This window comes from Dermacentor albipictus, chromosome 4, assembly GCF_038994185.2.
Source record: "Dermacentor albipictus isolate Rhodes 1998 colony chromosome 4, USDA_Dalb.pri_finalv2, whole genome shotgun sequence".
In the NCBI taxonomy this organism is placed as follows: Eukaryota; Metazoa; Arthropoda; class Arachnida; order Ixodida; family Ixodidae; genus Dermacentor; species Dermacentor albipictus.
In genome coordinates, this window is record NC_091824.1 from 38,892,999 (window position 1) to 39,167,971 (window position 274,973).

Consider the following 274,973-nt stretch of genomic DNA (forward strand, 5'->3'; position numbering starts at 1 on the left):
AGCAATCGAATATTCCGGATTTCGACGAGTGGGGCGATTTCCACGAGTTGGTACACATCTCGACCTCACATACTTTGCGCACGAAAAATAAAAATAATAATAAAGAACGAGGGCACACAGAGAAGCAAACGCGCGTATCGCTGACTTTCGACTGACGGCTTATAGACGAGGAACCTCGCACATGGCACGCAAAACCAGCTACTCGCACGCACACAAGATTGATATTTATTAAAAAATATTCGGATTCCTTTTCAGATAGCGCGATTGATGGTTTCGACACACGAAGTTTACCAACCCTATAGTTATCAGTTCCACTTCAATGATCTCTCTGACTGGTTGGTTGCGGTTCTTTTGCGACGGTGGCATTTTTCTATCAAGAAATGGCCGACGGTCACGAAGCACTGCGCGTGTCTTCGTATCTCTTATTTCGGGCGCTATACGAATTTGAATCCGAAATTTCGAAGACGAATACGTCTCTTTCGAATCTAACTTGTTGCGCTCGAAGATCTGGTATTCCATTTCTTCGAATATTCGATTATGGGACAGCTATATGTTTGGTGGTAGGGGACTGACTCTCATGTAAAAGGGCCTATTATTACTGGTCGCCTGATACACCCACTGTAATCGAGGATGATTTACAGGTGGCCAGTTGGTTTAATATCGGCACGGTGCGGTGCCGCTGAAGAATTCGGAAACACTACCACCAGAAAGTGTGAATAAAGAATTTAACTCTTCGTACACCGAAAGGAAGACAGCAGTCAAATTACAACGAAAAAGGCGCGTGCACTCGGCAGTTCCTCGAATGTAATTTAATTCGTGAAGTGTTTTCTATATTTAATTTATGCATGCGTCACCCTAAATTCCAGCGCAACCTTCCACCTTTGCCCCGTGTTTATTTTTTCTGTACAAGTGCTTAGACATGGAAAGCATATATATATATATATATATATATATATATATATATATATATATATATATATATATATATATATATATATATATATATATATATATATATGTATGTGTGTGTGTGTATGTGTGTGTGTGTGTGCGCGCTCGTTTTCGCACGCAATCATGCGTAAAGCTTGACGCGCGACTCTTGGGAGTAGCAAGTACGCGCACTACTTAGGAACACGGCCTCCGAGATTCGGCGACGCGTTGACTCAGTCTACACATTATGCGTGTAACCGCGGCGTGTGACCGAGTGGAGCTTTCAAATAAACTGTAAGGGCTTAGAGATTCGCAGATAATCAGGGCTTACATCTACAACAACAGTGGAAATGGGAACTTTAAAGATTAACATTACACATCAATTTAGGCTGGTAAGTTATTGTTTCAGAACTCCAGTCTTATTAATCTAGTGAAAATGAAAAGGAGGGGCTGATTATAACTGGTAAATATAAAGGCCTAACATTTTTTAAGTATAAATTCGCTTTTTAATTTGAGCGCCCGCATGTCACTGTACCGTCATGGATTTCAAGGTACTTTAAGGATTTCCGAGTATTGCATTTAAACCTCGATTTAGGGAAGTTGACGGAACCTGATAATTACATAATTAATTCGAAAACTACCTCAAAGCGAGAACTTTTATGTTTAAAACATATATACGAACACATAACGTACTAATTCAAGAGCAAGAAAGGTCTATCATTTTTACCTGTCTATGTGTGTACTCATCGTAGACGGTGGGCCCGCTGAACGCGTCTTGTTTTTCGCCGTGTGAGCGGCAAACCTTCTGAACAGGTATGGCGTTCGACACCTGAAATATTCTCCTCCTCCTCTACTACTATAAAGCGAACATACCATATGACACATGCCGTGGAACTTCGCTCGTAGTGTTATTACCGTGTTGATGATGATGATGGCCTCATGTTATGGCTCATACCCACACTGGGGTATTGGCCAAGAATTGCGTGCTGAAACGATTACCTATTCTTTTGATGTGCTACTTATTCGATGAGAAAGAGAGAGAGAGAGAGAAAAACTTTATTGGTTCTATCAAGGAGGTTAGCGGTGAGCCGTCTTGCGCTTGCTGCCTGGCTTCTCAGCATGGGTGTGCCCCTATTCCAGGGCTCCACTGAGCCTGGCCACTTCGCACGCGTGCTGCACGATCGCCCTTTGGGCGGTGAGCTCGCTGCTGGTGAGCAGGCCCTCCCATTGCTCCGCACTCGGGTTTTTATGTTTATGGAATGTGTAGTTATGCTTACATTCCCATGTTATGTGGTAAAGAGTTGGTATTTCTCCGCACCATGGGCAGGAGTTTCTGTATTGTGTCGGGTACATTTTACTTAATATGTGTAGATTATAGAAAGTTCCGGTTTGTAGCCTTCTCCAGTCGGCTGCTTCCTGTTGTGTAAGTAGTGTGTGTGGCGGAGGATATTTGATTCTCTGCCCTCTATAGTAGTTTAATATTTCCGCACACGTCGGCTCCACCGTTGTAGGATTCTCGAGAGGCTCTATCTGTCCAGCTCGGTATGTGATCTCGCGAACTAGACTGTCTGCTCTCACGTTCCCTTCTATCCCGGTATGGGCCGGTATCCAGAAAAGTTTGTGTGTCACTTTATTTCCGAGGGTTCCTGCTCCGAGGAGGATTCGCAGGGCCTCTTTACAGACTCTCCCCTGCATGTAATGCCTGCATGCAGCTTTGGAGTCTGTTAATATGGTCAATGATCTGTTACTTCGGTAGCCTTCGGTCGCTGCAAGCGCTATGTCGACCTCTTCCCCCTCCGCTACCGTGCAATTCCTTATGGTTGCGCAGCTGATTGTCTCTCCCATGTAGTCTACTACAGCCGTAGCTACTCTGTGTGTTTTAGTGTGCTTGTCCCACGGGTATAGCCCTGCATCCGTGTACACCGTGTTTTCCTGTGTTGCCAGGTGGCCTTCCACGTAATCTGCCCTTGCCTGCCTTCTGGCTGCGTGTAGGTTCGCATCCATGTTGCGTGGAATTGGACTTATTCTGAGGGTTTGTCTGATGTTGTCTGGGATGTCTGCCTCTCGATCTATTGCCCCTTTCGTATCGTATCCTAGTCTCTTTAGGAGCATTCTTCCTGTAGCCGACTGCCAAAGTCTCGCTATTTGTGTGTTTAGTTGCGCTTCTGCCAGCTCGCTGAACGTGTTGTGTATTCCTAGCTGCAGTAGCTTGTCGTGAGAAAAAAAAAATGTGTGGTTTGCCTTTCTTTTTCTTCCTCGATGAACTAGACGAGGAAGAAAAGGTACTGCATGCGATTCTGTAACTATGTGTTTCTATTATATACTAAATCTGTAATTTCTAGTGTGAGACTGTCATGCCGCTTTTTATCTGCAGCATGCCTATGAAATTTTACACTGAGTACTGTATAAAGTCAATTTTCTCTTGACTTGCTTTTATTGCTGTTACTATAGTTCATTCTATAAAGTCTGTTTTCTGTTTTCGTTAATTTTTAAGTCATATGCATTCTCAACAGATGTGTTCTTTGAATACCGGTTTCTCTAAAAGGCTGTTTCCATTGTTTGTAGTGGTGCATTTCTGTACCGTATCCCCCAAAGTGAGCATTTTTTTATATGTATCATCTACTCGCTTTGTTATCGCTGTAATCTCCCCCTCACCTTCAGACAATGTTCCAAGCTTTGGAACTTGTGAGGTAAGTCTACAAATAAATAAATATGCACACCAACTGGAAATAGCTTTGCAGCACACCTACGTTTGTTAAATGTACATATACGTATGCTTCATTAGTAATTTTATCTTTCTTCCTTTTCTCCACTGCTTTAAATTTATGTACTTGCTTTGCGTGCTGTATTCTGTGCACTACTTGTATAAAAAAGACGGCGGACGCTTAAGCTTCGCCATTAAGAGTGGAACGCGATAGCATTCAAAGATCCGTGACTGCTTCTCAAGCTTCCCGGCAACTGGAGTGTATATTACCGTAATGTTTACCGGGGAACGTTGGCTGCGAATACTATGCACGAAGACGGATTTTCTGGTATAGAAACCCGGCGCTTCGGGTTTGCGTTTCGGCGCGCGCAAATGGCGGACGCCGTGGCCGGTGTATGAAGGGTAGAAACGCTGGAAAAGGGGTTTCTTTTAGTTTTCGCGTAGCAGAATTGTGTTTGCTCGTATAGACAAATTACAATCCGATGCTATAACGTCTGTAGGTTCTGTGTAAGTCGTACTTTACGATTTTTCTACGTATTTTAGCTTGAGAAATGCAATTAGTTCAGTAGCCATTCTTGCGCCACATGGAGGGCCTGGATATGGGTGGTTCGGAAATCTTTCTTGCCGGAACGACGTCCGACGCCGACAACGGATTTTCTTCGAAACGGGGCCCTTAACGCTATCGCATTAGTACATGTGTGTACTGTCTCGCGCACGGGCCCCCAGGCACCCTTAAAGGGACACTAAAGGTTCCTATGAAGTCGAGTTACAGTAATGAATGCTCTAGAACGTCTAAGGCGTCAATATAATCCGAACAGAGCTTTAGTAACCGAGAATTTGTGGTAAATGAATGACACGATTTGAGACCCCCAGCGACATTCCGGTACTAGCCCGATGACGAAGGCACTCCTCATCATAATTTATGTCAGTAGTACTCAACTACTGGTATTAAAAAGAACATTTCATTAGGTTATAAGACGGAAGAAAATGCTACTTGTCTACTTCTGTTGGATTCTAAAAAAAATAATATTTTGACGTTACCCTTCAGTAGCATGGGTGGTCGAAAGGTTTCGTTTTCGCTTGACTCTGCGCCGCGCGCGCCTTGGGGTTTTAGTTGTTTCGTTATCGCGTCGTGCTGCGCTGGTTCTGCTGGCTCGTGAAACTTGCATTTGGAACAAGAACGCGAGAATACCACGTCCATGTGATGTCGTGGGATGCGCAAACGTTCCGCGGAACTTGGCCAAGGGCAGTTGCAGCGGCGAAACCAACGCTACTTATCACTGTGTGCCGACGAGTGAACCCCTCCGTTCGAAGTGGTTAAGTGCCGTACCTCTGCCACAGCGCGTTGGCAAAGAGCCGAACAATCGCACAGTGTGCTCGCTGCACTTTCGTCCGGAGGATTACGAGTTCAACGCTGACTTAACTGAAGTCGTGTGGAGTGCCTTTCAAAGCAATGCTTTCCCGTAGCGCTGTTCCATTGGTCTTGCCTGCATTCTCCGAAGCGCAAGAACAACTGCATGTCGAAGACGGGGTGGTGAGTGCGGCGTTTGGTTTTCACATAGGAAAAGCTACAAATGTGCGAATATGAACAGCCATGACATACAGTTGCTGTCGTAGTAGTACGCAACGACGCCGGCAGCGCGAGCCCTCAGCAGCAGGTCGCGTTCATCAATGTTTAAATCGCTGAAGTCGAGCCCAGTATCGCGAGCCAATGCGTCGTTGTCAGAGTCGTCCATTGCAACGAGCGTCAAAGTTGGCGTCAAAAAATAAAGAACCAGCTTATCGTCGCGCGCTTTCCCTTCTGCACGGAGCAAGATGTCTTCCTCCGTGCCCTTCTACTAGCCACCATTGTTCCGCTTTCGCGCTGCTGTTGCCTCTGTCTTGGCCGCGCGTTTGCGTTTTGCAAAGAAAAGCCGTAGCGCTGTCGGCGGGCGCCGTTTTACTCACCTACGGCGCAACGTCACTATGACACCATGACGTCCCCCCTCCTCGGTCGGAGGGCGGAGGATTTGAACGGCGCTAGAGGTACGCGGATGCTTCAAAACGCATTTTCTCTTAAAGTAAGTCTCTTCTTTGCACGAAAGAAGCGTTTCGAGGTTTCTGGGATGGTACTTCAACAGTCCACGTTGACTTAATATTAACCTCTAGTGTCCCTTTAATGCCACTTTTCGCCTGGGAGTTCGCGCTACTATCACGTTGGAAATAAAATTGCGGTTGATTAAGTGTGATTTATTTATTTAAACTGAGCGAGACGTTGACTTTGCATAGTTGCTTCGAGGTTTCCAACGCATTATGCTTTATGAATAACCGTCGAGGAATTGAAATTCTTTTGTGAAATCGGAAATTTGATATAATGGGAAATTTCGTAAAATCGAGTTTTGCTATATAAAGGTTTGACTATATATAGGTCCTTTTAGCATAGAAAATGTTTCCGAAATCCTACACGCCGAGTACCTGGTTTCTTTATAATGTAATGTAGCCCTTTCTTACCGATAAGAACCTGCAGAAGCCTAGCGTATAGGTGCTGTAAAAATCATTGACATTACGTCAGGCTAGTGCGGGTATTTCACGGTGGCTTCGCCACCCGTTTTTCTTTTCTGTTCATTTTCTGATTTACCAAGCCTCTTTTCACGTGGTTCGACTAACGACTTTATCTTTGATGTCCTTTTAAAATATAGACACTAAACGGGAGGTACTTCTTTTTCATTGAACAGTAAATCGTTCAGGAGTGAGGGTTAAGATGACGATATACAGGCTGCTTCACATATTCTTTAAAACGAAAAGGGAAACCAAAGCGGAAGGAAAAGCAACTTGCCGCAGTCGGGTGAGCTGAACCCACATCTTCCGCTTTAAACCGGAGAATGTATTGCTTTAAGGGACCCCTAATGAGACCTCATCGAAAATTTCGGTGAAACGCTGGGAATTGAAGGCGCCGTCTTGAGAGCTTCTTACCGCAATAATTTTTCGAAGTGGTTCCTTGTTAGAGGAGGTAGGAAAGACTGAAATATCGCGCCACCATACCACACTGAAAGGAGGGAAGATCCACCGCCAACAAAGGCGCTCTCTTCCTCTGGCTCGACTAGTTCGACGAAAGCCCCTTCATCAGCTTACGCGACGGTAGGGGCTCTAAGCTCGACTAGCGACTAGCGTCCGCCAACGATGCATCGTTCCCTGCCTTCTCCCATACGGTAGCCAAGGAACCACGTCACGTTTACGTCATGAGCTCCAGTTCTTCTCTTTTTTCTCTGCGCGGTGCACATCCATTGGAGATATTGCGTGTTCTTCATCAGATATGATTTACCGAAGTCACGTACCACAATCGGCGATGTTGCAGACAGTGCACCTTATACGTAGAGGCCACAGTGATATATAGTCATTTGTGCATGTGACGTTGACTCTCTGCTGGCTGGAAACGATGCTCCCTCGAGAGAAAGGCACGAATAGAACGCGAACTTGCCGTCGGCGTGCTCCAAAATGGCACCGAGAAAGTAAGCTTCCGACCAGACCGGAATTCGTCCGAGACCAGGACGTCCTGGTCTGGGAATTCGTCCCAGACCAGGACGAATTTTCCTTCAGCTGCGAGGCTTTTCATTCGAGGAACCCGTATGTGTTTCCTTTGCAGCAATTGCTACGAACGGGTGGACGTTTGATTTTCCCTTTTCCCTTCCTCGCCGAGGGGGCCATCCACCATATCCGTCCGGGACGATCCCCAACAGGGGTCGCCGTCGCCGCTTTGCCCGACTAAGAACGACAGAAAGCTGAGCTAGTTGGTAAGGATTCATTATGCAAAAAAGAGGTGAGGCGTGCAGACTGGACACAAGAGTAGAGAAGTGGACAACACGAACGCCGACTAAGATATATATACGCACAAATAGCACCACCAGCCTCGAAATCACAGCCGCACTATTACGGTTCCGTGACTCGTGAATTACCAGGTGACGGGCGATCGAGAGGTCCGGGGCAACGCCCAAGAAATGAGAAAAGGGGTTTATTTTCAAATTTACATAATGATGGTTTACACGTACGAGCGCGAGTACGAGCACACTTTTTCAACCACCCTTTCTCTCTTCGAGGAAATTCAATGTCCGTTTTCTCGGTCAATCGAATCTACCTCACAGTCTGCAAAGTCCCATCCATTTCTCTTTCTCCGCCTCTGGTGTCCCAGCTTCGACCCGTCCTCGATGCAGCGCAGATGCAATTTCACGCGAAGCCTGGATCGACGCCGTTTCCGCGAAGTCGAAGTTGTCAGCGTGGGCTCTTTGGAGCAATGTTGCACACTGCCGATGACCCCTTCACAGTTTAGGGTCCTTCACAAAGCCCGACTCGTTCAAGAGTTCCAGGTCGTTCAACAGCTCCAGGTCATTCAAGAGCTCCAGGTCGTTGACCAGACGAACATTCGACGCAGAATCACTTTTGTTGACGCGACGCAGGTTTCGTCGGCAGCTCTTTGGCGTTGAAAAGACGATGCAGCGTGAATGGCCTTTTATAGCTGCACGCTCGCTGACGTGCATACTTTGTCCAGAAGGCTTGACAGGTACAACAGCATTCCCTAGCTGCAGGTCTGCCGGTGAAGAATTCTCGGTCAAGGAGGCCGCCGGGCACGAAAGTACTAAAGGCCAATCGTAATAGCACTCAAGCCTCTCATATTTCTCCATACGGCTAAAGGCGCTCGGACAGCTCCTAGCTACACGCTTCCAGCCAGAACTCCTCCGCCTTGGAATACACAATACAATTGCCGAGCTCATCGAAGCTATCGCAATAACGAAATCCACCGCCTCAACTAGTCAACGCAAGGCCGATCTATACATGACCGCAATGGGCTGCGATCGACCGGAGGCAGCATGGTCTTTATCTCCGTCTATCATCACACTGTCAGCCTCTCCCCCTCCATCGCGTTCCTTCATTAGTCCGAAAAGAAAAGAAAAAAATGTCTGCCCTGCATGAAATGCTGCTTCCAGACGTGGCGGCCGGTTTCTCGTTGAAAAATTGTTCTTATAACAGTACGCCCCTTTTGTCACTTAACGTCCATCGCAGTCACCGACTGCCTATTGAGTCTAGTAGGGTTGACTGTTGGGCTGGTTGGTCGTCCATAATTTGAAGTAGAAGCTTAGCGCAAATAAAACCACGAACACAAGGGAGACAGACAAGGACAAGCGCTTGTCCTTGTGTGTCTCCCTTGTGTTCGTGGTTTTATTTGCGCTAAGCTTCTACTTCAACCTATTGAGTCGATCTCTGTGCGCGGAAAAGCCTTTGCTAATTCGTTCAACTTACATTTGAGGGCACTAAAAGCGCGGCGCGTTAGCCGGCAGTCACGGGGTATATTTTTAATTTCGCACACTTTAAAGAAAGGCCGAAAAAAAGATTAATCATGGCAGTTACTCTAGCATAGATGAAATAATGCGATGTTTCTGAACATCTTATTTTGTTATAGTGCAAGCTTGACAAGGACAAAAGAAGGCACATCTGACACACACAGCGCTACTTTCAACAACAGGGTTATTTGATAATAAACCTGTTGATACGCGCTTGATAATAGAAGCCAGACACATAGCAACATTCGGCGATGCATGCGTCAGTAAAACTTCCATTTCATTATCATCAAAAGAGCTGAATTATCTTTGTTCGCGTTCAACGTGTACATGTATTTGAATATGTGAATCAAGAAACTGCCTACGTGTGGTCCCAGTTTCTATCTTTTGTTTATTTTTCCACAAATATTACACGTGGTGTATGACGGGTCGAGGGTTTATATATAGCGACGAGAATGAGAAATTAACCTGTTGTTGAAAGTGTCGCTGTGTGTGTCAGATGTGCCTTCTTTTGTCCTTGTCAAGCTTGCGCTATAACAAAATAAGATATGCCGTACCTACAAGCCCCTATTGCTATCCTCATCGACTTCGTTTCTGAACAAGCGCTCCAACTTTTGTATTGAAGATATTTCGCCATAGTTAATATTTAGAAAGTTAATTAAGCAATGTTTGTTAGTTACCCAGTTTGGTCGATTGAAAAATATATGACGTTCTCCATATGGCTCGGAACAATACAGCGCCAATTCGGCACACGTAGCGCCTATGTTTCTTTTTACTACTTGGCCCAACTTAGCTGAAACACCATGTATGTATGTATGTATGTATGTATGTATGTATGTATGTATGTATGTATGTATGTATGTATGTATGTATGTATGTATGTATGTATGTATGTATGTATGTATGTATGTATGTATGTATGTATGTATGTATGTATGTATGTATGCATGTATGTATGTATGTATGTATGTATGTATGTATGTATGTATGTATGTATGTATGTATGTATGTATGTATGTATGTATGTATGTATGTATGTATGTACAGCCTAAGAATTATCATCACGGGGGACTTTAACCTCCCAGACATTAACTGGAAGAAAATGCAATACTCATCACGTACTTCAGAAGCGCTAATTGATTTAATGCTCGACTTCAACCTACAACAAGTAGTTGATCAACCAACACGCTCACATGGCACTGCAAATAATATACTCGATCTAATACTACTCTCTGATCACTTCTTTGTAAACAAAATACACACTAGTATTGTTGAAGGTATATCCGACCACGATATTCTAATATGTCGCCTACCTCTGTCGTTTAGCATACAAAAAAGGTCTTTAGAAAGCACCCTTATCGACTTTGCGAAGTCGGACGACGCCAATGTTTTGACGTACATGGCACATGAATTCACGGATTTTGCGGAAATGGCTTGCAATCCTTCGGCAGACACAAATTCCCTCTGGATTAAGTTTAAGACAGTAATACATGACTGCATCGAACATTTTTATACCCTTAAAAACAAGAAAATCGCGCAAATACAACCCATGGGTAACGCGTGAGGTAATTCATGCCAAACGAAAAGTGAAAAGGTTACGTCGGTCTTTGAAGAAGACTAAAAATCAATCACTTCAGACATCAAAATTGATTACCGCGAAGGCAGAACTTAAAGTCAGACTAAGCCACTCCAGAAAAGAATATTTTAATACTACCCTGCCTAACTTCGTAAAAAGTAATCCACACAGATTTTGGAATCACTTCCGTGCACGCAAAGTAATCACGCCAGAACGACCCCACGATGAAAAAGTTTCTTAAGCTAATGCATACAACAAGTACTTTCAATCGGTATTTACTGCAGATAACGGGTTTGTCCCCCAATAATTCCTACAGGTTTCACTATCGACTCACTAAACATAACTGACTCGGGAATCTTTAACCTCCTACTCGGATTGGGCACGAAAAAATCTAGTGGCCCTGACGACGTCCCGAACGAATTCTTAAAGCGATACGCAGAATGGTGCAGCAGGTATCTTGGCATTATCTATCGCATATCACCTTCAACCAAACGTGTGCCAGATGACTGGAAAAAAGCAAAGATAATAACAATCCATAAATCAGGTGACACAAACTCTCCTTCCAACTACAGACCGATATCACTAACTAGTACATCGTGCAAGATACTAGAGCATATAGTTTTAAAACACCTAACAACATATTTTGAAGAGAATGGCATACTAACAGCCAATTAGCATGGATTTCGGCACGCGATGTCAACAGTAACACAATTGACTGAAGTTATACATGACCTAGCACAGACTATTGACAACCGCGGTCAAACAGATATAATATTTCTGGATTTTAGCAAAGCATTCGACTGTGTGTGTCACAACAAGCTAATTGCAAAATTGGAGTCAATTATTGGAAATGGAAGCATTACAGCCTGGACTAGGGATTTTTTATCACAATGCTCACAGTTCGTTTTCCATGATGAAGCATCATCTGATACAGTTGCTGTCACATCTGGCGTTCCCCAGGGCTCGGTCTTGGGGCCCTTACTATCTTTAATTTACATCAGTGATATCGTCAATAACATAGCATGCAGCATAAAACTTTTTGCAGATGATTGCATTATATATAAAGAAATAAGAAGTTATGAAGATCACCTTACTTTGAACAGATGCCTTAACGAGATAAATGCCTGGTGTGAACAATGGCAAATGTCTGTTAACATCAAGAAATCAGTGACAATGGTAGTAACAACAAAGAAGATTAAGTCAGGATTCACCTACCTTCTCAATGGTACACCCCTAACTAATGTTCAGCAACACAAGTATCTAGGACTGACTCTAGCATCTGACTTGAAGTGGAATAAGCACATTGCCAACATCACTTCAGCAGCCACCCGTAAGCTTTTCTTCCTTAAAAGGTCCCAGAAATCTGCTCCCAGTCATATCAAACTGCTATGCTCTAAAACCTTTGTGCGGCCAGTACTAGAATACGCCAAGCTGACTTCACTAATTATATGCATGAAACGATGTCTTTCTTTTTTTTGCATTTTGTATTTTTCCAGACTGTACTGTGTAGCTACATGTAGCGTATTTAGTTTATTGTACTTTGTATTCACATGTTCTATGAATAATGTTGTATCAACGCTTACATTGTAACAATATGCCCACCTGCTATGGTCTCGATAGAGACTGGCAGTATTGAAAATAAATAAATAATAAATGTATGTATGTATGTATGTATGTATGTATGTATGTATGTATGTATGTATGTATGTATGTATGTATGTGTGTGTATGTATGTATGTATGTATGTATGTATGTATGTATGTATGTATGTATGTATGTATGTATGTATGTATGTATGTATGTATGTATGTATGTATGTATGTATGTATGTATGTATGTATGTATGTATGTATGTATGTATGTATGTATGTATGTATGTGTGTGTGTGTGTGTGTATGTATGTATGTGTGTGTGTGTGTTTGTGTTTATAGTGACGGGCTTATATGAATATTTACTATACCTCATGGTAGGAGACAGTTCAATTTCACAGCTTGATCCAGTCCTCACCCACCACCAAGAATCTGGTGTCTCATGGTGGTGTAATCTTCCTTCGTGTGGGTGGTGTTCATCGGGTGGTGTTGCTATTGCCACTCATAAAAGCATAGCGTGTCAACCTCTACAGCTACAAACGCCCTTTGAAGCAGTGGCGGCTCGAGTTGTCCTCCTGAACAAACTCATAACCATTTGCTCGCTTTACATACACCCGCATTACCAATTAAAGAAACATGAATTTCAGTCCTTTATAGATGAATTGCCAGAACTTTATGTTGTTCTTGGCGATTTCAATGCGCACAACTGCCTGTGGGGCGACTCTCGTATGGATGCGTGAGGTCGTCTCATTGAACAGTTCCTTTTTTCTTCTGGTGTGTGCCTGTTGAATAAGAACGAACCCACATATTACTGTCTTGCAAACAGAGCCTTTTCTTCAATTAATCTTAGCATAGTTTCCCCGTCTATACTGCCTGAAGTTGAATGGGAAGTAACCAACAATCCTTACGGGAGCGACCACTTCCCCATACTGCTAAGGTCACCTGAAGAAAACGAATATCCACCGCAGGCTCCTAGATGGAAGACTGATACACCTGAGTGGGAGAAATTCCGAACTCTCACTAGTATTTCATGGCATGACATGTCCTCGTTAGAAATTGATGCTGCTGTGTAGTATTTTACAGCCTTCATAATAGATGCTGCATCTAAATGCATATCGAAAGTAAATGGCTTGGCATGCAAACGGCGTGTCCCGTGGTGGAACGAGGAATGTAGAATCGCTCGTAGGAAACAGAACAAAGCGTGGGGGTTGCTACGCGCTTCTCCCACTGCAGATAATCTTGTCAACTTCAAGAAATCAAAGTCCCAAGGCAGGAGACCCCGCCGACAGGCCAGAAGAGAGAGTTGGCAAAAGTTTTTATCGAGTATCAACCTGTACACAGATTAGGCCAAAGTCTGGAACAGGGTTAATAGGATAAGAGGGCGACAAACATATTCACTCCCTTTGGTAAACACACAAGGCGATACCCTGCAAGATCAGGCAGACTCACTTGGGGAGCACTTTGAGAGCGTGTCGAGCTCAAACCATTAATCTCAATCCTTTCTAAAATATAAAGAAATGGAAGAATGTAAGCCACTCACAAGAAAGTGTCGACAGAATTAACCATACAACCATCATTTTAGTATTGCCGATTTGAGAGCTGCCTTGAGCGGATGCAAGAGCTCTGCACCGGGTCTGACAGAATCATGTATGAAATGATCAAAAACTTACACAATGACACCCAAGTTACACTATACTCGCACTTTTCAACACTATTTGGGCTGTAGGATACCTTCCAGCCGCATGGAAAGAAGCCATTGTGGTCCGTGTATTGAAACAAGGCAAGTGCCCTTCCTCAGTGGCAAGTTACCGCCCAATAGCCCTCACAAGTTGCCTTTGTAAGGTATTTGAAAAAAATGATTATTCGGCGACTCATCCATTTCCTTGAATTGAGCAAAATGCTTGATCCCTATCAGTGTGGCTTCAGAGAAGGGCGGTCCACAACCGATCATCTTATACGTATTGAAGGATATATCCGTGACGCATTTGTACACAAACAGTTTTTCTTATGGAGACGCCTTCTCGACATGGAGAAGGCGTACGACACAACGTGGCGCTACGGCATCTTGAGAGATTTATCAGAAATGGGTATTCATGGCAATATGCTAAACCTATTAAAGAGCTATTTGTCGAATCGTCGGTAATGTCGGTAAAGTCGGTAATGTACTGTCACGTTCATTTATACAGGAAACTGGTGTACCCCAGGGAGGCGTGCTCAGCTGCACACTCTTTATTGTTAAGATGACAACACTTCGTGCTTCACTGCCACCAGCCATTCTTTATTCCGTCTACGTAGACAATATACAAATAGGTTTCAAATCCTGCAACCTCGAAGTGTGCAAAAGACAGGTACAGCAGGGCTTAAACAAGGTGTCCAAGTGGGCAGACCAAAATGGATTTAAAATCAACTCCCACAAAAGTTCTTGTGTTCTCTTCACAAGAAAGAGAGGCCTGATCCCAGATCCTTGCGTAGAACTGGGCGGACAACAAATACCTCTGAACAATGAACACAAATTCCCTAGGTGTTATACTTGACTCGAGGCTTACTTTCATCTCACATATAAAATATATTAAAGCAAGATGTCTAAAAACTATGAATTTACTTAAAATCCTATCCCACCCAAGATGGGGTAGTGACAGGCAGTGTTTACTGAATCTTTACAGGAGCTTAGTTAGATCACGATTAGATTATCGTGATGTAGTGTATCACTCTGCCGCACAGAGCGCGCTAAAGATGTTAGACCCCGTTCATCATCTTATCATCACCATCATCATTTATTGTCCCTTAAAGGCCCCTGTCGGGGCATTACATAAGGGGGAGCGTATACAGGGTAGATAATAAAAACAAAGGTAATAAAAATACAACACTGCAATACAGGGGCATAAAAAGAAGTAAAGAACGCGATAGTTAAAACGGTTCTTTTCAATATTGGCTTTATGCCACAAGAGCCACACACGTCGGCGATTGGTTAGGGCAGCAGGGCGAGTACACAATGGTGACAGGGGAAAAAACCCAATACAGAAAAAGGGATAAAATAAAATGGATAAAATGGGTATCCGCCTGGCCACTGGCACAATTAGAACAAGCCCTGTCGCAAGTCTATATGTAGAGTCAGATGAGTGGTCACTCAATCTTCAGATAACACACGTCAGATTTACATATTTTCTCAAAGTGCGTTCTAATCAAGAACATCCGTTTTTCACAACCGTTAACGACTTGACATGTGAAACACTTTTTCACAATAGACCCTCTATGAGACTTCCTTTGTCACTCCGTGCAAGAGAACTTAGCGAAGAAATGGACGTTAAGGTATTTGAACATCGCCTAATGCCTCCTGCTAAGCTATTACCGCCCTGGGAGTGGCAGGTGATAGATTTTGATATATCCTTTGTAGAGGTTACAGAGCACGTTCCTGACTTCGAAATCCCTATTTATTTCCGTGAACTTCAATCCAAGTATCCCTGCTCTGAATTTTACACAGACGCTTCAAAATCGAATGCTGGTGTATCTTATGCCGCTGTTGGTCCCTCTTTTGCTAAATCTGACGTATTGAACCCGCTAATAAGTATTTTCACTGTAGAAGCATATGCAGTACTGTCTGCAGCAAAACATATAAATTAATTAAAACTCGACACAGCAATAGTATTCACAGACTCGTTAAGTCTTGTAAAACCGTTAATCTCTTTACAAAAGTATACAAATCCTGTCTTCAATGAACTCTACTCTGTCTTGTGCAATATTTATATATCGCATAAACATGTAGTAATATGCTGGATGCCTGGCCATAGAGGCACCTAGGGTAATGTACTAGCTGATAAAATGGCCACATCACTCACATCACTGACCACCTTTCCTACGGCTGCTGTTCCTGTCACAGATCTTAAGCCTTTCTTACGAAAGAAGCTGCGACAACACTGGCAACGCATGTGGAATGCAGAAATAAATAATAAACTGCACGTTATAAAGCAACAGTTAGGTTTTTGGCCCTCCCCAACAAAATCACGGTGAACAGATGTCCTATTCTGTCGCCTCAGAATAGGGCACACATTTGGTACCTACAATTTTCTGTTTACTGGAAATTAACCGCCAACCTGTGGTCGGTGTGGTGAGAGGCTGGCCGTCCTCCACGTCCTCTTGGAGTGTCGCAAAGCCGAATCTGAAAGAAAGAAACATTTTCCTCTTGCGTATCATTATTGCGTCCCTCTCCACCCAGCTATGTTTCTTGGTAAAGAACCGGTTTTCAACACCAAAGCAGTGCTAAATTATCTGAATGATGTTGTCCTACATGTTGTTAGCCCATTAAATTCGCAGCGCGTCCTCTTTCCGGAGGATGCCGTTGGGATAGTTGATTTGTATAGCGCATGCCTCCAGGCCCTTGTGTCTCAAGGGCTCTAACGAGGCAGTGGTGCTATAGTGAATTTCAGCATCTAACATATTTTTCATGTCGTGTCATTATTTCCAATGCACCTTAATGTTCATAGTACACGTCATTTGCCATCGCCATAATCTTATTACACGTACATTTTGCGCACTTTACAGTGACTATTTTTAGGCCCCTTTACAGCCTCGTCACGTCAACTTCATAGAACCCATCACTCCACCGCGAAATCACTAACACTTGCGTGGCGCTCTTTGGCCCATACCTGGCCCTTGCGCCAATAAAAACCACACATTCATTCATGCCTTCGCGTAATTGCTTTACATTTCGATATTACACCACTGCTTCGACTTTGCGGTGAAACTGCTGCCTGTCTATTGCAAACATCACTTACAGCGCATACACAGACAGGGACGAAAAGAACGACGAAGACTATTAGCGCTTGTCATAGTCGTTCTTTTGGTCCCTGTCTATGTACGCGCTATATTGCTGTTTGCAATGGAATACCAGCTAGCCCGTAACCAGACCCTGCTTCCCTATGTCTCTTCTTATTTTAATATTGTTTTTTTCTTTGAGTCCGGGTATAAGCGCTCCTGCGCATGACTGCTGTTGATTCTGATTTCGAGTGAATCCGGCTACTTTATGACCTCTACATGCAAGTGGCGATGTTTTCATTCCTAATAAAGGTTGTAAATTATTAGAAAAGTTTTTTTTTTTCATGAGTCGTTAGCATTGCTTACTGGAAAGGGAAGCAATACTGAGACACATATCATACACGGGCATTTCACACGCCGTTGATAAAAGACGTTGCCGAAGGGGTAACTGAAGTATGCAGTTATATTTTTTTAAAGGTCCAAAAAGCAGGCAAAGCAATTGGAAGTGAGGTGAACATGGAGAAACACATTAATTCTCTAGGAGTACATAGCTATACATATACCATAAGAAATAATTATTAGTTGGCTACCTCCTTCTCTTAAAAAAATTATAATAAGCTTTGTCGTGTGTATAATTTAAATATCTTGTGTTCGTGCATGGTGTTCACAGTGGAAATTAAGAAAAAAAAAACTGGCTGTGGCTTAGCTAAGGTTAAGCCCAGGATGCGAAGCATACTAGCCTTTATTTTAACACGACAGCGTTAAGGAGCTCGTGTCGCAGAGAAGCCGGTGTCGTCGGCGTCGGCTCAGGCGCACATTTCGTTAGCAGGGAAGAAGTTTGGGCGTGTTGGTGGTATGCATTCAGACTGGGATACATAGCGCAAAAAAAAATTACACAGGGACAAGCAGAAATGTGCAGCGCTCGTCCTGTGTTCTGCTTGTCCCTGTGTAATTTTTTTTGCGCTATGTATCCCAGTCTGAGCACATTTCGTTGTCGCGCCGAACGCTGCGTTGCTCGACGCTCACCGCGTCCGATGCGGGGCGCGTAGTCGCTGCGCCGTAGCAAAGCCACCTAGAAACAGTCTCTGTAGCACGCCGCAACCTTCGCTTCTCATTCCAACGAGCAGCTCTGCCTCCAGGAGGCACTCACCTCGTGAGTGTCTAGCAGAGGCAAGCGCAGCTGCTTATATACCGCCGCGACGCCGCGAGCGACGGCGCGAGTTGGAGCCCCGTTTCTCCGCTGTCGTGACGTCACGGTGTCACGTGGTCAGCCTTGAAGGCGATGCCGCGAGCGACGGCGCGAGTTGGAGCCCCGTTTCTCCTCTGTCGTGACGTCACGGTGTCACGTGGTATTGAAGGCGACACCGCCGCGCCTGAGGAGCTGGGTTGAGCTCTAGTAATATGCTTCGCATAAAATGTTGAAGTGAGAAAATAGGGATGAGGTAGCCGCCGCTGGTGCTTCTTGGAGTTACTGTACCGGTAGCATATACAGAAACTCTAGTGCTTCTAATGCGCCTGTCCTCTTATGTCAGGATCTGCAGAAATAAAATGAAAGTATGAATTATAAACCGTGCGTGCACGTCCGTGCCAACAAGGATGCAGTAAGCTTTTAGCCAGAGTAAAATTTTCAGTGAGAATTGGCAGAGGCAACTCAACAGAAACCTGAAATGATGTGGGTGTCATAACTATGATAATGACACTTTATGGTGCTGTGTGGGGGTGGGGTGGCGAAGTCGTAGGCTTTGCCTGCTGGCAGAGCCTGCCCCCTCCCTCCCTGAAAAGTTCGGAGTGGGCTCGGGTACAGTGGCTCGGGCCCCGGAGCCCCCCAGTAGTCGGCGCATATGCGCCGGTATGAAATTTTCAGAATTATCGCGAATGACTCTGAGCAAACAATTCGGTCGATCGTATCCTTTGGCGCACGCTTTAGCCAAATGTAAATCCGATTATTCACGCTCGCCATGCATATACATGCACGATTAATTCAGTCCACTGACATCTCGTGCTTACAGCGCTCAAACATTTCCGTGCAGGGCCGGGAATATAACATGTAACAATTCTATTTCAATGCTCTTTAACGCCTGTGACTTAATTGAGGCCGCGTTGCTATCGGTACTCTTTATTTAACTCTGAAAGAGTTATTTACGTCCCATTCTTGGAAGCTCTCAGTGGTTTCGCGTTCAGTTCAAGCTCTACTGCATATTTCTCGACCGTGTTAGCGGCCGGCGTGCCCACGAGCCATGCGATACAAGCATGGAAAGAAAATAAGTACAAAAAATAATCCAAGGTCACCGCGTATGAGCTTCCGCCTAATTAAACAAGCCGCTGTGAAGAAGCGCGCCTACGGAACAGTTGACCACGCCCAGTCGCCACTCCCGCTAAACCTGTTTTAAAGCTCGTCAAGGAAGTTACGTAAGGCTGTCGTAAGCTGCACCGATTTAAATCGTCTTCGGTGTTCTTGGGCACAATTGTGGGTGGTGCAAAAAAAAAGATGTTTCTTACAAACGAAGTGACATTACGCGTAAGAAGCGTTAGCGTTTCCTACTGCTGAGCGTCTGCTCCACCCGGCTCCACCACGCCCACTTTCGGATTCGCATAATTTTTTTATTTCGCAACAATAAGGCTACTACAACCGTAACAGAGGCATTCACAATTTATTTTTGCTGATGTTAGCTTGTAAGAGGAGCCAAATGTAAACAGTAGATTGACTATTTAATTTAAAAGAGAACGTGAAAGCGCGACGTGTTTCTTAGCGCTTTTCCGCTCGACTGTCGGCAACCTTTTTTACTCAGCCTCCGCTTCTCCTCCTTTTAGTGCGAGAAGATCCAAATCCAAAACCTGCGCGTTTACAACTATTTGGCGAATCTGTGCTCGCGTGTTTGTAAAATTCGCGGACTCTCCGGAGTTGTTCCCAAGTCACGCACTCGGAGGATGACGCGCTCCAAAACGCCGAGAGGTCCGCGAGTGCCGTTCTAGCTCGTGCAGTTAGCAGACGCCGTGTCAAGCGGCGCTGGGGACGACGCAAATGCGTCTGTTGTGGAACCATGCCAGTCGCTGCTGCAGAAGGACTCTCGACTCTCACTGGAATCTCCGTGTTTGGCAGCTGATCGGCCGTCTTTGTACATAAGTTTTTTGTGTGCTTCAGGTGACGAAAGTGACCATGACCGTCGAACACTCTCCCTTGGATAGCCACGCCAAGAAGGTGAGAAGAGTTGAAACCACCGTTAGGCTTAGGACCCGAAGGTCGAGCGGCGTTCGTGGGATGCGGCTCTCTTTCCTTCACGTTGCGGTTTCGGTGATGACGCTTTAGTTATATTTTTGCCCCCGTGACCTGGACGTGCGGCAGCCTGCCACGTTTTTCTTTCTGCTTGCGATCTTCCTTTTGGTCTCCGGGTTTTCTATTTATTCTCCGTGCAGTAAAGCAGCTCGAATGTCACCGGCGTTGGTCGGTAGCGCATGCGGAGGCTGCTGTTGCCGGCGAGCGGAAGTCGCCGAAGTGACGCGGCTTTGCAGCGTTCTCCGAGCACGCGTTCGTGGAAAACGTCGTGATGCGTTAACGGGTTTTAATAAAAATCGCTGTCAAGAGTTTGTACTACTACTACTCGTCGCCATTTGTGAGGTGTACGCGACTGAACGCTGCTCGTGAGCCGAGCTTTACGTGCTACGTAAAAAAGCGTGGAAGAAGGTAACGCCGTACCTGCAAACGGGTACAGTATTCACACGTGTGGGGAAAGAAGGCGTTACAGTCGATTCTTCCTTATTTGAAACCGGCTCCACCCGCCTCGACATCTGTTTATAACGAGCTGAACTAGGCGGAACGCTACCGAGCGTCAAAGTTCGCGACCATTTCCTTTCACGAGTTTGTCGTGTTTGCGTGCTTCGCGCTCGTCGAGCGAGAGCGGAAAGCGAAAGTGTAAACTGCACTTTGGAGCTCCCTTGCTGGGCGCTGAATAAACTGAAATTTGCGTTGGGCATTAAGGCCTAGTCTTGAGCTTTTCCAGAACCGCATGCTGAGAGAACGGAAGCCTAGACGGACAGACGCAGCACCTTCGACCCTTGAGCAGAACTCCGGTCGTTAGAGAAAGAACTGGACACAATGTTTAGACGTGATCCAAGAGAAGGATTAATTACTAAAGAGTCTAAACTAATGATCTGTCTCCTCGTTTTGCTTTGGTCGGCTTAATTAGGTTAGGCATTAACGTGGAATTATTGCCCTTAATTTGTACCCACACTTATCGCGAATAACGAAGACAATCTTCATTGATTGGTTGAAGTGTGACATTCTGCGGAAACTGGTTTAAAATAATAAATGCTTTGCATCACAATGATTGTATTCTGAGCTGACTGAGCAGTTTAGAGGCCTGTCTATTGCCTGAGAGTGGCCAGTATGCCGTCTGAACCAGAAGTATGCGTCAGGTTAACAGCTGTTGCTTTGAGCTGAAGTGTCTGAATGCACTATGTTTTCTATTTTTCTCATTCATTGGCGGCAGTAAATAGTTTTCATTTTAAAAGTAACGACATGCTCGGTTTATTCAGTGTGAAAGATTCAGCTAACAGCTGCATTTTGGGTGGGTGTAGCATGTTTGTGCCTGTTGAGCGATGCAGAAATGCTCGTGTGCTATGCTTGGGGTGCACAGTGAGGAAACCCGTGGGCCCAAAGATAATCCGGAGCCCTCCCACTAAGACATGTTTTATAGCTTGGGCGTTTCTTTGGTATGTCACACCCTACAATTAAATTCTTGCTTTTGGTAATCCGGTACCGTGAACCGTCATTTAATGTGGTGCGGTTTGTGGTGCTGCAGCTACACTTGTGCAACAAACAGAAGAGCCACACAAACGAAGGGACAGTGCTGTACGAACAGTCATCTTAAAGCTCAGTCACTGAGCTTTAAAGGGACACCAAAGCAGAGTATCAAGTTATACTGTATCAGAATATTATGCTTCTGCAGTATAGTGAAATGGTCAAGCTTGCCACAAAATGATGCTTGGTAAGCTGGAAAAAAAAAAAAAAAACTTGGAAGCAATAGACATATGATGCCTTAAGCCCCTAGCGTTAGTTGAACACGTTGGGTGTTGAAGAGGCACCACAAGCAAGACGAAAGACAGTTGAGTGCTACTGCCATCGATCATTGATAGTGCTTCATTGTTGTCAGTCTTTGTGGTGCCTTTCGCTTCATAAAATCGCCTACTAGCCCAATGCAGCGCCTTCTTGGAATACATGCCTGGCATGGCACCTTTGTGCTGAAGTCCCTGCACCAGCTTGTTGCGACATTGAGCATTTTGACAGTGCCTGCTTGAGCTTATTGGCAGAGGGCTACGTCGCACCGTTAGCACCCCTCCCCCCCCCTTGTATTCCGGAATGCTCATCTACTTAACGCTCCACCTCGACTAGAGAAAGTAGATGGCAGTGCCATCCTTCAATAGAAAGCGTCACTGGGCTTTGTTTGAAGTCCATAGTGACTCTTTAGAAATGTAATGTCTGCCATTCAGGGGTGGTGCTGTGCTCAACTTGCCGGAGTGGAGGAACAGCTTCCGAGTCTAGGATTGTTTGAGAATACGGGATTACGGGGAGTAAGAAACAAGACTTGGCAACTATAGAAAATATTTGTCTAGGTCATAATGAACCGTGTGCAAAAATACTTCTGTGACTTCACACTGATGTACTGGTGCTAAGGTTTTGGTGTGAGAAAAAATTCATTCTCAATTTTTCTAATCGGAATTTTTCTGTCAAGTCAGTGAAAGTAGTGTTTTTAAAGGGCAATTTACCAACCTGGACTGGTTTAATGTAGGTCCCTATCTATTTAACTAGGTCAGTCTACTGTCTGCTTCAGTACAGTTTAGCAATAGCAGGTATCGCACTCGTGCTGATGGGTCGGACAGGAACCCAAAGGACACAACAGTTGACACTTTTGTCCGACTGACCTCTATTGCAAATGCTCACAAAAGAACAGGACACAAGTTGACAATCGCCCACTTCTGTGAATTTACATATGGTAGCACAAAGGTTGCTATTGTGTTGATCCGATGTCCTGTTCCTAGATAGAGCTTATCAGTGAGCAGTAGTGATGGTGGGCTTTATATATGCTTCACCCAAGTGTGCCCTTCATTTTTTTTGGGGGGGGGGGGGGGGGAATTCTAAACAACGGAACAGTTATAGGCTTGTGCAGCTGAGAATGAGATTGGGAGTCATGATTCCAGGCTTTTGCAGCTGTATTCAGGTGGGTGAAAAATGCAAAGATGCCTATGTGTGCTATGCTTTGGGTGTAAAAGAATCTCGGGTGGTCAACATTATTTCACAGCATCCCACTACAATCCCTTGTGCTTCTGTGGGTCACTAAACCCAATCAATCAATCAATCAATCAATCAATCAATCAATCAATCAATCAATCAATCAATCAATCAATGGGAACTGAACCTAATCACTCAATCAATTGATCAATCAATCAATGTAGGCATTTGGAATATGGAACCTGTGTGTGTTGTGTATGCCTTTATGTTCTGTCTATTCGAGATGTGATGCATGGTTTTAAAGAATGATAGTTTTAATGAACTGAAAAATATTGGGACATGGATGATGCTGGGAGCATGTGGCATTCTAAGCTGATTTAGCGCTGCCTTTTATAAATTCTTTTAAATCTTGATTCCTGCACTACACTGTCACATCTAGCAGCTCAGCGGCAACTCTTGAGACATGAAATGAAAACTTTAAAAGCTCAGTCGCTGCTGTGTTGGTGCAAAATCGTTGTTCTTATCCCAACCTGGCAGCAGCAGCAACAGCAACAGCAGGAGGAGGCGGTTCGTCAGGTCATCAACCAGCTGAAAGAAATCACCGGTGTTGAGGACCCGGCCATACTGAGCCAGGCCCTGGAGGCCAGCCGCACGGTCTCGGGCAACTATGACCTCACCCACGCCATCAGCATGCTGGTCGAAGAAGATGGCGGACCCTCCGTGTCTCAGGTAGGGACTTTCTTTCTCTGTTCTCAAATCAGAGTGGGGAAAGGCTGAGGGATGCTGGCGACGATGTATTCAGATTGGCGCATGTTGGTGAGGCACTTCAGAAGGACAAGTAGAATATGTAAAAGCATACCTACGAGTCGGCCTAGTTGGAACAGATTCAACTTAAAACTTTTTGTGCGCAGACAAAAAGGGACGAAGAATAGGAGCAACACAAGGGTGAGCGCTTTCTAACAACTGGTTTTATTTTTGAAGAACCACCTGCTTAAATACCCACAGATATATGACTAGATCGCGCAGATCTGTGGGTATTTAAGCAGGTGGTTCCTGAAAAATAAAACCAGTTGTTAGGAAGTGCTCGTCCTTGTGTTGCTCCTATTCTTCGTCCCTGTTTGTTTGCGTAGAAAAAGTTTTAAGATAGAATATGTTACTTGAAGGAACAGGGTGTAAGAAGTGTTGTGCTAAGGCATGGTGCACTTGTAAACAGAACATTTGAATAGTATCCAGATCAACTCAATTTGAATGTTAAATTGACTTCATAGGAAAAAATTCACTGACGATTACAATACTCCTGTAAGGGACTAACAACTGATTTTTAAGGACCTAGTTCTTTATGGCGGAATGCAAAGCTCACCCTCGGTAGTGTTTACATCTGCAGCGGTTACTTCCAAAAGTGCGTGGATATTTAGTAAGCAGAATTTTTTGATCTGAGCAGCCTCTAACAAGTAAGAGTCCCTCTTCCAGCAACGCTGATAAGTGAGAGCGATGTTGATAGTCTGCCTTGCAAATTGTGAAAGCCACCCATCGTTCTAATTTCACCGGAGTAAGTGTGACTGTGGTTAACCACCTACATTTTGACCTTGTCAACCACTTTTGAAGATAAAATGCTGGTGCAACGAGTTTGCATTTTTCCCAAAGTACACGCTTTTGTCATGGCTGGCTGGCCTCCGTTGCCGTTGTTCTGTCGATAGACAAGCCAAGCCAACTGATTGGAAATGAAGGGGAGGGCAGCGCCACTTTTCTGCTCACTACAAACGAAGGCTTAGCTGCGCATTATAAGTCAGAAAAAACTTACAATAATAAAATGTATACTGCATTTCAATACTAAGACCAGGAACTGCGTACACCAGTAGAAGGTCACGCGGTGGACCTCTTATACAGCTTCATGTTTTTGCCACATGGGGGGCCAAAGGTCATTTTTCGTGACTTATATGAATATAAAATAAAATATAAAATAAATTATGAATCCACATTTAATGAAAAAAACGTGGCTCATCTTAGCCACTATGATAGTTAAACATTCCATCAGCATGGCTATTTCATGTTCTGAGCGGCTGTCTGTCCCTCTAATGCAGTAGTTGAGCGCAGCTCTATAAGTGCTTCCATCTCGTGATATATTGGCTGGCGTGGGCAATCTGTATACTGCAACACATTGCAAACGGAGCGAAGAGTGGCGTGACTGCCTTGCTAATGGGGAGATCGCGAGAGACAGCGTGTGGGTGACGCGTGGGCGCCATTCACAGCAGCCCCCGCAGACAGACCTCCACTCATGCAGGGCTTTCATATATTGTATCAGTGGATGCACTTGCTGCATGCCATCGGTGAGTAGATGACAGCGCGCTACTTTGGCACCGTGTCGTAGCAGTCGTCGTCGCAGAGCCCGCCTTGTGTGGCACTATGCTTTCCTCCTCAAGGTTTTGCCATACTCTCCTCCTCCGTTTTTCTTCTCACACTCTCTTTGCTATCGCTGTCTTTCATCACCTGCTGCACTCCGCCTTTGCTCTTTCATCCTTCGTTGTGCTCGTTTGCCCGGTTACGTCGACAGTCAACGCTGGAGCGGATGCCCAAGCGGTGCGCTCTAAAAAGTGCTTGATGTGATGCATTGCGTACACCTGCACTGTGTTAAAGAATTGCTTTTTGAGGCCTTCATGGTCAAAATGGAGCGGTAATTAATCCTGCAATACTAATCTGGTGTTTTCATTAACAGATGGCGGTGCTATACATATTAAACTAAAATTTTGCAGCGAGGTATTTGCGGAGCTGTGTTTTTGCTGTTTTGTGCAGTATGTTAGACAGAAAGAAGGTTTCCTAGTTATTTTAATTATATGGCTAGGGTGGTCATGGAGGCTGCCAGAAATAATTGTTTAGCAGACTCGCTGTGGGAGAATGGGTGGAGTAGTGCTCTCACTAAAGGATTCCCTTGTAAAGGTCATGTTCAGTGCTGTCGACCATGTGGATTCAATTACAGCTTCAGTAATGGCTGTATTGCAGTATGGGCTGAGATAATCAGTTGAAAGTTTAATTAGGCCACTCTTTAAGTTTCGATGTGAATCTTCGTGAACAAAAATTGCTTTCTCTTCAAATCCCATTTTTAATTTACAGGCAGTCCACACTTCACGGTTATTAATGAAATACTCAGTGTAGGTCCAGTCGAAAGACTCACATGATGCATCAAGCACGTAGTAAACATTAGGGCTTTTGTGAATAATTGGGATTTTGAGATGCCAGCTTGGTGTACACACCAAGCTAGCATCTCAGTCTAGCATCTAGCCAGGTGGTCTGGCATGTTGAAGCAGAAGCACAGTGGAGTTTCCATACCTGCCAACTTTCACAATTTTATGAAATGCCTGACTTTTAGAGGTTGTTTAAGACTGTCAGAAGCCCATAATTTTGAATTTCAAGTTATATTTTGAAGGAATACTAGTGCAGTCGCCAACAAATATTCAAAGCCTTATTTTTTGAACCTGCTCAATTACTCGGAGCTACCCTCAGCACTGCCGTTTATACACCAAAGAATCATTATATAACAGCAACCGGCACTTACACCATTATTAGATGACTATTTCATTAATAGTATTTTTGTTTGTCTACGGCGTGGCTCATTGCAGCTGTAACTATGGGTCAGACTGTCTGTTCATAACATCCCTACAGAACAAAGACTGAGAATGACTTTGACACATTTTAGCAATTAAAGAAAACTTCAGTATCTTTCACCAAATTCCAGTATTTTCTTGGTTGCAGCCATAGACTGCTCCCTGCATAGCAGGCAATGTTACTAATGCCTGAGAGACGTCTCACTGCTAGCATACATAAACAAAAAACATTGCACCATGCACGAAAAAAAGATGTATGTGTGCGTCATGTAATTCGATGTAACATTGCCTCATGCATTATTATTGCTAAATGTGACGTACTTATTACATGGAAAGTGTTGCAGACCTGAACCTATTTACCACCAAGCAAGCATAGGGACTTGCTTATGCTTACGTGAACAGCAACCGTAGTGCACCGCATACTTGAAGCACAAAGATGCCCAAGTGACACTGTGTGATTTGGCATAACTCTGCATCCACAAGTTGTAGTATGTGAAGTGGGTATTCTGTTGAAAGCACCCCGGATCAAAACAACTGCACTGCGAAATGTGGAGAGTAAGATTGCTGTGACCACACTACTTCCATAGCGTCTTATGGCCTTGCCTGCTTAGTCGGAAACCGGGTGCGGTAACTTTCAAATTTCAAGGTTGGCAAGGCTGAGTGGTATAAATGCTCTCTGTTCACTGGCCCCTGCCTGCAGGTTGGCGCGAGGCCACAGGTGGCGGGCGACGGGGCCGCGGCGCCTGGCAACCATCCGGGGGCAGCCACTTCCCCACAGAAGCGCCCTGCCAAGGTCATTGACCTCACTGGAGAAGGGGACGACCTCCAGAAAGCGATTGCCCTCTCCCTTCAGGAGCAGCAGGTGGGGGGTCACTTGTGCCTACAGCCTCCCTGTCAGGCTGCTGCTACCACCACTTGACGAGATGCCATTCGGTATTGAGCAGTAGCAAACAGAATGAGAACACAAGAAAAAGGTGTAATAGTGCGGTGCTTCTTTTTCTTGCGTACTTGTTCTGTTTCGGACTATGATGCAGTATGCAAAAAAAAAAAAAAATCAGGAAAACCCAGTCACTCAATTTATTGCTTGTAACAACCAACTAAAGCCAGGGGAAGCGTAGGGAAAAAGTTCAGTGCATTTTCAATTGAAGTGTAAAAATAAAATGGAGTGGAAAATGAAAGCACAAGAAAAGACAACTTGCTGCTGGTGGGAGGCGAACCCTTTCTGCCATCGCCCTTTTTAATGTGGTCATACAACAGGCCTAAGTTTTAACATTACTGTATCTACGTGCGAGCATTATTTGGGCTTGTCATTCTCATGGAGTCATTTCCTGAAGTCTCACTCGCTTGTCGCACTCTTGTTGGTTTCTGCCGGCAGTCTTGCTTTTGGAGCGTTTCCTTCAAGGCAAGTCGAGATTAGGTAGTACTGCACCCAGAGGCCTAAAAGAGACTTGCATGTGTGAGTGCGTGTGCGCGTGCCTGTCCATGCTTTATTCAGTGCTTTGTCTGTGCTCTTACCTGCACTGAACCATGCATTACCGACCCACCCAAACTCCTATGCTTACTAGTAAAGGCTAACAGCAACGAAATTGTGGGCAATGTAAAAAGCCTCATTCAGTATAGAGGAGCCTCCAGGCAAAATTTTGTGTTTGAAATATAAGTAGACACATAGCAACAGGCTTGCAAAAACAGACGTTCTTGAAACCAAAACTAAAAAAAAAAATGTCTGCCATAACCGCTTGCCAAAAGTGATGCACGACTCAGAACGCGTGGCTTTTTGTCATGACCTCCGAGACCAGGCACTGCTGTATCGAATCTCGGAGATGAGCTGCTGGGACTCGAGTCATACCCACTAACTACCAGCAGCTTTAGGAGCGAGTGATAGCATGCGAGGGTGAGCTGAGAAGGATGATAGCTTGACCAGCGACACCTTCGAATGTGAACAAGGAGAAAGGGAAGGAGACAGACAGACAGACAGACAAAGAACTTTATTAATGGTCCTGAGGAACCGGCGTTAGGGTACCCCCCTTTTCAGGGAGTCCCCGTAGCCGTCGCGGGCCGCACCCACGTCGGGGTCGGAAGATCGTGGTCCTCCGCCCTGTCGCAGGCCCTCTGGACAGCCCGTAGTTGCTCTGAGAGGTCGCCGCTCTTAAGGGCTGCCTCCCAGTCGGTTAGAGTGGTTAGCGATGAGCTGCGTAACGCAGGGCATTGCCAGAGCATATGGGACAAGGAGCAGTACGCCTCCCCACAGTCTGGACAGTGGGGTTCTACGTTAGGCGCGAAGTGACTGAATCTGCCCCTGGAGGGAAATGACCCCGTCTGAAGCATGCGAAACGCCGACGATTGTGGTCTATTAAGTTTAGGGTGTGGTAGCGGAAAGGCCCGCCGAGCAAGTTGATAATGTGTCAAGACTTCGTGGAGCAGAGCAAGTTCGTGGTAACGGGATCAAGCCTGCGTGAGGGCAAGGTGGAGAGGGAAGGAGGGAAGGAGGGGGGGGGGTGGCAGGCACGCACAAGTCTCCTTTTATGGTGCGATTGCGGCTGTACGTGGCCGTCAGTGTCGTTGAGTGCACACTCAGCCCACTCAACCAGTTTTAGAGGTAACCTGCCACATGTGCAAAGACTGGGGCAAGGTGAGATGGCGTGGCACCGTGCATCGGATGTGCTGAGGGCCACATAATTTTGAGTCTCAGAGACGCATTGAAGCTAGGTGCAGATTGAAGCATTCGCTGCCCGCTGCCGGCACTTTTTGCGGTAGCGTCATCCCACTTTAGGCGACACTATCAGCCATTGGGAAGGAGTGGACATGAAAGCATGGCTGGCTTTGCTTCATAGCACTGATGTGAAGATACCGTCGACGTGGCATGAAACCGTATCTTTTGTTGCCGACTCTCAAATGCAACAAAAAATTTTTTTGTTCATTTGGATTTGCTTTTTCCTATTGCCCAATGAGTCGGGAAATTTTGCAGCCCCTTCTGTGTCAGAAAAATTCATCAGTGACTGTACTTATTTGCGTAAAAGATCGAATTTCAGTATAATGAAATTTTTATATAACGAAGCAAGTTGCCAATTTTAATTTTGTGTCGATGTTTAACTGCGTGTATTCCTTTTTTGCATATGAGCCACAGCTCCGCCATTACAACACTCTGTAAAAGAAAAAAAATCCGTGGATATAACCCACAGAAATAACTGCATGCAATACCTGAATTTTTGTAAAAACAATCTCCATTCACATATGCACGAATCGTCCACGGCACGTCTTTGGCCAGCTGCTCTGTTACCACCTCTTCTAAATTCACATATAACTCGCACCCTGACTTCACTGTTAGATTTTTTTAAATGGTTTCGTCTGTGCACTTGCATACTGGAACACGATAAGCTTTCATGTAGATGAAAAGCTTTTTAAGCTGAATCTCCTCAACATAGCATAAGCTGCTGGTGTCACGCAGCCACATTTGCATTTCACAATATCGCGAAGACGCACGACGGGCAACCACAAAATGCTCCCACAGCCTGAACCAGCGCAAAATTTTAACTAGACGAAAGTACAACAGTGAGCAAGAGCTTGTGCACAAATTTTATGTGTAGCTGGAGTTGTTGCAAGCATTGAATTTGCACTCTTGCATGAAAATATCTGAATTGCAGTGCTTAGAAAATAAACTGACTCCAGCGACCAACCTGTTTTCTTTTTTGCAATCAAGGAACCAACTTCTCTTGGATTGATCAACATCTGACTTCTTGTGCAAATCCCACATCTGTTCAAACTATTTGCGTTGAGATAATTCAACACTAATTACTATTCACTTTGACTTCGCTTTCAACCAAAAAATTGATATTCACGCAAGCCTAGTTTTCAAGTTTATAGTAAACTGGGCAAGCCTCTGTTGCGGGTCAGTGGGGGTAGAGTTAACTGAAGCAGCAGGCTTTCTAATTTAAACTAAATGAACTTTCTTGCCATGGCAATGTTGGTTTCTCGCCGAGACTTTCCAGCGCGTTGTAATTAAGCAAAAAGTTGAATTAGCTAAGGTAAAGGTTCCTTAGAGCATAGCAGGTCAATAAGGCATTACATGGCCTAGGGGGACCAAAACAACCGGCAAGATGTGGAACCTGGCACTAGCAAACACTTGTGGTGGTCTGCAGGCTTTTATGTAAAGGAAACTAAATGCCATCATATACGCTGCAGTGTGGCTGGTCATTCCAGGTGCAATGACATGTTGTCTCCCAGGTGTGTTGTTGCCATATTGCAACCGGTTAGAAATAAGAGTAACTGTCAAAGGTATCTTAGGGGTAGGCTTTCCGTGCGTTCGAAGAGAACGTAAACTGCAGCCCACTGTTAACAGAGCGCAAGGGTTTATGGCATCTGCAAATTTTGTTTGGCCCCTGGCAAGAGTACAATCGCCGGCCTTTGCAGCAAATGACTTGTGGTTGGTGGCGCTGACAGCTTTCTACAACCCTGTGCAGTGCAATGACATGTGCTGGATAGCTTCCACCAGCACTGGAAACTAGAATGCCACAAAAGTGAGAGTTGCACAAATGAGTGTTTGGCCCTTTAAAAACACACAAGACTGCACTGAGAATAATCTGCTGCTGGTGGTTCGCACTTTACTGGTTTCATTCTCTGGTGTGGTGGAATCGTCGGAACGTGGCTATGTGCAGCTTAAGCAGTCGATGAAGCTTGTGGTTCTGGAACGTGCTTCCAGGTGGCTGGCGTTTCTGCGGAGGAGCAGGACATCAGTCGGGCCTTAGAGCAGAGCCTAGGAGGCAAACGCAAGCGGGGTGCCGAAGCCTGGCTGGACCCGGCCAACCCGTACGAACGCCGGCGGCTGGGAGACTGGCCCGTGGGCATCAAGAACGTTGGCAACACCTGCTGGTAAGCGCCTGCGGGTTGGCTTGATTTTTATCTAAATAAGTATGAACATGACATTTGCAACTTGTCATTGTGTCCGCGTTAATATTTTCCTGCCCTCGCCTACTTCCATCAATTAAGTTCTTTATAGATAATTGTAAATTTATGTTTTGCTGCTCCCCAAGTGGCTATACGGCAGCTAGCACCATTTAATAGGTTATATAGAAACAGTTTCTTTAGTTTCACTTTTCTCGTTCCTGTTCTTCTTTCTTTCTTTCTCTACAGTGGTAACCTTCGAGTGGCACAGCAGTGACAGAACGTCTGAGAATTTTTTTTTTTTTTTTTCGGAGCAATGCGCTGCCTATCATTGCTCTAGATTTGCTAACCTTCTGTGACTTATAGAAAAAATATTCTTATTGTACAGCCGTCCATCAGCTTCCACAAGACTGATCTTTTGCTTCGCTCTGTTACAGCTGCCACCACAGTAGTTTGGCGGTACAGTAGAACCTCGTTGGTACGATCCCATTAGTTACGATTTCCCAGCACCAATGTTTGCGATTGAGAACACAAAATAATCGCCCAATACAGCTGCGCCTCTTTTTTTAGTCATTCATATATTCCCGAAAAACACGCTCTTTCGGCACCCACGTTCGGTACGTCACCAAACTGCCATTGTATAATACATTTTCTGGCTGCCAGATCCCATGTAAACGAGAAAACATATGCAGTGTGTGTGGTCGAGAACAGCAGCTACTTGCTTCAGCATCCTCCCCGCAATACTCGCCTGCCATCTCTCGTGAAAACGCCGGTGTGCACTCATTTTTCTATTCTGGTACTACTGTCGAATCTCCTCCCAGGTCATTGCACGCCGCATTCCCAGCTATTGCTGCCGATGCCATTGTGATAAGCATCTTAACCTATCTGTTTGACGGCGTGTGGGGCGTAGTGCTTTGATACATCCAATGCCAGTGCTCATGAGTTCTCTGGAAAGTGAAACTATCTCCGAAAGTGATTACCCAAGAATACTGCTGCGTGACCCTTGGTGTGCAGCAAAGCCCCGCACCGTGCAATCTCGCATAAATGATTACTTGAGTAGTCCTGCTTCAATTAAAAATTAATGTTACATGCTTCTGTCGCACAGTTTTGCACTTTTTTTCTGTGGGTTTCTTATTCTTTCTTCTTTTTGGGTAATTTGAAAAACTGCTTAATTTGAAAGTATTTTCCGTGGACCGGTGGACTTCGAGGTTTTAATGTTCTTTAATCATTACACGGGGCACTCACAGACTGGTGATGCTGCCGCATCTGTCTCTTTTTTTGTAAGATGCGCAACAGCTAACGAAATCGTGCCTCGTGAACTAACAGTCGATCGCTGCAAGTTTCTCACTTGCTTTTTTTTTTTTCTGGACGAGTGGGCATTTCTGAGTTTGCTTTCCCTTGCTTAAAACTGTTGCACGTGTCTTCCAAGCCTCTGCACTTCATACTTTTTATCTGGCTCTCTTTTTTCTTTAATGCCAATGTCGGAAACGATCTCGGCCGTGCCCAGGTTCTCGGCAGTAATCCAGTCCCTGTACCACCTGCCCATGTTCCGGCGCCTGGTACTGGCCTTTGAGCCACTCCGGGCGTCCGCCCGGGACGGTCGGCCCCTGCAGGAGCAGCGCAGTCTGGGGCTCATGCTGGAGCTCAGGCCCCTGTTCGCACTGCTGGCCGCCTCGCGGCGCAAGTACGTCGACCCCGGCCGGGCGCTCGAGCTCCTGCGGGACGCCTTCGTAGGCACGGCAGGAGGTGCTGGTGGATCTCAGGTGTGCCTTGCATTATTGGTGCTTCTAAGGTGGTTAGCAACCTTTGGTGTGCTTGGCGTTGATTCTTGGTTGCTCAGTGGCTATGGTGTTGGGCTGCTGAGCACAAGTTTGCGGGATCAAATCCCGGCCCCAGAGGCCGCATTTCGATGGGGGCGAAATGCGGAAACACCCGTGTACTTGGATTTAGGTGCAAGTTAAAGAACCCCAGGTGGTCGAAATTTCCGGAGTCCTTCTCTTTGGAGTGCCTCATAATCGGAAAGTGGTTTTGGCATGTAAAACCCCATAATTTAATTATTTATTTTTGTCTGCCATCTTTACATGCCTCGGAAAATCTCCTCAAGCACTTTTTTTACTGAATCCAAGCAAGCCGGGGCTTCGCAGGAAGACGGAGGCTTGAAGGTATCAACAGTGGTGGAAAGAGGAATGCTCGATCCTGGTGAAGACAAGTCCACTTGCTGAATCATCAGCTCGAGTGACATCATTTGTTCGCTCTTCCTGAACACTTTTTTTTTTCTTTTGGCAGCTTGGTGCCGTGCGACCTTTTGCTCATTGCGGCATAGATTTTCCTACAATTATCTAGAGGGAAAATGTGCGCTCTGGTGCAGTTGTGTGTATGGGAAAGCTGGGATTTGGAGCTTTGGTTTGGCATCTTCCTTGGAGAGCCATGAGAAAACACCTAACAGCATTCTGTCTATCAGGAAAATTCTGCTGGTTCAGCTTGTCGAAAGACAGGTTCTGTTGGATTTAGCTGGTTGCCAGACAGAGTCTGTCTTCTCCTATTCATTGACAGACGGATTCAAACTGTGCGGGCTGACGGACAAAGTACGTTGAGAATCCAGCTTTTGAGGCACAAGATGAGCACAAAGAAGAGGCTGAGACACGCGACTGCTCGTGTGTCTCAGCCTCTTCTTTGTCCTCGTCTTGTGCACAAAAAGCTGCATTCATGCCCTACCAACATGCCCAAACAGTATGTCAAGAAAGCAGGATGTTTACAGTGAAAAATATATTTATTTGTCTTAAGCTGCAGGTGTGAGGCTACAGCTTCTGTTATGGTGTCATTTTTACAGTGTATGGTGTCATTTTTGGTTTCTAGAATGTTGGCTAACTTAACAAAATTAAGTTGACAATTGCATGCACATACACCTTGCGCAGGCTTTACTTTGTTTGTTTTGAGAGTTGTTTGTTGCAGAAGTTTGTCACAGACTTCGGAAGTGATCTGAGTGGTGGGCCAGTTCTCGAAAGACGACACTGTGTGAACGCCGTTTCTTATTGAGGCATGCATAAAATTTAGATGATCTCACACGTGCCAAAACTCCAAAAAGGCAAACTCATCTATGAAATGAAATCTCCATACTGACTGTTTCATACAAAGTAAAACACAGAAAATGTCATGTTTTGCCCTGACAATGATAAATGGCAACGCCATTCTGTTGCAGCAATATCAAAACTTTTTTATATATATTTATATTTGGCGTCGCTACAAACAGTGCATGTGTCTGATCTGGCCCAGAGGAACAGGCATGTGAAATACCCGCAGGTGTAATTACACGGCCTACCTATGGTTGAACCTGACTACATTGAACCTGTTTACATGAAATTATCCTCTATATCAAACAATTTCGGAACATGGTATTGTTACTATGAGTATATGTAGCACAAGTTACGGTTACATCGAACAAAAATAGCAGCAACTCCCAATATATCGAACGTCAAGCGGCGCAGAAGTGCCCCCAGAAGTTGGCTTCTCCCGAGGCGGTGCGGAAACGCGCCGACACATCTCAAAACTGGTTTAGCCCGGCGGCGCGGCTCCATCCACCCGCTCTCCCTACTGTGACTGCGACGCGTCGGGTGAGTCGGCGACAGCCCCCTGAAAAAAATGATCCTGGCCCACCCGCAGTGCTTACTCAGACAGCCAATGAGAGGCTTTTATGCCCTCGTCGTGCAAGATGCTGGAAGTCCGAGTTGCCTTGCTGCTTTTCTTGTTAATTGCACTTGGGCCTTCTGGGCCTTCTCCCGCAGTGTTGCCATGCTGGCTAGCGTGAAGCGCACTGAATTAGCCTTTTGCCATGAAGCTCGAAATCGTAAATCGAGTGAAACGCGGTAAGAAGTGGGATGTCACTGCAGCGTACAAGATTCCGAGACCACTCTCAGCACGATCTTGAAAAAATAAAGGGAAAATTAGACCTAAAGTAGACAAACAACCCGGTGCCTGTGGCGCCTAACGCATATGTACAGTCGTGACATCGAGGCGGCCGTGTACAAGTGGTTCATCCGAAACTGCTTCAGACGTGCCAGCTTCTGCATGCCTGGTGATGACTCCAAAAAAGCTAATGAGTATGACGAAGCCCTTGTGGCTGTCGCTGAAGTTCGGAGTGAGCTGTCACAATTTCTGAAAGCCGTTGACGGATCAACAATCGATGAGTTTGTGAGTGCGGATGGTGGTATCGCGACCACGGGAGAGCCTGAAAATGAAAACTACATTGCTGACATCATACCAAACACAAGTGAAACTGGGCACAATGAGGAAAGCCACAACGATCCTTTGCCCACACCCTCCGAGGTGATTGGTGCACTCAAATCAGTCTGGCGCTTCTGCGCGAATGTGTAAGGTTGCGGCCTCTGCTGCTTCAACTCTTTAGACAATGTGGAGAAGTGTATGCTGTCGCAGGCAGTGAAGTTGCCCAAGCGGAAGGAGATACAGGACCATGTCATGCGTAACTATGCTAGTTTCATCAATAAAGTGCTTTTATAAATGGTATGTGCTCTTATGACGTGTAATTCTTTAGCAGGCTTACATCGAATTAGGCCCTATATCGAACCGATAGGAGTCTTTTAGCGAGTTCGATATAACCGGGTACGACTGTACCTCGGTACGAAATGGTTTTGCTGAAAGTGTTGTGAACACACGATTTTCTCTTGTTTGCTCAGCGCTCGGGTATAATCACACGCATTGTTTGCACACAGGGTCCCAACAATCAGCAGATGCAGCAACAGCAGCAACAGCAACAGCCACACCCGCCGCAACAGCAGCAGCAGCAGCAGCAGCCCCAGCAGCACCAGCCGCAGCAGCAGCAGGACGTGTCCGAGTTCACGCACAAGTTGCTCGAGTGGCTGGAGGACGCCTTCCAGTTGGCCCACTGTGCTGCCAGCCCAGGCTCGTGAGTGAGCAGTGCGCAATATTGCAATAAAGGAAGGGAATTAACGGGTACAATGGAAGTAATTTCTAGGGGTGTGTGGATACACGAATGTTGGATTTCAAATCACATAGCAAACATTTGAATAATTTGATTCGCGAACCGAATATCTAATATTCAATTTCTCAAAAATTCAGTCTTTTGAATATTGGTACCTTCGGTGAATTACTCAGCCATGATCGGTGCTTTGACATGCACAGCATTTCCACGGCGTGCAATATTTATCAGTACAAGGTTTGACCAGGTCAACCAAACTACCAATAGAAACGATTAACGCTTTGCAACTATAGGAAACAACAAAAGCAGTGCGTATGGAAAACACGGAAGCATGTATGAAGATTGGGCCAATTAATGGCTGTTTAATGTGCAGTTTGGAGCTTTCTACCCACATGCGAACACAGACGAACTTAGTATGTATGCTCGCAGTACTCACCGGCTGGTTGACCGCGTACCTTGAACGAGCGTCAGTCAAACCCATAACCGTGATCTCGCGACCGATCACTGATGAGCCACCCATAGGGACATATTAGCGACAAGCTCTCCGTGACGGTTTGTGACCTGGAGCCGTACTCTGTAACAGTTCTCTTTGGAACTGGTTCGGTCTGGCTGTTATGTCAAGATGATGTCACTGGGAGAAAGAGTGGAATGTCGCGGCACGAGGGAGACCAATGAACGTGCGGTGTTCTGTCACAAAGTTGCGTCAGCATTTTTTAATTTGCACTTCGGGGACGATATAGTAATTGAAGGATGTTGCTAGTTTGATAAAAAAAATATTGGTTCATATACAACAATTGCGCATCTAATTTCCCGTAGTAACTGAGCTTCCAACGCAGGCAGCTAGTGGTTTAATTTTATCTGCGTTGCTTTATTTATTTTTTGTCGCTAGGGGGTGCGCCATGCGTTAAGCAATCAAAGCAGTTCTCTCTGCCGCGGCTCTAATAGGATTTCGTTTAGCCACAGCTGAGCTTCCTTAGGGTGGACGATTGCGAGGAGAGTTCACGCATCCCACAAGTTTGAGAATCTTGCCGCGGTTAAGGAAACGTTGATGACTGCCGACATCTTTTCACAGCCGCAACAGCATTGCCGAGCGACTTCTTCGCATTCCGAATGCCACATACCGTAGTCGACGGTAGATCTCTATCATGTGCCAGTGCCGATTTCCTCATGCCTGCCGCGTTTGATAGCACAAACGTCTGATTTTTGTTCTATGCTAAGCACCCGGTGTTCTTTATCCGAGCTTCGACATGATGCGAGTCCTAGCTTGCATGACGCCGAAATGATGTTGATGTTGCTTTATGCACAAATGCACAGGGAGGCCGTTGTTTGGAGGCCGTTGTTTTGATCTCTGAAGCTTGTTGTTCTGTCAGGCTGGCCAATGGGGACAAGGCACCGGCATACCCGCCATGGTCGCTCAGTGGCTATGGTGTTAGGCTGCTGAGCACAAGGTCGCGGGATCTAATCCCGGCCACGGCGGCCGCATTTCGATGGGGGTGAAATGCGAAAACACCCGTGTACTTAGATTTAGGTGCACGTTAAAGATCCCCAGGTGGTCGAAATTTCCGGTGTCCTCCACTACGGCGTGCCTCATAATCAGAAAGTGGTTTTGGCTCGTAAAACCCCATAATTTAATTTAATCTTTAAGGCACCGCCATGATTGCATGACAAAAAGCAGATTCACTACGTGTTAAGCCATACGTACGCAATAAGCCGGTACGGTTTATGCGGATACAAAACGCATCATGTTCAATGACTGCCGAGTTGGGGATTTGGCTTTACTACTTGTAATACGAAACTACTGTTCAAGCAGGTACGGTTTAAAAAGGTTTTACTGTATTTGATTCAAAATCTACTATTTGGTATTCGCACACCTTAGTAATTTTGACTGTCCCTTCAACTTCACCATAAGGGGTTTCGAGTGTATGAAGATTTCAGACAGTAAGCAAACAACAAGAACAGGTGTTTTATTTTTGCTTACTGTCATACTTGCAGCGTACCTCGCATGCAGCAGACGAACCCAATGCTGGACCTTTTCTACGGGCGCTTTCGGTGTGAGGGCGAAAATGAAGGTAAGAGCAAACGATCTCTTGGCACTTGTATCCTCATGTAAAGACCTCTCTCTTTTTTTTGAAGTTAGGCTTTGATTCTTTAATTTTTTTAAATTAAAGGAAAATATTCAGTGCATGCAATATAAAGCACACAATAGAGACATGAAGTTGGGCGCTTCGTGACGTGTCGAGAGGAGCCCAACATGTTCACTACAGTGAATTCTCGATATAGCAGTCTTCTGGGGACTGCAGCAAATTGTTCGTTACTCTGAAAGGTCGTTACAATGAAAGCCCCAAATGAACCGTTTAGCCCATCAACCCACTATCAGTTGTCACCGTAGGAGCTATCCACGAAAACATCGCTGTTGGCTCTCCACCTGCACTGTCGCTATTTTCCACAGATTCCCACAGCCACGCACCACCGTATAGAAAGTGGCAAGCCCAAAAGAGACGCTGACACCAAGAAAACCACCAACAAAAAAAAGGAGCTCCATATCACCTATGAAGCTTTATGTTTCTTTTTGTTTGTTTTTCACATTCCTTGCCTAGGACGCCACAACTGTCTCACTTGAGGTGGATGCCTGAACTATTCCAAAGTGTAAGAGCATGTAAACAACACTGTCTGGAAAGTCTGTGAGATCCCTGTGAACACAGGTTACGTTTCTCCGCACGCAGCGCGTAGCTAGTACGGCTACAGAAAGAAGCATGAAAGAACGAAGAGGCATGCGCAGAAAGAAGGGCAAAAGAAGGAAGAGACGTGCCTCTGTTGCTAGGCGACAGTTGTCTGGGCGAAGCATGCGCTCACAAAGCTGTCGTCACCTCCGCAATAATTTTTTTTTAAAAGTCCGTTTCCCGGGTTTTTTTCCCCTGCCTCCGTCAACCATCTCGGGTCCTCCAAGCCCATGTTTCATGGCATCCGCTTGTTGGCTGCTAGAATACTGTTCTGGTAATCATAAAGGGTACATGGAAATATAAGAATACCCTGATTTCAGAATATTAGTTTGTGGCACTGAGGCAGGACATGGAAACTGAATAACGATCGTTATTCTGGAAAGTTTGGTATTCTGATGTTCGTAGTACTTATTTTTACTTGGAACTATAAGCAGTCAACAGGGGAATTCTGAAAAGTTTGGTTATGTAGGGTTCGTAGTAATGAGCTTTCACTGTAAGATGGGTTAAGCTTTAGATGCAGAAGCTTTCGCTGCCCTTTCATATTGGTTCAGGGTCTTCAGTATAGATTAAAAGCTCATTAATTTTAATTCCGCAGGGATGCTACAAAGATTCGAATTATACAAAATTCTAACTAATGAAAGTCAGAAAAAAATCGCTCGGTTAAGGCGTGCATGCAGTCCGACATAGTGTGAGCGTGCAAGCACACGATACGTCACGTTGGCGAGAACAAAATCTATAGTTTGAAGCACTGGTACAGCCAATGTAACCGGACGCAGCCAGCGCAGCCCGACGTGCCCGACGTCGAGATTGCTCTTGCTCCATCCGCACGTTCATCATGCCGACTGCACCAAACCACAATGCACGGCGCATAAAATAAAAGGGTGCCCACACCGTTTTGCCGGTGGTTACAGGCAGCTGTTCAAAGCGGCGCACACATTGGACATCGTTCTGTGCATGCTTCAAAGAGAAAAGCCGACGGCACGCGCGTTGAAGTCTAGAGGGGGTGGCATTTCGGTTGGCGCAGCGCAAGCGCCGTAGTGTGACTGGCCACACGTGACGCGTGCTGACGTTTGCCGCAGGAACAAGCGCTGCACTTTAATATGCACTCTCGAAACACGAAAAAAACGAAGCGCACTGGTTTGACCTCCTCTAGCAGTTGCTACGGGTTGTGTGCACACCATTGAGGTACCTGGTTCATCTCGTGATCAAGTTGCTAAGTGCCGTGCGCAAAGGACTGAGCAGCAAGGCAAGCGGCAGAAGGCCAACCACAAGTCGACCGACTCCGAAGTCATCGAATCTGCAGATCGCTTTCAAGATACAGCGCGCGCCGCTGCGCAAGCTACACAGTTGCTCTGCAAGCATGTCGACTGCGGCCGTAACACCGCGTGGCGAAGCCTGGTTACAGGAGAGGGGGGCCATGCGGGGAAAATATCGGGAGACGCGTGAGAGTCGCGCATCCCCACATCACTTGCAAGTAACCCGTGTTCATGAAGTGAAATGTCGTATATATAATAAAATTATTTAGTGAATGAACCAGGTGCACCTTATACACCAGTGCGACTTGTATAAGTTTTGGGGAGGGGGGGGTGCATTGCTGTTTTGAGGGCGTGCGACTTTTACAAAGGTGTGACTTATAGACCAGAAAATACGGTATGTATGTGTACAGCTCAGGCTTTTACGCGGGCATCAGGTAACGTCCACTGTATGTGAAGCACATACTCTTCAAAAACTCCCAGTTTGACTGAAAGGCGAAGCATCGATTGCAATAGCGAATTAGCGGACAGCCATACGATGTGAGGATGGTACTTTTATCAGCCATATAAACTTGTAAACATTTGCTTGCTAACTAAGTTAACAAGCCTGGTGTAAGTGTGCACCGCAAATACGAACACATCACACTCGATGACCGCGGACACTCGCTGTCAGAATGCTGGTGGGAGGAAACGTGGCAGCAGCAGCAGCAGCGAGTGAAGCGACTTTCGTGCTGTGTATCGCCTCTACGCAATGTGAGGGCTGAGAACACACTGCGTGCACAAAGCTACGAGCCGTCGATGTACCTAAACTCTGCCACCAGGCAGATCGCTCTCGAGATGCGGTTGTGCGAACGCATGCAGCCGTCACATGTGCAGTTGTAGCCAGAGTAGAAGGCCCTCTCTCTCTCTCTCTCTCTCTCACACACACACACACGCACGCACGCACACACGCACCCGGTGCTTCGCAACGTTGGGTGCCTCGCGTGCCACAGAAAGCAGCGTGCGGGTGACATAGAGCCGTGATCGTCGTCTCCCCTCACATGCTTTCAGTCGCACGTACAGCACAGGGCATGCGGTGACAGTATTATTGCCCTCGAACTTTGTACGGAACCTCACGGCGATGGCAGAAATGCACTTGGGGTGTCCATATAATTGCCATCACAATAAAAATACCTACAGACACGTTAATTCAACTCCGGTTAATTCGATTTTTCGGTTCATTAGATCCCAGCCAAAAGTCCCGGCCGGCGACCGTGTGTTTCTGTGGACCCAAACTTTAGTTATTTTGATCCTAAAATTGTCCGTTGCTGGATAATTCGAGCTTGACCAGTGAGCGCACATGTGCCTGACCCCCAGAGAGACCCCGGTAGCGACCCCTTTAGTGGGAGCGTCTGTCTCGGCAGAGTTTAGGGGACATTGAATGCGTTGTACACACGTCGTATCTCGGTGGAAATGCCGATTTTCGGCCTGCGCAAGGATGATTTTCAAACAATAACTGGAGCTCATGATGTCTGGTTACGGTATTTAGCGAATTGTTATGGCGTTTTATTTATTTATTTATTTATTTATTTGAATTTGGCCAGAAATTGCCTACGCGGTGCAGTCGGACACGAGACCAAAACCGCCTTAGCAACGGTCGTATGCTTTACCGCATAATACTGTTGTATTGCGGCGGAGCTGAATTGAATAGCTGTGTGGCAAAGCTGACTTTAAAAAACTGGCCGCCATTGGGCAACATATTTCTTGCTTAAAAATCAGGTGCGTGTTAGCTTTCTGCTTCGTTGAGAAGCTTTAATGTCATTCCTACATTGGTTTTCTACTTTGGACGCGTGTCTCCTCCTCTAGCCTGGCCCCCACTCCCTTTCTTGGAGGTAATTTCCACCAGTGTCCAAGATGCTCGTGCCTTAATGTGCATTGTATTCCCTCTCGTTTAGAACTGGAGATTGTGTAATCTAGAGCTTTAGAGACGCGATGGACGAAGTATTTGCTCTAGCCTCGTTTCAACGGCAGGTGACACTATCAGCTACTGCGGCAAAATGGACGTGATAACTTCGCAGGCTTCGCTTTGTACCACTGATATAAAGATATCCTCGACATGGCACTGAACCACTTCTTTGTGGTGGATGATTCTCAAGTTTTAACAATGGGAAATTTTTCTTCTCTCATTGAAATTAATTTTTTCCGATTGCTTGGTAATCGGGAAAATATTATGGCCCTTACTGCATAAGAAAAATTTGTTGGTGATGTGCGTATTTGCATCAAGAGTAGAAATTTAATGTAATGAAATTTCATTATAACAAAGTAGAGTGCCAATTTTACCAACTTCGTTGGATCGATGTTTAATTGTAGTGTGAAAGTGTGTAGGAAAGCTTGTATGGATTGTTCTGACATTAAGAGAGTACTTTAAAAGGTCCCTCTTCTTTTTTGCTTTCCAGGTCGGCACTTCTCGCGAGAGGAAGCATTTGGCCAGTACCCTCTTCAGGTGAATGGATTCAGTGACATCCACGATAGCCTAGAGGCAGCCACCACCACCCTGGAACCCGAGAGTGCGTCGACACCATCATCTCGGCGACTAGGCCAAGAGGTCAGCTTGCGAAACAATTTGGTTTGGCCTTTGGTTCGGCTGTGTGTGTTGTGAGAAGTTTCCCAGCAACACTTTTTGAGCTCGCTAATGACCCGCACGTGGTGACGTGATCAAGTGCACACGAGGACCTGGGGGAGGGGGCAGAGTGTCTACCAACCGGGAAAAAGGGGAATCTGGGAATTCTCTGGGATTTTGAGTAGTCTTGAAAAAAATCAGGGAAAACTCGGGGAATTTGGGCCTCTATCAGGGAAAACTAGCGGCAATTTTATTGAGAGGGTCTACAGTCCCGGTAATGCTGGCTCGAGTAACAGACAGGAATTGTAATGAATCGTCTTTGACGCCCTGTCGTCAGCTGGAGGAGTTGCCAGTGTACAGTCAATGATCGACTTTCCAGATTCCCGATAATTTGGACGGCTTCACGGCACCGCCACATACCCCATAGAGTCAACGTAACAGAACATGTGAAATTTCGGACGCAAGAACTCTTCGCCGTCCGATTTTCCAGACGTTTTGCCGTGACCGCAGGTCCGAAATGGCAATAATCAAAGCACCACCGCTGCCGTTTTGATTACTTTGCCACCTCGAACCGGCACTCTCGCACGCAGATCCACTGGCAGCCGTTGCCACCACTGCGGCAACGCTAGGCCTAGCTGCTTCGACGTTCGCTATGAAGCTTCTTGCCGTTGGGTGCTGTGTTTTTTATTGAAAGAATTAGCTGCTGTCAGCAATGGCACGGACTCCGCCTTTGTGGTCCTCATGATTGGCTTATAAACTTGGAAAACACGGTGCGTTGCATAAGCCAGTTCCCGAAAGTCAGCTTCGCCTCTGTACAGCACTATTGCTTGGTGAAGCACACACAAAAGTATTGCAGTGAAGCATAACAAGCATGGGAAGGGGCTGTTGGCACTGAACACAGTAAGTATTCCTTAATTATACACGCATGCACCCGGTATTTCCTGTCACAGTACAAGCACCGATATGCCTAATATGTGTACCGACAGGCCTTCAGAGCGTTTTCGAACGTGCCTGTGGCGGTTTGAGCCCCTAAGGGCAGTAAATGACACGCATTTATTTTTTTCCAACTGGCCGTTTTTTCGGACGTTTTCGCAGCCCCTAGTGAGTTTGAAAAATCAGTCGTGAACTGTGCAACTGACCAAGATGCTTTAAATGGTCCTTGGGGCAAACGAGTGGCCGAAGGAGGACAAAAACAGGAATGACCTACGCATTGAGGAATAAACGGGAAAGGAAGCTTGCTGCCGCCATTTTGAAGGTGCTTGATCTCAAAAAATTACGTTTTGGCTGATGCCGAGATGCAGGTGTCCCTCATCCAAACCAAAATAAACTCTTTAAAGCAGTGAAACACAACTCGGGCGTCGTGCGCGGGTTGAGAGTATGTCAGGACAGTTGAGGTTGACTTACTAGCTGTTGAGAGAGAATCTCAATTGTGACAGAGTTCGGGCCTCATACCACTGAGCTTGCTATCAGTTGATAGAAATAGCTCATATTCGAAAATATTTGCTTCTTTATGCATCTCCTTTTTATTCGTATTTGAGAATGTCCGACTCCATTTGCAATTTTTTTTTAAGACACTTTATTTGCTGTGCATTTTACTAACCCCTGCCTTCTATTGTCTTTTTGAATAACATAAACACTATTCCTTAGTATTCAAATTGGATTAAATTGCTTTTTTTTTTTAATTTTTTCATGTGCTTACTAGAGAGTGACAGCATCAGGCGATATGGTTTCAGCCCGTCTTGTCATAAAACATAGTTCTGCATGACTCAGGGAAATTTGCAAGGGCACTTGGGGAAAACCTGGAAAACTCGGGGAATTTAGAAATGTCAACTTGGTAGACACCCTGGGGGCGCATGTAAGTTGACACTTCGCGATTTTTGGCCCGTGTCTCAGCCATGGCTGCGCATGGCTGTAAGTGCGGCTTAGCGCATACGCAGCGGGGCACCCTGCCTTAGAGGTGATCTGCCACGTGTGCAAATAGGGGTGTGCTGAGATGACGTGACATCAAGTTTGTCGTCTTCCCGCGCGTTTCGTATTGGAGTTTGCGTAATCTCAAGTTTCGGCAACTTGTTGGAGCGAGAGCCAGATGAAGCATTCGCTCCCCGCTGCTGGCGCTTTTCAGCATAGCGTCGTCCCAGTGCAGGCGACGCTATCTGCTGCGTGGGTGGAGTGCACGCGAAAATGTGGCTGACTTCGCTTAATTCGTACTGCCGATATGAAGATGTCGTTGAAGTGGTATCTTTCATTGCCGACTCCCAAATTCATCAAAATGTGTTGTTTTCTCAATCAAATTGGCTTTTTTCGATCGCCCGATAATTTGGAAAATTCTGTGGCTCCTTTCAGTGTAAGACAAATCAATCGGCGACTGTACTTATTTGCATAAAAGGTCAAAATTCAATACAACAAAATTTTGATATAACGAATAAATTGCCGATTTTACCTACTTCGTTATATAGAGGTTTAACTATCCAAACCTGTCGTGTTCACCCACTAAGTAAGTTTCTTTTTCCTAAAGGGCAGTTATACAGTAAAAGCTCGTTCAAATTTCATGAGAATGCTACGAAAATTCTAATTATACAAAATTTGAACTAATGAAAGTCGAAATAAAAAGTCGCTTGGTTAAAGTGATAGATTAGTGCTCGAGAATCTCTAAGGCATCAATATTATCGCAAACAGAGCCTTAATAATCGAGAAATTGAAGTAAATGCAGGGCACACGATTAAAGACTCCCCCGGGACATTCAAGTACTTGCCCAATGACGAAAGCACTCCTCAGTTAAATTCTGTCACTAGTACTCAACCATTTGTTGCAAAAAACATCATTGTGTGGTATTATAAGACGAAATAAAATGCTACTTGTCCAGTTCTATTTCATTGTTAGAAAAAATAACTTATTGAAATTATCCTTGACAACGACGCGGGCAATCGAAAGGCGTCATTTTAGTTAGACTCTGTGCCACACACGCTTTCGCGTTTCAGCAGTTTCGTTATTTCATAGTGCTGCGCTAGTTTTCCAGGCTCGCAAAACTTGCACAAAGTGGAAGTAGCAGAAAATTCAACTTCTATGTGACTTCGCGGGATGCCCGAACGGTCACGCTACTTGACAGCTGCTCGCCACGCAGCTGCAGCGGCGAGTCCACCACTCTGTCTTGGTTTGCTATCGCCGTCTGTCAGGTGCCATTTTACTCCCCGACCGCAGCAAAGGGTGAGGATGGCGTATGCAACATCACCACCCCCCGATTGGGTGACAGTAGACGTGAATTTAGAAAAAAAGTATTTGGACCCTTCAGATGCATTTTTCTCGTAAACTAAGTCCTTCCTTGGCATGAAACAAGCATTGTGAGGTTTCTGGAATAGTATCTAAATAGTCCACGTCAACTTATTATTTACCTTTAGTGTCCCTTTAAGGTGCGTATATAGTCGGCGTTGCATGAGTTGGCGAGAACGTTGATAGTTTGAAGCACTGGCACAGCCAACATAACCGGACATGGACAACGTGGCCTGACATGCCCGCCGTAGAGATGGCTCTTGCTCAATCTGCGCGTTCCTCGCGCTGACTGTTAGTCCATGTTCTGGATGAAGTTCGACCACTTGGGGTTCTTTTAGCATACACCTAAACTTAAGTGTGCAGTGTACTCCCGTTAATTGTCTTGCAGATTCTGTGTCATCATACCAATATCATGATTCTGTATGAAGGACGGTGCGAAGAGTGCATTAAGTAAGGGTTGCTCAGATGCCCCATATTGGCACTGCAAGCCGTCGACATTTCAGAGTCAACAAGAGCTGCTGTGCCTGCCTGTCGCACCCGCCCCCAGTTGCATTTACCTTGGATAGGCCCAGTCACAAGCACAGTCAACGTCCGATTTTCTCGGATTCCCTGAGGACCGCGAAAACGTCAGAAAAAAATCAGGCACTCCGAAAAAAAATGAATGCATGCCTTTTACTGGCCCCAAGGACTCAAATCGCCACAGGCACATCCAAAATAAGCCTGGAAGCCTGCCAGTACAGTTACTAGGCGTATCAGTGCTCGTACTGTGACAAGAGACAGCACGAGCAAGCAAAGCCTCTTCAATTTCCTCGGCCCACTCTTGGTAGGCTTCACCGTATAACACTTCTCTATTAAGGCGAAGCTGACTCTAGGGAACCAGCATTATGCAGTGCATCATGCTTTACGAGATTCGAAGCCATTGGCGAGGATTACAAAAATGGAGTCAGTGCCATTGCTGAGAGTGGCGCATTCTTTCAGTGAAAAACATGGCCCCAAACAGCTAAAAGCTTGATAGCAAATGTCGAAGCAGGTAGGCCCAGTGTTGCCGCAGTAGTGGTGCTATGGCTGCCAGTGTACATGCATGCAAGAGCGCCTGGTCGAAGCAGTGAGACAATCAAAATGGCAGTGGTGGTGGCTTCGATCAACGCCGTTTCAGACCTATGGGCATGGCGGAAAGTCCGGAAAATTGCACAGCAGAGGGTTCTTGCATCCAAAATTTCAGACGTTCTTATACATTGACTCTGTGGGATGTGTGGTGGAGCCGAAAGTGCGTCTGAATTCCATCCGGTAAATCGGTCATTGATTGTGCGGTTAAACCTCGTTATAATGATGTCCGTAATATCGGCACTGTGTTTTGGTTTATTTAAATTTGATCTTTTATTCAAATAAGTACAGCTGCTGATGGATCTTTCTTACACAAAAGTGGCCACAAAGCTTTCCGAATTATCGGGCAGTCGGAAAAACGAATAAGTATGGCGGAAAAATTATGTTGTGAAATTTGAGAGTCAGCAACGAGAGATATGGTTTCATGCTGTGTTGACGACATCTTTACATCGGTAGTGCGAAGTGAAACCAGTCATGCCTTCGCGTCCACTCTGCACCCGCGGCTTACAGTGTTGCCCGCAGTGGGACGTCACTATCATGAAAAGCACCAGCAGTGCGGGGAGGGGAGCAAATGCTTCATCTGCCGCTCGCTTCAATGCATCTCCGGTCTCCGAAACTCAAGATTGCGCAACCTCTGGCACTAAATGTGCAGGAAGACAGCACGCGATGGCACGCCATGTCGGCTTACCCAGTCTTCGCACACGCGGCAGATTACCTCTAAAACAAGGCACGGGGTCTGCATGCTGGCAGCCATGGCTGTGCTCGATAAAATGACGTGTGCCATCCTGCTGCCCGTGGAAGTTTCCGTTTACCGTCTCCGTATTCCTTTGCAGTGGCAGTGAAATGTTGTTAGATTGAAATTGTGTGTTAACACTCTTCATTGTATTGAGGTTAAAAATGTGGGGTGCTCTATGGACAAGAAGTTACAAAAAGCTAAATACTTTATCCAGAATTTTGTCATATTTTGGTTTTTTTAGATGTTATGCTTGTATATTTATAATTAATATCATATTAATGAAGGTATCTTGATGCCAGATGGGGCTTTGTTTTAACTAGGTTCGACTACTAACTGCAAAATGCACTTCTGGCGAGCTAACCTTGCTGTGAAACAGCTGTACTGTCATGAAAAAGTATTGTCTTTTATGTTTTGTTTATCTTGCAGACGTGGTTTACGAAGCTTCCGCCCGTGCTGGTCTTTGAGCTCTCTCGCTTTCGTTTTAATCAGCACGTTGGCAAGCCTGAGAAGATTCACCATCGGCTAGACTTTCCAGAGTTGCTCTATATGGACAGGTTTGTCCATTCTTGAATTGTTGGTCCTCTGTCGAAAGGCACTTGCTGCTTGTCTAGGTTCTTGCGTACAGCATTTGTCCATGAAGTCGTGTGCTCTATATTTTGTGGTAAAAGTGATCCCCCAAAACATATGTTGATATCTTTTGGGTCTAATCTGTGTATTTTTGTGTTAGTTGCCATGGCATACTTGCCAGGAGCAGAGAAAGGGTTGAAGACGTGGCAACGAAGGCCTTAAGAGCCATGCCAAAAGAAGCGTCCTTTAAGTGCTTCCACGACCTCGACAAACGCTGGAAACTGGTATAGACTGCTAGGGAGATTACTTTGAAGAAGAGCTACACAGATTATTTAAATGTTGAATGCCTTTTTTTTTCTATGGACTCGCTAAGAATTTTATGGACAAAGGTTGTAGTTGCATAATACTTGTTAACTGCCTGACATATGAATTTATACTCGTATTGTTGCCTGTAGTTTTTTGCATATGCTTGTATTTGTATGTGTATTATTGATAAGCTTTGTGCATTTTCTAGTTCAGTTTGCTTTTCTTTGTTACTGTATTATTATTATACTAGCCCCTTTTTACTAACTACTGTATTTACTCGCATAACGATCGCACTCGCGTAATGATCGCACCCCTGAATTTTGTCGTCAAAATTCGATTTTTTTTATTTCCTGTGTAATGATCGCACCCCGAACTTGCCGCAGCGATATGTGGTGTTGCAAGTCTAGCTAACAATGATCGCGCTTACCATCTGTCGAATGCTACGCGAACGACTCGCCTGCACGCTCCAAACATTCTTAAGTGGATGCCTCATTTCATTACTTTCATCACTTTACGCACTTCCATGACAAAAAGAGGTACAACCAAACTTGCCTTTATTATGGGTAGGCTTTATAATCGCTGTTGTCAACAAAAACAAAAGATGCGCCTTTCGATTCTTTTCATCTGCACTCGTGAGCACGCAACAAATCGCGCGCGGCAATGATAGTAGCCACGTTTACACGGATACGTTAAAAGTGTACCCTATTCATACGCTGACGCTTGTAACACGGCTAAGATATTCGCCCACCCTTAGCGGAAACGTGCCGTGTTAGGAGAGTAGTGAAACCGGTGCCGCAGTTTCCGCAGCACACCGGCCATGCATTTCTGTCACTGGCAGCTAAGTGCGCCCATCTGTTTCTGTCCCCTCAAAGTGGACATGGCTACGTTATTGCCGCAAACTTGCCGATATTAACGATATTATTCATCACTGATACGGAAGAAACTGTTTCAATGCACGTAATGTACTCACGAGAAGAAAAAAAAATCGCGTTTGGCGCGTTCGGTTTGCTCCGCCGGCCGCCATGTTTGTTTTGGTGTCCCGCACCCGCATCCCGCAGCAAACGCGGGACGAAAAAAAAAAAAAATTTTTTTTTTGTGGGAAATTTAACCCGCGTAATGATCGCACCCCTGAATTTGCGTCAATTTTTCTGGCGAAAAAACTGCGATCATTATGCGAGTAAATACGGTACCTCATGTGGAAGCCTGTAATGTACTTTAAATAATATTTGTAACACTTCACCGAATAACCCAACGACTGCAGAAAGCAGTCTGAAAAAAAAAGGAAAAAAAAGGAACCTAGGGCTGTATAATATAACAGTATCTTGTCAAATTCTCTTACATGTTGCAAAATGTAAAAAAATAATTGTGTTAGAAATTGCATAATAAATGAAATTAAATTTAAGAAAGTCATAAACCAGCTTTATTTTAGAAAGAAGTGCCTGATTGAAGAGGTAGACATGATACCATGAACAAAATAGTTTTTGAATATTCTACTGCAAAAGGAATTGCTAAACAAAAGAAAAATAATGCAAGTATTGTATTTCTTGCGAGTCCTAGAGCTACATGTGGGATGAGTCTGCTTTCAATGCGCTTCCTAAATTGCACGTTTTAGATGGTGGCCTTCGCTGAGACAGTGTGATTGGCAGTCCTATTTTCCGATTAGACTTCTGGGCCGGTATTTTGTAGCAATGCCTTTTCCTATTCTATGCTTTTCCAAGCTTTTCACGCTTAGCCAGTGGTCAGAGCGACGGTCTGCCCACATTATCAACGAGTTCAGGCGGCCGTGTGTGGTGGATGATAAGAATAGCGTAGAATAAGGCATAAGGCATCGCCACAAAATAGTGGCCCTGAACTGGAGAATGTGTCTACCCACCGATGTTTAGTGCCTAGCTGATAGGTTGTTTCTTTCTGCAGGTACATGGAATACAACAAGAACATAACCCGCAGCAAACGTGAAGAGGTTCGCCGGCTTAAAGCCGAGCGGGAGAGGCTCAGGAGACAACTTGACAAGTATGTAATCATTCAAGCACCATCTTTTTGTCAACGTGTATGAGCCTGCTGTGAGACAAAAGGGCGCCTTTCAAATTTAATTATTTGAAGGCTTTGGATGAGCACAGTTCGCTACCGACCAAATTTTTGCCGTTTCTTCCTTTCTTTCTTTTTTTTTTTTGCTTCTGATGAACCCGCATCATCGAGTTTATGCCAGGAGATGTTGGCAGGGTTTTTCATGAACTGTGCTCGTAGACCAGTTTTGCAGTCGCTAATGAATAAAACAGGTGGTGGTGTTCGAGTTCAGACAAGCGTCTCTACTTGGCACCAGCAGAAAGAACATCCTGGTGAAGGAGACAAGGGCTTACTTGGTGCAGGTGATGCAGAAAGGCTGTGCGCGCAATCCCATGCCTTTAGCACAGTCGCACAACTGAATATTCATGTTGACATGTGGTACCTTGGAACTTTATCATTTGGGAATGAACAATCACATCGCACTGTTCCCTTGAAATTTTTAAGGACTGTTCAGGTAATCCTATGATTCTGTGACTCGCCAGGGAGGCAGTGTAGAAGAGTGTTTGCAAAATGGCAAATAAAGCCATATTTACTGCAGCTATGCAGCTACTGTGACATTTTTCTAAGCTTTGGAATGCACGTAGCTTGGAGCCCAAAAACGCGAGGGCTCTTTTGGCACCACTGTTGGGCAAAAGCTGGAGCTCGTAAAGGAGAAACCCTGCGGTATCATTGCGTTTGACCAGTTTCCTGTCACTTGGAGAAGTTCTTCGATTAAGCAACAACTGCATTCTCGCAATGTTCAGCCCACAGCAACAGACAGACCCCATCGCACCGTCGTATCGCGTCGGGTCGTGGAGCAGCCACGCGGCCGCGGCATCGACCAAAAAAGAAAGTAGCAACAAATTTACATTGTTGTCCCATTGGCGGAACAGCTGCGCCATTTGCTCCAAACTGCGCCGAGAGTCTACCTTTATACCATCGCGCGCTAAAACGACATTTTAGCAGGAAATTGTGCCAAGCCTGTGCCAAAGCACGCGCAACAGCGAAACCCTCCTTCCATTGACGCATTGCAGCTAGCAAAACTGAAACCAAAACCAACAGCATGCTATCACCATCATTGTAGAAGGGAGCAGAGACCGGTTGGAGTTGGTCCCGATAGTCATTCGCGCATTTTCCTCGGACAGACATACAGTTAGAGTATGCTAGAGTAAAGTTGAATGTGACGAGTGGCTGGAGCAGCTCGTGCTTTGCAGTGAGGGGCCCCATGACGAAAAAATACTGTGGTGGCACTGCGATCGAAATGGAAATTGCTCGCGATTCTGCTCAGCGTGGTCGTTCGTACTGCTTTGCGCACTACTGTTTCGATCAGAGCGCTCAAATGGCGTCCATAATTACATACAACATGTATTTATGTCTAAAGAATAAATACCTTTATTTATTTTTATGCCGTGTGGTGATTGCATGTGCATTGCGGCCGCACTCTGTGTCTTTCATTCAACTGAGTTATTGTGGTTGCCTTGTAGAACAAATATTTTGCTTGTTCTTCAAGCAACACGTGTCTCTCGTGTGTATGCTTGCCCGGTGAGCCGCTGGGGCCAGTGGATCCGTGGACTGAGGGACCCACCCACACATGCTTCAGTCCCGTTCATGCAATCAACATTTACTACTACTACTACTACTACTACTACTACTACTACTACTAGTACTACTACTACTACTACTACTACTACTACTACTACTACTACTACTACTACTACTACTACTTGCCTATATAGTTTTCCATCCGTGGGTCTTGCGAAATGCAGTTTGAAAAAAAAAAAATCTGTACGCTTGCTGCTTGCCACCTTAACAAATAACAGGCATTTGCCTCATCCAGTGCCCTGTTTCGCTGTTCTCAGATTTACAAAAAGTACAGTCGCCGACCTTTTATTCGGACCTCACAGGGACTGCGAAAATGTCCGAATAAACAGGTGTCCGGAAAAAGCAGATTAAGAAAAAAAGAAATCCTTTATTTTCACGCACTTATTTGGGCTCAGCAGTAGGCTTGAAGAAATCGTGAATGCCGTTGCATGCTGTTCCGTTTAGGCACAATCAGATAAGATTGAATCTTGGAGAGGGTCGTATGGTCACTACAGGCGGCTGAAAGCACAGTCACTGCTTGTACATGCTCCGCATGCGACGGCAGCATAGCACATGGTGCGTCATCTTCCGACTTGGAGTTGTCTGGCGGCACAGCAGAAACCTGACGAATGATCTCGCCGTCGTTGAGTTCTGCGCATGTCAGTACAGCAGCATGAGCACCTGTGAAACTGTCAAATGAGACAATGTCCTGAACCACTGCACAGGTCTCGGCAGAACACTTTCGGGGTCAGTAGCGTGCACATCGGAAGGCGACAAATCCTAGGCTCCCGGCACCCGCTTGCCGGCATTCCCCAGCACAGTCTGCGCGGGCACTGTCGGTGCCATTAGGCACATGACGCTATGTTTCCGTATGCCGCGTTGCATCACCGCAACCTCCACACAGCACACAAAGCAAACGTCACCACACCGTCACGCCGACAGTCGCACAAACGAAAAACGTGGCCTACTCGCAGCGTCGTGCACAAGGAAACAAACAAATCAGCTGCTGGATTGTCATGACATGGCTTACCTGATACCGGAACTGCTGTAGCTACGAACCAGGCAGAAACGATGATGAGCAGGGATTTGCAGTAGCGCCACTTTGTGGGGCAGCAAGGAGGCTCCGTTCAAAACAAAAATGGCGTTCAGCAAGTCGAACCATGCAACGGTCAGAGTCGGTGCATGGTGCTCTCGATCGAGTTGGCTCAAGGAGTGTCCGAAAAATCAGACGAGAGGTTGCTAGGTGTCCGAACTTTCGGAAGTTGTTATACATTGTGATCAGTGGGGAGAATGGCGGTGCCACAAAGCAGACCGAATAACCGAGCATGTCCGAATTTTTGGAGTCCGGAAAATCAGTTGGCGACTGTATGTACTGAGAGAGAAAAAAAAAAATCCAGCGCAACATTTTATTCAGGCTTGCGTCTTCCTCGCGCAACAGAATGTGGAGTATTTGGTACGAGGTTTTTTATAAGGTTGGACCTTGGACGCCGAAAACAGCCTTATTGAACTATTATATGTGCTAATCTTTGGCCCATAAGCCGTGCTTTTTTTTCCCCCAGTACATGCTTAAGAAAAAAAAGCTCGCGCAATGGCTTAATTAGTGGCTAGGGGTTGGGCTTATAAACTGGAGCTCACTTGTTCAATCCAGGCTGCGGAATTCAATGGGGGCGAAATGGACAAAGACTCTTGTACTTAAAGTATGCTGCGTGTTAAAGAAGCTTATATGATGAAAACTCAAATGCCGCAGGTGCCTCATAACCATGTATCGTCATTTTGCCACGCAAAACCCCAGCACCTGTTTTAATTAAAAAGAAAGGTAACTGTGTCCTTCAGCTCTTTTCTGTGGGTGTAAACAAAATGAAATTATTCTTGAGTCTGATTTTCCAGAAAAACAGGTTTTGCTTATCCTATATTCCAAACCTGACTGTAATGCCGTTCCCAACTGTACATCTGCTCAACTGAGCAGCCTGCATATATGAATGGCTGCTTTCATCTATACGGTGCACTATCATAATGACAATAATGAAGCACTTAAATAAATGGCATGCCTCGCATACACTTATAGAGGTATATGCAGATTTGCTTTGTTCGTTGAAGGAGATAAGTGTGCTACAACAGGCACCACTCAGATTTAATGGCATGAAAACATGGTGTGATGCCCCCCCTCTGAAAAAAAAAAATTCCTTCCCTGAATCGAGTTAGAAAATTTTACAGGCTGCCCCGAAACAGGGCATCTATATTCATTGACAGCTGGAGACGTGTTACCAGCTTACCAGACGTGTTACCAGTTACCAGCTCCAATGCGTTCATTTGCTCGAGAACTGGTGTGCCTCTGCGCAACAGCTGCAGAGTCATGTTTAGTGCAGGCACACGTACTCGACAGGTCTTGCGGCAAGCCTTCACCCTCAAGCCGTGACTGTCGCACCTGTGTTGCATCCCGAGTTGTTAATAAACACGCGCTTGTTGATGATCGGTCGGTGGTGCCCTCTCTGCGCGGTATCGACAAATCCGGCCACAGCGTCCTTTCCTGACTGCGCTTACAGGATAAGCCTTGCACAAACCCGTATCCATAACATGTCGACCGTATCACTTCATATTTTCATGGTATACGGGAAGTGTATGTGCGTTGGACCACACGCCAAAAGTGGTTGCTGCTGCGCCAAATCGGCTTTTGGCCTACGCCAGGACCAGCACCAAAACGTGAAGTGGCTGTTCTACCACTGTTGTCCGAATAAACGCGATCATGCGCCAGTAAAGAAATTGCAAACATACCACGAGACCAATGTTCTGACCAAGGTGTGTTGAGTCTGGCTTAATATGCTGTGATCACCAGTAGAGATCCGTTCTATACCGCCAGTATAAAATGCCGTGTCGCCATCTGGCGAGTGAAACTCAATACACTTTCATGACTGATTCAGGCCTAACAGTGTCAAAACAAACGACTGACCTCAATAATAATGACAACTCCGATATTTTGTTCTCTGCTTGAGATGGGACAAAGTGAAGGCAGATTTTATTTATTTTTTGCTGTGATGGTAGAGAGCAAGTTGCAAAATTGAATTGAGATTGAAGTGGGCGGACCGATTGCTGCCATGTTATTACACAATCATGATGTCACTGGCGAAAGCCGCTGTGCAGGCATCTGGGTGACAGGTGATATTTTCTGGCTGGCCAAAAACCGACAGTGCAACAAAACGACAGCGACAGATCACCGTCCACAATGGCAAAGCCTGTCTCTTGTTGCCGTTGCTTGTCGCCAGTGCTCAAAAATCGTGTGTGTGTGATTACACCTTTATGCCTTCTTTTTCTTTAGCAATTCCTTTGCTCTCATAAAGGGTCTTGGCATTATTTAAGGGACACTGAGAAAAAAAAAATTTTCGCTGTATAAGCATATTACCCCTCTGCAATACCAAAAAGCCCATCTTGCCATCAGAGTGGGCTTGGCAAGCCAGGAAAGAAAGCAAAAAACAAAGGATGGGTGACCACACCCGCTGTAAATTTCCTACCAGCTTGTTGGGACCTCGTGGATTCTTACTGGGCTCCAAGATAACCTAGAATGTGTTCTCAACGAGCCCAAGTCCGAAATTTGTAAGTTTCAATACTTGAATTTCTGTTGCACCACAATGGCATGAATGCAAGAAAATATTTTGAAATTTGTGTAGCCACACTGGCGTACAGGTACTCGAGTTTCGTCACAAACTCAATGCAATTATAGTTTTGAAGAAGTCCCTAATCAGTCTAAACCAATTTAATGTTACTGTTTAGTGGTCTGTTTAATTTTAGAGCAGCCTGCATTGCATAACAAACCTCCTTTGATTAGTTGGTTTGGTTTTGTGCTCAAAGAAACACAAAGGACAGTTTTGTACTTTGCTTTTATTTGGTCCCATAAAATTAGATTGAGACTATCTATTCTACGTTTCATGGTTATTGCATTTGCGTGAGGGATTGAACAAAGCTTTGTGCGTCCGATAACGTAACACAACCATGTACTTTAAATGAGGTGGTGTAGAATGCATTACAGTAGGTGTTACCAAAACTGGCCGATGTACAGTTGTGGTACAGTAGAACCTCATTGATAGGATCCTTTTTCATGCAATTTCCTGGCCCCAGCATTTACTGTCGATAACAAAAAAAAAAATGACCCAATACAGTTACTCATGGCACTAGCGTTCAGTACATTGCCAAACTGCTACTGCATGACACGTTTTCTGGACGCGAGATCTCACGTGAACAAGAAAAGGCGCGAGGCAGGCGCAGTTGACAACTGTAGGCGCTACTTACAATACTCACCTGCCCGTATCGCTTAATTATGTCAGCATGCATGCAGTTTGCTTTTCCGGTGCCGCATCACATTCGCAGCTATTGTCACATACCGTATTGCAGTAAACATCACCTATGTGTTTCACAGCACCTGTGGCGTAGTGCTGTTGACAGTGTACTGCACGCTTTTAATAGCCGATAACCCAAATCCACAGGCGTTCCTTGCTGCAGGCAGTGCGAAGTGAGCGTCGTGTTTTGCTCTGACGGTATCGCATTCCGGCATCACTGTTTAGCTTGATTTTGTTTTGTTTTCGTGTAACCATCTTCAAACATTACACAATCTGAAAACGACAGCTGGCATGTCCAAACTTCTTGCCGTAATGCCCAGCCTTAAGACGCTGACGACCCAGGCCATATTCAAAAAGCACAAATGCAAAAATACAACACACATCCTTGGGCCGCTCTAACCCCACCAGCTCGGTGCACTTCTGTCTTGTGCTGCAACAATTTGCGCAGCATTTCGCATTGCGCGGATGCAAACTGCAGTTGAGTCGGCCACATTTTTTAGTGACTTTGGGTCATACGTTTCCCCGGTTTCGGTAAAATCTTGTTACTATGAAACACCACATTAGCGAATTTCTAAAATTGACAAATATTTTAAAGATCCCCACCAGATTGCCCATATTTTCATTGTAAAAATATTTGAGAACTACAAATTTCGATATAGTGCACGTTTCACAATAACATTGGTAATTTATTTTCTCCTTTATAATAAAAAACCACCAGTATTAAGAGTTTGGCTAAAAGTAACAGTGCCGCAACTCTCGCATAAAACAGAAACAGCCATTTCTGTGTGGCCCCCCCCCCCCCCCCCGAGGGCAGTAGCTATCATCATCACTGGGTCTCCCCCACAACGCTGCGATTTAGTGTGCAGTAGCCTAGCAGGCCTAGCTGCCTTTTGCTCTTTTCTCTCTCATTGTGCTGGGTTTTGTTGGCCGGTCGGTCGTTGTTCGCGCCTTTTACTTGTGTGGGCAGGGCTTTTTCTTTTTTTAAAATTTTTCTGCAAACTTTGTGCAAGATCCGATGATGAATGCAGCTAGCAAGAGCACCAAGAAGCGAAAGCAGTTTTCGCTACAGGAAGAATTGGACATATTGCAAGAAATCGATGCAGGGAAAAAGCAAATCGATTTCTGCAGACAGCATGACATTGCCCCATCATCTGTTGTGGCCATTTTGAAAGACCGAGGCAAGGTTGTCAGACTTCATCAGGAGTTGCAGCTTGCTCCTATGAGGAAACGGCTGTGTCTGGGAAACTTTCAAAATATGGACCGAGCTGTTCTCATGTGGTTCAAAGATGTCTGACTGAAAAAATGTTCCCATGTCTGGCCCAATGCTCCCAAGAAAAAGAACACAAATCTGCTGATGCACTTGAAATAACTGGGTTCAACGCAAGTGCAGGTTGACTTTTTCGTTTCTGTCAAAGGAATAGAATAACTTGGCAGATAGTCTTGGGCAAGGAAAAGGCTGTTGGATTCCTGGCCCAACAATCGTTTACGAGAGGTGGCTGAATCGCACTGTGAAGACGGATGAGACCGCGTGTATTTATCAACTCCTGCCAGATCGGACGATGTAGTTCTAAGGACAGTGGTGCAAAGGGGGGGAGAAGGCGTAGGAGCTTGGCGTAAATTGCAAGCGTCCACCATTAGCAACTGCTGGCGAAAAGCAGGGCTTGTCAAAAGCGCCTGTGCAACTTGAAGATGACCTGGTGGTTATTGATGGCAACGCAGGAGACCCGTGGACTGAGGTTGCGGAACTGCGGTCCACCTTCTGTTCCTCCAGCAACTATGTGGAGAGCAACAGTGTATCACCGACGTCAGCGGACTTCACAACCGAGGAGATCATCAACAGCGTTCGCGACGTCTCTGCTGACGATGATGACCTGAGGGAAGATGACTGTGGCTCACTGAACACCGAAGAAGACGAGATCGTCTCGAATTTTGACATCTTACTGCACATGAACAAAGTCCGCATTTTCATATCTAAATACAATGACGTACCCGATGAGGTGTTGCGCAAAGTGGAAGATGTAGAGCTAATCAGTCATGTGTGCTGCATGCACCAGAAGAAAATAACTTATAATAAAGCAGCGTTGAAGTGAGTCAGCATTTTCATTTGAGAGTCTCTTCGCACGAATGTTAAGTACATCGTCAGACTGTGATTGTATGATAACGTTTTTGGGCACTAGACGCCATGTGAACAAGGAGAGGCCTGGGCAATTGAGAGCAGTAGGGAACCACCATGGCAGCTTCCTCGCAGTACTTTCCCGCCTGCAGGCATGCACTCTTTACCTCTTCCAGCACCTGCAAATCTCCTCACGGGTCGTTGCATGTCACTGTATACGGGATAAATGTCAACTACAGTAGAGTTAGGCAGACGTTTTAGTAACTTTGGGTCGTACGTTCTCCCAGCTAGTATGTTTTCTCGCTTCTTTTAGTTTTTTTTAAACATAAGAACAAGGTTTTACTGCGCATTAATCCAGCCATCTACAGGGGCTCACACAAAATGGCTAAAATGGTATCCCCGTTATGTGTCCTCCGATTTTGTGACGACCTAGTTTTTACAGTGGATTATTGAAGTCCCGGTGAACTCTTAACCCTTTGAGGGTCGAATTATTTTGAAGAAAACTTTCCCCGGTGGTCAAGTTATTTTATTGCGGATATTGAATGTACAAGATGTATAAAGTTGGGAATAAATAGTAAAAAAAATTAGGGAACAGTATTTTGGTGTCGGCATCACTCAGAACTGCAATATGTTCAATAGTATTTTAGAGTGTGGTACTCCTTGAAACACGAGTCTCCGCGCAGCCGCAGAGAGCGAGAATACCTCATGAGCGGCGGTGATAAACGAGCTAAGAGCCGTGCCAATTAAGATAGAAATCAACTTCCGCCGCCCCTGCAATAGCGTGCCGACAAAGATAAAAATCACGTTTCGCGCACCTCCGTGGCGGCGGAACCAAAACCGCTAAAGCGCGTTGCCGCTGAGAGCGAGAATACCTCGCGAGCGGCGGTTATAAACAAGCTAAGAGCAGCGCCAATCAAGATAGAAATCAACTTCCACAGCATTTGCAAGAGAGTACCGACAAAGAGAAAAATGACGTTTCGCGCGCCTCCGTTGCGATCACGCGGCGAAACCAAAACCGCAAAAGGGGTGTGGCCGCAGTCTGCGCGACGCGCTGAAGCTTGAAGACAGTTCTGTTTATCTCCCCAAGAATGTAGCACAAACTTCAAACGCTTCTTGTAAGACCTAAGAGGTGGCAGCACCTCCCAGTAAGCGTGCATTGTCATTATGGCGCGAAATTTCAAACGGAGGGTCGAAACCGTACCCGTACGGCGAAGACCTTGCGGGACAGAAAACCGCCGCTGTACATGTACGGCTAAAACCGTCAAAGGGTTAATAGAGACATTGCATTAAAAACCTTGGTTATACGATGGCCTGCCTTGTATGACAAGCCGCGCGAAGCTGCATCACCAGCCTTCAGCAGTTCCCTTGTGTCATCGTTCACTCTGTCAGGAGGGGGAGAACATGACTTCACAAGCAGAAAGCCCAGACTGGTTTGCAGCCTGTTTCAGCACTTTCCTCGTTCCTGTGGAAAAGGGGGGGGGGGGGGGTAGGATAAAAACAAACTAGGGAGCGTCACGTGACATCCTCCTTCCACGTTCGCTGCCCTCTCATCGTTGTTGCCTTCGTGTTGGTCAACCACCCCCCGTACCTACATTCTTTCTCTGCATGTTTTCATTTATTTATTTGCTTTATTTATGATCTTCTTTTTCTTTTTACTGCCCAACCACACTCCTCGACATCTCTCATTAGCGCCTGCTTCTGTCATGTGGGCGGGGGTCCTCCATTTGTGTTTTATCTTTGTCAGTCGTTATTGGAGCAAGCAGCTCGATGGAGTGCGTTGGGAAACTGTAATGCACAATGTCCTGGAAGTGAATACTAGTACTGATGCTCGGGGACAAACTGTGGATTATAAAAGAAGCAGACAAATGCATGGAGCCATGAACATCAGCATCACACAAGACCTGAACAGTCCAGAATCTTCGTTGAAGACCATTCTAGCAAAGGAGACCATACTGCAGAAAGCAGGCAACTTCGGTTTCAAAAGAAAGGTGGCAAAAGATGGAAAATGCGAGGAATTAAAAAAAGTCCTCGTAAAGCGGCTGCACCAGGCTCGCAGTTCTGCGATCACTCTAGACAATGCATCCTGAGAGACAAGGCTAACAAGGTGGCACTGCGTCTTGGCGTCAGAGAGATAGAATGTCTGGCTTTTACCATTTTACCATTTCAAAAAACCGAATGGAATTTACAGCCACTTCAGTGGGGTAAGTTCCTCTGCGGATGCCGCTGGCAGTCACTGCCCGAATCGATCACGGAGTACAGACCCTGTGACATGTTCAGCACCGATGACAACACCAGAGCAAATCGCCGACTTATAAAGGCAACAGCTGTCACGGTAGTAAATGGAGCGAGGAGTGTGTGACAGCACTCTTCTGCATGAATGAGGATGGTACTGTGAAGCTTCCTGTGCTTGCTATCGGGAAGTTCGTGAAGCTATGCTGCTTTAAGAACCTGAAGACTCTACTGTGCTGCTATAACTTAATACAAAGGCTCGGATGACATCCTCGATCTTTACGTCATTTAGCTAGCCAACGCCAGAAAAATACTGCTATTAAGGCGTTCGCACTCTTAGGATACTTCGCGCACTTTCTGTGAGCTATCTATATATGTGTGTGTGCATATGTATGTATGTGCGCATGTGCGTGCGTGCATGTGTGTGTGTGTGTGTGTGTGTGTGTTTGTATCTTTGTACCTAACCATTTTCCCACCTACTTGGGTCACTCGGTAGTTTGTGGTCGAATAGACAGCGCATCGGGCTGCTGCGCTGAGGTAAGAGTGTTCGAAACCACCCATCGGACCAACTTGGGTCACTGACTACAGCTTAGACCACTTATAACATAGCCGTTTATAGTGCAGAACTGGCTACAATGCGGCCTTTTCTGACTCTTGTTTACCATCCCATAGAACTTCATGAACACGCATACCACTTACAGTGTAGCTGCGCGAGATGAAATGCCGGCTATAATGCGGCTTCCGTGGGAAAATCCCGCCAACAAGCATGGTAGAAAGTGTGCTTCTCAATGAGGTGTGCCAGCTGATGGGAGGGGAGAGCAAGGAGGGCGATGCGGAGGAGGAGGAGCATGAGACGGGCGAGCAAACGAATGAACAGGGAAAAAAAATGGCAGCAGCGTGATGCAGATGTGCAGTGGCTGCGTAGGCGTTCGAGACGGCTTTTGCTTGGCTGCCTATCAGCGGTGTGGTCTGCACTGAACGTGGCTTCAGTTTCTGTGCACCCGTCGCGATGCGCGTTGTCGTGATGTGCAGATATTGAGCATGCGACGTTGACTGCGGTCAGTTTAAGCAGTGTTCCACAGATTTAGTGTGGAGCTATTAGGCTTTGTGTGCACTTGTGGGCTTCCACCGCTCCTACAAGTGTGAGCACATACAGACTTGGTACGCGTGAGCGGTAGTTGCCGCAACTGATCGCCCGAGAAACCAAACTATGCTTCCACGCGCTGCTGTTGGTTCAGACCGTGTGCATGATCACGTGTGAAATCTCTGCGTGATCGTCTATGGGTACAAACATAGCAAGGGTGAGCTTCTTGCGACGCCATGCTGCCGTATACCCCCGCCAGCTAGGCCTAAGCAGCGCTTCTCGTCTGTGACCAAAGTTGTAGTTTGGTGCCTGTGTCAAAGAAACGCGTTTCAGTGGCTGTATGGCACACAGAAAGTGGCGAAACCGCCTTGGTAACGAAAGTGAGGGCACGGGCAACACTCGAATGGTGGCAACTTAGTCGCAGTCGTAATTTTTTTACACCATGCACAGGCCGATCAGTATGAAAAATCGGGCGAGACACTGTACTGCGTCTGAAATTTCAGTCGCCGTCAATCTTACAAAAAAAAAAATTGCTTTGACTTCATTGTGCAAAGACCGCAGTTACTAGGACGTTAACCTTTCAATGCTCATAAATTTAAACTGATGCAAAGCTCCTGGTCAGATTCTTCGTTGCAGCCTTTGAACACTGTTGTTTTGGTTATAGTGCAGACATACGCGATTCCGGCAACTTAAGGTATAAGCAGTCTATGCTGTATGGGATAATGTGTGCCTAGTGCCGCTCTTCGAGGAACCTCTTTCACGCTGACATGGGTCACTATAGATGCAGGACTGGGTAGGCACCGTTGTTTGAACAAACTTTATCAATTCCCACCATTTACCTTCGTGCCCCTGCCATCCAATTACTGTGACCAACTCGAGATCCAGTGACTCAACCGCAGGATTTATCCTTCCCCTCTCAGAAAGCTCAGCACTGAAGAGGCAGTAGCTCTCAGACTTATTCAGACCATCACATTTCCAAACCTACACAGATACAGTAAAATGTTCCCACATACATATCGCGGCATCTGCCCCTGGTGAGGTGACACACACCCTACACTCTTTCACATCTCGTTGGGGTGCAGGGGCAAACCTCAACACTTAAAAGACGCCTAGCACGTCCTTTGAGCGGTGGGAGGTACAGCTGACCAGCGATACCCTGGTGGGACAAGAAGCTCTTGTCCAGCAAGTACGTCGAGCAGCCATGGCCAGTGAAGTCCTGGAATGAGGACACCACCCACTCGACCTCAAGAGAAACAACCTCGATGGTCCAAACAAATGTTTTCGCTCTCTCTCTCTCTCTTTGATGCCTACTTGGAGCCCTGGGTATGAACTACTCGGTCTGTGATAGTCTTCAGTGAACCTCTCTGATGCCACTCTGGGCCGTCGGGATGGCTGAAGACACCACCAGAAAGCAAGGACTGGCCGCCGTCTGAGAAAGGGATGGACTGGGGGTTGGTCTCCCAACCCCTGCCACCCCTGGACCCCATCAAGGACATAATAAAGTTTTAGCTCTCTCTCTGATGCCAGTTTTTGTTGTGTGCCAGTGGTGAGTGCCGCTCCTCAGCGAATGTATTTGGCGCCTACTTGGGTGACGAGGTGTGTGCCACTGGGAATGTGCTGCTCCACACTGCTCCACAGTGACGAAAAAAATCCCTCAAATATCTTAGATGCTGAGTGAAATCGAACATGCGTCACAAGGGTTGCTGGAAGATGATAACCTGATGTATTAGCTGGCTGCGCCGCAAATGCGCTAGGTATGTGCCACTCTTTAATGAGCCACTCTCCAATGTGGGTCACCGAGTATGTGCCACAGAGTGTACTGCAAGCCAGAGAACAACTTTCAGTATTGGCAGGCACACCATGCTCCTTGTCTCTGAGGCCATGCACAGGTTTCTTGGCAGTGCCACTAGATGGTGCAGCATGTCCAAGAAGAAGCGCAAGGGAGGAGCCCAGTTGCCGCATGTAGCGTTTTTCAGCATTCGCACACACCGGCGCGCCATGCATTTCGGAGGCCCCGTGCAGGCTTTGTGGCATCAGCACCTGATCAGCACCAGGCGCCTTTAGGGAAGTGCAAAAGAGGAGTCCCGCTACAGTACGTACATAACTCATTTTGACGCTGTGTTGCTATGCTGACTCAGTGCTAACGCATTACCATCGGCAGTCGTCGTGTGACAGGTTGCGCCGCTTTTTTTTTCTGTACACTTTGCTGTGACATCCACCAGACAAATCTAGTCTTTGAAATGTGAAAATAGTTTTCTTGCTGCCAAACTGCATGAGCCGGATGCAGCCACTGGATGATGTGACTATGCAGTGCGTGAAGCAGCGCTATAGGAAGCTTTCAGTCCTGTGACGACTGGTGGCTGTGGAGCACAGTTATTCTGAGAGAAACATTTCTCTACTGGACACTATGCACTATATCACCATCCTTGGAGTGTGGTCTCCCAGACCACCATCGCGAATTCATTGAAGCACTGTGGCTTAAGGTGAGACTGTGCCTGCTCCACTACGAAGCCACAACCTAGACTACGAATTGACTATGAAGCCGCAACCTTGACTGATTGCACCTTCGCAGCCGACGGCGAGGCAGTCTTTGAAGGGTTAAATGTTCCAGTAACCTTCGCAGGGTTCATTAACACCAATGAAAACGTTGCCATCTGTGGCCAGCTGTCATTGGGTAATGCCATTGAGGAGGTATTGTCTCATGTCGACACCCCGACCACCTTGGACAAGGAGGGAGAAGGCACAGATTCTGTGTGTGCCTACGTTTGGTGAAGAGCAGTGGCACATCGACAGCATTCAGATACGTCTGCGCTGGCGACGGTGTAGGTGACCTTCGTCCGGTCATTGCTGCGCTCGAAAGAAAGCTATTGCTGGGTGGCTTGAAGAAGGTCCATAAGGAACTGACCAATCTTTTCTTTTATGCGCAAGCATACGTGCCTCGTCTGTAAAATCAGCAAGATTAAACCTGATGCGGCTAAGCTAGGAGAGGGCAGCGAGCGCCTGAGAAAGAGGGCGCCTGGAGGTGGAGAGGAACTCGCAGCCAAGGTAGGATGCGGAGCGTTGTGGAGGAGCAGGGTAGGCGGAGACGCACTGGGTTCACCTTCTTTGGCAGTTGCTATGGACTCTGTGTGTGCTGTGGATGTACGGAGTCGCCTGGAATCTGAGAGGTAGAACGCCGAGCGAGAAGGCCGGAGCAGCAACACAGGTGGCGGCACGTCGAGCGCAAGTCGACCGACCCCTGTCGGCAAGCACCGAAACGGGAGTGTCAGGCAAGACGGCACCGTTTTTTAGAATCGAAACAGCGCCTATACGCTTGCGCATTACCCGATTCGTGAAGTGCAACATCGCTATAATTTCTTTAAAGTGTGTTGGTGAAAGAACACTTTAGCAGGCTGGCAGGCAATGATCGCTTTGCACGGTATGCAATTAATCCCCTTAATAAAGCATGACTGGCACCTGCACTGCAGTATTCTTTACAGATTTACTTTTTTGGGGGGGCAGGTTTGATTCCCAAATCCTGCAGAGTATTAGCTTTAGTTTAAATTGAATCTTGTAGGAATTCTGTTGTGTGAGACTGTTTATTATAGACATACTTTTTGTTGTTCAATTGTACATTGCCCGAGTTACACATTGTGTTTGCGAGGTCCCGAGAAGGTCACGTAATTGGAGTTCCACTGTACTGTCCTGCTACAGGCATGTTCACAAGTAGGCTTTTAGCAGTGTGTGCCTCTGATTCGGATCTCGTTCGTTTCAGTGAAGGTCGGTATTTTCACCCAAAGCACAAGTTGTGCTTGTGTCCACTGGGACAAGGAATGTGGGGGGATGTTTTGTCTCTCTACCACGTGCCGCTTCTTTCAGGTACATCCAGTATGGCTCTGGGCCCAAACGGGTGCCCCTGCAAGATGTGCTGCAATACACGCTCGAGTTTGTCGAGAGCAAAGCGGCTCAGCAGAAAAGCGAAGAGGTCGAGATGGGCTCACCATCGTCAAGGTATTTACCTGCCACTCGTGTAAGCGTAGACAGCCACCCGAGAATTGAGTGCAAGCTCCACCCTGAAAAACTGCACTGCACCTGCCCTCCCTGACTCCATGCCTCAAAGCAGACTTCCCGAGAGATGCCCGTGTTGGAAAGAAATTCACCCCTGCCGTGATGTCATGATGGGGTATAGTTGGTATAATTGGCATCCACCTGGACTAGAGCACAAAGCTACAAGCAACACCCATGTGTGTTTCTGAAATAGAAAGCTTCGAAGTTAAAGAAAAGTTTGTCCTGGAAATGTTCGTCCTGATCTGGGAATTTAACCTTGGATGAACACCTTTTCAGGGCATTGGTCCTGGAAGTTATTTCAAAGCTTTTTTTTATTTTTCTGAGAACTGATGAAACCGTATAGGTTTCCTTTGTAGATGCGTGGTCTGATCAAATTCGGGAACAATGCCTTTTTTTGGAGAGCGCTGGTCCCGGAAAAGTCAACTTCAAAGCTTTCTTTCTGAGCTTTCCCGTAGTTGTTTCCTTTGTAGTTTCGTGCTACAGTCATGCTTCGTCCTGGTTTGGGGATTGAACCCGGGACCAATGCCTCTCTGAGGCATTGGCCCTGGAGAGTTTCACGATGAACTTTCTGAGATATCCGTGCATGTATTACCTTTGTATCTTCGTGCTACAGTGTAGGTCGATGCCAATTATTCCCTCTCATGAAACTTCCTCCATTCTGCGGGCTTCCACGGAACCGATTAGTCTGCCATGATGTCGAACGAGACAACAGGATTGGCTAGCACATCTGCGCGACTCACAAGTTGTACAGAGGTGTATTTGCCATTACATTGTCAGGTTGCCACCGACTGTGGTGCCTGTAGGTGTGTTTCGGCACTCGGCACACACAACAGCTTCGCCGTCTTTGCCCTACATTCGACATGCCCCCTTCTGACGCCAAATAATTTTCTGCATTGGAAATTTGTTTTAACAAGTGTCTTTCATCTGTAGCGTCAATAAAGACATGTAGCAACAGAAGAAGCTTGGAATCCTTAATTCTTTTTTAGCAAGTTTTGTTGCACCCTTAGATATGGACTACCACACCTCAGCTTCTTAAAGGGAAGTACTTGAGGTGCAGGGACCATGTCAAGTATTTCACATGAAGTGCACTTGTGACTTGCTGCTCTGCTTATCACATCAGAAGTTGCCGTAATCATTGTCAAAAACGACAAACGAAGAGAGCCTTATTGCATGACAACGCAGCAGTGTTGTATGAATGTTCATCTTACAACTCTTTTTCACCAACATGCTTGGCACGTAGTAGTAAATCTTAGTACACTAGTCCAGTGAGGTGTGACAATCTGTTCCAGGCATTTAGAACATTATCTTCATCAGTGCTCCCGACTCTGTGTTTTCTGGACATGTACAAAAGTGCACGCAGTGCGTGCATGTGGCGTTAAGTCGTGCTCCAGTCAATGTGTGCTACTAAGTATGTGCGCTTTGATGCGTGAAAGTGTCGAACAGGACAAGTGACATTGCTGCCTAGAGAGCAGCTGACAGGAATCTGCCGTAGTGGCTCTGGCATTCTGCTGTTGAGCTCGAGGTTGTGGGTTCGATTCCCTTGTAGGCAGTGCTTTGCGTTCGGACGTTGAAAACCCCATAATTTGATTTGATATTTTTGGTTTCTTTACAGTGTCGTGTAGTCCTCCTTCGCCGATAAACACTAAGCTAAGTTAGACAAAGTGCTGTCAAAACCAATGACATCATGACGAGATGGTGCGGGAACCTTAATGTGGCATTGCCACTCGTCTTTCATTTTGATGTCTATGTTGGCTTACCTGGCCATAAACCAAGTTACGGTCAAACCCAGTAGTATTCAACCTAGTTAATCATAATTATTCCTCATATAGAGCTATTTCTGAACATTGTGAAGATACAGCTAGTATACATCGCAGAAGGTACGGCTACCTTGAATAAAAACATCCACATCTGATAAAACAAGTCTGTCTGCAGCAAAATGACTTTGAAAGTCGAATTCCTGTTACAGACGGATACTATAATGTCTTCATGATGGAAGAATAAACAAAAAACAAAACTTTTCCTTCTCCCATGTCTGAGCGCATGAACCCTGTGGCCCCCCCCCCCCCCCCTTCCGCTCCCACACACTGGGCAGAGTGGGCCGAAAACCCTTCCCGAATTCGCATGCAACTACATCGGCTGACTTGGCGAGCATGGGTTTTTGGGGGTCAGTAGATATGCAAGGTGGCATCTGAACATTCACACAACAGTTGTCAGTGTGTCTTTTGAAAATGTGAATTCCTTGATAAGGAGAGAGAGAAAACATTACATGCGGTTGTTGCAGTCAAATTTTATCTGATGAACAAAAATAAATTTGAATATCGAGTTATATGTTGTGTCTAACTGTCTGGTACACTTATGGGTTTGACTGTGTTACCTTAGTATGGCACCTAGTACAAGGCTGTGTTTGTCAGAAGCAGTGGGTGATAAAATGTCACATGTTTTGGGCACCCGCAACTATAAGTTTGTGCATGCATGTGCAAGCATATTGCAAGGCGCATGCATGTATTTCTAGTCCGATAGGCAGTTTGGTTGGTAGTGATTCGTAGGCAATGCAAATTCACTTTGGTCGCCAGTTTGTAGGCACTTGCATACCTGCCAACTCTCGTAAATGTCTCTTGAAAGTTTCGCAAACTTGGGCTCATTCTACAATTTATTTAATGTAGGATCAAGTTATAGGAAAAATAAGTTCTGTTCATAGCGATGTTTTAAAACTTAAAAGATGGGGCAACATAAGGTTCCGAAAAATAAATGCAAAAAAGAAATTGTGGAGGTGTGCTTGTTTTGAGAAAGTTTATTCAGACAAGTTTCTGAAGCAGGCTAAAACAGTAACAGCAATGTCACTGGTCTGAAAACAATGTTGTCAGACTCTTTCTGCTGCTACAAATTTGTTGCTGCTTGTTTGCTCTGTCTGAAGGTAAGTTATCGTTAATAAAGTGTGTGTGTGTTTGTGCGTGTGTGTGTGCACAGAGCAAATCTTAAAAAATGCACGCTGCACTCACCCATCGCCCTCTACTATCTCTGTTGTGTCTACGGGACTTCTATGAAGTAAGGTCACAAGTTTGCATGCATGCACACGAATCCCAGTTTTGCAGGTAGTCCTGTAGGCAGTGCAATTCTAGGCAGTTTTTCTGGCAGCACAACTTTGACAGGCCTCGCATTTCCAATTTGGTAGTCAATTTAGCAGGCAGCTCAGTTTCAGTTTGGTAGTAATTGAATATGCAGCTTGGTGCCATAGACATTTTGGTAGGCAGCACAATGACAGTTTGGTAGGCAATTTGGTAGCAGCAGAATTCCAGCTTGGTACTTACTTTGCCAGTTTGGTGGACAATTAGGCAGGCAGCGCAATCCTAGGTTTGGTAGGCAATGTCTCGTGTCATCCCTCCTGCAGCCTGGCTGTGGGTTCCCCCGGCACCTCGCCGCCCGACGAGGGCCACTCGAGAGGAGGGAGCCCCCGAACCGTGAACGAGGGGCCCTGCCCACGCCACGTGGCAGAGCCCGAACTCCGGCTGCTGCAGAACTGCCTGCGACGGTGGCAATCCGAGGTCGAGCACGACGTCAAGGGTGAGCCCACTTTTAGTCACAGTGCTGCTGTGCTTGCACTTTGATCCTATTTCTTTAGTGCAAATGGAAAATTAAGGGCACAGGACGTCTAGTTATGACTCGCAGAAGTACTAACTGCTGTGGGCTCAGGCTTAGCGAGTCGCAGGGCTGTGCCAACTGTCACCTCATGTAATCTAGCACATCACGGTGTGCACTCGCTCAGTCTCTTAAGTATATCAAGCGCTGCACCACAAGAAACGCTGCATTGTCCGAGTTAACGAAGGCAGGTTTATTTTGCCTGTGGGGACATCCAGCACTGTACAAGCTTCCAGCGCAATGTACAGTTTGACTGTGTCGACGTCCAAGGGATGGAAAAATGACGGGAGAGAGGTGTGCGAGGCCGGCGATGCACAGGGTAATGCAACGGAGCCGTGCCGTGCGCAGCACACTGGTGGGCGTGGCAAAGATGTGCGGCATGCAAGCAGGTGCAGCGTTTTTTATCGAGGGTGTTGCATTATTTTTTGTTTTGGCACGCACACCCAGTAGCTAGATTTCATTGTTGTAACGGATAACACAGCATGGGAGCATTGCAGGAAGTGTTTTGTTTCATAGTTGAACACGCACGATATTTGAAGGTGCATCTGCTGCTTATTGTTATATCCAATGCATTGTTAAAACCGGTACCACGATAAGTGGGTTTGACTGTAGTCGCAGGGAGGCTTCTTTCTCTATATCTGTGGTATCGGAACCAGGGCTCCTTATACGTTCGAAAATTTCTTTGCAATTGTCCTTTAGCCCACCACACTAAAGGAAAATATTCAGTCAAGTTACGTCGATAAATTATTCGTCTAGAACTCTATCATTGTTTTCTCTGTGCCAGTACTATATCACCTTGTCACATTGGAAATTGCCGCCGAACGTCCTGTTGTCGCTTCAATTTGAACCGCCCGGGCCAAAACGGATGAGTCTAAGTAATCCCTACGTGGTCTTCCTCTATGCCGCTCTCTGCATTGGCCAGTGCTGACGTCAAACGAGAGGTGCCTTAGTCACCATCAGGTGGCACCCCTGTGATTTCTCATTTTCGTCATTTTCTTGCTTAAAGAAGCTGTTCTCACTACGAATGATTAATTAGTTATTAAAGAAGTCCAATCTTTCAATATGGGTAGACAGTGTTTTCCTTTGGGCTTTAAAGATTGTAAAAATATTTTAAGAACTTGCAAGGAAGGCCTTTTTTATTATTATTATGGTGCAAACAATTTTGTTGATCACATAAAGCAAGACCAAGCGATAAGTTTGCATCACAAAAGCAAAGTTCATGGGAAAAAAATATTTCCGTTACACTGTAATGAGGGTGCATTTCACTGCACAAAGGTGGGCTTCACTCTCACAGCTTGTCTTTCGTATGGAAAGTGTCAATCATTGCATTTTGTGTCCCTCAAAGGGGGCCCTGAACCACTTTTTTATTGAAGTGGAGAAGTGCATTCGAAATTAAATTAGGGTATTTCAGAAATACCTTGCTGCAAAAAGTACTTCAGTGCGTTCAGCTGAAGCAGAGTTATTGGCAATCAAATACACCCTTCGCAGTGCTTCCGCTCCTTCAATGCCTTTCACTGCGAAGGCTATGGCAAACCAGGGTGTGCCCACAACGGCTTGCCTACTGAACGTCACCGTGGCACGCAGCTCAAATTTGATTTTGGAGGTTAACATAAAGAACACTATTGATCTTGGTGCCTGCGACGTGCCAAGCGTAAGCCAAACATGGTTTCGTGATTTCTTCACCATGCATCACCGACTTCTCCCGTGCTTCTCTTGTAGAGCTGCAGGATAGCATGAGTCGCATTGACGCCACCATTCGGGACATCTACATGGAGCCATCATTACTACAGGTGAGCTTGACTGGAGCTTTATAAAGGAGCACTAGAGGACAGTACCAAGGCAGTCAAGTCTGCGAAAAATGTTCTTACAGTTTCTGGAACGGTTGATTTCTACTGAATGGAGATTGCGTGACTGTTATTCTGTCTGTGTGAATATTAAATATTTTGAATACTTATCGAACAGGAACTAACTATTTAAATTGTCAGATATTCCTTTCTGCTTGAATACCAAGATATTGACACCTATAAGAGTTGTACCACTAGAAAACGTTTTAGCATCTCGCTGTGAGAAAAACGGACACAATGCGGGCACTGTTTCCCTGCAGTCCTCGTTTCTGTTGCAGGACAGCTGTAGCAGGACTTCCCAAGTAGGAATTTTGCTGCAGGGCAGCATTAGATTTAGGAACTTTTTGGTCTCAGTCTAGAGACTTGTTGAGAAAGGAGTTGGCAACACTGAATGTTTTTCTGCTCGTATTTCCAGATGCCCTACCGACTGCACGCAGTCCTAGTGCACGAGGGTCAGGCCGCGTCGGGCCACTACTGGGCCTTCGTGTACTGCCCGCGCCGTGCAGCCTGGCTCAAGTTCAATGACGTCGCAGTCGCCGAGGTGACGTGGGCCGAGCTGCTGCGGGATTCGGTCGGGGGCCATCACTGCACATCGGCTTACTGCCTGCTGTACGTGGACCGCAACAATCGTGATCTCTTCGATGGTGAGCCTCGTGTCCTTGCTCTGCTGGCTTTGTTGAATAAACCTTTGCATTATGGGTGTGCAAATACTACATACTAGGTTTCGAGTCTGATTAAGAAAATTGAACATCAGAAAGCTTATCGTAAAATTTAGCACTTCTAAGTTTTGGGCAAGAAAACACAGTGCTGCGCTTGCTTGGGAGTCTACTAGCACAGCATAACAAGAATGTTGCAAGCTATCAGTAACTTGGGTACCTAGGAATCAAGATGTGCAGTATGGTCTCGCTTATTAAACAGAACACCTAATTGCCATGCCAGCACTGATAATAACGCAGTCCTATGTGAAGGTCTAGAAATATTTTTAGAGCGCAGCTCATAGGGATCCATTCCTGCATTGAGCATTGGCGTTCCTTGCGTAACCGAGTGCAGCGGACAAAGAGCGAAGACAGAGTGCAGCGAGGAGGAAAGGGGAGGAGGAAGTTGTGGCGAAAGCGTGAGAAGAAAAGCGTAGTGCTGTGCAACACAGTAGACAGTTTGAGAATAGCGTTTGTCACCTTACGTACGTTAAACGTAAGTACCTTTGTGGGATGTTATGGTGCACGTACTTTCAAGCCTTTTAGTTTACCGTACAGAAACGCAAACGTAAGGAAGACATTATAAAACAGGGTGCTGTCTGGTGCCTCGTGCCGAACGTATTCAAGCCAAGACAATCCATTAGCAACCATCCTGTTGTTGCTACGCCGACACATTTCGTTAGGCATACGGGCACTGGAATTGGTGAACATTCTCAGAAATTGGACACGCTATGCACTCATAACTAATGTTAAAGAAAGTGAAAGCTCATTTCAATAGTTACTGGCAATCAATGCGAGTCAGAGTGCAGCTATCACGAGAATTCACGCTGAAGCGAGTGCCATGCGTGCCACCATTTTCAACAACGCTATTTCTTAGCGTACGTAAACATTCTAACGTTGAACTCGCCAAATAACATACGCTATCATAGCGTACGTAATGCATTTATGTTTGGTTGCAAATACTAAACTAAAGCTGTCCAATGACTCATTATTTAAAAACGTTTTGTGCACGAACAGGGACAAAGAAGAGGAGCAACACAAGGATGAGTGCTTTCTAACAATAGAGACCAGCGCTTTCTAACAACTCTGTTAGAAAGCGCTCGTCCCTGTGTTGCTCCTCTTCTTTGTCCCTGCTTGTTTGTGCACAAAATGTTTTTAAATAATGAATCTGTTGCAACTAGGCCGACTCACAGTTATGCTTCAGTTCATGTCTAATGACTGCGGTGATGATGGCTACGAGATGGCGCCAGAGTAGCGCGCATCGTCAGGGAGGCCTGTCGGCGGCAGCTGCTGTGAATAGCGCCCACGTGTCACCCATGCTCTGTTTCTTGAGATCGCTTGATTAGCAAGGCAGTCGTGCCACAGCTCACTCTGTTTGCAACGTGGCGCACAAGACAGATTGTCTGCGCCAGCCAATACATCACGAAATGAGAATGCGTATAGAACGGCGCTCAAATTTCGCATTAAGGAGTATCGTAATCATCAGTGCATTTTTTTTAACCAGTAGAATGTCTGTTGAATCAAGTGCTTTGTGCCCTCTGAAGCTGGAGAAGTAGTGCAATTATGTTTAACGTCAGCGGTTCTCAAATGGAGGTCCGCGAAGCCATTTTTAGGGATTCACAAAACCCAAGCCTGTAAAAAAAAAGAGGAAAAACAAAAAGGGAAAAAAATCAATATTAGAATTTGATTCACAAAATAGATATTCAAAAATGTTCGATTATTCCGTTGGATACGAATATTCAAATCAAATCGAATATGTTGCTGACTGTGCAGGAATAAACATGTTTCTTAGCATTTGGTTCTATCTAAACTACGAATATTGTTGCGATATTGTACTGAATTTTGTAATAATTTCGTGCTGCTTACAAAATTTCGCCTGTAAAGCACACTTAGCCCGTAAACGTACAAATAGTGCGGGAAAGCCAGCCTGTCAGTAACTAGAGGCACGGGTTTGCTGACAAGAGGGGGCCTTTTTCTTCTCTCTCTCTCTCCTTTTCTTTGTCAGCGCCACCCTTAATTTTGAGTTAATTTCTTGAAAGAAAGCGCACTGAGTGACAACTGGCGCAGGGTCAATTGCCTCTGAGTTTGCCAGCATTTAATGCGGTATATTAAGGCAGAGAGCGGTTGGTGAGGACAGCTAGTGGGAATTACTCTATTTTCCAAGTTAACATGAGCCAAATGCTCAAATGTTTTAGTATAATGGCTTACTAGTCTAGTTTTGTAACATTGACAGCGTTTACCATGTTCCAATACATCAAATTAACCCAACTTGCTAATAAATGCATTTTGTTGAGAAGGTGGAGGTCCATGCAGCCGCATAGGTTCCATGGATGGTGCCTTACTAGGTGCTGGGAATGAAATGGTCCAAGCAGTCATTAAGAGATGAGAAAAAGGTTTATAAACAAAAGTCCTTTCCCCGGGAGTCCTTGACAATGACTGTGTCATTAATTAGTGGCTTCTTCGTGACGGTCGATCTGTCATGATAGCTGTCATTTCTGGGTGTTAGAAAAGCCGAAGATCTGGAACATGACTGCTTGTCTGTAAGACTCGGATGACACTGATTGAACGTTCACTCGAGTGACGCCTTGAGTGAACGAGGCGGGATCAGCACCCGTGACAGCTGCATGTTTGCCGGTGAAGCATCCTTTGCTCTGAGGGATCACCAGGCACAACACCAGGTGTATCTTTTTTCTGCAACTCCTCCATCTGTATATTTAGATGGGAAAATAAAATTGAATTGAATTAAACAATGTGCATATCATTACTTAATATTCGGTTCAATATTTGAAGCTTAAATATTCCTATTAAAACATTTTGATATTTGCAAACCCATAAAAAAAAATTTTTTTTACCTGAGTCGCCGAATCTTCCCCCCGCCTCACCCAAAGTTCAGCCGGGCGCAGGCTACCACCCTGCGTCTACTACAAACAAACACGTACCCTTCACCCGCCCGCCTCCACCTTATATTTCCGGACGTCTACACTACCCCCAACTGCCGGTGCTGTGGAATTCACCCGGCTACGCTTTCGCATATGCTATGGGAGTGCCCAGCACAGTACGCACAGACTAACACCACGACTCTCTCGTCGAGGTTGCATGAGGCTCTGCGGAGCTCCACCCTCGACGACCAAACCTGGGCGACCCAGCACGCCCGCGAGGCGGCGGCGAGGCAAGCCCTCGACGTCCCTTCGTGGGAGGCGTAGGCCCGGCCATCATAAAGTGCTGGTTCTACAATAAAAGTTTATTCCTCCTCCTCCTCCAATTGCATGTTTTTTGGAGGCCAGTTAGCCTTGACTCAGTTTTCAGTTCTGGGTCCTGCTCCCAGAATTGTGGCAGCAATCTGCACAAGATAATTAAAACATGAAACACGTCACAATGTTTGTTGCCAATTTTGTTCACTGAAAAGAAAATAAACCTGGTTGCAAACCTGGTTGCAAAATAAATGATTGCACCGACGTTGAAGAACAAGCTGCCTTTTCATTGTCAGTTCAGCATCATTTGCCACCTCTGAAAGGTGTTCAACCGGGGGAGGGGGGGGGTGTAAGCTTGACCCCCCCTTCCCTGCTCCCATTGGCAGTCCACCGTCCATGCAGACGTTTGCAGTGCGCTACAGCTGGCATTCTTGCGTATGCTTTCGGATATAGCTTCAGTTTTACAAAGACTCGCCAGGGATGACATCCTCATATGTGGCCGACAGCGATTCTGCCGCTTTTCCAAACTCGCCACCTTCGCACAGTGCCAAGCCAAGCTTCGCGAAAGTGAAACTTTCCAAAAATCATTGCCCGAGAGTACCCGCCTTAATCACATAACACTTTCGTACCCGCTGTGAAGATCTAAAGCTGGTTCCTGTGAGGGATTGCTTGAAGCTGCAATAAAAGGCTGATGTTCATCTACAAATGGCATCGAGAACAAGAGACTGCCACATGGTGTGTCACCAAGATGGTGGCCGTGAACCTCATTAGTGCCATTCCGTACACTTGCTTTTGTTGGTGAGGTGGTTTGTCTACTTTCTGAGTACCGTGTGGCGTTTGTGAATAGATTTGGCAATAGATTTGGCATTTGGTTGCAATAGATTTGGCCAATTTGGCATTGGACCCTAACTTTAGTCGCCGACATCCTATGAGCAGCGCCAGCTAGGCCTAATGGCCTGACTGGCAGCTGTTGAAGCAGTGTTCAGTTCCACGGGCTTGTGCAACAAGTTCATCTGCACTTAATCATGCGTTTGGGCAGAAAACTTTGAAATGCAGGAATATGTATGAGCAAACACCACCTCCGATACGATATGTGTACTTTCTGGCAGCTAACCAACCTGATCTTCTTGCATGCTTTTGCACTTTCCGAAATAAACGCTGCTTTAGTTGCCGTTGCCTCTGTCCGTGTTGCATCATAGTTTCATTCGGTCCTGCTGACTGACGAAGCTTGTTATCAAAAAATATTTAAAAGTACTCAAAAAATTATATAGTAGATATTCCGTTCGTGAATCTAATTATCCAAATGTTTGCTATACGATATCATTTGTTGATATTAGAGTTTTTGCACACTTCTAACTTTAACACAAGCTTGAGATCATAGCACCAGCTTCGTGTAAGGTTGTGTGTTTTAACATTTAGGTCTACATAAGTGTTTATAATTAAAGAAAAATACATACATTTTGACATACAAACAAACCATCAAACATTCAGTTTGAAGGTAATCAGACTGATTTTTCTAATCGAATCAAATACGAATACTATTTGAGAAAAGCGACCTTCAAATATCGAGGGGGATACCAAATATTCCCAATTTAAAAAAGAAATAATGGTATGAAAAGTTTCGTGGAGTGTGCTTGGCAATCAAAGGCTTGGTTACTTTATTCCATACTTGATACGGTTAACAGTTGGACTTCAGGTCACCTGTGCAGCTTGTGATTGAGAAACAAAGGAAAGCATAATCACATCTGGTGCACCATGATAATGACAGTAACGATAAAAAAGGAACAGCACAATCCCAGATACATGTAGGAGATTGTAGGAATCGTTGACAGAGCTAAGGGCAATATACTGCAGCAAAGACTAAGGTTCAAATAGCAAAGACTGTTTGATTCGTAATCAATATTTTCAGTATTCAGACACCTTTAGTAAACAAAGACACATTATGGTGACTCAAAACTGCTGGCTGCTTGAGAGCTCCTAAGCGAGTGTGAACACAGCTTGCTCTACATGGTACAGGTGCTAAGGTCTCCGAGCTGGAGCTTCCACCGGACCTGGCTCAGTACGTGGAAGCGGACAATGCCGCCTTCCGCAGAGAGCTCGAGCAGTGGGACCTCGGCAACCGCGAGAAGGTTGCCGTCGATGCTGCCACAAGTGGGAACGACATCGTGGTCACCCCGGTGCGGTCGCAGCAGGTGAGCCAGCTAGTCCTCGGCGCCATAGGAGTTTCCTACAAAAAAATATTACTGGAAGGAGCTGTTGCACTAGGGAGGTCAGTGAACATAGTGTGAAAAAATTGTAAAAGGGCTCAAAGATGAGGCAGTGCAAGATTACGAAAAAAAAAGAGAGAAAGAAAGAAAGAGCACTCAAAGCAAGAAATTGTTGTATCCGTGCTGCGCCCTCTTGTGGTAGCGCGATATACTTTCAGGTGCCTGTGCAATAACCTGGCATTGCCGTCCAACCTCTTTTCTTACCCTCCTCTCCCACGGCCCCAACACTTCACGACATTCATTAGGGGCAAAAGTAAACCATCTTTAGTGCTCCTGTATATGGCTCGCAGTATACAAGGATGCTAATTACCGTCAATAAAGTGTTTGTGTATCTCACAAAAGGTGTGCACCTCGCAGTCGCGGCATGGCAAACTTTAAAACTTGTTCAGAACCTATGCACTGTGGGAATCGATGCTTTGTGTAGCATTTTGCAGGTATCTGGCAATCCAGCACTGTCTGGTATTCTGCAAAGTGATACTAGGTGGACCAGTGTGTCTGTGTAAGTTGAGTAGCCATGTGTGTGTGGGTCGCAAGTGTACGTGTCTATAACGACAACCGCATTGAAGACGATCGTATGGTGGCAGCGACACGATTTCTACGCCGGCCATTTGACGTGAGCTTATGACATGGCGATTGTTGAGTTGAGCATAGGTAGTGTACGAGCATAGGTGAGCGAAACCCGGATTGTGACGTCATCAGCAAGCACGGGTAATGCACTCTTACATACCCATGGCTATGTCATGTGGCGTAGTTAAAGATGTCATTGGCATTTGCCTTCTGACGAAGAAATCTTAAAGCATGATTAACTTGGGTGATCATGAAGTTGGCACAATGTCACTCAATTTCTACGTAGCATGCTATGAGGAAAGCACAGAGTAAAGTGGGCTGGTCCTGAAGGTAATCAAGTATAACACGGCAGCTCAGAGCAAGGAAAGCTGTCACGAGGAAAGAAGACATGGAGGTGGAATAGGGTGCACACAAAGAGTGCTTCGAGGAGCTGGCTGGCTGGCTTTGGAACAGAAGTACTTGTGTCCTAATTGTGGCCTAATGGTTGGAGCACCAGGCTGCTGTGTTCGACTGCAGAAGTTCGATTCCACTGTCGGTCACATATTATTTCCTCTTTAATTAGGTGTTGCGAGGCAGGAACCTAACCTACCTGCCGGAAATGAGGCAAAAAATGCTTTGCATTAAAAAGAAGAAATGCGTACTACCCCTCCCAACCCCCTTTCTGCTGTACTCATGGGACTTTTCTTTTACGGAATTTTAATGTTTGCAGATACTACCCAGGCATTCAATGGTGTGGACACTTTGTGAACAGCCGCTCAGCAGATGTAGCCATGTATGCAAAGTATTGGGATTAAACAGCTGATTTGTAAGAATGGCAGCAGGCGATAGTAGAAAATGGCAACGACCAGCTGAGCACTATGAATTTTACTGTGCAATAGAGTGTCAGAAGCTAGGACAAAACAAATGATTGCCTCAGATTTGCCGCATATTATTTGCTGAGAAAATAACTACGAGGAACGTTCTCAAAGTAAGTGTTGTCATTTTCTTTTAAAAGAGAAGATGTTACGCCAGGCGAAACGAACAGTCGGCACAAGAATCCACGCCCGTCGCTGGTTAAACGACAAAAGAAGCGTCAGCGTAGGAGGAACGATGCATGCACAGAGCGCCAATGAAGAGAGAGTAGAAGCCGACCAGCGTGCCCAAGGTTATTCGAGTACAAATCACGATGGCAGACAGACGTGTACTGACAACGTTGTCGCCAATGGAAGTGCGAGCTGTTATCCAGTATGAATGGGCACGTGGGACTAGTGTGTCCGTCATCCATGAAAGCCTGCAGATCGTGTATGATGAAAAGGCCATGTCTCAGGGCTTGCATCGCAGGGCACCGAGTTTTACGAGCGTGGTTTCTTCAGACTAATAGCAAGCTACGACAAATGACTCGATGTCGGTGGCGACTATGTGGAGGAATAGTGCAAGGTGTGTAGTTCATGATGCCATGGCATTTTCTTGTCCTTTTTTTTTTTGCAATGTTCTCGTGTGATAATAAATTACGAAAGTTACTTTTGGAGTGTCCCTTGTACAGTCGACCAAAAAAGTTTACGGACCATGACATCTGACAAAAAGCTGGATATCTCCTCAGCCTCAAAACGCAGCCTGGTGTTCCCATTTCCAACCTTTAGTGGTATGTGCGAACAACATTCGGATGCCCGGTTTTACTGGCTGCTTTTAAAGGCTACGCGTATATTTAGAATTTTCTGAGATCTCGTGGTCCGTAAACTTTTTTGGTCGACTGTACATAAAGACATTGCACATCTGACCAACGCACTGTCAGAGCAATCTTATTACGCTTTGTTTTTTCTATAGGCAATCGAAACAGGATATTGTGCCTTGCCAATGGGACATTGGAAAAGACAGTCCTTAAAGGGTCCTCACCAGGTCCCAAAGCAAATTTTGGTTATATGCTGGAAGTTGTTATGTGTCCTCCAGGGAGCGTTCTGTCGCAAAAATTTTTCAAATTGGCTCATTAATAGCCGAGATAGAAATATTTCAGTGCCGCGAACCGATTATTTCAGCAGGCGGAGCCCCACTGCCAAGCAAGACGCTCGCTCCGCTCGGCCTGTCTAGCCTACGCAAGTGAAATTCCTTCCCTGCATTCTCCCATACTGGACCTCGAGGATCGCGTGACTTTTATTAATTTTTTTCCCTGGCGGTACACACTTCCGCCAACAGCGCCGCACATGAGCTGTCGTGTCTTTCGCGCAGCGCACTATTTTGCGCGGTGTGCACAAGGAAACACGACTAGCGGTATAATTCAGTGCTACACGAGTACTGAGGCAGAACAAGCAGATCACAGGCATGATCACCCGCTGGAACACGGTAGAAAATGGCCTAGTTTCGGTACCCGCACTTGTGACTGCACGACCGTGGGAACAAGCAGATGAAGCGGAAGTACATCTCTCTTCTTTTGGTGCGAAGTAGAACAAAAAACACGCAGACATTTCGTTTGTGTGTTTTATTATTTCTCTAAACTTCAATTAGAGAAATAATAATAGAGAAATGTGCGGAATATAACCAACCCTTATATATAGCTTTCATTGATTACGAGAAAGTGTTTGATTCTGTCGAAGCCTCAGCAGTCATGGAGGCATTACGGAATCAGGGTGTAGATGAGCCGTACGTAAAATTACTGAAAGATATCTATAGCAGCTCCACAGCCACCGTAGTCCTCCAACAAAATCCCAATAAAGAAAGGCGTCAGACAGAGAGATACGATCTCTCCAATGCTATTCACAGCGTGTTTACAGGACGTATTCAGAGACCTGGAGTGGGAAGAATTGGGGATAAAAGTTAATGGAGAATACCTTAGTAACTTGTGATTTGCTGATGGTATTGCCTTGCTTAGTAACTCAGGAGACCAATTGCAATGCATGCTCACTGACTTGGAGAGGCAAAGCAGAAGGGTGGGTCTAAAAATTAATCTGCAGAAAACTATAGCAATGTTTAACAGTCTCGGAAGTGAACAGCAGTTTACAATAGGTAGCGAGGCACTGGAAGTCGTAAGGGAATACATCTACTTACGGCAAGTAGCGACCGCGGATCCGGATCATGAGAGTGAAATAATCAGAAGAATAAGAATGAGCTGGGGAGCATTTGGCAGGCACTCTCAGATCATGAACAGCAGGTTGCCATTATCCCTCAAGAGAAAAGTATATAATAGCTGTGTCTTACCAGTACTAACCTACGGGGCAGAAACCTGGAGGCTTACGAAAAGGGTTCTGCTTAAATTGAGGATGACGCAACAACTATGGAAAGAATGATGGGTGTAACGTTAAGGGATAAGAAAAGAGCAGATTGGGTGAGGGAACAAACGCAAGTTAATGACATCTTGGTTGAAATCAAGAAAAAGAAATGGGCATGGGCAGGACATGTAATGAGGAGGGAAGATAACCGATGGTCATCAAGGGTTACGGACTGGATTCCAAGGCAAGGGAAGCGTAGCAGGGGGCGGCAGAAAGTTAAGTGGGCGGACGAGATTAAGTTTGCAGAGATGACATGGCCACATTTAGTACATGACCGGGGTTGTTGGAGAAGTATGGGAGAGGCCTTTGCCCTGCAGTGGGTGTAACCAGGCTGATGATGAAATGATAAAACTTCAATTTGTCAATTCAAGCAACAGATCGCACAGATAGCAGATATTGTCTTGAATAATTCTCGAAGTTACGTGTCACCACGAGCGATGTCACACTGCGGACACGACTACGTCACCGTCCGGCTTGGAGTACAGTGGTCGCGAGGAGAAGAGAAAACAGCGTTCGGTTTAAAATTTCAGATATTTCCATGGCATGTAGTGATGTAATACTTTACAGACACGATCGTTATCACGCAATGTATGCTCTGCGCTTGTCAGTTCAAAATGGTCGGACCTGGTGAGGAGCCTTTTAAAATGTTTCAGGCTCTGTCAATGCATAACTGTTCACATTGAAGGCTGTTTGATGAAATGTAGATGTTTCAAAGGCCAACTGCAACGAAATTTCACTTGGGCTGAATTGGACGTGCAACTAACTTGGACGCTAAAAAACTTGGCTAAAAACTACTGCGCATGCGCAGAATGTGCAGAGCGTACAGCACGCCGCCTGCTGTAAAACTTGCGAAGCTATTCCCGTAGCTGCTCGCTTCCTTTCTCTTACACTCCTCCTCGCTCCCTTGCACGGAAGTTCGGTGCGGTCGGCGAGAAATGCAAAAGGCTGCATTCGGCACCGGACGCCGTTCGAGTGCGACAAGGGCTGCCGGCATGTCGGCAGTTGAAAGACTGCAGTACATATAGAGAAAGCGCCTCGGCCGATGTTACGTCGCCGTGCCGCGCGCGCAACGTCAGAGTATATTGGGGCCTTAACTCTGTAGCTAGCAGACTTGCGGGACCTGCAAATCTGCAGGCGCAACATCGCCGACTTGACGTATCCAACTTCAGCCGGTGCTCACCCCCGCACGCCTAAAACGTCAGAGTATAAGTTCGCCGTTAGTATACTTTGCTAGCTGCTTTGTGTACTATGCTAACACTGCTACTCACCCGCAATGTTCTTTTAATACAAGCAAGGGAAGCGGACAATCCAGGCGCTGGTTTTCTACAGTTTGCATGGTATGTCTCTTTTGACGACTGGTAATGGTGGCATTTTTTTTTTCAGTTTTGGTATGAAAAACATTGGTTTTTGCTAGCGTTTCGTGAAGTGCCCACTTGCATTTCAAGTGTAACATTTTCTGCAGAGTCTACTGTATGTTCAAATTATCTGAAACGGGGATTTTTACACAGTCCAGAATTTCATTGCAGTTGGCCTTCAATGGGGATGAACACTATGCAAATAAAACCACACATTAAATTAATACCACACAATACACAGCACTGCGAACATAAAGAAATACTCGCATGGCAAATTGGAATGCAGCTGAAATTCTGTGAAAAAAAAAATGCACTGGCAATTTCACACTAAATGCATGAGGAATTTGTTACATTGCAGCTCTTTGAAGTCCCAGATCTATGATTTAAACCGCTTTCACCACATTGCAAAGTGTTGTTCGGGAGCTCGCACATCCTGCCTCTTTGAAGAGTGAAGTGCATATATGTTGTCACATAGTAGTGACAGTGACGAAAGCAGCAAAACTGTGAATGACAAAACTAGCATTTTATTGGGCGTATCTATGGCTACACTCAAAGAACGATAGAAGCAAACAGTTGGCGATCGTCGGAAGCCTGATCTGCCGGCCAAGCATGTCGGCTTGTATACAAGAGTCATTGAAGTTTGCAGAGTAGTCGCTTATGCCCGCGTGTCTTCCAGAAAGTACTACACAATTTGCGTCGCGCATACAGTCAGGTTACACAAGCTTCAGTGACAACAGACAATGCATAGAACTATCGATAACATTCCAGTAAGTTCCAATCATGCTGGCGCTTCTTGCACTGAGCGGATAGCTTGAAGTTGTTAGTGGGTGAAATGCAGTCCCTGAGAAAAGGATAAATAAGTATACGTGACAATATATACCTCTACCACTTGGCCGATCGCCCACACTTCACATAGTATTTTCCACTTGATGCTTGTAATGCTAATGCATTTAAACAGAAACGTTATTCTGAAAAGAAAAAAAAACAACCTCAGCTTGCTAGATGCATGTAGCCCCTTGTTGAGGATGATCGTTTTTGCAGGATCGGCCAATAACGACAGAACACAGCACTGGCGGTGCAGTGCTAAGTGCCAGCCCATCGTGGCCTGCGCTGCAGCAGGAGCATGCCCAGTTGGCCCAGGGCTGGACCCAGGGCAGGCTGGCACAGTTAAGCCACACCCTGGCCGCTGAGGGGCCTCGGGGAGCATTAGCCAAGGCACTCGACCAGGTGAGCTCGCTGGGGCCATTCGTCTTGTTTCTCGTTCTGTACCAAGTTGCTAGTACCAAATGCAGTATATTGCATGCTTTGCACACGATTTTTCATTCTCAAGAACTTATGCACGCACAATCAGTGTTTTTAGCAGCCTTCTGTATTAGCTAATTTCAAATCATTTCGGGGGGGGGGGGGGGGGGCAGTCTCATACTAAAATTTCTCGTGAATTCCTCGAAGGCAAGGCCACGATAGCTTCTTTTTTTTTTTTTTCACTGTGCTATTTCGTTGATGCTTTTGCATGCTGGAATGTTGCCTTTTCCTGGTCTTGGTTTGGTGATTGAACAGTTCATCTCCTTTTCTTTTCTTTTTTTTTCTTCTTTTTTTGCTTATGTTTACAGATTGCATTCTTTTCAACAGAAATTTCAGTTTAGTGTATAAGTGCACATAGTTTAGTTCTCTCGCTTTGACCTTCTTTGCACAATGGATGTATACCAACTCACAGTGGACATGTACGAACTTGTACTTGACCTGTATCGATTCATGGTTGAACTTTACTACTATGTAGTTTGTGTTCCAACTTGTATTTGACTGCACCAATTTGAAGCTTATCTATAAACTCATACTGGATCTATACTAATTCATGATTGGTCTGTGCTAATTTGTAGTTGACATGTTCAAATTTGTAATTGGCCTGTACCAACTCGTCAATCTGTAATAGCTGTAATAACCAATTCATGGTTGATATGTTACAACTCATATTGGAATGTACCAGCGAGTGGATCTGTAAGATGTGTACCAACTCATGGTAGGATCTGTACCAACTCATGGTCGATCTGCACTAATTTGTAAGTTCCAACTCGTAATTGGCCTGTACCAACTTGTAGACCTGTAGGATCTGTACCAATTGACGGTCCATCTATATTGATTTATAGCTGATAAGTTCCAACTTCTAATTGTCCTGTACCAATTCGTGGATCTGTAGGACCGGCACTAATTTCTAGTTGACAAGTCCGAACTTTTAATTGTCCTCTACCAAGTCGTGGATCTGTAGGATCTGTACTAATTTGTAGCCGATAAGTTCCAACTCCTAATCGACCTGTACTATCTTATAGATCGATCTGTAGGATCTGTAACAGTTGATGGTCGATCTGTACAAATTCATAGTTGATACATTTCAGCTGGTAACTGACCTGTACCAACTCGTAGTGATCTGTACCAACGTGTAATGGACCTGTACCAACCCGTAGTAGATCCATTCCAACTCGCCCACCCGTCAACTTTGTTGCAGGAGCTTGCGCGCCTGCAGCGGCTAGCCCGGGTGGCGCAGCAGCGCGCGGCTGTGTCGCCGTGGCCCAGTCGATCGGGTGGCACCGACGAGGAAGACCCCCGGCTACAGCACATCGGCCTCTTCCTGCTTCTCAACGGTGCCCCCGTGCAGCCGTACCTGCACCGAGTGCTGCTTGAGCAGTTTGCACAGCCGGATTTGGAGAAGGACCCCGTTGGGGCACCCCTGCGACAGGTGCGGTACCTTGGGAGGCAGCCGTATCAGCGCAGAGCCGAACAGTATCCGGGTCTTGGTTGGGTTAAGGCATTAGAGATTAAACGCCTTCAGTCAAAACATATCTATTGCACTACCTGACATTTCAGAGCTAGCTTGGCGCTGATGGCTCCTTTTATCACCAATTTAAATAGAAAATGCAGCGCCCTTCCATCGTCACTTCTTAGACAGCCCCTAAACCACCTCAGACACTTTTTTACACAATTGAAATAAACGGGCCTCGTGTACAGAATGCCGTGGCGATCATCTTTGGCGAATGCGGCAGTGCTAGACGGTAGTGCTAGGTGCCATGGGAAGGCCACAAATAAAAAGAAGAAGAAGAAGAACGTGCTTCTCTCCTGGCCTTTCCAGTGCCTTCTTCGTGCATCATGATGTCAACAGGGCGCTCCAGGTGATGTCACCAGAGTAAACACTGCCAATTGGTCAACCTGCAGGAATTAATGACTTTCGGTTCGTCTGCTAGCGCACCTCCATGCAGTCGCGCACGCCTGCTCACTTGTTGCTTGTTTATAGTGCTCACATGTGTTCCGTGTTCTAGTTTGCGATTTGCAGTTCCACATTGCTTGCGTGTCGAGTACAATAGTTCTCTAATCTTACATCGTTATAGGCCAAAATTATCAGTGTGCTGTTGTTGGCTGCAAAAGCACTGAGCGGAAGTACAAGAAGATGCAACATCAGCTGTCCGAGGAGGACGCCCTGCGTCGTGCCTGGCTCGAACGCATTGGCATTCCATCAAGTGGCAATTTGAATGTTTGTGAATGTAATTTTGCTCACAAAGATTACAACCACGAGTCGTACCTGCTGCTCAAATAGGACTGCAATGTGAAGCTTCGAGTTTTACGAAAGCACCCTCCTACAGCGTCCAATCTCACGTCTGTGCCGTGACCGAGTTATTGTTTGCTCATCCTCACACCATTGTTCATGCTTTGCCATGTGTCCACCAAAAATGTAATCGCACGCGCTTGCTTCTTACGAAAAAACTGTGTGTATGCATACACCTCCTGTGGTTCGGTATGCATATCTAAAGACATATTGCTGGAAAGGTATCCAGGCTATTGTTAACGGCAGCAGCAGTACGCAGGCTCTTTCAGCTATTTAGTGCTGTATTTTGAAATACTTTTTTTGCACATAATTTCTTGCCCGTTGGCATTTGCTTGCGCAGTGCTACCGCTGTAGGCGGAAACGGTCACTCAGCGCTACAGATGAATGAATGGGGGGGGGGGTGAACTAGAAGTGTGCTTGTTACTTTAGTAAGTGGAGGTTTACTGCAGTTCATATGACTGAAACATACCAACTTTACTTTGTACAGTAAAACCTTGTTAATTCGTACCCACTTAATAAGCGATTCCAGTTTAAATTAGTCGTGATGAATTAGTCTTGTCAGCATCGAACCTAATGTATTGGTTGACCGCTTAAGCCGTAGCCACTTACTGCATGCCAAACAGTTGGTGCGTAACATTTACTTCATTTTTCGGGACATAGAAGTGCGTAATCGGCGAAATGTCGTGCAAGCAGGCCATGGATAGTGAAATTGTGGCACACGAAGTGCAGTCGCCACCAATAGTGACGTCAAAACGTGGTAGCCATGACGTGTTTACTGCTCGCATAATTTACGACACTTCCACGTTTTCCATAACAATGACGTCAAGGTGGATGATGATCGTTTCGTATCTGACGTGAGGCCTGATGGAAAAACTGGCTGACGGAAAGAATTGCCGAGTTTGAGGATGCCATCATCACCGCAAGGCCACCACAGTGGCAAGTGAAAATCAGATTTCTTGCTGCCTGCTCATAAATAAAACTTCTCTGCGTGTGTGTTTGAGTGAAAATTAAGATTTTTTTCTTTTTCCTGGTATGTTTATAGCTGCTCATCTGCCATTGTCGGTTAATTAGTACATCGCCTAGTGTGTACTTGATCCACATTCCCCACCAACTACATATTAACAACGTTTATATAGCTGTCTAATACTTTTTTGTCGCTATCATTGCTGTGCCTTTCGGGTGAAACTGCAACTTTTTTAGTTAGTCGTGGGCCGAGCTCTGGCCAGCAGGAATATGTCTTTTAGGTGGGTCGGCCCGGCATTGGAGCTCAAATTGGGCCCGAAATCTTTGTTAGTGCTCCACTTTAAGGAGAAAGTCACATTATCCATAAGCCCACATGTTTGCCTGCGCACAGTTGAAGGCAGGGCTCACAATGGCAGGGAAGGTGCAACCCATTAAAACTCGTGCAACATTAATGCAGGGGCACCGAGCAAGAAGCACAAAGCTGAGCTTGCTGCATCGGCCTTCTATCTCTGTTACAGTAAAATTTCGACATGACGAACCACTCGGGACCGCCGAAAATCGTACGTTATTCGGAAAGGTCGGTTATAGTTAAAGCCCCAGAATTAATACTTCCTCCCATCTGCCCATTAGTATAAGTCGTCTCCATTCGAGCTATCAACATAAATGTCGCTGTTGGCTCTCGGGCCGCACTGCTGCTTTCTTTCATAGATTCTGCCGCCGTGCACCACCGAAGTACTGTATAATAAGAGCGCTGCGTGCAAAGAAGATGCTAAAAAAACTGCCGACAAAAAAGGAAGCTTCATGTCGCCTCCAAAGCACCTTTCTTGTTGTTTGTTTGTTTTTCACATTCCTTGTCGTGGACCCCCCCCCCCAACTGTCACACTCGAGGTGGACACCTGAACTGTTCCAAAGCACAAGCAGGCGAAAGGAACACCATCCACAAAGTACAAGGTGCGACCATGTGGCATCCTCACGAGTACGGAAGTTACATTCCTCCACGCGCTTAGCTAGTACGGCCGCAGAAAGAAACGTGTAAGAAAGAGGCATGCGCAGAAAGAAGGGCAAACCTGATGAATTAGTGACATTCTGTTGTACTGAATACAAATGACGTTCGCAGTAGTGGACCCGTGTTTTCCGGCAATCTTCTATTTATGGCACAGAAAGTTCTTTTTTCCAGTTTTTAATATACAAAAGGGCTAAACTGTGAAGGCAGTTGGATTATCGTAAGGTCAATCTGCGCAACAGATGAAAGGACCACATATCAAGTGTCTCGATAACCGCTCTGCGCGTAGCCGGTGGTGACGGTAAAGAGCATTTCATCGTCAGGTTTGGGGCGGTTTGACACCTGGCAGTGAATCTAAAAGCTGGAGGGTCACAGCAAGTTTGTGCGATGTTCTCTACGCCTCCCCTTCTCCTCCTTGTTCATCCACCATTTGTTGCTTTTGTTTGTGAGGTGGTTTGTTTGCTTTCCGAATGTCGCGCGGCTGCTGCGAATACATCTGCGCTGATTTCGCACCAAACCGTAGCTTCAGTCGTCGACGTCAGACGAAGCAGTCCTTAATGGCTGAGGCAGCATGTCCGTGACAATAATTCGTCACCGGCCGACATGGTAATGGGCCGCAAGCCATCGCAGAATGCATGCTGCCAATATGTTCATGCGTATGGCTCATCGAGCATTGACTGCTGTTGCAGCGACGTGAAGTTTGTCGCCGCATATGCGACACGATCTGCGTGTCTCTCTCTCAGCGGCTGATTGGCCCGATCTTTGCACATGATTTCACACTTTATGAAATGCGCGCCGCTTTTGTTGCCGTTGCCCATGTCTATGTCATGTTATCATTTCGATCAGTCCTATTGACCCGGACGAACCTTGTAGTACCGACAGAGGCGGACCTGGCCTACGGAGCACTTGCAGGGACAAACTCCGCTACTGCATCAGCGGGGTGGCCCATTTGTGGTGCACTCGGAGCTTCTTTAGTGCCGAAAAAGAAGTGAAATTCCTGCTTGCTTGAGCGGCATCAAGCACGAGGGGCTTGGTGGTGTACGCGATATGTGGCACTATATGAGCGTCCATACCGAGTATATATTGAATGTTCAAAAAATGGAATAGTAGATGTTCGATTTGTGAATGGAATTTTTAAAATGTTCACTTTGCGATTTAATTCGGTGATATTCGAGTGTTTGCACACTCCTGCTGGTGGTGAGACCTACGAGTGCGAACATACTGATGGTGAGCTCACCGCGACGGCCCATCACCAAGCACTCCGGTCGCCACACGGTTTAGGCTGCTAGGCACAACCAGCGCCACTTTGTGGGGAGTCTGCGGCGAAAGTTGTGGTTTTGGGCCAGTTGTCATGGCAGCAACTTAGTTCGTGGCCACGATGTTTGCGGCATCGTGCGCTCGGGTCCCTTCCCAAAGCACTGTGCTGTGTCTGAAATTTCAGTTTTGCCATTATACATTGGTGCTGGAGGCTGGTGGCAGTGCCATGGAAATCGGGTAAGTCCTAAAGATGGTGTACCTGAACAATTAGACCGAGACTGCATTTAAGCTTTTTGCTTCCAGAAGATGTAAATTTGGGGCACTTGTGAACAAACTGCTTGCTATAACCAATGCTGTGTCGGATCCCCCATTTTCGATTTTGTTATAGGAGTAGAGTACTGTACCGAAACGAATTTTATATTTATATTTTAGATTTTGTTATAGCAGTAGAATACTATATGAAACGAATTTTATATTTACTTTATATTCTTGTTTGTTATATTGGGCTCCGACTGACTCACATCCACGTTCTTTATATTGAGGTACGACTGTAACAGCAAGCATCCTTAACACCTTCCAGGAGGCCCTGCGCTGGCTGACGGAGCTGTCTCCGTCGGGTGCCGCCGGGGACGTGGAGATGGAGGCGGTGTACCGAGGCTGGCACATGCTGTACTGCCGCTTCCGGCACTTGGCCAGTGCGCTGACCATTGGACTGGAGCACTACTGGGCACACCGGCTGCCGTCGGCTGTCCACCTGCTGGGCGCCGCCTGCGCCCTCAACGAGGCTCTGCTCGCCAGGCCCCCGCCGGCCGAGTCCCACTCCCGGTACCTGGGCTTCGACCCGAGGCTGCTGGCCTACTGCCGACGCATGGCGCTGCTGGTACGGCGTCCTTTTTTTTTATTATTTCAGGATGCAAAGGCATAGGCCAAAGCAGTAATTCGTGAGCGCTGTCGCTGACCAATAATTCAGACTCCACAGCTACATGTTCAGTAATTGGGAGTGCAAAATAAAGATGTCTGAAAATAAGCGACCTTATTCTGCAAGTTGCCAAAAAAAGATGTGCTGCAATCGTGGATAATCACTTTCAGGGATATTTTCATTTTCACCACATTTCACGTGACTAGCGCCAGGACGCATCAACGTCTGCTAGCCGTGGCATTCTCGGTACAGTGTGTTTGACCTGCATTATGGTTGCCCCGCTTTTTGAGTGCCATACGGCCACTGTGAAGAGATCTTCATCAACAGAGTGTCATATTGGGACTTTGGTAGCCGACTTTCAAATTTGACAAAACTAATTTTTCTTTTTCATCCGAATTTTCCTTTTTTTGGCCTGCTTGATTATTCTGATATATTTTTATGGCTCTTCTGAGGAAAAAATTGGCCAGCAACTGTACTCCTTTGAAAGCAATGTTGAACTTCAATGCCACGAAATTTCTATATAACAAACCGCCTATTTTACTGGCTTCGTTATACAAACTTCCATATGACAAAAATCTTGAGATAGAGTATTTAACTATTCTCAACTTCCTGTTCATAGAACACCATATATTTGATACCTCACTATAATGAAGTGTGTTTGTACACGATTTTGATATTATGAAATTTCACTGCTGCCGCAAAAGAATACCGAGGCAATAAAAGGAAACTGTCGCGGACGCAGATAGTCAAATGGTTGAATTACAGTCGCCGTCCGATAAATCGGGCCGTCCGAAAACTCAAGTGCATGCAGAAAACACACTATTATATTTCCGTGGCTAGGGGTAAAAAGTTCGAAAAATTGGACGGCGAAAGGTTTGAGCTTCCGAAATTTCTGACGTTTTTATACATTGGCTCTATTGGGCACCCGCCGGTGCAGCGAAGGAGTCCAAATTATTGGGCACGTCTGAATAATCAGGCATCCGAAAAATCGGACGCTGACCGTACATGTGGCTGCTTCGAACGCACATCTTCAATTGTGTGGCGCACAACAGAGAGCAGCCGCTGAAGAGGAGCGGCATAGCCGCAAGACCCTCTTGCCGTCATGTTCCGTGTAAACTCGAAGTGCAATAAAATCCTATTGTGCCGTATGCTGCGAGTGTAAGGGAAAGCGTGCGAGGGTTGAGCCAAGAAGGATGGTGGTTTGATGCCCGCTGTCTTCCTTTGCGAGCAGAAAGAGGGGAAAGAGAGTGAATGCGAAAGCATTGCAGGCTTTTGTGTCCTCCAATGTGTAGATATGGTCAGCATGGCTTAAAACCGTATCTCGTCACTAAATCCCAAATTCAATGAAGTGGAATTTTTTTCTCATTGAAATTTGTTTTTTCTGCTTGCCTCATACAGTAGGCTTCCATTAATTCGGCTTCGGTTTGTTTGATTTTTTCATTAATTCAATACTAAGCGAAGCACCCGGCCAGTGCCTATGCATTTCTATGCATTTCTATGGGTCCTAGCTTTCATTATTTCAATCCTGAAATTGCCCTTTGCTGGATGATTCGAAGACCCCTTTAGTGGCAATGCCTGTCTCTGTGGAGCCTAGAGGGCAGTGAATCATTCTCAACAGAATTTCCCATCGAAAATGCCTATTTTCAGCGTGCCTTAGAAAGATTTTTAAGCATTAACCGTAGCTCACACTGTCTGATTACAGCACTTAGCCGATTGTAACCCTTACATTTGCTTTCTTTTTCAAGAAAATTGGGCCAGAAATTGCTTTCACGGTGCAATTGGATCTAAAACCAAAACCACCTTCACAGCGTCCATATAACCGCGTACAGTTGAAACCCGCAATAACGAAATCCTGCGACAACAAAACTCTCGTGACGACGAAATATTTTTTTACTTCGGCGAATGCCCATAGGATTCAATGCATTTCGTACCCCTCGACAACAAAATGTCGCTTTACTACAATTCCGCATCACTGAAATTTGCCTGATTGTAACCCCGCATATTACCCACTCGTGCAAAGCTAGCAGGCTCCAAATTGTGCTCAAACGTGATTGCTTTGCACCAAAATTGCATAAAATACCAGCACATTACACTTGCGTGGCCACTGCCATTTTTGTTTACAAAAACAACGAAGCGCTAGTAAAGATTGCATGCACTGGAATTGCATCGTGGTCGCCATCTTGTTTATTGATTGCCCATTTGAAGCTGGCGCGCACGTTGCTATTGACATGTGACAATCGTTTTTGCACACCTGGTGCGGTGCTTAATGTGCGCCTCAGTGAGAAAAATGCAACAAAAACAAGGAAATCCACATCCCACCAATGTGGAATTGTTTAAGGCACCTGAGATGGCGGTCGTATCGTGGAGTGCCACGCATCGGGCCGTGATTGAGTGACCATCCGGGAATACGCATCCCTTGCTTCAAGAATGCTGGTTTTGGTGCCACCCAGCCGGCATTGCATGCAGATTTCACGTCTGTTGCGTGAAGGGGCCGTAATCTCGATCGATTGCATTCGGGTATACAAGATACGATCACTTTCACGATTGCACCAGACACGTCGGCGCCTACAGGCGACAGTGTGTGCTGGAAAAATGCTGCTTGAATGCTGCTTAAATGTTATTGATAGTAATAACTGTTGTCTGTTATCACCAAACCTTGTGTAATCTGACCTTATGCGCGACGCGAATTGTGTAGTACTTTCTGGAAGACTTGCGGGCACCAGCAATTACACTAGAACTCTCGACGGGTGATAAAAGCCGACGAGCTTGACTCACTGATCACATTTCGACGATCGACGACTGTGTTTGTCGCTGTTGTGATTTGAGTGTAACTTGCTTTTGTGGGCACAGGTTCGCCCAATAAAAAGTTAGTTAAGCTATTCACGGTTTTACTGCTGTGTTTTTTGTACCATCACTACTACATGACAGTATCCTTGAACAAGCTTGGCAAAGTAGGCTAACGAAATTTCGGCAGCAAAGTTTCATTCTGCAACGAAGTACATATCTGTGCTGTCTCATTTCGCAACAATGAAGTTCTTGTGAAAGCGTTTTTTTTTTTTTTTTTTTTCGTTTGCCATCAATTTCGTTATTGCGAGGTTCAACTGTAACACAAATGTATTGGGGCGATGCTGACTTTAGAAAACCAGCTGTCATTGTGGAACACATATTACCGTATTTTCTGGTCTATAAGTCACCTTTGTATAAGTCGCAGCCCCTTCAACACGGCAGTTTTTCCGGAAAAGAAAACATGTATATAAGTCGCACCTGTTTATAAGAGGCGCCTGTTAATTCGGTAAGCGACTTAAAAACTCGTTGAAGATCAAGTCGTGAGGAAGTGTGACGAAAATCACGCCTGCAGCGGCTGCCGCCTCTGCATGCATGCCACGGTAGGCAGTGCCGACGCACGTGCAAGTGCCTTCTGATGTCTAGGCTATACTTTTCAGAAATATTTTATTCTGCTAGCATGAAACTGCTATTGATAGCTTATGTGGTGGCGTTTAGTCAAAGCCATTGAAGTCATCCTCCTCCAAGTCGCTTACAAACAATGCAGCTACTTCAGGTTGGAGTCCTGCTGGCACTTGGTTAGTGGCGTCATGGTTAGCGAGGCTGCGACGACACACGCAAAGCGAGGAGCAATAACGGTAACGACTGCAATGAAGTGTAGTTGCTGTACATGGCAGATGGTGACGTGCGTTGGAGCGTCATTTGATGGCCACTCGATACAAAGGGCGTGGCCATAGTGACCAATCCGATTTTGGCTTATATAAATCACATCGTTCTGTAAGATGCACCAACAAATAATTCAAAAAGAAAGAAAGAAAACGTAACTTACGCACCGGAAAATGTGGTAAATCCTTGCCTGTGTTTCTTGTTAAGAAATAGGGTGCGCATTAGGTTTCTACTTTGCTTAGTGGTTGTTTTAATGTAATTTCTCTATTAGTTTCCTACTTTGGACATATATAAAGTCCTTGATTTGGGGGCATGTTATAACCGGGAAAATACTGCCAAATGAATTGGCAGTGTGTCTAATGGTTTTTTTTTCTGCACCTTGTTTAATTTGACCTGCCACATAATTCGGTCCATTACCTAGTCCCGTCAGGGAAGTTGACTGTAATTAAATTTTGTGGCCCCTTCTGTGTAAGAAAAATCTGCCGGCAACTGTATTTATTTGCATAAAAGGTTGTTCCAATATAACAAAATTTCATTATGTTGAAGTAACGTGCCAATTTTTATTTTTTTACTAGCTTTGTTATATTGCGGTTTAACCATACCCTAGAAAGTCTTGGTGAAAGAACAGCAGAAGGGTACCTGCTTTGAGCGAGTTCTTACAGACAAGTGCCTGAAGCAGGTGAAGTCGGTAACAGTGCAGTCACTGAATGAGTCGCTGTGATCTAAGAGCACTGCGTTGCTTGTCGGGCTCTGCTGTTCCAAGTCTCTTGCCGACTTTGCGCTGCATCTAAAAGCAAATCAGTCATCGTTAATAAAGTGTATGCGCATCCCTTGGAAGGCTTGTGCTCTAGGCAAGCTTAATTAAAGAAGTAAATGTGCTGTAATCCCCCCCCCCCCTCTGTGTTTTCATCGGTGTTCCTTGTTGTGTGAAATATTACGAATTTTAAGTTAAAAGACTGGCAGTTACGCACATGTCTTGTGCTTTAGCTAGAGAGACTACTTTCCGCACTGGGAAATTTGCCCCCCTGAGCCGAGATGCTTCTTACGGCTTGCAGGCGCTGAATGAATACTGTGCGCGGCAGTTCGAGGAAGGCAGCTTGCGGGACGCTCTGGGTGCCCTGAGGCTGATGACCGACACGGTGCTGCCGCACCTGGCACCCCTGATGAGTCCCGTGGCGGGTGCCCAAGACACACGTGCCGTCGAGGAGGTGCGCAGCCGCTGGTGCGCCATGCTGGGACTCGCCATGCCAGGTGGGTGGGGCGCAGCTTCCTTTCTTTTATGCGAAGCGTATTAACGTAGGTTTCGGGCCTTCGCGCGACGCCCGGCGGTGGCCACCATTGACCCTGAAGTGGGGTCACGTGACATGACGTCACGTGATGACGTCACACAGGCTGCAGATGGGGCCTCATATCGCTCCGTCGGTCACCTCCCGGCGGTGGCCACCATTGACCTTCAAGTGACCTTCAAGTAGGTCACGTGACATGATGTCACACCGGCTGCAGATGGGGCCTCATATTGCGCCGTCGGTCGCCTCCCGGCGGTGGCCACCATTGACCCTGAAGTGAGATCACATGATGTGACGTCACGTGATGACGGCACACCGGCTGCAGATGGGGCCTCATATCGCGCCGTCGGACGTCGCCCGGCGGAGGCCTCCACGCTTCGGTTCGCGCCGTCGCGCGCGACGCGGCGGCGGCGCCACCATCGTTGCATCACGTGATATGTGACGTCACGCCAGGGATGAAGCGGCGCGCGCCCGCCGTCGCATCAGTCTCTGTGCCCGCAACCGCGCCAGCGTCTTTGCGCCGGGCGTGTATGCGGTCAAGATGCCTCCAAACGCTAAGGATACGCTAAGGTTAAGCCTCCAGTTTTTTTTTTTGTTTTTTTTTTTTTTTTACTTACAGCAAACCTTTTAAAGGGACACTAAAGGCGAATACTAAGTCAACGTGGACTGTTTAAATACCATTCCAGAAACCTCGCCACGCTTGTTTCGTGGCAAGAAAGGACTTAGTTTATGAGAAAATTGCATCTGAAGAGTCCGAATGAGAGTTTGAAATTCACATCTCCCGCTACCCAGTGGAAGGAGTGGTGACGTTGCATACGCCCTTTGCTGCCGTCAGTGAGTAAAGCCCAACAGAGGGCGGCACTGAGCCAAGACAGAGTGGTGGATTCGCCGCTGCAGCTGCTTTTTGGTCAAGTGACGTAGACAGTTCAGGCTACCCGGGACATCACATGGAAGTTGAATTATCTGCTACTTGCAGTTTGTGCGAGTTTCACGACCCAGCAATACCAGCGCAGCACTACACGACAACAAAACTACTGAAGCGCGAAAGAGTGGGCGGTGCAGAGTCGAGCGAAAACGGAACCTTTCGACTGCCCGTGTCGTTCTCAAGAGTAATTTCAATGAGTTCTTTTTTTTCTAAAGGTGAACTAGAACTGGACAAGGAGCATTTTATTTCATGTTATAATACAATACAAGGATGTTTTTTTGCTACGAGTGGTTGAGTACTAGTGACGAAATTTCATTGAAGAGTGCTTTTGTCATAGGGCAAGTGCTTGGAAAGTCCCGGAGGAGTCTCCAATCATGTCCTGCACTTACCTCAATTTCTCAAGTATTAAGGCTCTGTTCGGGATAATATTTACACCTTATAGATTCTCGAACACTAATCTGTCACCTCAGCATGACTTAATATTTACCTTTAGTGTCCCTTTAAGGAGAGGGACCCTGTGGCTGAAAACGTTTTTCTTTAATTCTTTGTCGGTTTTGACGAAACTTGCTGAGTTTATGTATTTCAGTGTGCTAGCTTTCAGTGTGCTAGGGTCGATTTCTTTCGCCATATGCAACTGCCCACGGTCGATTCTTTTATTGCAGATTCCGATTCTTCTTGGGGATTTATTTCGAAAAAAAAATTACCATAATTTTTCTAGGGTGACCGTAAAGTGAGAAAAAAATATTTTGCATTGGTATATGTATATGCACTCTTCATTCATGAATAACAACAATAAAAGAGGAAATAAACTTAGCAGAATTAAAAATTTGATGCATTTTTATGCACATAGTTCAAGGCTTTAAAAATCCGCGCACGAGAATATTTCGCAAGCCTCAAATGTTCCTGCTCTTACACTAATACGTACGTCCATCGCGTAATCGAACCGCGTAGGTGCGCGCACTCAAGAAAACTGTTTGGCTGTGTGCCCATCAAAAAAAGCAACACGTGTGACAAACTTCTGCTAATCTTCATCTTATCGCCAACCAGCTAAGGCAATTAGTTTATGCAAGTCTTAAAAAAAAAAAAAGAAACGGAAACGCATGCACGGTGGCATCCTTCCTATGCGCACCCCTGTGAGCACTAAACGAGCGAGAAACAAGCGGTCGCCCTTTGAGCGATTAGGAACGCGATAGTCATCAGTTTTTCAAGCGCAAAAAGCCGAACCCGCCCGTGAAACAAAATCCAAACGGCCACCCGCTCGTGCGCACGCCAATGCGCGAGTGGTAGTATGTAGATGCACGGGAGCAAACTAGCGCTAAAAGAAACCATGCAACGAAAACTGAGAGAGGGAGGTGCGCAAAAAAAATTCCCTGTATCCCCACGTAGTGGCAGCACACGACAGAAAAGAAAAAGTTAGGAAATTGGCACACTTTTTAAACATACAGACAGCGCTGTAAATATACGGCATCGACCATTTTCGGACTTGTTCGCAGTGCCGTATATTTACGTCATTGACCGTCAAAGGTTTAAATGTACATCCAATTTTCTTGCAGAGTAAATAACTTTCCAGAAAGTGACGAAATTCAGCTTTATTGCACAAATTGCTTGGAGATTAGCTATCTACCAAACTATACATGGTATAATACATATCAACATATGAAAACGATGTGGAACTAACAAACAGTGCAAATAATCAAGTATGGTGTTCTAACCCAATTTTATATCATATGAGAACATCGTAAACTTCATTGAAAGAAACCCATCTAACTGCAAAAAAGAAACTTTTTTTATTTTCTAAAAATGCAACAACGTTGTTTTGCTTATTTGCACTTTACACAGATTTGCCTCTCTGGAAAAAAAAAAGTTAGTGATAGCACAAGTAGAAGCGGAGATAATGCACCTCTGATACAGCATCATCATCAAAATTGTGTCTTTAAGAAAACAGCAAAAAACATTTCACAACTGATATATTCAAGGAAAGTTTGAAAGAATAGCACCAAAGGCCATCAGTAGGCACTAGGTATAATTCATATCTGTTTGGCCGTTGCCGGTCGACAACATAGCATGCACTGCTATGTTCACTTCAAAAGGATTGCACGGTTTCGGGTCCTCGATTCCCTGTAAGCTTCGTTCCGACGCAACTTCACCGCAGATCTCACAAACCACAGTCAGTTTAGTAGCGAGATCGTAATCTTGATCGCTCTGCACCAGCTACGCAGAACCACCGCAAGTATTACAGGAGGAAACGCCGAGAAGATTGTTCACTGCTGCAAGTCCGACGACAACGTACAGAGTAGTAGGCTTTGCGACCGAGGCTGTTGCACTGTCGGCAGTCGGATCTTCAACGAAACGCCAAATTTCTCGCTCCGTGGCCGTCGTAGATGCGATGTTGTTGTGCATAGCTTTCTCACGTGCTCTTATCTTGTCCTCTTCCTCTTCACTTACGACAGTCGTGTTCAATTCTTACGCGAGTGTAACCGGCATGTAGATATGCGTGATCAGGCAAAGCAGAGAGGCGTAGACATTTGGCGGCAGTACGACTTCAGCGGCGAGTTGCCGGGTATCCTGTGTTGACTGCGACGACGAAATCGCTTTCGATAGTTTATTGCGTCTCGTACGTTTCCGCCCGTAACGATTCACAGAATGAAACTTTATCTGACCTCCAGCATATCCACCGTCACAGTCACGAGACTAAGACAAAATGGCGACTGTTTTCATCGTTTGAGCGCTCGTGGCCCTTAGAGCCAATCATGACTCGCCACCTTGGTCACATGCTCGAACTGAATAATAATATCGTGTGCCACAAATTTCTTTTTCTATTTTTTTTTTTTTCATGGCCACAGTGCTAGAAATGTTGCCGACCGACGAACAAAGAAAGCCAGAAATATGAGCTTTCGAATGATACCAAAATAACACGGGCAGAGCGAGTAGTTACCGAGTTATGCGCAGCAAAAATCGGGTGCGATTTGTCCCCAATTTAAAGGGCAACGCTTGTGGATTCACATCTTTAGATCACGATAACGGAATAACTGCGCTGTATTTTGTACGTAACTAAATTTCGGAGATAGGCTCAGAAACGTGTCAGGAACACAGAAAATAAAAATTAAAAATTCGAATTTTGGACCAATTTTCGGTCTGAAAGACCCGGGTCCCCCTTAAGAGGTTTTGCAGCAGCTTTTGTATGGTAAAGGCCAGCTAGCATAGTAGCATTGGAGTTCCAAATTCTTGCTTTGGAAAATAATTACAGTCAACGACCGATTTTTTTGGACCCTCTAGGGAGCGTAAAAACGTCCGAAAATTCAGGCAGTCCGAAAAAATGAATGCATGCAAAAAGATGCATCTTTTTTTTCTTTTTTTCTCGGATCTAGAGGTAAAGGGCGAAGTACCAGGCTTCCGAAACCCTGCCAAAGCATCAGTGAAGTGGCTCAAAAACTCTGTATGCAGCCGACTGCCGGTTTATTATGTACATGTGCATCGTCGGGCAGCCGGTGTTTTTGCTGCAGTGGCTTGAAGAACTTGTTGATTGTTGTTTGGATGGCATTGTGGTTGCGTGCGATTATATTTGCCTCGATCTGAGCAAGGGTCATGTCGTGCCGCGCTTCGATGCCATCGGCGACGGCGTTGAAGACGGAGTGGGGGCCATTGAATGCAAGCGAAATCCTCAAGTTGCGAACAGTGGAGTTCGCTGACGAGCGTCGAAGCACCTAGGCCTAGCATCGCAGAGCACACTTGACACAACAGCACAACCACACACCACGCTAGCCAAAACGTGTCCTGCGCAAACAAACGAAATGGCGCCGATCCGGAAACTCCGCCGGAGGCGGAAGTGCGACGATGAACATAGCCAGTGTGGCCAGACCAAATCGGTCTGTGACGGCTAAATTCGGCTAGTTGTGGTTCAAAGCGGTGATATGCTTTGGCAGGAAGTCGATTTCCTTCGCAAGGGCGCTGCGCGAGGAGCCAAAGGACCTTCCGTCGCATCAAAAAGTCAGAAAAATTGGACGGCGGGGGGTTCGAGTGTCCGAAACTTCAGATGTCCTTATACATTGATTCTACGGGGCTTGTGGCGGTGCCGCGAAAGCGTCTGAAATATCAGGCATGTCCGAAAATTTGGCCGTCCAAAAATTCAGTCGTTGACTGTATCAGTGTTAATAAAATAAAGGTTACCTTGTGTACATGTCACACAAATAGGTAACACCTTCCTTGTGCTTCTTTTTCTTTTGCCAGTAAACTACTTTTTGTTTCTCGCGTCGTGTTCTACTAGCTCCACGTTGGAGGTCAGCCATGAGGTTTTATGTCTGTGGTGGTTAAGAGCGGCCAGCAATGCACCCTGTGTGGGAGCCCTGAAGCAGCCGATGACCAGGACGTCAGTGATGAATCATCACTAAGAACAGAGGCCCCTAGTATTTATGATGAACGGTTTTGGAACCCACTTATACAGCTCTGCTTTCCATGATCCATCAGTCGCTCAGGTACACCTGCGAAGGATTTATTTTCGCCTGCTAAATGGATTCCTATTATACTTGAGTAAAAGGCGCACCCCCAACTTGGCAGAAAATAGGGGGGGAAATGGGGGGGGGGAAGCTGTACATTGTTAGGAACGGCTTCGAAGTCTCGGGCCTAGCTAATGCCACGGACGGCACAGAGAGTGGCTGTATCGAGGAGTGTGCTACCGAACTGAGCCTGACTGGCGGCAGCAGTGACAGCGGTAAGGACTAGGCGTGCCGAATAAATCCGCACTTCTGCCAAGTTGTGCAGGGGCACACAGCGCAGGCAAGCGTCACACTGTGATGCTTGCAATAAGAAGGCTGCAGGATTTTTCACTTCACGTGATTTGCGCGTGTGAGCGAATATGCGCATTATTAAAACAGCAACATTTGCTCTATTGTTACAAAGCTATCACGAGGACTGTAAAGGGTCGGGACCTTTTCAGAAGAAAGAGCTGGCCACATCGTAGGGGACGGACAAGGCCTACCAGACTGCGAGACGGCGTCTCACCTCACGTTCTGCTTAATTCTTGTTCTCGTGTGCGTGCAGCTTGGCATGCACGCTCCTCTCGTGCACTTCCTCCTCCTCCTTGCACGCCACTCCCCATAGCCGATGACGCCACTTGAAACAAGCGTTTCAGCGCTCCCGGCCCGACGTGAGCCAGGAGTGCAAGGATTGGGCACAGGCTTAAAAATTGTGACTGAAATCTCCTGTCCCTGTCTAAGGGCCACACTTTGTACAGATCGTGAAAAAAAAAGAAGAATGTTCAGCCCTTACAAGAGTGCACTGTGCGGTATTTCACCTGCCAAATGGATATTGTTTCGTTTTGGAGTTGAGACGTTGGGCATTACAACAATTCTTTGCGTTGTTTAATTAGTGAAAGTTTGTTGATTAGGTAAAGTCACTGCAATTTTTTATTGCGAGTTGTGACCACCTTTGATGCCCAAAACATTACCAAATAATTTCTCTGTATAACAAAATATTTAACTTTTCATAACTTCTTGTCCGTAGAACACCATGTAGTTAGAACATCAATATAATGAAGTGTGGTGTTCGTATGCGACTTCAATATAACAAAATTTCGCTTCCGCAGCAAAGGAATGCCGCGATGAAAAATGGAAACCTCCATGGATGCAGGTGGTCAAATGATTGAATTACAAGCGACTGTTCACAAATGCACCTCTCAAATTGTGGCCACTCCGCAACAAGAGTGACTGCTGAGGTGGAGCCGTATCACATTCCGTATAAAGTTCCGCAACAAGAGTGACTGCTGAGGTGGAGCCGCAGTGCATTCCGTATAAAGTCCAATTACGGCCAGATCCTATTGCACCCTGCGCACTGTGTGCTTTAGGTGCAAGTGAAGGCGTGCGAGGGTGAAACAAGAAAGATGTTGGCTTCACTAGTGCTGCTTTCCTGCACGAGCAAAGGGAAAGAGGGGTTGCGAGGTCCTGATAACGTGATCAAGTGTCTGTGAGGGGGCTGGGGTGGGGGCAGAGTGGGGGACAAGCTGGTGTGCGATTGGCTGTGGCTGCACTTGGAAGCGCGGCTGAGTGCATACGCAGCCGTGCACCCTGCTTTAGAGGTAATCTGCCGCATGTACAAGGAGTGGGCGTACCGAGATCGTGTGGCACCTTGTAGGCTATCGTGCCTAGTGTATAGTATTCGATGTTGCATAATCTCTGAGTTTCAGGGAGCCGTTCGAGCGAGAAGCAGACGCGGCATTTGCTTCCCGCTGCTGGCTCTTTTCCCGGTATTGCCGTCCCAGTGCAGGCGACTCTATCAGCCGTGGGGCCGGAGTGCACATGAAAGCGTGGCTAATTTCGCTTATTTCGTACCGCCAACGGGAAGATATCGTTGACAAGGCACGAAACCGTATCATTCATTGCTGACTCCCAAATCCATTAGAAACAATTGATTTTTCAGTAAGATTTCCTTCTTTCGATTGCCCGACAATTCGGAAATTTCTGTGGCCCCTTTTCATGTAAGGAAGATCTATCGGTGACTGTACTTATTTTTATTTGCCTAAGAGGTTGAATTTCAATACAACGTAATTTCGATATAACTAAGTAAATTGACGATTTTACCTACTTAACTATATAGAGGTTTAACTGCATCACCGATAATGACATCTGAGGCAGGCAAAAGTGAAAATTCATTTCAAGAAAGTCCGTTTGTGTCTTGAAAGCAAAAGTTTACTCACCTGCTCTCGGCACATGATGCAGCCAACACGAACCTTAGTACGAGCTTCGTTCTTCAACAACAATGAGAAAATGAAGCAGCTGGTAGTGCCTTACAATTTGCCTTGATGAGGTTGAGGATACTTGGGCGTACATCTTCAAGTAGCGCTAGTCCTTAGGAATTTGTAGTCTTCAACGAGGAAGAAAATATTCTTTGAGCTGTTGCTCCCAAGCAGCACTGGGCATCAGAGGGTTGAGCTCATGCGACAGCGTCGCGATGTCTACTACGGGAGACCTTCAATATTGAAGTCTATTACCAGCAAATGGCATAGTTAACCCAGAAGTGCGTCATTGCGAGATTCTTCCCGCATAAACTCGGTGGCAGATGAATAAGCGAACGAATTTCTCCACGCCGGTGACAAAAATGTTGTTCCTCTTCCCTTTGCAGACGAGAAGCAGGAGCAGCTGGAGGACATGTTGAGCAAGCTGCTGGACCCCGGGGCGGACACGCCGGCCGTGTCTCCACTGAGCGTCCCCCGGGTGACGAACCTGTCGGCCGCCTACGAGCAAGTCATGCGACGGCTCACCTCGTCCAAGCACTTCGAGGCAGCATTACGCGAAGAGGGCCTGCCTTCTCTCTCCTAGCCCTCTCCCCCTCCCTCTATTCTTGGATGACCTACTCCTTCCACCACAAGTGTTGTGTCATTTCCCCCCTCTCCCCTCCCTTGTACTCGCACAAGTACACATCCTATTTCTTTTTATTTTCCCCCATTTCTTTAGCACCGTTAACATCTCTTACGCTTTTTCTTTTTTCTTTTGCTGTGAGAGTTTTGTAGGAGAGGCAAGAGTCCCTCTTCTGATTGTTCGCTAGGTGTGTCAACTGGTTTGGTCACTGTTGGGTGCTTGCTGCTGGGCTGGGGCCTGAAACAAGACATCTGCCTTGCGTTAGTTGACGAGTCGTCACAGTTTCTGCCACCTATGTATCCCGATTTTAATTTGTCGTGGTCCTAAGAATTTGAGTAATATAAATTGACATTTAAGATCTTTTTTATTTTCAAAAATTTATTTTCGTTTGTTCGTCGAGTTGTCTGAAGTGTACGATTTCACTCGAGGCAGGTACCGAGAAGTCTGTACATTTGGATGTGAAGGTGTTTCTAAATTATGTAGAAATAAATGTAAAATTAATATACAGTACAACATAGAAGAGAATGTAATTAAAATAGACTGTGAAGCCTTTTGAGTTTGCGGACACAGTATACTTCAGTGAACTACGCGCACAGTGCTTTTCATATGTTTAATATATACCGAAAAGAAATTACAATTCTACCGTGTTATTCAGAGATACAACTTATCCTCAAATCACATGCGTGCTCGCGTGTGTGTTAAAAACATCTAACTTTTATTCTCACTGCTTGTAATGTGTCTTCTGGTGAAAGACGCATATCTTAATTCATTATCCAAATAGAAGATAACAACATGCAATTTTTGTTTTTCCTTTTTTCATTCCCGCACTTTGCACCGATTAACAAGTTTTATGCGGCCCGAAGCTTGTTTTATGATTATTTGACGCGCATTCGTGAAATGCGACCTCATGTATGCATGCACACATTGCTAGACTAGTCTTGTATTACGTGCCTAACCTAACCTGGTGGTTCATAGTACAATTCACTACCAGCGAGCGTCATCTTTGACCCTGCTCAATTTGATGCCTGCAATAGAAGCCCTCAACAGAAGGAGTGTTGGGATGTAGCTTTCGTCTTTATAATTTACATCGGCAGTGTGTGGTTAGTGGGCTGGGCCAGAAACAGTGAAACGGTGACATGATAGCGCAGTGCAAAATTTGAATAAACACATTCAGTGAGGGAAACAGACCCGGTGATCAACAGCCTGTTCTCTTCTTTCGTGTAGCTAGGATTCAGGCAGAGTATTTATTCTCTCTTGTCGTCTGCTTTAAGTTAAACATGCAAGTATCTGTATTGAATGCCTAACGATTTGTTCCGGTGAATTAGCAGCCAGCGCTGTCTGTCCCGTTGTTCCTTAGTCAGCCAGTGCAAAACTGGCAGCGGCAAATTTTGGCTAGGGTGTAGCCATGTCAGCGTGGGTCGTCGAGCTTTCTGTCGTTGTCTGCTTGCCGACTGCATCCGCGCTTCTGCCGAGATGTGCGTGGGCGCTAACGGCACAGACAAGCGCCACACTGTGGTGCTCGCACAAAAAAGGATATAGGCTTTTGCACTGCACATGAGTGTTTGTGTGTTTGTGCCATTAACCTCTGTTTTGCAAACTTTGGAGCTGTTGAGTTTGAAAATTAAGGATGCTTTCGTTGCCCCCGCAATGTTGCTGCACTTTTACAGTGGTGGCGGTGCTGCAGTGAGTAAACTCGTGTGGACAGGGTTTTGTGGTAGTGGCTGGTGTGCGAGTGCGGTGTAGTTGCACCATGCACCGGAGTGGTTGTCGGTGCTGGTTTGTCGATGGTACCATAAGAACACCTCCCCTCCCCCTGCCCCCCTTCAGATTATTTGACGCTTAAAGGGGTGTGCGCAATAGTTTGACTGGTAGGGTCATTGCCTTGAAAGCAGCGCTGGATAAGGGATGGCCTTGTGAAGGGGACCGACTGGCATTGCTGGGCTCAAACTCTGACGGTTCATGAAAAGGGTAAGGGGACACCTCCAAAGTTTCAGTCTGGTCTTGGTGTGGGGCTTTCGCAAAATGCTCATTGGGCAGTTTCAACTTTACACAGTCGGAAGGCCAGTACTCCAAGGTCCGGGGGTGTCGTGTAGCAGTGACAAACGAGATGTGGAAAGTATTTTTATAATTTTCTTGGGTGCGCCAGTGTAAATGAAAGAGAGGCTTATTTTGAATGTACTTGCGTGCACGCACAGAATGGAGGGTTGCCACCATGCAACTTTTAAGCGACTACACAGATACTTACTAACAAGGCGGATCATCTGAGAGTGTGGTACAAGTGACGCAGGTGCCGCCGGTGACAGACGTCGAAGGAACCAACAAACTCAGCTGTGCCTGATGCGTCTGCTATGATTTGTTGCCTTTTCATGTAGCACCTCGCACATTAACCCGGTGCACCGAGATGGTACTACGTCTCGATGCACATCCCACCAATTGGGTGGACGGGCAGGCTTCCCGTGCTCGCCATTTGCCTTGCCCCGCTTGGGCAAAGTCTGCATGCAGCTTAGGGTGTGACAATCTGCCGTGCCGCAGTCTCGGTCGACAAGGTGCACAGCTGTGGAACGTGCTTCGAAGTTATCTCTTGACTTTACCTAATGGCACCTGGTCTCTGGGCTTCCCAGTCCCCGAACAAACGACACCACACCGCATTGAGCTCCTTTTTCATGTCCTATGCATTTGTGTTTGTCATGTCATAGTCTGGAAGGACTTGTAAACTTCCTTTCCTTTCTAGTGAGATTTGAGTGTGCTTTCTATTTAATGGCTCGTGCTCGAGCACCGCACCCCCTTTATCCCCCCACACCCCTGTGAATGCTTCTAGTTGTAGGTTGCAAAGATATGGCAACAATATGAAGAGTGGTGTTTCTAAATTTTCTTTCAATTGTTGTGCATCTCTCTTCTACACGGGCATTGTTGCAATTTCATCTTAGTCTTTTTTTTTTCTCTCTTTAATTGTGCAAACTGCACCTAGCTTGCATTTTACTCTTAACTCTCGAGCAGTGTCATTGCGGTGCCTATACCAAAACATTTGCTTCTTTAGCGACTTGTAAATTTCTGTACAAATGTAAATAAAAACCGTTGTTTGCGTTGCACTTGTGCCTGCTTTACATTCCAACCAGCTGGGCTCTGCACAGCCATGGTGTACACACGTGCTGGATTGCAACCGTATGTATAAGATTGCACTGACATCGCAGTTTTGGCCGATATGGTGGCAAAATAAAGGGAGTGTCATACACATATTTTGCATGTTTTGTATCAAGTGCAATGTGCTCATTGCCGCATTGTGGGCCCAATGTTCTGACAGTTGTTTCTTTTTATGCCAGAGTATTCCATGTGCTGAAAATTTAGCTTATTTTTGCATAACAGCATTATCAAAAAATGCCAGCAGAACAGTATAATTTTATTTTTTCAATTAAGGTTTGTCTCCTCAAATACAGACTCCACGCGTGTCAGTGATTGCACTGACATCACAGTTTTGGCCGATTTGGTGGTAAAATAAAGGGATTGCCAAACACATATTTTGCATGCTGTGTATCAAGTGCAATGTGCCCATTGCCTCTTTGTGGGCCCATTGTTCTGACAGTTATTTGTCTCGGTGCCAGGGTATTCCATATGCTGAAAATTTAGCTTATTTTTGCATCAACATCCTCTTGTACTACGTCTGTGTTTTAAATGCCTGAACATTCTAACCACAAATAATTCACTCGGCTTCCATCAGTGAAGCCTCAAACGTACCTTGGCAGTGAAACCCATCCACAATCAAATGTTGATATAGCGAACGCTGATGTAATAAAATATCGGGGATAACGAAGTAAATAAAATGCTTGCAGATAGCCGATCATTAATATGCGCTTATAATGCATGTTGCATATAAGTTTTTTTATGTACCTGGTTTGACTTGTAACGAGGTTCTCACTGTGATCAATTTCACATTCAGGGCAAATTTGGTGCGTGGCCCATCACCTGGGAAAATATCCCAATGTAAATTATATGCCTGTCCAAAAAAATGAAAGGAGACAAACCATTACCGAAATGCTGATGTCTTTCAAACTGTCTCGCTAGCACATGTTGAACATATTTTGCAGCATTGGTGCAATCAAGTGTCTTCAGCCAGTTTTAAAGTCTCGTAGTTTTAAAGGCCGTTTCTGTGGTTTCGATTTTGAAATGTTGGTGCAGCAATTGTATATGAAACAACTGAAGGCTGGCTACAGACCTTTTTTGTCCACGCTGTAGCAACAGTGTGTTCATGACCCTAGAAAACTTCCGGTCGTGCATTTCTGACAGTCAAGTGTAGCCAAGAAAACGGAAGTATTTTGCGCATCGTTTAATACTGTAGGCACATATTCTTGATGTGTTCATGTATAAAGTGCGGAATGTGTCGATATCGTGTATGGGCTTCTTTTTGTTGCATTCAACAAGAAAATTCACAGCAAAACTGATGCCAGCTGGAGGGTTCTGTAAATTTGTTGTGTTGCCCAGAAGGCTTAACTGGAAGCCTTCTGGGAAGCCTGCCTGTAAGCATGAAGAGAGTCTATATGTGAACTGTAACTGGTGGAAGGTTTTGAATGTTTTTAATGGTCCAAAGAAGTGCCATTTCGTTCTATAAGATCTGAACATCGCTAGCGTTGCCATACGGGTGTTTGAAGAAAATGTGGGTAATGAAGTAACGCACAAAACACCCGTGTATCCACAGCTTCGAAGTGTTGCCGAGTGGATTGATGAGAAAAGTAGACTAGCTTAAAGGAACCGGTACCGGTATTTAAAAGAAACCGTTTTCATGAAGCTTGCTTTTTTTTTCTTTTAACTTAAAAAAGCCTTTCCATGGAGCTCGCTTTTTCCTTCTTTCTTTCTTTCGAATCTTGTCCTTTTCATTGCACTCGTCAATGGTTAGTACTGGCGCGGCCCGCTGATAGTGAAGTGGAATTATGCAAGTTCCAGTAAGTATCGCCACGGCATTTTCTGTATCGCGGCATTAGGGTGCTTCTAGCACTAAGCCAGGAGGCGCTAACTAAGCGCGTAGCCTCCGAGATGAAAATGTGCTACGGACTCAAGTTTCAAAGGCGTTGCTTACACTGACCTAGTTTCGGTTTTTTTATTGCGACTCGCAGTATCTCCAGTCAAAATGAAGTTTATTCTTAGAATCTAAAAACACGTATCCATATTTTCAGTACAACTCAATGTTGCGCTACGGGAAAACAAAAGTGGATAAAGATAATGAGCAGTCGTGACGTATATGCCCCGGCAAGAATTTGCGTCGTCTTCGGCGCATTCGAGCACACACCCGCACGCACTCCGTAGCATGTCGTCTGCGCCGTGAGGCCCGTCTCGCGAGCGATATAGTTTATAGCCGTGCATGCTTATGCCGCGATAGATCATTGAGGGCACGTAGCACTCCTCCGCACGTAGATAGTTTCTTTAATTCTAGCCAATTCTTAGCCCCGCTCCTTGCGAACCGGCGTGCCACCGTCCGTAAACAAGGCCGAGCCTGCGCATCGCCCAGGTGTGATCAAGGTGTGCGTGTTGTGGTGCAATAACCATCAGGCGTGCCTATCAAAGAGGTGTGGCCCCGAAGCGAGCTCCGCAAAACCTTCCTCGCGAGGAGCCTGTGACTCGAGTGTGCAACTAAGCGGCCGCAGCGTCGAGTCATGGAATCGTCGGCCCCGGCCCAAGAGGCGTCCTCCCACGGATCGGACGCCGAGACGCTGCTCCCGGGACGGGACTCCCAGGAACAGCGTCCCCCGACTCCCCCGGTGCCGCTGGAGAGGCCCGCCTCGAAGCCGCCGGAGCCGGCGAAGCAGGCTCGCGAAATACTGCGAACCACGCTGGGATCGCTGGTGTACAAGTTTGCCAAGGGAATCCTGATCGCGGGGAGCCTCTACCTTATGGGCTGGCTGAACCTGAGCCCGGCCTGGCTTCTCATAGGGGTGGGCTCCTACGTCGCGCAGAAGAACTACATCGAGCAGAAGCGGATCCGCAGCGGCATCACCAGCGCCGACCAGGAGAAGGCCAGCATCCTGGCCACGATCGAGGACCTGCCCGCATGGGTGAGTGCTGCAGAGTAGGTCGCGGGTGAGTCAGTCCGCGCGCGCGCGCTGTGTGCATAAATCATATGCTGTCAAACATACCCTTCGATGCCCGGTGGGCGTGTCTGTGTGTGCGTGTGTGTACATGCTCCAATAGCACGGTGCCTGCGGGTGGCTGTATACAGGACAGGTTAATATTCGGTCGCACAGTAGCTGCGCGCGCCTCGCTCAATGCTTGCTTGCTCATCGTAATATATATATGTATATATATAGTCATATCATAAGCCAACAAACACTGACACCACCCCAGCAAAAAAAAAAGAAAAAATGCTCTTGACCAGTTGGAAACTTCCAATTGTGTTTTGGGGCACCCACTGGAAAAACCCAACAGGTCCAATTGGACCATTTTTTTTTTTATATATATATACAGTTGGACCCAATCGATCTCTGAATTAGGCTTGAGACCAATACGAAAACCGAAGGAAAGGAAGTTAAAAAAAACAACCTAGGTGGGTTCTAACCTTGATGTGACACAGGTATACCTGAAACTCCTTCCAAGAAGCACACTCATACATGAACACACTATGGCAGTTCTCTTCATTGACATACCCAACACTCGCCACTTCACTATGAGAGATGTATGTGAGGTACTATATGTGTGAGCAAAATTTGGTTGACCATGCGATGCCAGTGGCTGATGAGAAATTGGTAAAGTTGATAAATATTTAATGTGACAGGAAGCTAAATGCTTCTCTCCATTGATCACACCGAAATACAAACATCTTTTACTTTAAAACTAAGGTTATTGTGCTATTATTATTATCAACTATTCTGTTGTTTTGCGAGATTACTCATCGACTTCCAATCGGGTCCATTTGGGACCAATTGGCATACCAAGCTCCAGTGATGTCCAACTGGAATCAAGTGGACTTCTCATGATGCCAAATAGGAACTTGGGCCTCCGATGGCGTCCAGTTGGAGCCAGTTGGGTCCCACTGAAAAATCCACTGGACTCAATGTTTTTCTTTAACTAGGAAGGACAACATAGGGGAAATTACTTGGGCTTAATAAATGAAATAAAAAAATGATAAATTAATGGAAATGAAAGTGGATGGAAAAACAACTTGCTGCAGGTGGGGAATGATCCCACAACCTTCAGACAACTTGCCGCAGGTGGGGAACGATCGCAGGTGGGGAACGAACCGTCGGTGACATATATATATGTCACCAACGACGTTACCGGATGTATTGTTTGCTGGATTGCTATACGTGATTTTGATAATGAAGTACAGACATGCGCTGTCGTGATTACTAGCTGTTTGTGTTACTGCAGGAAGTTAGATATAGTGACTGGTGTGCAAGATTATAGAAGCAGACATATTTTTGTGGCACCAAATAATGATGCAAGCTACATTACTTCTGGCTTTCTCCCCTATGTTTAAAATTCACAACCAAACCCTACATTAAAGAGTGAAATCACAATTTAAAGGCGAGAACTACCCAAAACATACTGGTACATACATTACAACTGTGTTGCATTAGTAGAGCCAATTCACCTTGGAAAGTAAATTATCCAGAGAATATTATGGGATGGAAATAGAATTCCCAATAGTCTGTATGGATGTCAACAAAATTGTTTGATTCCTTAATTTCATGGGCAAAGTCTGAGAGTTTGCACATCAAATGAGACATTGTTCCTCAGTCAGCAGAATCGAAATAAAAAGTTTGCAGTTGATAATTGCTAACTCTGGACAGGTTATGTTACGAATCAAAACATGAAAATATTCCCCAGCATGTATAGTTCCAGATTTGAGCAAGTAAATGTAAGTGTGTTCATTAAATAGAATAAAACAAAAGATGAGAAATAATTAGGAAAAGCCTTTTCATGAAATCAAGGAGGTTCAAATGAAAGGCTTCTATGTACGTACGTGCACCAGTTCTGTAGGCTCTGTCATTAATTCGCACTGCCAACAAACATTCCCAAGAGAGCATGCTGCCTCTTTCTTGGGTGAAGGTAACGTTTGGCACTAGCACGAATTATATGCTGCAAATGTGATGTAGGCCACTTCCCAACTGCTTTGGTTTATCCTACTTTAAGAGCGCGCACCTTTTCAGGCTTGTCCCCAGACAATTACCACCATCTATCTGCATGCTTTTCCTATCTTTGAATGGTCCCTGAAACACTTTTTTAACTAATAATAAAACGACATCGCTATTAAATTTCATCGCCTCATGAATCTCCTGCCGCAAAAATTTGTAGAATCCTTCAAGCACAAGCAAAACCAGACATAGTTATCAGACTGGTGCGTTTATCAGACTAATGCAGCAACGCACAATTGTCGTGTTTAGACTGGCAGTGCAAAGATGAAATGGCTTTTGTGTCTTTCCTGAGACCACAGACATCTTTATATTCTCATTTATTTAACTTAAATGAGCAATAATTTTATGACTGAGGATGTTTTCGCAATCATGTAGTCAGCCAATTATTGTTGTGGGTCCAGCTGCTTAGGATGCTGCTGCATGACAACAATGTGGAAGCAAGAGCAAGCAATTTTTCGCTGCTTTTGACACGAGATTGACATGAGTTCTCTGCAGCATGCAGGGCAATAATATTTGACAAACATGTTCGCAGGAACCTCATTAACAGATGGGCAACATTTTTTACTATGTTCAAAAAGCATTACAGGGCCTCTTTAACATTGTGTGCCTGCTACTTTCAGGTCCCGAATAACACATGCATATCAGCTTAACGTCGCATTCTTGACAGGAAAATAGCAAGCACATAGTGTTAAAGAAAATGCATAAAAAATTAGATGACAATCATTGTTTGGGGACCGGATCAGCCCTAATAGCGTACATTTTTTAGAGTGTAGTGTACATGGAAGGTTACATTGCTATCTGAGCAAAACAGAGGTTCACGGGAAGATGGAGCCTTGAATTGGTCAAATGGGGTTGAGTGCTGAACCGTTGGTCAAAAATGAGACGTGACCAGCATTGCACTCAATAGGCCACATTCTCTAAAGTAGCTATAGACGATGCCTAGCCTGATGGGCACAGTTCAGGCTTGCCTGTAACAGCATGGTGTGTCGCTCATCTGCTTAAGCGTAGCACTACACATCTCGGCACAGCGCCCTATGGTGCATGCTGTGCAAGTGATCTGCAGCGATCGCATTTAGTTTCTGGCAAAAGCTGGAGTTTGTTTTTTGCAGACTATGAATTTGGCTTTGGGAGTTCTCAATATGTTCACGTGCTGTCAACCTTCAGGAGAACATTGCGCGAATATGTTACATGATGCTATGACAGGATGCTCCAAACCAACCAAATTTGCATCTGATTATGCAAATTTTGCTTTATATTAGAGAATTCTATCACGTCTGCATATGTATTGTAGTTTGTGGAAATATAAAGACGATAAAGACATGGACAACAGCAAATATAATACCTTGAGTATAGGTATTTCAAGTATAGCACCTTGAGGTAGTTCGTTAAAACACAGATCATCTAAAACTTTGTTGTGTTTGACTCTGTCCTCATTGAAGGAAAAGAAAAGAAGCACTAAATTTTATTTATTTGTTTATTTATTTCGTACTTCTAGCGTTGGTATCAGACATTTAGCAGGAGTGGGCATACACATAATTGGTAAAATATAAATGTAACATACATCATCACAATTGCCTAGTGAACATAAGAGAAAGTAACGCTGCACCGTTTACTATCATGCACATAATTATATAAATCAATGCAAAAACAAAATGTGTTCATAATTACCTGTATTTAAATTTGCATTTCCATGAACATCAAAATAGCTTACAGCCTATTGCATTAGTAGCTTTGTGCGTTCTGGTTAAGCTCGACATCGCAAGATGGCAGGAGCTGTGCTATTGCTAAACCTGTCTTTGGTATTCCATAAATGGTCCTATATATGCAAACGAACTAAAGATCTTTAGAACTCCCTAATAGATACTTGTAACTATAAAGCAGTACAACAAGACGGGACACCAGACAAAGAAAGACAGAGTAATTCCCAAGCTTCCACTTTATCAGTATTTATCTCTAATAAAAGCTAGGGCATCTTGAGAACACCCAAGAGAAATTTTACGTGTTCAAGTGGCATTTTTCACATCACCTTATTCACAGCATTTTTGCCCTTCCCTAATAGAAATTGCTGAATTGTAACTACCCTTGTTTGCATTGTTGTAACATTTCCAAAGATGATAGTTTGGGTTCAAGTTGTAAGTTTAGTTTCCGTTAAAGTTGGCGATCAAAATAAAGATATGTCCTGACTTTGAACACATTGTCACTGCTTCATTAGGAACAGCATGTCCATGGTGTCAGCTAAAATGCCATGGGAACAATGGATGAAATAAAGTGCACAAAGATAATGACCTCTATGTTGCATAATAAGCTGAGTCGCACATTGATGCAGGTTGTGACAATTGAATATAATGGATCTGTTGTGGCGGTAATCTGAGCATGCTGCAAATAAAGGTGTGAGTAGCGAGTGGCTTTTTAGGAAAGCAGCAAGTCACCCCACTAAGCGTTGGGCCAGCAAGAGAGCAATTGTAGTGACTGGTCCATTTCTATACAAAGTCGTGTGTGTTCACCTGAGTTCCACACTTGAGGTAGGGTACTATAGGAGAGCCATGTTTTTCTCCCATATTGCTTAAGATTCACTAATATGACAGTGCATTTTTTCGGAATCGAGCCCAATCAGAATTGAATTTTTCAACATCGATTGGCTCCCTTCCACAGCTTTCACAAGGAGCTGATTGCGATGGAGAAAATCTATCCCGATCGGGCTCAGTTGCAATCGAGAATGCACGGTGTGACATCCGTATAACTTGTATAGAGTACTTTAGCTATTTAGAAGTGTGGTGACCCCTGCTGAAAAATTAACCTGGGGTTTTTTTTCTGTCATGCAGGTGTTCTTCCCTGATACAGAGAGAGCTGAGTGGGTCAATAAGGTGAGTGGGAGAGTCGCATACCAGTGGCCAAGTACTGAATGCACCTGGGATCAAAGTTCATGTTTGGGTAGACTGTAGTCGAATATTGAGTGTTTGCACAGCTGAAGAGGGTATCTGACGTGGCTGTTTAAGATTGGCTCTATTACTTTAAACACTCGTGAAGCGAGAGAAAAAGAAAAAAAAATGAAGGCCCACATGCACCTATGTTTATTGCACTAAATCAAACAGCAAAACCACTTCTGTTGTAACACCCATTGTCCACAAGCAATAGTACTTGCTGCCATTGATTACTACTGACTCTCCTTGGAGCTGAACTGACTTTGTATCTTGAATTATGGATTCTTTTAAATGGTCCTACGTGTACCATATTCATGATGCTCTGTGATTAGAGCTGCTTATGTGAACACTGGTGTAACCGATGCAGCCGTCCTACGTCAAGGAAAAGTAGAACAACGTTAACAGTTGTTTCTGCCCATGGAGGGTGCATTTGCAGAAAAAGGAAACAATATGAGATTAGAGTAAGGTTAATTATTAATTGGTTTGCTGAAATATTCACAGCTGAAAACTCACTTTGGCATATCAGAAACACTGTTATGGTCTTTGCATTAAGCTTCCAGAGCTTCACACATTATAGATGGCACATGTAAATACCTGGGAAAAAAAACGTGTTTTTTTTTCTATCTGAATGTGCAAAACACATCAATACTAAACATAATCAACGAAAAAAAAAGAATATCTTGCAGAAACTTTTTTAGCAGTAGGGGGGGAAACGCTAAGCAGAAAACTGGAAGGGGGCTTCACCCAAAGTCACCTGTGGCTTGGTGAAGCCATTGTAATGTGGAAATAAAACAGTTGCAAAGAACATTATGGTATCCGGTCCTGTGTTTTTTGTGTCTGCCTTATTTGTGAGAATGTCTTTTAACATATCGCACATTAAAATGCATGCAGTATCAAATCCATTTCACACTTGGCCGACAACGCTGCGGAAGCTATTCGAGTAGTGTAGCCACAGAAGTCTCAATCTGTGTGCTTTGTGGTACATTGTTTTTGATCTGTGACGTTCTCTACAAAACAACTGCTTCACTTATTACAATTAGAACTTGTGGACGGGAGGCTATGTCAAATTGGGTATTATTTGTGTGCCTTTGTGTTGCACTAGGCGGCATACTATGTTTTGGTCACGAGTACAAGCGGTGTATGGTGGCTGCAGGTCGTAGAGACGTCACCGCTCTCATCAGCTGGCAAAGAGGTTCACGCCTGCTGCGCCTTCTGTGTAATAAGTGCATAATATTGCAAAACTATTAATCATTCAACCGAATCATTGTTAAACATAATTATGAAGAAAATTATATACAGACAGGACCCCAGGACTCTTTTTGGTGTTGTGTGAGGAGGTCTATAGAATAAGAAAAAAATGACGACCACACAAAACAGATGCTTAAGTAAACTGCTGATTAAAAATGGAACATCTTAAGAAGTGCATGTCATGAAAAACAGCAAAAACGCAAATAATACTAAAGCTCTAACTTTAGCAAGTTGCAAACTATAGTCGGATACAACTTTAGAAAAAAGGGGAGGCCCCGCCCAGATGACCGAAGCGGCGAAGTCACCGGCCGTCCGGCGCATGACGTCGGTCCAGAATGCGCGCCCATTGGTGCATCCGCCTCGGAGGAGTAAACGCCCCCTTTTTTCTAAAGTTGTATCCGACTATAGGCACATAGAGCAATCAGAAAAACCTGAATCAGTAGTTTGTTGCAGTAGAACATATACATAGTCAGAAATGTTTTGAGCGTTACTGCGATTTAAGTTCAAATGTACGAAGAATTTATTTGAAGGCAGGAAGCAATGCTATTGTACTGATACTGTGTGTTAGATTGTTTCATAGTTTTTTTGTGGCAAATTAAAACGAAAAGAACGCACAATTCGTTTAGTGGCTGGCGCTTCTGGACAGTTTGCTGAAGTCAATCGTGGTTGGTATGCCGCAGGAAGATTTATGATGGTTACTAAAGAACAGTAAACTGTATCGAAGTCCACGATAATGAAATCCCACAACAACAAAATATTTTCGTATCCCCAGCGAACGCCCGTAGGATTCAATGCATTTCTTACCTCTCGGCAACGAAATGACCCTGTACTACAATCCCGTATACGATGAAGAAGCTTGTAGGTTACACTTAATCAGGCTTAATTTTAAGTGATTTAATGTGACACATACTTATGTCTTTCACATGTGATGCACTACATTTTGATTGTGAGTGCAAGCAGTAAGGGACATGTGTCTTGTCTTCGTAGCGTTGCCTGCAATGCGTGAAACGGAGTGGATAAGTTTCTGCATTTGTGCTAACGTGTCTTGCTCTTCTGTCTGCTGCCGCACATGTGATAGGTTCCTTGGGACTACAATGCATAAAACAAGAATAATAATTCTTGCACACCCCCCGCACCTTGTTGTTTCCAGATCCTGTGCCAGTTCTGGCCATTTGTAGGGGACTACGTCAAGGACCTCATTCTCGAGACCATTGAACCGAGCGTGCGCTCCTCCCTGCCCGCATACCTGAGCAGCTTCAAGTTCGAGAAGATTGATCTGGGCGACGTGGTGAGCTTGCCTTCTGTCCGCAGCTCGGACACTTTTGACATCTTGTGCTTTGGAAATGCGCACTCGGCACCGGCAATTATTCGTGGGTACCTTATCCATGAGCCATCCCTTAGGTAGGAGCCTTTCTCTATTGGGTGGCATTATGTGCCTGCTACGCGTGAGGGATGAGCACGGAAATTAAAACCGTGGCGATGACAAAACATTGACCTAGTTAAATAAAAGAAGCTTTTTTTTGAGTACAGGTTCTGATTCCTGTGTGTGTACATATTCTCTTTATTATTGTGTGCCCAACGTTTTCCTGCCAGATTTGCTTGCGTAATTAACATAAACATGCCCAATGCATCATTGGTTGGGAAAATGGGCTTTCTTGTCAAACTGCCGGGTTTTCATTTCAAGCTGAGTAGTGCAGATACTCCTTCTCAATTGATCAACAGCAGCTTATCACTGTTCTTAAAAAAGAAGGTATACAATCTGGGCATTCTACTGGTACTAATTTTTGAGGCTGAAACTTATAGGACAACAAAGATAATTTAGAGGAACCTCAAATAGCAACAAGCAATTAAATGCTAAAAAGATAGGTGTAATGTTAAGAGACAGGAAGGTGGTTTGCTTTGTAGACCAAACGTGTGTGGCTGATACAGCCGAACCTCTTTGTTACGAAGTTGCACCCAGGATGAAAATGTCTTCATTATATCTGATATTTATTATAGGTATATATATATTCATTACATGCTAATATTGGCGAAACACATTTCAGACTTTTATTATACCTGATAAATTATTATAGTCATATTTGATATTTTGTTCTTGACCCCTTCATCCTGGTTGCGGCGGCCGCATTTTAATGTGGGCGAAAGGTGAGAACACTTATGTACTTAGATTTAGGCACTCACCTAAACAACCACACTAATCGGTATAGTGGTTTAGCTCTGAGTGCCGTTTATATCTGTCTCCCCGAGTGGACGTAATAGTTAACATTTGTCGGAAAATGCCTTTTGCACGCACTTTGCGTCTGCAACAATGGCCTCGTGAGTTCAGGCAGCCGCGCAATAGCCCAATCGTTCCAGTGCCATCGCTCCGACGGCATAAAACTTCCCAGCCCCACACCCAAACTTAGGCAAAGTACATGCCACGCTCCTGCAGATAGCACATTTCCCAACCATGAGTGCCACAGTTCTCCTCGCACAAAGGGAACCCTGACCAGCACCACATCTCATGGACAAGCTCCCCTCCCTCTGTTTCCTCCTGCTTGGCCTGTTGGAGCTCATGCTCTAAAGAATTTTTGTTGTTATCCCATTGGTGCAGGGGCTTATAGATAGCACTATAGTAAGATAAGATACCACGGCACACTGTTGGGCAGGGCACACTGGGGAATTTAATCTTGTGTGGCCTAGTTGCAATGCTGGGACTGAAGACACAAAGATAAGAGTGTTGTGTTCGGGCTAGCTTGTCTCACACAATGCTCTTGACAGAGAGGCTGCAGTGGGTGTGTAACATGTCCTCCAGCATTCTTGCATAACAATTGCGGCGTAATTTCACAGCTGCTCAATGCAATATGAAATATGCCTTTGGCCCTATAGGGGACCCTAGGTAACACTATTAGGTTAAGCTTTATTAGTTAACTGTGCTTCTGAAATAGTGAACAGGTTACTAGGGGAAGCTCAGTGAGCCAGGAAAGATGCAAGAATAGTAGACGGGTGGTGATGTCACTCTTGATTCCTTGCACCAACCTGTCTTGATGTTATGGATTTTGACAGTGCATACTTAACTGTCCATCTTGTAAAGATGGACTGTGTGGTACTCTGAAGGGACCAACGGCTCAGCCTAGCAACTTTCACTAACAACACCTTGTGGGCTAGTTTATTTGTCATTGATCTTTTGTCTGTCTTATACTCCTTTTTTTTTGCACCAATATTTTCTGCTGTTTGAAGTTCAAAGACAAAAATTTCTGTAACTTCTCTTGAACCAGAATGCTCCAACTCTCAACATTATACTAGCTTTAGGATGCACGATGTCACATCGTGCATCCGGTGCAGACATTTCTGTGAAGAAATAAAAAGTAAAAAAATAAGAAGGAATCTTCTGCCTCCATTTTCTGCAGTAATAATCAATGCTTTTTTCTTCAGATGCATAAAAAATAAGCACTTCAAAACAGTACTTGTTCAGATTGGTTTAGTATTAATTTTCAGCATCACCAAGGAACACAAAACCATCAGGGAACATCAGGTGTATCAGCTTCAGCAGTTGAAGTTGAGGAGTACTGTTTATGGTTTCTCTAATGATAACTGTCCAGCTACGGTCTTATCAATTTGTCGTTGAGGCATTATGTGCTGTGTGATATTAGATTTTTAAAAAATGTGTAATTGGTTAATTGAATTGTCTGTTTTTTTCTTGCGGCATGTGAAATCATGCCCATCTGCTATGCCTTGTGTGGTTCCTGTGAAAACAGTGTGTATTTTGCTGTGCTACTCTCTCGAAATTCTTAACTTAATCCTATTTTTCTGCAGTCTGTTTCTTTGCTGCAACACAGCATTGCAAGCTTTCATTGCCCTGAGAAATCATTCTTGCTGCGTAAACTTCTGAGAACGCAGATTTAGGAAAAAGTGGCTGTGTAATATAATAAATATTGGTTGTCAGATGCCAGGGAGGCTTCACTTTTTGCTTACTATGTTTCAATCAGATATGTGCGCTCATAAGTATGAGATATGTAAATATATGAGCTACAACTTCGAATGGAAGTGTTGATGGTCAGTTAATTGGACTCGCTTATTGTATTCCTGGTTTCTGTACTTGCCAAGAAATTGGGCAGATTTCTCGCTGACACGGTACTAAAGATTTACTGAGGCTTGTGATGAATTTAATTCGTTATGACTCTGGTTGACAGGTGACAAGCTGCCTTTCTGAAATTTAATGATTGATCACAGCCTTGCCTCCTAACTTTCTGCAGTTATTATTACACATTAATGAACCCTAGAGGGTCAAAATTAATTGGGAGTACCCCACTATGACATGCCTCATAATAAAATTGTGGTTTTGGCATGTAAAACCCCAGTATATGATAGTTCTAATTGTTGTAGCACATCCTTTGCTGTAAAAATATACATAATAAATAGGCATCTCTTGTTGTGCTTTACTATATAGTATACTGGCATTTTTTGTGCCTTATTCCCTTGTCTCTCAATTCAGAGTGAAATTTTCAGCAGCACCTACTTTGTGGAACTTGTTTATTTATTTGTGTAGAGTATTCCTTTGCTCATTATTTAATTGCATAGCAAGTGGACCTAATTATCAGAATGTAGACCACTTCAACTGTATCTGAAGTTGAAAACATAAATTTCATCATACTGTTAGCGGTACATCTGCTGGTAGTTTGCTTGATATGTTTCTCACACCTCCCGCAAGATTATTTGATGCGTCTACTAGCTCAATTTCCATAGCTTACTGTTTCACATTGTTTAATTAAATCTCTATCCCAGCTGAAATTACTCGCTTCATGCATGCACGATTTCTGGGCCGGCTTTTATACATTCTTTTAGCTCAGCCAAGGATAACCATCTTGTTTTGTTAGTTTCTATTTTTTGCTTCATGACTTTCACAACAGCTGGCCCCAGCACCTCTATCCATTGTGCTGTGAGTGTGTAAGTAATGTTCCCCCAGCTGGCTCCTAGGGTTTGCTTTGTGATTGCATAGCGCAAAAGAAATTGTTTATTCATACACGCTGAGTCAGACGCCTTTTGACTGCGGCATCATATGGTTGCATTAGAATAGCGCATCGGTGTTTTTCAGTACACGTGTACATGAGGGATGAAACTTGTTTACAAACTATGGATGTCTTGTCGGAGGTCACTGATTTGATTGCAACCACGGTGGCTGGCTGCAGTCTTAACAGGAGCAGAATCGAAAAAAGCTTGTGTGCTAATATATGAGGTGCATGTTTAAGAAGCGCACGGAGTTCACGATAAATTAATCTGAAGCCCCACCCAGCAGCACCTTTCATAACCAATTGGTTTCGGTCATTAAGCTCCGTATTTTTATTTGATTTTTACAAACTATCCATTCTTAAACGTATCTGAAATAGGGATTGAAATGTATATTCTGTTTGAAAATAAGGGTATTCAATGGGAAAACATTTTTTTCTTTCTTTGAATATTTTACTATGGCTGAATATATGCTTAAAATTCTATTGTAGTCTAATGTTCGATTTAAAGCAGCAGATTTTATATATATACAATAATGGAGACATTGTCTTGCTCAATAGCTGCTGAGCCAAATTTGGTGAGGATTGTTACAATTAAAAGGAAAAGATAGCATCTACCCGCTGTTGAGAGAACTTTTTTAATTAGGCTCATCAATTTCTTTGAAGAAAATTCCCCTACATAGGAAAATTTTGAAATAATGTTAAACATCAGGTTAGCAACTAATATGGTGATAAGAAAATGATATTACAACTATGTAAACTTCATTTCTTGCAATGTCTGAAGCGGACAAAATTGATAAGTATATACTACAGTATACAGTTCTCTGAATAACTTGTAGATAGCAGTATAAAAAAAGAAAAAGTAAAGCTTTATAAATGCTGTAATCATGTTATGTAAGCTGTATAAAAATGTTTTATTTCTTTACTTTAGACCATGTAACAGATGGAATTTACAAAATTGGGATATATGTGTTCATTGCATATGTTAAAGGATGTCCATTCTGTGCTACAATATTTTTTTCTTTGGAATTAATTGAAAATGTCACTTCAAACAGTTGGTAGAACTTGGCTTCCTCTCTGAAATGCAGCAGACATCAAAAAAATCAATTCATCTGTTTGATGATAGCATTTTTGGGTTTCACATGTGTATAAATAGAAAAATTGGACGAGACCATGAGTGAGAGGTTCTACTTAAAGGGAGCCCATTGTGGAATATCAAGAGGAATTCATGTTGGAAAAAAGTTATTTGGGTAAAAACGGACACAAGAAGGCACTAACGGAGAACATAAACAGTGGTGTTTCCGTTGTCCATTCTTTCTTGTGTGTGCGTCTGCACCCCTAACTGTTTTCTAGCATGAACTCCTAACAACTAGCTCAACTGTCTGTCATTCTAAATGTTAAGAGGGAGCTGCCTATCAAGGCCAACTCCAATTTTCCTATTCAAAGTACACGTGAATCACAGAAATGCTCTCATCCCACAACCACTTGACCAATTTGAACGAATTTCACTGCTTTTTAGAGATAATGCAGAACTCTATAGACTGTAGGTAGCATACATCTGATTTAGGGCCTCAAATATTTTATGAAAATTGCTGTAATTTAAAAAAAGTGAAGCATGAGGTTTACAAAGCTGCAACTCTTCATCAAAAACAGATATTGCGGTTCTTTAAACTGCACCTGTCGAACAACCTGAAATTCACTAATTTTATATATAAGTTTAAGATTATGTGAAATTTGTGGGGGTTATGTGAAATTTGAACCCTAGCCTCTGCGTGAGGCTAGGGTTCAAGGCTTCGGGTCTAGCCACACACAGTCATTCCGTAGTACTCCCCAACCTGCAGCGCGTGTAATCGCAGCTACGTCGGGTTCAGGCAAATAAGATAACCAGTGGTGTCAATTCTAACAATGTTTATTGCTGCGAGCAATAAGTAACACTTGCATAGGGAAAGTTTGCTCTGTAATAGGTAGTAAATAGGCTTGCCTTGTTGCGTGTGGTAGTTGGGCAACAATGTCACTCACGGTTGTGGCAGGTATCCGTTACGTCAGTGGTCCGGTTCGAAGTTTGGGTGCCAGAGAGAGCGAGGCTCCCCTGGTGATGTTCTTTATACCTTTTTACATCTGCTAGAAGAATGTCCTCCTCGCACATTTTATACCTTTCCCCTGAGTTAGGGAGGAAGGGTGGGCATGCGTCGCGAGAGAGAGGGAGAACAGGGAGAGGGCGTAGTGCACCTTTTCCGTGTCTATGCCGGCTCTCGACGCATCCACAACATGCAAACATGATGACGTGAGTGCGCGGGAGAAAATGGGTGCATGTGATCCCCACAAATTCTTAGTGTTTACAAGAGTTTTGCAGGAGCCCTACTCACAACTCAGTCATATATTACAGAGTGGTGTACAATACATCAATTTTGTCTGGTGTAGGTGTATCACCAGGGGCAGTTTACAGAATGACAATGTCGTTTTTCATTGCAGAGTTAGAGTGGTAAACTTGAGAGTTTCGTTTCCTGCAGTTGCCGCAATGTTCAATGATTTTTATAAAACAAAGAATTGGCGGCGTAAATTAAAAATCTACTTCATACAGTCAGTATACTTTAGGTCTCGTTTAAATGCGACAAATTTAGTCGAGTTCGGTGCAATGGATATCACAAATATCACCGCCCGTGTCGTTTTGTGTTCTCTTCAGCTGTCCCCGTCTTTATTTGCGGTCGATGTGATATGGAGTAAACACCAGCTAGGCCAAACTGAAGTTCTTCTGGTGCAATGGATGCTGAGAAAATAATTTTTTTTCATTGCCATGTGTTTCAAATAGATAGCAGCTCCTGAGAAACAGCTTTCCTGTTAAGCTAAGCCTTATCCATAAATGGCGCTTCTGTAGTTGTGAAACAGCCACTCTGGCAATGAAGGGAAACTTATGAAGCCAGAAAAGAGTCAGTACACAAGATGTGATGGCGACGCTGCACTGAAATTCTTGCACCACCTCACCACGCTGTCACAAATTTTGACAGTGTCTGTTCTGGTCACATTAATTATTTGTTGGTAAAGAAGGATTACATTGCATTATAACCGAGCCTATGACTCAACCTAGTAAGTTTCAAGAATTCTCGCCTGGCCCAAATATCAGAAAATCTTTTGAAATTGGTGATGTCAATGCCAATGCTGAGATTTCAGTGCAAAATGCAAGAAAAAGGAAAGCTTGGCCTAATTTTTGCCAGTATAGGTCAGCCCCCTCCCTTTAATTTTTTTTTTTTGCCAAATGGATGGGCAGAGTTCAGAAAAGATGCTTTTATTATTTATTAATTATTTGTTCCATACTGAGGACTCCAGGTCAATGCAAAGAAATATGAAATGTGATGCACAACAAAAAGGACCAGAGCAATGTAAGCACAATAATTTTGTCTCACAGTCTGATCTCCTGCTTCAGTAAACCGGTTCCATTCACACATCGTCCCTGGGGAAAAAAAAAAAACTTGAGCCGATTAGTGCGTGCAAAATGTAGCATTATGTAGTTTTGTTGGCAGTTTTGCACGGGCCTATACTAATTCAAGGTAATAAATATGGTGGTGGATCTGGTTCACGAGGGTTGCAATGTGGGCTTGTTGTTGTTGGCTGTGTGTGTCCCTTTGCGTCTTCTCTTGTCCCGTCTTTGAATCGCGCTACCATATTTCCCTTGAAGGTGGATCTGGAGCCACTTTTTTATTGAAAAGTTGAGAGAGCAATTCTAGCCCAAAAAACTTTTTCGTTCTTGTACTTCTAATGGTTGAGTCTTACCAGTTTAAGGTGGGCGAGCGTCACTCTTTGCATGTAACCCTTTAACGGTCCGTGCTGCACATCCTAACCTTTGTGGGCTCGCTGTTATAAACACTAACATAGTGCGAATTGAAAGCAAAGAAAATATGAGCAAGATTCACAGTAGCCATGTCACCTACATCCATTTGTTGTATTTGCCCACCATACAGTACTATTCATTATTAAAGGGAAAATCTAATTAGTACTTGGAACTTGAACATCTCTTCAACTTCACAGGGAAGATGTGCTTCAGATGGCGTGTAGATGTACTATGGTAAAAGACTCTTCTTTAGGCCTTCATAGCAAAATTGAGCTGTTGTAAGCACTGGAATACCAGTTAGCTAACTAGATTGGGTTGAATTATGGGGCTTTATGTGCCAAAACCACGATCAGATTATGATGCACTCCGCAGGGAGGGGGGACTCCGGAAATTTGGACTACCTGGTGTTCTTTAACCTGCACTTAAATGTAAGTGTGCAGGTGTTTTCACATTTTGCCCCCATCAAAATGCGGCTGCCGTGACTGGGATTCGATCCCGCGACCTCGTGCTTAGCAGCCCAACACCATAGACCAGTTAAGTGTTACCTTTGCCATTAGACTGCGCTGCAAATCACTGGTAAGGGCCTGCACAATTGTTTTCACATATCACTAACATCGTGCCTTCTTCGTGTCATGCAGCCTCCCAGGATTGGAGGAGTGAAAGTGTACAAGGAGAATGTGTCGAGAAATGAGGTCATCATGGACATGGAGCTGTTGTGAGTGCAGTATTGCTTTCCGCTATTTCCAACTGTGAACAAGAAAGTGTGCTGATCACGTTTGTTTCTTTTGTCGCGCTTTGGCTCAGGTGTGATGTGTTACAAAAGAGAAATCCACTGTTTTCTTGTCGGTTTTCATTCACACTGAGCTTTTGGTGAGAATTCATTGGTTCCTTGTGAAGCTGTGTAATTTCGCAGCCATGATGAAAACTGGGCAGACGGAGTAACTGAACGTATAGCCAGCGCAGTCTGTACAAGAGACTGAAGTGGCCACGTGAGCAGAGCAGGATAAAATGTGTTCACTCAGTGTGAAAGTTGTCCTCTGCATTCCTGGGAAGCCACCTGTCCAAAGCACTCGGGTCGCACTTGTCACCTATTTCCAAAGCGCACGGCATTTCATTGCCCATCGCTATTGGCACCCGCTGTCTTTTATCAATTTGCTGGCAAGCTGATATGTACCAGCAGGTCAAATTAAACTGTAATAAACTGGTTAAAAATGAGAGAATTGCAACTTTTGCAAGGTGTGATATACCGAAGGAGGTCTGATAGTCAGTGAATGTGTTGGAACTTTATGCCAGAAATATCCGAAATAAAAGAATATAAAGAATTGAGTGAAATGGCAGAAACAAAATTTAAGCGCTGATGAAAAAAACTCAATATCAAAACAATTAAAAAGGAAAGACTGGTATGAGAAAAATTGCAATTAACAGGAAAGAATAAGCGGCATAAGCAAATGCAGTAAGAGCTTGTTAATGTGGATTTCTCGGGACCAGAAAAAGTGTCCGGATTAATTAACTGAACATTAAATTATTGAATGACCAAAAAACAAACAAAGGCTCAGTATACATTGACGCAATCACGGAGGGCAACGATGCAGTTTTCAAGGCACATGGCCAATGCAGTGTGAGATGTGGCGTGTACCTACAGAGTGTTCCTGTTGTTCCGGTGATTATGGTGGTGGTGGCCGTACCCTTTGTAACCGGTTGCTGCAATTTGAACAGCCAGGCCAAAGATGCCAAAACAATTACTAGAAACATCTAAATATGGTAAAGCCCATTAAATCTGGAAATAAAATAAGAATAAAACATAGGAACAAAAAGAAATAGAAAAAAGAAAAGATAAAGGCCGGTAACCCTCAGTTCCTTCAGACACAGCCCACACCGCTATCGGTAACTGTGGTGCACAACACAGTCTTACCACCAGTCCTTCAGGCGACAACAACAAGTTGTTGTCGTGTCCTCAACAAGTCCTGACTTGCCCTCACTTTGTTTGAAGCCCAGAGCAGTAGCCAAAGATGACCTGTGGGTTTGCAGGCAGATATTGGGGCATTCAAGGATCATGCGCTCTGTGATCTCTTCTGCTGCCTACAGAGGGCGCATGTTGTCTGCTGGCTGCATGTGAATCATGCTCCCTACTTGCGTGTTCGCAGTGCCCTTGCTTTGGCCTCAGCCAGCAAGCCGTTACCCCATGTGTTGTCGTAAATATTCTCTTATATGTCAGACCGTTCTGCCCGATGAGAGTGCCTGAGAAGATTTTGTTTCTGCTGCTTTCTTCCATCCATCTGCCTCAATGCATTGCGCCTGGCTGCGGATGTGTTTGATTGGGTGCCCTTCCTCTTGGTCAGTTGCTGGTTGGTCTCTTCTCCTTACACAGTGTAGGCAGGGCTATCGCACACTTCCGTGCCCTCGCCTATACTCGTCTCTTCCTCTTAGTCAATGTGCAGAAGAATGAGAGACACACAATGTCCCCGTTGCGTCTCCCTAATGGACCACGTGGGTTTCTCAAAGTTCAGCTTTGCCACTGCCTCTCTGGCCTCAAAGGAAGATCAACACAGGTCCCCTTGGACCGTCTTACTTGGGGTCATCATATGTGCGTTTTTTGCGGGTATTCCCACGTCCCACTGCTGCCTTTCAAGATATTCTCACGTTCCAGAAGAGAGACATAGCACTGCCAATGAAAATGTTAGTCCCGGCATTACCACCGCCTTCCATGGTCCACACATCACTTCCAACTGGTTGTGCTGGTTATACGCATGATAAGCGTCTCAATACACATTGGCCTTGCACTGCCTTATCTCGAACATTTTTCTGGTACATATTCACTCAGGTAGTCCAGGTGAGTGGAGATGTGAACTTCCAGGTAGCAATACGATGTGGTGCAGTTCCTGCGGATGACAATGGCAATGCAGACACTGGCACATTGTTTCGGTTGGACGTCAGTGCCATTTTTGCCTTTTTGTGTTATTTATTTGCAGTGCACCATGTGCAGCACACTCCGAGCGTTGTCCAATTTAACTGGTGCACAGCCAAGTATTTCCGAACTAATGAGAGTTGATGACATTAAATACCTAATGCATATGCTTGCTGGGACCAGAGAGCAAATCTGGATTATCTCCTTTTCTGAACTAAATGAGTGTAGAAATGTTGAGATCTTACTGCATTTGAAATAGTAAGGAACCCACAATTACGGAATGCATTAATGCAAAAGTAAATAGAAAGAAAGCTTGCAGAATTCTTTCAGAGTTGACTTTTGACTATCCATGACTTTGATGCACTAGGTGGGACTGTAAGAACAAACTTAATGACAAAGGAGCACAGAGGAACACAGTTAGAAGTTCAGCTTCAAGTTCTACGATTCAGATTAAACACGTATTTCATACTGTAACTGTTCGGCAGTAATGTGCCTCTGTGTTTTGATACAAGCTAAGTGCTTGTGTCAGTTGATGAGACGGTAGTCGGAACTTATTCATGTACAGTTTAACCGACTTATAACAATATTCAAGTGCAAAGAAAATCACATCATTTGTATAACCGATAATTGTTATAACTGGGTCGCAGGAAAAAAACAGAAGGGACAGACAATCAGACATTTTAATTAGACTAATAAGTACAGTATACCCCCGTTATCTTGAAACTGTAGAAACCAGAAAAACATTTTGAGTTAAGTGGAGTTTCAAGATAAATGAAATCACAAAAATAGAATCCCGCTGGCCACACATAGACCACATGGAAACATTACAAAATCCTGCCAGTAATATTCTCAGTTACTTTCACGTGCTGTGGCACCAGATGGATTGGTGTTTACGTGCAATGGCTTTACTGGCACTGTGCCAAGACAGCATGCTTTGCGCAGAGTTTAGACGTTTGATCCCAATGCAATATTTGCAGCCAGTCATCTGAGCATAACCACTTACAGACACCCAAAAAGCTGATGCTGCTATTTTCTGCGTTATAATGAATTCTGGATAATTTCACTTCGAAGGCCAAGACTCAACTGCAGAATATGGTAAGTGTCACGTCTTTAGCAGACGTCCCAAAATGACGTGGCATTTACGTGTCATGCGAGCATGAAGCCAGTGTCCTTACCAAGCCACGATCTCGCGTAAACACTGTGGGCTCGCACTCTGGCTTCTTTTGCTGGCACGTGGGCTGATCGCACCTGCTCAAAAGTGCCAGTCATCTCTCTCAAGGTCAAGATTATTACGCTGTATAATTGCAACCACAGTTAGGTGGACACTCCAGGTGGATTTCCTCTGTTGTTGTGGCTGTGAAGTTCCGTCTAATGTTCAAGCACAATAACCTCACGGTCGCACAGCGCCGCGTGCTGTAAATGGGAGGGAAAGCATGCGAGGCTGAGCAGAGGATTGTGGCTTGATCTCGCGTGCACAGGGGAGGCAGGCGGGGAGGGTGCGTGCCGACTTATCGTGCTTGCGAGGGGTGGCGAGAACAGCGAGAAATCTAATAAAACTACTAGCCTTACTGTGTATAGCTATCTAATAATTTGCTGTCGCAATCAATGCTTCGCCTTTTGGGTGAAACTGTAACTTTTTTTCTTTCAATGCACGCACCCAGTAGCTAGATTCAATTGCTATAACCAATAATATGGCATAGGAGCATTGCAGTAAGCAGTTTAATTTACCATAAAACACAAACAAAAGTTGATGGCGCATCATCTGCTCACTGTTATATCCAATATACTGTTAGAACTGGTATTGTTATAAGTGGTGTTCGACTGTACTAAAGATGACTGTAGCAGTTGTGTGACCCCTCATTTTTTCTTTTCTTTTTCTTTTACAGCTATTCCGGTGACTGCAAGTTTACGATCAAAGTGAAAGGCTTCAAGGCTGGCATTCGAGATCTGCAGGTAAAATAGGCACACCACATCATCACATGGCTGGATGGCTACGGTTGGGTCGCTCACTCTGGGTGGTCTTGAATTCATTTCCTTCTGTGTGTGATGTTGCGACTAAGTGAAAGAGAAGGACCCTCCATCCTATGTCTGCAATTGAATATAAAATGCTTCCTATTTAGTATGTGCTGATGTTTAGTATCACAATCCTTCGTGGTTTTTGTTGCTGTTTCTGTGTTTAAAAAAAATTTACCGCTGCCTCTCAACACGTCCTCCTCCCTTATGATTTATTTGTGTTCTGCACATTTCGCAAGGAGCAGTAGATGATTTTGGTCATGAAAAAAAAAAAAGTGTAAGACACATGACAAGTGAGAGGACATGGCTGCAGCAATGTTTCACTGTCAGCACTGTGCTTGTCACTTGACCTGCTTCTCGCATTATTTTTTTCATGGTGATCGCTGGCCAACTAGCTCATCTTTGTATCCTACTTCAGACAATTTCGAGCGCATGCCAGTATTTGTCAAAAGACAGACAGGTGCTGTAACTAGTACAGATGATCTCTGACTGTAATGACAAAAACGCATCATGTGCCATGTTTAGCCCTAACTATGTCACATGACACCACTGTTTCATTGCAGCGAAATCATTTTAGCGTGACAGCATTATTCTCGTTTGCTTTCTCCCTTATTTTTTTTTAAACATATGCACACAGAAGCAGATCAAGAAAAACGTTGGTTGAGCAACTTGGGAGAGCCCTGTGCAGGGTGACAAAGGCACAAACAGCATGCGACAAAAGAAATTAACTGTAATGAAAAAGTATCAAATAAATCAAGTTGATCGGTAGTTTGGGTCAAAGTAAAAATTAAGACAGATCACAACTGAGCCTTTTTCAATGGGCATCTATCATGGCCCGACACCATGGACAGTGTTATCGGAAATATCAGTGGGCCAGTCCTGATGGCAGTTCGCTGGATTGTGCGATGCCTTCCATAGCAGAGTGCTCTACGTAGGTTATCGCAAAGCAATAGCTGTGGTTTACATAACTGGATGTGGGTGTGCTCGGTTGTACATCCCCTTTTCAGTTACAAATTGTGGTGGACTGCTGGAAGTGTGGGAGTTACATAATGTTATCCCAAGGCACTGCAGACGCCACTGACGTCAAGTCGAGGGGGTGGGATGATCTCTTATGCATTTTCTAGTGAGACCTCATAACTACAGGGAAATTAAATACGAATCTAGCGTACATCCATCCACATAGCTTTTCTTGTTTTTATGGAAAGAGTTGAACGGCAGATTTGTGCACTGGACAAGCTGTTTATTGGACGCAAGCATTACAAGCACGGAAGAATGATTCTTGCGCCACTGCTAATGAAATGCATTCCATCGAACGTCCCGTCTAACCTTTGCCAGCGTGGTTGTTTTTAGCAGTACCTTGCATGCTGAACTGATATGGAGCCAAATTAAGTGTTCTTTGCCACCGCTGGACAGAAATTTCAACAGCAAGTTGTGTGGACAAGTGTGTACGTCATGACTGAAGGGGCTATAGCGATAGGTTAGTGTGTAGTGATAATTACAGCGATAGGTGCGTGGTATGTTACATTATTATTTTTTTTTTTCAATACTGCTGCTCTCATTCAAGAGCCTGGCAATGTGGGTTACAAGGCAAATAATTCAAACGATAAAGAAAGAAAGGTAAATGTGATTAGCTATACTATGTGAAAGGAACAAAAACAGTTCAGAAATAACAAATGCTTGTGGGAGGTATGGTAATATGATGTTAGCAATGATTTTAAAAAAAGAAAGCGACAATGATAGCTTCACTACATTTGTATCGTGCTTGAGAGTAACGAAAAGAAAATGCTGTTGTTGTGCTGTTATGCTTCGCTTGAGCATAGGCATTGTAGGCACACAGGCAGCAGATGGTGGACATTAAGAGTAGATGTCGTATAAACTCGCAGATGATCATTAAGCAATGCGGAAGCAATGCTTTGCACTTGCTTGAGTGGGAAGCACGAGGGCTTGGCTTGATCCACTGGCTGGAGCGTCGACTTGTCTTCTCATTCCTGTCTTCCAGATACACGGCAATGTGCGGGTGGTGATGCGGCCCCTCACCAAGCAGATTCCCCTGGTCGGCGGCGTGACTGTGTTTTTCCTCAGACCTCCCGTGAGTAGACGTGGACATCTAGCGCTTGTGTGGATGGCATTTGCGTAGTGTGTCGCTAAATGTCACCAATGGCTTCTCTGGCATGTTCGGCTTCCAGTTGTGCGTATTGTTGTCTGGTTGTGCGGCTGCGATTGGGAGCTTTTCTAGGGGTTCTGACCCTATCTGCCTACTCTTTTTTTTTTTATCACTACACTTTGAAATTGTGCTGTAACTTTCCCAGCTGGCTGCTTTGTCCACCCATGTTGCCACAGTGCTGTGTTCGGGTTTTGTGTCAATCGCGGAGCCACGTGTTTTGATCAGCAGCTGCTTTCCTACAATCGCAGGCATTGTTTGCAGACAGAAAGTTGCATGCAATAGTGGCTGCCAGTCTTTTTTTTAATGCTTTATATATTTTTCGTTCACCAGATACTTGATGACTTTACTTAAAGGGCCCCTGAAATGCTTCAGACAAATTTTGTGGGTGCGTAGGGTACAGCTTAAGTAGAACATTCGCACCACAATTTAAGTGAAGCGTTACGTATTAATGGAGCTACAAGCGATTAGAAGTTACCGTCCTCCCTAGCCATGCTTTTCCTCCTGAACTCGCGCGCCGAGCGAGTGGCGCTAAGCTCCGCCTTCACTGGTTCTGCGTCACAATGCGACGTCACATCGTTCACTTCCGGTTGTTTTGGAGCACGCCCCCTCCCGCGCGAGACCTCTCCGCTAGCGGCTTGGCCGTCCACCGAGAGCTATCGAAGCAGCGTGCGTTGCGAGCATTCTGTCGTAGCGCCGAACGTGTCCGGTATTCCGGTAACCACAGGCAAGTTGGTCATTTCGGCAAATGATTGGAGGCATAAACTCAAGCTGATGAAGGAACTTTAGCGTAGATGTACGTGAGCAGCCTGATCGGTCTGCACGGTCCAGACACTTGTTGGCGCAGCGCTTAACCAGTCAAACAAAGTGCTAATATTGCTCTAACTAAGCGTAAAACATTTTAAACATTTATAAAAACGTGTTGATGATTACACTCCTGCAAAAAATACTCACCAGCAGCAAAGAAGAATACACTTCGTTGCTGCTACTGTGTATGGTTGAGCTCTGTGCCACCAGGTGGCTGCACCGTGCAGACCATTCACATTTGCCCTTCTGCTCATCTCATGGCTCATCCCGTTACGGCACAGTCAAGCGACCAGACCCTGTCCCCTTGCGCTTGTGTTTGCCCTAATACAGGTGTTGCGAAACGTTATTGCGTTGGTAATCTTCCGGTGTAAAATGACGGCCACAAACGCGCAAATCCTGGTGCCGATCGGATAGCGGCAGTCCGATGCGCAGCAGCCAGTTCGCTCGTATACTGCCTTGCAGAAGTACACGATGTCGCAGCTTGACATATTGCAAGTCGCTAGGTTTGCAGTCCACAAGGCAACAAAGTCGAATCATAGTGCTCGCGAAAAGACTGAGACCGACTCTGACCGCGGAGCTCTCGTCAAAATGGAGTACGTTGTAACACAAGCAGACGACACTTGCTGTGTGCCGGAAGTGCTGAAGCGTACTGAAAAATTGTTCTTGTGCATTCTCTTTATGTTACTTTCTTTTTATAAAAACAAATGAACTAACATTCCAACTATTACGAAGATTATTTGTTTACCATAACGTTGGAAAAATTATCAATCACGCGCCCTGATCAGTCAGTCGGATAGCTCGCCCCACTGACGTCATATGGGCGATTTCCGTCATATGGGTAGGGGCGGCTTAAAATTCCGCCGAGCAGCGTGCTGCGATCTGCAGTGATGTGCATTTTTAAAACCTTATAATAAATTACACGCTTTACGCGGAGCACTTAGATGTGTCAATTAATGATCAGAAGGACCTAGTATAACGACTCAGTACATTTGTAGAAAATCGTCAAAATCGTTTCATGGTCCCTTTAATTATGCTATAAATTATGTAATCTTCCACAGAGCTTAGGTTGAATAATAAAATAAAGATGGAATTGATATTTGTTATTTCAAAATCCACCTTGTAGCCCCTTAATTTGTGACATTGCACAATATTTGCAATAACTGCGGTGTATTATTCCTTAGCAAAATTGTTGTAAAAGGTATTCGGTCTTCGATGAGGCAAGTGATATTGGAAAATTAAAATAATAAAAGGTAATTCAAGGTTTATTATGGAAAAGAAATTAAAATTTGATATCTCTACGTCCACCCTGTGAGCGCCATGATTTGCAATGTCATGTAGCTTTTGCAATAACTTGTAAACTGTAAAATGATGAAACTAGTAATATTGTGAAATTAACGAAATGTGGGTTTGATATGTCGAGGTTTATTATGAAAGAAAGAAATAAGAAGAAGCAGCAGTACTAAGTGATGCCTCTGACTCTAAACTAAGTTACTGTGATAGCAGCAGGCTCTTACAGAAAACACCACCTCTTCTTAAGAACAACTTCTTAGCATTGCACGCAATGTCATCTTCACGTTTACCACAGTATTGGTTTAGCAAGGAAACTTAGGCAAGCTTGGTTATGTTCGTACTTGACAAAAACAGTATTAACGAAGGCAAGGTACGAAGAAATCAAGGTAGATTCACACATGAACTCTGACCTTCGACTAGGACAACAGGGACAATATGGAAACTCAATATGGAAAGCAAAGTGGACAAATGCATCAGCGTGCCACCTGCTGCCCTTAGTTGGAAAGAGTTGCAGTTCTTAAAAGAGAGTATTCTTGTCACTAAATTGGGTCGCCCCTGGAATAAATTTTTTGATTTTCATGTTTTACTTTTTGTTTGTTGTTTTTGACGCACCTGTTTTTTGTTTTTTTCTGCAGGACATAGCTCATGTTACGCTTCTCCCCTGTTGTAGCCGGCTTGTTCTGCCATGTACGCATGGCTCTTTATCTCTGTCAACTCTTCCGTTGTTTATGTAGTTATTTATGTTAGAAAACAGAAAACAGAGAAAACAGAAAACAGAGGGAAACAGGCAACACAGTCGTTTTTATCATGCATTTCTCTCTTTTTGTGTCCATGTCTGCATTCCCGACTTTTTCTAACCCAAATCCTTACCAATGAGCTCAGCTTTCTTTCGTTCTAAGCTTCATTTTACGTATTTGTATTCTTTGCGAACAAACTTCTAGTTGAGAGTTGACACTTGTGTGTGAACCTAGCTGAATTTCTCCGTCCTCGTCTTGGTTAGCGTTGTTTTTGTCAAACATGACATTACTGCTTGTCGCAGCCTCTGAGATGTATGTGCATATGCCGTGACTCAAAGAATCTGTGTGAGCGAGAAGAAGTGGGAACAGAGGGGCTCGATTTTCCATCAGACACAACCACATGAAGGCAACAGACAGTGATGCCAGGGAATGCAAAGGGGGAATTACCTGGGACCTTTAACGCAAGGCCTTGCACAAATTGCCATGCTCAGTTGCTGCACCGTAGTGCAGTTATAGTGTAGCCATCATCCCAACTGAACCTTGCTGCAGGGATGTTGGCTTGATCCCCCGGGGAGGTGGTGGGCCAAGTAGGTAGGTGGTGGGCTGAGGTGACGCTCTATCACGGTGGTGGGCATTGTGCTGTTTTTTCCCTGCTATATGGTGAAGGTGATGCTGAGAGAGCAGTTGGCCTCACAGTGACAACAGTATGATGAAGGTTTAATGGAGAGAATGGCAAACCCAGTTTTGAGGTCATTTTATTTTACCGATGCTGCACTAAAATACTAGCTGCTCAGCTTAAATTCGTTATGTAAAGGTCTACCGGGAGCCCCTTTTCTCAATGTGTGTGTGTTTATTTGTCTTGTTATTTTATTTATTTGTTTATTTCAATACTGTCAGTGTCACGTGGGGCATTACATAGAGGAAAGGATATCAAAGCAAGTAGCAGAGGCCATATGGTAGAAAGGGTAATTCAATTCAGTTTATTTTCCGGAATACCTCCTTGAAGGAATTGTGGGTAAAAGTATGCGGAATCAGCCGCTTGACAAGACCCATAATCCCCCCCGCTTGGCAGTAGGTGATGGCACAAGAAACATTGCAATGATTATGTGATGACATAATAGGAACATGGATTGGATAAAACAAAAAGGAACAAGGCAATACAGCATTCATTTTAGCACTAACAAAAGTGGAAATACTGTTTTAATGTACACATACGTGACACTGTAACAACATGCAGCACTACAATTTATGCAATACTGACAAAATCTTGTAAAACATAATTATGCAAGAGTAAACATACCACAAAACACCATTAAAGTTGAAGGAAAAAAATTACTGTATGTTTACGAAATAACTTTTTAGGAAATAATGGGCCAGTGTTGCCGGCAATAGAGGCAGGTTCCAGCTGGAAGCTGTGCTTGGCTTGGAGGAGTTTGAATGAAGATTTGTATGACAGCTTCTGATGGGGACCTCAAGTTGGAAGCGATTCACTTTGGGATGTAGTAGTAAGGTCCCGAAAACAGTACTTCTTGGGGTCATAATTGATGTGGTAAATTTTACGAAAAGGAACAAGTCATGCAATCTTTTATGTTACCTCAAATCGGGGACTAATTTAAAAGGATGAAACAAGTCGCGCAGTTTTGGATGGCTTCAAATGTTGTTATTAGAAGGGCAGAGTGAGGATCCAAAGTACATGAAACATATCTGAGTTTGCATTTGTAGCATTTTGCAACCCTTGCACGTGTTTTGTGATCGTTTATCAATGAGCTCAGATATGGGTTGGGGAACTTTATTTATATTTTTTCTTGATTTCTCTCTCCGTGCAGGCCATTGATTTCACCCTGACCAACCTGGGACAAGTATTGGAAGTTCCAGGGCTAAAGTGAGTTTGTCAACTTAGCTGTAACTGCTTCACTAATGGCTTGTTCAACCATCATCAGATAGTGTGGATTGCATCAGCCAAGGAAACTCCTAAAAATGTGAAGCTCTAATGGAAAAGATGGTGTTTCGATTGTGCATCATGCATCTTGAGGCGATTATGATTAGACCTTCACTCCAAATTTGATTATTATGCGCAAAATTTAATTTTTATGCACCAAATTTGATTATTACTCACCAAATTTGTGAGCAATAAGAGTTGGTGCGAAACCAGTACGTCATTATGTAGCCACTTCTCTTTCATTGTTTTAGGTGGCAATGACTTGCACTAGGCAAATTTTCGTACTGGTGAGGCAGTCTTCCAAGTAGTGTGCATCAAATAGTCAATATGGTTCCTGAACTTTAAGTATACTTGAGAATTCAGGTACTGAGTCCATATGTGGGGGAGGAAACAGAGCTCGCTAAAAAGTACAGGATTCCAATTCTGTTTTGTAGCTGAACTTATCTAATGATGCCAAAGATGCTAGAAAGGTGTCAAAATGAAGTTTTCAACATGCAGGATTTGTTGTCACCTGAAAGGGTGACAGCTTGGTAGCATTAGAGTTCGAACTTATTTAGGTGAACATGGAATGATTGAGCAAAATACATGAATAAATGATTCAAACAGCACCGAAAGAGCGAGATGAACTTTATTGTACCAATGGCTCGTTACTGAACGGTGCATGTTCAGCACCAAGAAGAACAATAGAAAACAGAAGACATACACTGCGCTAATCATCATAATCGTTATATCTTAACTGGCACATACCACAGCCATTTGTAAGAAAACTGATTTATTCTGCGTAAACTCTTGCTCGCCAACTCAACATGCTTGACACTAAGAAATGCCTCTTGTGCTTCGCTTCTACGAACACTGCAGCTTCTTCTTTCAGTCACCTACTGTTATGTGTCGGTCATCTTCTGTTTCCCGCACAGTAACCGGCAGTCTGTCAGCCTGTGGTGTGGTTACATGGGCGGTCCAGCATGTTTTGGATTGCTGTGCTTGACACTTGTTTGTAGTGTGGTGGCTTTCTGGGTTATGGGAAGCAACAAGCATTTGTTATGTTGCACTGCTTTCAGCCATAGTTGATGCCCAGTGAAAGATGATGGCATTTCTCCAATTACTCCTGTTGTGACGCAGCTTTGAAGAAGTCTTGCAACTGCCCCATTGTGACTGCCGGAGCAATTTTAAACTGATTTGTCGAATATGGCCATGAGGATGCTGCAGAGCGTGAAGATGCTGCTTTTTGTTGATTCACAGTGTTGTAATTCAGATGGCACATGCACTTTCCTTGTGTACCACAGTGACCTGTTGAAGAAGGCCGTTTCCGACCAAGTGGCGGCCATGATGGTGCTGCCAAACAAGTATTCAGTCAAGCTTCAGGAGAACGTCTCAACCCAGACACTGCGGTACTCTCTGCCCTGCGTAAGCTTCTCAAGTGGTTTTGAATTTTGCTCACACACACAGGTGTTGCTTAGGCATCTGTCTTTCTAATGTCTATGTATCGCTGCAGAGCTCTCTGTAATTTGCGATTTGTGCTGTAACCATGATTTCATGAAAATTGAGCACTCGTTATGTTACTAGCAGTAGTGTGTGCCCTCCAAGGTGTCGCAGTGGCTGTGGGGATTTGCTAATAAGCACAAGGTCTTGGGTTTGGCTCTTGACAAGAGGCCACATTCCAGCAGGCAAAAATGTTTATTCGTACATGTTTAGCAGCATGCTAAAAAACTCGAGGTATTCAAAATCCAGCCAGCACCCAGATGTTGCTTGGAAATGTTAAGTTCAATCAATCAATCAATCAATCAATTGATCAAATTAAATAGGTCTTACATACCTTCTCTATCCATGTCTCTGATATTTCTCTGCAAAGTAATCTTGAGTCCACTTTTTGCATATCTGCATACTATGTCTGTGCATTTTCTTTTTTTCACATGACAGAATGTGCCCATTGCTTTGCTTCCAGGGTGTCCTTCGGATTGAAGTCGTGGCAGCAAAGGACTTAGTCAAGGCAGACATTGGTATGCTAGGCCTGGGAAAATCGGATCCTTATGCCATCATCACTGGTGAGCAGACGAGTCTCCAGTTTGGCATTTCTCCCAAATACTGTGAAATTACTAGTATACACAGGTTGCTTAATAGCATTCAAACTTCTTATTGCACCGCTTTCAAAGGTCAAAGTGCAAGCAGTATTTAACTTGCGTGGTTTTCTGACTCTGATCTCCCAGACATATCCATGCTGCATGCTGCCATTTGTGGCTTAAAATCATGCACTGGATACCCTTGCACCAAATCATAATAGATTCGCACTGTACCCTACACCATTTTCTAAACATTTCCTAAGAAAGATGTGAAATGCATTTGGTGCTAAAAAAAAGCATCGCCTCACGAATCTATTGAACCTGCTGCATGTGAACAGAGTTATTTGCAGTTATCGACTCACCAATTATGAGATTTCTACATTCTTGATTCTGCCCTAGGCACTGCTTAAGGGGAAGCTTCAGCTCGGGCCACACTCCAATGCCACCTATTCAAATACATGTAAGAGAAAGAAATGGAGCTGGGCAGGTCAGGTAATGCATAGGCTAGATAACCGTTGGACCATTAGGGTTACAGAATGGGTGCCTAGAGAAGGGAAGCGCAGTGGAGGACGGCAAAAGACTAGTTGGAGTGATGAAGTTAAGAAATTCACAGTGGCTAGCTGGAATTGGTTGACGCAGGACAGGGGTAATTGGAGATCGCAGAGAAAGGCCTTCGTCCTGCAGTGGACAAAAATATCATGATGATAACGATGATGATAGTGATGGTGGTGAAAATGCAGAAACGCTTTTCTGAGGTAACCACTGGGCTGATGTTAATGAAATTTGTTGCATTTGAGAGAAAAGGTTATATTCTAGTGACTGTTGGAAGCATAATATTGATTTAAGGCCTCAACTTTTTAAAAGGTATTTTGACATATTCGCAAGTTTGAAAAGAAAAGAAGCAGGAAGGTCATAAATTCTTAGCCCTGCACCAAGAACAGATGTCGCAGCTGTGTAGACTACATCCATTAGATCACCCAAAGCGGATAAATTAGATATAATAACTTATATCTCATGAATTTGATACATAGTTCACAAGGGTTTTGCAAATGTCCTACTAATATATTAGTCGTACATTCGAGAGTCATGTATAATACACCAAATTTGTCCGCTTTAGATGTAATATTGGATGCAATTTACAGAATTGTGGTGCCGTTTTCCTTTGCTGTGTTACAGAGTTCTAAACATGACAGCTTTCTCTTCTGAAAATTTACAATTTTTAACTATATTTATAAAAAAATTAGCAGTCTAAATTGAATATTCGCTACCAACAGTCACTAGGTTTTAACTTTTTTTCTTTTAAATGCAACAACCCTTATCTAATTCGGTGCTGCAGTTGTCGAGAAAAACGATTTCTCCTTTCCCATGTATTTAGATAGGAGCCCCTGAGCTACAACTTCCTCAGGTCGGCACATGAAAAGAAAGTTGGCTGTGAGGTTACATGGGTTACGGGTTTATACATGCACAAATCTAATAAAGTAGTGTTGTACCATTACTGACGTGTGGTGCGGAAACTTGCAAGATAAGAGAGAGACTTGAAAAGCACCAGGCAATGAGTGATGGAAATAAAAATTGTAGACGTAATATTAAAAGACTGGAAGAGGGCAGTTTGTATTGGAGAGCAAACTGATGTAGCTCTGGTTGATATTATGAGGTAGAAGAGGAGATGCCCGTGTTATTCATTGAGCATATAACTAGTGGCTTTCACTAGTTATATGCTCATGTTAGAGTAATGAAATGGTTCCCAAAGGAAGAGAAAGACAGTTGAGGCCAGCAGAGGATTGGATGGTGCAATAAAATGAGTAAATTTCACCCAGGTCACTGGGTGAAACATTTGCTTGGCAGTAAATGAGCATGATACAAGTGATGAAAAGTAGTCGAGGGAAGAAATGGCAGGCACTTCATCAAGCTGAAAGAAAACATGCTAGGCGTTATTGAACAATAGTGTGGGCCACCTTTGTGTATACAGCGACATGGCTCGGATGTTCATGAGAACATTGCTTGGGGACTAGGCAGGTTTGTCTGCCATGTTCAAGGTGTTAATGGGCCCACTGCAAAGCTGGTGCACCTGTTGAGTGCCCTGTTTCGTTCCAGTTGGTGCCCACGAGTTCCGGACACAGGTCATCCCCAACACCGTGAACCCCAAGTGGAACTACTACTGCGAGGCAAGTCGCCCGCACAGCAGGCTTGGCTTGTCTCGGTTCAGCTGTGTACCGGCACCAGCGTGAAGCGCGTTGGCCTCTGATTGGTCTGAAATGATTTGCTGCTTTCAGGTTGTCATCTACCAAATTCCTGGTGCCACCTTGGACATTGAGGTGATGGATGAGGACCAGAGTAGCAAAGACGACTTCCTGGGCAGGTGTGTGAGTAATAGGGCACACATCTTTTAACTATGCCCTTTAGGGTGTAGGTTTACTGTGAAACCTTCTTCAGTGTTTGAAATTTTGACTTGCTGCAGAACAACCCCATTGCACACTCTGCACCTTTAAAGGGCCCCACACCAGGCCCCATAGCAAATTTTGGTTGTACACTGGAAGTTATGTGCCCTCTGAGGAACAATATATCGTAAGAATTTTTCAAATTGCTTCATTAAAGAAGCATCAACAGAAAAATTTTGACTTGAAATAACTGGCAGATTACTTTGCTGCGAGCTCATATACATCCCCTGTAAAGTATCAATATCAAATACAGCTTAGTTTTAATTTATTTTTGAAGTTCGTGTGAGCGGCGAATCAGAAAGTTTAGCATCTGTTGATGTAGTCGTCAGCATAGATCCTATTTGTGAAAAGTGTTACGTTACGAGTTTCTGTGATTGATTTTGGTAGTGTGCAGTGGAATTGGCATGTCTCACTGTTTGGAAGATGCTTCAGCACTGTTGGCATTGGGTGACTTGTACTGACCGCGCACGAAGCGTACATGCAAATTTCTCACCGTTTATGAATTAACAGGTTGCTGCTGTCATGCCCAGCAGTAGCAAAGCTGGTGGTGACATTTCGTGATGATTTGCTCAACTACAATGCATCAAGATTCCTTTTTTTACTTTCTTTCTTTTTTTTTGTAGCGTGAGTGTTATTGTTGAAGAGAATTATCATAAAAGTATGGCACCTTAACGATTGTGTTGCTATCAATGCCAACAATTTGGTAGAATAATGCAAGTTGCAGTAGTATTAGTTTTCTGTGCTCTCTAGTTTGGTAGCAACATCTGGTGATGCAGTATCTGTGTTGTTTCTGCTGTACACCTTACCACTTACCTAGCAAACCATAAATGGCAAGAAGTTTGCAGACGCGCTAGAACGTGGTTAAAGCTCTCTAATGTCGGGATCATTCAGCAAAGTAAATTTCGTGCAAGGAAGCATTATAGGATGTCGTAGCAATGCTCAGGTTTCCCACCAAACTAATAGACGAAACAGGAGCACAGATGGCATGGTAGACGGTGTGCTAGCCTGCGTCACAGGTCTGTGCGCTCATGTGATCATCGCTGTTTGCAAGCCTGTCTCTTACGTCACAGGGCACCACATGTTCTTCAAAATCAAAACTGTGACTGGTCGTGAGATATGAGCATATATAACTAAACAGTCGTCACACGCTGGAGCAAATGAGTTTCTTTAGCCTGATTACTGGTTGAATAGCTACTGATTGAGCTAATGAAACACAGCCCCAAAAGTTTGGTGTCAGTACTCCTTTAATAGCAGAAATAGAGATATTTGAAGTGTCAAAGTTTGGCCTTTCACAAAGGATAATAATAAATGCTGGTGTTACAAAACTAATGAGCACTGCTCTCTTTCTGTGGGTCACAATATATCATAATATAATAATAATGGTGTTATATGAACATGGTACCCTACAGCGTGCATCGTTTTCACTTAACACTCTCGAAAACCAGCACATATAAAAACATAATGCAGTCAGGACCTGAAGGCATTGAGTGAACAAAAGATTTTTGCTCTCTTAGTAGCCGCATTTAGGTGAATACTGAAATGGCACATTATACCGCATCTACCATACGCCACATGCATGTAAATGGCAGTAACATGCTAGAGAGATAATTAATGCAGCACTGCTGTAGCTCTGCATTGCAAACGATAGCTGTGACATTGAGGGGATGTTTACCCAACTACGTTACACTTGAAGGGTGGCTGATTTGTCTAGTTGGCATTCCATAAATTTTGATGCAAGAGCGTATGTAGTATCGGGAATCAGTAAAACAGGACGACAACGGACAAGGACAATAGACCCGACAGGACACCTCCCCCCCCCCCCCCTCCTCCCCATAATTGGCACAGAAACACTCCCAATGCATAATGTACATTAGAAAGGGCTTGTAAGATAAGAAAAAGCATAACACCTCCTGGGTGCGCTGCATTTGATTTGAAATTTCAGCTGTTCTTGTGGGCATGCAGTGGTGTAATAGTTTCTAAACACAATCGTTAGCGCGCATTGTATGCACTGCACTTGTCTGTTTAAAATGGCTAAACCTGGTGAGAGGCCCTTTAACATATGTGACTTATTGCTTTGCTGAAGTGCTGCGTGATCTTGCAACTCTCAGACAGGCATTGCAAGTGTCAATTTAATTTTTATATTTCTTTAAACTTACTCACCTTCTCAAACACAGGAAAATGCACATGAGTTTTGTAATGCCAATTATATTTCAGTGATACCGTGAGGCTTAGTGAACCTTTCGGTATAAAGTATTGTCAAGTATTGATCAAAACTCAGTAAAATGCTCTCTGCTGTTTGTTGAAATTTTTATTCATTCTAATTAAATTGACGAAATCATGGGAAGGTGTTCTGTTTCAATTTAATTTTTGATAATTGGGTAATAAATTCCTTCTGTTACAGGGTGTCTGTTGCTGTTAGTGATATTGAAAGCCAGGGCCAAGCAGACATGGTAAGTGTTTAATGATCGCTTCTTTTGCATGTGTGTGCACCTTGTGATGTAACACGACAGGTCGTACAATTGTGACAAGAAACGGTAGACTACTAACATGTAGTAAAGAAACTAGCATGGCAAGAATTTTGGCCAGTTGGTGTTCGCTCATCTTGTAAAGCATTGAGTGCTCCAGATAAACCACCGAAAATGGAAGGACACACCCGACAAGAGTGACAGTCCGCAAAATACCAACTGTTTAGTTCTGTCATTGCAAATTTTGCTTTTTATGTGCTGCATTCGAAACAAAATCTGTTCATGGATTTATCAGTGGCTTGTTAAGAAACTAAAGCTTTCTTTTTTTACGTATAAAACTTATGTGGTAGCTCATTTGCCATTTTTTGAACAGACTGGTCGGAAATAACAAGTCATCGGATGGTTAGGCGCCAAGGTCCAGACGATTAGGAGTGTAGGCCTTTGGTCAAAGCACACAAGCATTTTGTAAAATTTTCTCTGCAGCATTTGTGGAGGTAAATCAAGAGCAGGTGCACAGGTTACGAAGCTTTAGAGCCGTTTCTGGCGTGCTGCTTTGTGATGGAAATGTCAATCGTCTAGAGCAAACATTTCTGGCTACAGCACAGACTGCTTAAAACGTAAACCGCTGGTGCTACAAATATTCTACTGTGACGAATTTCCCTACGTCATAAGACACATGGGAGGTGGGTCATCACTCGAGCCCATTTGAGATGCAATGTTACTAGTGCTGCATTGTAACCAAAACAAAACAACAATTTTCAAAGCCCACACGCATCTAGACCAAGCAGCCCTGTGTATCCGACAATCGAAGCATGCGATTGGGATGTTTGCATCCTTTTAAATTTGTGAATGGTAAACACTTAAACTAAAGAGGTGTGCGAATAGCGAAATTTCCAAATTGAATTGAATGACAAATATTCGAGAAAAACGAACACCAGGTATTCAATCAAGCATACAATGTTTTCGTATTTCTGAGGCAACATCATATACGAAGCTTGTGTGGAGACCGTTTGATAAAAGAAGAAACCGGGCTTACGTACACGTGTATACAATACCATTCACAATTTGGCATCCAAATAACCAAGGAGCTTGTAAATGTTGAGCAACTGCTTTTGAGTTATCTGGGGCAGCATGGCAATGACACTAATGAAACAAGGGAACAGCATGCTGCCAGACGCACGCACAGTGTTGTGATCGCCGAAGGAGAGAAGAAGTGATGCTGTTGCACCGTACATTCTTTCTGGGGGATGTAAACATGGTGAGTCTGACCAAGTAATAAAGTGGAACAAATTTGTATGTAGGCTTCCTAAAAGGGAGCCGTTTTTATTGAACGAGTAGAAATTGTTGAGCAGACGCTACCGTCCTCGTGCATTCATTAAGGAACTGCTGCCACTGTGCGTCAACTGCATTTACCCTGTCAGTTATCCAATGCGAGGACCATGTTTCTGTCTCTCGCGAGACTCCCAACAAGCATTTCTATCTGTCCTATGTTGAACATATTCGACAACCTTGAACAGTGAATTCTCCAAGTGAGTACGAATTCGTATTCGAAATTTCGGGTATTCGCGCACCGATATTTAACACCCAAGGACCGGCCTTTACAGGCAGTCTTCACATGAAGCAGGCTGGCAAACAAAAAGAAAGAATGTAAAAAAAAAAGAAGAAAAGTACTTACTTTCTGCACACAAACTGGAAAGCCAAAGAGCGACAACACGCAAGCATTCGGCATGTAATTTGGCACAGAGCATGCACTGCTGACAAGTGGTTGGAGCAGTGCATGATTTCCGAAATCTTATGACACGTGTAGCCGCACGCCACCCAATCTCGGCGGCCTTGAGCAGAGGCACAAAGGCTTCTCCGTTGTCTAAGTAACCCCCTGCGTCTCTGAAACTCCCACTAGGCTTCCACAGAGCACCTCATCACCACTTGTAATGACTTATGCTTTATGTACAGTGTGCGGCCGCCGCAGTAAATGCACTGTTTTCTTTCTTTCTTTCCTTTCTTGCCCTGCTCCTTATTCGCTCGCTCTGCAGGATGTCCTCCCCCACACCGCATTGCATTGGTGCGCCACGTCAAGAAGCATGCCCACTGCTTCGCTTGTCTCTGCTATTTTCCAGCAGTCGCATTACTACTGGTATCTCAGCTTGCGCGGCTGCCCGTAGGTGGTATGCGTATTATGGGAGTTCGAAAAAATTCCAGACCCTCCACCACAAGCAGTTATGTAATAAGTGAGGAGTTCGAAAAAACTCCTCAGTGATCTAAGTTCCAAGATAAGTGATCTAAGTTGAACTTGCCTGCAAACAAGTAACTCTTTTGTTGTTACCAGTGCCACCCTATGGTTGTGCGTGACTGTACTGTGGTTGTTCACGAGCGCAGTGGCTGACCCTGGATGACACGAAGTCGGGCAAGATCCGCCTGCGGACCTCCTGGCTCAGTCTGTCCACAAAAACGGACGACCTGGCTCTGGTTAGCTCTCCCTCTTTTGCTCTGGTTGCCCTACTGAGTGATGCCTCGTGGAGTGGCCATCTGAACTTTTCTGATGATACTTGACATGTGTTAGTTTATTTGTTGCCGATTTGACTTATGCACTTATTTTTGTGCAGTGATTGCTGGGCCAGTAGCAGCAGCCATTGCAGGCCCATTAATTAAATATGGTGAATGGCACCATCGTATGCAGCAGGACATGCGTGTATGCAACAAATATTGTACGCTTTATTTTGCCAACATGTTCACACAGAAGAGTACTTAGCAGAAGCGACTGCAGTATCTATGAAGCAGTATCTACAAAAATATAGATAAACATTGATTGATATGGGTCATATAGGTTACGGGATGCTAAGAATTTTGTACGCTGATGTGCAAAATTAATGTATGATTTACAAAAAACCACTGTCTTTACTTCAAGTGGCATGATATTCCAGAAATACATGCCATGAGACCGTGCGAGTCTCTCACCATAAATAACGGTCAAACCTCAATGTAATAAAGTTGTGCTTGCAACGAAAAACTTAATTAAATTGTGAATTTGGTTAATCTGAGGTTTTACAGTTTGTGTTAAAAACAACTTCATAAATTCCTGGCATAGCCTGATGGATAGCATTTTGTTAGTAAGCACTTATAAATTAATCGCAAGAAGGTCAGGGCCATAACAACGCGGTTATGAGTGCCAGCACGTGCAGTGCAGATTACACCGAGACCATTGCATCGAGGTGGCTCAAGGCGTCTGAGATTTGCGCGGGTTGTGTGGCGCCGTAAATTTCAGATGCCATGGCCAACCGTACTTCGTGCCTGCAGCCAGTGCCCACAAATTAAAAACAAAAGGGTAAAAAGATGCGGATACTCGTACTGAGCAAAAAAAAAAAAAAGAAGAGGAAAAGCCACAGTTTCACCAGAAAGGCGGAGCATTAATGGTGATAGCAAAGAAACAACTACACAAAGTAATGTTTGTAGTTTTATCCTGGTCACACGCGCTCTTAGGCAAACATTAACAGATCTTGCTCTATGACCACAAAGTCGCTGTCACAGTACGAGCGAACACTTCGCATCGTGTCTTGGAAATTTCAGATTACTTCACCGCCAACACTAGATTCGAGGGGACCCAATGCACACCAAAGCACCATACGTCTCGACTCGGCCTTTGCACCGAGATTACTTCCAGGATAAGGCACATGGCCCGTGCACAGATGCGCGTGCAACCCACGCCCCCTCCCCCATCCCATCTTCCCTAGCGTGTGCTTGATCACGTTACCATGCGTTCACTCCTTGCCCATCCCCCTTTTGCAGCAGGCATCGTCAGCTCTTGTGTTTCCTCAAGCACTGCAAATCGCAGTGCGCCCTGCAGCCTTTGCAAGTTATTTACTAACGCGACAAATGGCGCCGCAGTGTTTCCTGCCTACTGTGTCCCAGCGTGCATGCTTTAGTGGCATTTTTGCTGCTCAAACTTTTCACTCAGAAGGACACTTACAGTAACTTTCGCCTTGGCCGACATTTTTATAGTTTTTGCTAGATTTACTAGCTGTACAGGCTCCCGAGTACCTGCTTGAAATGGCTGAAAAATTTGTTAAATCAAAACCGTGTAAGGAAATTACTTTACTGAATCGCAAGAAAGAATACACGGTTTTTAATGCAACTTAGATTACGAAATTCAAATAGTTCATTACATCACGAATTTCGCTAAATTGAGGTTCGTTATATTGAGGTATACTAGCTGTATTTCTGGTAAGTGATCAATTAAAATTTTATAAAATGAATATCACTTCCAGGCCTGTTGTTGTGAGTTGGCATGATAATGAAACGTTTGAAGTGAGGGATTCTTTTTTTCATGTGGTATTATATGGCAAAGACTTTCTGGTGAACATTGTCACTTGTTTAAAAAACTGTCTGCTATGCTGTCCTTGTACTCTGACGTTGCATTACAGCGTATTTGACTTGCAAGCTACAAACTGACTGTTCAGTGTCTCATTATATACATTTGTGACGTTTAGTTTAAAGATAAAACAAGTGCATGACAGCTGTTTTGCCCAACAATTCAATCACTAAGATTCAACAGAGTTATGCTTATTATCATACTTGTTGGTTAGTTTTGCTTCATGGCCATTTGTGGAGCCGGTTGGTCCTGCCTAGTTATGAAGGCTTGCCGAGTATGTACGAGTATAATGTGCAGTTGCTGAGCTCTGTGCATGGCACACGAAGCATGCCTTGAAGCCTTTGTTTGTTCTATTCTTATTTACAGCAATTGGATGAAATCAGGGCCATCTCCACCAAGACAGTGCTGTCGTCAGCTGTGCTCATTGTATTCCTTGACTCCGCAAAGCACCTTCCGGTCAGTACAGCTTCTAACTCTCCGCACTACTTGTAGTACCTTCAAGAGGAGTATGGTAGCGCGATTCAAAGACGGGACAAGAGAAGACACAAAGGGACACACACACATAGCGCTGTGTGTGTCCCTTTGTGTCTTCTCTTGTCCCGTCTTTGAATCGCGCTACCATATTCCCCTTGAAGATGCATTACCAACAAGCCCACATTGCAACCCTCGTGAACTTGTAGTACCACTGGAAATTGAACCTGGAAATGCTCAACAAGAGAACAAAATGGAGCTGGGCACATCATGTAATGCGTAGGATAGATAACCGGCGGACCATCAGAGTTACAGAATGGCTGCCACGAGAATGGAAGCACAGTCAAGGATGGCAGAAAACTAGGTGGGGGATCACATTAGGAAATTCGTAGGCACAAGTTCGAATTGGTTGGCGCAGGACATGCATAATTGGAGATCGCAGGGAGAGGCATTCGCCCTGCAGGGGACGTAAAAATAGGCTGCTGATGATGATGGTGATGATGATTGCTATTGTGCTATGCTGTGCGTAAATCTGAGCACTGGCTCAAGGCGGTGATGCTCTTTGGGGAGCGAGTCTGATGTTGAGCTGATGTTAAAAAGACCTTTGCACACTGTAGAGCTTAGCGTGTGCATATTCCACAGTGAGCCACACTTTGTGGCTCAGTTTTTTTTCAGCCATGACCACTTCCCTGAACAGACCTTGATTGATCATATAGATAGAAAATTCTAACCTGATGTGTAAATCTCAGTTGTTACTAGTTTAGGGCACCTTGTACAATGACTTAATTGAAGTAAGGTTGAGTCGCACCAGTGTTTCAGGATTTTACTTCTGCTAAACCTTTATGGTGTCTTATCATGGCGACACATAGCACTACACGGTTCAATGCTTTGTTCTTTACTAGACAATGCCTGAGGAATGTCCTCGTCCACGAGTCTTTCAGAAATTTTTGTAGGGGGTTTGAAAAGCAATATTTTCAAATCAAATACACATGTTCGAGAAAAACAGCCATCGAATATCAAACCGAATATTGAATATTCCCACTTTCTAAGTAAAAGTTAGATGAATAGTTTCATGGAGTTGGTTCAGTAACAAAAGGCTTGTTTGCACTACTTGATATAATTCAGGATGTCTACCAACCGGGAAAACCGGGTAAACCAGGAATTCTCAGGGATATTGAGAAGTCTGGAAAAACTCGCGGAAAACTTAGGGAATTTGTGCCTCTATCAGGGAAAATTAGCTGTAATTTTATTTAAAGGGTCGAAAGACGCGGTAATGCTGGCTCGAGAACAAACAGGAATCGTAATGAATCCTCCTCTTTGACGTTCTGTCGTCGGCTGGAGGAGTTGCCAGTGTACAGCCAATGACCGACTTTCCGGATTCCCGATTATTTGGACGGACTCGCGGCACCACCACGTACCCCATAGAGTCAATGTATCAGAACGTCTGAAATTTCGGACGCAAAAACTCTTGGCCGTCCGATTTTCCGGATGTTTTGCCATGACCGCAGGTCCGAAACGGCATTAACGCCACCACTGCTGCTATTTTGATTACCTCGCCGCCTCAAATCGGAGCTCTCGAACTCAGATCCGCGGGCAGCCGTAGCCACCACTGGCGGCAACGCTAGGCCTAGCTGCTTCGACGTTCGCTATGAAGCTTCTCGCCGTTGGGTGCCGTGTTTTTTTATTGAAAGAATTCGCTGCTGTCAGCAATGGCACGTACTCCGCCATTGCGGTCCTCGCGATTGGCTTAGAAGCTTGGAAAGCATGGCGCGTTGCATAATGCCGGTTCCTTAAAGTCAGTTTCGCCTCCGTACATATATGTTACTTAGTGAAGCATACACAAAAGTATTGCAGTGAAGCGTAACAAGCATGAGAACAGGCTATTGCCACGGGACACAGTAAGTATTCCTTAATTATACACGCGTGCACCCGGTATTTCCTGTCACAGTACGAGTATCGATATGCCTAATACGTGTACCGACAGACCTTCAGAGCGTTTTCGAATGTGTCTGTGACGGTTTGAGCCCTTAAGGGCAGTAAATGAATGCATTTATTTTTTTCCCACTGGCCAATTTTTCGGATGTTTTCGCGGGCCCTAAGGAGTTCAAAACTCGGACGTGGTCTGTGCAACTGACCAAGAAGATGCTTCAAATGGTCCGTGGGGCGAACGAGTGGCGGAAGGAGTACAAGAACAGAAAGGACCAACGCATTGAGGAATGACCGGGAAAGGAAGCATGCTGCCGCCATTTTGAAGGAGCTTGAGCTCAAAAAACAAAGTGTTGGCTGATGCCAAGATGCAAGTGTCCCTCATCCAAACAAAAATAATCTCTTTAAAGCTGTGAAACACAACACTGAAGTGCCATGCGTGGGCTGAGGGTATGTCAGGACAGTTGAGGTTGACTTACGAGCTGTTGAGAGAGAATCTCAATTGTGACAAAGTTTGGGCCTCATACCACTGAGCTTGCTATCAGTTGATAGAAATAGCTCATATTTGAAAATATTTGCTTTTGTATGCATCTCCTTTTTTATTCGTATTTGAGAATGTCCGACTCGATTTGCAATTTTTTTCATAGACATATTACTTGCTGTGCATTTTACTAACCCCTCCCTTCTATTCTCTTTTTGAATAACATAAATATACTCCTTAGTATCCAAATTGGATTAAGTAGTATTTTTAAAATTTTTTTTCATATGCTTAGTAGAGAGTGACAGCACCGGGCAGTATGGTTTCAGCTCGTCTTGACAAAAAACATAGTTCTGCATCACTCCGGGAATTTCGCAAGGGCACTCAGGGAAAACCTGGAAAACTCAGGGAATTTAGAAATGTCAAATTGGTAGACACCCTGATATTGTAATGCCGTGTACAATTGAATTGCATGTCAGGTTGACTGCGAAGCTTGTGAACGACACACAGAGCAAAGTATGATCACTTCTGGTGCATGATGATATTGAAAGTAACAAAATAAAGGAACATCACGTCCCAGATGCTTCTAATAGAGTGCAGTGCTTGTTGAAAGAGAGAAGGGCAATACTACAGCACAGCTCATCGTTTTGAGGGAATCCAAACATAGTGAGGCTGGCTGCTCTTTCTAAATCGAGACTGCCTAAGACGAGATGTGCTTATTCAACGACTGGTAGCTTTTGTGCATGAGCAACCTCCTCCATGTGTTTGTTCAGAAACTTAGTTGCCTGTGCAACAACTGTGGTGTTGCTAAACCAGAATCTTTCTCTCTCTCTCTCTTTCTTTCTTTCTGATGCTTATGTTGTAAAGATGGGTTTCTAGCTCAGTCGGTAGAGCATGAGACTCTTAATCTCAGGGCCATGAGCTTGAGCCTCAAGTTGGGTGCCAGTTATGTAAAGATGGTTTTTCGCGAGGCTCACCCTACGAGTGATAGTCAGGAAAGGGCACAATGCTCCTCGACTTCGCAATGCATAAAGGTGCTATGGCAGGGTTTGTCAACTCTCCGACACCGCTAGCAGTAAAGGCTTCAGGGTCAGATCAGCTACAAGTATGGGTTTATTCACCCAAGATATAGCACAGTGCAACAGTCATGGCGCTTACAGGCAAAGGCTCACCACAAGACTGATCGAGTATGCGTGCCTGCTGTGCTATGGCTAACCAGGCAGCTGTCCACCAAGCACAAGAATGAGAAGTCACGGAGGCAAACGTTCCACGTAACCACCTAGTTGTGGACCGGTGAACATCTGCCACGGCAATGAAGCACTTAGCAGAAGAGAGCTTGGGTGGAAAGGGTGCCCGGGGGCCACCAATTGGGAGGTCAATCAAGGCACGTCCCGGTGACGTTTGCTCATGTGGTGACTCGATCTTTGGAGGGAGAAGCACAATTTCCGCAGGAAATTAGCTCCGATGTGCTAGCTGCGCCCCCCATGTTGCTGTTATGGCAGCGGTTCCCGGAGATTGAGCTAAGCACAACGACCCAGTTGGGGGACGAGGCGCAGGAACACACCTCGATTCCCACAACGTAAAGCAAATTCAGTACAAGATTGGCTTGGGAGATGCAGCTGAATGCTGAGGGAGTGCCTGACTTGGTCGTGCTACCCTAATTGCCCAGACGTTTGCATTTATTTCGCACTGTAGACTGCAAGTGTTGTTGTCCCTTGTAATATTCGAACTGAATGAATATTTGACATCTTCGAATAGAGAATTCTTGAATTGAGCATGAATCAAACAGCAAAGACTATTGGATACATATTCGAAATTTCGAATATTTGCACACCCCTAGAAATAAGCACAAACAGCCATGAAGCTGCAGAAATTTGTTACGGTAAAGAAAGTTCCCTCTATTCTTTCCTCCCGCTTGTGCTTACCTCAGCGCTGATCTTCTCACCCTGGTATGCTCTTCCCCTAGCTTTGTAATGGCCATTTCATTAATTACTTTACATATACCATATACTTTTCTTCAACATGGAAACTATGCCATACGCTTGGAAGCAGTGGTCTCGCATGCTGTCTCCGTTGACACCACCGTGTACCATAAAATTTTTCTTTTTTTATTAGATCAGTGGTAGAAAACTGACACTTGTTGCAGGAACTTGTTACGCTAAAGAAAGTTCCCTCCATTCCCTCCAGCTTGTGCTTACCTCAGCACTGACCTTCTCACACTGGTATGCTCTTCCTCTAACTGCTTAATGGCCATTTCATTAATTACTTTATATATACTGCATACTTTTCTTAAAAAAATTAAATTATGGGGTTTTACATGCCAAACCCACCTTTATGATTATGGTTATGATTATGATTATGAGGCACGCCATAGTAAAGGACTCCAGAAATTTGGACCACCTGGGGTTCTTTAATGTGCACCTAAACCTAAGGAATGTTTTTCTTCAACATGGAAACTATGCTATACTCTTGGAAGCAGTGGTCTCACATGTTGTGTCGCTGTTGACACCACCATGTACTATAACGTTTCTTTTTTTTTTAATCAGTGGTAGAAAGCTGACACTAAATCAGTTCAGGCTTTTTTTCAAAACTCTTTATTTTTTTTTTCGTTTTGTGGAAAAAGTTTGATTATTGGTAGACCATTGCAAGGCCATTGAACTTCACACTGAAACATTGGTGCAGACCCATCTCTTTGACTCGATAGATTTCCGACTAGTTTCCCATACCTTGGGCACAGTTGTCAGAGGAATATTCTCTAGACTTGCTAGACCGAGTTTGGTTCCTTGAGAATGTTTGGTAATTCTCATTCACTGATAAACACTGAACTGGGCTCGAGAACAGGCCACGAAAATCCATTATTTCACAGAGATCTGGTGCAGGAGTTTTTGGGGGGACGTCACATGCATTTCGCGGGTTCAGAACCATGCTGCCGCCGGTTACCCACCAGCTATTGAAAGGGGTACGGGCATCTCCCGGCCCGATACTCGGCTTTCTTTAGGAGTGAACTGGTTTGGGGAAGGAGCGCGAACCATGCAAATCCTGTCAAACCCTGTGGGCATAACAAAACCCCGGAAAAGCGGGTCCAGGCTGCTTCTATGGCTGCAGTTTCCCATGTGGTATCCCAAAGCACCTGTTAGGCGGGGACACCCTTGGGTTGAATCTTTGCAGCTTTTCTGATTTGCCAAGCCTCCTATCACAGTAAAGGATGGTCACCCAAATGATCGCGGCTGAAGACCAAGGAGTGACTTGCTTGCTGTGGTCGATGTTCATAGTGGCCAGTGCAACCTGCCCATTGCCATACCAAAATGTCTTGCCATTGGTTGCTGTTCATGTCTTCTCACAACGCCGTCGTCATGTAAAATAGGCGTCCTGCTCCTGCATTTCCAATTGATTTAGCAGCTTTGCAACTGCAGTCACGTGGCAGAAAAATTGAGCAACTGACCGAAAACAGTCGCTTTTTGCTCATAGTGACCATTTGCGACCTGTCGTTTTGCAACCATCTTGGCCGCGCAACCTCTACGAGTTGCCAGTGTGAATCAGCTCTACGAGTGCATGCTTTGCTATTGCAAAAATGTAATTTACTGATGCATCTTAAGTTAATACTGATCTTTAGTGTCGCTTTAAATGATATCACCGAGTAGTAACCAGGACGGCTGGCATTGGTGCCAGGTGGAGAGAGTGTTGGCTTGTGGTGATTCAGCCAGCATTATTAATTAATGTTTTACTGGTAAAATGCAGTTGGTTGCATGCTTATGGTATGGTCACAGCATTTCCAGCAGGCTATGCAGGAATATCATATGACATTAAGTGAGGCCATGTCACCTAACAGCTGAGAGAGTGGACTTTAAGGGGTTTGTTGTTGGTGTTAGCGTAGACAAACATTGTGTGTAGAAATGCAGCATAACATTAATGCTATCAGCTGCTTAGCCAGCTAATTTATTACTGCTGCTTTTCTTTTATTGGTCGGTCACATTTGATAGTTGTCAAACATTGAATTGTTTCAGAAAAGCCGTCAAGCGCTGTACATTGGCTCCATGCTATCCCCCGTGGCACGCATAATTCGTTGTCTGCCTTTGTGGGCATGTACACCAGTCACTTGAACCCGGGGTTACACAAAAAAGAAAAAAAACAAATTTCCTCAGTACCTCTGCATGTAACCTAAATCTGACAAGCACATTGCAATGTTTGCACTGCCAACTCTAAACTGCGGTCTTCAGTTCCAGGTTGCATGCGAAGCCATCTAGAAAATCAAGATTTTTTTTGCAGAACCCACAGTCCGCACACTTTTGATCATGGGTGCACTTTAGCGGTCACCACTTGTTATTTAATCAGTTAATCATAGACGATATCTGGCCCTTGAACCATAACACACCATGCATCATCATCATCACCATCATCATCATCGTCATCACTTGTTTAGAGGTTAGCAGTGGTTCATGAAGTCCTGCATAAGCATCAATGTTCTGATATTCTTTCAAGTAAGTCTAGCCTAGAACCGGCGCATTTTCTGCAGGCAGCAACCATTTGGGCTTTTCACGCAGTGTCCTACGGTGGTGCGAAACTGCACTTTCTGAACAACTTGTGTTTGTGATAGGACATCAGGATTAGCATCCTTATGCTAGTGGGGCCAGTGCTTGTGCTGTTGTTAAACCTAGACTAGATCATTGATTACAATCAATAATCTAATCTGATTTCAATGACGCAATGTTTGAGGTTGTGGCATGCAAAATCAGTGATGACGATGAGCCCCAATAAACAGGAATATATTTTTACTCAGCAGAAGGCCCTAGCTGATGGTCATTCCTTGGCAGATAAACCTCCCGGCTTCCTCACGCCGGCCGCGTGTGATCTGAGCCACGTGCCCGCTTTGTTTCCTAGGCAATGGCCTCTCTCTAGCCAGGTGCCATTCTCCTCATCTTCCTTGACGTAGATGCTGCTGCAGGTGGCTCCCCCTCTAGTGACGGAGCCGTGCAGGTAGCCGGAACAATACTTGAAGAGTTTGGGTCGAGGTGTTGGGAGTTTAAGCGTGTTCGATGACTGACGAGGATAAACTGCCTCTGGGCTAATTAGTTTTTCCAGTGACTGAGAGAGTCGGTCTTCAATCAAGGTGGGTTTGAGGCAATCAATAGAGATAGTGTCCTGTAGGCCATTTAAGTCCTTGGTGAAATGCGTGTCAGCACCATAAATGACGCAGTATGGATCATCGTAAGGATGTTGCAGGGACTTCTGTACGGAGTCACGGCGGACGAAAGCATAAGAAGATGTTGCCAGCTGTTTGGGAAGATGCAATGCGGTACAGTGCTGGCAGCATGGCTCAGGAGCACGAATTGTACGGAAAGGAGCTCGCAGCCTGTTGATGTAGTTGGTGGAGTCAAGGCATGGCGATGAAATGGTAGGGTGGAAGAACTCCTCCGGAAGGTGTAGTGGTGCTCCAAAAACCATCTCAGAAGGCGACAGTGCAGATCCTACTTCATTGTAGCCCAAAAACCAGTGGTAGTGATGTGGACGAGTGAGTGGTGTCAGGCTGTGCCCTTAGCAAGGTCTTGATGTAGCGGTGAAAATGTCCAACAAGACCATTGGTGATGGGTTAATATGCCAAGGTGCATATGCGAGCAGTGCCTAGGAGGGTCAGCAGGTTATTGAATAGTGCCAATTCAAACTGGCATCCTCTCTCGGTTGTAATAGTAGATGTTATGCCGTATCAAGAAACTCAGCCCGTGACAAATGCATTTGCAATGGTTTCAGTACGGATGCCACCTGGCATCTGTACTGAAGGAAAGCTTCTGGCCATCTGGTAAAGCGATCTATACAGGTTAGGAGGTGGGTGTTCCTGTTTGATAGCAGCCATGGCTCTGAAATGTCAATGTGTACCTTGTCGAATCATTCAGATGGTGGAGTAAACAAGCTAGAAGGTGCCCTTGTGTGTCGGTGAACTTTTGATTGTTGGCATACTAGATAACCACGTGCACAGGCATGTGTGTCCATGTTGATGCCCGGCCAGACAAAACATTGTCACCAGATGTTGCATGGCCCGGATTCTAGCGTCGCATAGTTTGTGAAGGGCATCAAAAACGGTGCGCCAGAAATTGAGTGGAACTACTGGACATGGGGTGCACTTGGAGACATCGCAAAGAATAGGGACGGCACATGGTGGAAAGTGGACATATCGCAGATGTAAGGTGCCAGGTTTTCCACGAAGCGCAATTACCTCTGTGTCATCTTGTTGCTGGGCATAAAGTGTGGAGAAGTCGATGCTAACCGTGTTGTTGTCCGTAGTGATGAAAGAGGCACAGTGCGAAAGTGCAGCCACTGCGACATTGTCCTTTCCATGCCCCTGCCATATGTCCATGATGAATTCTGCAATGAAGAGAAGATGGCATGTTTCCCGTGGTGAAAATTTGGTAGAATTCGACCGGACGGCAAAGGTCAAAGGTTTGTGGTCTGTCTTAGTGTGGAACTCACGACCCTCCAGGAAGTATTTGAAGCGACGTACAGCCATGTACATTCTGAGGAGTTCTCTTCCGAATGTACTGTAGGGGGTCTCCGTGAATGAGAGCTTCCGAGAAAAGAATTCAAGGGAATGCAATCACCGCTAAGGATGGGATGACACTGACCTTTGCACCAGTATCCACGAGAAAACGCAGGTCTGTGGTTTTGTCAGTCGCAAAGAATAAGCGGCTGTCTTTGGCACAAGCACCACTCGCCGCTTCTTGTGATGCTGCAGGATGTTTCCCTGAAAACTACAGGGTGCTGTGCACTTTCCTGCTGCATTACCGAAGCTACGATGGTACTACTAGCATTCACCTTGCCCTGATGAGGATGGCGAGCGGCTGTGCGAGAAAGAGTGGCGGTATGACATCATGAATACTTGAAAGAATATTTGGAAGAGAGCTGGCATCGAGTGGATAGAGCAGCGATCCTGTCTGACAGTTTGCAGATCTCCTTGTGTAATTCATCATGCAGGCTTTGCAAGGTGGGCAAGGGTGGCACAGTGGATGCATCTGAATGTTCCACAAGTGAAATCGTGGGACTTGATGCTTTTACGACGGAGTTGGCAAGTTGGAATAGCTGCGACACGGGCAGACTGTTAGCGGTCGCCATAACCATGCAGACGGAGATGGGCAAACATTGTAGGAACAATTCACAAAGCAAATTTTGATCGAAGGAGGTTGCCTTGTCTCCAAGGAGCTGTTGAAAACAACGCAGGAGCTGCAAAGGTTTGCGATACCCGAGCTCTTCAGTTTGGAGAAACTGCTGTAGCCGTCGCTGTTATGAGATTGTCGTGCTTTTGTGGCGTTCGCTCGTGAGCATGTCAAAAGGGTCTGCCGCCGGGGGTCGAAGGATCGGGTCGCGAAGCTCAGTGGCAATCTCAGGCGGCAGCGAGGATACGAGATGGCTGAATTTTTGAGTCTGCGATGTAATTTGCGCGATGGGAGACTGGCTGTTTACTTGAGTGATCCAGAGTTGGGGGCTCGCTGGGCAGTACTGGTGTAACCTCAGCGAAAGAGCAGCCACGTCGCGCTGTGGTGCAGGGTTTGTTAGGTCGCTGTCATCAGTGACAGGGGTTCTGCGCTGATGATTGGAAGCGTTGCGGTTGTCATAAGCCATGTCCAATGTCTGTGGTCACCAATCTTGTGGCGTGACAAATGAGTGATGACAGTGAGCCACAATAAACAGGAGCATATGTTTACTCAGCAGAAGACTCTAGCTGATGGTCATTCCTTAGCAGATAAATCTTCCAGCCTCCTCGCGCTGGTCGCACGTGATCTGAGCCACGTGCCTGCTTCACTTCCTAGGCAATGGCCTGTCCCTAGCCAGCCGCCGTTCTCCTCACCTTCCTCGACGTCGATGCTGCTACGAGGTCATTGGCTGAAAATTTCACTTCTTTTCATAGTAAGATTGGGCACTGTTGAGGATCCTCGTGTGCGAAGCAGACTGTATGCTAGAATGTTTTGTATGAACAGCTGTTAGTCAATCATGGTAACTTACATTACTAGTGAAAGCAGATGGCCATTTGCAAAGTGTTCTTGTGAATAAAAACCTTTGGGAATTTAGCGGCCCTTGAGTATTTGAACAGGGTCGGAGTAAAAGATTTAAATATGAGTGCTGCATTAACATGTGTTGACTGCATGTTATTTATTTTTTTAATTTGTTGATTAAAGCCTGTCTGCATGATTTGAGTTCATACATGTCAAAACAGCTGCACTGACAATTTTTTGTTGCATTTTCATTATGGGGTCTACAGCAGTGATTTAGATTTTTGTTGGTGACCTTGTTATGTGCATGAGCATGTACGTAGAATTTAATGAGCTGCTCGTTTCATTCACTTGTAGGGAATCTGCATGAATAACTTCACCTGTAAAGTGTAGTGAAAAATACAGCCATTTCCCCTATCACATTAAGGTTATCTGTGGACTAGTAATTAATGCTTAATGAATTGTTCAAATCAGTATTAATGCTCTGAATAAAGAGAAATCAAGCGTACACACACGAAAATAAAAAAAGCAGACCATTGTATAGGCATTCTCTTTAATATTTTTGGAAGATAGGCAAATTACCTGTCATCATTTGCTCTTTGTTCACCTGTCTCATTAAGGTGTTCTAATTGTCGCCGTGCCTCTTGAGCAGTGCTGCCAACTTCTGGAGCCATTTTTACATTAACTGTAGGGAGGTCTAGGAAAACGTCCCTAGAATAGTCTAGATTTTTTAAATGAACTTGTACTTCTGTGTTTCTGGGGCTTGCGTAAAGTTATGATTTTTTATGCAGATTAATAGCTGATCTTATAGTTCAGTTTCTCGTCACTCATTTTAAAGCATTTAATTGTACAGATATCATGTCAAACGTATTCTAAAATGATGCCACGAGCTATGTGCAGTCATGCTTTGAAGAGCATTTGTTCACACAAAGCTTGATGAATGGAAAGGAATAAAAGAAAACATTGCTTAAGTATGTATCTCCTATGCCTTTGAAGTGTAGAGACAGTTAGCATTCTCTATGAACTTTCACGACATCGATAAAAAAATGTAGTAAGAATTAAAATGCATTCACATAAACAATAAAGACATTTACATAGGAAATAGTCTGGATTTAACACTCTGTAGCCATGGCTTGAAAGCCCGGTGCAATGTTTCCAAGTTCCCTAGGTTAACATTGATCTCCCTCTTTTTTCTAAACAGTGCTCAAGATCCATAAATCTAGGGAAATTCCTTTGGGGTTGGCAACACTGCTCTTTAATTCGCCTGTGCGTGTTCTGTTCATTTGTGCATGTAATGTTTGCATTGTAACGGCCATGTGAATAACTGTCTTGGCCCTGCAGAGTGTCAATTTGATCCCTCAGACTACCACATTTCCAAGGAATCGGTTTGCCAAGACTCGCGTAAGTGCGCGTCCAGGAAGTGAGTAAGGCTGTACGAAAGAAACGTGCTTCGTGTTGTCGTCGTCATGGGGCTTTCTCGTGTGGGGCTTGTGGTATAGTCCTGTTAAGTCATTGCAGGGCTGTGTTTGGTGCTTGTGGTTAAGCGTGTTGTCGTGTCGGGTGCTATTTGACGTGGTCCTTAGCTTGAAAAAAGAAAACTTTCTGTTGCTTCTGTTGCTTTTCTTCCTGTCAGACTGATCTTTCTTCTTTCTTTAGTGAATATACATGCTTTATTTGTCACTCATTAAGGGAGTACTGACACAAAATGTTTGTCTAGTTTTTTTTTTGCTAAGCAGCTACTAACCTTATAACGAGGCTTCTAGTCTTCAAACAAGCAACAAATTATGTTTTATGCTATCTTTTAATGTGATGAATTCAAAATGCACACTAAATGGGGCAATGCTGTGGGCACGTTGGCAAAATAAGTTGCAGTTTCGCCTGAAAAGTGAAACATCGATTGCAACAGCAAATTATTAGACAGCCATTTAAAGTATGGACAGTAGCTTTATCGGCCGCATAATCTCATTAACATTCACTTACTAAATAAATTGACAGGCATGGTGTCCCACCCACGCATAAGCAAACAAGAACACATTTCACTCAATGACCATGGACACTTGCTTTCAAAACACTGATGTCAGGAAGAGCTTGAGCAGCAGTGAGCGAATTGCAAACTAAGCAGTGAGAACACAGTGCACAGGAAGCCATCAGCCCTTGGTGTGCCTAGACTTTGTACCCATCACAGATGGTTTTCTAGATAGGGCCCATGTGGCTTACTCAGATGCTGCCGCAGTAGAATGTAAAACGATATCACGTCACCACTACCTTCGATTTTGTGACTTAAAAAGCACGCCCATCAACGCACCCTATGTTAGCATACTGCACTGTTTTCGGCATGCATTTTGAACTAGTTGCATTAAAGAGGACATAATTAATTATTTGTTGCACATTCAAGGAATTCTTGCACCATACCGTCATTAGGTAATCAGCAACCATCTAATAAAGAAGGAGACAGGTACAAATATTTTTTTGTAAGTACTTCTTGAAAGCTTTAGGCTTCTTTTTTAGTTTCTTATTTATGATTACTGTGTCCCTGTTTGCAAGGTCTTCAAAGAGTAATTAATACATTAGCCCAAAGTGCAGTATGCAAAACAGCAGGCATGTAAGACCTTGACATGACAGTACAAACAAAATTAATCTGTGTCATTTGTAAAGAGGAACAAATCTTGCATTACATCTTTGCAAAGGTTAGCAGGCAGGGTAATTTGTCATCAAAGTACATTTGGACAGCATGTTCATTAACAAGTAGGGGCGTGCGAATACCAAATACTAGATTTCAAATCGAATATTGAATCGAATATCAGAAAATTTAGCACAAATGTTTGGGCTTACAAATTTTGTGCAAGAAGCACAGCGCTGCACATGCTGAAGATGCTACTCACATTATGTAACAAGAATGTAGCTAGCCATCTGTAACTTAGGTACATAGGTATCGAGATGTATAAACTCTACTTTTATTGAAGGGAACATCAAATTAGTATTACAGCACTGATAACAATTGAGTTCGTATATGAAGGTCTGTAACTATTTTTTTATTGATAAAACATCAGTCGAATAGAATTAAGTGCTTTTTTACCTCTGAAGCTTCAAAAATAGCGAAGTTGTCCTAAGCACCAACGGGGCTTTCAGTTTAATAGTAGGTCATATATATACTGCACTTAATGGCAACCTTCTATTGCTTAGAAAGCATTTCTTACCCATTTTCTTCCAGAAAACGGGCAGCTTTTTTTCCATATTTATGACAGGCGGTTTCTGTGTCTTATCGTCAGCTGGTTATAAAGACAATCTGCGCTACATGCGAAAGCGGGAAATGCGCACCACGTCACTTGGCGCCACTCTGCTGGGTCATTGGCACCGACTGTAAAGAGTTTTCAAATTGGGAGGCTCACGGCAAGTTTGCATGATGCCAGCATGCCGGCAACTACTGCAAGCACCTGTTCGAAGTTTGTCTGCATGCTTGCACATGGGCAGGGAGCTCTCAATTGCATGAATCAACATGCGCGAAAACTGAACACGCAAATCCAATATGATCAGCGCGCCTTCCGGTGTCCAATCAGCCCGATCTTTGTACATGCTTCCATACTTTCCATGCGTGCTGCTTTTGCTGTTGTCTCAGTCCACTTATTGATCGGTCCAGTCGACCTGGTCTAACTTTGTACCGATGAAATTGTGCATGTCAAGGCATTGGCCATGGCCCGTTCATTTGCCATGGAATACTTGAGAAACTGAATACTTGATACTCGATTCGCGAATCAAATTATTCGAATGTCGGCTGTTCCATTCAAAATGGGAGTATTCGCACACCCCTTACACTAACAAGTCATTTTAAGAGAAAAGTTTAGCTCGAGACCTCCCATTCAAATACATTCGAATGGAGAAATAGTTTTTCTTGGTAATCATTATACCAGTTTTGATAAGGTTTTGTGGCATTTAAAGGGAAAAGTGAAACTCTAGCAACTGCATGACTCTGGCACCTAACAATGAAGGATAATATCACAATTCTGTAAACTGCACCTAATAATGCATCTAAGAGGACAAGCTTGATGTGATCTGACAAATTTGATACACCACTGTCAAATAACCACTAATTTCCGAGTAGGACTTTTCCTAAACCCTTGTAAAGATTGTAAAACATAAGCTGAAAATTTATGTGTCAGATTTCTTTGCTTGAGACGCTGTAACATGTGCTGTTTGCAGAACTGTGACGTCCGTTTTTGGTGCAGAGTCAAACAAATTTGTTAACTTTGTGCTTATATATATATATTTTTAATTACTGATTGGTGGCAATTCTGGAGAAGAAATTTGAGGTCCTAAATCAAAATTCTGCTGAATAAGTTGCTAGAACTTAACTCACTCTCAAAGGCATCAACTTTAATGAAAAATCAGTCCAGCAGTTGTCTCGTAACAACATCTATGCATTCTGCATGTAATAATTGAGTAGAGTAATATGAGTTGTCTCTGAGCTAGAGCCTCTTATTAAGCATGCACTGAAATCTACAAATGTGTTGCCCTTTTACACAATGCATGTAACCTGCACGCTGCTTTTGATTATCGGGAATATTTGCTTCCTTTCTTTTTTCTTCATTAAACATGGGAAAGGCTTTTTGTGTTTCACTTGACTTAAACTTTCCTGAATGAACACTAAAATGAAACACTGAACCAATGTAAACCGAGAAGGTTTTCTTCCAAAAGTTTATTTTCGTAACCTTCATAGTAAGAGGCTGATTACTAGGAGAAAAAATGGTGGGAGGGGGGGGGGGTGTCGCCCGAAATTAGATTTTTAAAAACTTTTGCCTTGAAACCCCGGCACTGGTAGGTCAGCGTGGCATCATAGATTTAAAAATTGTCTGCTCATATTTGGGCCATTCTGATGCAGTAATAGTTCTTGAAACTGGCCATGCTTCTGTGTGGCTCCAGTACAATACAACGTACTTCAGCTTTTATGATAACAACTAACTTAGCTAGGCCCAAGCATACATCATCAAAATTTATGACCTCATTGCGAGGGTGCATCAAGTCGGCATCGCCACCTACCTGCCTTTCACTTTTGCATAACTTCTGGCTTATTAAAAGCTTTTCTCGCTTAAACATTGGCTTTTCTCTGGTACTCTAGGAAGGTGATTTACTAATACAGCTCGGCTTATCTCTTTGGTGTCCCTCTAACGTAGACTTTGTTGCAAATTTTAAAAGCTCTAAAAGGCAGTGATGTGATTTGCAAAAAGCCCTTCCCAGCAACTGTTAGGAAGAACAGAGAACTTTTGTTTTGTCTTCAGTGTTTTGCTTCAAGCACTCCTTTTCTGTTTCTCTAGAGAGGAGTGTGCATAATGGACCCTTTGTTAACGTCATTGGGACAAGTGTCACCCTGCACTGGACGTGGAAAACAGGGACAAGGAAAATTGCTCTGTGCGTCTTTTGGGCACCTTAACCCATTGGCCACCGAATTGGAATGAAGCACTGCATGGCCCCACCGTTTTGGTTATTCTTGCCCCGCACACGTGCACCACCTAAACTTCTGCTGCAGCGCTCATTATGCAGAGACTCTGCGGTAATGAACGCTGAAAAGATGCAAATGGATAAGTTTTGTTCAAAACATGAAGCCGCACTACGTTCAACTCAGATCCATAACTGTCAGTCAGCAGATTCATTTTTTTGTGTGGTAAAGCTTGAAACCCCCAGGCACGTGAAAAGTAGCTTCACAATTTTCATACTTTCACCTGTTGTCCTTTTTTTTTTCCTTCTTGCACTGCACAATTTGCACTGACACGTTGGAGTTGGTTTGCGATAGTTTGGCAGAATCTGTCATGGCGCCCACAGCACTGCTTGAACACGCATAGGTGTTGGAATGCACATTACGACTGTGCAAACATTCTGCAGATATCAACAAAAAAAATTTTTAAATCAAAGCGCCGTGAAATGGACACTTAGCGCTATCTGTTGACGACATTACCAAACTTTTCCAATTTATATTGGCTGTCATGCCATCTTCGAATAGCCTTTTAAGCCAACAGTGCATCCCACCAGGCACGTTGCTATCTTTGACAATGTGGTTCCTGTTTTTGTGCTTGGCGATTCGCCGGCTTTGGCAACCAATGGGTTTAGACTGATGAGGTAGCTTTCCCTCAGGAGCTCCTATCTAGATACGTGGAAACGGAGAACTCATTTTCCTTGGTAAGCACTGCACCGAATCTTCTGCAGTTTGTTGAATTTAATATAGAAGCTTAAAATCTACTCTCTTTAAGAGTAGATTTTAAGAGGCCATAAATGTTTTTACTGTTATCACTGAAAAAAAATTTTCTTAAGTAACTGACGCATCCGTCGACAGCAGAGGCAACCTATGAAGAACAGCTGAGTAGAGTGCGTAGTGTGGCCTGTTCGTATGCCAGGCCATTAAACATAAGAGAGCCGACTAAAAATGATCAGAACAGACATAAAAAGGTGGAGCACAAACGGTGCACTTATAATAATTGTTAGCTTATGCGTGAGTTAACATTTGACACCTCTACTGAAACTGTGGCAACCGCATCTGACCGAATGAAATTTCGTGCCAGCTTTAAAGACATGCATTTGCGATCAGTCAGCATAACAGACAGCACTGTATGCCGAATTTCAAATAGTATGTGCTTGTTACTGGGAAAGGAACGATAACCCTGGAATGTGAGCTTCTGGAAGCACACCAGATTTTAAGTGCATGGCTTTAGGTCTGTGTTTTGACTCATTATCTAATATGCTCACTGATAAACAAGGGGAAGTTTCTGGAGCAAGCGTAACACACGAAATTTTGATCAAGTCATATATGGTTGCGGTGATTTGGTGCAAGCGTAGCGTGTTACTTTGCAGTTAAACTAACGGCTGTCAAGCTTAGTGCTTGTCCTGTCACCTTCATCTCTGTCATCTTTTACAGCAAAGCTGTTAAGACGGAGTTCCACAACAGCTTTTTTTTTTTGCAATGAAAGCTGGCATGCAATGGCGCGATCGATGTCACGTGCAAATGCAATATAACATGTGTCAGAGCGCTGAATTTGCTTTGAAATGGGAAAATCAGTTACTTTAAAATAAAAGTTCTCTTGCATTATCTCATTCAAATGGATGACAATTTGTATGCATATTTTTTTACTAGTAATGTAATTTTTGTTTTTCGTGTTGCATTATACTGGCTCCACATTGGAGGTCGGCTAAGTGTTTGTACGGCTGCCCGTGCTCAGAATGCAGCATTTTGAATGATGCACTAATCGGGCAAGAAATAGTATTTCCAAAGGGTGCGGGAACTTGCTTGTGCAGCTTTGCTGTCTCTGAGGTATCAGTTGTCAGATTGCCATACATCTGCGAAGGGATCTGCGAAGGGATCTGCGAAGGGTATTTCATGTGGGTTCTCATTTCTAATAACATGAAAAGAGGTGCAGCTGCCTAGAATCTAGTGTGATGTACAAGCACTGAATTTTGTTCGGGATTGTAGCAGTGGCAGCTAGTATGTGCTGCATGTCTAGTTAAGTGAAGTGAGTTGATGTAACTACTAGTGAACAAAATACATGTGCATACATGTTCAAGTGCAGGGAAAATAAAAGGGGTACAGAAAGAGAGGTGTGCAAAAAAGTCGAACAAGAAGGACAACACAGCAGTGTTTGTGTTGTCCTATCTCACTTCTCCGCACGAAGCTCAAGTTTTTCTCACTTGCCTGGAATGACAAACATAACTACTGCCAGAAAATATGGATGTCGTACAAAGGCACCTTGTTTGTCTGCGTTATGGCTTTTTCCCTTGGTGGAAATATTACGACTATGAGCATGTTTTGCATAAGTTCAGTGTTGCTTCACTTGTAGTGCACCGAAAATAGTGTGATCATGTGTTTTTATACAAAATATGCACGTACAGGTCTCACTCGAGAACTAGACATTGGCATTTGTTTTTCCTGTGCCACTACCAGGCTCGCAAAACCATAGCATTTTTTACGTCCGCAACTCACGCAACCTGAGCCCCATAATACGCGTCCTAACTCAGAACAATGTATTACATCTTGACATCTTTACTTTTTGTCCATTTGTTTGTACTTTACCTGATTTTTTATGCCTCATTGGAGTTTCTGAAAAATTTGTGCTTTTAGTTTGTTATGTATCTTAAATTTTGTTCACTGCCCCATTACTAAGGCCTCTATGCTGTTCACTGGCTCTTAGAAATAATACAGTGAATGAATGAATGAATGAATGCCTGCTTTTCTGTACTAAATTTCTGTACTAACTTTCTCAATTTCCAGTTGTTCTGATAAGAGGTAATTCAATGGTGTATGCATGCAAGCTAACCTTCAGGTGTGTTTACTGTTGTATCCTTTGGCTGCTTCTGATAGTGGACACATGCTGTTATATCTGGTTTCATAAGACAAGCTGATGCATTTATGTACAAGGGCAATCAAGGGGTTGCTGAATTTTTCAGTGAACATTCTATGGTGTCATGAATGTGCTTGATGTTTTCATTCGTGAAGAAGCACCACTTTGAAAACCTTTGTGACAGCTGTCATTAGAGTTTGTGGCAGCAGGTAATGACTTCATTCCAGGTTGAATCTCAGGTGCCCCAGTGACCTAAGCTCATTGTATTCAGTATATATGTTTATTAGGTATAGATAGAACTGTGAGACATTAAAATGCATGCCATTCACAGTTTCTGGTGAAACGTGCAATTTGTATCACCTAACCATAACCTTAGCCCTGGTATGAGACATGGTCCGTTAACTCTTAAGACATTTCACCCTTGCAATTGCCACTTAATATTGATCACTTTTCTGCATAAAGGAAACTCTATTTAGAATCTCTTGCTGCTCTGAATATTCTTCCACATGCAGTTTGTGTTGCCAGTAGCATATCACAGTCATGCGTCCACAGGAATAGCCTGTGAGATATAGAAATAGGTGCAGTGTTATGGATAGAATCTGTAACACTGCTCATACATAGTATATGTCCTGGATGTTGCGACTTGCATGTCCTCTTAAGTTGGGTCTTAGACAAAAATAAATTTTATAAATCCTTATTCTTCAAGTTATGGCACTGTAAACTTGTAAATAAACCTAGCTAATTTAACATGCTTATTTCAAATATGAAGTCCACCTTTATTTATCTGATTTGCTTCTAGATCTATGCAAGTTTCCTTTACTTAATTTTATGGAAAAGTTTACAAGAAGTTGGTTCCTCAGGTTTCACTAAACACAATATCAATCGCATCTGCACCATTCAGGAAATCCAGTAAGGCCTACCTTACAGTACCATAATTTGAAGAATAAAGATTTTAAGAACTACTTCTTCAAACTTATAAATGTTACTACAACTCGCATCTTGTATTGTTCTTCTTAGTACCCTCTCTGAATGTTTGCCTGAAGGCTCATGTTTCAGGAGTAACACAAAAAGAACAGTCTCATAGTGTGCATTCGAAGCTGTAGAGTTCCATACTAAAAATACCAGAAAAGGAAATTGACTCTAGTGTTCGCACGTGCACACAGACTAGTGTATATATTTATTTCCTGGTTCATTGAAGCTTATTTCTCATTGCAAGTTTGTTGCATAGCAATAACTCACCTTGCTTTACTCCTATTTTATCATTCAACTGTTTTCAGAGCATTACATACAAAAATAATTGTCTAGAATACCGAGAGTAATTACACGTGGTGAGTGTTGCTTTCTAAATTCAACTAGATTTAGCATTACACATGCTCAAAAAATGCCGAAGTTTATTTATGCCCCAGATATTGTGCACTCAGAATTAGTTATAAGTGTAAAACACATTTCTGCCCTAAAAATGTAGCAGGGCAAGCAATCTTGAATCATACCACAAGTGAACCACAATAAACTGTAAAAGAAGTTGCTATGTGGTTTCACAACAAAGCTACACCAAATTGTTGCCAGATTTCCCCTATTAATCTTAGTGCAAAGTTCCATGATTGAACCCAGAGAGGTTTTTATGAATATCTAGAGGAGGAAAATTAGTGCCACTGTGCTGTTGTAATATGTAAAATGCTGGAAGGTAGGAGGCTTCGGATTAGCATCTTTCTCGAAGAGCCAGGATACGTCGAAGGTGTGCCTGGTGACCAGTATTTCATTTGAGATGATGGTTTAGTCTATGCTAGAACAGTGTGTAAGATTGTGCCTTTGATATATTATTATGCAAGAGTTTTAATATTAAAGCATTAGTCTTCATGCATGGGCATTTTATACTGCGAGTGCCTGTGGTGACTGTCTCAGGTTATTAAGAATAGTGGATTAAAATAAAATTACTGACCAAGTTTTATTATCTGCGTGATAATCACCAACACAATTCTTTATTTTACAAATTTCATTAACTAACCTTTAAGTAATAAGTTTAGAGGCAAAGTTGCAACTGCGGCATTAAAATTACCGAGCACTTTAAGCATAGCCATTCACCAGATACCTCGGCCCTTGTATCAGTTTTGAGAAGTAAGTACTGTCGAATAAACTTATAACGATACCGGTTTTTAGCAATGAGCAGCTGCAGCAACAACAATGTTTTTATATGTTCTACGGTAAAATAAGCCTGCCCACTATTATGTTCATATGCTGTGTTATCAGTTATAACAAATCTGGCTACTAGGTGTCTGCGTCAGTAGGAAAAAGAATGTCAAATCCTAGAAAAGTGAACAAAACACAAGCCACCGCACCCACCTGCAGGCAGCGTACCTTCGTCCTATCGCCAGCCTCGCGTGTGCTTCCTTCCAAACCTCCGAAACACGAGTGGGTGGAAGGCGCTGGGAGAGAGGCAGACGGGGCTTGTGAAGTGGCAAAGGCATGGCAGGCGGCAGGTGCGGTGAAGCCATGCTGCACGCAGGCAATTGTGGTGGCTCATGCATTTCTTTTTCAGGATCTTGCATTCTTTTTCTTTTGGCGCGGATGTCCAGTAGACAGATTCAGCTGTTATAACCAATAATGTGGCATATGAACATTTTAGTCGGCAAGTTTACTTTACCATAGAACACAAACAAAAGTTCATGGAGGTATGGCTGCTCGTTGTTACATCCAAGTATTCTTAAAACTGGTAATCTTATGAGTGGGTTTGACTAGTTCTTTCTGTCTAATTAATATGTTTTGATGTTGGTCCCCTCTTTTCGTTTTTCTTTTTTTGTGTGTGCAACCCACTTACTACAATAACCAGTTATAACAGTGGAATTTCTTGGCAGTTCAGTTCAGTTCAGTTTATTGTTCTTTAAATACAATGAATTGGTAAGAGACAACATACAGACGAGGGTCCCAAAGTCAAAGACTGCAACGGGACCCTCGGTTAAATAATAAGAATATTATAAGTAGGTTCGACTGTGCTCAAATTCTGCAGTGAAATGCATTGCAGTTCCAGTTGGTATGTTTCTGCACTGTAGAAAAATGCAGCAGGAAAAAACGTGAATTTTTCTTAATTGGTAATAGTAATATATAGACCACCGCTATGGGTCACCAGCTTGGTCACCAGAATCATTCTGTCTGGAATCTCTAGTTTTTAGTAATTTGAGACAGCTGTCTCAAAACCGCTTGGACAATACCAGTAGCTTTTTATGAATGTTGCAGAGAAGACACATTTTTAGTTTTCTTCGTTTTCTTTTTATGTGATATGTGACAAACATCACTGTGAGATGTGTCAGGGAATGAACCAAAACTTGCCATGAAGACTGTATTCGAAGAAAGCTTCATTTATGCAGCTGTTGCCACGTTTTAAAGGAAGCTACATTGAATGCAAGCCTAAAGGGGTATGCATACGGGGGGCCTCCCGAGTGTCAGCAAAGGGGAGCGCATATCATGTGACAACGTCATCACAGTTTTGTGAGATGGTATGCTGCTGCCAGCATTCCCCGGAGAGAGGGGACCTTCTGTCCTAAGGGAACAATCCCCACTTGGCAGGGGAGGTAGCGGAATTTTGTGCTGGTGTCTGGGAACCTTGACCAAGCTGCTGTTCCAGTGGGCCGCAGCCATATTGCAATTGCTTCATTATTGCACTTGGTAGCAAGGCGGGTTACTTGTGTGCCACGGTGGTGGTTAAGTGACGATGCAATTTTGCATTTTATTTTTTTTCTGGTCGAATAATTCTTGTACCTTTGGGGCACTACTCCTAAAGCGTACAAGAAGGTGAATTTGGAAGAAACGAAGAGTGGCAATGAGAGTTGAAGCTGCCAGAGTAGTCTGCCAGCAATGATCTCCCTACCCGGTTGCCTCGCCCGTGTAATCGGGGGATGCCTATGGTGAAATTTTGTTGCAGCCAGCATCACTCAACTCTGCCCATACCCCCACAGAAATGTTTCTCGCATGAATACCCCCTAAGCTTCCACATTCCAGCATTCGCATCTATTCAGTGCGCCATTTAAGAGACTTGCATACACAGTGGCACCGTATTTCCCGCTATGCAGCATTGTAAGAAATTCCACAGTTTCATCATGGCCTCAGAGATTGGGCCGAGCCCATGCATGTCACCCAATCTCTGAAGCCATGGTTGAACTGGCCAGAAAGCACTGTGCTGTGTGATGGTGAACAGAACCTTGCCTTTGGCAATACGGCCGGTGTGCAGAATGCGACCAAGGCGGCCGGCGAGCCCAGTCCCCAGGTGCACCTGGTGGTGGGCCAGCAGGAGCGCTGGAGCTCCATCAAGCACAGCACCAATGACCCTGTCTGGGAGGAGATCTTCTATCTGCTCCTCAGCAACCCGGAAGTCCAGGAGATGGAGGTCAAGGTATGTAGGTATACCTGGAGGGCTGGTGTCTTCTCTCTCCACAGTGATAAACAGTTGGCTAACAAGGGCAGCCCCAGCCTAGAGCCAGCACTTCAAAAAAGGAATTGAAACTAGTATAACAGTGAAACCCTTTGTCAAGGACAGAACTGAAGAACAGACAAGGACAGTGCTTGCCCATGTCCACTGTTTGATATTCTCCTCACCAAAAAGTCGTGCAAAGTACTTTGAATCGGACAGAACTTGAAAACTGCAGTTAAAGATGGGACAGGTGGCAGGAAGTTTGAAAAGGATGGGTGAAGCCTCTCAAGTGAACTTATAGAAATGAAATGCATAAAATATATATGCTGGCAGCCACTGCTGCACACACCACGTGGTGTTTTGTGAACAGAAAGAAAGAAAAAGCAATAAGCGCCACAATCATTAATCATTCGTGCAACAACTGCTTCGAAGGTACACAAATGTTCTGTCTGCTTTTCTTACGCATGTCCCACCTTTAAGTACACAGTTTTCAAGAATGCAATTGTACCAATTTGTCCAGATGTTCATACTTCTGATGCAATCTTTCACATTCCGAAAAGGGGACTCAGCCCCATTCCTTCAATGTCAGAACACCCTTTATTTTTAAACATTTCGACTACCTTGTGTCTAGACAGTGCAAGGAAACACAAACACATGGAAGAAGAAATACATCATGATTTCCTTTCTTTTTCTCGTTGTTCCTCATGCTTTTGTATGACAATAGTAGTGCTCTCCTGCTTATGTATTTGCGCACATGCCAATAGACTTTATTCGAAGGTCGGCAGCTTGTCTTGTCTCTTGTTCCCCGTGTTCGTTTCGCTTGCATTTCTCTTGCGCTGTGTAGCCACAATGACCACATCTACTAGCTCAGTTTTTAGTGCTTTTACAATTTTGACTTTCCTCACCTTCCTCTATGCACCGTTTTGTCCTCCTTCCACGTTGCACGTGGGGGAGAGCAAGCTACTATATTGCCACATCTGTTTTTTTCATGTTTTGATCGTACGCTATGGCAGTACTATTTTGTTATCACTTTACTGTTTTTCACACAATGATGTGCTAAAAGATAATGCCTGCATCCTGAATGCTCTCGTCCTATTTAGAATAGCTGGACCTGCCATGTTAGTTTGATGCATGCTCCGAGACAGTTGTACCACTTTCTAAAATATGCTTGGTTGCCAGCATTGCATCAAGAAAGTTAATCGATGGACGTATAAATAACGAACCGGCGAATATGGTGTCATCTCATTGACGGACACCAACTGCACTTGCTCTCATCGCCGTCGGCAAGTTAGTGTTTGCTTTGCTTTCAGTGAACAAGTTCACCCAACAAACTGTTGGAGTTTATCGTTGGACTTTGCCTTGCTGGGTTCTTGCCTGAGCACTGTCATCACTGCGGGACAATATGAACACAGCCAAGGAAAGCAGTTACTGTTTAACGACAAGTTCACATGTCCAAGTGTTGGCGTCAGTGACATTCTTCGTTCGATCACTGTTAGTCACTTCAAGCCTCCATCTTCCTATGAACTTCTGTCTCGTTTGGATCCCTCTCCACACTTGTTCTATTTTATAATATGTTTTATTACTTTGCACTAGACAGGAAAAGGACATAAATAGAAAAAAGGAATAAGTGTCACTGGAGTAAATGAAGCCCATACTTTCGTAATGGGCTAACTGGTGATGCATTCCTCATAGCAGTGTTACAGCTCATACAAACGAGAGAAGAAACTGGACACAGCACTGTGCCCTGCCCTTCTTTTTTTTCTTCATAGCTTGTACGTTCTGTAGCACTGCTTTTTCCATACAAGAAGGCCAAATTTTCTTGAACTTCGCACCTAAACCTCAGTGTTGGCACCTCAGTATAACATCGCGGATTTCAAGATATTCTGTCACATTTATGCCAATTTGTTGCGAGAAATGTTATCAAAACTTAATAGGTTGAGCTTTTGGTTTTCTTACATGGAATTCGGGCCTCCTTTACAAACAAGCACTTAGCTAGGCCATACAGGCTCTGTGAAAATTCACGACATCAGTGTGAGTAGGGACTACGAAGCCCAGGGCGGTGTCATGACCTGTCTCATCATTTTCACATGTTTTCTGCCCTTCCAGACCTCATCTGCGGCACGAGTGGTAGTTTTGGTATAGTAGAGGCATAATTTACTCATACAGCCGAAGTGGACATTCCTTTTTGGCACCCTTTAAACTATTCTTCACTGGTTTTCTTTTAAGCACGTTAACGTTGCTACGCACTGATGATGCAACACACTCGCTCAATGGTGCACTGGCCATACATCCTCCCCAGGTGATGGACAACAAGTGCGGGCAGGTGTTGGGCCACTTGAGTTTCCGGCTGTCGCGCCTCCTGAAGGAAGATGGGCTGAAGATAGACGAACCGCTCATCCTGCTGGGGACGGGACACCAGGCAAAGCTGCTGATCACGCTGCAGCTGCGCATCCTCTGCAGCAACAAGCGCAGGTGAGCAGATGGATACCAGGGGCAGTGGTGTTTGCCATACGGGTTTCTCGTAAAACCCATACGCAATTCTCAGAAACGTAGTCAAGAATTCAATGGGACCTCGTCTGGTCAGGTAGCATGTATCATATCATAATACTTTTTACTTAATCAGTGACCATTGTTGTGACAGAATGACGTCACGGCCACACCCCCTGTTCGTACCTAGATAAACAGCGCGTGTTTTGGGAATAAAGCCATTCCTATTCCTGCTATCTGAGTAGCGTCTGTATGCATGCTACAACAAGTGGCGACGAAGATGGGATCGGAAGCCTAGGCCGACATTGCGCAGGACAAGAATGGCGAAGTTCTTGGATTTCGAGCCTTTCGTCAATGATGGCAAAGAAGATTTCATGTCTTATGTTGAAAGATTTGACCACTACTGGAAAGTGACCCAAAACAAAGATGACAGCCTGAAGAAGTCTGCCTTTATAACGACCATTGGTAAACGCCCCTACAAAACGCTGAAGGACCTGTTGCTACCAGTGAAGCCAGAAGACAAATCATTCAATGAAATCGTCGCAGTCCTGAGGGAACACTACTCTTCGGGAAGCAAAGTTATTGCCGAAAGGTTCAAGTTTAATCACCGCTACCAGATGGAAGGTGAGACAATTTCCGTATTTGCCGTGGAACTACGCCATATGGCAGCAAGATGCGATTTTAGGCCATTTCTCGACGATGCTCTTCGAGACAGGTTCGTGGCTGGCCTCAGCGACGCTTCGATTCAAGCCAGCCTTCTGAAGAAAAAGGAGCTAAGCTTTGAAACTTTGATGACCTAGCCAGAAGCGCGGAACTGGCTGCAAAAGGATCCAAAGGCTTCCGCCCAAGCTCTGACAACTCTTTTCTCGACAAAGGCGTCCGTGTTATTCAGAAGGGTCAACAAAGACAAAAGGCGAGGACTTCGGCGGGTCTTGCAGCCGGTAACTCTTGTTACCGAAGTACGGAGCAACACGATGCGGGAGACTGTCCATATCGAAAGGCAAGGTGTCATTATTGCAAAATTAGTGGTCATCTGGCTCAGGCGTGCAAGAAAAAAAAAAACGAGAAGCGGTTAATGCATTCAACGATAGCGATGAAGAAGTGGAAGAGTTACAACTTTTTCACGTTCAGCAAAGTGGACCGATGACTCGACCTTACCGAGTGCAAGTGCACATTGCAGGTAAGCCGGTGGAGATGCAGATCGACACAGCAGCCGCTGTCTCGATTATTAGCGAGAGCTTCTTTTCGTCCCTGTCTTGTTCACAGCCACCAGTCAAAACAGGACTGCAACTTAGAATGTACGGAGGCGCACCACTGGAAATTGTAGGGCAAATGGAAGTGCCTGTGGTCTACCGAGAACAACGCAAGACGTTGCCTGTCGTGGTTGTACCTGAAAGGAAGCCGTCGCTACTTGGACGTGACTGGCTTGCAGAACTGAGGATTGACTGGAAGAGCGTATTCACGGTGCAGACAGACGGAATGGTGGAGGAGTTGCTACGCAAGTATAGCAATGTTTTTTCTACGGAGGTAGGACTAATAAAGGGACACAAGGCACAGCTGGTCCTAAAGGAAGATGCCAGAGCAGTTTTCTGCAAGGCTCAACCGGTTCCCTTTTTCCTGCGGACAACAGTCAAAGAAGAAATTCGACAGCTCGAACGGAACGGAGTCATGGTTCCCGTGGCACATAGCGACTGGGCTACACCAGTGGTCGTCGTCCCCAAGGCAGACAAGAAGGTGAGGCTGTGTGGAGACTTCAAAATTACCTTAAATCCTCGCATAATGACGGAGCAGTATCCATTACCCTTAGTCGAAGACATTTTTGCAGTAATTGCGGAAGGCAAGGTCTTCACGGTCTTAGACCTGACCACTGCGTACCAACAAATAGAAGTGCACAAAAACTGTTGATGCTTAACACGCACATCGCTTATTTCAGTGCCTCCGCATGCCATATGGAATTTCCAGTGCCCCAGCCATATTCCAGTTGGTGACGGATCAAGTATTAAAAGGCGTGAAGGGCGTTGCCTGCTATCTTGATGATGTCCTCATCACGGGAGTGTCCGAAATGGAATGTTTCGAACGTGTTGAAGCAGGCCTTGCTCGGTTTCGGAAGCATGGCGTTCGGCTCAAGCAAGAGAAATGTAAATTTTTCAAAGACTCTGTCACCTATCTGGGGCATATTATTAGCACAAGTGGAATTAAGCCGTGCACAGAAAAGGGTGAAGCTGTTCGGAGTGCGCCAGCTCCAAGGAATGAATCAGAACTAAGAGCGTACCTTGGCATGCTATCTTTTTACTCCAAGTTCATCCCCAACATGTCCACACATCTGAAACCCCTATATCAATTGCTGAAGGGAACTTGGCAGTGGCAGTGGCCCAAAGACGCTGAAGAGTGTTTCCAGAAGAGCAAGCGTTGGTTGACGAGTGACAGTGTCCTAACCTTCTACAATCCGGAGAAGTCAATAGGCCTTGTAGCAGACGCGTCTGCATACGGATTGGGGGCGGTGCTTTTCCATGAAATCGACGGAAATGAAAAACCGATAGCCTACGCTTCGCGAACACTCAGTAAAGCAGAGACTGGGTATTCCCAAATAGAAAAAGAAGCGCTTGCAGTGGTGTTCGCTATCAAATGATTTCATAAATATATTTATGGACGAGAGTTCGCCATACACTCTGATCACCTGCCATTAAATGGCTTACTCGGACACAACAAGCCCATTCCAGCACTATCAGCTGCCCGAATGCAGCGCTGGATGCTGCTACTTGCGGCCTACCGTTACAAATGGGTATGTAGGAAAGGGAAGGCTCTCGCTAATGCAGACGCATTATCGCAGCTTCCGCTAAAGAACGAAGCTGACGTCAGTGACTACGTGCAGTTTTTCTCGGCAACAGACGAACTGCCCTTATCAGCTGAAGATATTCGGAAAGTAACAAAGAAGGCCCCAGTTCTATTGAAGGTCCACTTCGTCACATTAAATGGATGGCCAGCAAAAGGTGCCGGTGAAAATTTAGCACCGTACTTTACTAGACGCCATGAACTATCATTGGATCGAGACCGTGACCTGGGGAAATTGCGTAATTGTGCCACGTGCGCTTGTTACGCCGGTTTTAAAATTGCTGCACGAAGGACATCCAGGCACGACTAGAATGAAAATGCTTGCGAGGAGCCATGTGTGGTGGCCTCAGCAAACTTCGGACATAGAAGACACTGTCCAGAGCTGTGCAGTCTGTCAATTTAGGCAAAACACGCTGTCCCAGGTAGACTTCACTCCTTGGGCCCGTGCATGCAAAAGATGGGAAAGAGTGCACTTGGACTTCGCTTTTGCAAACTCATGCTGGTTAGTAGTCCTGATAGATGCTTATTCCAAATGGGCAGAAGTTGTGTGCATGAAAACAGCTACAGCGGAAGCAACTGTGCAAGAGCTGCGAAGAATATTTGCGAGCTTCGGTCTACCGGAAATGGTCGTCACAGACAATGGACCGCAGTTCTCGTCTGCTCAGTTCTCTACATTCCTTGCCTCCAATGGCATACGCCACCTCACTTCTCCGCCTTATCATCCTGCATTGAATGGGGCGGCGGAAGGACTTATGCAAACCGTCAAGAAAAGCCTACTAAAGCAAATTGGAGAACACAAAAAGCGTGGCAAGTCTATGCAGCATTGCGTCGATCAGTTTTTATTCTCGTACAGGAACACGCCCTGCGCATCGACAGAGATTACGCCAGCTCAGTGGTTTTTGACATGGGCCCCCAGAACACGTCTTAGCCTCCTGCACCCGGAGCTGAGTAACCGGTTGAAGAACGAATCGCGCCAGCCCACTTTTGCCCGCTCAAGGTCAACGTGGCGCGAGTTCACAGCAGGTGACAAGGTGCGAGTGAAAGGAACTCGTCCGGGTGACCCTCTTTGGTTAGCAGGCACGATCACGCGCCGTATTAGTGCTGTCACGTATACAGTGCGGGTGAATAACGACGAACATTTTGTGCATGCCGACCATATTGTTTCAGCTAAGCGCCCGGATTACCAGCCAGCCAGAAGCTCGCATTCAGTCCTAAAAATTCCAGGACGGCTCGATCAAGCAGTCCCCATGGCGGCCCGAGAAATGGCAGCCGATCAGACACTGCAAGTTCAAGCTCCACATGAACCTCCAGCATCGGGGCGCCTTGAAGATCACCAGGCGATGTCCAGCCCGGAGACCTCGGAGCAGGTTCCAGTGCAGTCTACTCCTGAAACCTTAAGGCGTAGTACACGAACACGCAAGCAACCAGATAGATGGGGATACAATTAAAAAGAAAATTAAAGCTGGCAGAAGTGTTGTGACAGAATGACGTCATGGCCACACCCCCTGTTCATACCTAGATAAACAGCGCGCGCTTTGGGAATAAAGCCATTCCTATTCTTGCTATCTGAGTAGCGTCTGTATGCATGCTACAACAACCATAACTTTTGTTTTGTTACTTCTCAGAAATGCATACCGGTTTCTCACACGTGCATGGACATATCATCAAACCTATATGGGTTTGCATGGGTTTCCCTTGCAGCAAGAAATCTATGTGATTTTCTCGTAAAGAAGCTATTGTCATCTACCTAAGATTGATTGATTGATTGATTGATTGATTGATTGATTGATTGATTGATTGATTGATTGATTTCATAGCCAGGACTTGATTGCTCCAGCTCAGTTGTCTACTGCATGCGTGCGCTGGCTTTATGCGTGCTAGGATCTAAGTACGCGTGAGCTATGCATCCTAAACAATGTTTTGGCTGCCTTCTGCTGTCAAGCCTGAAATGCGCTTTGGTTTTTATTGAAACCGTAAAACTGGTGAAAAATTGAAACTTAGATATTCGAAGCCATGTAGAGTTCAATGGGCCTTCTGCTCCTGCAATGCAGAGGTGCACAGTGCATGTCGATAAATGTTGTTGAAAAAAAAAAAAGAATTCCCACAAATTCGGCACGTAAAAACTTGTGTGCCTTTTTTTGCCCAAAGCATGCAGGTTCCCTTTATTACTTAGTTATGGTGGACACTGCATTTTACACAGGATAGCAACTTTGCCATTTGGTGTGAACATCGTAAATGTGCATATAAGGCAGATATGGGCAACAAACCTTTCATCAAGCTTCTATAGGCCTGATAAGTTGTTCTAGTCTAATGTAGGCATTATAATAGTGCATAAAACAGAGTCAGGCACATATTTCCTAGAAATTAACTTGTTACAAATGTCTCCAATTTCTGCAACAGCTGCTAAGAAAGAAACATTGTTCAGGGCTTTTAGTATTACTGCAAGTCATATATAATATATACTTCATGAGTACTTGGACAGAAATTGCCTCGAATAAAAAAAAATTTAATGGTAAGACGATAGCTTTATCTCGGAGCGACCCGCCGTGGTTGCTCAGTGGCTATGGTGTTGGGCTGCTGAGCACGAGGTCGCGGGATCGAATCCCGGCCACGGCGGCCTCATTTCGATGGGGGCGAAATGCAAAAACACCCATGTGCTTAGATTTAGCTGCACGTTAAAGAACCCCAGGGGGTCAAAATTTCCGGAGTCCTCCACTCCGGCGTGCCTCATAATCAGAAAGTGGTTTTGGCACGTAAAACCCCAAATATTATTATATTATCTCAGAGCGGCGCCCAATTTCTCTATTCAGACATATGTAAAATGCAGAAATGCGTTGGTGAGACCTATTTGGATGAATTTTTTGCATTTGAAAGAATAACAAGCAAATCTTGGAAACCGAGTTTTAATTTGAGGACTTTGATTTTGTTTTTACAAAATTGCCAAAATTAGATAAGTTAGAAAATTGAAACATAGTTTACAAATTCGTAACTGAAAAAAAAAGATATTGCTGTTTTGTAAACTGCATCTATTAGAGTATTGCAAGCAGACAAGCTTTATATATATGAATTTGTTTCAGAGCATTTTGCCACAGCCCTACCCCCAAATTAGTGATATATTTCAGGGCGGTGTAAAAATATCACTTTTGTACACCTTAGGTGTATATTAGGTGCAGTTTACAATTGTGATATTGTTTCTTATTGCAGAGTTATGGAGTTGTAAACTTGCCACTTGATTTCCTTGCCATTTAAAGTACTTTGCTAAGGAAAATTAGTGGCATAAATAAATTGAAAATTAACTTACTGACTGTTAACATTTTCTTTTAAATGCAAAAAGTCTTATTAAAGTTCGGATTAAAACCCCCTGTGTTAATCAGAACCGGCCTTAAAACCCCTTGCGGTCCTGTGGTCGTCGCTGTCTTCTTGGGTAGCCTGTGGAAGTATCAGTGCTTTCTTCAGGTTCTGTCGTCGACGATCTCCTGCACTTCAGTTTGTCTTCTCTTCATCCTTCCGTTTGTGTCAGCTTGGGAAATAGAAAGGGTGATGCTGTTTCAGAGAAGAGGGCAATTATGTCGACACAGGGACGCCCACTTGAACACTTCTCACACGTGACAGGTCGATCATACAGGGGCCAAGACGGCCTTAATTACCCTTTGCAGTCTTGTGGTCATTGATGTCTTCTTGGCGAGCCTGGGGAAGTATTAGTGCTTTCGTCAGGTTCTTTTGTCGACGACATCCTGCCCTTTGCATTGTCTTCTCTTATTCCTTCCCTTTGTATCAGCTCAGGGAATAAAAAGGGTGACACTGTTTTGGAGAAAAGGACAATTATGTCAACACGGGGACGCCCACTTGAACGCTTCTCACAAGTGACAAGTCGATCATATGGGGGCCAAGACGGCCTTAATTACCCCTTTCGGTTTTGTGGTCATCAATGTCTTCTTGGGGAGCCTGTGGAAGTATCAGTGCTTTCGTCAGGTTCTGGCGTCGACGACCTCCTGCCCTTCAGTTTGTCTTCACTTCATCCTTCCCTTTATGTCAGCTCGGGGAATAAAAGTGGCGATGCTATTTCGGAGGAGAGGGCAATTATGTCGACATGGGGATGCCTGCTTGAACTCGTCTCGCACTTGACAGGTCGATGTCCAGGCTTATCAAAACAGCCTTTTCTTGGACGAGGCAAATAATCTTGTCACGGGAACGTACACCTGAATGTCTCTCACACTTGACAGGCCGATCATAACAACACACACACAGTGAACATTTACATTGCAGAAGAGCAGTGGAGGAACTTCAGAACTTATGAAGGGATGATTCTGACTGCTCGAAGCGAGCGGCAGATTCTGCTCTACTCTGCTGTTCTATCTGTCCATGTCTGCCCAAACGTGCTGCATAAATAACACTAAATTTTGTTTCGCCACACAATAGCTATGTATTACATACCCTGACTGGCACTTTTTATGATGCATAATAATAAAGTAGAACAAATTCTCATTTTTCAATACGTATAAAAAATTTGAAGAGCACCACGTGCAGTTTTCTATAAGTGCAAGGTTATGGTTGCCGATCGTCTGCTCTTTCTACATGCACCTGGCTATGATTGCAGATCATTTGATCTTTCAAGTGCACTATTTTCTTGCTTCTATTACCACATAAAAAGCATGTGACCATAAATATAAATCTTGAAAGAAATATTACACTAAAGCAGTGTACAGGTCTCTTATTCCTAGAGTGCAAACCACGCTGGCGCAAAACATTTATGGTGGCATCTGACAACCCCACGCAAGCAGCCAAAAACAGACGACGCCGGGCACGTCGGAGACAGTGGTCACGTGCGCTTCGCTCCGACCACGAGGGACAATAAAAGTAGTTCCTTGTGGCACCGTAAGGGGCGCCACGGCAACGTTCGCCAACTCACGATAGCACGCCTGAAGCGGCGCATCTCCTCCTCACCCAGCATGGCAATACCACGACTTGTACTCGTGCTGGCCCCATAGTTAGGCCTCCTGTTATTCTTACTCCGTGGCGCGAGCGCCTATCCGCAAAACATGCCACAGAACTACATAGCTACCTTGACATTAGTTTTGGCTATGCATGCAGCAGCTTCGTAAAGTTTTCTTCTACACGAGTAACAGCACTAAAGTACTAACAGTAGCAGTAAAGAAATTTAATAAAAGTGTACTTCTCTTAACCTAATGCCTCCATTACCAAAAGGCGGTTTTATCTTCAATATTGTAAGCAGTATGTATTGCCATGCTGACATGGTACATATTACCATCCCAGCATGGCATAGCAGTGTGATATATGATAAAAGGTCATTCGGCTGATTATTGCACTTTTATCTTTTTAAGAGAAACATTAATTGTAGGGGTGTGTGAATACCAAATACTAGTAGATTTCGAATTGAATATCAGAAAACTTTTCACAAAATTTAATGCTTACACACTTTGGGCAAGAAAATGTGGTGCTCCTAGCATTGTTTAACAAGAACGTTGCAAGCTATCAGTAACTTAGGTGCATAGAAATCAAGGTATGCAGTACAGTCTATTCTTATTAAAGGGAATCCACCCAGCTGTCTTCCTCTCTCTTGGCATTGCGCATATTGTTGTGCCTGTCACTTGTTGCAAAAACTTTGGTTTCCTCTCAAGCTTCTTTGTTAACCTCCAAGTCTCCACCCCTTATGTTGGCACTGGTGTGATGAAATGATTGCGCACTTTCCTCTTCAAGGATAACATTAGGTTACCAGTCATGACTGTGCAATAAAGTCATAAAGTCATGACTAATAAGCGTACTGTGTAATAAATCTAGCTCCGAGGGCATTAGCTGAGGTGGCAGGTGCGGGACAGCCTTCCAGATGCAGACGTCATGTAGTCTGAGAACTTAAAGAACCAGGCAGCTGGCCAATAAAACCTGCGTATGCTACCACGTGCCATCAAGGCCGCCAGGGCCAAGACCCTTGCTATGCAGTGAGCGTGGAGAGTTCAGGAAACATGAGGGGCCTCGATTTATTGTGACAACCAAACAATGCCAAGGAAAGCGTAGATGAAATTGACCGTGTTCGTTGATTGTCGAGAGTAGTCCACTCTAAATGTGATTAGCGACAAAGGAAAGAGAACACAATGTGCCAGTCCCCTGTCTGCATGCACGGTACTATCATTGTGTGCTCAAGTTAATTCTGTGCCTGCATTCAAGTTGTGCCTAAATGGTGCCCGATTAACAAACGTGCTCATCTGTAAACAGCCAAAGTAGTGCTTTGCGAAAGTGCTCCTGACATTTGCTCAATCTTCTCGGTGGACTCGCAGAACATCAACCTCGGACTCCCTGTCCCGGGTAAGCCGGGGCAGCATGCGAGTTTCGGAGCATGAAGATGTCACCCCTTCACACAGGCCTTCCGTCGACGAACGGACCAGTCCACCGTCTCCACGCAAGGTCTGTCCACCCCCTCTTGAAGTGCATGCATGTGGGTGTTGAGGCGTAACAAGACCATTGAGCCGATGTGTTATGGCTCGCTGTGACATGCAGTGTTCGGTGTCACTTCATTGGCACTGTAATGCAAATGCTCTCGGCAGAGTGCGCTGTTTTGAGCATCTGGTGCTTGTGCATGATGTAAAGGCTGCAACAAAGCGGTCGCACTAAACTATTGGTAATTCGAATTTCATGGGGCTGGAAAAGATGTCCAAGTTATCTAAATGCCAAGTTAACAAATTATACCTCAACGTGCCTTTTTTTCTAGGTGTTGTTTCTGTGTAGCTCATAACAATCTTTGCTCTTTCTTTCATTACTGCATTGCAAGCATATTAGCAGTACTTACGCAAGTTTGTGAAAAACACGCACGCACGCACGCACGCACGCACGCACGCACGCACACACACACACACACACACACACACACACACACACACACACACACACACACACACTTTCTATATTGCTTAAAGTCTGCAAGTCGTTTCTTTTTTCTCCGCTAATCTCTTATGCCACAAGCATCGACAACTACGCACAAACCAGCCTGACCTCGTACTTTTCTCATCGACTAATCGACCATTGCTGTGTAACCGGAGAGTTTTACCCATGTTGGCATGTGGACCACAGTGGAATCGCCTCTCATCCTCAATGGCTTCCATAATCTTTGTCGCCTAATGCACCTTGCAATGAGTAAAAAAACAAAGCACTTTTTACTAAACTGCCATCATAGCAACTGCAGAAAAATCTGTACTCATGACGACAGTGATCAATGAGTCTTGCAGGCAGGCATGCAACCAAAGTGGCATTGTGCGTGGCACAAATCATAAAGTAAAATGGCACATAGTCTGAATTATCTAACATTCCAAATTAAGGAGGGTTGAATTAGTGAGGTAGCATGCCATGCTAACTTTGTCGAAGCTAAACCAATCTAATGCAGACATTTTCGTTTTTCTACATGGTTTCATCATTGTCTTACTACCTTCTTTGCTGTCTTAACTTACCTTTACAATCTCCAAATTTTAATCATTTCATGGTGGTGGCCGCAGGTAAATTGCTTGTTGCCTAGTCATATAACTCATTGTATAATAATAATTAGTCCATTACATGCTGCCATGCATTTTTTATTCTTCTGCATTTTGTGTGTGTCTCTGTTTTGTAGATTTATTTCTGTTTTCACTATCTCATTCGCATTCCATTTTCATGCTGTTATTATGCTACTATGTGGGTTGTCCTACGTAACTTAAGCCAAACATTAAAAATATGCTAATGTCATCTAGCTAAACAAAACCAAGGTAATGTTGTTTACCGTCACTTGGAGATCCATCTCAACAAAAAACTGCGCAAGAAAAATGTAGACGAGCTAGAGAGAAATGACAAACACGGGTGGCCGTATTTGTCGTTTCTATATAGCTCATCTATGTCTTTCTCATGCACTTTTTTTGTTAAGATGGAACCACACCAACTTGCCCTGCTCTCAGTTTTGATGCTTAAAGATCTTCAGATAATTTTTTTCATTCCTCCTGATTAGATAACTAGTCCTAATTAATTAACTTATCAAATATTATAATTAGATGAAAAGCGTCAATGAGAAAATTGTAGAGCAACATGAAAAACTCCCGATACAGCTTTCTGTTGCTCAGTACGTGCTACATAGAAGTATTTTTTCCGAGCGTGGAAGAAGCACGCGAATACACGCAACGTGCCTTGAGCGACCAGTTACGGGGCAATTTGGCGTGTATTCGCGGGCTTCTTTCACGCCCGGAAAAATACTTCTATGTAGCACGTATTGAGCAACAGAAAGCTGTATCGGGAGTTTTTCATGTTGCTCTACAATTTTCTCATTGACGCTTTTCATGAAATTATAATATTTGAGAAGTTGATTAATTAATTTAGACTATCTAATTAGACGAAATGAGAAATATAATCCAAGTATCTCCTAGTGACAGCAAAGAACATCACCTTGGTTATGTCCAGCTACGTGGCATTTGCGTATTTTTAAAGTTTGGATCAAGTTACGTGGGACACCCTCTATCTATGTTACATTGAGGGCTCTAAGGCGTTAGTGGTTACGTATACTGGTATACAGTGAAGGTGCATTTGCCGAGCTTGTCAAAATAAAAAGATGGCATTTTGGAGATCTCTCAAGTTTCTTGGCATGATCAAGAAATATGTCTCTCTTGTCCTCGGTGAACGGCTCAAGTCGGAGGCGAATCGTCGCCAACTAGACTGAATATTGATCCTTCTGAACTTGTTAAAGTTTCGAAATGTCATATTTTTGTTTTGACACGGTCATTGACTAAAATTTCTTCTTGTAGCTCATTCCTGGCCAAATGAAATCCCATTAAATGCTGGACTGAGAAATTTAAAAAAACAACTATTTGCTGTGTCAGTGTAGTGTGCCTCCTGGACAAGTGCATGCAGTTTCTTAATAACGGAGCATTGAAAGCAGCAGTCCGAGCAACGCTGAGTGAAATTTGTGCTAACCATTGCTTGCAGGTTGGAAATACAGTCAAATTTCGTTGTAATGAAGTTGCATCCACCACTGAAAAACTTCATTATATGCAATATTTATTATAAAAAAAATAAGTTTAGAATTTTAAGTACACAACGTATCACCGAAAATGAATTTGCAATCAGGGCTGCGTTAAAATGCAAATTTTTTTGCTTCGCTGTACCCATTATTGCATTGTATCTCCCTTTTTTGATTTTGTTATAGCCAGATTTTCAATATAATTTGTTGTATCCGATAACGTGTTACATTAGTCTGTGTTATAACGAGGTGCAAATGCACATTGCGGAGATATTCTGAGCTCTTGTAGCGACTGCATTCGAGGTTGTACTCTTGTGACGCAGACGCTGCCACCTCAGGTTCCGTCGCTGGACGAAGTGGTGCACTCTACAGTGTCACCCATCCTAGACAGCATGGCCATGGGAGAAGGACCGCTCGAAGCCAGCCACAGGGACCCACAGAGGTTAGAACAGCTGGCCCAACTCCATAGCTGAAACAGCAGAGCAAGAACAAAGAAGCAGACACCACAGGACTAGCACTGACCGCCAACTGTATTTCACAGAAAGAGCGACAACCTTTTATACAGTCGAACCCGACTACATCAAACCCGTTTACATCGAAATATTCTATATATCAAGCGATTTCTGAAGACGGTATAGTTACAATGAGTATATATAGCAAAAATTACGCTTACATCGAACAAAGGTAGCAGCGACTCCCGATATATCGAATGTCAAGCGGCCGTAAAGTGCCTCCGGAAGTTGGCTTTCCCTTGCAGTGGCGGAAAACTCGGCGGCCCGTGCTCCATCCAACGCTCTCCCTACGGTGACCGTGCTGTGTCGGGCGAGCCGTCGACACCCCCCTGCAAAAATGATCCTGGCCCACCCGCATTGCTTGCTCAGGCATTCAAGGCAGAAAGCTGGGCTAGTTGGTGCGTCATCATTATTCTAAAGACTAGTGCAAAATAGCAGGGACAAAGACAGAGAAGACGACAGGACGAGCGCTCGTCCTGTCGTCTTCTCTGTCTTTGTCCCTGCTATTTTGCGCTAGTCTTTAGAATAAAATTGCTTAGGCAGCCAATCAGAGGCTCTTGTGCCCTCGCCGTGAAAGATGGCGCAAGTGCGAGTTTGTCGCTACTTTTCTGGTTCATTGTGTGCCTTGTGGGCCTTCTCCCACAGTGTTGCCGTGATGATTCGCTTTTCATCGTGAAGCTCGAAAACATAAATAAGGTCCAGTCTGGTAAGAAGCCTGATGTCCCGGCAGCGTGCAAGATTTCGAGGAGCACTCTGAGCACGATCTTGAAGAATAAGGGGAGATTACGGCTGAAGCGGCCAAAACTTGCAAACTGGTGCCCGTGGCACCCGACATGTACACAGGGCTGTGTTCAAGTGGTTCATCCGAAATTGCTTTAGACTTGCCGGCTTCCGCGTGTTTGGTGATGACTATAAATTCTGATGAATGTGACGAAGCCGGTACCAGTGCTACCGAAGTTTGGAGCGAGCTGTCAGAATTTCTGGAAGCTTTTGACGAATCAACGGTCGACAAGCTTGTGAGTGCAGATGATTGTGTTGCGTCCACGGGAGAGCCCGAAAACAAAGACTGCATTGCCAACATCGTACCGAGCACAAGTGAAAGTGGGAACAATGAGGAAAGTAACGATGGTCCTTTGCCCACATCCTCCATGGTGATTGGTGCACTTGCACTAGTCCTGTGCGTCTGCGCGAATGCAGAAGGTTGCAGCCTCAGCTTCTCCGACTCCTTAGACAAGGTGGAGAAGTGCATGCGTCGCAGGCAGCGACATTGCCCAAGCAGAAGAAAGTACAGGACTATTTCATGGGAAACTAGGCTAGTTTCATCAATAAATTGATTTTATAAATGGTATGTGCTTTTATGACATCCAATTCTTTATCAGGCTTATATCCAATTATGCTCTATATCGAACTGATGGCGTTTTTTTGCGAGTTCGATATAGCCGGTTTCGACTGTAGTGTCTATCCAGCATGCATATGCAGATGTAAGATATAGGGTAACGTCAGTTACATTATTATGAATGTCTGACCGAGAATATTGTCGAATACTTGTGTGCACATGCTCGAGATGGACATGACCTATTGCTTGGCTTCGTGGCTACAGTGTTCTGTTGCTGAGCACAAAGTAACAGGTTCCACTCCCTGCTGCTGCAGACACATTTCAGTGAGGGCAAAAAGCCAAAATGTTTGTGTACTTAGGTACATGCTTGCTTATTTATATTACATGTTCGTAAAATGATCATTTATTTAGGTGCGTTCTGGAGAACCCCTGATGGTTGCCATTAGTTTGGAGCCCCGCCACTATGGCTTCTCTCATAGTTCCTTTGTTGCTTTGGGAAGCTAAGCACCATAATTTGATTTGACTTTGAGCTGGACATAGACTGTAAAAGGCTGGCGTTCTTTCTATGAAATACAGTTGGCACTCAGCGCTCGTCCTGTGATGTGTGATCGCTTCTTCGTCCTTGTTTAATTATGCTTAGTTCGGAGCTTACTCTGAAGATCGAAAACTAGTCCTCACCAAGATTGTGTAACATTCTAACTATGTGTAGTGAAACTTCATGCTGTTGCTCCTATTGTCTGGACTGTGGAAATGATGTCATTATTGGAAACGGAGCCTGACATGCTACTCCAGATATAGGGTGAAAGATTAAATGACATATGTGATGAGAATTCCCACAGAATCGAAACTAACAACTCACAACTATCTACAAGGTCTCTTTCAGACCCACATCCTGCAAAAACACCACAACGGCTTCTGTCATGCAACTTGCAAACGGCACTTTCCCACAGGTTGACAACTCACAATTCAATTGTAATTGAAACCAGAGCTGTCATTAGCGAGAATTCAAGACGAGGTGATAACCACAAGCGCCTTGTCATCTTGTTCAGACGAGACTATGAGGTTATCGTCAAGACTTAAGGTCGTTGGCAAGCTAACAAGCAAGTTTATTTGAAACCATCTGTAGTCATACTAGTTGTTAGTATAGGCCCATAAATTTTTCTAATGAAACTTCAAGATGCGCGTGCAAGAAGGCAGCGGCCTTCTTGTCTATTCTTGAAGCGATATGTGGGACCGGGCTAGTCGGTAACCTATTATAAAAACAGCACAACAGTGAACACAGGACAGAAATAAGGAATGAATGATAATATCGCGCTTGTGTTCATTCGTTCCTCCTTTATGTCCTGCGTCTGCTGTTGCACTGTTTTTGTCATGTATTTTTGAATTTGCACTAAGAATGGTAAAAACCTGTACCAAGGTCTATTGCAATGCTTGATATTAGGTGTTTCAAGCGTTCCCACACCATTACTTTTGTCTTGACTGCCCAGCTGCAATTGTTCTGTGTGCACTCAGGCTCATGAAACCACTGCATGAATAGCATATTTTCATTGTTAATGAAATCCTTTACTAACACTAGCCTTTCGTACAGGGAGGTGCTGGGAGACCCAGGAGCTGGCAAGCTTCAGCTGACTCTCCGGTACAGTGCCCAGAGAAGCCGCATGGTGGTCGTTGTCCACCGAGCTGTGTGAGTTGTGCTTCCAGCTGTCATTGGCCTGTTCTCTGTTTCCTACGGCTTTTGTGAGACCGGAAGACAGTGTGTTGGCCATGGCTTTTTGTGGCTGAGCACAAGATGCCGCGTTCCATTCCCTGCCGTGATGACCGCATATCACTCGGGGCAGAATGCAAGAATGCTCTTTCCTGTCTTCCAGCCTCTTTTCTATCTTTTTGTATGTTTCCGGTGTGTGTCATTGCTTGGCTGGTTTTTATCTTAATATAATAAAATAAGGCTTGTGAACTTAGATTTAGGAGCATCGAGGTAAAGAATCCGAGGTGGTCGGCATTAATTCGGAAGCCTCTACTACGGCGGCCCTCGTAGGCTGAGACATTCAAGCAAATAAATAAACAAAGTAGATCAGTGAGTGAATCAATTAGGCACATGGTGCCGAAGTGTAGAGATGTTGTGTGTTGCTACTCTGAGACACAAACAGGTCAAAGAAACTAAAGTAAATGTGCTCGAAGACAGTGAAAACAGGACAAAACCTGGAACTGCCACCCATGTAACTGCAGGTTGTTAAACATTTAGTACCACCATTGAGTTGGTCATGGCTAAAGTGTCTGCCTGAGTGTGCCATGTCCAGTCACCATTTCTGCATGAGTTCATTGCTAGTTACCCAGTCACCCCTTCTACATTCAGTCCATTAATGTCACCAGTTCTACACCAGATCACCCCCAGTCAGCAGTTCTAAATTGAGTCCATCACATCAGCAGTTGACCAACAGTTCATCAACAACCACCATTTCATCAGTCACCAATGCTACATTCGCTCCTATCAAGTCACAAGTTCTGCACCTGTTCATGACCAGTCACTATTTCACTAGTCACTAGTTCAATCCAATCAACTTGTTAGACCATGCTACTGCCTTCTTCAAGTCAGAGACCCACTTAAAGAAGGCGCCGCAGTCCTGTAAGTACTGCTGGCAGGAGCAGGTAGCATTAAGGGATAATTCTGTAGGAAAGTTTCTTATAAGTGGCTGAAATGCCTTTTCTTTTACAATGAGATTCAACATAATTTAACGTCTTTGTTATCCCGTGGTTGATTGCTTTTTATGGATGCATTATGTAGACGGAGATGGTTTTGTTCTTTCATGGTTCTATGCTGTCTGCATCAACCTTACAATGAAAAAAATCTCTGTTCCTAGTAAAAGTGATACCTTGAACATCTTGGGGACACTTACCTATCACTTTTAGTTTGAAATGTAAATCCCTAGATATGAATACAAGGTTTTCTTATGGCTTTCAGCATATTAGATTTTGCTTCTCATATCATAATGAGGTGCTGAAATTCTCAGAAGTAGAACTGTTTTCTTTTTTTTTTTTGCTTTTGTGTGACCAAAAGGGTTTTTGGTCGTATTATGTATGCCTAAATTTCTTTCTTTCTTTCTGTTTTTAATTCACAGCCCTGGAATTGCTTGTTCCATTAGACTTGGGTTCATATTACAAGCAGGTTTTTATGTAATGCTTGCCTTTATTGTTCCTTCAAATTGAACGTCATCGTCTGACACTTGGCGTGCTGTGATTTTCAGAAACTTAGTCCACAAGGAGGGTGATGACCTGCCGGACCCTTACGTCAAGCTGCAGCTGCTGCCTGACCGATCGAAGGACAGCAAGCGCAAGACTCAGATCTGCCGGAACACCTGCAACCCCGTCTTTGACGAGTCGTAAGCACCAGCGCTTAGCCTGAGTTGCCCATTGTTAGAAGCCAGTGATTGTCGGAAGGCAGGAAGTTGAGGGTGCTCTCTGCTCAGGTGATGACGCCCACTAATTCCCAAACTTGCTTGTGACCGTAATGGCTTTCCCTTCGGTCTGGATTTTGATAAGGCATTGTAGGGTTGTGGGTTTAATTGATAGCCATGGTGGCCTCATTCAATAAGCGTGGAATGCAAAAAACGGAAAACAAGAAACACTTTTGTCTCTTGATCTTAATTGACATCTCTGTCGGCTGACTTTGGGTAGAACTTAACCATGTGAAGCCAGCAGACGATGAAGCCAAGGAAAGCATGGAGAAGTTAAGTGTTCTCTTGTAATTGAGAATATAGAATTATTATGAGCAAAGATTTTCCTGTTCCTTTATAAAGATGCGAACATTCTTGGAAATTTATTGCAGGATGCATTTAACGCATCTAACGTAGCACTTGCATTCCCTGGTTCATTAATTAACCCCAATTCACTTCACCCCTGTTATCAAGGATGCGTGTCATTTGAAAGTTGCAAGAGCTAGGCACGCTCACCTTTATTTTGCTACGTTTGCGAACCAGGATGGAATTTGAGGCAGCGCTGTCAGACCTGGAAGGCAGCACCCTTCAAGTGCTGGTCAACTCCAAGAGCGGCTCGTCCATGTTTTCCCGTGGCAAGACACTGGGCCGCACGCAGGTCAGCCTGGCCAACCTGGACCTCACCAAGGCACACACCGACTGGTATGCACGCTGCGCTCATTTGTGTCCCTCACCACTTACGCCTGATGAACCGTTATCTCAACGTACTAATCTGTCTACTATCATTAACAAATTAAGCAAAGCAGGAAATTCTTAAGTATGTAATCACTGTCGCGTTTAAGGTAGCACGGCCTAGTCAGGCATGGCAGTCAGGCCTTTGTTTCCTGAGACAGTTTTGTGTATTGTTCTATATAAATAAATAAATAAATTTGCAAGCAGTAACTTCTTTACATAAATTTACCTAGCTGTTACAGATTGTAACAGCACAGTAGCAGCAAAGATTGTACTCTCACGTTACGGATTGTAAATAAATTTACGATCTGTAACACGAGAATGCAATATTTGCTGCCACTGTGCTGTTGCCATTGATTGGTGGTATGAACTCCAAGCTAAGCCCAGAAGCCAAAATCATGCTGACAGTATGCACAAGGGCTAAAATGAGAAAACAGAAATGCACTCTTTTCTCGTGAGCCTTAATGGTTCATTGTCCATGGTTCATTGTCCGCAATAGTACATATTGGCCTCAAAACTGAACGCTTTTCAGGCATCTAAGAAGTGGCGAGCATAAATGTTAATGTGTTTGTGTAGGGGTTAGGGCAGGGGCATGCAGAACGTATATTGATAGCAGTGATAATTTATATGCAGGTTAAGATACTGTATGCCTCCTGCAACTAGCATATTTGCACAATTCAACTGCACCACCAATTGTAACACGTAGTTATATCCCCGCCCAAATATCCAAAAAATAACTTGGTGCTGATTCTGCCGTGCACATCAAGTAACAGAACCGGAGTCGACATGTTCTGTATTGAAATGATTTTATGGAACATGCAAAGGCAAGTAGACATGTACGCAGCTGAACCCCTAGCGGCTTCTCGCTATCAGAGTCCGACGACACCTCCTTTTCGCTGTCTACCGAACACAGAAAGTCATCTTCAATTCCATTTAGTGCATTAGAAATGCCACACTTCCTGAACACTTGTGCAACCATCATCTGCGGGAGGGAATTCGACGCAGTGTGGCTAAGTAGTTTGCATTGAGCTTTTTTTTTTTCAGTAAGAATCGATCTTGTTTTTGATTTTGAGTAGAATTAGTTATGATTATGAAGAACATGCAAATATGAATGTACCATTTATTCAATAAAGGGGCACGTTAGAATTGTGCAAATACTGTAATTGTGAGAAACTGAAGGCTGTCTTTGTGTTGAGGGTGCTGTGCATGTGTATTGCAGATGTTTCCTTAAAGGCCTTCGTAACATCCTGAGGGTTGTCGGAAAGGAATCGCACTTTCACTCGCACCTAAAGCACAGTGCCTGGGGCACGATCTTTTCGCACTTGGACTTTATAGGATATGATACGACTCCACTTCGGTGGTCGCTATTGTCGCGCGGCGTAATTTCAGAGGTGCGTTTGCAAGCAGACGCTTGTAATTAAATCATTTGACCATCTTCATCCGCGGAAGTTTCCATTTATTGTCTCAGCATTCCTTTGCGGCAGCAGTGAAATTTTATGTTGAAATTGCACACAAACACACCTCGTTATGTGGAGGTTCTAGGTACATGGTGTTCTATGGATAAGAGGTTATGAAAAGGTAAAGACATTTTTATATCAAGAATTTCGTTATATTGAAGTTCATCATATCAAGGTTTGACTTATAATGTACACAAGTATGATGAAGTACTGGGTATGATGTTGTATATCTAAAATCCATAACATTATGCTAGTATTTGCGTGCATGCTTTTACTGAATATTGAATAAAACTTGACATAGGGATCGAATCCCGGCCACGGCGGCCGCATTTCGATGGGGGCGAAATGCGAAAACACCCGTGTGCTTAGATTTAGGTGCACGTTAAAGAACCCCAGGTAGTCAAAATTTCCGGAGTGAAAACATGGAAGGCAGAGGTGGCGGAGGAAGCTGCCTTAGCACTGGCAATAGCCTCCACGGAAGCTAACATCGTAGTAAGCGACTGCAAGACAGCCGTCAAGAACTATGCAAAAGGAAGAATCTCGCCGGAAGCACTCAGAATTTTAAACAACTTTCGTGAAGATCGCGACATTCACATTATGTGGGCACCCGTACACTCCTCCCTTCCCCGGAACGAAATAGCGCACAACCTGGCTCGAGAACTGACAGGCCGAGCAGGTGACACGCAACAAATACTGGGAACGGAGAGAGACCGGATGACCAGCTTTAACGAGATCACCAAGCACTATAAATTGGGAAGGGCCCATTTCCCCCCGGCACACTCCTCGTTAAATAGACGGCAAGCGACGGCATGGCGCCTCTTACAAACAGATACATATCCGAACCCGGTGGCCTACCACCGCTACTACCCGGACCTTTACACGGATAGATGTAGGTTCTGTGAAGAAAGGGCCGACCTACAACACATGGTTTGGGCTTGTCCTCGTACACCCATACAGAATAAAATAATTAAAACCGGAGAGCAGTGGGAGACCGCGTTGCTCAGCTGTGCACCGGAAGACCAACGCAAGGCAATCCAGCAGGCCGAAGATGCTGCCAGGGCCCAAGGGCTCGAGGCCATCATTTAGGTAGAGGCCTAGGTCTCAAATCTGCTGTGCACAAATAAAGTTTATTCCTCCTCCTCCTCCACCACTACGGCGTGCCTCATAATCAGAAAGTGGTTTTGGCACGTAAAACCCCATAATTTAATTTAATATAACTTGACATAAAAATTGTTACAGCGCAAACACATGCAACCACAAAGCATGAAGGATGGGACACAAGCGCTTGTGTCCCATCCTTCATACTTTGTGGTTGCATGTGTTTGTGCTGTAACAATTTTTATGTCAAGTATGCACCAACTCGCCCAGAAAGAAGTTTTAATAAATATAACGAAGGCATTTTCATGTCAAATGCCACTTTGTTGAATTGCTGTGATTAACTGCAAACATTGTGCAAACACAACTGTGTGTTTAATGTGTTGCCTGTTGCCGTAGCTCTTTTAACCAGCTCCTTTTCTCCTCAGCATTTCCACTTTGCATATGCCCTGATTCTAATAGCCATTTCCTGTCGACGCTGCTTTAACAGTACAGCGTGGAAATTGGTGCTTGTGTGTTGCTACAAAAGGGAGTCGTCATAATCCAGACTAGCCTGCTTTCATTTTTTCCATGATAAGCACTGATGCTTTGTCAAATGTACACGGTTGGGACTGAATGAGCAAGTAACAACACAAAGAGCGGGACGTGCAGACTGAGACAGATGAAGTGCTGTCTGCACGTCCAGTTCTTTGCACTATTATGTAGTAGTTTTTTAAGACATGTACCACTGGCCCAAGTTGGCTCACTTTACTGAATGGGCAATATAGGCTGGCAATCAGATTCCTTCAAATGACTGACAGATTTGCCTAAAGTGAAAGGACAAGTTAACAGGTCCATTAAAGGCTTATTAAAAACGGTTATTTTTGCGTCTTCAGTGTGTGAAGCTAAATTCTTGGAAAATAGCACCAAAAGAAATTTCTGTTTGCAAGTGTGATTTTGTTTTAATTGAGGTTTCATCACTTGAGACCAGATGTTTGGTTACGAAATGGTGCTGTTTGAGGTGCCTATAACAGGCACTAAAGCTGTCATTTACAGGCGTCAATTACTGTGCTTTAGGCATGCCTAGGCACAAATAATAAGAGCTTGCGCTGTGTAACTGAGAATAAATTATGATTTTCTAAGCAACACAGCCCGCTAAACCCTTGTTTAGTAAGATTAACTTTATTTTCTTGATAAAACAGAATGTGGCAAGTTGTGTAAGTTACAAAATTTATCTGAAATTTAGTGTGCCTAAACCCCACAAGAAAAGTTGTAAACGCAGTGACAAGGAGGCACCACCTCGAGGTTTTTAGGTGCCGCTTATGGTGCGGCCGAGTGCAGCCGCACGTGCCCTGTCTTGAAAGCGATCTGCGATGAGTACAAAGTCTAGGTGCCTCGAGGGCTGATAGCTTCGTGTGCACTGCGTTCTCGCCACTTAGTTCGCGTTGAAGCACAAGGGAGCACGACGGTCAATTTGCTAGCGGCTCCTGCCTCTTTTCCTCACGCCAGCATTTTGACAGCGAGTGTCAGCAGTCATCGATTAAGATGTGTTGCTGTTTGCTAGCTTATGCATGACAACATGCTTGTTAATTTAGTTAGTAAGTGAATGCTTACAAGTTTATATGGCCCATAAAATTACTATGCTTACTTTGTATAGCTTTCTAATAATTTGCTATCGCAGTAGATGCTACATCTTTCTGGCTAAACTGCGAATTTTTTATTTAATTTGGAAGGTTACCCTTATGCATAATCCAATTTGTGAAACGAATGCAAAAGAGTGGCATCACATGTCCTATACAAACACGTTTGCTTCGTGCATAAAGTTCATCAAGGACTGGTAAAACGGCCCAGGTATCCAATGTTGCAAGCCAGGAGGGCAACATGGATGATGATACTAGTTCGCAAAATTTGGTTCCTTTTATAAAAGAGCCAACGACTTAACTTGGCAAGTTTCAAGAACTTTTACTCAACCACAACGACCCAAATATACGAAATAATACTTCGAAATCCTTGACGTCGCACCAACCTGCCCATGCCAGTGTTCTGGCATAAAATTCAAGAAATGAAACTTTGGCCTTCATTTTCCTATCTTACTTATCAACCTATTATAGCCAAGCTAAAGAAAATGAAGTTATGAAAGATTTTGAAAGGCCTCGTCAGTCTAAACTCATTTAGTGTTTCTTTTAATGTCCCTTTAAAATGTGTCGGGAAATGAACACTTAAAAAATAATTAGGTACTTTAGTTAGCTACCTAATTGCAATTTATTGTGCTGGTAATTACCACCTCCTGAAGCAATCCACCTGTCTTTTACAGGTGATGTTAAGAAAATAATCTGTGGAATCAGTTGGTGTGCCAAACGCTTATTGGGTGTATCATTTGGATTTCTCTTAGGTACGAGCTGGAGCCGGATTCCTAGGCTGACTTTTACCCAGATTGTGAGACGAGCTTATTCGTCCTCAAAACGTCGTGCAGGGATCTACGACAGATTGAGAGTCCGTTGCAAAAGAAAACTGCGTTGTTGTTTGTTATCTCTGTTTTTTAGTGTCCTTTTTGTTTGCACTTAGCGATAGTGTTTACGAGCAGAAAGGGATTTTGGGTGACGCCTTGGTGGTGCATTGTGTTACACGTGCATGTCACCTAAGCCTACTATGTAGAGTAGTATATTTAAGGATTTGCCTTGTGACTTTCAGAAGAATAATAGGCTGATGTGAGAACTTAGTTAGTCATCACTTAGGGACTGCAGAAGCGATTACGGAAATTTGGAATGACGCTTGTACATAACACTTGGCTTCTAATGCTCACTGTGAAGGTTTAGGCTGTGTGACTTGACTGGCTAATGGCTTTATAAATGTCTTTCATTGAGGTACAAAATTGAGCGTTTTTGAAAATTTTACATTTTACGGATATATGTGCAACCACATTATGAAACTTAAGGGACACATGAAGCTTGTATTTGCTTCTTTTTGGTGTTCTTGTTTGTTTTTTCTTGTTGTTGTTGTCTGTTTCACCTCGAGTATAAGAGGATCTTTTGGAAGGCGCACAGTGCATTGTGGACTGTACAAAAGTTGTGCAGTCGGAAAGTGACGTCCACCAATTGTGCCATTACCTGTGAATTCATGTTGTTCATAATGCTCTTCGGGCATCTGTTTCTTTTAATTGCACGCCTACTTAGTGCTAAAAAAAATTCCATAGAAAGAAAGCCCTTTAATTTTTCAATTTCTTTAATATTTGGCTTACATTAGCCACATTATTTTAAGCCATTCTTGTACTTATTGTCACATGTGTTTCAACACTGAGACCTTGTTAACGACATGACCTTGTGGCTTTATGGGAAAAAAAGCAAGATTCATGATGCGACTTTTAATTTGTTGCATGCAGCTACCATTGCAAATTTTATGCTGATGCCTACGCTGAAGGGCAGGACTCTATTGCAATTTTATCTTATCTCTTGCTAGTGTGAAATGATTACAGAGTGTTGAAAGGCGTATACTGAGGATGTTTTGAATTAATGTGCTATATTGCCGTGTGCGCAATTTTCGTTGTCATGTACTTCATAAAGAGCACACTTTGTATGTGTTTCAAGATGCTAAATGATTTGGACACAAAGCTGCGAATATTGCAGTGCATTGTGCGCTATCTTGACAATGCCCTGGTGTAATTGAATGCTTTCCAACAATGAAATTTTCCTATTACAAGGAGACAATACCAAATGCCAATGAAAAGGACACGGTAAAAAGGTTTGAAAGAAGAAGGTTCAAGCTTTTGCATAAAAACCTTGTTCACTACAGCAAACAAAATGGTATTTTATACCTTGCTTCGTTTTTCGAGCTAAGTTGTACTGTAGTATGCCGATTATTGTATTTACTCATATCTAAGCACCGCCTCCCCCTCCTTTTCTTTTTCTGTGACCTAGCGAACATAGTGAGGCCTAATTGAGGTTGCAGTACAAGTAGTAAACTGATAATTCAGTTGTAGTTGAATATTTGAAGAAATTGTACTCACATAAATTAGTACTTCCACTTGAAGCAGCTGTTATATTCTTATTAAATTTTTAAAGTGTTCGCACAGCCCTAGTCCTGAGAGATTGAGTGTAGGTTTAGGAAGGGTGCTTGCATTAGAGAAAATACGATAGTTCTGTCGTGTGTGCTTTTTATCTGTAATCAAGGTATTTTTCTGCGGTTACATTTTTTTAAAGCTTTGTTTATTTTTGCATTGATTATTTACATTATCCTATTTTCTCTTTCTCGTAAATGCTCTCCCCGCACCAACTGAACGTGGTTGGCTAAAAAGGCTACCACTTTTGTATTCACACCATCAAAAAAACTCTTGCGGGTTTTTATGTACTGTCATATTCTGCCGACGCAGTTGCTACTTTTATCTTGCTTTCAAGGAGCACGTCTGCTTCTGTTAATGCTATATGCTGGCATTTTTTTCTAGTCATTTGTTAACATTTATTGTTCTGCTCCTGCTTGTGCTACACTTGTTGTCTAACACCCAAGTGATCCCAGGTGAGATCGAAATAAACAAAAGTGCGCAGAATGAGCTGTTTTTGCTTTTGAAGTGAGCTGTGCATGTTGTATGTGTTCTGTCTTTGAAAAAAAAACACTGCCTTTCTTTATTTTCTGTTTAGTTTGATGGGCTGTGCTAAGTAGACGCTCCACCCTCCTGGTCCAATTTGTAGATGATCGAGTGATTTAAATATGTGCAGTGTTTCAATCGCATTTTTTTGTCGGTTATCTGGAGAAAGGTGCTGTGTTGTAGGCATGAAAAGTTGCTGCTTGCAGCTTTCCTCTTGCCACAGGCCTATGGCATCCATCTTGGGGGTGGGCAGAATGGTTGCTTCTTACCAGCTAGTTGCAGAAAACCACCCAGACAACTCTTGATTACTTCTTGAAGCACAAAGGATAGCAAAGTCTGCATACTAGCCATTTAGAACTCTTAAAAGAATTAACCATGCCATATGAGGACTGTTTAAAATTACCTTGCCTTTCGGAATAATCTGTGTGCTGTGGAGGATACCAAATGTTCTGAGGCAGACTAGCACCCCCATTTAACACCAGGGGCAGTCATTGACCCCCCCACCATGTGCACTCCTTAGTACTGCTTTGCCATGTGGAATACGTGAATGTGGTAAAGTATGCGACAGCTTTTTGAACGAGGAATTTAAGAAAAAACTGTGGTATCCCTTAAACGGAATGAAACCAACCTACTGCTATGTCTCCAATGCGACCCTGTTTTACCAAGCAACCCGTTTCCCGAAGGTGACGCGATTGTACCATGCATGCAGTGCTTTGCAGTAAGAAGCTGTTTATGGTTTGTGATGTTAACTTTTCTCCTCCGTGCATGCGTTGTGCATGAGGCCACCGCTGAGAGAACAGAGAAGTGCTGCAGAGACGAGGTTGTGAGGGACTTTGCAGGGCGTGTGCAGCGCATTTGTGTAGACAGATTCGTCACGAGTAGCACTACGGTAGCACGCATTTGCATCGGCAGACAGCATGCGTGGTCACTCAGTGCACCGCGCATGTCCATCATGCCAGTATGTAGAGGCAGAATAGGAACAACAACAGTTATTTGGGCATGTTGTTACGTGGCAAAATAAGTGTCAGCAGTGCCAAACTGTGCAAGAAGGGCAATGCACACTGTTGCTCGTGTGTGGCCTTTTTAATTATCCTAGTCTCATTTAGCACTGCTGATACGTGTTATGGTAGAGTAGGAAAACTATGGAGTCTTGCTTTTGAGTTTAAAGCAAGTGCAGTCACTCCTTTTCTAGCAAGGGTCATTGGACACGGATTCTGCGCTGATCACTTTCGGTGATGGCGTAGCCTCGGCAATAGTGCTGCCATCAGGCATGCGGTTCATTGGCTGGTCGAGCAAAATCGTATGACGTAGTGCTCAACCAGCCAATCACTGTGACTGATGGACAAGGCATGGCCAAGGCAGTAGTATCGCCGAAGTGGATTGTCACAGAATATGTCCCCTGCTGCCTCTGCAGAAAAGAGTGTTCACAGCTATGATGTGATCACGTTGCCAAGAAAAGCTGTGCTCAACGATGTTGCGGCACAGAAAGGGAACAATGCTGCACAGTAAGAAACTGACTTCATTTTCAGTTTTCCTTGCAGATCAAGAATTTCTTTGAGCAACTGGGAAGGTATTTCAAGCCATTACGTAAACAGTGTGAAAAGAGAGAGTTGTCACTAAGTGTGTATGGATCAGGAAGACAATGATACCAAGAAACAATGCTGGAGGCACCAATATTCTGTACTATGTACGCGAAAGACCAATGCCTCCTCCCCCCTCCCCCAAAAGAAAAGAAAAGATGCTGTAGTGCGAGTGCAGAAAGCCAAGACAAGACGAGGCAAGAGTATAACTGCACAAAACAACTTAAGTCTTGCCATGCATTACGTAATGGTGGCTATAAAGTGCGACATGTTTTATCTCCTTGGTTCTGCAAAGACAAAGGAGAACATAACATCCCATGTTGCACATTATGTGGTGTCTACTGCAGTGCCATAGTAGTATGTATTAGACAGTTGTCGCTGATGGCTATCATCCCCGAAGCCATGTTTGCCTAACACCTACGTGCTGACTGTGCCTACGCTTTTTCTTACACTGCACTCTTGTTCGCGATCATGCGGTCACTGCCCTTCCGTATGGTGTCATGCCTGCCATATTGCCTGCCCTCGCATTGCTGTTAATCGTTGTTTCATAGGGAGAGCCGTTTCTGTTCTGGGTCAAAAGACGACAGAGTTTGATGTTAGCAGGGGAGTACGGTTCTCTCCAGATGTTCACAATAAGCATGGTGGGCGATGCCTGGCAGGGGCTGCTTATGGATTCTAGATGGCGTGCCCACGCATTGCTTAACAGGTATGCAGATCTGTGTGCATTGCCTTTAATGATGGGCTGTTGGTAAGTGCCTTTGTTTTGCCGGGTGTGCACTTTGCCTGAGGGCACTGTCTCACTGCACCGCATGGCGAAGGGTGTTATCATCCTATACGCATCGTCCAATAGCAACACGCTGCAATGGGACTGCATGCACCCGCATGCTGAGTGCATACCTGATTGAACGAGAGACACTCATCAACGTCGACACTTGATGAAGAGCAATCCACGCAGCTTTGCATGCATGATAGGCCACGCATGCTCCTGGGCACACGAGTAAACCCAGCAGTTGTTGCAATGTGTCGTCAGAATACACCAAAGGGGGCTGCTTTACACAGCAGTGAATGGCACTGTACTTGTAGACCATTGTCATTGCAACCTATTAACCTCTCATCGTGTGAGGTCAATACTGCAAAAAGTTCCTGGTGCATGCCAGCTGAAAGCGGCCCAACTTCCTTAGCTCTCAGTGAACACCCTCCAAATTTACAGTTCCACAAACAAATTGCAGCTCCACAAACAGCTTTGAGTGCAAGCTAAAGAACTCCAGCTGGCAAATTTTATGTACAGCACTCAACTATGCAGTCTGTCATAGCCGGTGTTTTACTGCTATGTTGAACCTCGGCAATCAACAAGGTTCGCTGAGAATTCAAAATTGATGGATGTTTCCCACCTGCTACATGTGTTACTTTAAGCAAATTGGAGAAAGCACGGGCAAGTCATTGGGAAACGTGCTTCAGGACGTGAAGCGTAATTGATGCTAGTGACACTGAGAGATCATCATGCACATTTACATGATTTGATGCCTCAGGTTTTGTATGCGGTCTTTGGGTATAATGTTTCATGTGTGGTTCTACAAGGCAATGTATTTGAAATGTTGTGAATGTTCAAGTTTTCTTCTCTTGTTACGGGCCGACGACTGTGAGCCCTCGACATTTGTGCCATACTAGTGCTTCAACAAAAACTGCACATTGGAGCATCTGTCTTGAGCCTGTCAGTTGAAGCTCATTGGTTTGTGCTTGACAATGTACAAGCAGCACATTATTTTGCGTTTCTACAGTGGCTTGAGCGCAACTGTGTGAATACTATTGCACAATCAAATAGTGGGTTCGTTGTAATCTCCAAGTGGATGATACCAGTCGACATTGTTGTTGCTGTGCTGTTGTTTGCCAGCGTTTTGCAAGGCAAGCTTATATGATTGATTTTATGGGCAAATTTGGTCTCAAAGTGCTTTCCAATAAAGAAAATTTCAAGAGCAACAATGTCTTTCTTTCCCGCTTTTAAATGTTACACATAACACCGCCATACACTGCAGCACGTGCGACCTTGTGCATTCTATCAAGTATGTATATCTTAGAACCCAAAGCCATAGCATGCTCTAACTAGATAGCACCGTTGCAACAGTACAATATTTGCAATACAGTCCCCTAATGGATGCCGCTGCCAGCTTCTGTACTACAGTTGAATATAGATGTGACGAACACAGATAGTATAATGAATTATTGGATATAACAGAGTAAATCTGAAATATTTCTCCTCAATATCAGCATGTAATGAATACTGGATGTAACAAAGGAATTATGTGTCAGGTGCAACTTTTCAGATGCACTTGTCACTGCCATTGCTAGGTGTCAGTTAGCAGATCCGAATCCAGTAGTTAGTTGAGGGTTGACAGCGCACGAATAATGCGAGAACTTTGGGTGGCAGAATTTTTCGGATGCAGAAGCCGAACATGTGAGCTCCGCAAGCTGACGAAGCAGTCAGTTGGATGATTTGCAGCATGCTTCAACAAGATACCATGGCGGGATGCCCGATATACTAGAGCTTCGTGGCGATGATCAGGACGACATATAATTCAAAGGCTCTTGAGGCTATCTAGCCAACTTTCAGGGTCCACAAAGGCGTAACACTTAAGAAAGTACAAATTGAAGCAAAAAAGCTGTGCAAAAGTTTCTAACTAGATGGTTTATCCCAGTCTATTGAAAAGAGCACAAAGGGAGACCAGGGAGACCTTGACTTGTTTTCCTTGGCAAAAACACGCGAGCCGAAACGTCCCCTCCGAGTGACAAGTGTCAGAGAATGCAGCCTGGCAGAAACGCGAGGATAACTTCTTGGGCAAGTTGGTGTTTACTTAACATGATGCTCTCTAGCGCAAAAACCCGAAAAAAAAAAACAGTAAGAGGTGGTTTTTTTTTTCCTTTTGCCTCTCATTGTTTGTTTGTTTTCAGAACTTTTGCACTAAATAGGATCATATGTTTGGCAGAAACGTGTAGCGAAGTTTTTACAAAACGTACCTAAAGCTCTTGCCATTCGATGACCAATTTTTGGTAACTAAGTCTGAACAAGTGGTGAAATTCTTTAAACACTGGCAAGCCTTGTCACTTTTCTTATTGTCTTAAAAGATCTGTACTATTCTCTCCAGCAGAATGACTTGATGAAATGTGTAACTGGCTCCATTGACCAGTTTGGAGCAGTTCGATTTCAATACGCCCCTGGTTTGACTTGCGACATGTTTCTAGAATTTCTTAGTTTTTATGTTAACTCTGCTTATGCGACTTGGGAGGGAAATGCTAAACAATAAGAGAGCATATGGATTGGGTCATGTATTGCTCCCTGCTTAAGTGATTTATATCTAGTTAATCATGACCAGGTTCTTGATAAACGCCTGAAAAATAACACCAATGTTTGAAAGTGTTGAGATTGGTTGATGATTTTTTAATTATTTTCAATAACAAATCATGTATTTTTGACTCTGTGGTCTCAAAAACCCTAACCTCATTCACTGAAGTGTTGTCTCCTTTGTCGTTGACATATGAAGTCCCTGTAGGCAAGTTGATAAGGTTTTTAGACTTGGGATTGTACCTTTCACCACAAAAGGTCTGCTGGAGTTATCAGCCGACAGGCAATAAACCAGTCCTACCAATTCCTTCTGCTCATTCAAGACTCTTAAAATGTGCAGTTGTAACATCGTCTTTCAATAATTATTTCATAAAGTCCTGTGGCCACAAAGTGGAAACCAGTTCCGAAGATCAGACCAAGCACCTGGAAGATTCTGGTTACCCGATGCATATTCTCGCCTCATTCGTGTAAGGCTTGAGCAGGAAGTAAAAAAGCGCATCTAATGGAAGCAGTACCACTGCTAGAGAAATTAACTGTGGTTGAAATTGAAATGAAGAAAACCGGGGGAAATAAAGGGTGGAGGAAAATATGACTTGTCGCCAGTGAGAGCCGAAGCCACAACCTCCGAATTACATGTGACAGACACACATTAATAGACAGGCATAATGCAGAGATTGTGGAAGCAACGAAACAGGGGAAATTTTAATTTCCCTTGTCTATATATACAGGGTGTCCCAGTAACCAGAGTTTAAAAAAAATGGCTGTGGCTTAGGTAAGGTTAAGCCCAGGATGCGAAGCATAATAGCCTTTATTTTAGTTGTTGAACCACTGTTTAGCCTGGTGAACTGCTGTTGCTTGGCTATATTTGGTTCGGCTAGACGAAGAAACAACTCATGCATTACTTCTTCGCCTTCAAGAGTGGAACGCGACAGCGTTCCCGTCGACCCGCCAAGGGGTGTAAGACAATGGGCTACAGGGCAGCGACTACGCGCCCCGCATTGGACGCGGTGAGCGTCGAGCAAAGCAGCGTTCGGCGCGGCAACGAAATGTGCGCCTGAGCAAGAGACGCACGCCTTAGAAACAGCTCGTTTCTAAGGCAACACCGCATTCACTAGAGGCGCTTTTGTACCGCTTTGAAGCATCGTACTCGTGGCTCAGTGGTAGCGTCTCCGTCCCACACTCCGGAGACCCTGGTTCGATTCCCACCCAGCCCGTCTTGCAAGAGTTGAGCCAAAGCCACTTCTCCTCTGTCGTGACGTCACGGTGTCACGTGATTTCATGGCGACACCGCCGCGCCTGAGGAGCTGGGTTGAGCTCTCGTAATATGCTTCGCATAAAATATGCAAATGCCACTTAGCTGGACAGAAGAAAGGTAATGTTGTTTGCCATTGTTTGGAGATACTTAAATAATTTTTTTATTCTGCCTAACTAGATGATTAGTCTAAGTTAATTAACTTCTCAAATATTATAATTAGATGAAATCGTCAATGAGAAAATTGTAGAGCGACATGAAAAACTCCCGATACATCTTTCTGTTGCTCAGTACGTGCTACACAAAAGTGTTTTTCCGAGCATGTAAGAAGCCTGCGAATACGCGTGAAATGCCTTGCGGGGCCAGTCGCACGGCCATTCTGCGTGCATTTGCGGGCTTCTTTCACACTTGGAAAAACGCTTTTATATAGCACGTATTGAGCCACAGAAAGCTGTATCGGGAATTTTTCATGTCGCTCTACAATTTTCTCATTGACACTTTTCATCTAATTATAATATTTGAGGACATAATAAATCAAGAGTAATTCTCTAATTCGGTAGCATGAAGAAATAATTCGAGTATCTCCAAGCAATGGCAAACAACATTTCCTTGGTTCTGTCCTGGCATGTGCCATTCGCATTATTTTTAAACTCTGGCTGAAGTTAGCTGGGGCACCCTGTATGTATGTATCATGCAAGCATTACACAAGTAAATACCGTATTTGTGCACTACGACCAGGATTGATGACATGGAGGCAAGTACAGTTATGCTACCTCCGCTAGATGCCACGTGGAGAGTGCGGGCACTCATTTCGACCTACAGCAGATTTCATGGCCTACATACCATATAGGTGCAATGTCTTACAGACACGATCTTCACCACATGGTCTATGCACGATGCTTGTTTGTTTTGTGCCCAAACTTGATGAGAGACTCAAAGACAAAGCTTTAATGCAGGGATGACTCGGATTCACTATACAAATGAGTAAACTAAAGTATACCAATTATTGGAAGCAAATGTGTTGACTTAGGGTCTTGTTTTTTTTTATGCCATAGCATTAAAGGCAGACAGCATCGATTTTTTAGGCATCCGTCTTGACCAAACATCTACCGATCCTAAAGGCAATGCAGTCTAACACAGTGTCTCATGTTACAAGGTACGAATGTGAGAAACTGGTGCACAATGCATGGACCAGGCATTTCAAAGAGCGAGTTTGGCGCGAGAGAAACATGTGCGATCGTGGCCTAATGGTAAGAGCGCTGTGCTGGAAGAGTTTCAATCCCACTGTCGGTCACGTGTTTCTTTATAGCATCGTAGACAGACTTCACTTACTTTGGACGTATCTAACGGAGAACTCGAGGTGTTGAGCGTCTGCGAGTGGCATCATAGTGTGCACGAAATGGCAAGTTTGTAAAAGGTTTGATGTACAGAAACATCACTTTGATAAGCGAGAGCGTGCAAGATCACCTGTGATGCGTGCACCGCCCAGGCGCCGAAGCATTGCAATCTAAGTATGCTCTTGCATTACATTAAGAGTTAGCAGTGCTAAGTTCTGACTTAGTTTTTTTTTTTTACATATGTATTGCTGGAAAATCAGCAAATGCCCCAAAAAGAGGCACTAAGTGTACAAACAGATACTGAGGCACTGCGTTAGGTTAGGCTTTGTTAGGTTAGGTTATCCATTGGATCGTGTCGAGCACAGGACAAATTATTTTACAGCAGAGGACAAACAAGATTCATTAGTTTACAGCTGACATGAAATTGTTACATTGCTTATGTAGATTTTGCAGAAGTACTGTTCACAAGTTATTGGTAGGATTTAGAGAAGTGTATGCACGTAAACTTTGTGTCGTTTATGTCCCAGTACACCACAGCAGAATTGTACTATATTTTAATGCTAGGATGCATAGTTGTAGTGAGAGTTCTTTTTGTCAATTTTTGCAAACTGTAAAAAGATAATGGTTCAACTAAGATACCTGGGGCAGTATTAGCACACTCTAGCAGCATTTCCACGTGATAACTTTCAGAGACTTTCACTTGCACGAGATTACAGGAGACTAGTGCAATATGTGTTGCATCTAGCAGGCGAGTGTTTCTGGCGCTCAGGCAAATGGCAAAATCAGCATCTCGGCAACGTGCCAGGAATGGTGCCGCTCACGGATGCCGGTGGGTGGCACCCATGCAAAATCTTGCGGAGTAAAATTATTGCCAAAAGTAATCGCCACGAATACCAACTTTTAGGTGCAAGAAACCGTCAAACTTGGTTAAGTGAATGCTGAAACTTTTAAGAGCTCCCGAGGTAAAAAGCTTCTCCTGAGGCTCTCTAGTTTCAATACTGTGCTTTACCAAGAATATCGAAGAGAAGCAAAGACAAATCTGAGCTAATGTGACAAATCAGTGTGTCAGAATATCTTATGGGCCTAATTTATATAGACTCCATACTTAGATGATTAATTTCCTTGAAAATTCACAAGTGTCCATGCAATGCACCGATATTAGCCTTCTGTGCTTCACTTCCAGATCCTGCTGTACAAAGAATATCGTTTGCCTTAGAGGGCATGCAAGTAGTTGTATTTCTCACAAATCACACACTTAATGCAAATTTAGATGCTTGAACCACTCTGCGCTCCCTGCAATCTGCTGACTTCGTGACAGTAGGTAGCGATGTGCTTAAAACTAAATGCTGGAAAAAAAAATTTTTTTTTTGCCATTTTATATTTTCGTTAAATACAGAATGCAAAGCCATCACCTCACAACTGAAGACCAGAAACTGCGACAACTAGGTCTGTTCAGATGGTGAAATTTTTGTATTGAGCACAAATATTAGAGAAAGCCTCCCTAGTGGGTCTTGTCAGATGATGTGTAAGCATTACTTTCAGTCACTCATCTTGCACCCATGCGATGAATGATTGATTGAGCGGCCGAGTTATGCACACCGCGGCTCACTGCGACAAGGACGATGCAATGTGCTGCAAGTATCACAATGACCTGTTGCAATTACATAATTAGTGAACAATTGGTTGGAATTAATCTTATTGGGCAAAATTATTTTTTATTATACTTAAATCATCTTACCTTTAATTAAGCATGATAGCCTTAATCACGTTAATGGTAATTGAAAATAGGTTTCAGTCGTCTTAAATAAAATTGTATAGCAGTAATCGATTTAATGTAAATCATATGAAATTGAGAGTTAATCTTGACTAGGCTAATTATGAAACAATTAGTTAATCTCCATTAGCCTTCTTTACCCTTCATTAATCTTAAGGAGCCTTACCTAGGCTTTTTATGGTAATTTATCTTTTTAGCAACCTTAATTACTCTTAATGCCTCTTCAGTACTCCCTATATAGTGATAACCATGAATCTCGGTAGTCCTAAGGCATCCTCACATATAGCCCCCATAGGATCCCACATATACCTATGGAGCACACTGTCATGCATTACAGACAGGCAGATTTCTGAGTGAAGCCGCCCCAGAACGCTTACAAATCAATACCTTCAAATATTGGAGTGGATGTCCTGCACCTTCTCATTTCTCACAAAAGTCAAGCAAAGCTTGTGTGGAGAGTATGTCAGGCAAATAAAAAAAAAAGGATTATTTGCAATATATTAGATACACGTTTGTAGTGCCATCTCCAACTGAATGTCTGGTCTACTGAGGAGCTTAAAAATGATTTACAGTTGCTTTCATTCACATTGAGCACTACGACAATTGAAGTAATGAAACGAGAAAACAGCATGTCGCCAGATGCATGCATACTTGGCGTGCTGGGTTCGTCGAAGGAGCCAAGTCTGGTACCACAGCGCTGAACATAGTTTTTATGGAATGCAAATGTGAAGAAACTGGCCAAATAAGTTATTTTGCCAAACTTGAGAAGTTTTGCAAGCTTCCTTAAAGCAAGGCATTCTTATTTAACGACGAAGTTATGGAGCAGAAGTCATCTGAACTGTGAGTTCACTGAGAAACTGACAATTCTGCATGAGCAACTACAGCAGAATCATTCGAAATTGTCCCTGCTAGCATACTTATTTCCCCCTAGATTTCAATAAGTGTTGCTACCTTTTATACTTGGACAGAAACAAATATTCCACAATTTGAATGATGAATTCTCAAATCGAATAGCAACAACTATTTCACTATATTAAAGTAAAATTAAATCATGGGGTTTTACGTGCCAAAACCACTTTCTGATTATGAGGCATGCCGTAGTGAGGGACTCCGGAAATTTCGACCACCTGGGATCTAAGTACACGGGTGTTTTCGCATTTCGCCCCCATCGAAATGCGGCCGCCGTGGCCGGGATTTCACTTATATTATAGATATTTATATTCCCCCCCCCCCCCACCTTACACACACTTTAGATATGAATTTCACGACACAACATCACACCTGCGACAAAAGAAGTGACAACATTTGAGAGCAAAAAACAAAATTGGTTTATTCCGCTGCACAGACTAGACGATGTTACACAATATTTAATTGAAAAAAAAAATCGAAAAATTTAGTGCTACTATAAAACGAGAGAATGTTGTGAAAGGGAGCAAGAGACCAAAGGAGGTACAGACACTTCAAGAGTTGAAAGAAATTCTTTTGTTTTCAGCAACGACTCAACTTGTTCGCGAGGGCAACAACACCGCCGACTCGGATGTTCAGAATGGTGCAGCGATTCTCTTCAACTGCTGTACTGGCTTGTACTAGTCTTGTTCAGGTAAACACCCGGCACCAAAATAGCATGTGGAGGAACAAACAACTCTGGTAATAATGCAGCACACACCAGCCACAAAAATTGCACTCAACAAACAACGCTGACTCTTTTTAAGTTCGCAGAAGACAAAAGAAAAAAGAAGGCACAGACAATGCAGACAGCCTCATCGTTCTGTTCCTTTTTCCAGACGCTTCCCTGTCTTCTGACCATGCCTTTCCTCGCATACTGCATCCCTGTTCAGAAATCCAAATTTTGAGGAACCATTGTCCTCCGGAACACTCAGTAGGTGGCTCTGTAACATGAGACATGACTCCGACTACACGTATGCCTCTTTCACGTTTCTTGCAGAAGGCTGCGAACTTTTTCACTTCGTTTTTTTTCTTTTGCTTTAATATCCTAACTGGCATAGCTGAGGCACATCTAAGGCCTAGCTCCCTGAAAACAACTGCTGGTCCCTAGCTACGCAAGTTGTATGCAGGCCCTAGACAAATAAATGGAACACATGCCACCGTTTTTAAGAGTAGTTGTGCACACCCCCAAGAGCGCTGCTTGGGTTTCCCTGCACAGAACAATGCTTTGCGACAGGAGCCAGACGAAATGCCACCTTCACCCTTCCGACTCAAGCTGCCCCCTTCCACCCATTCCGTGATAGGAAAACGTGAGGAACAAGCGTGTCCCCGAAGTTCTGCGTTCGCTCTGTGGGGGCAGATCGGAGAGGGGATGACGGCGAATGGTCTGCAATCTGGTTCTTTGCAAAAAAGAAAGGAAGAAAACAACCGTGCCCCCATTTTATGGGCTAAACAGTCCTAGCTGAAGCCAGGGGTAACGGCCATCCCCAGACGGCTGGCCACTCGTCCCTGGGCGGCGGCAGCGTCTCGCAATGACAGTAGGTGAGCCAACTCGGCTTCGGTCTGGGCGAGCATGATGGCCTTATCGAACATCTCCAGGCCTTCCTTCAGGAATCCCCTGCAGTCATGCAACAGCGTGGTTATTTATACATTACTACAGGTCAGTGACCAATGTCCAAGCAAAATTATACTTGGAAATGAGCAACCCAGAGCAGAGTTTCAGATACATAGCAGCACATGCAAGAAGCAACAAGGAGTGCATTAGAGAGTTTGAGACAATAGCATACAAAACTGGTTTAGTGTTCCCAAACTACACACCCACGTTCTTTCACACAATGAATAGCGAACAATTGAACAATCCAATCTGCGAATTGAATATCTACTCTATTTAGCTTTTTGAATATGCGGTAAATTTGGCGAAAGACTTGTGGTCTGGTGTCGACATAATTTTCATTTTGGTCCATCAGACCAATCAAAACAGCTCATTTGCAACAGAGAGAGAACAATTAAAACGGTCAAGCATGTGGAAAGGGTGATGGCTGTTAAGTTTGGGAGCATGTATGAAGAGAACACACGCAGGTTTTATCGAGATCTCTCGACGATCAATTCCTCAGATATGGAGGAGTCGGAAAAATGCTCACATGGACGGGCAGTCCAACATAACTAATTTCAAGACAAAATTTACAGGATTTTGGTACAGATCCACATAAAATTTCTTAATGGTCAATGGTGTTCCGCATTCACACAAGCCCAATTCGAGTCGCAGCGCCTTCACAATGAAATGAATGAATGAAATAATAAAAATTGATTGATTGATTGAAGGTGCATTGTAACACTGACTGCTTGATGCCGGAAGTTGAGGCTGTTTTGTGCCGACGGGAACTAGCTCAGAGCTTCCTGCTTACACATGAGCTTACCTTGTTCCGTCACACAGAAATAAGTGCAAAAAAAAATCAATGGCAGGAACAGTCGTGGTGGTTGCCGACGGCTTTGCGGACCTGAACTACACCACAATGGCAATCAGACTAACTTGCGCGCTGAACTGAGACCCGGTTACCGACGAGCCGTTAGCACAAGCGTAACAATGGCAAGCTTCCCATGACAATGTGCCACATGGCACCACGCTGGCTAGTGGCTAATTCCCCACACATGCAATGCCGGCCATTAGGCCTAATTGGTGCACCTTCTTCAGATGTTGGTGACCGAAGTTATGGTCTGGTGAGAAGTTGACACGTGTCAGCACTTGGAAAGCCGGGGAGCCACGTTGCCAATGAAGGAGAGAAAGCGGCTGACAGATTGAACGGCAACTATTTACTTTGTTTGTACCACCATCGTTGTGACCTTGCAAGTAAGCATGCCATCATAGTAATAGAAATTTCTGTTGCCATTATTTCTTTGTGTTTTTATTCTTATTTAGTTATTGGCAATGCTGTAGAAAGCCTGAGTAATTGAGTGAAACTACGTACAAATCACAGATGCCTCCATGAGTATAGAACTAACAGAGGTATTCCGGATGTTGCGATTCACGAGCTAACTTGATTACCCAGAAAGGTTCTTCTTGTGCAACTGCCGCTGGCGTTCAACCTTCAGCACCTTATCTCATGCTTCCCACCATCGCAGTTTTGCCGTGGCACCTTATTCTGGACATGAACCAATACGTTCTTGTGGCTTCAATGGTCCATTGACAACAGCTTTGAAAGTACACAAAGGGCGTGAAAACGACACGAGACCAGTGTGCATTTGCATGGGCTGCGTAATGAAGAAAAAATAATTATATCAACATTCTACTCCAAGTTGGCTATGCTTGTGGAGGCAGTCCTTCTTGGTGACACAGGGACATAGGGACTTTGCGAAAACTTGCCGTAGCCCTCTTTTTCATAATTTTTGGCTGATAGCAGAACAAATCGAACCCAATGGGAAGGTATTGGTTGCACTTCATCGTCGGCACAGACTGCAGGGGTGAGACTGCCCAAAGTCATTTTGGAGCAATTTTTGGAGCAAGTGAAATTGCATTTTGGAGCAGCCTGGAGCAGAATAAATTTTATTTTGGAGTAATTTGGAGCAGACAAAATTTCATTTTGAAGCAGTTTGGCACAGGCCAATCTGAATTTTGGTGCAACAATGGAATAAGAAATATGGCAGTGCTCTTCGAAACCACAATGAAACAGAATAAACCAACATGAGCACTGTACTGCAACAGCCTTAAGCCACGTCTTAAGCTGGATTTTTGAAGCAGATTACGCCGGTACTGAAACTGTCTAGCGCAGGCAAATTTTGGTTATAGTGCCTGCAGAGTTTTAATTAGTGATGGCAATCACAAAAACATGCGTTCTGTGCAACAGTGAGTCCGACATTTCAAAAAGTAGCTCAACGCATTTTTTATCAACAAAATTTCCTTCCATGCCTCGAAGTGTGGGTGAAGTGCCTGGAAATGCACTTCAGTAACAGACCATATGGAGAAGCCCGAGTTATGAACCAGTGTGGTTTGTTATTGCGATAGAGAGAAAAAGCCACTTGGAGCACTGAGCGGACGTTTTGTTGATAAAACATTTTGCAAGTACCTGTATAAGAACTGAGCAGTAATCAGTACTGGTGTACTACTTCAGTCTTTACTTAAATTAGAGTCGACCATTCTGTACATGTCCATTACCAGGTAAACTGACAGCTGACAACACTTCTATTAAACTTTTATTTTTGTGAAACTTTTATTATTTTATTATTAGTAGTAAACTTCTGGGCAGATGCCAGCTGCTGGTTTTATTGCACAAAATTTGCAAGCATTTGTTTGTACTGTATTTTCTGATGCATTCTATTCGAAAGCTACTTTCAGTATTTGCACACCCATACTTTGATAGGTGTTAACCGGTCCATCAATGTGTTTTGCCACAGAAACTGGAGGATGCGTTTCTTGAAACTGGTGTTAAGTACACGACTTCTGTTATAAGGATCTGACTATCCTCACTGCTAGGCTTAATTTCACAAATGGGACATGTGCCCAGATGTGAGTAACCAGAATGTTAGCGAGGAATAATGATCTAACACCACACTGCAATTTGTTGTGCAAGCAAGGCCTGCCTCTTGAAGCAATCCAGATAATGTGACAGAGTTGTGCAATCTGCCACAGAATATTTCTAACAAGCCTGTTTTGAATTAAAAAAAAAAGATCCCCTGATACAGAACTTTTGGCATAAATAGTCTGGCCGATGACTTACGGGTTTCAACCAATTGTCCACCCTTGGTCAGCAGACGACACACACACACTCACCTCTGGACTTGAACGGAACCGAGGGTCTCGTAGGCAAATTGACATTTGTCATCCATTTTGATTGCCTTGTTCATGAATTCGGCTGCCTTCTCAAAATCTTGCTTCCACTGCAGCTGTAGTATGCTGAAATATAATGATAAGCTATACTCTCCTATTATTTGTAACACATCTTATGCTACAGTTGAACCCACTTGTAACAGCACTGGTTTTAACAATGTGTTGGATATAACAATGAGCAGCCGATGCACTGTATACCAGCTTTTGTACTTATGTTTTATGCACGTGCGTGGCGGCTTGCATCTTTTTTATTTTTTTTTTCAAAAAATTTTGCTTTCTTCTTTCTTTCAGCACACATCCAGAGGCAAATTTAATTGTTATAACCAATAACGTGGCATAGGAGCATTATAGTAAGTGGCTTATTTTTGCCATAGAACACACAAACGTTTGTGGTGGGGCAGCTGCTCATTGTTGCATCCGGGTACTGTTAAAAGTAAAGCTACAGAACGGTTCAACTGCACGTCTTTCTAATCAAACTGCACTTTCTTTCTAGTCAAAATACGTGGCCGACAGCACTCCTGATACTATGGCACAGATAGCGAGCTAGGCACGGTGCCAGAAATGGCAGCGGCCAATTACGCCAATGCACTCGGCGCCGAGTCGCACAAAATCTCATGAAAGTGACAGCAGCCCCAAAAGTTACTGGCCGAGAATACCACACTAGATGGTAGTCAAGCACAACACAAACAGCAACCTTTGCAAAGAAAGTATGCTTCGTCACTGTTTTGTGACGGCGATGACTGCGTCAGACGGCTCTGACGCTCGGCTGCTGCCAACGGAGCCAACGTGGTTTTAATTTTGTATCCGATCGTAGCATGCGGGCTATTTTCGGGCCCATTTTTCTCAGAAAGAAGGTGCCACATGCTGCATACGGACAAAGCTTCTGTAATTGTGGTGCACTACAGCACGCTGCATGGGGCCACCACACAATACACAGCAACGATAGCATTATTCCAAGATAATAACCCTGTTAATTCATCAAGACAGCATCTCCAGAAATGTTACACTGTTCTGTCCCAACGATTCTCAATGCCTGGCCAAGCTTCAGCTGATGGACGTACTTACCCAAGGTGTACAGGAACGTTTGGGTCTGAGGGATCTGCCGCTGCGGCCTTCATAAAGTTCTCTTCGGCTTTCTCAAACTCCTTTTTCTCTGAAAGTATCTGTAAATACAGTGTGCAATACAGTTGTTAGACATCATGACGAAAGTTTCAGAAGTGAGGTGTCTCGACTATTACGGACTTCAAATAAAACGGACGTTTTTGCCGAATTGTCAGGGCCCATTGTAACAAGAGTCAACTGTGTCTCCGAAATTTACTGGACGAGAATACCGTCATACAGTGCAGTAGAGCACAATGTGAACAAACAGCAACCTTTGCAAAAACGCCCTCTGTTGCCATAATGCGCCGGCAATTTCTTTTACATTTTTCGGAACAAGGTGTACGTTAGATTCTGGCAAATACAGTATGTTTTTGGCAACATTGCAGATGCAAGAAATGCGTAAAACGTAACTTTTCAGTAGACAGAATTAATGCTCAGGAGGAATATTCATGAACGCATTACTATTCGTGCAAAGGCAGTGAACTTATTCAGCGCTCGCGCTTTCTAGCCTTCATGGTATGATGTGTGAGCACACGTGTGCAATAGAGGTGTGCAAATATCTGAAACTTTTGAATAATGAATCGAACAGTGCCATATTGAATCCGGTCTTTGAAATGAATAGTCACTACAGTGAACTCTCACATGAGTGAACTTCAAGGCACCGAAGGAAATAGTTCACTTAACTTAAAGTTCACTAAACTCACTCGGGAGCGAAATAAAACAACATGGAACAAGCACGCAGGATGTGTGTTTGCAGCGGACGCCGCGGGATCCTGTTTACAGGCAAAGCGTAGCGCAGCTCCAGCGATGCTCGCTGCAATGTTCCTTCGCCGGATCACGGCTCAGAATAAATGCACGCGGCACAAATGGCGCATCGTAAGCTCGCAGTAATATTTCCGGCATGATAGACCATCACAAACAGTTCTGGAATTCACTCTGATGAGGGGCTGAAGCACACAGCTGACGCGACCTCGCCCCGTTCGAAGCGCGGGCGGCCATCTTTTCCGTCGGCGGGGTCACTGGCCGTCTGGCTCATGACGTTTGTGCAGAGCGCGCGCCCATTGGTGGATGCTTGTGTGCCTCCGCCTCGGAGGAGTAAACGCCCCCTTTTTTCTAAAGTTGTATCCGCCTATAGACCAACATAAGACATGGCATATAGAGTCAAAAGTTTGAAGTGCAATTTATGGAGCAAAAGACATGGCATCCATAGTGTTAGAAATGTGTGAAATGGAATTTGTACCTATCAAGAAGTGCAAGGTTCATAACAGTTATAACGCTGCATTAGTGTGCACACGCGGAACCGACGAGACTGGAAAGAAAGAGATGATGACCATGCCACGACTAGCCGGTCACAAATAACACACACCACATGGTTTGTGATGTGACAGATTGCCGCTTCGCTCTGGCGGCGTTGTAAGCGTCAGCGATATTACTTTGTTCATCGCCTCCGAGATTACATGCTAGCTCGTTTTGTGCGGGCGATCTCGGAGGCCATGCCTCGTTGCCGCTCGTTTTCCGCACCGCCGCTCTGCCCCTGGGGCGCTCTAGCGCCAGCGACGTTACATTGCCGCTGGAGTGGCGGTTTGATGAGGGCGGGCATCGGTAGCGCCTGCAGTGCAGGGCGCAAAACTTCTTTAAAAATAAGCCTTGGTCCTCTGAGCGAGTTCGTTAAACAAATATTGACTGTTCCAAAATTCGTTTAAGCGAAACATTTTTGCATAGAATCTGTAAGAAAACTGCCGGGGATATTTAAAAAGTTCGTTATTCTGAAATATTCGATAAACCGACGTTCGCACAACTAAGAGTTTACTGTATTCGTAAATGCAAATAAATTTTGAATACCTTTACTATATTTCAAGAGGTCAACTGCGCCCAAATAAACAAAGTTAGAGCAAAAATATGGTAAATTTGCACCCCTTGGACACAATATAGACATAAAATATGCGAACTTCCATAGCGGAGCAGGCTGCATCACTTAGGTGGCCATACTTTATAACCTGCACAGCGATCATTCGCACTCTCTAAGAGCCCTGCGCTTGCGAAGAAACTACTTGTTTGCACCTAATGTTCTACTTGTGCTTTTAATAAACGCTAATGACATACTACTTACCGTACTTACTCGAATCTAACGCGCACTTTTTTTCCAATAAAATGGGTCCAAAAATTGCTTGCGCATTAGAATCAATTACGACCCTAAATCTGCGCTGCCATATCGCCATCGGCATTTCAAAATGGCTGCCTCGTACAAGCTTCCTCCATGAGCTGCAGTATGTGTGCTTAGGTTAGCCCACCAACAGTCTTCCTGTTTTCTGCGTTTGCTCCGTCAGCATGAACGCACCGACTACAAAGAGGCCGCAATTAAAAGGAAAGTGATCGATCATGTGTGTGGAGACAGACCGAAATGGGGCCACATCACGGGCATTCGGAGGGCCTGAAAATTGCATGCGGGACTGGCGCAAACAGAACAGCCATTCTACTCCAGTAGCTGCTGCGTATGGCGTGACTCCCTATCTTGAAATCGATCTGCTATGCATCTAGATGCTCCGTGCTGCCTTCTCGTCGCTTAGTTAGCGTTGAAGCGAGAGGCTGCACAAAGATCAATTTGCTCGCTTTTGCTACACCACTTGCTCACTCCAGCATTTTGATAAGTTTCCATGGTCACTGAGACATGTTCATGTGTGCTTGTTCACGCGTGACACCATGCTTGTTAATTTAGTAAGTGAATGTTTAAAAGTTTATACGGCTGATAATACTATCCTTACCTTTCATGTAGGTGTCAACTAATTTGCTGCCGCAATCAATGCTTCGCCTTTCGGGCGAAAGTGTGACTTTTTCTATTTATCGTAACTGAAGTGTATTGGGAGTAAATCATTGTTTTTCCAAATGAAAGAAAGTTGTACTTCTGTATGAAAGAATGAGGTGCGCAATACTGTAAAGGACTTTTCTTTTTTCAGTCATGGCAAACGGGCGTGTGTTACAATCAGGGCATGTTAGAAATGAGTAAATATGGCAATCACAGAAACTTGCTAAATTTAACAATATTTGGTTGTGGACATCATGTTATATTAATTATGATAATGGATACGCATTATTCAATTTGATTTGCTTCTGGCATTATTCAATTTGTATTTGATTCAGTCTGAAAAATCATTATTCGCATACCCCTAATGTGAAATGTTTCAGAGGTTCTATTACCATAAACATTACAAAACAATGACAGCTGCAAACACTATGTAAAGGAGGCAAATGAGCAGTAAAGTATGGCGCATTAACTCTTGGAGTGTCAATGATGTAAATATGTTGCGCAGCGAACAAGTCCCAAATGGTCGATGCTGTATATTTATGGCGCCGTCTGTATGTTTGGAAAACCAGCCAATTTTTCATCTCTTTGTTGCCCAGCAAGTGCTGCCGCCCTGTGTGGTTACAAGGAATTTTCTTTTTTGCTCCGTAATCTCTTGGTATTCATTCCATGACTTCTTTACGCTGGTGCTTCAGCAACTGCTCGCGCATTCGTGCATGCAGTGGTTAGTTTTGGTTTTGTCTCGCGGGCTCTTTCCGTTCGTTGCATCCCGAAATACTGATGTCTGTCTAATCTCTAATCTGTCAAAGGGTCACCGCCATACGTGCGCTTGTCTGTTGATCATAGGTGTGCGATTACATCTGTTCACAGGTAGGTGCTGGTAACATATACAAGCGATGCCGCCATGCCTGCGTTTTTCTCGAGATTTGGCTCGCGGAAACTGATTGCCCCTCTTGGCGACGGAACAAAGAATTACTGCAAGTTTCTAACTTCTTCAGTTTTTCTGACAGATACAACCATGAGGGTTTTCTCGCGTGCGCTCACATATACGATTTGATTACAGAATTATGATCAAACGCTATTACACTATTACGATGTATGATGACACAGCGTGTTGTTTGCTCTGGTGCAAGCGAGTCGAGCGCAGATTCCTCCAATGGAGACTACTACCCAAGTGCCAAATCAGAATAGCTGTTTCAGTATAGTATCTACTGTCTTTGTATGGGTATATATGTAAGCCTATCTGTATCTATAAATGAACAATGCATGTTTACCTACGGAGAATGTTTTTTTTTGTCACTTTATGGTCATAAAAACATTTTCAGTAATATTTCTTTTTTTTCTAAATAAGTCAGCCTGATGATTTTAAATCTGCTATAAAACATTCAACCCTGAGGGGATGCATTTGCCAAATACCGTATTTACTCGCATAATGATCGCACTTTTTTTGTCCGAAAAATTGACGCCAAATCAGGGGGTGTGATCATTACGCAAGTTAAATTTCCCGCGAAAAGAAAAAAACAAATGTTTCGTCCCGCGTTTGCTGTGGGACACCAAAACAAGAATGGCAACCGGCGGAGCAAGCCGAACGCGCCGAACGCGATTTTCTTTTTTTTCCTCGTGAATACATTACGTGCACTGAAACAGTATCTTCCGTATCAGTAATGAGTAATATCGTTAATATAGGCAAGTTTGCGGCAATAACATAGCCATGTCCACTTTGAGGGGACAGAAACAGATGGGCGCGCTTAGCTGCCAGTGACATAGAAACACATGGTCGGCATGCTGCGGAAACTGCGGCATCTGTCTTCACTACTTTCCTAATACGGCAGGTTTCCGCTAAGGGTGGGCGAATACCTTAGTTGTGTTACAAGCGTCGGCTTATGAATACGGTATACTTTTAACGTATCAGTGTAAATGTGGCTACTATCGTTGGTGGCTACTATCGTTGCCGCTCATGATTTGTTGCATGCCCACGAGTTCCGATGAGAATCGAAAGGCGCCTTTTTTGTTGTTGTTAGCATTATAAAGCATTATAAAGCCTACACATAATAAAGGCAAGTTTGGTTGCAGCTTTTTTTAGTCATAGAAGTGTGGAAAGTAATGAAATGAGGCATCTACTTAAGAATGTTTGGTGCGTGCAGACCGCTTGGTTTGTCTTGAAGCAGTTGAAGTTTGTCTTGTCGCGTAGCATTCGACAGATGGTAACGTGATCATTATTAGCTATACTTGGCACATGACATATCGCTGCGGCAAGTTTGGGGTGCGATCATTACACAAGAAATTTTAAAAAGTCGAATTTTGACGACAAAATTCAGGGGTGCGATCATTACGTGAGTGCAATCATTATGCAAGTAAATACGGTATAATTGCTCCTCAAAGGGTTAAGGAGCCTCTAGACTAGCTTTGCCAGCACAGTTAATGTCGCAACCACAGGGCACATTTTCTCAACATATTTTCAAACTGGTATAACTCGGCATCTGTTTCCCATCGTGCGCTGGTGATGCTACAAAATTCTGGTCGAGAATTTGTCCTGCATGGTTACAACTTGGAGCCGGTGCAGCCTTACACAAACGTCAGCCATGACAGCGCTGCAGGTTACTGTGCAGCACAAAACAGATGCTGCGACAGCCGATTATGCTGCAACAAAAGCATGTCAAGCATGTTTCACGCGCTGAAGCTCGGCAAAAATTTTGGCAATAATACTGTAGTTATGCATGAAACACATGTACATCAAGAGATGAATGGTGGGCTGACAATAGATGAGAAGGCACTGGAAGCAGATGACAGAGCACCGAAAACACATAGTAAATACATTCCACATGTTTGCTGTTACTAAAATGGCGAGGCCAGAGTAAGGAGGCAAGCACAGAGACAAGGAGGGCGCCCCCACCTGAGCATGAAGGAAGTAACATTCAGGGCAGTTGGGGAACGTCTCCTGGATGTCTTCGAATTGCTGGAACGCCTGTAACTGCTTGTCGAGACTATTAGTCGCTACTCCGCACCTGTACAGCACATAACAGCGCTGAGCCGCTGCTGATGGGAAGTCCGGTCGGAGTGTCACGCTCTCCTCCATATCCTGCAGCCACCGAACCCAGAAAGTCCAATTGCAAAGGCAGTTCGCAAAAGGAGCATGCATCCTGCATCTTTGTTCTAACAACTTTGAAAAAAGGTTTTGTGCGTACCACTGCTCTCTTTTTCTTTTTCAGTTCAAAGAGGAATTTGATGATGAAAATCTTTACCGACATCTCTTTTTTTAAAAAAAGGGTTTCAGTTTGACGTCTTTTTGAAAGGAGGGTCCAAGTTTTCAAAAAAGCTGGGACTCCATTGGCGAAGGCTGCCACCCGTGCTCTCTCAATGAACACTTGTTGGCTTTCGAGGTCTGAGTGGAGCTGCCTCCCACCTCTCAAGTTGTTGGCTGATTTATGGCATCTAGCATTCTATTCTTTTGGCAGACCCATACCATGTGGTAAATGTCTGCCTTCTCCCGACAAACACCTACATTCCTTGTTGCAAGATCCTGGATCTATTGCATGTCTTTGCTTGGGGGGGAGGGGGGTGGGGGGTAGACTTGTTGCTCCAGCCTACGATGCTGAAGGATGTCCACGTATGCTATTGGCAAGTTAGTTCACATAGGGACATAGGAAGGGCAGTGGAGATTCTAGGGGAGAAAAGCTCGGGCAGCCGCATGTACACACTTATTCCCCACTATACCCTGATGCACTGGTACTCAAACCAGATGCTTGATGTCAGCTTGTGCATTCGAGGTATTGAGAAGCTTAGTAGCTAAGGGCTTGATTCTACCCTCTATGCAGTTCTTCAACGTGGTTTGGGAGTCTGTTAGGATACGAATTGTGAGGCGTGATGGATCACTGCTAGAACAGCTACCTCCTCTGCAATCATCGGGTTATTGCCCTTGATGGTTGCCCTGTTGAATAGACAGTTTTAGTTTAGCGTATGCTATACCATTGCGTACGCTATAATACAGCGGGACATTACTGCACATGCGCAGAACGCTAAACAACCGATAACGTATAACATTTGCATGCTATTCCTCAGATTTAGCATCACCGTTTTTGCGTGGTTTGTTAAGTTTGCGGAAAACATGGCGGCGGTGCCAGCTGCCCGCTTCGAATTGAATTATGCGTTGCTTTTGTAAAATTTACTTCGCTCATAACAAATGACTGTGTCAACAGCTTTTGCTTAGTCTCAGGCCACTACAACGACAAGAGTCTTATCGATAACCTTGCGGACTTTTTGAGATTGCTTCTTGTTTCAAACGAGTCGAACGCTAACAAAACATTCGAGCTGTCAGCGCCACCTATCGCTACAGTCTGGAGATAGCCCCGATGACAGCATATGGCCTCTGAGATCTGAAGATATCACAGGGCAACTAAAACTGCAATACACATGCGCTGCTTAGTGTACACTATTAGCTGTGAGAATTTGGAGTGGCGCTCCCTCGTGAGTGACGTCACGGTCAGGATGCCCCTTGCTCCGGCACGCTTCGTTACTGAGTGAGCTCGTTCCCTTCATGCGTTTTTGGGGTATTGGCGGCTCGAGCCGTACTTACAGAAGAGTATTTCGGGTTATTTTTGCTTACATGCCTGAATCGCAGTTTCTTCTTCGAAACCGCGTGAGATATCGCAAGCTATGTAGCGCTGAAGGGGTCTACTGGTCTTGAAGAACATGTATGCACTGTGTCTGTCACTAAATTTTGCTTAAAAAGAATGTCTGCAAGTTCAACATGCGAAGTTATGTATGATGCTTGTTTAAGCATTTAGCATTCTCTTAGCACTTAACTATGAGAGACATCACATTTTACATGGAAGAAAAACCTTGATATTTGGTGTCAACATTATCAATCCGTGTTAGAATGACACTGCCCAGCCAAGCTTTCATCACAATTCTTATTACTCTGGTGAGTTGTTTTAGTCAAATGTTCAAATGTGGCAACTGTATTAAGGCCTAAAAGGAAGAGTTAGGCACACATTTTGTGTGAAAAAGTTTGGCACTAATTGCACCATTCTCTGAAACAGGCACCCAGAAATGCATTGGCTGTTAACACAACGGCGCACCATGTATAATATATATATATATATATACTTCCCGAATACCATAACAGCAATCATATGAAAGAAAATTTTGTGGTTAAGATCGAGAACCAATCGCCTGCAAGTGACGAAATGTGTCAGAGTGGCCCTCACTAGCTTTTATCAACGATATCGCCCATGCCTTCCGCAACAGAAGCGACCGACTGTGGTTATGGCGAGGCACGCATTGTTCGCGAAATCTAGCAGTTGACTACAACTTCGAATTGAAACCATGAAGTAGCTCTTCACAGTGCCAATTACAATACCTATAGCATACTTGAGGCACTACAGCGCAGCTTAGGCTGCCTTGAAATGGAAAATTCAAACATTCTGCCTCACCATGTCTCAATCCTGCGTTGTTTAATTATCCAAACTGAAAACCATTCGCTTCGTCAGTACATAAAAGAGGACCTCACATACCCGCTTTATAAAGAAGACACCACAAGCCTCACACGAATTCACTCGACTTTTGACCTCCACTGGGGAACAATAAATGAATGAGGCTTTGGCTCCTTGCCGGCTGCAGCGAAACGGTCCAAAAGGCATACTTCACTCAAATACTTGGCCTGAGCAGCCTGTGTCAGTTCTCCAAACAGATTCATCATGTCTGTTTCTCAAGCAAGAAGAACCAGTAAATTGCTGAAGTGAGTTGAACGTGTAGCACAGAAAGGGAATAAATATTGGTACATTCCTTTCCACGTGCTGCAAATGATCCAACGCGGCATACGGAAACATTGCGTCAAGTGTCTAATGGCGTTGACAGTGCCCGCACAGACTGCGCTGCGGAACACTGGCAAGCGGGTGCCAGGAGGCCTAATTTGTCGCCTTCCGATGTGCTCCCTAATGAAACCGAAAGTGTTCTGCTGAGACCTGTGCAGTGGTCCCAGACACCATCTCATTTGACAGTTTCACAGGTGCTCACACTGCTGTACTGACATGCGCAGAACTCGATGACGGCGAGATCATCAGGTTTCTGCTGCACCGCCGGACGATGACTCCGAGTCGGAAGATAACGCACCATGTCCTATGCTGCCGTCGTATGTGAAGCGTGTACAAGCAGTGACTGCTTTCAGCCACCTATAGTGACCGTACGACCCTCTCCAAGATTCAGGCTTATCTGATTGCATGTAAACGGAACAATGTACAACGGTGCATTCCCGATTTCTTCAAGCCTGCTGCCGAGCCTGAATAAGTGCGTGAAAATAAAGGATTTCTTTTTTTTTTTTTGCTTAATCTGCTTTTTCGGACATCTGTTTACTCGGACGTTTCTGCAGTCCCCGTGAGGTCCTAATAAACGGTCGGTGACTGTATAACTGTCTAATATTAAACACCAAATTATCGGTGAAATTTTGCCTGCAACGCCCGCTCAGCCACTGAAAGTAAAGCTCTGTGGGAAAGCCAACCTCTCAGTAGCAAGGGGCACAGGTTTGCAGACAGCGAGGGCACACTTCATCGTCTTCATTATCAGAAAATGTTCAATGTGCAGCAATCTTTGGATAAGTGCCTAAGGTAATCTTCTGCTCTATTCCGTGCAGTCCTTTCGGCTTTGTGCCCCCCCCAAAAAAAACCTGCAAACTACTGTATGCTTACTGCCACCTACTTGTAGGCCAACGAGCCTCCGACATGACATTTTGTCAGAAAGCTGCCAGGTGATGACACACATCTGGCCAAAGGCCAGAGCACAGGCTTTTGTACAATAATTACTGCAGGGAACCCTGGCAGTAGTGTCTACAGAAGCAGCAAGTGGGGTGGTTCAGCCAGCATGGCTTAGTGCAGTCCTTCTGGCTTCAAATGGCTTTGTGACTTTGTAGACTCATCAATTTAAACAAAGTACAGTTCTATAAATAATTAAATAGACAGCATTAAAATTGTCCAAGGGCAAGATTCGAACACATGGCGTCTAGTACAGAGGGCCGATATTGAAACCATTACGCCACGGGCCCATTCTTGAACAAGCGGCACAGAACACCCTTACGAATTTCTCTCAGGCAAGTGAGCACATTGAGATCCGGCCTTACCCAGACACAGTTAGAACGCAGGTGAGAGCTTGCACAGACAAGCAACACAATGGTAATGCTAGCGACCAGAGAATTGCGTCTTCAGCAACAGGGAGAAGCTGCTGAAGAGGACGTGTTGGAAAGAAGGTGAGCATGTCAGTGAGCAAATTATGCAAGAAAAAAGCACTACAGCAACATCTCTCTCATTTACCATACGCAAGATTGGTAGTAAAAATGAGTTAACTGGGGAGGTTGTCAATCCATTTTTTCTTTCTTCTGTAAATTTCCTTCTCATGATCAGGGTCACCTGTGAGTAATTGACCTAGATAAACATATTCCTGTGACTGGTCATCCTGAATTCTTGTTCCCGTGCCAGGGTATTGAACATTATCCTTGTCTTCTGCTATATTCATATTCAAACCCACACTTACACTTTCTCAGTTAAGGCCCTCAATCGTTTATTGTGGTTCGTCCCCAGTGTTGCTGAACAGGACAATGTCATCTGCAAACCGAAGGCTGCTGAGATCTTCACCATTTATCCTCACTCCTAAGCCTTCCCATACTTAACAGCTTGAATACCTCTAAGCATGCATTGAATAGCATTGGGGAGATTGTGCCTCATTGCCTGTCCCCCTTTTTTAGAGGTAGCAATGGAATCTTTGTAGATATTTCCGAATATATTCACGTATGCCTCCTGTACTACTTGATTACACAATGCCTCCATGAGTGCTGGTACATCACCTGAATGAAATGCCTTTTCATAATCTATGAAAGCCATATAGAGAGGTTGATTGCACTCCACAGATTTCTCAATTACCTAACTGAGGACATAGATGTGACCCATTGTAGAATCTCTCTTCCTGAAGCCAGCCTGGTCGCTTGGTTGATTGAAGTGTTGCCCTAATTATATTAGAAATTATCTTGATAATTATTTTATACAGTCGAACCTCGATAATTCGAACTGGAAGGGGCCCAAAAATTTGTTCGAATTAAAGGAAGGACTTCTTTTTGAAGTATTCGTGCACCCCAGCACGATGCACGAACGGTGTAAGTCGTGGAATATTTGGGGCAAGCATGCAACGAACGAGGACCACAAAACTGCCAACGCTCACTTTCCAATAACAGCAGAAAACAAACTTCAAGGAGTGGGCTAAGCTGGCACAGGCGCCGGTGCGGAGGCACACATGTGCATAGACAGTCGAGTTACGAGGGAGCTGAGAGGGAGGGCGAGGGAAACATAGTTGCGAGGAAGGGCAGGAGGGAAGCTGATTTGCTTTTCCGCCAGCTTGCTGGATAGCGCTAATTACCACTGCCACCTTATGCCACTGAAGCAGCGGAGTTGCAGAGGCCAAGACTGGGCTTTCACTGCTGCTTCACTCTGTGTGCTTGCATGTTTTTGCCTTTGTGTGCTGACAGATCAGAGCAGTGTTTATCTTCTTTGTCCTGCGTTCTTAATGTGAGTAATGTCTTATCAAAATGATGACGCTGTTGCCACTGGTCATGATCATGTTGGCGCACTCCCTTCTGTTGCGGCATCACCGCATGCTGCCATGGCGAGCCAGGAAAAATCAGCCCCGGACTGATGCCACCCGCGGCGCGCATGTTGCCGCTAGTGTGGCTGGGGCATTACGGCACGACGCAGAAGCGGCAACCTTGCCATTTGAGAAAGGATAAATTTTCCGCCACATTTTTTTTTTTTTTTTTTTTCACGGGCTGCATTGAGGGGTTTTTCCTAAGGCTTTCCTCTATAGCGGGGTCAGAGCAATGCAGGTCGGAGGCACCACTGCGTGATTTGGCGCACTGCTGAGAGCATTGTCGGAGCACAGTACGTATGTTCAAATTAACTTTCACAAGTGCTTGCACGTTTGAATCGCCAGACATTTTCACCCATTGGAATACACGTAACTTTAACGGGACCATGGCGTCAGTTCTAATAAGCTGGAAGTTTGAATTAAGCGTGTTCGAATTAATGAGATTCGACTGTTACAATACTGGAAGGAAGCTAATAGGCCTATAATTCTTCAATTTTTAATGCCCTACTTCTTATGGATTAGTATAATGACATTCTTCCATCTCTCTGGTATACTGAAGTTTTGAGGCATCGCATATAAAGGGCCGCAAGGTTTTTAAGCATATCTCCTCCATCTTTGATTAAATCTACTGTTACTCTGTCTTCTCCCGCCGCTTCTCCCTAGGACATGTCTTGCAAAGCTCTCCTAACTCTGTCACTAATTCATCGCTCAGAGTGAAACAGAAGGGGACAGGGCTGACTGCGCAAAAGAATCCAACTTGAATAAGAATGCTCTTTCCAAGAGTATAAGTACAATGGGCCAATCCTCAACGACAATGTTACGTCCATGCGATCTCACTATGCAAATATGCCAGCTCCCCACTGCAAGCCTGTTACAACATTTCAGGATAGAGCGATGACTGATCCGCTACCGCACTACGTACCCGAGCGAGATCTGGGACTTGTGGTACAGAGCAAGATCTGGGACTTGTGGAATGCGACAGGCATTACTACAATGCCTGTGCGCATCGTGGCATGCTAAATGGCACTATTCTATGCGATTATGGATGCATTACGCATACTTACTTGTAGTTATAACGAAAGCATTTTATCGTGCTGTTGAAGGTACTCTCTCCCTGGGGTATGATGTAGTACACCTCGCATTACACTGGTGCACCGTATTGTTTCGAATGCAGCACTTCAACAACAGTGACTCGGTCAGATGCCTCACACTGAAGGAAAACAGCAGAAGGGACTGGTTGCACAAGCTGCGCTGCAGAAGTCCTGCTAGGATGTGGCACGAAACGTAAGAATAAAGAAGACACTGTTCTTACAGTTCGTTTCTAAGCAACGGTCACAGCAAGCAGTACAGCACCGCTCCGTTGTGGTTGGGTGTGAGCGCAGCTTTTGCTTTGCTCATTTGTTACTTCTGCAGCGCCACCACCAATCCTGACCTTAGTGCTTGACAGCAAGTGCGACCAGTGATGGCTGGCACAGTGTCAAATGCCTCCGAGTCTATGGCCATTTGATGCTGTGTAATGAGGTACAGGTTGGCGAGAACAGACAGCTAGTGGGAATTACTCAATTTTACAAGTTAACATGAGTCAAATACACAATGCTTTAGTATACAGCTTACGATTAGTCAAATTTTTAACCACTGACAAGGTAATCTAGATGTTCCAACATGATAAAGTAACCAAACTTACTAATAAATGCTGTGCATATCATTTGAGATTTGGAGCTAGGTATTCATATTAGAAAGCTTTGAAATCCACCCATCCATACAATTTACCCTTAGAGACAGCACACAAGCAGCAGAAAACAAGGAACAGTAGGGGACAAAAGCCTTGCTTCATTCTTAAAGAGTTGCGACTTTTCCAGCAACATTGCTGGAAAACATTGCAGATTTCGCCTACTACAGCAACTTGTACCCACACCGAGCAGTTATCCCTCTTGCATCCTTTCACCATCAGAAGAATTCATTTTGCATAAAACATTACACTAATGAAAGTGTAAAACCAGTTCAGGCGTTTGTACTATACGGAAAATTTCGTGGTGTTGGCCAGGTATAGATTTGCATCCAAATAATGTGGCAAATCAGTTCTGAGCAAGTCCACAACATGGAGGAAGTTCTATAAAGAGAAAAAATGACATCCACCCAAGAATAGCATGAATGGCAGCATACATGGTAGAGCCAATACCTTGAATATGTGTTGTACCCAGGTTCAACCCTCTGACCATGACAAACTGCGAAGCTTTCTTTTCAAGAAAACCAGGCAGGCTTCCTTTGTAGCTTCCTGCTGCTCGAAGGCGGATGACATTTTTTTCTCACTCGTCTAAGCGACCTACCACACTGGCAACAAGTGATTTTCCAGAAACCAACAACGTGCCTTGAGCGTGTCCTCTAGCCTGTCCAGAAGCAGCAAGACCTGGCCCCTGTGCAGAAAGACGTCAGCATTCCTTGGGTCCAAGCTGGCAGCCTGCTCGAAGTCCTCAAGTGCTTCCTCCAATTTCTCAGCATGCACCTTCAGAGTGCCAAGCTTGATGAGAGCGTTCACTCGAACCTGCGGCAGAAATGTAGGACGGCAGGACTCGACTTGAATTAACAATATACAAAGGTAGCCCTTTGTCTCCTCGTGATTCCATTTTAAATCACAGGAGTTTACAGATTTGCGGTGTGAGTTCTTTATGCAGAGTCGGAGAGCCATGAACTACATGGTTCACATTTTTTCAACTTACAAATTGCTAGCTTTTATGCATAATTACGGACCATAAATTAAAGTTATGTTTATACAATCGGCAGATTTTACCTGTGTCTCTTAAATGCAGAAACATATTGTTCCAATCTGCCCAGAAGTTGCATAATAATGTGTGGATATTCACACTACACATGTACAGACGAACCCGTTTATAACGAACTCGATAGTTTTGCAAAAGTAGCGCACCCAGCTCGGTCGCACTTCCGATACTTCGGAACTGGGCATAAGCCCTTCTTTTACAGCGACTGGGTATGAAGAGTTCGGTGTAACAGTAGACCGCTTTTGAAAATCTTCAATATGTCTGGATGCAATTTCAAGAGGCAGGGTCGTGAAATTCTAAGTTTCATGAAATGTGGCCCTTATAACCAACAGATAGTTATATCTGGGATAGTTATTATATATAAATCGAGAAGTGGGAGTTGTAAACCGAAATAAAGCTTCTTATTAATGCCATCCAAGCCTTGAATGAGCCTGGTTCGTCTCAGTGCTCTGTCATGCTTCTGGTAAAAGGTAGCACAAGTGCAAGCAGGAGTGAGTTTATTCTGTCGGAGGAAGCGGAACAAGGCAGCACGTGGCATAATTTTCATTATGCATCACTATTAGTGCAGATGACGAGATGTAACCAAGACAAAAGGCATGACACTGAACCTTGTGCGAATTGATGGCACCATCTAATTAAGATGCCCACAGTTATGCTCTCATGCACAACAAGCTTTAAATATGGCTATTGGACCTTTCAGAGAGATATATGGAATGAAGCTCCCGTACAGCCCATACAATGTGCCACATGCAGATAATTATTTTTAGATTATATTTCGAGCATTTGCAGCTAGATGCAAGATTAATTTTATCCATTGTGAGAATAAATGCATTGGCCACAAGAATTGCATTTTGATGGCACTGTTGTATTTGTCCCTTTTTCGCCCAGCTTTTCCTCTAGAGTTATGATTCTACCTCTAAGATTGTTGGCAAAGTTAGAAGTGTGCTTGCTCGTTCGGGGCGATGGGAATTGCAGAAGAGCAGCTCAGTTCCTTCAGTTGCCAATTCTCTCTCAGCAACAAACTTACCTCTTCCAGAGGGACAATTCATAGCAATCTACATTTTTGTAACGATCTAGGTTCTAGAAGTTCAGTGTCTGGAATGGGAGACTGGAACTACTGTGTTTGCCCTGAGCTTCCCTCCAATGTCTGGTTCAGGTGCTTAAAGCATCACCTAGTAAATGGGTGGAAGCATGATTGCAAATAGTTTATTAAAGCGGCAGTGCAAACCACACAGGCAACGCGAATAAGGACCACGAAACATGTAGTCTTTCTCTTTGTTGCACGTGAGGCTTGAGCTGCCGTTCTAATGTGCATTTCATCCAATTGACCCAAGCATCAGACTAGGCACGAATTGTTTCTTTGATTGTAGGCCCACCTTGAGAGGGGCAGTATCCATTTGGAGTACCCGGTTGAGGTCGTCGACTGTAGCCTGTGACAGCCCTTGCAGCATGTACAGCGTACCTCGCAGCAGAAGTGCTTCGGCCAGCGCCTCTCCGTTGTTTTCGATCTCCTTCGTGCAATGTGCAATGACGTCTTCATACTTCTCGTTGGCTAGGCACTCCACAGCCTGTGCGTACGCACCCCTGCGAGGCACAAGCTTTCTGGATCAGCGCTAGCGAGGGGGCACGGAAAATGTCCGTTTTTTTTATTGTAGAACTGTTATGCACTTGAAGAAGTACAAAATAAGTAGCACAACAAGGTGTGCTAGTGGAAGGCTGTAGAATGAGTTTGACCACTAAAATAAGTAGTTTTTTTTTTCATTTTGGCCCCATCAAAATGTAGCCGACGTGGCTGGTATCGAACCTCCAACCTAGAGCTCAGAATATAAAGCCACAACCACTGGGCTACCACAGCGAATAATGACTAAATCCCTCGCCACACCTGCCGCAAATGAGAGGATTGCCACCAGTTAAAATCTCCAAATGTGCTACACACGTACCCTCTGCTTGTAGTCTGCCCAGAGAGATTTATTTTGACATTTTCTCAGACATCCATTTATTTAACTGTGGTTTGATGACATGGAGTTTCGACATTCAAGTATCCAACTTCTGCCGCCAGTACTAGTCCCTTAATTTCTTACACGGGTCAGGTTTAAAGCCTGTGAACTGAGCTGATATGTTGACTGACTTTTGCAGTTCCAATGTTACAAATCAACAGGGCTTAGACCGCATAGAGAAGGGCTCAGGATTAATTTTAGCCATTCTGAGTTCCTTAATGAGCTGAGCACCCGACTGGTACACAGACGCTTTCGCTTCCCACTGCTATCAGCAGGAAGCCATGATGGGTGGCAGTCGGAACCTGCGACATCAAGCTCAGCGGTGAAACACCACAGCCAAAAAGCAAAACTCACTCACCCAGGACTATCACTTTTAGGATACGGCTTGCCTTTACGAAATGCCTGCACAGCCTTAATAACTGGGTCTTCACAGAAGGACACAAAGTAATTTCGAATAAAGTGCTTCGATGGCATCACCGGCTTTCGGGCCTGCAGAAAAAGAAAAAAAAGAACAGTCTAGGTTAATTTACGAGGAGCCGCTTCACAATTTCTGAAGTTTGACAGAAAGCCATTACAGTTACGGGTAATTTGTTTAATATTAACTGATGTGCACAAGAAACCTTTAATTAAACATGTAGTACAACTTGGCAACATTGCATCTGGAATACAGAAAAATTCAGGAACTAAAGTTCACTGTAAGCCTGACAAAGTGTAAATGCTATGTAGTGTCAAGCTTATCAGGGATTCACACTTGAGATCCAAATTGTGGGTTTAATGCCCCAAAGCTGCATAGCAGGTTATGAGGAGGGCTTTGGATTAATTATGACCACCTGTGGTTCTTGAAGTACCAACTGCAATCAAATATGGGCAGCAAAAACGAACCCAGTTTTAAATAGTGTATAGAGCGGGCACTGCGCCAAAATCAGGTTTGAAATATGTCTGGATGTGTCATGAAAAGTTAGAAAGAACATGTTTCTAACACCAAACTAAAAAAAAAAAAAGCCACCTAAACGCTTGCTGGAAGGGATTCAGAACCAAAAGCGGTAAGACTGATGAGAAAAATTTGCGACAAATCAGTTCAACAGATTTTGCTAAATGGGAGGAGGAGTCAGTGATTTCTACATGATTACAATTAAGACCAACCTTATCACATTGTCTACCCTAGAACAAGTGTTGTGACACTTCAAAGTTGACTTTCAGAAGTGTTGATCTGGAAGTCCTTTCCTAAGTCTTGCAGCTCTTTCATGAACCATGCAGAAATAATTGACATGCCATTTAGCAAAGTCTGAGGAACTGACTGTGGGCTAATTCTCCCAGAAGATCAAGTAAGAAACATAGCAAAACATTAGAACCAAATGAGATAAACAAAAATGGACCTCAATTTAGAAATAGGCACACAAAGCTGCTGGCACCTTAACTCAAAGAACAAAAATTAAAAAATTTTCAATGCAAGTCCCTCTTGCTTCCCCTCCACACAAGAGGGACCCCAACTGAAACTCCGAAAATATGTTATATACTAGCAGACGTCCACCAGTCTGCAATGAACACACATCTGCAAGAATTTTTTGAAACGATGCTGTCGTAGCAATGTCACAGGTGCCTTGTTTCTTGCCCAATGACTAATCAACAGCTATTAGCTTGGGGACGTCACATGCATGACTAAGCTGGCATCACCACATGCGAAGGAGGGACTGGAAAGCTCTGGAGAGGTCTTGCGTTAAACTTTGCTTGGCATACTGCAGCATACGGACATGCATTGGAAAGTTACCTTGATGAGTTCCTTTGCACGTGCTTTGCCTATCTTCTTCAGCACCCTGTCGGTCACAAGCAATGAGTTCTGGTTTTGGAATCCCTCGAGTATGCATACAGCTGTTATGTCTGCGGGAAATCAGAAGACAACCTCAGCACTAGTGAGCACAAAGTTCTCTTTACAACTTGCAAAGTTAATTATACACCAAGTCTGTATGCGACAATCAGGTTTAACGACAAATCACATTTTATAATTTAAGTTTCTCATTAACACAAGAATTCTTTGCAAACATTCAATGACTGTTGACAGGCTGCAACTTTATGGCAAACAACAGATGTTCACATTTCTGTCCTTGCTGGAGCCTTACAGGAAATGTAAGCTTTTGTTTCACCTCGCCAGCTACTTTCTAGCTGATAAAACAGGTTTCACGAGTCAACAGTGTCCCAAGCATTACTTTATCTTTATTTTGCTGCTTTGTCTCGTTTTTCACAGAGGGGGGTGGGGGTGACGCTCACCTTCCAGGCACTTCTCCAATTCATCGACGACCTCGTAAGCCTTCGCCCTCCTGTGAAGTGCCTTGACGTACTGAAAGTTCAGGTCTATCGCCTTGGTGCAGTCGGCGATAACCGCGGTGTAGTTTTTCTGCGCAGATTAGGCACATCATTCAAGCCACGGAGGATAACAGGACAGGTGAATCGGCCAACAAAAACGAGCGCTGGCTTACCAAGTTCTCGTAGGCGGCAGCGCGATTTTGGTAGAAGGTAGCCAACTCATTTTTGTTCTGCGGCGGGCACAGCGCGATGGCCTCCGTGTAGCACTCGATAGCTTTATCAAACTTGCCTTCCTTGAAGTACTTGTTGCCCTGGTTTTTGAAAGCCTTAGCCCTCTCGAAGGGATCCTGCGTAAACAAAAGCAAGGCTGGCAGTTAAATTGGTGGTGAGCAGTGAGAACCGAGTTTAAAGATCACGTTTTCTTTGCGAAATTATTACGCGTGGTGCAACCACGAATAAAAAACGCGACAATGTTGCAGGCCGTCAACTCGGGCGTCCCGCCCATTTCCAGCTCCCAGATGCAAGTCGCGGTTCCGCATCGAAGCACCGACACGTGTTGGGCTCTGGGCAACGTGCCCGCGGGTGTCCGGAGACGTGTTTCGGCATCGGTCGCTCACCTTGGCGTCGGCTGCACCGCGCGAGTGGTTGGTTTGAGATTTGTCCGCGGACTTGGACCCCTTTGTTTCTCCGGCGCTGGAGCCGGGCGGCTTCGACCTGCCGCGGCTTTTTCTGTAGTACCAGTACGCCAAGCCGGCGGCGACTGGCGTGGCGAAAATGAGCGCATACTGCCACTTGGATAGCCCAGCTTCGGAAGCCGCTTCGCCGCCGGCGCTGCCGGCCATCCCGCTGGGAGCCATGTTGGTTTGGAATGGTCCTATGCGGGGTTGCCAAGCGATGACAAAACTCCCGCTGAATGAGCCCAAACGTGAATGTGACTCGCTGAAAGACCGTCTATTTTATGTCGCTGATGTATATCTTGAGCAAGATCGAACAACTTTCATAATAATATAGCAAATGTTTTTCTTGGGATACGGCTTCTGAAAAACATGCACAAAACTGCGATGCCTGCATGCATGCATGGTCCCAATATTCGCAACTCCAGCAATTCATGCGACACCTAGCGGCAGTAGGGAGAAACGAAATACGGAGGTCCAGTCGCCGTGTGTGCCGTAGAGGCTGCTGTCGCGGACGGAAGAAAGAAGCTGCTAGCAAAGAAAAAGCGAACGGCCAAGCAGTTCTGCTGTGTTCCTCGGTGCGTGCCAGCGAGATGGAAGGACAGCGATATTTCCGTTCACGCACTTCCCTCCGAGTGGAAAGGCTGAAGCCGCAGAACCAGGTGGATCGCTAACCTCCGCATCGGCAAGGCTGTGACGCTGTGACTGTTTGCTCACGGCATTTTGCACGAGATAATTTCTCCTTACCAGGTGAGACACTATTGTGAACTTGTGAACTCCACCCTAATGCATGACCATTGTGCGTGGCGATTATACATGTCGCTGTGTCACCTTATGTAAACACGTTTCGCATTGCGGGCACTGGCGATTGGGCTATGCATTATTTGCTGCATATGTTAGCCGCAACGCGAAATTCGAGCACAGGTTCGAGACCTGTCACAGCGGTTTCTCCGAGGAACGTCTCTTCTGCACTCGTTAACCACATTGGCTGTAATTAGAGCTCATGTTCGACGCTTCACAGCGGTTTCTGCGAGCAACGTCACCTCTGCGCTCGTTGGCTACACCCGGCTGTAACTCGGGAGGCTTTTGATGCCCAGCACGTCTCGCGCAACTTATACGGGCGTCGGAGATTCAAATGTTTACGAATGATGTACTAGCAAGTTCGGGAAGTGTTGAGTGTAAACGTGCCACGTATGTGGCATGCTAAAGCGGAATAAATATCATGCGTAGTGCGGATGAACTTGCAGCACAGGCGCACTGCACGCGGGCACTTCCCAGCGCGACTGATTACGAATTTGCCACTTGCACTTGAGAATCTCCGACGTTCTCAAGAGTGGCCATATGACACTGGTATTTCGCACCGACGGCGAGCCTATCACGTTCATTGCAGAAGTTTGCCACTTACGCGACAGCCACATGTCAATTTTACACGCGTTTGCTAGTTTCGAGGAAAATTTACGGCGTCTGCCGTCTACTGACGTGTCGCATATGTATGTGCAGTATTAGTACCTAAGCTAGCTTTATCTGTGTTATTAAATCATCCCCAAGTCACTGGCAAAACTTCTCCGGTCATGTGGTGGTGTTTGCACCTGTGTACTTTGCGTTATGAGCAGCTTTCAACTACGTTTTGCAGATGCTACATTCGGTGTACAACGTTGCATAGCCTTGCACACTCAAACCGTGCTTCATTTCCTTGCAAATGTTTTTTTATAAATATTGTGGCCTTGTTTCTGAGGTAAAAAGAAAAAAATTCTGGGTGCAGCCCATATTGAGGCACAATAAAGCATAAACAATTCATTTGTTTTTTCAGATGTAGCATGTCAAAGACAGCGGCTGAAAAAAATGCAGTACCAACTGAAAACCTGCCAAGGACGTCATGTTATGATGAGAACAAGGATGCTCATATGAAAGAGCTTTCACTGGCAAGACTTCGCCGACGTGTGTATCGGTCAGCGAGAGTAAGTTAATTTGACTACATGGTGCAGCACTTATATGCTTATGGTACATACACCATGTCTACAAGCATGCAATAGATGTTAACACCTTTTAATGCATTACAGAATGAATCAAGCAAAGAAACTGTTGCCTCCCCATTAGAAGCAAAGGTGTTGCCCCATGCACCTGTCAGCACGACCACCATGGTAAATTGGCTGCCTGCATCTTGTGCACACATTGCTTCACCACTAATTTCTTGGGATTAAACTCTGACATTGCAGGACGATCTCCCATCCCCTGACCGCAACAGCATGGACCAAATAAGTGACAAAGGAAATATGGTAATTTCTTTTTGTATATGTATGTGTTGTGGTAGCTGTCTTTACCTAGACGGTGGCATGCTTTCTGGATTTACATCGTAAAAGCATTGTAGCACGTGGTGTGTGAAGGGTGCACATTAATTGCAACTTGTGCACACATTGCTTAACCACTGGTTTCTTCAACTGAACTCTATCTGACATTGCAGGACGATTTCCCATCCCCTAACAGCATGAACCAAAGCCTTGCAAACACCATAAGGGACAAGGACATAGCAAATATGGCAATTTATTTTTTCTATATATTTGTGATGTGGTAGCTGTCTTTACCTAGCCGGCAGCATGTTTTCTGGATTAACTTCGTGCAAGGATTGTGGTGTGCGATGGGTGCAAATTAACTGATGCAAAAAGCCTGGCTTTCCTACTTCCAACATTGAATTTAATACATTGACGTGCATTATTGGAATGACAAAAGGAAGCTGCATTTCGCGTCGGATATGTCAGACATTACAACTCTTGCTTTTGTTTTGTGACAGGAATGTGCTTGCCAACCTGGCCTCCAGACATTAATGGCAGAGTACTCAAGAGAAGAAAAAGACGTGGCAAATTTCCTACTAGAAATGGCTTCACGGACAAGGCTTACAGAAAGCAAGGCTGCCCAAGTGACATCGGGTACTTTTCCACAGAAGTTTGTGAACACGATAAATAGTAGCAACGTAAATACATTCACAGGCCTGCCATCATTCGATGTTCTGAATGCTCGTGTGGCGTGCTACACAAAAATTCATCCACTTGCAGGACGGCACCAGTTATGTGTAAAAACAATTGCATTGACATTGGTGAAATTGAAGCATATTTCCACTGCATTCTTGAGTCACCTTTTTAACTGTTCTCTAACTACATGTAGCAACATAATTGCAGAGACTGCTCAGTTGATGTGTGAAATTTTAAAAGTAACTGTGGCTGTGCCACCAAAAGATGAATTCCAGTGGCACGTTTGCATATTTGGCATTAGGTGATTCACCTGAAGTCGTGCCATGGCTGGCGATATTGCAAGTAGCGTGTATTGCATAGAGGCATTTGTGCGTGTGACCTTGGCTCCATGAAAGCATGGCGGCCTTGAGAGTAAGTGCGGTCTTCTGTTTGGAAATCCAGCATTTTTTATGCCACTCATACTTTTCAGACACGGTCGTTGCCATGTGATCTACATGCTGCACTTGTTTGCATTGGCCAAACCTGCAGACTTCAACTTCAACACACTTTTTGTAAATTAGCAATGCACATTCTTTTGCAACTTGTATTCTTCATTGAAGTGCTGATTTACACTATGCATTCTGATGCAAGTTTTCATCTTATGGTATTCCGAGATATTTGCAGTTCACTTATGATCTGTGTGCATAGAGTTGTGGTTATTCTTCAATGGCTGTTTGTTGTCCCTTTCCTTACTTGTATTTTTTCACAAAATAAACCACATGCACTCAATATTTTGTTCACTGTACTTGCCTCATACATTTTACTCAAGCCCATTTTTGTTGCACTTTTTAGCATATGAGGGTATATCTGGCCAAACAGAACATGAGAAGTAACATGGAACAGTGTCAAACCTGCATACGATGAGTATTTAAAAATTTTGGCCACCAGAGTTGAGTACTCTGAAAGAATGGTTTGATTCAAATGACCCCAGCTGGTATATGTACCATAATTTATGCTTCTTCCTAGTTTGTCGAATACAGTGCAAATGGCTGTCCTGGGAAGCATAACTAAACCACTGGTAATACAACATGGGGAGACACTTGTGCAGACTTAACATCAGTGAATGATAATTATTGACCTCCAGAGAGCATATAGAGCTGTCCTTACTATCAACATGTCAATAAATGGAAAGTAAGTGACATAAAAGTTTAACATGCACTTAAACACTTAAAGGGGCACTGAAACACTTCCGACTGATCATAGTTACCCCACTACAAAAGGACACCGCCTGCTGCAAAAATTTTTCGAATCATTGAACTGTAATTAGTAGTTATTGCACTGATGCATTGCTTTCTCCTTTCGCCTCAGCTAGTGTGCTGGAAGCTACACGGTGCATGGCAAGGTAGCAAGGTCCTGGTCAAGTTTTTTTTTTTTTTTACACATTGCTACTTGTGGTTCAGGCATGTGTGGCACTCTAAACGCGAGATGGACGCCTGGAGCTACATCACTTACAGAGACCAATAAATACACACGGCTGTCTGATCGTCCTGCGAACAGAGCTTGTGGTGGTCGAGGCATCTATATTATGCGGCATGCCAGTTTCAGGGCCCCTTTAAGAAGGGCACTAACAAAGACAACAAAAGTTGGTTTCATGAGTTCTGCCTGAGTCGCCACTGATATCACGCAGTTGCTCGAGCACAAATTGTGAAACAATAACGTATGAGCCATAGGAAACGAACAGTCATGTCGGCAAAAAAAAGAAAAAAAGCAGGATATGTATTGTGATAGGTAACCCCAAGCGCCACAGCACAAGGTGACGCTAAGTTGCAGTTCGGCACATAATAGGATCTCTTCTGCTTACAACGGTGCACGCACATGAACATTTCACTTTACTACGATCTTTGCAATATGAACAGCATTGAAACGCAATGTAGAGATGAAACATTAAAGGGACTGACAACTACACCAAATGTTCCAGGATAAGGTGCCAGGAGAAACAGCCGAGATGTGCTTGCACTTTTGCGACAATCCAGCAGTGCACGAACGCTTTGCCTCCACGATCGATGGGTCCCGGAATGCGTCGGCGATTCTCACCACAATCTCGTGCGGGTCCGCTGTCACGCCGGAGGTTTGCACACACGCGCGACCACTTCTACTTAATTACTCTTTGTACCACTGGTACCGACTAAAATGAGGTGCTCGGCGTCCACTACCCGTTCTCCCCCACAAAACAGCGCGAATTAACATCGCAGTGCAACAAACTTAAAGTTTTCACCAAGGAAAGCGTACGCAGGGACCTCCGTAAAGCCGCCATACTGCACAGTGTAGCCAGACCGGGTCAGGCTTCGCAGCGCTCCCTAATGTTGATTTGAGTTGCGATATAATGGCGCATACGTAAGTAACTTGACGTTTCCCTTAAAATATACAGAATGCAAGAATATGATCTTTCTGCAGAATTTTAGCGGGAATAAAGCAGCAATAAGGGTCAATTTTTTTTTGGTATTTGCACGAAAACGTTTTTGCGTTGTACCATTATCATCAGTATCATTTCGCTGTCGCGCCAAATTGTTGAAGAGACGAACGCAACGAGCGTTGCATGGTACAACGCAACGAGCCTTGAGCAGGTGCGATGAAATATGAAATTGGAAAATGATGTGGTCTAACGTGTGCGCTAATTTTGACGGTGAAACCACATTCTTTGGTCATCGCAATGAAGAGAAAGCTGGATCTCAACTATACGAAGTCCGTACACAGTTTACAATTTGTGCGGACACTCCTGGCGTGGCAGTGAACCCAACTGTGAGGGGCGTTGTTTCGCAGAAACATCTTGCGGTTGCGATAGACGATGTTGTCAAAGTATTCAAGCATGGTAGCTTCCTCTTCTCTACGCGTTTCAATGCTGCCGTCGATGCCGTTGCTTTGTGCAGCGACGTACTGGATGGACTTCTCATTGTTGCGGAAAGAAGTGCCAACCTTCACATATTCACCGTCGAGTCTGCCCAGTCCATCGTCAAGGTACCTGTTCCTAGCTCAGAAAATGATGATACCACTGCGCTCTTCCGTTCCGTGGACGTGAAGAAGAACAGTGACAGCTACACCGTGTGCGTGCTAACGGGACACCATGTCATAACAGCCACAGTCAGCGACGCCGTGATCGCGCAGCTCGCATCGGCGGACCAGCCAGACTTGTCGCCGCTGCAAGTCCGCATAGTCGACGTTAATCAACACGCGAGTCGAAATGACTGTATGCTTTCTTTGGTGTCAATGGCTAGCGCCTGTGTGTTGGGTGACGATTTGCTGGTCACTGGTGGACAAGGAGCTGTTTGCTGCATTCCCATGGACTCCAACAGTTCGGCTTATGGCATCCTTAATGACATCGCTGGGGAACGGGTTCGTAAAATGGTTGTAGTAGACAGCCTCTGCACTCTGCTTACTCTCACTGAAGGCTGCCGTCTCGTCACCATCTGCTTGAAGACTTTCCTTATCAAGGACATTTGGTCGGAAAAAACCGTTACGGACTTTGTTTTCTGCGAAGAAGCCGCCGCAAAAACCGAGCGTGGGCCTGAACAAGAATGCAGAATAGCGGTGCTCACAGCTATTTCTGAAACTTCAACCAGAAGACTGGAGATCTACAGGTTCCCCGACTTTTCCATGCAGTATGCATTGGAAGTTAACGAGACTTGCCACATGATGGCATTTTGCGACTCTTTAGAAAATTTCTGGATAGTTGAAGGCTTTAGTGATAATGAAGAAGCTTTAACTGGACTCAGAGTTCGGGCAATCAGCGAGGCACTCCCAGAAAATCATTTGATGAAATTGATCAACAAAAACAAGTTTTCAGAGGCTGAAGAATTTGCAAAGCTGTTCAACCTCTCTGTTGAAGAAGTTCGCTGGCACCACCTTCTGTACATTCTCAAGAGCCTAAGTACTAGGCTGACAGATGCATCGATGGATGAAGAGGATGAACTTAAGCTGGTCTATGAAGCTTTTAACTTGGTGAAGGTGCTTCCAGATGTCCTACAGGTAGCTAGGTGCTGCATTGAGACACCTTTCGCCTCACCTGCTGTTGCATCTAAGCTGTTCCTTTTCTTGCAAGGACATGTATCGTCTGCAGAAGGTTGTGACATTGAAGAACGTGATAGTGTATCTGCTCAGATTATGTTACTACTGAACAGAGCTACCACATTCAGATTTTTGTGTGATAGTGACTTTAAAAGTGACTGGTTTGCATTTTCACAAGCTGACCTCATCGAGGAGATTTGTGTCCTTTTCAGAGATGATCACATGCCTGCAGGATTTTTCATTTGGGAGCGTCATCAGGACGAGTTCTCGCAAGACTTGAGCTGTGATGTCGTAGAGCATCTTTTAGATGCCATTCCAATAACCGTGGAGCTCTCATCCCTTTTACAGTGGCTTAAAGGCAGCTTTCTGCCTCTAATAGTTGATTCGTTGCCTGAGAGCCTTGAATACATCTGCCAGTGGATTGTAGATAGAGTTCTGCTGATGGAATTCTGCAATAAATCACTCTGGCCTTCGGGAGCCCTGGGACTTGTGAAGGTCGTCTTGGATCATTTCCAATTAACCAGTACAATTGCAGACTGTCTTCCATTGAAAACTTGGATGATTGTGTATGGTGTGCCGAAAAGAATAAGGGACAAGACAAGTGCACTGTGCAAGCTGTACCATCTCTCCTTGGATCTCCAGAACCTTGAAGTTCTGCGGAGCAAATACAAGTGCTGTCTCACCCTGCAAGAGCTGCAAAACACTGACAAGCAGGAAGTGGCATTTGCAATCCTCGATGAAGCCATTACAAAGCAGGAAGTTGCACCACTCGTACAAGGATTTCTAATACAATTTGTTGAAACCAATGGGTTGGACATTTCAAATGTGCTGCAGTCATATGTTGACAAAGTGCTTTGCTACAAAGGTGTCAGTTTGATGCGTGATGAGCTTCTGGAAGACAAGATGGTTGCCTTAGCAGCACTTATTGACCACCCTCATCGTTGGCTTGTGGCTGTGAAGAAGATCCTCAGCCATGCACATGTGCCGTGGAGTGAAAGCATTCAAGGGCTTGCAGATCATGGTTCCTCGCTGAGAGGCTCAGCTGCCAGAGAGATTGACTATGAGAGGGATCGAATGCAGGCTAAAATGATTCTGTTGAGCTATGATGTCAACTTGTTTCGTTCAATGGCACTCAGCACTACTAGTACGCTGGTAAAATGCATTTTGCTTTCTGAAAAGCAAGAAGCATTGCAGGATGCTCTCACTGTTGCCAAGAACTTAGGCGACATGTCAGAACTTGATGTCTGTTTGCTTTACCTGCAAATGACTTATGTTAAAGCCGACATTGATAGATTTGCTGAGGTTTTGCAGAGTGTCCCAGAGGAGCTATTGCTTAAAGTTGCTCCCAGACTGTTGTCATTTGCAGACCTCCTCCTGAAACGTCACAATACATACTCGGAGGTGAAAGTTGCTGATCTGATGGAATGCTGGCAATACTTACTGAGTGTCTTGCAGCAGACTTCGAGTGCTAGTGCCATTGGTTATGATACACCGCACTGTCAGGTGCGCCAATTGATGGTGCTGAGAAGGGACTTTGGCATCACTGTTTCTGTGGCTGAGCTCTGTTGTGAAAGTGACAAGCATGAAGTCTTAAAGCAAGGCTTCCAGAAAGTCTTGTTGAGTGAACCCGCCCAAGATCAAGATGCATGTAAGAATATCTGTAGAAAGGCACTTTACCTTGCTGGAGTCTTGAAGCTTGATTTGCAGTCTGCCATAGAAGTAATGCTCACTTTGGTGCTTGAGCTTAAACGAGATGACATGGTGGACTCATTGTGCACTTGCCTGCTGGAGCTTCACTACATCCGAGAATCTGTTCTTGTTATCTTGCCCCTGATATTTTGTCAGTGTGAAGATGTGTTGCACATAGCTACTAATGTACACAAGATCGCTTCTCGTATAGCACTGGCATCCACAGGTAACAATATCAAGAAGTGTACAAATCTTGCTCTTTGGGCCGACATTTTAATGCAAGCATCAGTTCTACTCGGCAGTGTTGACCATTCTTCGACTGTTTCTGCATGTGTATGCTCGCCCAAGGAACAGAATTTTCTGCACAGTAGGCATGGGTATGCATTAGACAAGAAGCAAATGCTGATGCACTTAGCTGCTCTTGGAAAATCTGTGTGGAACTTCCAAGACAAGAAGCACCCAGAACTTCTTGAAGAAGTGAAGCTCCACTTGCAAGCAACCTGCCAGTACCTTAGCCAGAGATCTCAAGATGAGCTTTGCCTGTCTGTGGTTGCAACAGTTTTCCAGATGTTTCTTGACATCCCACAGCAACACTCAGTGCACAAAGCACTTCAAAAAGTGGCTGAGCACCAGATAAGGAAAAATACAATTTCAATCATGACCCAGGCTTCAGCTAGAAAGCATGCCGACATGCCTTTCTTGAAGGGCTTGCTGTGCAACCTGAAACCTCGAAAGGCACTTGAAAAGTTGAGAAATCTTCTTGGTCAGTGCAACAGCAACTTCAGGTTGCTCAAAACTGTCGCTACTGTCGGCTTTGAACTGTGCAGTGACTCAGCCGAGAAAGCTGTATTTCGAGCTGTCGTGAAAGGTGCCTACTGGTGGCAGAAGTTGGGTAAAGCTGACATTTCTTTTGCAGATGCAATGACAAACCAAAACCCCACTATCTTACAGTCTGTTCTTGAGCAAATGGAGAAGTCTTTGTTGATTGATGTTGATGACCTCATGAGTTACTGCAGTTCCTTTAACATAAACATGGAGGTGTCCCTTTCTCGAAGACTTGAGTTCCTTCTGTGTACTCAATCACAAGACCCCTGTATTAAAAGGCAGAGCCTGCCACAAATACTAGCAGAGGCTTCTCGTGTGCTTGAGAAAATGCCGAAGGTGTCGGTGCAAAAGGTACTCATGAAGAGTCTAACCAAGGTAAACCCATACGACTACGAAGTTTTGCGATTTGGCTATAACTACATAAGAGCCATTGAAGAAGGACCAGACAGCAGTGTTCAGAGGGAAATTGATATACTGCACTTCCTTGAGTCCTATGAAAGGTACAGCCCTCCTTCAGAACAGGAAATGGACATGTGGTGTGAAGAATATCCAGTGGCTGAGATTTCGTCTCTGATGCAGTCAAGACTACCATTTCGCCATTTGCTTAAGCCATCATTGTGGCACATTATTAACAATGAGTTGCACCCTGAAACTGCGGATGCATGGCTGAATGTTGCAGACACGCTTAGGCTGAACAAAGACGACATCCGGTTCATTGCCGTAGAGAATGCCATTCGGATGTGGAGTGCACAACAGCACAATGGGAACATACTAGATGCAGCATTTATTTCAAGTGTCAAGAGACTGATAGTGCAGATGAACAAGAAGGAAAAGGCTGTTGCATGCCTGCTGAAACTTCTAGACAACTTGCCAAAAGGCCCAACAGCCACGAGTGTAGCTAAGGAGTGTGCTACATTGCCCAATGCATTTTTTGCATCTGGCGAGGCAAAATCTAAAGTGAGTGATGCAAAGATGAAATTTCGAAGGAAGTACATAAAGCAACGAAATGAACAACTACTCAAGCAGCACAATTTGAACTCTTCTTCGTACTTGTCACTCTGTGGCAGAACAGAAGACCTTGTAGCTGCATTGCTGGAGGATACAAGGTGGCACCTTGTTTTTTCTGATACCTCAGAACTTTACAGCTGCATAAGCCAGATTGCTGCGACTGATGGTGTTGTCTCGGTAGACTTTTCTGGTCTCCTTGAGAAATCTATAAAGCGGTGGCTAGGGTTCCAAGCCCCTGAATACACTGGCGATGAAAGTACCTTGGAACCTTATTTGGAGGCAAGTCATGTGGGCAGTGCAAGAAGATCTGCAGGTTTCATCACCATTGTTCATCTGATGCAGCATATTCCAGAGCAGATGAAGGAAGTGCTTTCTTGCATTGCATCAGTGAGTGACGGCTTCATTGGGCTGAGACCACGTGTCCTCGCCATGATGTGCATGCTAGCTGGTTTGGGAATCTCAAATCCCACTCTTCTCGATATGCCGCTGAAGAGCGGTGTATCCAGCCTGGAGGAATTGAGAGCTTTGGCTTACAAAGCCAGGTTACAACAGCTTGGTGTACCACTCCCGTCTTTGGACCTTGATGCAGATGGTGCCTCTGAAATTGTCAGTGCAGTCCTTCAATTACACAACCACAACGCTGTGGCACTAGAGTTGGTGGGCAACCTCTGCATCGAGTATCATGTGCAGGCTGCACCAACTTGGGAAGCATTTCTGTCAGCTGCCACTAGTGCTGGTGCAACTGATGTCCTTTGCCGTGTTTTGCCTGCACTGGGTGGCCACCCGCTATTGTGGTCCAAACCAGCATTCATTTGTGCATGGCAGTATGTCCTTCAGAGTGCACCAGCCTCACTGTTTAGTGCATCAAGTGGACTTCTGCAGTTGTTTCTTCGCTGCCCATCTGTCCAAAGTCTTCCACCCTTGCTTCACGAAGATGATGTTTACTGTGATCAAGAGGGAATCATGTTCTACTTTGTGTACATGTTGGTGAGAGAGTCGGGAAGTGTTCAGTATAGTGCAAGAAAATTGTTAAAGCAGTTTTCTTCAAAGTTACTGAAGTTGCTAAAAGCTTGTAAAGATCAGGTGAACATTCTAAAACTTCCAAACACAGAGTTTTTCAGGAGATGCTTTAGTTTCTTTTTTGTAACAAAGGTATGATAACTGTGGTGGAACTGTGCCTCAACAGAACTGTGACTGTGATGAACGTTTTGTTATTATTAACAACATGGTTAATAAAAAACTGTTGCCATACCTACTGATTTTTCAGTAAGTAATTTTCTTAGTGGTCTACTGATTCCAAGATAAAATGAAATATCTACTGATTTCTGTGGTTTAAAGTAACATCTTGGTAATCTTCGGTGTAGTAACTAAGGGTCGCCAGAACGAGCCTTCGGCAGCTGCTCTGCTAAGGTTGGAGGTGTGAGCATCATGTTGCTTCTGTGCAAGGAGAACAACCGTCTGCCATATTTGAAGTGTGAGGAGACGCGGCAACTTACCGCAGTTTTGATCTCCAAGGAAATTGTAGAGCGCCTGCTTGTATTTCATGAAGAGGGCAGGTGGCACACCAAAATCGCCATGCCATCAGTCATTCATTTCTGGCTGTGCGGTGATAGACGGCATGCAACCATTTGCCCTACGTTGACATCTCAACAAGGTCGTTGTAATTTAACGTTTTTTTGTTATATCGGAACCAACAGTATGTGCTTCTTAATTAAACAATACTTTTTATGACACCAAAATGGTTTTTATGATATACAGAATTTTGGGGAAGTCTTATTTTTAAGAGTTCTGGCTACTGACTTTCCTGCTGGCAATCTGGCAACACTGCAGAGAAGTTAGATTTTTCCATATTTGCAGTTGTATGTCATGCTTATTTACTTGTGTATGCAAGTAGCAAATACATGTGCCAACCGCTACATATACAGGGTGACAATTAAGTTTTATGAAGTTTGTAAAACGCATCTGTTGCAGATAGCGTAATTCCACCCCTTTAGCTGGATTGCTGAGAGAGGTAAGCATTACTTGCACGAAAAATAGAAAATTCATATTCAAATAATTAACAAAAATGTACTAATGATATTTTTACTTAATTGCTTCACAGCACATATTGCAATTTACAAATTGTAGCTGGTGAGTTTGTCAGGTGTATCCACTTAGAATGAATTTCCATCACACCAGTTTGTAGATATGTGCCATCAAATGCGCCATGAAAGGGCACTCTCGGTTCACTTATTTAACAAAGCACTCTTACGCATTGGAGCACAAAAGTAACCGGAACGTTCAAGTATTTCATCCCACACTTTTGAATATGACTCCAAATTGGTGTCATCCTGGAAATTAATTTCAAGTGGATGTGCCTTGTAAACATCCTGGCTACAACTAATAAATTGGAATATGTGCCGTAAAGTAATTATTTAAAAAGTTAATTTTTTCGCTCTATCGCTGTTTTTTGTTAATCAGTTGAATATGTGTTTAGATTTCTTATGCTAGTAATGCCCGCATATTTGAATAATCCAACTCAACGACAAGAATTGGGCCATCTGCCACAGGCGATTCTTAATTATTCCGTAAAACTTAAAAATGATCACCCTGTATATTATGTTATCAGGGCTAAAGGTATTACTGAGGGTTTACAGCAACAGCTGTGTGAATGAAAATTCATAGATTTAGCAGTGATAAGATGTTCGTCGAGTGCAATGTATGCTGTTAAATGACCTGCATCAATAACAAAAGAAGGGAGATAGCCATGGCACTCGCAGGATTCAAGACCTGCAGCCTTAAATGGCTATGTCATGAACTGGACCATTTTGTGAAGGTAACTTGAGCAACAAACAGTAGGATTTTATGTTTCGTGTACCAGAGCTCGCTAGTGTTTCACCAAATCCATCACGGTCACACCCTGGAAACAAAGGCATTAACATGAATTAGAGATAAAATTTCCATGTCTGGTTCCACATGTTGCCTGTGAGTGGATGTCAGAAAAAGTTCAAATAGTGGCACAAGCTTTCTTCATCGCAAATACTTTATCAGATATCTAGCTTGCTTTTACAACAGATGATGCTTGCCAGTGCGGCACCTCTAGAATGGTTTCCGCAAACCCGTTTTGAACTCTGCCCAGGAATCTGTAAACCATTGGCATACACCGACTTGGAGCTCTCTTAAAAGCGGTTATGTGTGGAAGGTTGTATGCTAAAATTTGCTTTTTTAAGTGAATATTCTACACGACATTTCTGCAATATATAGACATACTATATATGAAACTGATTTAAATTAAACTTGCACTCACCAACACTACACTCTGTCCATGACTTCATGAAATGAAAGCAGGAGTAGGTGAACACATTGCATACTACTGCTTTTGTATGGGGACTCTTGAAAGGCCTGCTACACTGCTCTAGTGGCTTTGTGAAAATGCCGGAAACAATGCCCATCATGCTGCGTTATCGATTTCAAGTAGTACAAAATATGAGCCAGGGTTAATGAATACATGAATATGCAGTACATATGCTCATCTGAGATTTGATAAGGCGGGAGTCTTGGCACAACTTTATGCATACGAAGCTTTGTTGTGTGCACTGTGTGCCACAAACATGAGAGCTGTTGTGCCAGATATGTACTCCATGGCACATGGCAAGTTGTGTTATGAAAAGCTGTGCTGCTGTGATGCACAGCATCAAGCTGCAATAAAATGCAAAGCGTATCCATTCACTCTACATGCAGCAAGGCAGAACCATGGCCCTTGAGCAATGATGCAAAAAAGTGGTCAAGCTTATGGATGCAGGAAATCGACTAGTGCTGCACACTGACTGATTTGACTAGCCCTGGTACATGTTAACAATGGCTGCAGTTAGGAGGTCAGTCACAAACATGCTTTTGGGACAAATGTAGAATTTCTCTCTGAGCATTGATAAACCACACAACCGAATCTGTATCTTGCAGATTTTATGCAGACACTGCTTACAAATTGTAGATCAGCAGCGTCAAGTGAAGCTTTTATCTCTATTCCCCTCACTGCATGCTGTGACTGGCTGTCCACAGCTGTCAGTTGATTGTTATTGCTTGTAATTTTAGCAACCTGTTTTGCAGGCACTGTGTGTTCTAGGAGTTATTGGTAGGTTCCTTCACCACCCTTCAGGAACTAACTACGAGACTTGTACACTTTATGCCCAGCAATTTTGAAATCAGAATGGCAAACAGCACCAACAAAGGCTTTAAAGATTTTAGGATGTATGTGTCCGCTCCCACTTTCCATGTCAATAAGCCAAGAAAATGGTGCCCTTTCAATGACCTAAGACATAATTAAGCCACTCCATGTGAATACAGATACCTTTTCTAGTCACTGAACACCCAAGTAAGGACCAATACGAAGCCTGAATATATAGACAAAGCCTGCAAGACATTTCTACTTTATGATGACAGCTATAGTTTGCTGCAGTTTGCATAGTGATATTGTATTACTACTTTGTGGTCTGTCACTGGGTTCTGCCACACTGCATTTAAAACATCGTCATAACAGGCCTTTGAATTGCATGACGTAATTACAACCAGAATGCTTGCTTGCAACAAAAATAAAACAACCTAAAAGCTCAGTCACAAAGAATGAACAAAAGAGACTGAAATGTTTCAGTCTCTTTGCCAACAGCACGGAGATACAACCGTGATTCTATGTTATTTTCACTAAACATGTTATGTAAGTAAAGTGCAAGGAAAGCCAGAATTAAGTGTGGTCATGGTGATGGCATGTACAAAATCATGTTTAATGCGGCTTTATTTTCCAGCATCCGCACACATGCATTGTATGAATGTGTCATTATAGATGGGACTTAAATGTTCCTTTTATTCTATTATCCAATGTCTACAACCTAAACATTTTTGACATTTTCAAACATTTCACCTGGCAATGTTTTAATTGTGCAGCGCATGAATGGTTTTAGCGAAAAAAATGAGTACAGAGGAGAAAGATCACTGCTTCTCTGTACTCTTTTTCTTTTTTTCTAAAACCATTCCTGCCTCGCGAAAAACACCAACTCACCCAACCTTCCACCTTTTTATGCTACATATCACTTGGTTGTATGAATAATGCCAAAACGAAACTACTAAATGTAAAACATTTGCTGTTCCAATTTGATTCCACCTGGCTATATGAATTCTGTCTTGCATGGGTCTCAAAGTTCAACATGAACCATTTATCGCTGAATTACCAGTACTCCATTCGACAGCCCGATGTTACATTTGTAGTTGTTGACCCGAGTTGTCTTGGCGCATACCCACAGTGGGGTATTGGCTATGTTTGGTGAAACCGATGTGAAGCCATTTGCGCTGTGTTACCCTTCCTTTCTATAGCTGCATGTTTCTGCATTAAATAACCAATAAACTTGTTTGTTTTCTCCCTCGGAATGGTCACTTCCTACTAAATCTTTTTTGTTGATCTACAGCATCTACGGATTGCTAATTTAATACGAATGTCAAGCGGCGGTGCACTTTCGATCGCGATCATGTCTCATCGGGACCATATTACTTGGTCGCGATTGGCTCCTTTGCATAAGCTGTGGGAGCTCACCGCGATCGAAAATGGTCCTGTGACACCAGTATAACGCGCTTATTACATGCCGTCACTCCTACACTCTAGACATAATATATAATAAAAACAGAAAAATAAAGGGGGGGGGATGTTAAGGGCTGCATTAAGATGCAAGTGGGAGCAGCCTATAAATACACTAAAGTCACGCATATGCTCAAAACTCTTCTTCGAAGACGTCAAAGGAGAGCATGATGATGATGACAGTGATCTAAAGAAAGGAAAGACGCTTGATTCTGTAACCCGTGAGGGAGCACGGAGTATAGAGCAGGACGCTTGGAAAGCCGACAAGAAGGTTGTCTGCACATAAGAAAACGTAGACATGCTATCCTATGCCACTAATGTAATATACATTTGTTTTTTATGGGTTTTCAGGCGCAAATACTTAAAATACAGAAATAATGTGTGCTTTTCTCAACTCTTTCTCGTCGCCGCGAGGTGGCATCACGTCGGAGAAACAGCTAGGGTGCCTCGCTGCCAGCGCCGCAATGGCGGCGCTGGCATCGAGGCGCCCTAGAAACGGCAATAGTCATAGAACACGCACCTATAAAGTGAGATATAAGAAGGAAGAAGAAACATGTGCTTGCAGCGGTAAAGCTAGGGAAACGATGGAGCATGTTTTATTAGTGAGTGAAGATATATGCCCAGCGGTCGATTTAGGCACCAATGGACTCCTTGAAACCCTTGAGTTCAGCGAGAGCAGGGTGGAAGTAAACATGTCTGCAATAGAGATTAGTATATAAGAGGCGATTGGAAGATTGGTGGAAGAAAAGCAGGGAAATAACAAAAAACGGAGACGTAGAAAATCAAAGTTCACAATAGGGGGTCAGAAAATTTGGTTAGGGGAATTCATCGTGCGTTTTTCTTTTCATTGTGAATGCAATACTGCTTGCACTTTCGGCCCATCGGTGGTCGTGGCGCCTCCTTACACAGCTGCGCGTCACGTGACCGTGTGACGTCACGCCAGACCGAGAGACGGGGCCCCAGTTCGCAGCATCGATGGTGGAAGCGAAGCCTTGCGCGCCGCTGCTGCGGCGCTACCGAGAGAGGGCGCTCGCTGGTGTGACGTCACGCCAGACCGAGAGACGGGGCCCCAGCTCGCGGCATCGATGGTGGAGGTGAAGCCTTGCGCGCCGCTGCTGCGGCGCTACCGAGAGAGGGCGCTCGTTGGTGTGACGTCACGCTAGAACGATAAATGGGGCTACAGCTCGGCTCCTCGCAGTGGTCGGCGCGCTGCCTTGCGCTATGTCGGATGATGTGTACAAGGCGAGGCTGGAACGATCTGCTGCGGCCAAGCGACGGCGCCGCGCTGAAGAAACAGAAGAACATGAAGAACGGCGCGCTAAACAACGTGCGTATGCAGCAGCGTGGCGAGCACGCCGATCAACATCGCTTGATGCGGGTGCATCTACAAGTTCAGGGCCAAGTTTAATGAGTGGTGTTAACGGTAACGAAACTATGGAGACAACCAGTAGTTCGGAGACAAGTTTAATGGACGCTCTTAATGCCGAAGAGACTATCAGATGGATGCTTCAAATGGTGTCGATGCTGCATCTATGAATAGTATGGAACGCTACGTACAACTTCAACAGAAGAAAGCAAGTGTACCGAGGATATAGCAGAAACCAAGCAACACAAAGTTTAACAAAGGGCAACCATGTCCACACCATCGGCCGAACCAAGGCGCAGCCAAGGGTATATTGCTTTCGCAATCTTCCAGGCTTAACCAAGCCAAGCCTTCAGCCAATTGTTTTTTTTTCTTTTTTGCCTAGAGTCTCAGACAAATTTACACCCCTTGAGGCTTATCTTGTCCCACAACGATAATCGTCATCTGTCTTGCCTACGTTTCCTTTCTTTAAGGCTGCGAGCCCGGTACTTCCCAGTCACGAACGGCATGAGCGTTATCGGTGTGACGCAGCAACAAGGCAGATGACAATTGTTGTGGGACAAATATACACCCCAAAGGGTGCAACCGTTTTAAGAGTGAATTAGTGTAAGAACAGTTTACACCCTTTGGAGTGCCCCTTCTGCCATACAACGATAATCGTCATCTGCCCTGATTCGTTTCCTTTCTTTAACGCTGTGAGCCCGGTACTTTCCAGTAACGATCGAACGGCACGCGCGTTATCATCATGATAGCATTTCCTGTCGGCAATGCTATCATTTATATTTATATTTATATCGCTTTATAGCGGTAAAGGGGTCTACTGGTTTCATAGTGCATTTGTGCGCCGTGTCTGTCCATAGATTTTGCGTAAAAAGAATTTCTGCAAATTCAACACGCGAAGTTGTGTATGATGCTTCGCTAAACACTTAACATTCCGTTAGTATTTAGCTATGAGAGACATTGCATTTTACACGGAAGAAAAATATTTGTAATTGGCGTCAGCATGTTATCCGTGTTAGAAAGACACTGACCAGCGAAACTGTCATCATGATTCTTACTCTGGTGAGTTCTAGTCAAATATGGCCATTTATTAATGCAGCGTAAAAGAAAGAGCTGGGCGCGCATTTCTTATGAAAAAGTTTGCTGCTATTTTCACCCCTCTCTGAAATAGGCCTGAAAAAAAAAAAAACGACTTGCTCATGGATGCTCACTACGGCGCGTCATGTAGAGTATTTACATAGTTGATTCACAAATACCATAGTAGCAATCACCGGAGAGAAAAGTTTCATGGTTAAGATAGAGAGCCAATCAATTGCAAGCCGACTGCCGGTATGGCGAGGCACTCGTTCTTCGCGAAACTCATCAGTTCACTACAACTTCGAATTGAAACCATAAAACATTTTTTTACAGCGCCAATTGGAATGCCTAAAGTATTCTCGAGGTACTACAGCGCAGCTTAGGGTGCCTAGAAAAGCAAAATTCAAGCACCTTCTGCCTCACCATGTCTCGATGCAGCGTTGTTTAGTTATACAAACGGAGAACTATTCGCTTCGTCATACATAACAGATAACCTAGCAAACCTTCATAAAGAAAACACCACAAGCCTTACATATTTCACATGATTTTTACGCTCCACCGGGGAATTATGATATCTTCAATATGTCCCATACTACTAATGATTGACGCTTCGACTTCTTTCTGGCTGTAGCCATACGGTCGAAAACGCATATTTCACTAAAAAATTTGGGCCGATCAGCCCAACGTAACGTTGGAGCAGCCTGTGTCAGTTCGCCATGTATATTCGCCGTCATGTATATTCCGCAAGCAACAAGCACCAGTAAATTTCTCAAGTGAGTTGGACGTGTAGCACGGAAAAGGAAATATATATTGGTACATTCCTTTTCGTATTCTGCAAATAGTCGTAAGCCTTCATTAGCTTTACTTCAAATTACCGCCACTTAACATAAACACGTGAAGAACCACCTAATTTTGAGAAGCAGGTAAAGAAGCAAGTGGTGTTTGTAGAATCTCAACTGCAGTGTTAATGAAGTCCTCGTGTTACTGCCGAGCGTTTCTGTGAAGAAATGCACAAATTAGATATTCATGAGCAAACCTGTTTTAGCAGGTTAAAATCAAGGTAACTGTTGTAAAGGTCATATATAGCCAGCGTTTGTGGCATACTTGTTGCATCGCGTCATGTATGGTATCATAACTGGATCTGGTCTTTGCGGTTGTCGATCCGCTCATGAAAAAACTCGAAATGGGCTGGTCTGCGCTACTTCGGCTGGCACTGTAGCATTGCCATTGAGAGCTGCATTGTCGTCGTAGAAACAATCTGTTTGAATAAATTTTCGCGAATGAAGACGTCGTAAAAATATGTTTGATATTACCGTCATAAGTATACAAGCAGAGAGCACGAAGGTGAACAAACAACACCGCAGAAAGCGCCCGGACTGTAGCAGACGACAGGCGCGAGTCCGTGCCCTGACGTCACGCGAGCGGCGCTCGCAGCGCCCCTGTAGAACCTCCTTGGGGGGAAGTTACGGGGTTTTGCCGTTTCGCTTAGTTGGCGAGGCCCAAACAAAATTTGGCGCCCGAGCTCGAACAGTCCTCCACGGCGTGTTTTATGCATTTTTGATTACGGCATCTTCTTTCATGTACTGCAGCACCACAAATGCGTTAGTGCGCATGCAGCTCCTCATGTGCAGAGTCTTCGTCACAGTGTCCTTCGCCATTCGGCTTTTGTTCTTGGCGGGAGTCAAAGCTTGATCATTTGAAAAAACTGTATTTATATTGCTCCCGCAAGCAGGTTTACGCGATTAGTAACGGTATAAACATCGTTATATCGCGATGATGATGATACTGATATCCCACTGGTCATGGTTGTCGGTTTTCTGTGGCTACACTCTAAAAACAGTTGCACCATTTGGGGTGTATATTTGTCCCACAACGATAATCGTCATCAGTCTTGCCCGCGTTTCCTTTCTTTAACGCTGCGAGCCCGGTACTTCCCGGTCACGAACGGCATGCGCGTTATCAGTGTGACGCAGCATTCTCGACAGGAAAGTAGCGAGCGCCGAGTTCTCAAGAAAGGAAACGCAAGCAAGGTGGATGACGATTATTGTTGTGGGACAAATATCACGGTCTTTCTGAGAGTCTCCGGGTCAACACCTCAACGACCGGAGGTAGGTGGTGACTACCCTAAGACACCACGTCTCCTCAGCAAGTTGGAACTGCCATGTAAACAAGTGCACCAACAGCACTCCCAATCCCAAACTCCTGCCAATCCCAGCGCAGAGTGGCTGACTCAAGCGGTCATTCCGATAGTCAAAGTTCTGCTCCGGGCAGATGAAAGAAAAAAATTTTTTATCCATCCGACTGCCTACAACGGAGACCTTAATTATTTTTGTAGCTTCGTGCTACGGTCGGGAGGATGGCGGTTTTCCTTTTGATGAATGCTCCTCCACCTTGCAGGCAACAACATAACTGATTTGCCACGTTCATGGCGGACTGTATCAGCACCACGCTACACTCTTAAGCAAAATTATACCCTTTTGCCACACAACGATAACCGTCATCTGTCTTGTCCGCATTTCCTTTCTTTAACGTGGCGAGCCCGGTACTTCCAAGTCACGAACGATATGCCCGTTATCAGCATGACAGAGCATTCTCGTCAGGAAAGTAGCGAGCGCATCGTTTTCAAGGAAGGAAATGCAAGCAAGGCAGATGGGCGATTATCGTTGTGTGGGAAATACGCACTCCAAAGGGTGCACATTTGCTTACACCCTACACTCTAAAAAAAAGTTTGTACCCTTTCGAGTGTATCTCTGCCACACAACGATAATCGTCATCTGCCTTGATGCGTTTCCTTTCTTGAAAACGCCGTGCCCGCTACTTTCCTGTCAGGAATGCTATGTCATGCTGATAGGGCGCTTGCCGTTCGTTACTGGAAAGTACCCGCCGCGCATGCAGCGCTAAAGAAAGGAAACGCGTCAAGGCAGATGACGATTATCGTTGTGTGGCAGATATACACCCCAAAGGGAGCAAACTTTTTTACACTCTTAGAAAAATTTACACACTTTGGGGCGTATCTTGTCCCACAACAATAATCGTCATCCGTGTTGCCCGCGTTTCCTTCCTTTAACGCTGCGAGCCCGGTACTTCCCAGTCACGAACGGCATGCGCGTTATCAGTGTGACGCAGCATTCTCGACAGGAAAGTAGCGAGCGCCGAGTTTTCAGGATAGGAAACGCAAGCAAGGCAGATGACGATTATTGTTGTGTGACAAATATACACCCCAAAGGGTGCAACCATTTAAGAGTGTAGAGTGTATACTCTTAGAAAAATGTGCACCCTTTGGGGCTTATCTTGTCCCACAACAATAACCGTCATCCGTCTTGCCCGCCTTTCCTTTCTCTAACGCGGCGAGCCCGGTACTTCCCAGTCATGAACGGCATGCGCGTTATCAGTGTGACGCAGCATTCTCGACAGGAAAGTAGCGAGCGCCGAGTTTTCAGGAAAGGAAACGCAAGCAAGGCAGATGACGATTATTGTTGTGGGACAAATTTACACCCCAAAGGGTGCAACAGTTTTAAGAGTGTACACCACATTCAAAAAGCTGTTTGCACCCTTTGGGGTGTATATTTGTCCCACAACGATAATCGTCATCTGCCTTGCTTGCGTTTCCTTTCTTGAAAACTCGGCGCTCGCTACTTTCCTGTCGAGAATGCTGCGTCACACTGATAACGCGCATGCCGTTCATGACTGGGAAGTACCGGGCTCGCGCAGCGTTAAAGACAGGAAACGCGGGCGCCCTAGTCATCGGTACGCCCTAGTCACGAACGGCTTGCGCGTTATCAGCATGAGAGCATTCTCGACAGTAAAGTAGCGAGCGCCGAGTTTTTAAGAGAGGAAATGCAAACAAGGCTGATGACGATTATTGTTTGGGGACAAGATAAACTCTAGAATGTCTAAACTTTTTTTAGAGTGTAATGCGAATTTTAGCGCAGCTCGATATACGTGTCTTCATTTCACGATAAATTGAGCTAAATACTTTGAGACTGAAATCGACACATTGACTGGCAGTGCGTGGGTCAGTGCGGTCAGCGCCTTCGCAGAGGGAGGGGCAGTATGGGAACGCTGGCATGCCGAGCGTCATCGGAGCCAGCTGTGGTAGAAGGCGACGACGAACGCGCGAGCTGTGGCACAAGCGCGTTCGAGCGGCTACGCCGAGGACCTCAAACCAGGAACGAGCGTCAAGAGCTGCGCTCTTAAAATTCGCAGGTTCGTCCGAAGGCGCCACATTTAGCGATAGGAAAGTAATAAATAACTACACGAATTAAGGTTTGTAGTTTTATCGGCCGTGTGAATTGCAGTAAACATTCGCTTACTAAATCAATGAGCAAGCATGGAGTCACGCGCGCACAGGTGCTAATGCGCGCTGACTTAGCGCTGGTACGATAAAGAACGCTGACACAAGGGAGCGAACTCTACGTCTGTTTCTCCCTTCAACGAGTATCCAAAACTTGAGATTACGCGACCTCGCTCGCCAGGCGCGCAGAAAGACAGCGCACATGCAACCACCGGCCATCTCGGCTCGCCCTGAACAGCATCCGCCGCAGATGACCTCCAAGAAAAAGCGGGGGGATGATAGGAGTAGACGCGCGCTGTCAGCTGATAATTGAAGATTTTCAACAGCGTGGCAGACCTCATTGTTACGGAGGATTACGTAGAAGTTTGGAGATCTACTGGCGCGTCGTGATGTAACAGCTGTTGCCGTACTGTTACCTGACAATTAAACTCAGCAAAATAAGACGTCTAAGGAAATAAGGTAGAATCTTCCACTGGTAACCTGTGGGTGCGGATTTGGAAGTCTCCCGGGCCACTGCTGTATTTTCGCGTTATTTATAAAATTATGGCAGAACACTTTTTTGGGGGATTCTTGTGCGCATCTGCTGTTGCATGTTTTTGCTTGTGGGAGTTCCTTGATGTTGTGCAGGAGTTCACAGTTCTTCAGGCCTCGGTGGTTATGGTGTGAGGACGTTCGGTGTTTAGCTCGAGGTCGCAAATTGATTAAAATATTTGAACGCCACAGGTTTACGTAGCATAACCAACCACCCGTAAGGTGAGTGTTAGTTTCGGTTTCAAGGAACATGCGCGCTCCTGGCGGTTGCCGGACATCCTAAGATATTGTGGAACGAGGTAAAGTAGATACGGATGTGCACATTTCTTGTCACTCATAACTTTTTAAAAATAAAGAAATTTGAGTTATCGGCAAACGACTCTTCTTTCAGTTAAGTTACTTTTTTATCTCCTTTTTGTGAATTTTAAATCGGGCGAAGCGCGGGAAGTAGTGTGTCCGTTCAGCTTCTTTCCGCTCACACTTGCCACTCGGGGCGCTATTCTGGACATTCCGCCATTTTCTTCGATGCGTGACGTAGGCGCGACGCAAACAAAATGGCGCTGGTGTCCCGGTTTTGCCTACGTAACGTGACGCCAACTTGACGTTTCGCCTAAGAAACTGAAATGAAGGCACTGAATGTAGCGTTATCGGTAAAGCAAAACAGTTTTCCTCCGCAGTAAAAATAAAGCAGCTATCTCAAAGCGTATGATTATTCTGTCGAAAACCCTTCTCGCTTCCGTCGTCTGCTGCGTACAAGCCGTCGTCTGCTTCAGTAGCTCGGATGCGTGTCCCTGGAAAATGGAATGAGTCATCGCATGTTGGCGCCAACGCGCTTGTTTTCTTTCTTGAGACAACATACGCGACCTACCAGTGGTGATGCGTGCACGTTCTAGGCCACGTTATCGCTATTTCGTGAAACGTAAGTCACTCAGCCCGACTCGGCTGGCTTAGAAACTGCCGAATATCACCGATAGCGTTGCGCGCGCCAGAGATATCCACTAGAGCGACGCAAGCGCCGGCGGTGCCATCTCTTGTTCATTTCGCTGGTTACTCGCACCGCGGGAGGAAACTTCAAGGCGCCGCCTTGCGTACATTTCTTTTTGTAAGTTAGAAAAAGGCCGTTGTCATAACTTTTGATTGTGCGAAAAGGCATTGATCTCGATTACAATACAAATGCAGCAGTGAAAAGGGGACAACATTGCTGAAAGTTTGCTATATTTAACCAATATTATTTCGTATAAACGCGTTCTTTTAAAAAACGATGGCCCAAAACACAAATGCCAACACCACCCGAAAGCGATGCAAATACTATGAGCACGCGTTATGAACAAAAGATTTTCGTGGCGCCAAACGACGGGGAAAATGTGGCGATGCGCATTCCTCTCGGCTGCCATTGCATATGGCTGCCCATTAGCATAATTCGCGCGGCTCGTCGCATCAAAAATTATGGCGGAAAATCTCAGCAATGGCGGCCCTGCGCAACGTCACGCATCGTCAAAATGACGTTTACGAAACAGCCCTTCCTGTGACGCTCCTCATGAGATATTCCTTCAGCCAATCAGCAAGCTGGCATGGCGCATATCTTGAATCGCCACCACATATTCGCGCAATTGCAGATGCATTTCACTGGCTTCTGCACGCTACCGCTCACATTCTTTTTGAAGCGCTAACATCACAATATATCTGCCAAGGACCAAAAAAATGTATTAGTCCATAACATTTGCAGCTCCACGTCACGTTTCGTCATCTTGATGAAAACACAAAATTGCATTTTGCAAAACTTCCGCTTCCCGGCACAAATTTCAAAACACGTGACCTTTCGACAGCCAATCAGAGAGTAAACATGGCGGATAATGGCGGCCGTTGTTGTGCCATCACCACAAGCCCGGATTCCGAATCTGCAAGATGCAGAATCTATCCTGCGAGCGCCCTAATTCTCCCTTCACAAGTCAAGATGCTGAGCCGTCAGGCAGCGGGATCCTGCGGGAGAAGCCTCGGCGAGCAGCAGTTTGGACGTGTCCGCGAGTACCAGACAGCCCGGCGCCGCACCTCCTCTTGCATGGAGGTCACCACGCGCGCGAACTTTGAACCGGGTGGCCAGCGCGGTCGCTGGTTGGACCCCTCGGACGACCGTCGTGTGCTGACTTTGTATTGGGCCGTTTGAGTGACAATGGTTCCTCGGGGATTATAAAAGCAGCGACGCGCTGCCTGAAAAACAGGATCCGCCGACCCACCGGGAGACAGTGTCGCTCCCGACTGGGGTGAGATGTGTCACGCGTTTTCGCCGGACGCCGTCGTGCGGGAACAGTCGCGTTTGTGTGAGCTCTCGGCCCCAGTGCCGATCCGATCTTGTCCTGTACAATGACCTGTATATAATGTATAAAATCCCTTTCGTTATTCTCATCGACGCCTGGCTCGGAGTCTTCGCTACCAACGCTCTGTCACGAAACGGGTGACGAGCGCTACGGGACCACAAAGTCGTAATAGTGGTGCAGCGGTACAAAGTCGTAACACTGGATGGCAGCTACGGGATTGACCGGCATCAGCTACCTCGGCGCGGTGAGTGCCTGAAGTTTACCTCAAACACCAGACTTTCTCTGACACAGGTTATAGTAGCTTAGGGAAGGATTTGGTGTTGCATTGTGATAACCTTGTGTGTTTCAAGCCTAGTAAGAGTGTTTTGAAAACCAGGGGATGCTGAGGGGGTAAACAGGGCAGTGTGTGAAATACTTGCATATGTCTTACTAGTAGTGTTATAGTAGCGTACGGCAGGTATATTCAAAAAGGGTAAACAGCAGGAGGACAGTGTGAACGATGGAGAAGTACAAGGTGAAGGAACTTCTCGAAATTTGTGAGGAGTTGGGCATTGAGTTGGGCTCAACCAAAAGAAAGAATGCGATCCTTGAGGTCATGAGGACTGGGGACGTAACGGCTGAGGAAGCCGCAGAGGCCTTGGCGGGTATCAATGAACGTCGGGAAAGGGAGGAGAAGGAACGTTGCGAGCGGGAAAGGAGAGAACAGGAACGTCGCGAAGAGGAAAAGGAGGAAAGGAGAGAACAGCAATGTCGCGAGGAGGAAAAGGAGGAAAGGAGAGAGATGCGTGAGCACGAGCTTAAAATGAAAGAGTTGGAGACCCTAAATAGCTCGCCAGCGCCTAGTCTCACTTCCAATGTTCCAAGAATACGCGATCAACTTCCACCCTTTGTCGTCGGAGAGGATATGGCCAAATACCTCGTGAAATTTGAGCACGTGTGCGAACGGAATAGCATTGAGCGATCCCTTTGGGCACAGAATCTGTTAGCCTTGCTTCCGGGGGAGGCATCAGACGTAATAACTTGCTTATCGAAAGAGGCGTTTGAGAGCTACAGTGATGTGAAGGAAGCGCTACTGCGGAAGTACAAATTGTCGCCCGAAGCTTTCCGGCAGAGGTTCCGGTATGCAAAAAAGGGTAAGGAGTCGAATGTTGACTTCGCGTTTCGTCTAAAAGCCGACCTGGTGGAATGGCTGAAGGGCGAAGAGGTTTTCGACGACCGCGACAAAATTGTCGAATGCATCGCGTTGGAGCAGTTCTACCGTTGCATTGATGAGGATGTCCGGCTCTGGCTGCAAGATAGGCTAAAGGAGGTTAAGCTAAACAAGGCAGCAGAGTTAGCGGAAGAGTATTACACCCGCCGCAGCTTGCACAGCAAGGCAGTGCGCATAGAAAAAGCAGATAGAAGAGATGGGTTTTACGGGAAGCCCGACGAACGGAAAGAAATCACGCGTCGCGAGTTTCGGGAAGACGAGTCCCTTCCCAAAGAAACTGTAAGGGATGGACAGAATGCATCTCAGAATGATGACGATGGTCCGAAACAGCGAGACGAAATGACGCGTTCTTTTGAAAAACGGAAACCGTTAACCTGCTACAATTGCAAAAAGCAAGGGCACATCGCTGCAAGCTGCCCAGAGAGAATTGCTTTTGCAACGATACAGGAAACTCACAAGAACATACGTCTATTGGAGCCCTATGTGCAGGAAATTAAGGTAAACGGCAAGAAGTGCCGAGCACTGCGGGACTCTGCAGCAACTATGGACGTTGTTCACCCGTCTTTCGTCTCCTCGAGTGATTTTACGGGAGAGTGCGTTAGGATACGGCAAGTGGCCGAGAAGGAGAGTGTCTGTTTACCGATCGCAACGGTTATCATTGAAGGAGAGTTTGGGAAACTTAACACCGAAGCCGCTGTGTCAGCCGCCCTCCCGGAGCAATTTTCCTACCTCTTCTCAAATAGCTCGGAGCAGCTGCTGAGGGATCACGGCAAATCATTCTTTGCCGACGTGGCGTACATGGCCCCCACGCGATCCAAAGCGCGCCCGCTGTCGAGGGAACTTGACTTAGCGTCGGTGAGCGAACAGCGGTGCGGTACAGGGACCGATCAGGGTAACTTGAGTGGCGAGCAGTCACGGGAGAGGCAGAGCTCGGAGGCTGGCCTAGGCGAGCGGGTCCTGGAGGTGAGTGGGAGTGACGCGTGCAGTGCTAGCCGCGATAGAGACGCGACGCCGCAATTAGGCGACGCGGGCTCCACACTCGCTCCGGTTTCCGCCAGCCGGCAGGAGCAGGCTGCAGTTGAAAGAGAAAGTCTGATTCGCGAGCAACAGGAAGGCTGTTCATTAGCCGATCTGAGGAAGAGCGTCAAACGGGGAGTGAAAAAAAAAAGAGGGTTTCATTTGGCAAGGAATCTGGCTTATTGTACCGCCGCTACACGGATAAGCAGGGTCGCAAATATAAGCAGCTTCGGATTCCGCGAAAATATCGCCGGGAAAAATGAATGACCTCATTTGCTTCCTCAGAAGTATGTTTTCGGTCCAAGTGATTTCAAGGGGACCATTCTATTTGTCATTATTATTGCTGATTATTAATTGTTTCTATTTTGGTGTGTTGTTAATTTGAAAACTGATTGTTTGAGCCTTGTGTGCTAGATCGTACACCTGCCTCTTGTTGCAGCGGGAGCAAAAGGGGATAGCGATTTAGTTAGGTTAATTTGGGTTATGGCCTTGTCTGGTGTTTGACGGGAGACAGAGGGCACTTGTTCGTGTTGGGTGTTGCCTTTTGCCGGTCGGTTTTGCAAGCTGCAGAACGACCAAGCGGGACCAGTGGCGAGAAGCAAGGTCTTAGGAACGACCCGAGCGGAGCTGGTCAAGGTGCCTTGGCGACGACGCGGTGAGCAGAGCTCCTGTCCTGGCGAGTCGGACCTGGGCACGTGAAGTTACCTGGCGTCCCGACACTGGACGTGAACTTGGACGAGCCTGACGAACGTGCGCGCCTGGCATCCGAGCCACGTGGAGGCAGCTCGTCTTCCCGGCGCCTTATCTGAGGGCGGGGATGCTGTTGTGCCATCACCACAAGCCCGGATTCCGAATCTGCAAGATGCAGAATCTATCCTGCGAGCGCCCTAATTCTCCCTTCACAAGTCAAGATGCTGAGCCGTCAGGCAGCGGGATCCTGCGGGAGAAGCCTCGGCGAGCAGCAGTTTGGACGTGTCCGCGAGTACCAGACAGCCCGGCGCCGCACCTCCTCTTGCATGGAGGTCACCACGCGCGCGAACTTTGAACCGGGTGGCCAGCGCGGTCGCTGGTTGGACCCCTCGGACGACCGTCGTGTGCTGACTTTGTATTGGGCCGTTTGAGTGACAATGGTTCCTCGGGGATTATGAAAGCAGCGACGCGCTGCCTGAAAAACAGGATCCGCCGACCCACTGGGAGACAGTGTCGCTCCCGACTGGGGTGAGATGTGTCACGCGTTTTCGCCGGACGCCGTCGTGCGGGAACAGTCGCGTTTGTGTGAGCTCTCGGCCCCAGTGCCGATCCGATCTTGTCCTGTACAATGACCTGTATATAATGTATAAAATCCCTTTCGTTATTCTCATCGACGCCTGGCTCGGAGTCTTCGCTACCAACGCTCTGTCACGAAACGGGTGACGAGCGCTACGGGACCACAAAGTCGTAATAGTGGTGCAGCGGTACAAAGTCGTAACACCGTGCAGCCGCCATGCGTGTCCAGAATAGAGCCCTCGCTCAGCGATATCGCAAATCGGATCGTGCTTGGTCATTAGCTTCGGTTGCCGTGCCAAGTATGAAGATGGGAAAGATAAGACAGAGACACTTGATCAGGCGTGCAAGGAACGGAGGATGGTCTACTAAGGATCAGACGAAGATGGCTAAATCGGCTCATTGCATGTATTGGGCGGCTCTGTGGTGTTATAACACTGGGATTTCCAATTCTCCGAAGTTTTTGAGGTTTCCTACAATGACAAAAGGTAAGCACAAGTGTGTCTATTTTGTGAGCAGGTGTTCATTTTGCATGAGTAAACGAGTTCTGTGCAAGCCGGACTGATCTGGCAAAGAGCAGTGTTTCTTGACTCATTCGTCATGCCGGTAAAATACTTGTAATGAAGGGCTTGAGTGCATGTTTGTTGGGCTATACCGTTTGTTCACTCTTAACTTTGTCGACATGAACAGCCAAGACTGTTCATGTCGACAAAAAAAAAAAGAAAAAAAGCACACAGCCGTGACGTTTATCAAATTTCAAGAGCAATGGCGGCGAAACGGTGCACGTAATTCCTTGTTGCGTTTTGATGCCCCCCCCCCCCCCCCCTCATCATACTGAACAATGTTTAAGTTATGTTAGTTAGTTATGTAGGGTTTTATGGCGCGAAAGCAACTACGGCTATGATGCGCCATGCACAAGATAGGAATGTATAATTTGATGATAGTGCTTCAAGTAACAAAAATTATTACTTTAGAGTTTGTTTAAGAAACCCGTTTCAGGAACTTAGTGAAATTTGTCTAGAGATAAAAGTGCGCTTTCAGCTAGGATCAGGTAGCGATTAAGTGGTGTTAGTGTTTTGTAAAGTTCATAAAAATAGTTCTGTCTTTCTCTAACGCTGGACGTGTTATTAAAATGTAATTCATACTTAGAGTTTCTTCGCATTGATTACAAACCACTTGCTCCACATTTTTCAATAAAAAGTTATGTGTAAGATGTGTGAGTCCAATACGAACCCGACATAGGATAACTTCCATGAAAGATTCCTAGTGGTATGATGTCTTCCACTCCTGCGATATGGGCTTTATTTACTATTTGTAGTTTGTGGTTAACTTGACAGTCCCAGTCCTTTTGCCACTTTGTGGTGATCGCAGTACGGACTTCCCGAACACAGTTCTTGAGTGGAAAATTTATTTCTGCTGGTCTTTCGTGGGCTGTCGTTGCTGCATATTGGTCCGCCTTTTCTTTCCCGGGATTCCGACGTGGCTTGGAACCTAACGGAGACGAATTAATTTACCGTGATTTTCACTTTCGCCAAGTATTCTTAGGATGCTGCCGAGAAGAGGTTCGCACTCTGATTTTCTATTGAGGGAATTAAGTGAACTCAGAGAATCTGTGTAAACAACTGCTCTCTTTTTTTATTATGTCCTGTTATTATTTCTTCTAAAGCCATAAGCAGGGCATATACTTCGGCTATAAAAACCGGAGCAAACTGTGGCAACCTAATACAATTTTCTCAGTGTTCCGATACGATTGCGCTTCCGACATGTTCATTTGTCGTGGACCCGTCAGTGTAAAACTTGGTGTAGTTATTGTATTTTTCTTGTAATTCTGAGAAATTTTGCATTATGTGTTCGCGCGGTGTTTCTTTTACCTTGTGGTGTGTAAGAGTGAAATCACAAAAATGTGCAAAATCATACCAAAGGAATAGTCTGTTCGGCATTTCGGCAACCCTGAGAACTTCGCTCGGAACGTTGCAGTTTCGGCACATTTCTTCGAAACGAAGGATAAGTAGCTTCACGCTATGTGGTTTGTTGCTATTGCGTATTCTGTTCTGGGTGTAGGCGACAAGAGTGTGGCATATACCTATATGATTAGGTAGAGCTGTGATTCTGAGTACGCATGAAATTGTGAAGAAGGCTCTTAAGTGTTCCAAACAGGGTTCGTTACTGCCGGCACATAGGCTTTCTGCTGGTGAGGTCCTGTACGCATCAGTTGCTAAGCGTAGTCCGTGATTGTTGGGATCAAGACGTTTGATGTACGACTGCCTTGCTGACCCGTAAACGATACAGTCATAGTCGAGAATGCTGAGCACGACAGGGCGGTAAATACGCAACAGGCTTGTTCGGTCGGCGCCCCGATGCTGACGTAATAGTACGTTCAGGATGTTAAGTGCTTTGTTTGCCTTCGTTTCTATGCTGGTAATGGGTTCGATGAAATTTACTTTATTATCAAAAAAGTATTCCTAAAAACTTTTGCTTGTGCTTAACTGGTAGTGGGCCCTGTTTTAATTTGAGAGCTGGGTCCTGGTGTAACCCCCTTTTCTGTGAAAACATGACTGCCACAGTTTTTTTTTTGTGTAGAAAAACGGAATCCATTTTTCTCGGCCGATTGTTTCTACCATTATATCCTCCGAACCCTTAACCCACTAACGAGCTTTGGTAGAGAGCCTTGGCCAGCTCCGACCTCGAGGATCAGCAACGGCTGATTGCGAGGGCCCAGGATGCGGCCCGAGCTCAAGGCATTCTGGAATGAGGACGCCTCTCCAAAGCTGCATTCACCCAATAAAAATGTTTATTCGCTCTCTCTCTCTCTCTCTCTACCTGTTTATTGTTATCTGAATTTGCCTTTCGCATGTAGACATACTCGAGGCATGACATGCAATTTGAAGGTCGTCGATGTATAAAGAGTGCATAATATTGGACGGTATAACTGAATTTATGCTGTTTATCTTCATCACGAGAAGCATAGTGCTTAATACGCAACCCTGTGGGACGTCATTTTCTTGGACGAAGACTCGCGACAATGTTGCACATAGACGGGCTTGAAGTGTCCGCGTTTTAATAGAAAATCGGTCGAACAGTTGAGCATCCTGCTGCATATTCCTACTGTTGCTAAATCTTGTAAAATATCATACCTCCATGTGGTGTCATATGCTTTTTCTAAGTCGAAAAAGACTGCTAGGCCGTGTTGTTTGCAAATGAATGCCTCACGTATCGTATGTTCAAGACGAACAAGATGGTCAATTGTTGAGGAGCCTTTCTGAATATCTAGTAAGTTATCTGTTTCGAGAACGTACGTTAATCTTATATTTATTACGCTGTCTTATGATTTTGCCAGGCAACTTGTTATTGCTATAGGTCTAAGCTGCTCTGGTATTTGGTGACTTTCTCGCTTTCAGGAAGGGGGCAATAACTCCTTTTTTCCACACTGCAGGCATTTCACCCTTGCCCAGATTGCGTTGAAGAAAGGCAAGTCCGCCAGAGCTTTCTAGGACAGGTGGGCCAGCAGAGTCTTAAAGTGCAATGTATTTGTCACGATCGGGAGCTGTCTTCTTACCCAAAGCGATTACACTGTTTATTTCATGGATCGTTGAAGGGGCATTAAATGGTCTATCTGAACTTCCCGTTGACAGAAGCTTTTGTTTTTCCGCGGACTGCTTGTGTTTTAGGAAGGTAGCGGAATAGTTTGCTGAGTTAGATATGGTGTAGAAGTGCTGGCCTAATTTGTCTGCTTGTTCCTGTAGACTTGTTCGCTTGCCTGGAGCTGAGAGTGTGGCGATTGTGTAGGGAACATAATCACCCCTAAACTTGCGAAGCTGGTCCTACATTCTCTTGGATGTGGTTGAGATGTTAATCGATTAAATATGACTTTCCCATGAGTTTTCTTTTTTCGGCTTGCCTGCGGATATATCTTCTTTCACTTTCGCTTTTTTTAATGACAGAAGGTTGTCTTCTGTTGAGTACCTTCGAAAGATATCCCACACTTTGTTTTGAAGTTTTTTAGCTTCTGTGCACTCGTTCGTCCACCAGCGTTTTAGTTTTTTCCCTCAATAATCCAGTCGATTGGGGAATAACCTCTTCCGCCGCAGCAACTATGCAAGCAGTAATCCTCCCATTCGCTTCGTCTATGCTTAAGTAATCTAAGATCACTAAACTTAGACTGACTTTTTCGGCAAAGATGGAGTTTCCGCTAGATGGAGTTTCCAACGGGATGCTCTGGAAAGCAGGATAGGTAGCGTGGATGTTAGTTTTATGTATGCGGGCATATGGTCACTACCGTAGGAATTAGCTATTACATTCCATTGGAGATCAGTGAATAAGGATGTCACGTGAGCACAGTGCCGAATCGAGGCAACTCATAGCTCCTATGCTTGGGGAGCAGTATAGCTACCGCAGCAGTGTTTAAAACGCATGTGTCATTTGTTAGGATAAAACCTTCAAGTGTTTGGCCACTGGTGTCGGTTCTTTTACTACCCCATAACGTGTTATGTGCGTTAAAATCACCAGCTATTAAAAAAAAAGGTTCAATCACTGGTTTAAAATTAACTTTAGATCTCTTACAGTAAAATTCGAATGCGGTGGAATGTATATTTAACAAATGGCGATGGTTTTGTGTGCGAAAACGGTGACAGCAACGGCTTCCATGTGACTGTTAATGGCAACTTCTCTAGCTGCGATACCACCCCGCAACGCAATGGCTACACCACCAGAAAGCCGGTTCTCCTGATTACGGTCGCGCCGCACAACAGTTAAGTCTTTTAAAATCCTTATGTTTTTCGCCTAGGTTTGTTTAGTGTAAGCACAATGCCTCAGGAGAGAAGTTACTTAATATGTTTTTGATGTCACCTAAGTTGCGCAAGAGCTCTTTGCAATTCCAGTGGGTAATAAAAGCCATCTTGAAACTGAAAGGTAAAAAAAGTGGCATTAAGAGTGAACGAGAATAACAGATATGTTAGGTGACACACATATAAATAAGGCAAATATAGTTAAATGGGTTATCGCATTTTCATTTAATGTGGTTATTGGGACTGTGTCCCTATTTTCGCGCTCGAGAGAGCGCTTGTCCTTCGGCGTCGAGGACACCGGTGTTTTTACGTCGACCTCCATCGCTCCCTCTGAGGCGCTGGAGGACCGAGAATCGGGTGCCGAGACAGGTGTCTCGGGCCTTGGCGTTCGGTTGATTTTAGGACCCTGCGGAACGGGTTTCTGCAGGCCCTGCAAAGAGGATGGAAGAGCATGGGCCACTTCCACCCCCAGGGCTGGAGGGGTCATTGCGGGACCAATGTGCGTGGACCCGGAGGACTCCTGAACGCTGCCCCCACCTGCGTCACATCGCCATAACTTTTTCGAAAGGTATAATAGTCGCTTTCTTACTTCAAAGAACTAAAGCTTCTTTTCTTTCACAGTTAGTGCAATCACTTCCGTTTCTTTTTTTCAGCAAGTACAAGACTGCGAGTAAGCTGGATGGTCTCCTTTGCAGTTAACGCTATGTGGAGAAGAAGTGCAATTGTCGGATTCGTGATAATTGGAGCTGCATTTAACACAGGTTGCTTGTCCTCGGCATGCATGTGAAGCATGTCCAAACTTTTGGCATTTGAAACATCATCTGGGGTTAGGGATATAAGGTTTGACATTTACTTTTACGTACCCTGCATCTAACGAGGTATATATGCATTACGCTTGTTCCAAAGGTGAGTATAGCGTGTTTTGTGGGGATTTCTTGGTCATTTCTGCGGATGACAATTCTTTGTACTTTGGTCACGTTTTGTTCCTAGAAACCCTCAAGCAGTTCCTCATCGCTTAATCCAAGAAAGTCCTCCTCAGATATCACGCCCCTGCTTGTATTTAGAGTTCTGTGGACTGAAATCGTTACTGTCGCGTCGCCAATACTTGTAAGTTCCGACAGTTTTTTGGCTTGATCTTTGTCATTTAGTTCAAGGAGGAAGTCCCCACTAGACATTTTTGAGGCTTTGTATGTCAGAGTAGTGCTCGCCTGAACTCGAATTGGTTGTACATAGCAGAGTTGGTTTCCAGTAGAACGTTAGTGTCCGTGTCAGAACGTTCTACCGGAAACCAATTCTGATTTGTATGTCAGTCCGATTTTGTCTTTTAGGCGCTTGGTCAACAGGAACGGTGAGAGCTTTCTTACTGGTATGTTGTTTTCGCTTTGGATCACATAGTACTTGGGAAATGATGGTGCGCTGCTCCGAAAGCAGAACTGCAATGGTGATTCGGTGCGGCATCTTTTCAGACGCGGATCATAGAAACCAGAAGTTTGTGCTGCCGTAAGAATATATGTATGTTAGGCAACAGCGCCGACCACCCACCACGGATCCCAACCAAGAGATGCGGGAGAGCTTGCATACAAGTTTGCACGACGTCAGTCGTACGCCTCTGCTATAATCAAATATGGTGTATCCAAGGTAGGATACAAACAAGGTTAACTCTTGCCGCGAGGGAGGAAGGAAGTAAATGGAAGAGAGGAGAAGACAGGAAAGGCCAAAAAGTGGGAGAGAGACGAAGATTTGAGGAGAGAGAGAGAGACAGGAAAAGGCGACTGCCGGTTTCCTCTAGGTGGGGCAGTCTAGAGGTGCCGTCTATGTGAAGCAGAGACCGAAGAAGTGTGCTGCCCTAGCCGGGGTGGCCTTCAAGGTCCGAACACCTGGCATCGGATCAAACCCAGGGTCCCCCTTACTCCAGACATGGCTAAGCGGCGCACGGCTACACGCGGGAGGGTCCAAACCTCATGTGCCCGGGTACGTTGTGCCGCAACGCACCAAACGCCGGCTGGCGCAGGCGCCCCTATGGGGGGTTTGAGCTACGTATTTTCTCTAAATTTTTCTACAGGTTGAATCTTTCGCACTGCGTGGAGGTCAGCTTTTTTCCAGTACGAAACGTGTGAATAAAAGCAAGAACGTTCCGCTCTTATTTATGCTGAGCTTCGGATGACTGAGAAATCGGCCAGCTTTAGTTTATCCACTTCACAAAACACGAACAAAATTGTCGAATGTTAGTGCCAGGAAGTTATTTTCTTTATGCTAGCCCCACTATATCTATGGACTAGTTGAACTGTAGTCCTAAACTTAACTACAAGTTAGGAATGTCAAAGCGATTGCTTTCACGAAATGACGAAATGTAACTTTTTAAGAGCGAATATTGGTTATTAACGATGGTTTCCTATACAAATATTTCTCATTATAATTGCTTGCCGCTTGTATGTGCGACCGATGACACAGCGCTTTATAGTATGGACAGAAGTTTGCAAGGTAAACACGGCAGAACAAAAGTGCTTCGTAAAGACTGCACGCTTCAGCGGGTCCTGCTCCGCGATTTGGCCAATGTCGCCACGCGGCCAGCGCGTCTTCAATAGAGCACGAACACATTCCGCTTGCATGCCAAGTGGGAAGGGAGTGCTTCTTCCACTGGATGGATAGATTGATGTTATGAGCGTCCCCTTTGGAACGGGGCGGTGGGTTGCGCCACCAAGCTCTTGCTACTATACTGCCTAATATTCTACCTAGGTTAAACAATAAAAAAGACAAAAAAAAACACTATGAACTACCACGCCCAAATTTTCTGATCCCCTATTTGGAACTGTGCTTTCGTACGTCTCCGTATTTTGTCGTTTCCCTACTTTTCTTCCACCAATCCTCCAGTCGCCTCTTACTAATGTCTATTGCGGACATGTTTGCTTTACCACTGCTCCCTCTGAACCCAAGGGTTTCAAGGAGGCCAGTGGTGCCTAAATGGACCACTGGGTAGACGTCTTCACATTCTAATAAAACATGCTCCGTAGTTTCCCTAGCTTTGCCACAGCAAGCACCACGACAATAGTCCTCCTCCTAGCGGCGGGCCCTCTCCCTCTACTTTCTGGCCTCACCAGTCACGTCACGAAGGCTTTGTTTTGTTTGTGAATTATTTCCAGTTGGATATCCGGCAGCCACTAGTAGAGGAAGCGGCGCTGCCGCCGCGTATCGACATGCGGCCGAGCGTCCCAAGGGAGGCATCGGGAGCTTCCACACCCTGCCATAACCACGATCTGATTATAGGCACGCCGCAGTGCGGATTAATTTTGAACAGCTGGGATTCTTTAACGTGCACCTGAATCTAAATTCTTTGCACTTCTCCTCCATCGAAATGCTGCCGGGTTCGAACTTGCGACCTCGGGCCTAGCAGTGCAACGCTATAGCCAGTGAGCTATCGGGCCAGCAGGTCACAAGTTTTTTACCCGGAAGCGGCGGCTGCATTTCAACGTGGGTGAAATGCAAAAGAAAGAAAAAGAAAGCGCCCGTATACACTTACATTTCGGCGCACGTTGAAGTATACAAAGGGGCCCAAATTAGTCCGGAGTCCCCCCAGTACAGCGTGCTTCATAACCAGATTGTGGTTTTGGGGATGTAAAACCCCTGAATCTATTGCTTTCCTTTTAGATTCGATGGAAACAAAATGCGAGAACGCTCGTGTACTTATATTCAGGTACACGTTAAAGAACCCCAGAGGGTTAATATCGATCAGGAGCTTTCCAATACGGAACCCCTCGCAATTGATCACTCAGTGGAAACACTTAGTTCGTGGGACATCCAAATGATGTCCCAGTATCCATGTGCCACTTAGGAGACAAACAGGACAGCCGCCGGTCATGAAATGTCGAATACCCACCAAGGACGTGTCATGGGTGGTGCATCTGAATATTTTTTCGACCCACACCCGAATACTTATCCTCTCGGACGCTTTGTCTTTCAGTTTTTTTTGTTACAGAAATGTTTTTTCGCACGTTCTAACTACAATCTGAGGATGTCGCATATCTCCTGTGCACATCGCACTTTGCGTATTTCCTGGCGCATATTTGCTTTGAAAATTTCACTTCGTTCCATATGCCACTTTAACCTGGCGGAAAGCTCAACAGGACATCGCAGCTCAACCGTGCACATCCCTGTGCGCGCGCACACGTTGTACACGGTGCACCGGTGACGCAGTATCTGCTGCGAACGTAGTAAACATTATAGAACGAATTATAGAAACGTCAAAAACACTGCGCAAGTGGCTCGAACAATATACCTCGTGCTATGGTATGGTATGAAGAACCTTATTGGGTCCTGAAGGTCGACCGTAGGTTGACGCGGGCCGCTCCCACGTTGGGACTCTCAGGCCGAGCCCTTCAGCCACATCGCGGGCCTTCTGGACTGCCCGTAATTGGTCAGAGGGTGATTCACTGTGCAGTATTCGCCGCCACCACTCTTGTTCCTTGTCACTGTCTGTGAAGACCACGGGACAGTGCCAAATGATGTGGTGAAGAGTAATGATGCCATTGCACTTACTACAATTGGTTTGAGTTTCCCTCTCCGGATAGATCCTGTTAATAAAATCTGGACTTGGGCATGTCTTTGTCTATAGCAAACGTAATGTGACCGCTTGGGCTCTGCAAAGCTTACCGTGTGGCAATGGGTATTCCCTTCCGCTTAAATAATAGTGCTTCGTGATTTCGTTATAAGTTTATAATCTATCCCTGTGTTCCCCGGCTGAAGTGTAAGTTGCTCGGTATTAAAGAGCACGGCTAGAAAGTCCTCTTGCTGCTTCATTTGCCACCTCATTGAGGTTTCTCCGAGCTCCGTCCATCACCCCTAGATGTGCAGGAAAACAGCGTATTTCGATACTCTCACTGTTGACCTTCTCTAGTACTCTTGTTGCTATCCGTGTCACATATCCATTAGTAAAGTAACTTGTATGGCTGTTCTAGAGTCGCTGTAAATATGTGTCCACCGATTAGCCCGGATGGCTAAGGCGATTGCTACTTGTTCTGCTACTGTTTGGTCCTTGGTATAGACGGTAATGGCATCCCGTATGTTACCTTGAGTGTCTACAACAACGGAGCTATATGCATCCTTATTTTTAACCCAGGCAGCGTCAACGAACACTGCCTGCTGCTTATGTTGATCTATTGAAGGAGTGCCTTCGCCCTTGCCTTCCGTCTGTCGAGGTTATGTGTCGGGTGCATGTTCCTAGGGAACGGGGTCGTCTTTATTGTTTCTTGTAGTCCCGCTTGCAATTCTGTTAATTCTTCTTCGTTGGTGTGGTTGTTAATTTCTACGCCTATTTCTTCAAGTAGCGCCCTCCCAGGTCGTGTCCCCATTAGTCTCTTCTGGTGGGTCACCTGTTAGCCTCAGCTATCTCCTCTAGTGTGTTATGCAGCCCTAGGCGCAATAAGCTATCATTGGCCGTGCTGATGGGAAGGCCTAGTGCAGTCTTTATAAGTCGTCTGAATAAAGCGTTTAGCTTGTTCTTATCAGTCTGTGTCCATTGTAGCATGCCTGCAACTTACGAGAAGTAGCAAAAGGCGAATGCATGTACCAATCTTATGGCACTGTCTTCTCCTAGCCCCTTATCCTTGTTGGTAATTCTACACAGAAGCCTAATGACTTCTTTTGACTTGTTAGAAATATGTTGTATCATCCTGCAATTAGATCCATTCGCTTGCAGGAGAAGTCCTAGCACTCTAATAGTATCCGCCTGCCTGATTGGTTCTCCGTTCTTGGCGTATATTTTAATGCAGGGTTCTTCCTCTGGGATATATCCATTCGGCTTGCGGCCAGGCTTACTGCTCCGTAGTACCAGTAGTTCTGATCTTTTAGCAGAGCAGTTCAGTCCCATACCCTGAAGTATTGTTTCCACCACATAAATGCTTTCCTGTAATTTGGTCTCTGTTTGTCCCATATTACTTTCGGCACTCCAGATTGTTACATCATCTGAATATAGTGCGAAGTGGATACCCTCAATCTGCGCGAGACCTCGAGCCACTTTTGACATTGCCAAAATAAATAACGTGGGAAATAGGACGGACCCTTCTGGCGTCCCACGATTCCCAAGTTCCAGGGTTATCGATTGGAGTTCGCTTAACCTGAGACAAGCAGAATGGCAACCGAGAAAGGTT

At 44.7% G+C, this 274,973-nt stretch overlaps 4 protein-coding genes and 1 long non-coding RNA gene across 9 annotated transcripts; 4 read left to right on the plus strand and 1 right to left on the minus strand.

The window, feature by feature from the left end:
* Positions 1-19,646: 19,646 nt before the first annotated feature.
* LOC135911452 (ubiquitin carboxyl-terminal hydrolase 25-like) lies at positions 19,647-107,340 on the plus strand. 4 transcript variants are annotated; one of them, XM_065443754.2, is made up of 20 exons: positions 19,648-20,059; positions 23,624-23,815; positions 27,386-27,547; positions 31,382-31,551; positions 33,071-33,326; positions 36,291-36,484; positions 38,510-38,586; positions 42,926-43,074; positions 48,623-48,750; positions 50,984-51,079; positions 66,306-66,437; positions 69,883-70,055; positions 71,850-71,920; positions 72,390-72,618; positions 77,877-78,052; positions 84,330-84,515; positions 85,789-86,019; positions 90,684-90,983; positions 95,747-95,942; positions 104,016-107,340. In XM_065443754.2, exons 1-20 carry the CDS (start codon positions 20,018-20,020, stop codon positions 104,210-104,212), a joined length of 3,357 nt encoding a protein of 1,118 aa, XP_065299826.1. In that variant the 5' UTR covers positions 19,648-20,017; the 3' UTR covers positions 104,213-107,340. The 4 variants fall into 4 exon arrangements, with proteins under 4 accessions (XP_065299829.1, XP_065299826.1, XP_065299827.1 ...); XM_065443755.2 differs by having other exon boundaries at positions 23,627-23,815; XM_065443757.2 differs by lacking the exon at positions 27,386-27,547 and having other exon boundaries at positions 19,647-20,059.
* A 2,054-nt stretch (positions 107,341-109,394) lies between these two features.
* Positions 109,395-202,437, plus strand: Esyt2 (extended synaptotagmin-like protein 2). 2 transcript variants are annotated; one of them, XM_065443758.2, is made up of 23 exons: positions 109,395-110,292; positions 115,194-115,235; positions 117,691-117,828; positions 125,990-126,066; positions 130,143-130,209; positions 132,269-132,358; positions 137,091-137,146; positions 138,487-138,607; positions 139,146-139,245; positions 141,355-141,425; positions 141,534-141,619; positions 144,100-144,148; positions 146,540-146,629; positions 148,896-148,985; positions 160,722-160,781; positions 171,921-172,082; positions 174,400-174,572; positions 183,713-183,839; positions 186,729-186,847; positions 189,842-189,937; positions 191,496-191,630; positions 192,228-192,386; positions 197,340-202,437. In XM_065443758.2, the coding sequence occupies exons 1-23, from the start codon at positions 109,894-109,896 to the stop codon at positions 197,362-197,364; spliced, it is 2,532 nt and encodes an 843-aa protein (XP_065299830.2). In that variant the 5' UTR covers positions 109,395-109,893; the 3' UTR covers positions 197,365-202,437. The 2 variants fall into 2 exon arrangements, with proteins under 2 accessions (XP_065299830.2, XP_065299832.2); XM_065443760.2 differs by lacking the exon at positions 160,722-160,781 and having other exon boundaries at positions 109,404-110,292.
* Positions 202,438-210,110: 7,673 nt separating this feature from the next.
* Positions 210,111-235,152, minus strand: Tom70 (translocase of outer membrane 70). Its single transcript, XM_065443761.2, has 11 exons — positions 234,789-235,152; positions 234,345-234,518; positions 234,136-234,262; positions 233,639-233,748; positions 232,229-232,359; positions 231,250-231,457; positions 229,465-229,638; positions 221,368-221,553; positions 215,639-215,736; positions 214,517-214,639; positions 210,111-211,369 (listed from the first exon to the last, which is right to left on the minus strand). Exons 1-11 carry the CDS (start codon positions 235,026-235,028, stop codon positions 211,210-211,212), a joined length of 1,731 nt encoding a protein of 576 aa, XP_065299833.2. The 5' UTR covers positions 235,029-235,152; the 3' UTR covers positions 210,111-211,209.
* A 154-nt stretch (positions 235,153-235,306) lies between these two features.
* Positions 235,307-238,581, plus strand: LOC139059061 (uncharacterized). The gene is made up of 5 exons (XR_011513854.1): positions 235,307-235,595; positions 236,656-236,803; positions 236,906-236,986; positions 237,062-237,121; positions 237,634-238,581. It is a non-coding gene; the product is annotated as an uncharacterized lncRNA (long non-coding RNA).
* Positions 238,582-240,340: 1,759 nt separating this feature from the next.
* LOC135911455 (kinetochore-associated protein 1-like) lies at positions 240,341-246,625 on the plus strand. Its single transcript, XM_065443762.2, has one exon. The coding sequence runs from the start codon at positions 240,440-240,442 to the stop codon at positions 246,530-246,532; it is 6,093 nt and encodes a 2,030-aa protein (XP_065299834.2). The 5' UTR covers positions 240,341-240,439; the 3' UTR covers positions 246,533-246,625.
* Positions 246,626-274,973: the final 28,348 nt, after the last annotated feature.

What these genes read in the sequence shown, in the direction of transcription:
- LOC135911455 (XM_065443762.2), top strand. Translation starts at nt 240,440, where the DNA reads ATGATGTGGTCTAACGTGTGCGCTAATTTTGACGGTGAAACCACATTC.
- LOC135911452 (XM_065443754.2), top strand. Translation starts at nt 20,018, where the DNA reads ATGACCGTCGAACACTCTCCCTTGGATAGCCACGCCAAGAAG. An exon ending in TGGATAGCCACGCCAAGAAG is followed by an intron (nt 20,060 to 23,623) that starts GTGAGAAGAGTT and finishes CCAACCTGGCAG; the next exon opens with CAGCAGCAACAGCAACAGCA. An exon ending in AACGTTGGCAACACCTGCTG is followed by an intron (nt 31,552 to 33,070) that starts GTAAGCGCCTGC and finishes GGCCGTGCCCAG; the next exon opens with GTTCTCGGCAGTAATCCAGT.
- Tom70 (XM_065443761.2), bottom strand. Translation starts at nt 235,028, where the DNA reads ATGGCTCCCAGCGGGATGGCCGGCAGCGCCGGCGGCGAAGCGGCTTCC. An exon ending in ATTGGAGAAGTGCCTGGAAG is followed by an intron (nt 233,749 to 234,135) that starts GTGAGCGTCACC and finishes GATTTCCCGCAG; the next exon opens with ACATAACAGCTGTATGCATA. An exon ending in GGCTAGAGGACACGCTCAAG is followed by an intron (nt 221,554 to 229,464) that starts GCACGTTGTTGG and finishes CGGTGGCTGCAG; the next exon opens with GATATGGAGGAGAGCGTGAC.
- Esyt2 (XM_065443758.2), top strand. Translation starts at nt 109,894, where the DNA reads ATGGAATCGTCGGCCCCGGCCCAAGAGGCGTCCTCCCACGGATCGGAC. An exon ending in AGATTGATCTGGGCGACGTG is followed by an intron (nt 117,829 to 125,989) that starts GTGAGCTTGCCT and finishes CGTGTCATGCAG; the next exon opens with CCTCCCAGGATTGGAGGAGT. An exon ending in ATCGGTTTGCCAAGACTCGC is followed by an intron (nt 160,782 to 171,920) that starts GTAAGTGCGCGT and finishes GCCGGTGTGCAG; the next exon opens with AATGCGACCAAGGCGGCCGG.